Source organism: Salmo salar, chromosome ssa13 (genome assembly GCF_905237065.1).
Source record: "Salmo salar chromosome ssa13, Ssal_v3.1, whole genome shotgun sequence".
Taxonomy (NCBI): domain Eukaryota; kingdom Metazoa; phylum Chordata; class Actinopteri; order Salmoniformes; family Salmonidae; genus Salmo; species Salmo salar.
Genome location: NC_059454.1, coordinates 20,279,602 through 20,509,595, shown reverse-complemented (window position 1 = coordinate 20,509,595; position 229,994 = coordinate 20,279,602). Strand labels below are relative to the sequence as shown.

Here is a 229,994-nt window from a genome sequence, read left to right as displayed (position 1 = left end):
ATTGTAGCTGCACCCTGGACGTAGGTTGGGGCCAATCCACTACTGCTTTCACCTTTTCTGGGTCCATCTGGACATTTCCTTCCTTTCCTCCTAAAATAGCCCAGAAAGGAGCAGGTAGAACGGTGGAACTCACATTTCTCCGCTTTCACAAATAACTGGTTCTCCAGGAGGCGCTGAAGGACTTGTTGAACATGGAGGATGTATTCTTGGGCAGAAAGGGGGAAAAAACAGGATGTCGTTGAGGTAGATGAACACAAAACGATTTAATGTGTCCCAGAATACATCGTTAACCAGGGCCTGGAATATCGTTGGTGAGTCCAAACGGCATGACCAAGTACTCATAATGTCCACTGGCAGTATTGTGAAGGCTGTATTCCTCTCAACCCCTTTGATTATCCAAACTAGGTGGTAGGCATTCCAAAGGTCCAGCTTGGAGAAGATGGTAGCCCCCTGGAGAGGTTCGAAAGCCGAGGAGAGGAGTGGTAGGGGGTAACAATTCTTGATCGTTATGTCATTAAGGCCCTGGTAGTTAATGCACGGACGCAGGGTCTTGTCCTTCTTTTCCACAAAGACAAACCCTGCGCCGGCAGGAGATGCAGATGGACGGATGCCTCCAGCAGCCAGAGTCCTCAATATACTCCTCCATGGCCTTGGTCTCCGGGCCGGATAGGGAATATAGCCCACTTCGAGGCAGTGTGGTGCCTGGGAGAAGGTCAATGGCACAATCATAGGGACGATGCGGGGGAAGAGAAGAAGCCCGTGCCTTGCAGAAGACCTCCAGGATGTTATGGTACTCTGCGGGGATGGCAGAGAAATCCGAGGCTTGACTTAAGCCCTGAGGAGGCCGTCTCGGGGAAGGCTGCGCTGCTTTGAGGCAATGGCAGAATGGACTCCAACCCAGGATTGAACTCATGGTCCAGTCAATAACGGGGTTGTGTTTTGGAGCCAAAAAAATCCCAAAACAGGGACAAGGGGGGACTCATTGAGGAGAAGCTGTATAGCCTCACTGTGATTTCCTGAAACCCGCAGATTAACAGGAACAGTGCTGTGGGTAACTCTACCAATGGAGAGGCCGTCCAGTGATCTAGCGTCCATAGGAACAGAGAGGAGATGAGTGGGGATACCTAATTCAGAAACTGGGGTAGCGTCCATAAAACTTGCATCCGCATCAGAGTCAATGAACACCCGGAGATACTTAGACTGGTCTCCCAACAGCAGTGTCACAAAAAAGGGATTGCGGTTGATGGGAATTAGAGGATTCCCAGTCTGGCTCACCAGAGTACTTGTACCTACTAAAGAAATAGGTCTCTTAACCGGGCAGGTGGCTATATAATGTCCCGCAGCCCCACAGTACAGACAAGTGTTGGAATTTAGCCTATGTGAACGTTCCCTAGGTGATAATCTAGCTCTGCCCAGTTGCATAGGTTACAGTGTATCTGACTCACCCATCGCCAATGATTAGAGGGAACTCAGGTGGCTTCGGGTCTTCTCGGAAATACAGCCTTCGGGGACTTCCGAATTCCTTCGGACATGAACGAGCAGCAGCGGATAAACGAGTGTGCCCAAGACCAGACCTCCTCTCACTCCTGCTTTCCCGTAGACGCCCATCAATCCTAAGAGCGATAAGGGAATCGAGGCCCAGCGGTAACTCCCGAGCTGCTAGCTTGTCTTTTATTTCCTCTGAAAGTTCATGAAGGAAGGTATCGAATAGGGACTCCGGATTCCAGGCATTCTGGGCGGCCAATGTGTGAAAATCTGCCACACTATGGGAGTGTTTACGTATTTCAAGTAGTTGTCGGGCCACCTCTCTACTGGATACCGGAGAATCGAACACCTTCCTCACCTCTGCCATGAAATATTCCAGATGACGACAAATGGCGGATTATTGCTCCCAAACTGCCGTAGACCAGGAGAGTGCCCTTCCCATCATTAGCGTAATAATATACGCTATCTTCGACCGGTCCAAAGGGAATGAAGATGGCTGCAGCTCAAAAATAAGGGAGCACTGAGAAAGAAAACCCTCGCAGGTTCCAGGATCCCCAGAATATCTCTCCGGAGGAGGTAAGCGGGTTTCTCGGGGAGCCAGGGTAGGCTGTACAAAGCCACCACTGATAGTAGACAGGTTACTGGGTGGTTCGGGGTTCTCAGAGATGACAGGTTGCCTATGAGCTAACTCACTGATTTGCTCCATAATAGTTTTGAACCCTTGGTCGTCGCATTCTGTCAGGGAACAAAGCCCATCCAAAAGGTCCAGCAGTAGCTCCTCATGCCTCCCAATGGTGGCTCCCTGCAGGGAGACAGCATGGCGGAGCTGGTCCAAGTCTGCTGGGTCTGTCATGGCCAGTTCGTACTATAAGGGCACAGGATGAGACCCAGATGCAGACACAGGAGGCAGATGGTTCGAGTCTCTGATATTTATTAGTATCCAAGGGGCAGGCAAGAGAATGGTCATGGACAGGCAAAGATCATAACAAGGTCAGAGTCCAGGAGATTTTTTATTTTTATTTTACCAGGCAAGTCAGTTAAGAACAAATTCTTATTTTCAATGACGGCCTAGGAACAATGGGTTAACTGCCTTGTTCGGGGGTAAAACAACAGATTTGTACCTTGTCAGCTCAGGGATTTGATTTTGCAACCTTGCAGTTACTAGTCTAACACTCTAACCACTAGGCTACGCTGCCGCCCCAATAGAGTGGCAGGCAGGCTCGAGGTCAGGGCAGGCAGTATGGTCAGGCAGGCAGGTTCAGAGTCAAGGCAGGCAAGGGTCAAAACTGGGAGGACTAGCAAGAAACTGGGAAAAGGAAAAAGCAGGAGCACGGCGTAACACGCTGGTTGACTTGACAAAACAAGATGAACTGGCACAGACAGACAGAAAACACAGGTATAAATACCCAGGGGGTAATGGGGAAGATGGGTGACATCTGGAGGGGGTGGATTCAAGCACAGTGACAGGTGAAACAGATCAGGGTGTGACAACGAGAGGTAGCACTTTATTGTTTTTCTCTTTCATTCCATGATATTGAGCTCTTCAGAGACTTAGATAATACAAGTTTTCTTCAGAGGAAACACACCGTTTTTAAGTATGGATGTGTGAGTCACTGGATAGCAAAGGCAACAGGCCAACAGCTGTGTGTTTAGCTAGGATTAGGTCTGAGATTTGAAATAAGGTTTGGGCTAAGGCATGTTCTGGGGATATATTTGTTACAATGGCTACAGCTGGAGTTTGGTCAGATTTAGGGCTCAAGTCTGAGTCAGAGTAAAGATTAATTTAAGGGTTACATAAAGTATTGCTTAATTGTGGCTAAAGTAAATACAGTGCATTCGGAAAGTATTCAGACCCCTGGACTTTTCTTTATTTTGTTGCATTACAGCCTTAATCTAAAATGTTTTTTTTTTTTTACTCAGCAATCTACACACCCGATCACCATAATGACAAAGCAAAAACATAAGTATTCAGACCCTTCGCTATGAGACTCAAAACTGAGCTCAGGTGCATCCTGTTTCCATTGATCATCCTTGAGATGTTTCTACAACTTGATTGGAGTCCACCTGTGGTAAATTCAATTGATTGGACATGATTTGGAAAGGCACACACCTGTCTATATAAGGTCCCACAGTTGACAGTGCATGTCAGTGCAAAAACCAAGCCATGAGGTCGAACCAATTGTCCATAGAGCTCCGAGACAAGATTGTGTCAAGGCATAGATCTAGTAGGAAGGGTAACAAAACATTTCTGCAGCATTGAAGTTCCCCAAGAACACAGTGGCCTCCATCATTCTTAAATGGAAGAAGTTTGGAACCACCATGACTCTTCGATGTTCACTCTGACAGAGCTCCAGAGTTCCTCTGTGGAGATGAGAGACCCTTCCAGAAGGACAACCATCTCTGCAGCACTCCACCAATCAGGCCTTTATGGTAGAGTGGCCAGACAAAAGCCACTCCTCAGTAAAAGGCACATGACAGCAGCTTGGAGTTTGCCAAAAGGCACCTAAAGGACTCTCAGACCATGAGAAACATGATTCTCTGGTCTGATGAAACCAAGATTGAACTCTTTGGCCTGAATGCCAAGCGTCACGTCTGGAGGAAACCTGGCACCATTCCTACCGTGAAGCATGGTGGTGGCAGCATCTGTGGGGATATTTTTCAGCGGCAGGGACTGGGAGACTAGTCAGAATCGAGGCTAAGATGAATGGAGCAAAGTACAGTGAGATTCTTAATGAAAACCTGATACTGAGCACTCAGGAACTCAGATTGGGGCAAAGGTTCACCTTCCAACAGGACAATGACCCTAAGCACACAGCCAAGACAATGAAGGAGTGGCTTCGGGACAAGTCTCTGAATGTGCTTGAGTGGCCCAGCCAGAGCCCGGTCTTAAACCCGATCAAACATCTTTGGACGCTCCCCATCCAACCTGACAGAGCTTGAGAGAAGCTGCAGAGAAGAATGGGAGAAACTCCCCAAATACAGGTGTGCCAAGCCCATAGCGTCATACCCAAGATGACTCGAGGCTGTAATCGCTGTCAAAGGTGCTTCACAAAGTAAAGAGTAAAGGGTATGAATACTTACGTAAATGTGATATTTTTTATTTTAATAAAGTCGCAAACATTTCTAGAAACCTGTTTTTGCTTTGTTATTATTGGGTGTTGTGTGTAGATTGATGAGGCGAAGGTAATAAAATGTGGAAAAAGTCAAGAGGTCTGAATACTTTCCGAATGCACTCCAAAGTAATGCTGTAATTGTGGCTAAAGTAAATAGCCCTACACCTACACAATCATATCCCAAACAACACAGATCACACCACATTGAATCAAAATACACCCCTAAATGTTTAAAGTGACATTTAAGCCTCTTCAGAAATCCCAGCTCAATTGCATTGACAAGATTCAAACCACTACCCAGCGCCAGAGGCCTTTGCAGGTCATCCAGTTTTTGATAAGAGAGAAAGAATGAGGTCATGACAGATCATGGAGAGAGTGTTCCTGCAGGCTACGTGTAGCAGACTGTCTAGTACAGACCAGCGGATACCGTATCATCCACAGGTTCACTAAAATGCAGCATTTGACTAGGGTTTGCTCTGTTGTGGTTGTAAGCAGTAATGAGATCAGATAAGAGGGGGACAGTTTGGGAAGAGGGTATGTTCTAGCTACAGAATTGTAATGTGATATGTGATACTCCATTACCTGTTACAGCTTGCTTAGCTAGACAAGTGTAAAGCCTTAGAAGGAATTATTCAACTAACCTGTTCTTGGCAATATTGTCTTTGTTCTCGATTTGGAAGAAAAGTGTGTCTTATAATATCCATGTCCAGTAGCAGGTGGTTCTCCAAAAACCAGAGAATATTCAGAATGATTTAAATCCGCGTTTTGCGCCAAATGAGGACTTCCCTCCCCCATTTTAACTGCCAGACATATTTTTGGGGGGACAGTCAAGTAATCAATGTGTTGCTAACTAGCAACAAGATAATGGGTAGAGTTTGTGATCTAGCTAATGATTAGCCCAATGGGGTAAATGCAGATGGGCAACCCTCATTCTATTTATTTATAGCCACTATGCTGCATTAGGTGGGCTACATCAGGTGATAACACTTATTGCTAAATAACACACCTACCTGATAATAATGTATGGACCACTATGTTATTGGGCTCATTTCGAGGAGGAAATTCTATTTTAGAATTTTCTTTTATCATTTTTGGAGTAGAATATCCTTTTAAAATGTCACCACAACTGACCTTCTGACAATCATTCTCACCCCCAAAATGTTAGGTCCCTCCGTGGCCTGTAGTATGCTGTGATACAGTGAGCTCCACAAGTATTGGGACAGTGACACATTTTTTGTTGTTTTGACTCTGTACTCCAGCACTTTGGATTTGAAACGATACAATGACTAAGAGATAAAAGTGTAGACTGTCAACTTTAATTTGAGGGTATTTTCATCCATATCAGGTGAACCATTTAGAAATTACATCACTTTTTGTACACAGTCCCCCCTTTTTAGGGGACCAAAAGTATTGGGACAAATTTACTTATTGGTGTATTAAAGTAGTTAAAGTTTAATATTTGGTCCCATATTCCTAACATGCAATGACTACATCAAGCATGTGACTACAAACTTCTTGGATGCATTTGCTGTTTGTTTTGGTTGTGTTTCAGATTATTTTATGCCCAATATAAATGAATGGTACATAATGTATTGTGTCATTTTGGACTCACTTATATTGTTCATAAGAATAGAATATGTTTTTGAACACTTCTACGTTAATGCGGATGCTACCATGATTATGGATAGTCGGCAAATAATGGGGAGTTTTTCAGGATAAAAAGAAACGGGATGGAGCTAAGCACAGGCAAAATCCTAGAAGAAAACCTGCTTCAGTCTGCTGTACATCAGAGACTGGGAGAGGAATTCACTTTTCAGCAGGACAATAACCTACAACACAAGGCCAAATCTACACTGGAGTTGCTTACCAAGAAGACAGTTAATGTTCCTGAGTGGCCAAGTTAAAGTTTTGATTTAAATCTGCTTGAAAATCTATGATAAGACTTGAAGATTGCTGTCTAGCCATGATCCCCAACATCTTGAGCTTGAAGTATTTTGAATATAATAATGAGAAAATATTGCACATTCAATGTGTGCAAAGCTCTTATAGACTTACCCAAGAAGACTCACAGCTGTGATCGCTGTCAGAGGTATTTCTAACATGTATTGACTCAGGTAGCTGAATACTTAGGGTAGCCTAGTGGTTAGAGCGTTGGCCTAATAACTGAAAGGTTGCAAGTTCAAATCCCTAAGCTGACAAGGTACAAATCTGTCGTTCTGCTCCTGAACAGGCAGTTAACCCACTGTTCCTAGGCTTTTATTGAAAATAAGAATTTGTTCTTAACTGACTTGCCTGGTAAAATAAATAAAATTATGCAACGACCAACTTTATTACATTTTTATGAATCTTTAAAAAATTATATAATTTTTCTTCCACTTTGACATTATAGGCTATTTTGTGTTGATTGGTGACCAAAAAAACCAATTCAATCAATTTTAATCCCGCTTTGTAACAAGAGTTCTGAATACTTTTGCAATGCGCTGTAACTCGTAGGCATATGTACTGTATATGTACTGATATGTGGGTAATTGTCAGTAAATATGTGTATCTGTCAGTAAAACCTTTTTTTGGTTTATTGTTCTTATTTTAAATTTGTGTAGTTCAGTCCTTAAGCTGTTCTTGACTATTGATGTTCTGTATTAAGTCATGCTTAACTGTATATCAGATACCTGCAGTATATTGTTGAAAACACTGACCTCTCTCTCCATTCTCAGATTAACCTGGAGCCCCGCACATTGACTCGGTACCGCCTGTATATATCCTCGTTATTGTCATTTTATTGTGCTACTTTTTATTTCATTGTTTATTTAGTAAATATTTTCTTAACGGTATTTCTTAAACTGCATTGTTGGTTAAGGGCTTGCAAGTAAGCATTTCAAGGTCAGGTCTACACCTGTTGTATTCAGTGCATGTGACAAGTAAAATTAGATTAGATTTGATTCAAACAGTCAACTCAATAACCCTTAAGAAAACCAGATAATTCTTTCATGGCCTATTCCCTTGTGCATCTCTGTAATGCAAACGATAGAGGAGGTTAAATAATGAAATAACAACATTTACATATGAGAACATTTGAATACTAATCTGTTTTAGGTATGAAGCCATGAGAGAAGATGAGAAGATATCCCCAAGGCTTTGTTTGTCTGCACATGTCTGTACACATTCCCAGGAATGTTGGGAATTTCTAGGGAACGACAAGAGAGGCCTTGTCTCTGAAGGTCTCTCTTTCTCTGCCCACCCCTGTAGATTATAACCTCTTATCTGTTAAATGAGACGGTGCCAATGGATCTGAATACCAGGAATACATGGATTATGTCTGTAGTGTACTGAGCTCTCTGCTCTCCTACAGTGTAAACACAGTGTGAGAGCGTATAGCTAGTGAAACCAGGCAACACAGACAGACAGCCTTTCACCAAGAGGTGGGCAGATATAGGGAGCCACATAATAGGTGTCTTCAGACATTGTCATTTATTATCCTTGAAGGTTGTTTTATACTGCCTCTAGTCAGATTTTATCATTAAAAAAGGTAACTTAACGCGTAGAGCACTCAAACTCGACTCTGGACCTCGAAGCCAGTTCCACTGCTTTTTTCCATTGTTCCCCTCTAACCAGGGAAAGATTTTGACCTGGGACACCAGGTGGGTGCAATTAATGTTCAGGTAGAAGAGAAAACCATCAGGCTCCGGACCTCGTAGGGTAAGAGTTGAATACCCCTGGCTGAGAAGATTGGGCCAGTAGCTGAAAGGTTGCTATTTCCAATCCCAGAGTTGACAAACTGAAACATATGTTTACATTTTACATTTTAGTCATTTAGCAGACGCTCTTATCCAGAGCGACTTACAGTAGTGAATGCATACATTTCATACAATTTCATACATTTTTTTTTTTCTTTTTTTTTTTTCTGTGCTGGCCCCCCATGGGAATCAAACCCACAACCCTGGTGTTGCAAACACCATGCTCTACCAACTGAGCTACAGGGAAAATATGTTGATGTGCTCTTGAGCAATGGTTGATAATGGCAGACCCTGGCCATGACCCCACTCTCCGATGGTGTCTCAGGGGGAGCTGGGATATGCAACAACAAAAAACCTTTTGAAATAGGACAAATATAAGCACCCACCAAATAAATGATTATAAATATGATTGTCACCTGGGGAGGGATATGCCCTAACTTTTTGCTCTCCCTCCAACACATGACCTGGATGTTGTGGTGGGTGCCGCTCCCATGTGCCTCATTCCATCTCACTCTGTCATTGTACCATGTGACCACACAAGCAATCAGCCTGGCAGAAATGCCTCCTGAAGCTCGGACTCATGATTTGATCTGGCTGTAGCCTCTCTCAACCTGAAATTGATAGGTAGCGGTAAATGCACACCTGGGGCCCGGCAATGCACTCTCTGGGCTCTCCTCCCATCCCCATCTATCCTCTATCCCCTAGCCCAGGAGGGCCACAGACTCACTGACACGTCAGCACACAGACATAACGAACGTTAAGCTTGTGTGCCAGTCCCAGTCATCTAAAATGGCTGAAACTGGAGCACATTCCTGAGCCCTTACACAGGCTCTGGGGTTAATACATCTACATGCCTCTTCAGAGGGGAGGGGGGGGAAGAGAGACAGGGAGAGAGAGACAGGGAGAGAGATAGAGGGCGAGAGGGCAAGAGGGGAAGCGAGGGGGAGCGAGGGGGAGAGAAAGAGAGAACGACTGGGCTTCATGTTACCCCAGACAGGCATGTCAAACCGTGTTGGAATTTAAGACGCAGAGGTATGTAAGCCTGTTGAGATTAGATTTACATCCAAACCTGATGCCAGGATTGTAGAGTATACTACAGGGAATAGGGATGTCATCTTTTCTGCCCAGACAGTAATCTGAAATGGACAAAGTTCATTTGCTTAATTCCTTTTTTATTAGGATTTTTAATATATATATACACACACATATATATATATATATATATATATATATATATAGTACTAGTCAAAAGTGGACACACCTATTCATTGAAGGGTTTTTCTTTATTTTTTATATTTTCTACACTGTGGAATAATAGTGAGATTCTTCAAAGTAGCTACCCTTTGTCTTGATGACAGCTTTGCACACTCTTGGCATTCTCTCAACCAGCTTCATGAGGTAGTCACCTGGAATGCATTTCAATTAACAGGTGTGCGAAGCTTAAAAGTTAATTTGTGGAATTTCTTTCCTTCTTAATGCATATGAGCCAAACAGTTGTGTTGTGACAAGGTAGCGGTGGTATACAGAAAATAGCCCTATTTGGTAAAAGACCAAGTCCATATTATGGCAAGAACAGCTCAAATAAGCAAAGAGAAATGACAGTCCAACATTACTTTAAGACATGAAGGTCAATCAATCCGGAGAATTTCATGAACTTTGAAAGTTTCTTCAAGGGCAGTCTCAACGGGTGTGGCTGTCAGCAAGAGGTGTGGCTGAAATATTCAAATCCACTAATTTGAAGGGTGTCCACATACTTTTGTATACATACACTGTATATATACTGTACCGCTGCCAGTTCAACAATATGACACTGAATGATATAGAGTGCATTCAGAAATTATTCAGACCTCTTTCCTTTTTCCATATTTTGTTACGTTACAGCCTTATTCTAAAATGAATGGGAAAGAAATCCCTCATCAATGTACCCGAGTATTACATTTTTTTTTTATAGCAAATTTAAAGAAAAAAATATAAGATTTCCTTAACAACTTACGTATTCAGACCCTTTACCATGAGACTCGAAATTGAGCTCAGATGCATCCTGTTTCCATTGATCATCCTTGAGATGTTTCTACAACTTGATTGGAGTCCATCTGTAGTAATTCAATTGATTGGACATGATTTCAAAAAACACGTCTATATAAAGGTGCCACAGTTGACAATGTATCTCAGAGCAAAAAACAAGCCATGAGGTCGAAGGAATTGTCAGTAGAGCTCCTTGAGAGGATTGTGTCAAGGCTCAGATCTGGGGAAGGGTACCCAAAAACATTCTGCAGCATTGAAGGTCCCCAAGAACAAAGTGGTCTCCATCATTCTTAAATGGAAGAAGTTTGGAACCACCAAGACTCTTCCTAGAGCTGGGCGCCCGGTCAAACTGAGCAATCGGTGGAGAAGGGCCTTGATCAGGGAGGTAACCAAGAACCCGATGGTCACTCTGACAGAGCTCCAGAGTTCATCTGTGGAGATGGGAGAAACTTCCAGAAGGACAACTATCTCTGCAGCACTCCACCAATCAGGCCTTTATGGTAGAGTGGCCAGACAGAAGCCACTTCTCAGTAAAAGGCACATGACAGCCCGATTGGAGTGTGCCAAAAGGCACCTAAGGACTTTCAGACTATGAGAAACAAGATTCTCTGATCTGATGAAACCAAGATTGAACTCTTTGGCCTGAACGCCAAGCGTCACGTCTGGAGGAAACCTTGCACCATCCCTACGGTGAAGCATGGTGGTGGCAGCATCATGCTGTGGGGATGTTTTTCTGGGAGACTAGTCAGGATCGAGCGAAAAGTGATTGGAGCAAAGTCCAGATAGAGATCCTTGATGAAAACCTGATACTGAGCGCTCACGACCTCAGACTGGGGCGAAGGTTCACCTTCCAACATTACAACAACCCAAAGCACAAAGCCAAGACAACGCAGGAGTGGCTTCGGGACAAGTCTCTGAATGTGCTTGAGTGGCCCAGCCAGAGGCTGGACTTGAACCCGATCGAACATCTCTGAAGAGACCTGAAAATAGCTGTGCAGCGACGCTTCCCATCCAACCTGACAGAGTTTGAGAGGATCTGCAGAAAACTATGGGAGAAACTCCCCAAGTATAGGTGTGCCAAGCTTGTAGCATCATACCCAAGAAGACAAAAGCCTGTAATCACTGACAAAGGCATTTCAACAAAGTACTGAGTATAGGGTCTGAATACTTACGTAAATGTGATGTTTCAGTTTTGTATTTTTAATACATTTACACATTTTTCTAAAAACCTATTTTCCTTCGTTATTGTGGGGAATTGTGTGTAGAATGATGACGTAAAAAAACTATTTCATCCATTTTAGAATAAGGCTGTGAAGTTTTTAAAACGTGGAAAAAGTGAAAGGGTCTGAATACTTTCCGAATGCACTATATATCCTACAGAATCTCAAACTAAATAATTACAGAATAAGAGGTATTTTGGTCCCACTTCAATGAGCCACAACGTATAACGCCTTTATAGAGCATTCACCAAGTCTCCATGTAAGTTAGGCTGACAGGTACAGTACAGTAGTCTTTTTGTAGGAATGGTTTGCAAGCACTGTTGAATACCCACATTTTACATCCACTATCATCCTATGTCATAAGTTCTGTTATGTGCATTTATGTGTCTTTCCTATAACATTGAGAGAGTAAAAGCGCTCATTCGGGGCTTATAGAGCTTCCATTTACTTGTGACTGTAATCAAGGATTCGATTTCTTTGTTTTTCATGAGGGTCACTCAGTGGCCATCCCCTTGATCTGTGCCTTCGCTGATGTCCTCTTGGTGTATTCTAGAAGCATTAGGCCCTTTTGTCTCTGATAAGACAATCTATTATGCCAGTCACAGAAACCCATTATGGGGTTTCTACCAGCCTCCATTTAACATGATTGGAAATGCACATTGCACAGGGCTCCTGAAGAGAAAGTTGTTTACTCTGTAATGGAGAGACCTTCTCCTCCGGCTCTGGTATAATGTACTGTTAATGACCAATCCCCTGTAATTGCCTTCCGGGTCTCTGATAGTGGATTAATTGTGCAGTGTAATTTGCAAATTATCAGCTAACTTGTCTCAGCAGGACTTGGACTTGGAGTTTAAATTACACTGAGATGTATGTTAATGGAGAGGAAAGGAAATTGTATCGCTGCTAGAACGCTATTCAAACAAACCCAGGTTCAGGGGGGGTGTTGCTGTTTACCGGATTCATGGTTTGTTTGAATAGCACACTGTTTCAAACACCCCACCCCCCTATTTGAATGTAAACACATGGAACTGATGACAGACCCTCTTGGGAAATCACATTTTTTTGTGCTAAGACTTGTGCCGAGAATAACTTGGGGCAGGTACAAACAGGTACAGCAGTCTCTGGGCCCACTGAGACTATGAAATCCTCCTAATCCTCCTGTGTCACATGACAAATAATAGCTCAAACGATGTCCAGTCTTTTCAGTTTTTCCTCAATCACTTTGGCTCATTTTTTTAAACAGTCTTAACATTCTCTAAACTGTAAGTGCAATTGTCACAACTGTTTTAAGGGACATCACAACTCAATTGCATGTCTGCAAAATGTAGTAACTCACCCAAAACATTTCATTCATGCTTCAAAACCTAGTTGTGTCAGTAAATTGGCCAATACCAAAATGAAAAGTTTTGTCATCGTGTGAGCCGTACTGGTCAAAATGTTTAGATGTTTTTTCACCATGGCAGTCAACCCTGGAAATGTTTGTTATACAAATACTAGTTTTCTACTTTTTTGTTGACACCGACTGCTTACTGTACTATACCAGAATGTCAGTTTTGTCTAGCTGAATGCTATTGTGTATCACACTGAGCTTTTAGAAGCCGATTTCAACAGTAGGTAAAAGTTTACTGGGAAAAGTCAATACTGTGGTACACATGAAAATGATATGCACATTTGTGTGTATATAGTCAATTTATTTTTTGTAGCAATGTGTTACATGTAAACAGAAAATTCACATTTGCATGTCCATTTTTACATATTTCTTACATGTAAAATTATATAGCGAACAGAAAATTTGCTACAAAATGACATCCATGCAACAACCAAAAAAAGCCGCAACAATGAAAACCTGTGGTAGTTTTGTAAAAAACAATCATTTGTACCTCCTCACGTAACACAAGTTCCCTTCTTGGTGGACATCCTGTCGCTCTTGTTGGTCTGGCCAGAGATTTGTCAACATCACATCTGATGTTACCCGTTGCGATTCACCAGGGGAAAAAATCTCCAGGTGTGGCGCAACCATCCCCTTCAATGACCGCCGGTGATGTCCTCACAAGCAGCATTCATGGCATCTAACGGAGACATCTGATCTCATGCCTGATAGTCATATACTTTCCACCTCCATGCTGTAAAACTGTTGTATCAGTAAAAGGCACATGACAGCCCACTTTGAGTTTCCCAAAAGGCACCTAAAGACTCTCAGACCATGAAAAACAAGATGAATGGAGCAAAGTATAGAGAGATCCTTGATTAAAACCTGCTCCAGAGTGCTCAGGACCTCAGATTGGGTGAAGGTTCACCTTCCAATAGGACAATGACCCTAAGCATACAGCCAAGACAACGCAGGTGTAGCGGCTGTCGTCGGATTTAGACCAAAATGCAGCGGGGAAATGTGCACTCATCTTCTTTATTATAATCGGACAAGAAGGAGAACCAAAATAAACACGTACACAAAAGAAAACACAACGACTAATCACATGCTGGTAAGGCACAAGGCTATGCACAAAACAATCTCCCACAAAGAACTCAACAAACACATACCTATATATAGGACTCTCAATCAGAGGCAACTAGAAAACACCTGCCTCCAATTGAGAGTCCAACCCCAATTAACAAAACATAGAAATACAAAAGACTAGACTGAACATAGAAATACACTAACATAGAACAGTGCCCAAAAACCCCCAGAATACATAAATCAAATACCCTACTAAACAAACCACCACCCCGAACCACATAAAACAAATACCCTCTGCCACGTCCTGCCCAAACTACAATAACAAATAACCCCTATTACTGGTCAGGACGTGACAGCAGGAGTGGCTTCGGGACAAGCCTCTAAATGTCCTTTTGTGGCCCAGTGAGAGCCCGGTGCTTGAACACTGAGTAAAGGGTCTGAATACTTATGTAAATGAAATATTTCCGTTTTTATTAAATTAGCAAACATTTAAAAAAAACTGTTTTTGCTTGGTCAGTATGGGGTATTGTGTGTAGATTGATGGAAAAAAAACAATTTAATACATTTTAGAATAAAGCTGTAACAAAATTTGGAAAAAGTCAAGGGGTCTGAATACTTTCCGAAGTTGCTGTGTATATATATATATATATACACTGCTCAAAAAAATAAAGGGAACACTTAAACAACACAATGTAACTCCAAGTCAATCACACTTCTGTGAAATCAAACTGTCCACTTAGGAAGCAACACTGATTGACAATAAATTTCACATGCTGTTGTGCAAATGGAATAGACAACAGGTGGAAATTATAGGCAATTAGCAAGACACCCCCAATAAAGGAGTGGTTCTGCAGGTGGGGACCACAGACCACTTCTCAGTTCCTATGCTTCCTGGCTGATGTTTTGGTCACTTTTGAATGCTGGCGGTGCTTTCACTCTAGTGGTAGCATGAGACGGAGTCTACAACCCACACAAGTGGCTCAGGTAGTGCAGCTCATCCAGGATGGCACATCAATAGCGAGCTGTGGCAAGAAGGTTTGCTGTTTCTGTCAGCGTAGTGTCCAGAGCATGGAGGCGCTACCAGGAGACAGGCCAGTACATCAGGAGACGTGGAGGAGGCCGTAGGAGGGCAACAACCCAGCAGCAGGACCGCTACCTCCGCCATTGTGCAAGGAGGAGCAGGAGAAGCACTGCCAGAGCCCTGCAAAATTACCTCCAGCAGGCCACAAATGTGCATGTGTCTGCTCAAACGGTCAGAAACAGACTCCATGAGGGTGGTATGAGGGCCTGATGTCCACAGGTGGGGGTTGTGCTTACAGCCCAACACCGTGCAGGACGTTTGGCATTTGCCAAAGAACACCAAGATTGGCAAATTCGCCACTGGCGCCCTGTGCTCTTCACAGATGAAAGCAGGTTCACACTGAGCACGTGACAGACGTGACAGAGTCTGGAGACGCCGTGGAGAACGTTCTGCTGCCTGCAACATCCTCCAGCATGACCGGTTTGGTGGTGGGTCAGTCATGGTGTGGGGTGGCATTTCTTTGGGGGCCGCACAGCCCTCCATGTGCTCGCCAGAGTTAGCCTGACTGCCATTAGGTACCGAGATGAGATCCTCAGACCCCTTGTCAGACCATATGCTGGTGCGGTTGGCCCTGGGTTCCTCCTAATGCAAGACAATGCTAGACCTCATGTGGCTGGAGTGTGTCAGCAGTTCCTGCAAGAGGAAGGCATTGATGCTATGGACTGGCCCGCCTGTTCCCCAGACCTGAATCCAATTGAGCACATCTGGGACATCATGTCTCGCTCCATCCACCAACGCCACAGACTGTCCAGGAGTTGGCGGATGCTTTAGTCCAGGTCTGGGAGGAGATCCCTCAGGAGACCATCCGCCACCTCATCAGGAGCATGCCCAGGCATTGTAGGGAGGTCATACAGGCACGTGGAGGCCAAACACACTACTGAGCCTCATTTTGACTTGTTTTAAGGACATTACATCAAAGTTGGATCAGCCTGTAGTGTGGTTTTCCACTTTAATTTTGAGTGTGACTCCAACTTCAGCAACTTCTCATCTATATATATATATATATATATATATATATATATATATATATATATATATATATATATATATATATATATATATATATATATATATATATATATATATATATATATATATATATATATATATATATATATATATACATGAGAGAGAAAGCAAGCTTCAACAAAGCTGTGAACGATCTGAGAGACAAGGCAAGAGTGGTGCAGTGGTCAAAGGCACTGCATCTCAGTGCAAGAGGTATCACTACAATCCCTGGTTCGAATCCAGGCTGAATCACATCCGGCCGTGATTGGGAGTCCCATAGGGCGGTGCACAATTGGCCTCGGGTTGTCTGGGTTTGGCCGGGGCTAGGGCGTCATTGTAAATAACTTTGTTCTTAACTGACTTGTCTAGTTAAAAAATAAAACAAAACGTTCCATGCCGTCCATGGGAGGGGTGCGTCACTTGAGTGGGTTGAGTCACTGACGTGGTCTTCCTGTCTGGGTTGGTGCCCCCCCCCCTTGGGTTGTGCCATGGCGGAGATCGTTGTGGGCTATACTCGGCCTTGTCTTAGGACGGTAAGTTGGTGGTTGGAGACATCCCTCTAGTGGTGTGGGGGCTGTGCTTTGGCAAAGTGGGTGGGGTTATATCCTGCCTGTTTGGCCCTGTCCGGGGGTATCATCGGATGGGGCCACAGTGTCTTCTGATCCCTCCTGTCTCAGCCTCCAGTATTTATGCTGCAGTAGTTTATGTGTCGGGGGGCTAGGGTCAGTCTGTTACATCTGGAGTATTTCTCTTGTCTTATCCGGTGTCCTGTGTGTATTTAAATATGCTCTCTCTAATTCTCTCTTTCTCTCTTTCTGTCTTTCTCTCGGAGGACCTGAGCCCTAGGACCATGCCTCAGGACTACCTGGTATGATGACTCCTTGCTGTCCCCAGTCCACCTGGCCGTGCTGCTGCTCCAGTTTCAACTGTTCTGCCTGCGGCTATGGAACCCTGACCTGTTCACCGGACGTGCTTGTTGCACCCTCGACAACTACTATGATTATTATTATTTGACCATGCTGGTCATTTATGAACATTTTAACATTTTAACATTTTGACCATGTTCTGTTATAATATCCACCCTGCACAGCCAGAAGAGGACTGGCCACCCCTCATAGCCTGGTTCCTCTCTAGGTTTCTTCCTAGGTTTTTGGCCTTTCTAGGGAGTTTTTCCTAGGGAGTTTTTCCTAGCCACCGTGCTTCTTTCACATGCTTTGCTTGCTGTTTGGGGTTTTAGGCTGGGTTTCTGTACAGCACTTTGAGAATATCAGCTGATGTACGAAGGGCTATATAAAAATAAATTTGATTTGATTTGATTTGATTTGAAAAGCCTTCTACGCCATCAAAAGGAAAATAACATTTGACATCCCAATTAGGATCTGGCAAAAAATACTTGAATCTGTTATAGAACCCATTGCCCTTTATGGTTGTGAGATCTGGGGTCCACTCACCAAATGTGACTAACACCAAATTGAGACGCTGCATGCAGAATTCTGCAAAAACATCCTCTGTGTACAACGATAAAATAATGCATGCATGCAGAGCAGAATTAGGACGATACCCGCTGACTATAAGAATCGAGGAAAGAGACGTTAAATCCTACAACCTCCTAAAAGGAAGCGATTCCCAAAACTTCCATAACAATGCCATTACCTACAGAGAGATGAACCTAGAAAATAGTCCTTTAAGCAAGCTGATCCTGGGGCTCTGTTCACAAACACAAACAGACCCAATGGATGGATAAATAGATAGAGTCAGGTAAAATATAGCAGAAGGAGAACCAGTCACAAGAGCCTACACCCTTAGAAAAAAGGGTTATTTGGCTGTCCCCTTAGGAGAACCCTTTTTGGTTCCAGGTATAATTATTTTGGGTTCCATGTATTTGGGGAAAGGGTTCTACCTGGAACCAAAAAGGGTTCTTCAAAGGGTCTACCTATGGGGACAGCCTAAGAATCCTTTTAGGTTCTAGATTTTTTTCTAAGAGTGTAGGAGCAGGAGTCTGCCTGTAGGAAGCAATAGGAGATTTTCCCTTGATGTTGCTAATGGAAGTTGGATAGTTTGTCAACAGTAATCTCACACACAGAGCATGGGGAGAAAAGAAGGATTGGTTCCAGTGAGAGTCTCACATATGAACCCCCCATCCCACCCCAACAACAACCCCCCTACTCCCCTAGAGTCTCACTTCCTAACCCCCATCCCACCCCAACAACAACCCCCCTACTCCCCTAGAGTCTCACTTCCTAACCCCCATCCCACCCCAACAACAACCCCCCTACTCCCCTAGAGTCTCACTTCCTAACCCCCCATCCCACCCCAACAACAACCCCCCTACTCCCCTAGAGTCTCACTTCCTATTCCCCCATCCCACCCAAACAACAACCCCCCTACTCCCCTAGAGTCTCACTTCCTAACCCCCCATCCCACCCAACAACAACCCCCCTACTCCCCTAGAGTCTCACTTCCTAACCTCCCATCCCACCCCAACAACAACCCCCCTACTCCCCTAGAGTCTCACTTCCTAACCCCCATCCCACCCCAACAACAACCCCCCTACTCCCCTAGAGTCTCACATATTAACCCCCCATCCCACCCCAACAACAACCCCCCTACTCCCCTAGAGTCTCACATACTAACCCCCCATCCCACCCCAACAACAACCCCCCTACTCCCCTAGAGTCTCACATACTAACCCCCCATCCCACCCAACAACAACCCCCCTACTCCCCTAGAGTCTCACATACTAACCCCCATCCCACCCCAACAACAACCCCCCTACTCCCCTAGAGTCTCACATACTAACCCCCATCCCACCCCAACAACAACCCCCCTACTCCCCTAGAGTCTCACATACTAACCCCCATCCCACCCCAACAACAACCCCCCTACTCCCCTAGAGTCTCACTTCCTAACCCCCATCCCACCCCAACAACAACCCCCCTACTCCCCTAGAGTCTCACATACTAACCCCCATCCCACCCCAACAACAACCCCCCTACTCCCCTAGAGTCTCACATACTAACCCCCCATCCCACCCCAACAACAACCCCCCTACTCCCCTAGAGTCTCACTTCCTAACCCCCATCCCACCCCAACAACAACCCCCCTACTCCCCTAGAGTCTCACTTCCCACCCCAACAACAACCCCCCTACTCCCCTAGAGTCTCACTTCCTAACCCCCATCCCACCCCAACAACAACCCCCCTACTCCCCTAGAGTCTCACATACTAACCCCCATCCCACCCCAACAACAACCCCCTACTCCCCTAGAGTCTCACTTCCTAACCCCCCATCCCACCCCAACAACAACCCCCTACTCCCCTAGAGTCTCACATACTAACCCCCATCCCACCCCAACAACAACCCCCCTACTCCCCTAGAGTCTCACTTCCTAACCCCCCATCCCACCCCAACAACAACCCCCCTACTCCCCTAGAGTCTCACATACTAACCCCCATCCCACCCCAACAACAACCCCCCTACTCCCCTAGAGTCTCACATACTAACCCCCATCCCACCCCAACAACAACCCCCCTACTCCCCTAGAGTCTCACTTCCTAACCCCCCATCCCACCCCAACAACAACCCCCCTACTCCCCTAGAGTCTCACATATTAACCCCCCATCCCACCCCAACAACAACCCCCCTACTCCCCTAGAGTCTCACTTCCTAACCCCCATCCCACCCCCCCACCATCACACCCTAACAAACAACAACCCCCCTACTCCCCCTAGCCCAATAGTCTACTCTCTCGTACCCTCCCAATAAGTGTCTTGGAAGGAAATGTGGGGAGTTAGCTGATTCCTAATCCGCTCCCCTTCTCGCTTTGCGCTCACACATCAAGAGTCAGATTGATCTGTGCGATCACATGGAAGCCCTTTGACTGTGGAGCAATCATGCTCTGTTAGACCTGCGAGAGGAGTGTGTGTATGTGTATGTGTATGTGTATGTGTGTGTGTGTGTGTGTGTGTGTGTGTGTGTGTGTGTGTGTGTGTGTGTGTGTGTGTGTGTGTGTGTGTGTGTGTGTGTGTGTGTGTGTGTGTGGTGGGGGAGAGATCTGTTTATTACAATCAAGTGAAGCCATTTACATGTGACTCACTTGTCCCCTATGTATCGAGGGAGGTGTAATTGGCTGGAAGACAAAAGTTTGCAGATTGATTTCAGTAACACGCCATACTTTGAACCGTAACCCACAAAGAGATCAAACACAAAAATCGTACCCTTAGAATTGTAACAGAAGCCAAATGCGCAGCTGAATGTGGTATTGTTATATTAAGAACAAGGACCTACAGACCACTAATCGTTATGCACATTAGAAGAAGGATGATAAGTCAGGGCTCTTGGCAATCGTATCATTCGTGCACAGTACAGTATAGTTATGTCATTATTTAATGCTATATAATGTTAAATAATATTCTCTCCCTCTATCTCTCTCTAACAAAGAGTCACAGATCCAGTTTAGTGACAGGCCACTGAACTGTTATAGACAGGTTGTTTCCCTGTCTTAAAATCACATTTTTGCCCATCAGGACTTGCATTAGCCTTTGAAGGCCTAGTCATTCTATGGTCAGTGCTCTGCTATTCATGTACTGTATCATATTGCTTTTTAGCGGTGAAGGGCAACTGTGATTCCTGTCAGTACGCAGATGATTACTGTTTACAGTCTAGAATATTGTCATTTAGATGGCATTTGTTGGCACTCAATAAATGACAAGAATAAATGCCTCTTTTCAAGGTCAGTGTGCGTTTGATGCATATTGGGTATTGCTGTCATAGTTTGAGGATGTGCTGCCTGTCTGTCTGTGAGAAATCATTCTGCCTCCAAACTATCCCTCCCTCTTTCTTGCGGCGTTCCCAGCTGAGCTTATGTCCTATTTAAAAACATAATAACGTGCTGGCTAATATAACCAGCCACTCACATCAACTCAAAAAGGCCCTTCTGAGCCAATAACTGTCATTCGCCCTATCTGGAACCACTCAAAATTTAAAAGGATGCTGATTTTTAAAATATATATATATAGTGTTTCTAAAGAGGAAACTAAACATTTATTGATGTAGTAGGGTAGGGGTAAAGTGAGAACAAACCTAGATAGAGTATAATGGGTAACACTTTCATTAATAAGTCATTCATTACCGTTTATAAGTAATGTATGTACTATTAATACATGACAAGTGTTACTGGATGTTGATTTGACAGTAAGACCAAATAGGCACGCTAAGGGCAATGACCGACCAGCATGAAAACAGCTTCAATCTGATAAAACTGACTAACTGAACCTCGTTCCCAATGAATTGCTGCACTGATCAATTAATGAGTGTCTTACTAGTAAGTGGTGTCCCACTTGACAGAACAATCAATAGCATTATTCCTGGCTAATAAGACAACAACGTCTCCCATGTCTGTTTGACAAGCCCTGACCAGCTACACGGTCACAATTTAAGACACCTTTTCCTTCCCCAGAATAGCTTGTTAAAATAGAGAAGTCTCACTACAGACAATTGTGCAGTTGCTCAAGTATTCAGGAAGCATATTGAGATATTGTGTACCATGGTTTTTAGTGCACGACTATGAGCTTACTTTTCTGATGACTTGGAAAGTCAATGTGCACCGCATGGAGGGTTTGCCTTTAGACCTTTAAAGAAGATAGTGACAAGTTTCAACATCCACATCGTCTTTGCACCTTCTGACCTACCAAAGAAGTGTTCACTCAGCCAATAACTGCCTTTCTGTGATGGTACATATTGATCATGCATGTATTGATTTGCACAGCATTCTATGCTTGTTATCGTCTCTCAGAGCAGATACAGGTAAATCAATGTCTTGATAGTGAATATGACTTCATCTGGACATTTGGGCCTTTTCCTCCACAACCCCAGGAGAGTCCTATAGATCAATTAACAAGTGTGTTTAGTGGTGAGGTTTATAGGAAAACACCTATTGAGTAACCACAATGGAATGTTTGCATAATTATTGAAATGACAAGGCACTGGCCATAAGCACCGCCCAAAACTTAACTTAAAAAATATGTACCACTCCCCTTGTAAGTATTTCCTCATCTTCTTTGACATCAACAGCCGGACATAAAGCTCAACCTTTGGACATAATGGTCAACTTGTTTCTCTGTCTATAGGGATTTTTCAGAGGAAAGAAGGATCAGGGCTGACAAGTTGTTTGATGACAAGCAGTAGATTTCAACCTAAGAAACCTAAGAGTCTATATAAATATCCATAGTATATATTAATATCCTTAAGCAACCTTTACCCTTTAACTTTGAATATAACAGAAGAGATTTCATTTTCTTCTGAAATGACATCAGAGAGGTGTCAAGTATTTTATGTAAGGTAAAAAAAACAACTTCATTTATTTTCTTAAAAAGGGTGTGGTCATTTACCTATTTGATTTTGAATTTTAGGCCCCTTTAAAATAAGTATTATAAAAAATATATATTTTGCCTTTACTACTACAGCCCACAGAAATGCATTGAATAACACATTCATAAATGGCAACAACAAAAAAACGGGATATTTTTTTATCATAAGGAATAAGGTTTTGATTGAGACGCAGCCCATGGAAATAAACAGATATCTCTAGCTTAAACTGGCGGATTTTGATGGGGATTTTTCATTAGGTCACTTAGATTGATGCACGGGTGCGTCAATAGACTCTTAAGGATTTTAAAGGGGTCCAACAGTAGCTTTCATTTTCACATCATGTTCCTCAATTATGAAGTACATAAGTGTTCCACTCAAGGATTCCCAGGCTAATTTAAGTACAAGTGCACCACTTATTAAGTGCATGTTCAAAGTCATTGTGCAATCATTCCTAATCACATTTGAATAAAACATACAAATAAAAAATGAAGTGTGTTATGTTAGATGCTAATAAAGGCTGTAAGGTTAAAAGTCCCTTGTTAAGTGCTCTTACAAAGCATCCGCAGACTGTATGCAGCCAGGCTATGTGATAACTGGTGATCGAATCTCTAAGCAAAATAAAACAATTAACTTACATTTCATAGATCAATAGATTTATCAAAAAAGGATTTGTATCAAATAATGTTGGCTAAAAGCACATATCTTTTTCTCAGACTAAAGTCTTGCAATAATGTTACAAACTTGGTGCTTAAAAGGTTGAGGATAATTTTTTTCTTTCATGTAGATGCAGTTATGCAATTATGACCCATTTTACCTAGACCCTGTCAAAAACAAATTAGCAGTGGTGTAAAGTACTTAACTAAAAATACTTTAAAGTACTACTTAAGTCGTTTTTTGGGGGTATCTGTACATTACTATTTATATTTTTGCCAACTTTTACTTTTACTTCACTACATTCCTAAATAAAATAATGTACATTTTACTCCATACATTTTCCCTGACACCCAAAAGTACTCGTTACATTTTGACAGGAAAATGGTCCAATTCATACACTTATCAAGAGAACATCCCTGGTCATCCCCTGCCTCTGATCTGGCGGACTCACTAAACAAAAATGCCCCGTTTGTAAATTATGTCTGAGTGTTGGACTGTGCCTCTGGCTATTAGTAAATAGAAAAAAGTTGAAAATTGTCGGGTTTGCTTAAAAGGAATTTGAAATGATTTCTACCTTTACTTTTACTTTTGATACTTAAGTATATTTAAATCCAAATACTTTTATAATTTTACTCAAGTTGTATTTTACTGGGTGACTTTCACTTGAGTCATTTTCTATTAAGGTATATTTACTTTTACTCAAGTATGAGAATTTAGTACTTTTTCCACCACTGCAAATTAGGGTGCGAATCTGAAAACGGGAGGAGTTATGTGAGATTATAACAAACCTGAAGATCCAAGAACAGGGTGGGGGATGGATAGCGGCGACTTTTCGGGGTTGGCCTACCAATTTGTCTTTATTTCTAGTGACACTAAACGCGTAAACGATGGCTATTTAGGTTTTTGAGTTTATCGCAGTTTTCTTTTCACACCGATGAGGAACTGAAAGGGAGAAAAGAGGAAACATTCTTACCTAAATTAACAAGGTCAGTTTTATGATTATTTATCTCTCAGTATAATAGCAAATTCTCTAAATAAACAAAAGCAATCCGTTTTTATTATTCATCAGTGTCATTTATTTCCTAAATTGTTAGTGTGTTTCGTCACCATCCATTCTAAAGACTAGCTAGCACATTCGATTAATCGAGACTAGCTTCTACTGCATCTTCTCGACGGAAGGTTAACAACAGTGGTCATTCTTCGGTTCTCGTCGTCGACATCTTAAAATAATGGATGGAACGGGAGAAAAGGAGGCAAACGTTCGTATTTTTTATTGAATCAATTGTCTGTTTTTAATAACTAACTAATAACTAGCTACATTGGGCAAGGTAGGGTTTTAGTGCAGCTCGAGCCTAGATCGAACACACGACTAGCTAAAACCGCGAGTCCCTTTCCGCGTTCGGTTAGAACAGGTGCATGTCGCTCGAGCGCTGTGATGGTCGTGTCGGCTTGCGGTTCTTTGCATATTTGTTACTAAAACAATCCGTTCGTGTTAAATGTATCATCACTGTTGGAAGGATTGCTTTGCGACTGATGTTTTGTAAGTGTCTGTAATATGTTGAAGTCCAATAAAGCTAGCTAGCAATGGCCTGCTTCTCTAACGTTATCTAGTTAGCTACTTAGCTTGCTGTAGCTAGCTAGTTAGCATACCACCCGAAACGGGGCAGGCAGGGCCCTCCTTGTAATGGAATGACAGAATGCCTTTTATTTTTTCGTATCCGGACCTTTTCGATAATTCAAGGTTCAATTATTTATTCTGCTAACATTCTAGTTGACCTAATTTAGTAGCTAGTTATGTTTGTTTGCCAGTGTTGTGAATATTGTCTGTCTTAACAGCAGCTATGGCGAATATTAATGTGTTTTTAGCGCTCATATTTTAAATACGGGGGACCTTTATTACTTTGTAACGTTAAGTAACTCGTTAGTAGTACTAGACTACGCCACACTGTCTCATCTTGCTACTGTTGATCATTTGGCTTTCAGACCTGACTAGCTAACTAAATTAGTTGTTCGTTCAACTTCCCCTGTCATATTGGCTACTGACTACTGTCTTATAATTTCAATCACATTAGATTGCTGCTTGATTGAATTTCACAGCAACATTAGCTAAAATACATTTCCCCGTTTACACTTAGCCTACATATCGTACATATCGTTATACGAAGGTCAACATTTGGATAGCCTACTTACTAGCTTACTAAATTACTTTCATCTATGTTGTTCAGTGGTTGGGATCTGACTGGGTAACAGAGGGAACATCCAATCGTCTGAGATTGCAAGGCAAGCTTGTCTTGTGGAAATGTTTAATATTCAGATCATGTACTATCCAGTGGCTGCTTTGGTGGACGTTGGATACGTCAATTCAATTTGCTCTGAATGCCACTGTGCATTTGAGGCCTAATTATTTTGGATGGTTTCAAGTTATTTCCACTGCAAATGATTGTGAAGAGGAATTACGGATATCATTTCATGTAAACTTTTCCTCTTTGGTTGGAACTGGATGGAGCAGACATCCTTTCTACATGGGGAGGAACAGGGTTGTATTATTCTGACTGCAAATATGTTAGGAAATTGTCAGCATGGTAATAACATTTGCTATACCTTTCACAAGGCTTTGAAGGCCTAACATAATTTGCTCTGCCACACTGCCTTTTTCAATTTATAAAAAAAAGACTTCATTTTAGTTTAAAGTTAGTTGAACCAATTATTCTATGTTATTGTATTAGGAGTTGAGATATAGTAGCTGTTTGGTTGTGATTTAGGCTACTGACAGACCTTCCAAAAATGAAAATGTTCCCTAATTGCAACCTTACCAAACTTTGCATTCTTAGAAGTATCAATTTTACGAAGATAGTTTGTTTGTTAGGTGCTCCTTGGCTTTTTGTTGAATTTAAACACCTGACGTTTAACAAATTTCCAAGACAGGGCTAACTAAGGCTTCCAACTAGGGTTTATGTCAAAGATCTATGTTCTCAGGGATGGCACGACTGTTGGGTATTGGCTATAACGGAAAATGTTAGAATCTACTGACAAGTCTTCACCAAGTCTTCACCATTTAAACTAAGAAATTCACTGCTTTTGTGTTTGTTTTCGTTGCATCATATTCCTCCTTGCTATTGCACTGTAGCTAGGTATGGTGCGAACAGAAACACATCAAATACTTTTCTTGTTTGTTTGGGAAATGGGCCTTGAAATGAATCCTTGGTTTGAACACATGATTGAATCATGTTCAGGAAATTGGAACATAATATAATCTAGGCCACAGTGAGTGGCGAGCTCACTTTGATGCACACTGTCGCACTAATAGCTTTTTGCCTGTGTAGATTATTGCAAGGTGTAGGTATTGGCGGTTTCAAATATAAACACTGTTTTATGTAAACATGGCAGATGTGTTACTTGTTTGTGCTGTTACATAGAGGGAAAGTGAATTGGATGATCGAGCCTAGCAGTCCATTATGTAGGCCTGTTCTCTTTTTTTTATGTGGACTTCACCAGCCTTTTCTAATGTAGGCCATCCCCTGCCTGCTTGGCCTTGTCTCTCTTAAGGAGGTAGCAATAGAAAGTGTGACTGTACAGTGTTTTCTATTCAGACTGCTCTGAGTCAGGGGCTCCTAGCGGAAGGGAGGAGAGGGCCTCATGCAAGGAGGGAGTGTACAGGGAGAGTGCAGACCATAGAATTGTCTCTGGTTGTAGTGGTTTGATTGGGATCTCTGCTCTAATCTACATCTGCTCTAATCTACATCTGCATGTCTCAGAGTTATGGAATAAGTCATTAGATCAGACTCTGGTTTTAGGTGAAATGAGGATGACTAACTAGTTCAGAGTATTAAGCTGCAGCTGTCATGGTTTACAGCTTCAGAAATGGTGGGTAGTGAACCAAAACACCATAGACATCTACTGGTCAAACAAATGGTTCAATTATCTCATGTTGAAAAGTGGATGACTGACTACTTAGCCAAAGAGGGATTTAAGAACTTGCCAATTGTACAATTGCTTCAAATTAGGCAACATCAGCAATTCAGAAATGTGTAGCTGCCCTTGCAGCAGTAAATAAAATAAAAAATAAGCCATGCATTTCAGATGGTGCGTGTTCCTGCCTGCATCCAGCATTGCAGATTATATGCAGGATAGTGCTGAGCAAAGGAACCCTGTGGATGGGGCTTAATGGAACATTCCCTCTTACCCAGCTGGTGATCTAGTCATAACAATCTCCTTCTACAGCAAAAGCGGCAGTGCTTTTTGTTGTCAATGGTCTACCTGTTTCTGTAGTGAGATCCATCTCTACCTGTTTCTGTAGAGCGATCCATCTCTTTAAAATTTAGAAAGTATGTAAATGGGGTATAACTGACATTAAAAGTCTGAAATATAGGGCCTCCTGAGTGATGCAGCGGTCTAATGCACTGCATTGCAAGTGCTTGAGGCGTCACTACAGACCCGGGTTCGTTCCCAGGCTGTGTCACAACTGGCCGTGAACAGGAGTCCCATAGGGTGGCGCACAATTGGCCCAGCATTGTTAGGGGAGGGTTTGGCCGGGTGTGCTTTACTTGGCTCATCTCGCTGTAGTGACTCCTTGTGGCGGCCCAGGTGCCTGCAGGCTGACTTCCGGTTGTCAGTTGAACAGTGTTTCCTCCGACACATTGGTGCGGCTGGCTTCCGGGTTAAGCAGGCGGATGTTAAGAAGCGCGGTTTGGCGGATCATGTTTTGGAGGATGCGTGACTTGACCTTCACCTCTCCCGAGCCCGTTGGAGTTGCAGCGATGAGACAAGATCGCAATTGGATATCAAGAAAAGGGGGGTAAAATTAAAGATCCAGTCCATTTTAAAAATGTGTCCCCTTACACTTCATTGTTGTGATGCAAAAATTCTAGCGAAATGCATAGTGTTGCAGCAATGAGACAAGATTGAAAAAGGGGGTTAAAAAAAAAACTGAAATATTGAATGAATAGGCCTAAAAACTTTAAACGTTTCATTCCCCACTCAAATGATCGACTGAGTCGCTATGAGTGAAGGCTCCCTTGGAAAACACTTAGCCCTAACTTTAGACGATTTGCTGACTTTGCATCTAAGTTGAGGTTCTGCAATCGATCACGTCTGATCTCTAAAGCAATGTGATGACAGTGTTTGGTCTCCGAGCAGCGTTAGCCAGGCCGGCGGAGCAGAGTGAACAGACCAGGGATCCTGACCCTCCCTTCTCTCTTTTAGTTTCTTTACAGATGCTGAATGATGTTGGCATGTGTTTTTAAAAGGGGAAAGAAAATGCTTAGATCCATTTGTATGGTAAGCCTTATCAGTTGCCTTTGGGGTTTGATGAAGGCAGAATGAATATTGTAGTGTCAGACAGGCCAAAGGGGAATCAAAGCTGTGCTTGTCTGTGGTGCTGAACTTTCTCATCCCCTTTTAATTGGCTTTTCTGAAAGGTACTGTAAGGGCAGGCTTTTAAAGATCCCTCTGAATAGGGTTGCACATTTTGGAGAATATTCAGAGGTGGAAACTTTCCGTGGGAATTAACTGGAATATATGGGAATTAGCGGAAATATATGCAAATGAATATTAATACCATTTAAATGTAGAAGTTTTTTACATTGGATATACACTGCTCCAAAAAATAAAGGGAACACTTAAACAACACATCCTAGATCTGAATGAAAGAAATAATCTTATTAAATACTTTTGTCTTTACATGGTTGAATGTGCTGACAACAAAATCACACAAATAATCAATGGAAATCCAATTTATCAACCCATGGAGGTCTGGATTTGGAGTCGCACTCAAAATTAAAGTGGAAAACCACACTACAGGCTGATCCAACTTTGATGTAATGTCCTTAAAACAAGTCAAAATGAGGCTCAGTAGTGTGTGTGGCCTCCACGTGCCTGTATGACCTCCCTACAACGCCTGGGCATGCTCCTGATGAGGTGGCGGATGGTCTCCTGAGGGATCTCCTCCCAGACCTGGACTAAAGCATCTGCCAACTCCTGGACAGTCTGTGGTGCAACGTGGCGTTGGTGGATGGAGCGAGACATGATGTCCCAGATGTGCTCAATTGGATTCAGGTCTGGGGAACGGGCGGGCCAGTCCATAGCATCAATGCCTTCCTCTTGCAGGAACTGCTGACACACTCCAGCCACATGAGGTCTAGCATTGTCTTGCATTAGGAGGAACCCAGGGCCAACCGCACCAGCATATGGTCTCACAAGGGGTCTGAGGATCTCATCTCGGTACCTAATGGCAGTCAGGCTACCTCTGGCGAGCACATTGAGGGCTGTGCGGCCCCCCCAAAGAAATGCCACCCCACACCATGACTGACCCACCGCCAAACCGGTCATGCTGGAGGATGTTGCAGGCAGCAGAACGTTCTCCACAGCGTCTCCAGACTCTGTCACGTGCTCAGTGTGAACCTGCTTTCATCTGTGAAGAGCACAATCTTGGTGTTCTCTGGCAAATGCCAAACGTCCTGCATGGTGTTGAGCTGTAAGCACAACCCCCACCTGTTGACGTCGGGCCCTCATACCACCCTCATGGAGTCTGTTTCTGACCGTTTGAGCAGACACATGCACATTTGTGGCCTGCTGGAGGTCATTTTGCAGGGCTCTGGCAGTGCTCCTCCTTGCACAAAGGCGGAGGTAGCGGTCCTGCTGCTGGGTTGTTGCCCTCCTACGGCCTCCTCCACGTCTCCTGATGTACTGGCCTGTCTCCTGGTAGCGCCTCCATGCTCTGGACACTATGCTGACAGACACAGCAAACCTTCTTGCCACAGCTCGCTTTGATGTGCCATCCTGGATGAGCTGCACTACCTGAGCCACTTGTGTGGGTTGTAGACTTCGTCTCATTCTACCACTAAAGTGAAAGCACCGCCAGCATTCAAAAGTGACCAAAACATCAGCCAGGAAGCATAGGAACTGAGAAGTGGTCTGTGGTCACCACCTGCAGAACCACTCCTTTATTGGGGGTGTCTTGCTTATTGCCTATAATTTCCACCTGTTGTCTATTCCATTTGCACAACAGCATTTGAAATTTATTGTCAATCAGTGTTGCTTCCTAAGTGGACAGTTTGATTTCACAGAAGTGTGATTGACTTGGAGTTACATTGTGTTGTTTAAGTGTTCCCTTTATTTTTTTGAGCAGTATATTTACCATATATGGAGACAAATGATAACCTTTTACCTTAGCATGAGTAGACATTGCAAATTATTAAATCCTTCCAATAGAAATAAAAAACACAATTTAGTTACGAATTGAACTTTAATTATATTAGTTGACTCTTCACAGGATGATTTCACTGAACAACAAAAGAAAGGGAATATTGAATGATCCCCAAAGATCCATCGCATCTCCCAAAAACGTTTTCAACATACATCTGTAAAATGATAGTCTAGAAACTAAAGCTTTGGTTGTCTTCTTCTCAGGCTTCCATGTCTTCTCCCTGGACCTCCTCAATGTCCACCTCTTCAACATCACTCTGAGGCCTCATCTTCACTGTCACTTTCCAATCTTGTTGAGGATGGCTCGTCAGGCTCATATTTGTCCAGATGGCCACCAATTTTTCAACTCTTGTATTGTCAGCCTGTTGAGTGTGTGTGTGTGTGTGTGTGTGTGTGTGTGTGTGTGTGTGTGTGTGTGTGTGTTCCCAAACAAGGACCAGTTGCACTCTGAGGCGGCTGATGTTGGTGGGATTTGGAGGATAATGGAGGAAAGAGCCTCAGCTCCACAAAGTCCCTTCTGATGAGATGTTGGCACGAGTGCCATATTGCATCTCCATCCAAAAGCCCTTGCTTGGAAGTGTACTTTGCCAGACTGCCAAGAACCTTGCCCTCATTCAGGCCAAGTTGGCGAGACATGGTAGTGATTGACACCATAGGCCTTATTGATCTCTGCACCAGACAGGATGCTCTTGCTAGCATACTTGGGGTCCAACATGTACGCGTGGCGCGTATGGGCTTCAGGCAGAAGTCTTCACGCTTTTTCATGTATTTCAGAACTGCAGTTTCCTCTGTGTCAACAGTGAAGTGGGCAGGGCAGTACGGATTTCTTCTCTTACATCTGCAAGCAGAGTCTGAACATCAGACAGGATGGCATTGTCTCCCTCAATCTGTGCAATGGCTACTGCTATAGGTTTCAGGCTGCTTACCCCTCTCCCAAAATACATCATCCAGGAGGATCCTCTTGATGGGGCTGTCTGTATCGGCAGACTGTGATATGGCCATTTCTTAGACTCCTTCCCCTTCAGGAGACTGTCAAACATGATGACAACACCACCCCAACGGGTGTTGCTGGGCAGCTTCAATGTGGTGCTCTTATTCTTCTCACTTTGCTTGGTGAGGTAGAGTGCTACTATAACTTGATGACCCTTCACATACCTAACCATTTCCTTGGCTCTCTTGTAGAGTGTATCCATTGTTTTCAGTGCCATGATGTCCTTGAGGAGCAGATTCAATGCATAAGCAGCACAGCCAATGGGTGTGATGTGAGGGTAGGACTCCTCCACTTTAGACCAAGCAGCCTTCATGTTTGCAGCATTGTCTGTCACCAGTGCAAATACCTTCTGTGGTCCAAGGTCATTGAATGTCTTCAGCTCATTGCCCATGTAGAGACCGGTGTTTCTGTTGTCCCTTGTCTGTGCTCCTGTTGAACACTGGCTGAGGGGTGGAGATGTAGTTAATTATTTCTTGCCAATGAGCATTCGACCACCCATCAGAGATGACTGCTATACAGTCTGCTTTCTCTGCTTTGCTTAACCTTCACTTGAACTCTGTTGAACTCTGCATCCAGCAACGTAGTAAAGAAAGCATGTCTGGTTGGAGGGGTGTATGCTGGGCGAAGAACATTCAGAAATCTCTTCCAATACACATTGCCTGTGAGCATCAGAGGTGAACCAGTTGCATACACAGCTCGAGCAAGACATTCATCAGCATTTTTCTGACTACCTTCCTCTATAGCTGTTGCTATCGATAAGGTGTCTGGATCGTCATTTTCACCTCGAATAGAAGTAGAGGGACTTTTGTCAGAGGTTCCTTGTTGTGAGTGCCGAGGGATCTTTATGCACTTGGCCAGATGATTCGGCGTCTTTGTTGCATTCTTCACATGTGATTTGGCACAGTATTTGCAAATGTACACATCTTTATTAGCTTTAGTGAAATGTCTCCACACATCAGATAGTGCCTGTGGCATTTTCCTGTAAAGATTAGGGGAAAAATGAGTAAAATAACAATGACAAAGACATAAATAGTTAAGCAGTTAGATTAAACAACTCCTTTGTAAGGTAAATGTTTTAACATGTATGGAAACGGGTGAATTAACACTTTTAGCAGGCTCAAGCAAGCTAAAACACACATGGTAGCAAAAACTAACTAGCATAAATTCAGTTAGAAATTATTTAAACACACTTTGCTGTAGGCTTCTATTTACTAGTTAACAAAAAAATCATGTATGCCATATAAAATATATTCACCCCACCCAGTATTGTAATCAAAACTTACCAGAAAGCATGTAGTCCTTTGCTCAGACAGTGTAGTAGTGTGGGCTCAATAGCATCTCATTAGTGTGCAAGATCTTGAGAATCAGCTGTACATGTGATGGAAGAGTGCACTGCACATGTGATGGAAGAATGCACTGTGCATGCAGAGGGTTGCAATTTCGTTGAATTGGGGCTAGTTTAGCCAAAATATGCTACAAGACCTAGAATTTCCTTGTGTATCCCACAAAGGTTCACTGTTTATAATACAGGTTGACTGACTAAATCAGAATGGCGTATTAATTACGGCCGATTTTAATTAGGGCCAACTTCAAGTTTTCATAACAATCGGTAATCGTCATTTTTGGACACCGATTATGGCCGATTACATTGTGCTCCACGAGGAGACTGCGTGGCAGGCTGACTACCTGTTACGCAAGTGCAGCAAGGAGCCAAGGTAAGTTGCTAGCTAGCATTAAACTGTTTTTAAAAAAAATATAAATCTTAACATAATCACTAATTAACTACACATGGTTGGTATTACTAGTTTATCTAGTTAGTAGTCTGCGTTGCATATAATCCATGCGGTGCCTGTTAACCTCTTACATCTAGACGGTCCGCTAGCGGAACACCTGCTCCAATATCCAATGATAGGCGTGGCGCGAATTACAAATTCCTCAAAAATACAAAAACTTCAATTTTTCAAACATATATGACTATTTCACAGCATTTTAAAGACAAGACTCTCCTTTATCTAACCACACTGTCCGATTTCAAAAAGGCTTTACAGCGAAAGCAAAACATTAGATTATGTCAGCGGAGTACCCAGCCAGAAATAATCAGACACCCATTTTTCAAGCTAGCATATAATGTCACAAAAACCCAGAAGACAGCTAAATGCAGCACTAACCTTTGATCTTCATCAGATGACACACCTAGGACATTATGTTATACAATACATGCATGTTTTGTTCAATCAAGTTCATATTTATATCAAAAAACAGCTTTTTACATTAGCATGTGACGTTCAGAACTAGCATACCCCCCGCAAACTTCCGGGGAATTTACTAACAATTTACTAAATTACTCACGATAAACATTAACAAAAAGCATAATTATTTTAAGAATTATAGATACAGAACTCCTCTATGCACTCGATATGTCCGATTTTAAAATAGCTTTTTGGTGAAAGCACATTTTGCAATATTCTAAGTACATAGCCCAGCCATCACGGGCTAGCTATTTAGACACCCGGCCAGTTTAGCCTTCACCAAAATCAGATTTACTATAACAAAAATGTTATTACCTTTGTTGTCTTCGTCAGAATGCACTCCCAGGACTGCTACTTCAATAACAAATGTTGGTTTGGTCCCAAATAATCCATCGTTATATCCGAATAGCGGCGTTTTGTTCGTGCGTTCCAGAAACTATCCGAAATGGTAAATCAGGGTCGTGCGCATGGCGCAATTCGTGACAAAAAAATTCTAAATATTCCATTACCGTACTTCGAAGCATGTCAACCGCTGTTTAAAATCAATTTTTATGCAATTTATCTCGTAAAAAAGCGATAATATTCCGACCGGGAATCTCCTTTTCGGCAAACAGAGGAAAAATCACAAAGACGGGGGCGGCCATTGCACGCGCCTACGTCCCTTGATCGGCCACTTGAGAAAGGCGATAATGTGTTTCAGCCTGGGGCTGGGATGACGACATTCTGTTTTTTCCCGGGCTCTGAGAGCCTATGGAAGACGTAGGAAGTGTCACGTGAGAGCAGAGATCGTTTGTAATTGAATGAGATGGCAAAGAAGTTCAAGAAATGGTCAGACAGGCCACTTCCTGTAATGGAATCTCTCAGGTTTTGACCTGCCATTTGAGTTCTGTTATACTCACAGACACCATTCAAACAGTTTTAGAAACTTTGGAGTGTTTTCTATCCAAAGCCAATAATTATATGCATATTCTAGTTACTGGGCAGGAGTAGTAACCAGATTAAATCGGGTACGTTTTTTATCCAGCCGTGAAAATACTGCCCCCTAGCCATAACAGGTTAATTTATTGAATCACAGCCTACTTCACCAAACATGATGCTTGAACAAACGCATTTGTGAAAAAAGCACTGTCGTTGCACCAATGTGTACCTAACCATAAACATCAATGCCTTTCTTAAAATCAATACACAAGTATATATTGTTAAGCCTGCATATTTAGGTAATATTGCCTGCTAACATGAATTTCTTTTAACTAGGGAAATTGTGCCACTTGCCTTCTGTGCAAGAAGAGTCAGCGTATATGCAGCAGTTTGGGCTGCATGGCTCGTTGCGAACTGTGTGAAGACCATTTCTTCTTTACAAAGACCGTAATTAATTTGCCAGAATTTTACATAATTATGACATAACATTGAAGGTTGTGCAATGTAACAGCAATATTTAGACTTAGGGATGCCACCCGTTAGATAAAATACGGAACGGTTCTGTATTTCATTGAAAGAATAAATGTTTTGTTTTTGAAATGATGATTTCTGGATTTGTCCACATTAATGACCTAAGGCTCGTATTTCTGTGTTATTATAATTAAGTCTATGACTTCATAGAGCACTCTGACTGAGTGGTGGTAGGCAGCAGCAGGCTCGTAAGCATTCATTCTAACAGCACTTTCCTGCATTTGCCAGCAGCTCTTCTCTGTGCTTCAAGCATTGTGCTGTTTATGACTTCAAGCCTATCAACTCCTGACATTAGGCTGGCAATACTATAGTGCCTATAAGAACATCCAATAGTCAAAGGTATCTGAAATACAAATGGTATAGAGAGAAATAGTCCTATAATAACTACAACCTAAAACTTCTTAACTGGGAATATTGAAGACTCATGTTAAAAAGAACCACCAGCGTTCGTATGTTCTGAGCAAGGAACTTAAATGTTAGCTTTTTTACATGGCAAATATTTCAGTTTTACTTTCTTCTCCAACACTTTGTTTTCGCATTATTTAAACCAAATTGAACGTTTCATTTATTTGAGACTAAATAGATTTTATTGATGTATTATATTAAGTTAAAATAAGTGATCATTCAGTATTGTTGTAATTGTCATTATTACAAAAAAATATATATTTATAAAAACATCGGCCGATTCAATCGGTATCGTTTTTTTTTTGGTGGTCCTCCAATAAATGGTATCGGTGTTGAAAAATCATAATCGGTCGACCTCTAGTTTATAAGCAAACTTTTTAAAATTAATTTAAGAAACATTCCCAGGCTTAACTTCCCATGGAAAAATTCTGGAAATTTACCGGGAAGTTTACGGCCCTTTGCAATCCTACTTCTGAATAAGTTCACGCTGAACCCGACTGAATGGAGAAAATGAGACCTATAGGAAGAGTACAACCAGGCAATAACAGCTGTCAGTTGTAAATAGGAATTTTCCCATTTAGGCTATATAAATGCTCATTTCCATTCAAATTCTCCTGCGAAAAATTGTCTGTTATAGTCCTGAGGCTGTGACGTCAGCTCATATGTTTGCTTGGCATTAGGATTCCAGGCGATTGGCCGACCCTGTACTGCCCGTCTCTCAGCGTTACAGAATTGGGGTTGGCTGGGTCAGCACAGTGGAGGCTCTAATTCCCACCCCCAGGGCACCTAATTAAAACTTACAACCAAGACAAACGACCTTTGACTCTGCCTGCCATCTCATGAGAACTGCTTTTCTGAAAACTCCATGACGTGCGAAGAGATCAGTGGGAGATTCACATCCCCTCTTAGCAAATAATTATGGCACTGTCTGTATCAGAATACTACTTCATGCTTGGTCTTCTGTATCAAAGCCTGTTTTTAGATTCTGCTTGTTCATTTAGTCAGGCCTCCCACTAGGTTGCTAGTTCATAACTGATCTGATAAAGGCAAAAAAAACAAACGTCTCTATCCTGGGAATGAAAAATATGTTTTAGCACTCAGTTTTGCCCCAGTCGTTTTGTTTTGTCATTGTTACGTTCGCCCACTTCATGGACCATTGCATTGAAATATTGTTAGTTAAAACTCTTTTGCGCTCAATATTTTGTAAAACCCAACACAATGGGTGCAGAGAATTCCTTTGTTATTATATAGTATTGAAAAATGGACTCGCCCCCACAAGCTTGAGAGGTCTTTTGTGGAGGCAAATAACACTTGATGAGTTTATTAATTTAAAAAAATGATATCAGGTTCTTACACTGGTTCTCTTTCTTTGCAGTGGCTGACTAACATGGCTGACTAACTACCTGCCACATCTCTCTTCATGGATAACAGAGGAAGACGACAAAGGAAACACAAAATAAAACCTCATTAATTATCAACAAAGACAAACATCCAGAGGAACCAACCCACCACTATCGTTCCATCACTCTGATTTCCAGTGCATGTGGTCCTGAAGTTGTCCTAAGGAGGAGGCGGGGAACACATAGGCCTACCACTATGCACTGTAAACAGAGCGTTTGGGACTGTGGAAGTGTGGGGAGAACCAGACCTCCCCCAGGCAGGACTATCCCCCTGGTGCTGGGGCTACTGGTGGCCCTGGTCCAGGGCAGTGTGCCTGGGAGACCACTGGTGGAGGGCCTGGGGGAGATGTTGTCGGTGGACCTGGAAGCCTCCATGCACACCTCTGTCCTCTCTGACCTGCAGACTGCAGCCTCTGTAGCCACAGAGGGACCTCCCACGGGTATCCCACAATCCCTGGCTGCGGTCACAGAGGTGGCCCCTGAAGGAATCCCTGACTCTTCAGCGGTGGTAGGCCAGGGATTCCATTTGAGGATTCCGCCCAGGGCGAAGAATGGCAGTTGCAATGTTAAGGTAAGCATTGTCATGACTAGGACGTTACTGCTGATTGAATATAGTGTCCCTCCCCACATACTGGTGGTGGATCTAATGGTGATCATCAAACCACCACTGTAATGTCCAGATGAACACTGATGGTAATAATTAGGGCTGACCCCAATTAGTCGACTGGTCGATTGTTTGGTCGTTAAGCTGTCGGTCAACCAAGATTGTTTTAGTTGAGCAGTAACACATATATATTTGCGCCCATCTCAGTGAACTAATCCATTGCGAAGGCCTAGACTAAAAGCTAATTTATGCTTGATCCGGAAATGTGGTATGAGGCTCCGTGTGGAGGGTGGGGTAAATGTGGTAGGAGGCTCCGTGTGGAGGGTGGGGTAAATGTGGTAGGAGGCTCCGTGTGGAGGGTGGGGTAAATGTGGTAGGAGGCTCCGTGTGGAGGGTGGGGTAAATGTGGTAGGAGGCTCCGTGTGGAGGTTGGGGTAAATGTGGTAGGAGGCTCCGTGTGGAGGGTGGGGATTTTTTTAAATGTTACCTTTATTTAACTAGGCAAGTCAGTTAAGAACAAATTCTTATTTTCAATGACGGCCTAGGAACAAATGTCGTAACAATGCAGAAGGCTCTGTATAGCTCAATGCATTTGAAAAATCTTTCCAGCTCTCTCCCTTTTGATAACCACTCAGCGTGAAAGAGAAAAATGTCATGCTGTCTGATCCAATGGAAATGTCATAAAATAGTGCTACCTGATTATTTCTTATTGGTGCTTGACTTGGACTGAAATAGATTAAGTACTCATTTTGGGTGCTGGTACTGTTTATTTAGGTGCAGGAGCTCCACAATACTTTTGAGCTAGTATTCTATAAGAGGAACAGGAGCTCAAGCAGTAGAACATTTGATGTGCCGGTACTCGCCTCCAGTGAGTTCTTGCCCAAGTCAAGCACTGGTTCTTATCCCTTGTGCAAATAGCCTACAGTTTTCTGTCCTGAGCTCACTGGTGGGGAAACTGAGGGCCAAGAATATTTTATGCAATTTTGCAAGTTTGCTAGTGCAAGTGTCGGGCTGGACCCAAGTTAATAGTTGATACAATGTTTCAGGTTTGTTGCAGACTGGCTCCTCATAGCCTATTTGATTTATTGGATATTTATTTTTATCTGAATATTTTCTACCTGCAGGCTGCAATGTTTTCATTTGGTGGCTTTATGTAGGCTATTTTTACATAGTTGGCAATAGAAGTTACTTTTTAGGTTCATCATTTTCTGTGCTGAAGGAGTGAAGTTTGTATTTTACCGACGTTAGGAAACCTGGTTATCGGTTTTGATTGAACAGGGCTCTCTAGAACGGACCTTTTTTGTGTACCGTTGTATTTCAATGAAATGTATGATGTCCTGAATGCGATCGTGCCATTGAATACATGTATGCAATGTAACTTTGACCTTAAGCTGCTCAGATGTTTGACTTCCTTTATATGATGTAATATGCCAGTTTATATGTAGGGTTGCAAAATTCAAGAAACTTTCAATAAATTCCCTGGTTTTCCAGAAATCCTGGTTGGAGGATTCATAGAATGAGGAAATTCATAAAAGAGGGAATTTATTGAAAGTTCCTGTAATTTTGCAACCCAAGTTAAACTGAGTGAACAAAACATTAGGGACACCTGCTCTTTCCATGACCTACAGACCAGATGAATCCAGGTGAAGGCTATGACCCCTTATTGATGTTAAATCCACTTCAATCATTGTAGATGACTAGGAGGAGACAGATTAAAGAATGGATTGTGTATGTGAGCCATTCAGAGGGTGAATGGGCAAGACAAAAGATTGAAGTGCCTTTGCACAGTGTATGGTATGTGCCAGGCGCATCCGTTTGAGTGGTTCAAGAACTGTAACCCTGCTAGGTTTTTCATGCACAGTTTCCTGTGTGTATCAAGAATGGTCCACCACCCAAAAGACATCCAGCCAACTTGATACAACTGTGGGAAGCATTGGAGTCAACATGGGCCAGCATCCCTGTGGAACTCTTTCGACACCTTGTAGAGTCCATGCCCCAATGAATTAAGGCTGTTCAAAAGGGGGTGCTACTCCATATTAGGAAGGTGTTCCTAATGTTTTGTGCACTCGGTGTATAACATTCAACATGTCACTCTGTATGCTCCTCTACCTCATTTTTGTAATCCTTTGTGCCCAGTGGCTTGATCACAATAGTGCCTTTTTCAGTCTTCCTGTCCATGTTGAAATAGCAATGTGAGGAGGTTACCTTGCACATAACAGACATCTCTCAAATTCTCTTCGGATTTTGGGAACAGTTATTACAGCTGAACAGAAAATTGTCTTCAATCTGTGTGGATGGAGAATGGAGGAAACAAAGCCTTTTTGGGCAGCATTGTAGTCCTGCCCAATAGGCTTAACTTTACATAACCCCAACCCTTTCATTCTCTTCTATTTCCTATTCAGTTTTTCCTCCCCAAGCTTGTATGGACATTTTGAACCCTTCTGCAATGATTTCTATTGGATATTAAACATACTCTAGGCTAGCTCATTCTGTGGCAGCAATTTGTTTTAGCCTTATGCTTCTTAACTAGCCAAATATTTACATTTTCAATGCTATGTATGGAATGCATATGCATAATATTTATGCCTCTCAGTACATTCTCTCTCACTGTGTCAATTCTGATTTTTATTTGGCTGTTGTGCAATTTGTTCCTTGGAGTTTGAATTAGAAGATTATTTTTGGCTCCTTGTATTATTGGGAATAATATCCTGACAAATCATAATGTCTCAAAATGAAGGGGAGAGGACTCAGGCGGCTGTCATTTTGTGAATAGGGGCTCACTGGGAGCAGAGCTTCCTGCTCACTTCAACAAGGGTCGGTAGAGACCGCAGTACAGATGGACGAAATGAGTCAATGAAAAATGTGAGACTGAGTTTTCCACATCAGGTCTGTCTGATATACCCTTAAGATTACTGTATAGTTGGATAGGTTTTTATTGTCAGGATCGGCCTCTTGTGTGAAACACCCTGTCCTTTCAGAGTTTTTTTTAATCTATGAGCCATAACGTTCCCCTATCTCTAAACCTTTCTTCTCTCCTGTTGCAGTTAACTGAGGTGGGAAAGGAAAGCTTACCCTCCTGGCTGAACTGGGCCACAGGGAGCTGCATCTTACGAGGCCTGGCCCTGGAGCAGGACAGAGGTGTCCACCATATCTCCCTCTCTGGCTCTGAGATGATAAACAGTGGCCATGGTCTGGAGGTCTTCTCTATTGAGGTGCACCCAGAGGAGTGGGCCGACACTGAGCCAGCCCTGTTGGCTCTCCAGGCTGAGGCCAACAACCTCCAGCCATTCACCTGCGGCAGTGAGGAGCCCGTCACTGTTCTCACCATCATCCTGGATGCCGACCTCACCAAGATGAACGCTCATCAGAGGGTAGGCCTGCTGGCCAGCATGAAGAAGTTTTCTGGTGTCCCCCTGGAGCACATGAGGGTGGTCCCTGTCGTCAACAACCGCCTGTTTGACATGTCCGCCTTCATGGCTGGGCCCGGAAATGCCAAGAAGGTGGTGGAGAATGGGGCCCTGTTGTCATGGAAGCTGGGCTGCGCCCTGGACCAGTCTAACATTCCGAACATCAACAGCGTCCAATCGCCTGCCAAGGATGGGTCCATGTCGTCCAAGCTAGGCTACCCAGTGGTGGGCTGGCACATCGTCAACAAGAAACCCCACCTGGTGAAACGGGTCAGGAGGCAGCTGGGAAACACCCCCACCCCTGTACCCTCCCTGCTCCCCCCAACCACTTACCCTGAGCCCCCTACTCGAATTGTTCCCAGCCCCACATCCCCTTCCATCTCCCCAGCCACTGACAGCTCTGCTCCTCCTGTCCGTGGACCCTTGCCCCTGCCGGTGAAGCCCACTATCAGGCTGAGAGATCAGATAGCCCACACTCCTACTATAGGGGCTCCTCAGCCTACTAGGGTCCTGGGCACCACCAGTACCATCCCCATCCAGCCTACTATGACCCGGCCTGCTATTCCAGAGGCTACTGCACTTCCCACCCCACCAAGCACCACTAGAAGGCCAAAGACCTCCACCACCAAGAAAACCAAGAAGGCAAAAACCTCCACTCCAGTGCCCAGAGAACCTAAGACCACCACGGCTAAGCCACCCAGACGCACCACCCCTCTGTCTCCTGTTCCTGACTACAACAACGAGAAGCCCCAGCTTCGCAACCCCATCGACGAGGTGAATGCCTGGGTCGGGACCTACTTTGAGGTGAAGATTCCTCCAGATACCTTCTTCGACAAAGAGGACGGCACCACGGACAAGCTGCGTCTGACTTTGAGGAAGAACCACAACGAAGTGGTGAGCGAGACCTCTTGGATCCAGTTTAACAGCACCATCCAGCTCCTGTACGGTCTCCCAGAGAAAGAACACGTAGGCAAACACGAGTACTTTATGCTGGCCACCGACAAGGCAGGCATGAGCACCATAGATGCCTTTGAGGTGCATGTCAACCGTTGGCTGTCCACCGATAAGCCCTCCGTTGTTTTTGCCGCCCGTTTCCATGGTGAGCCCAAGACATTGGCCAACAACGTCCACAAAAAGATCCTCCTGACTAAGAAGCTGGCGTATGCATTGGGTGACCGGAACACCAGCACAGTGACCCTGCGGAGTATCACCAAGGGCTCCATCGTGGTGGAGTGGACCAACAACAGCCTCCAGCAGAGCCCCTGTCCCAAGGACCAGATCACCGTCCTCAGCAGAAAGATCTCCGACCCCCAGGGCAGGCCCACTCTGGCCTTCTCCAATGCCATGGAGCCGGACTTTAAACCCATCAACATCTCCGTCCGCGGCACCAACAAATGCCAGACCTACACTTTCGTGCCCCCAGGAGAAGTGACCATCCCTGTTCCCCCTCCAGCCACTCCTTCCCCTGGCACTGGTCGTAGCACCAGTGACGATGTTTACCTGCACACAGTTATCCCAGCTGTGGTGGTGGCGGCGCTACTGCTGATTGCCGGCGTCATCGCCATGGTCTGCTACCGCAAGAAGCGCAAGGGCAAGATGAGCATTGAGGAGCAGGCTACCTTTATCAAGAAAGGCGTGCCCATCATCTTTGCAGATGAGCTGGACGACTCCAAGTCTCCCCCGTCCTCCAGTATCCCCCTCATCCTGCATGAGGAGAAGCCACCCCTGCCCCCTCCAGAGTACCCCAACATGGCTGGCCCTCACAGCACCCTGCTCAACCAGGATCTCCTGATGGAGGAGTACTCCATCTACCATGATGATGACCCCAACGCACCCCCCTATCAGCCCCCGCCACCCTTCACCGTCCCCATCGAGGGGAAAGGGTCCCGCCCCAAGAACATGACATCATACAGGTCACCACCTCCCTACGTGCCTCCCTAACGCTTACAGGTGCCTTGGCTTTGGGATGGAGGAAGAGGGGGAGCTGTGGTGACTTTTTTGTTTGAAAACAATTTCCGGAAGGATTTTACACACTGTACAGTGGGATGGCTTTGACATAGCCGGAGTAGACGACCACATCTGTATAAGTGACCACTATGGATAACGTACTGTATAAGTCTAACACTGGCACAGGAAAACTGGACAGAGACCGTTTGTAAACGCCAGCTCTCTTTCTTTTGTTGTCCTTCATAGTTATGCTTTCAACTCTTGCGTAATCTTTATTTTTTATTTTTATCTGTTCTTGCCAAGAATAATGATTTTTATCTTTGAAGATGTACTGTTTCTATTGTATAGAAAATAATGCAAAAGCGAGAGAGACTGTAGGCTGCAGAGGCCTTGGAGCAAATGTCACCATGACAACAGACGTGTAGGCTCTCAATCACAAAGTTCATCTTTATACCAATTACAGTATCACTTATTGGTCTTTGGATTAGCTCTACTAAGATTTTGCTCCTGTTATTTTTAGAAGGTCATCTAAGACAAAGTCAAACTAAAAACATGAAACCATCGTTTATTTACATCATAACCTTACATTTTATATTCTCCTCTTAATGTTACCCTTTTTCTTTCTTTTACTTTTTATCCCCTCTTAAAAATAACAGGTGTAAAACTTTCACTGGTGCAGACGCCTAATAAAACTAGCCCTTTCTATCTGGCAGAACTGAACATTCTAACTGGTAGCCTAAAAAGGACGTTTTTTTTTTTATTTAAATTTTTTTAATGCATAATGGGACTGAAATATCCTCTGCTATACAGGTACTGTACTTGATCAACAAGTAAATCATAGACTGATAGTGAGTGACCACACTTCTTAATGTAAGAGGATTACAAAACAGGAGGAATAACGACGTCAATATACATCGGTGTATTAACTTGCCGCTGATCTTGCCCCTGAAACAGAGAGATCACTATACAGTGCCTTTAGAAAGTATTCACACCCCTTGACTTTTTACAGCATCAATTTAAAATTGATTACATTTAGTTTGTCACTGGCTTACCCACACTAGCCTATAATGTCAAAGTGGAATTATGTTTTTTAAAATTCTTTACAAATTAATTAATGAAAAGCTGAAATGTCTTGTCTTAGTATTCAACCCCTTTGTTATGGCAACCCTAAATATGTTTAGGAGAAAAATGTGCAGTACAGTGAAACTGCAAAAAATGTGGCAAAGAAATTTGACTATGTCCTGAGTACAAGGCTCTTAGACTTACCCAGAAAGACTCACAGCTGTAATTGCTGACAAAAGTGATTCTAATATGTATTGACTCCGGGGTATGAATTCGTATGTAAATGAGATGTCTGTTAAATTTAAGAAATTGGCAAACATCTCTAAAAACATGTTTTGACTTGTCATTATGGGGTATTGTGTGTAGATGGGTGAAGGGGAAGAGAGAAAAAAATATCTTTTTAAAATTGTAACACAAAATGTGCAATAATGGTATGAATACTTTCTGAAGGCACTGTACTATTCCAGGGTTGCCAAGGTAGTGATAAAGCAAAGTATTCCTGTTTTCTTTTTCATCATAATGCTGGGTCAATGAGATGCTGTAACTAGGCAGCAGAGTGAGCTGATGGAAGTAAATCATTAGGCTACTAGATTGATCAATTATTTGTTAGTGTTGATGTAAGTTTTGGGGTTCAGGTCTCCCTTGGACCAGGTCTGTTGCAGAAGAGATTTTATCACAATGAGAAAATAACCTTAACTTTTATTAAGTAAATGAAATAAGAAAAGTGAGGGGGAACGTACAGTTCTGCAATATCCGTGCTCTCTGCCTCTATGCTGCTGCACTGTATCGTTAGTCTCTCAGTCATCATCAGTTGTGAGACAAGTGTATGTACATAATGGTGTGCCTGTGAAACTGAAGATCTCATAACGTTAATGTGTTTTATCAGTAGAGTTATGCTAGTGGGAGGGAAATTTTATTCTCAATTTTTTTTGTCTAGATTCGTCACGATGTCATAAATTTAAATCATAGTTTGAAGGGGCAAAAAAAGTTGACTTTCCCATCACTGAAAATATTGCATCCTGTAAAGAATACGATGTGGGAGGAAGACAAGTGAATAATGTAGGTTTCATATCTGATATCACCATAAGGAAAAATGGTGAGGGGGAAAAAAATCTAATGTTTTTACTGAATTTTTGATACGGTCTCAAATTGTTTTATGAAAATATATTAATAAAGATGTACTACTATTTGTAAAGCCTCAAAGACCCTGCATTTTCCCTTTGGTCACTTTTTCCTCTGTGAAATTAATTGGATCACTATTGGGTGTGATTTCATCACGTTATCATTTTCTTCTATTTCACGCTTTGTAAACATTTTCTCACAGTTCATATATTAACACTTCCATGAGATTGGGTTATTAGCTCTGGTTAATGTCTAGAAGATTAATATATATTACAGTATGTGTAGTTAAGACATTTTATGTTTCAGAATGTCAGTCACAATCATGATTGGGATCAATATCTGATGAGAATCTCTTCCGGTTGAATGAATCAGCAACACATTTCTCGCTCCACAATCTAGCTAGCAGTATTTTAAATCATGTCTCTTATTACTTTTCATAATCCTAAACATATGTGTAGCTACACGTACCATCTGCTCGTTTTTGATTAAACTGGGTACCAGTCTTTTTAGCTAATGTTTCACTCCTTGCCACTCCTGTCTTTGGCAAATGACAGGAGTGGAATGATATCTAAAAGGACTGGTACCCAGGATGGTTGTCAAGGGCCTAATGCTGCACAACCTCTTATGTTCACATGAACAGGTTACAAATAGGTATAATGAATGAAAATCTGAATAATTTAATCATCATACACATTGAACAAAGATGTGTATCAATGTGGAGCTACTGTAAACCAGAGGAGCTGGCCCATATTAAGCTTGCCCTACTTTGGCGGTTGAATTAAACCTGCAGGTCTTTTGTACCTTTAGCACTAAATGTTGTCCTTTTGTGAGAAACCACAAATGGAGTGACCCTGCGGACATATACTCTGCATTATTCATGACGATGGATTGGAAAGGTCTTTGTATTTGACAAACGCCACTGTTTAAGTGCAAGTCCAATGAGTGATAGATTAGGGCCAGTCAGGGCCGGCTCTAGCCTTTTGGGGGCTCTAAGCGAGATTTGGTTGGTGGGTCCCCACGCCAAGCAGGCCTAGAAAATGTTTGACCCCCTCTTAAGGGTGGGGAGAGTTTTTATTTTTTTACTAATGTTTTAAAGTACATTTCCTGCAATTCTACACATGTAATCATTGGGGCTTAGAGAAAATATCCAGTTTTAAAGCACCTTTCTACAGTTCTACACGTTTTGCCATAGGTCGGCGAGAAATTGTGACATTTTATAGCAAATGTCATGCAATTCTACACATTTTGCCATGACTTATGCCATGTTAAGGATATCTGAGTAAGGGTGACTAACAAAATCAATGTGGGTCAGGGCCCCTGAGCACGTGCCCGGTTTGATATTCGGCTATGATTACTACAAGTTTAGATAACTGGCTAGACTAATTTAACAATGTAAAAATGGTTAGCTGACATGGCTAATTGAGTGATTGTCAGTGACTGAAAGAACAAGAGAGAAACTGCTGATGCACAACCAAATTTAGAACTTACACCTTGTGTATTCTACTATTCTAACTCTCAACAGTAAGTTGAGACACCTGAGTTCCCCCAAAAATTATATATATAATAATAATCATTTGGTCTGGGGCCCCCTAGCAGCCGGGGGCCCTAAGCAACAGCTTATGTTTCTTATAACCACCATCCAGCACTGCTACAAGTGCTGTTACCAGGCACAGGCAGGACCTAGTAAGGACTAAGTACACCACTTTCCTTAGGAATTACTGAGAGAGGGGATTTGATTTACTGATATTTCTGACCAATCTGGAATTCCTGATTGACCCAAGAAAATCCGGACGGCCAATTCTCACACCTGTATTTTACAATCAAAGTGGACCGATAGCCTTTACCCATGATTCTCTTTATTTTGACAATCACATTCCTGATTATACTGTATGTCTGACTACTGTAGGCTTACTATAAAAACAATATGGGGTAACCCAGTTCCTAGCTGGCTACAGCGAATGGGTTTCCACATACAAGCACCACACTTTTGTAGAAGAAACTACTGTATATTTATGTAATATAAATCAATTTAAATGTAATGTAAGGAGAAGAGAAGAGACAGAAATATAGCCCTATAAATTCAGTATGTTTGTTCTAACAGCAGTGTTCCTACTATGTTTTCAGGTGGGAGCCTTCTCTTCCACTGCTCTTGGCTCCTACCTCTTTGCCGGGTTATCTATTTATATCAATGACTAATCATTGCCTTACGATTCTAACATTAGAGAGCTTTTGTTATCATGGCTTACTCTGGAAAGGTCAGAAGCAATTCTATTAGCTGTTGGTGTTGCGTTTCAGACCCATAACTCACTGACAGACGTTTTTCAGTAGAAAATGTCCACATTTTGTCATTTGTCCTCTTCAGACACAATACAGGGCCTGAGAGAAATTCCTCTCTTCCTCAGAAAGCCCCAGTTGGTAGAGCATATTGAGTCACCATGATATGGGAGTCTTGTGTGAAAATCTCTTGTTATAGTGGCTATCTCTCCTCCGCAATACTGTAGTGTTTATTCTTACAAATGTAGGATCTTCATTTGATCACTCTTTTCTTGCTGAGAATTGTCTTGTGCTGCAGGAAATGCAGATGAGCTTTGTGATGTGCATAAATTCACTGAAAACCTGCACTAACACGGTTATATTAACAGTATTCCACTTTTCATGTAGCCTCATTTTGACCAGCTAATAGCCTAACCACCGGTCAAGCAACATTATGGACTAAAAGTTAAAATCCTATTGCTGCAGGATTATTTTGCTTCCAAAATACAGGTCAAATTATGATCCTACACCTGTAAAGTGAATCATGCTATCATACTTTGCTTAATCGGTTATTCAAAAGTCCAGGGTTTATTTTCATGTTGATCCTCCACTCCTCCTTAGAACCAACATAGATCCACTGCCATGTGTCATGACTATGCAATACAGATCAGGAGTGTCCAACGTTATACAGAATTCAGATAGAAATTAGTTGTACAGACAGATATTTATTATGTATGACTGACTGTCATGGTGAATAGGGGGTCATGTGAGGTCTATTAATTACAGTTCTGCAATATCTGCCACCTTCTGAATGTTTCACCTCACCGTTGAATCAGTTAGTCTCTTTCTCTGAATTGTCAACTGATTTGAACAGAATGCCATTCAATGTAAATTCACATTATACGTTTATGAAACTGCTTTATGGAATTACTTATGGAGAATAATCCATTCGTGTAGCTCATAAGTGCGCAGAGTTTGTCAGACTGACTGCAGCACTGCATTGTGCTGTAGCTAAAGTACTGCAGGGTTTTGTTGGGAAATGATATAAACACTTGGAGATTAGGCTTTTCCATATCCTGCCTCCCCCCACTTCATCAAAACTCTATGCACTCATTAATAATGTACTGGGAATGAAGGTTAATGTATGTGATGAAATATTGATGAGTTTTATAAGAGCCTAGACAGAGCTGACCTTTCAGTTGTCAATGCCTCTGATGCACTGCCTCTTGGCAGTTTGGGCTTGTCCTGTTTTGGTCCCTTTCACTGCTCTGTGCACAAAAACCACCATCTTCTACCACTCTATGTCACATTATTGTCACTGAAGACATGAGTTTATTCAGATTGAAGTGAATGGGGATATGCAATCAGCCCTAATCCTGAAGGTCCACTAATGAGGTTTGCGTGTTGGGTTACATTACATGAGTTCAACAAAAATACACTTTTTAGACAAAATTGTATTTTCTCGGCTAGCTACATAGCTTTGGGACAGAAGCCATTATAACACTACATTACACACAGGACATACATACATTTTATGAGTGTACAAGCCCTTGAGCAATGAGTTTCAACAACAAAACACACATCCAGAGATATATCTACTATATGAGAATAGCTTTAAATAGGTTGTTTGTTAGTACTATCAGGTATAATACAACACACTAAATAAGATATTTGTTTTTTTTCAGGGTGAAATTGGCTGTCAAATTAAATCTCTCCTTTCAAGTGTTCGGCTGTTTCTCTGGAATCATAACAAATGCTCATTAGCCACATGATGCTTCCAGGGCAACCTCTCCCTGAGAGAGGCTGCAATTATTCCACTGTAATAACGCGCTCTCTCTCTCTCCAATTGACACAAACTGTCAAATTATTCTAAAAAGACACTAATGACCCAGCTTCATATGCAAGCAATCCAGTGGTTGTTGAAGCTATTATAGCTGATCTCCTAATTAACATTGCTGGTAACGCAATATCTGCGTGGTGCTATGTGTCTTTGTCTCAGTTAAGTGCAGTACTTTTGAATGGGGTGTCATTTGGGACAGATTCTATATAATTTGAGCTAGCTCCATGGGTTGTTGTTGACCTTTGCCCTTCTGATGTCAGAGATGGCTGTATCAGTGCATTCCCACTAAAAGTAGCACTCTACTTGGTGATGTGGTGCGCTGACTCCTCTGTGACCCAGTGTATATCCATTTTTCATTCTGCCTTTCTGATGCAGGGATTCTTACTTACTGTGTAAAAAAAAGATGGCTGGATTGGGGTATAGTACAGTGTGTGTGTGTGTGTGTGTGTGTATATATATATATATATATATATATATATTAGATGTCTGACTGGGGGCGCTGTGTTGAAGCCACTGTGCCTCCATCTTGGTACTCCTCCACCATTGTACAGTTTTTGGGGGAAGCCATATCATATTTACATTTGTTTTTGACACATTTATTCCATTACAGACACCTTAATGCATACATTTCAATTATATTGTGTGATCTAAACATAAAAATACAAGATTTAAGTATACTTTTTTGAAATCCTACAACAATAAAAATTAATAAATACATTTCATTTTGTCCATGAAACATGAAATACTGTAGAATTCCATTAATTCCTATGGAGGACTGCTCCTTATGGGGAGTGCTAATATGGTTGACCTGTGGCGCCCCCCTTCAAAGCCTCTCACTGGCCAATATATAGCATGAGCAATACAGGATTTATATACATCATTTGGGTGCATTGGATTTGTTTTTGTTTTTGCTTACAAATTATTTCATACAGTATGTTCTTCAATGTCTTTGATATGCAATACTTCATGATGTTTAGGATATTGCATATAAAAGTGTGATGTATTGAGTGTACACTCCTCTCTCTTCCACATAATGGAGAATCTTGTCAGTTATGGTCATTAGACGTCTTCTGTTGAGTTCTGAACATCGCACAGTACTGAATATCCCTCCTGCGGATTTCTGCTTATGATTCATTTTTATGGCACAGATTTATTAGCCCATTCATCTAGAGAACTGATAACCTTCAGGTCAATGGAAAACAAAAAGACAGAGTTGGAGAAAGAGAAGATGAAGAAGAGATTACATTTGACAATTGACCAACTGTACTCCCCATAATCCACTGTCTTCGAAATGAATGAATTTGTTTAAAATCAGAGATTGGATTGAATCAGGGATATTCAACCGGGGGTACTGCAAGGGGTCCGAAAATAAATGAAAAAGTGATTTTTGCTAAGAGTATTGATTGATTGACTATGACATTTTAAGTCATCCAGCAGTGCTATTTGCAGACTTAGCTCCAGTTAAATGTTGCAAATCTTCAGCAATTCCTGATCCTGCGACTAAAAACAAGCTACATATGGACAGCGCCAAAACTAATGATTCTGTCTCTGCTCAGAAAAATCTGCAGAGCTGGGATGGTTGTATACCCCATATATATATACAGTCAGGTCCATAATTATTTGGACAAATCAAATCAAATGTTATTTGTCACATGCGCTGAATACAACAGGTCTAGACCTTACAGTGAAATGCTTACTTACAAGCCCATAACCAACAATGCAGTTTTAAGAAAATACCTACAAAAAAAGTAGGAGATAAGAATAACAAATAATTAAAGAGTAGCAGTAATTAACAAAAGTGGGGCTATATACAGGGGGTACCGGTACAAAGTCAATGTGTGGGGGCACCGAAGTCGAGGTAATTAAGGTAATATATACATGTAGGTAGAGTTATTAAAGTGACTATGCATAGATAATAACAGAGAGTAGCAGCAGCGTAGAAGGGGGGGGGGGGGGCAATGCAAATAGTTTGGGTAGCCATTTGATTAGCTGTTCAGAGTCTTATGGCTTGGGGGTAGACGCTGTTTAGAAGCCTCTTGGACCTAGACTTGGCCTTCCGGTACCGCTTGCTGTGCGGTAGCAGAGAGAACAGTCTATTACTTGGGTTGCTAGAGTCTTTGACAATTTTTAGGGCCTTCCTCTGACACTGCCTGGTATAGAGGTCCCGGATGGCATGAAGTTTGGCCTCAGTGATGTACTGGGCAGTACGCACTACCCTCTATAGTGCCTTGCGGTCGAAGGCAGAGCAGTTGCCATTCCAGGCAGTGATGCAATCCGTCAGGATGCTCTCGATGGTGCAGCTGTAAAACCTTTTGAGGATCTGAGGACCCATGCCAAATCTTTTCAGTCTCCTGTGGGGGAATAGGTTTTGTGGTGCCCTCTTCACAACTGTCTTGGTGTGCTTGGACCATGTTAGTTTGTTGGTGATGTGGATGCCAAGGAACCTTCCTTCCTTCATCCTGCTCCACTACAGACCCGTCGATGAGAATGGGGGCGTGCTCGGTCCTCCTTTTCTTGTAGTCCACAAACATCTCCTTTGTCTTGATAACGTTGAGGGTGAGGTTGTTGTCCTTGCACCACACGGTCAGGTCTCTGACCTCCTCCCTATACGCTGTCTCATTGTTGTAGGGAATCAGGCCTACCACTGTTGTGTCATCAGCAAACTTAATGAGGGTGTTGGAGTCGTGCCTGGCTGCGCAGTCATGAGTGAACAGGAAGTACAGAAGGGGACTGAGCACACATCCTTGAGGGGACCCTGTGTTGAGGATCAGCATGGCGGATGTGTTGATACCTACCCTTACCAACTGGGGGCGGCCCGTCAGGAAGTCCAGGATCCAGTTGCAGAGGGAGGTGTTTAGTCCCAGGGTCCTTAGCTTAGTGATGAGCTTTGAGGTCACTATGGTGTTGAACACTGAGCTGTAGTCAATGAATAGCATTCTCACATAGGTGTTCCTTTTGTCCAGGTGTGAAAGGGCAATGTGGAGTGCAATATAGATTGCATCATCTGTGGATCTGTTGGTGTGGTATGGAAATTGGGGTGGGTCTAGGATTTCTGGGATAATGGTGTTGATGTGAGCCATTACCAGCCTTTCAAAACATTTCATGGTGACTGCCTGAAGTCTAGGACCCATAGACATCAACAGATCCTGTGTTTCTTCCCTGGTGATGCTCTGCCAGGCCTTTCTCTGCAGCTGTCTTCAGTTCCTGCTGTTCTTGGGGTGTTTGCCTTCAGTTTTGCCTTCAGCAAGTGAAATGTATGCTCAATTGGAATCAGGTCATGTGATTGACTTGGCAATTGCAGAACATTCCACTTCTTTGCCTTAAAATAGTATTGGTTTGCTTTCGCAGTATGCTTCGGGGCATTGTCCATCTTCACTGTGAAACACCGTCCATTGAGTTTCGAAGTATTTGGCTGAATCTGAGCAGATAATATAGCCCTAAACACTTCAGAATTCATCCTGGTGCTTTTGTCAGCAGTCACATCATCAGTAAATACAAGGGAACCAGTTCCATTGGCAGCCATACATGCCCACGCCATAACACTATCTCCACAATGCTTCACAGATGAGGTGGTATGCTTCGGATCATGAGCAGTTCTTTCCTTTCTCCATACTCTTCTCTTCCCATCATTCTGGTACAAGTTGATCTTTGTCACATCTGTCCATAGGATGTTGTTCCAGAACAGTACAGGCTTTTTAAAATGTTTTTTTTTGGTTAACTCTAATCTGGTCTTCCTGTTTTTGAGGCTTACCAAGGGTTTATATCTTGTGGTAAACCCTCTGTATTTACTCTGGTGAAGTCTTCTCTTGATTGTTGACTTTGACACATACAGTTGAAGTCGGAAGTTTACATACACTTAAGTTGGAGTCATTAAAACTCGTTTTTCAACCACTCCACAAATGTCTTATTAACAAACTATAGTTTTGGCAAGTCAGTTAGGACATCTACTTTGTGCATGACACAAGTAATTTCTCCAACAATTGTTTACAGACAGATTATTTCACTAATAATTCACTGTATCACAATTCCAGTGGGTCAGAAGTTTGCATACTCTAAGTTGACTGTGCCTTTAAACAGCTTGGAAACTTCCAGAAAATGGTGCCATGGCTTTAGAAGATTCTGATAGGCTAATTGACATCATTTGAGTCAATCCGAGGTGTACCTGTGGATGTATTTCAAGGCCTACCTTCAAACTCAGTTCCTCTTTACTTGACATCATGGGAAAATCCAAAGAAATCAGCCAAGACCTCAGAAAAACGATTTTAGACCTCCACAAGTCTGGTTCATCCTTGGGAGCAATTTCCAAACGCCTGAAGCAGGGGCGGAAATCCCGGGGGGGACGGGGGGGACACGACCCCCCCATCCTGGGAAAAATATGATTTGTCCCCCCCAATATATCACTGAAACATAACTATGTAATTTAAATAATATTAATAATACGCAATGAAAGCAATTGTGCTGATTATAGACACTTAATAGCGCGTTTTTAAGTTTCAAAAGATTGCGACCCCCCCGCCCTTTGCCTCACAATGGTTTGATCCACTGCCAGTTCCTTAGCTTGCTACGTAACTGCCGTGAGGTTCATCCAGTCAATCGCGCACACACACTAGCTGAATATGCAGAGCTAGCGCGCAAATATTAACTATTAAGCTAGCTAGTACCTATTCCATTTATGTGGCGTCGTCAAAGATGGAATCAGCATGCAGATGATGTAAGTTAGTGCTTCAAAGTCCCTGTGATAAGGTTAGCGATAAACTGAAGTCCAAACTGAACAGAACTACACTTTCATCTACATTGTCTTAAATATATTTAATGGTCTCGTTGCAAAAGCTAAATTGTCGCAAGGGAACTTTTATTTATTTATTTTATTTCACCTTTATTTAACCCGGGTAGCAAAGATTATAGCAAACACCACTGAAACTGAATTGGTGCTCGTTAGCTTTGCAAATTCAGCTATTGTTGGAAGCCAGCCAATATGAAACAAACTATTAAAATTACAAAAGGTTGCAGCATATGTTGTGTAAATGGTGAACTCATACAGCTGTCAACTCTTGTCATTTTAATCAGTTTCACATTTGCTAGCTACCTTTTAGATCGAAGCCCATATAGAATGATTGAAGATGATAGAAGCCCATCTCCTACTGTAAATAACCTACACACTGTGTGTGTAGCCAGCCAGATAGAAAAATGGCAGAAAAATAAAAGACGGACATCAGAGTATTTTTCAATACATCAAAACGCATAGTAAGAACCATAGTAGCCTAATATCTCAAAGACTAGTTGATAAAATGTTCATAAGAAAGAAATGAAATTCTAATGGAAATGTTTCACAATGATGTAGCAGGCAACAGATGGCACACAGACAGCAGAGTTGGGGACAGATATGCAGGGACAGACTTGTAAAATAGGAACATAATTGGAAAATGCCATGGATACCCCCACTCTCAACTTAAACTGGTGACTGAACTAAGATTTGTTAAAGGCAATGGTATTGCTGTTGTGATTAGTTGTGTAGTTTTGGGTACCGGTAGTTAGGAGTACGGCAAACACCTTATTTCTTTGGTTCCTCAATATACATTTACCATATTACAATGTAGGTTATGTTTTACAGCACTACTTTTGGTGTCCCTCTCAGGAATTGCTCTTGAGAAAATGTCATGTAATTGTCCCCTCCAAAGTGGATATCAGATTTTCGCCCCTGGCCTGAAGGTATCACGTTCAGCTGTACAAACAATAGTACGCAAGTATAAACACCATGGGCCACACAGCCGTCATACCGCTCAGGAAGGAGACGCGTTCTGTCTCCTAGAGATGAACGTACTTTGGTGCGAAAAGTGCAAATCAATCCCAGAACAGGAGCAAAGGACCTTGTGAAGATGCTAGAGGAAACAGGTACAAAAGTACCTATATCCACAGCAAACTGAGTCCTATATCGACATAACCTGAAGGTCGCTCAGCAAGGAAGAAGCCACTGCTCCAAAACCACCATAAAAAAACAGACTACAGTTTGCAACTGCACAAGGGGACAAAGATCGTACTTTGTGGAGAAATGTCCTCTGGTCTGATGAAACAAAAATATAACTGTTTGGCCATAATGACCATCATTAAATTTGGAGGAAAAAGGGGGAGGCTTGCAAGCCGAAGAACACCATCCCAACCGTGAAGCACGGCGGTGGCAGCATCATGTTGTGGGGGTGCTTTGCTGCAGGAGGGACTGATGCACTTCACAAAATAGATGGCATCATGAGGATGGAAATGTATGTTCATATATTGAAGTAATATCTCAAGACATCAGTCAGGAAGTTAATGCTTGGTCGCAAATGGGTCTTCCAAATGGACAATGACCCCAAGCATACTTACAAAGTTGTGGCAAAATGGCTTAAGGACAACAAAGTCAAGGTATTGGAGTGGCCATCACAAAGCCCTGACCTCAATCCTATATAACATTTATGGGCAGAACTGAAAAAGCGTGTTCGAGCAAGGAGGCCTACAAACCTGATTCAGTTACACCAGCTCTGTCAGGAGGAATGGGCCAAAATTCACCCCTTATTGTGGGAAGCTTGTGGAAGGCTACCTAAAACGTTTGACCCAAGTTAAACATTTTAAAGGCAATGCTTCCAAGTACTAATTGAGTGTATGTAAACTTCTGACCCACTGGGAATGTGATGAAATAAATAAAAGCTGAAATAAATCATTCTCTCTACTATTATTCTGACATTTCAATTCTTAAAATAAAGTGGTGATCCTAACTGACCTATGACAGGGAATTGTTACTAGGATTAAAGGTCAGGAATTGTGAAAAACTGAATTTAAAAGTATTTGTCTAAGGTGTATCTAAACTTCCGATTTCAACTATATACGCCTACCTCTTGGAGGGTGTTCTTGATTTGGCCAACTGTTGTGAAGGGTTTTTTTCTTCACCAGGGAAATAATTATTCTTTCATCCACCAGTTTTTTTCCGTGGTCTTCCGGGCCTTTTGATGTTCCTGAGCTCACAAGTGCGCTATTTCTGTTTAAGAATGTACCAAATAGTTGATTTGGCCACACCTAATGTTTTTGCTATCTCTCTGATGAGTTTGTTAAGATTTTTCAGCCTAATGATGGTTTGCTTCACTGGCAGCTCTTTGGACTTCATATTGAGGGTTAACTGCAACAGATTTAAAAAACAACAACTCTAGACCTTTAATCTCTTTACTTGCAAATTAATTAATGACAGAATAACACACAACTGGCCATGGAACAGCTGAACAGTCCAATTACTTTTGGTCCCTTAAAAAGGGGGGACCACAAATAAAAAGTGCTGTAATTCCTACACCGTTCACTGAATTTGGATGTAAATACTCTCAAATTAAAGTGGAAAGTCTGCACTTTCAGCTCATATGCATTATTTAATTTCAACTCCAATATGCTGTGGTAGACAAATATTCATGGACCTGACTGTATAACATTCTATTGTTTGCAAGAATTTTGTAATCATTTTGTAATAATAATACTTTAAATTGAAAAACAAAGTTTTGAATCCAGCATTTTGTTCATGAGTTCATAAACCACGTGCAATGGTATCGGTACATATAAAATCTCTTCCCAACTATTTTGCAGTCTATATCGCACAGCTGTCAATCTTTTGGTCCTTAGAAACTGTATACTTTTTTTATTGATCACAATTCTTTTACCCAATTTTGGTCTTTAATGCAGGGCCGACAGACTTTCCTCCGCTTCCACTTGCTTCTTCCATTGTTGCAGTAATGCTGCAATTAGTTGTAATTTTGATTAGAGCAGACATTTCCATAAACACTGAACAAAAATATGAACGCAACATGTAAAGTGATGGTCCCATGTTTCATGAGCTGAAATAAAAAATCCAGAAATGTTCCATAATGACAAAAAACATATTTCTCTCAAATGTTGTGCAAAATGTGTTTGAATCGCTATTAGCGAGCATTTCTCCTTTGCCAAGATAATCCATTCACCTGACAGGTGTGGCATATCAAGAAGCTGATTAAACAGCATGATCATTACACAGGTGCACCTTGTGCTGGGGACAATAAAAGTCCACTCTAAAATGTGCAGTTTTTACAGTTTTGAGGGAGCGTGCAATTCTTGAACATGGGGTGAGACATTGTTACTAATCTGCTAGAGAATAAGTTCAGATTTATTTATAACTTTTGTATGACTGAAGCCTTTAGTGAGAGGTCTAATGCTTTAATATTTAATCATTTCTGCCTTCAGAATTCATATTAATTATGTAAATAGGCCTGTTTAATTTTGTCTGGCTTGCCGTTCCAAATAAAATTGAATATTTTTTGCTCATATAATTAAAAAAACAAGTCACTTGGTGTAGGCAAGGCGATAGGTAAATACACTGCTCAAAAAAATAAAGGGAACACTAAAATAACACATCCTAGATCTGAATGAATGAAATAATCTTATTAAATACTTTTTTCTTTACATAGTTGAATGTGCTGAGAAAATCATACAAAAATAATCAATGGAAATCCAATTTATCAACCCATGGAGGTCTGGATTTGGAGTCACATTCAAAATTAAAGTGGAAAACCACACTACAGGCTGATCCAACTTTGATGTAATGTCCTTTAAACAAGTCAAAATGAGGCTCAGTAGTGTGTGTGGCCTCCACGTGCCTGTATGACCTCCCTACAATGCCTGGGCATGCTCCTGATGAGGTGGCGGATGGTCTCCTGAGGGATCTCCTCCCAGACCTGGACTAAAGCATCCGCCAACTCCTGGACAGTCTGTGGTGCAACGTGGCGTTGGTGGATGGAGCGAGACATGATGTCCCAGATGTGCTCAATTGGATTCAGGTCTGGGGAACGGGCGGGCCAGTCCATAGCATCAATGCCTTCCTCTTGCAGGAACTGCTGACACACTCCAGCCACATGAGGTCTAGCATTGTCTTGCATTAGGAGGAACCCAGGGCCAACCGCACCAGCATATGGTCTCACAAGGGGTCTGAGGATCTCATCTCAGTACGTAATGGCAGTCAGGCTACCTCTGGCGAGCACATGGAGGGCTGTGCGGCCCCCCAGAGAAATGCCACCCCACACCATGACTGACCCACCGCCAAACCGGTCATGCTGGAGGATGTTGCAGGCAGAAGAACGTTCTCCACGGCGTCTCCAGACTTTGTCACGTCTGCCACATGTGCTCAGTGTGAACCTGCTTTCATCTGTGAAGAGCACAGGGCGCCAGTGGCGAATTTGCCAATCTTGGTGTTCTCTGGCAAATGCCAAACGTCCTGCACGGTGTTGGGCTGTAAGCACAACCCCCACCTGTGGACGTCGGGCCCTCATACCACCCTCATGGAGTCTGTTTCTGACCGTTTGAGCAGACACATGCACATTTGTGGCCTGCTGGAGGTCATTTTGCAGGGCTCTGGCAGTGCTCCTCCTGCTCCTCCTTGCACAAAGGCGGAGGTAGCGGTCCTGCTGCTGGGTTGTTGCCCTCCTATGGCCTCCTCCACGTCTCCTGATGTACTGGCCTGTCTCCTGGTAGCGCCTCCATGCTCTGGACACTACGCTGACAGACACAGCAAACCTTCTTGCCACAGCTCGCATTGATGTGCCATCCTGGATGAGCTGCACTACCTGAGCCACTTGTGTGGGTTGTAGACTCCGTCTCATGCTACCACTAGAGTGAAAGCACCGCCAGCATTCAAAAGTGACCAAAACATCAACCAGGAAGCATAGGAACTGAGAAGTGGTCTGTGGTCGCCACCTGCAGAACCATTCCTTTATTGGGGGTGTCTTGCTAATTGCCTATAATTTCCACCTGTTGTCTATTCCATTTGCACAACATCATGTGAAATTTATTGTCAATCAGTGTTGCTTCCTAAGTGGACAGTTTGATTTCACAGAAGTGTGATTGACTTGGAGTTACATTGTGTTGTTTAAGTGTTCCCTTTATTTTTTTGAGCAGTGTATGCAAAGAGAATGCCAAGATTGCGCAAAGCTGTCATCAATGCAAAGGTTGGCTACTTTGAAGACTCTCCAATAAAAAATATATTTTGATTTGTTTAACACTTTTATGGTTACTACATGATTCCATATGTGCTATATCATAGGTGTGATGTCTTCACTATTATTCTACAATGTAGAAAATAGTAAACATAAAGAAAAACCCTTGAATGAGTAGATGTGTCAACTTTTGACTGGTACTGTATATATATAAAAAAATCTTGCATATGTTATTTATTTCCACAATTAACAAATGATATGCGTAATAATGTAGGCAGTTCATAGGAAGGATTGTTACCTGTTACCAGGATTGGCATTACAATTTCTTTTGGCAAACAATTATTGTGATTCATCCTGTATTGTCCCTAACATCATTACACCATTGCAACAGATGTGGGACACACACACACACCACCCTTCCCTCACAAACAACCACAAGCTCAGATATTCAACAGTTGTTCCATCCCCGAGCCCAACTCAAGAGAAGTCTTGATGTGTGAATGCATACAGTATACAGTTGTAGCTGTTTGAGAAGGCTTGTCAAATTGAGCAAGAATGGGGAGATTTGATTAATTAACCATTGTCAAGTCCTAGCTGATGGAGCTCAGATACACCCCCCCTACCCTGAAACATACGCTGGTCCTCAGTTGTGACCATTTTCCCAAGCATCTCTGTGCAGTCAGACTTTTTGATTATTTTGTGGCACCAGGATCACATATATTTTCTTTCTAATGACGTCAATTTAATTTCTCAACTCCTAATATTGAGCTAATTACACTCATTGTAGCTAATTACACTCATTGGAGTATATGGCTATGAAAAGCACCTGCGAACAGGCTACCAGTGCAGCTGGCTGCTGGTAAGCTTTATTTTTTTGTTGTACTTTTACCCCTTTTTTGTGATATCCAATTGGTAGTTACAGTCTTGTCCCATCGCTGCAAATCCCCTACGAAGTTAAGAGCCATGCGTCCTCCAACACGACCCTGCCAAGCCACACTGCTTCTTGACACACTACTTGCTTAACCCGGAAGCCGGCAGCACCAATGTGTCCGAGTAAACACCGTCCAGCTGGCAACCAGCGTCAGGTTGAAGGCGCCCAGCCCGCCACAAGGAGTTGCTAGATCACGATGGGACAAGGAAATCCCAGCCAGCCAAACCCTCCCCTAATCCGGATGACACTGGGCCAATTGTGGGTCGCCTCATGGGTCGCCTGGTCACGGCCAGCTGTGACACAGCGTGGGATCGAACTCAGGTCTGTAGTGAAGCCCACTGCGCCACTCAGGAGGCCCCGCTGGTAAGCTTTCTTGACTTGAACATACATTTTTGACAACACATGGCTAACCTTTGTTTAACCAACTAAACAGCTGCTCTAAGGGCCTGATTCAGACTACACACTTCTAAGTAGTTGGTATTCAGACTTACTTTATACAAGTGCGTAACGGGCTTTGCAGGCAAACTAACACTAAAGCCAGTGACAGTTTTAAATGTATGTGGATACAACTGATGGTTGCTACGAATAGTGGCTAATATTTAACACAATACAAAATGTATATAATACAGTAAAAAATCTGGGCATATAATTAAAACATTCTATAAATCACAAATCAAGAACCTTACTCATCGTTTCATGTAAAGATGGTGGAATTATGAGGGAATTAAGTCAAAGTCAGTATATGTCTTATCTGTAGACACACCTCCGCCAGACCTTCATTTCTTTGATCTCCATCCCCAACGAATAGCGGGTGAAGAGCATGGTATTCTGATGCTTAAATTCAAGGTCAGGCTACCGTAGAGAGAAAAGGCAGAAAAGAGAATTATGTTCCATTTACACACTCTTACCTTGGGTTGGAATCGCCCCCTTGGCAAAAATGTGTTTGGCATTACATTTCTAGCTAATAGGCTATGTTAGAGTTAACACATCCTCTTCCATGTATAATGTGGGGAGGTGAAAATAATGAAAAAATATCAACCAAATCTATTAATTTTAGAATGTTGATTACTTCTTGCCATTATCCTTCATCTGATGATAAGATCAGACATCATACATTTTTTTGGTAACGTGTGATGGGGGTCCCTGAGGTGCCAGTTTGCCCTGGGTAAGAAAAGGTTGAAATTCACTAGACACTCTTTTCACAGGACCATTAGCTGCATACCGATTCTCCACTTCTCTCCACACTTTGTCACATGGGTTTGTACCTCCAGCCAAAGTTTGCACCAATCCTATGATTTAAATCTATGTACACAGTTCTGGAAAAGGGTGGAGAATCAGGACATAAGGTTTTTATTTACTTTTCTGCTCTTTTGCACACCAGTATTTCTACTTGCACATCATCATCTGCACATCAATCACTCCAGTGTTAATTTTCTAAATTGTAATTACTTGCTACTATGGCCTATTTATTGCCTTACCTCCTCACGCCATTTGCACACACTGTATATAGACTTTCTTTTTTTCTATTGTGTTATTGACTGTACGCTTGTTTATTCCATGTGTAACTCTGTGTTGTTGTATGTGTCGCACTGCTTTGCTTTATCTTGGCCAGGTCGCAGTTTTAAATGAGAACTTGTTCTCAACTAGCCTACCTGGTTAAATAAAGGTAAAGACATTTTTTTTTTTTAAATAACCAGAGACAATTCGTTGCCACCAATATGGATTACATTATTATCTATTGATGGTGAACACAGTGCCATCTAGTGAAAAAGTTCAATATTGGATAAACCCTTTCCACACCCCATGCATTATCACTGAGATAAACACAAACCAGAAGATGGCAGTAACACACCTTTGTAAGGGAGTGGGTTCCAAACCAGAGCAACACTACACAAAACGCAGGTTGACGTTTGTTATCATGAGTCTTGTCCTGGAGGCAGAGCATGGCCATTTCAAAATTGGCTATATTGCCGCAAAGTCAAAATTGTCTACATTGTAAAAATTAATGATAACAAAAATGTGCTTTTTAGTCTTACTTTAAGGTAAGGGTTAGGCATGAGGGTTAGCAGTGTGTTTAAGGTTAGGGTTAAGGTTAGGATTACGTTTTAAATCAGATTTTATGACTTAGTGGCTGTGCCAGCTAGTGACCACTCTGTAGAGCTGCCTCCAGAACAAGATTCAAGACAAAAAAACTCTAACCTGCAAACAAAACACAAAATAATAATTTGTATGAGTCAGACATAAAATACAGTACTTCAGAAATATCATGACATGAAGTCACATTGAAAATGGATAGCAACAGTAGGAACTGGGATTGATTTACACTATTTATTATAGGTGTTAATACGGTAATAATGCAGATGATAATTATTCTGAGGATGGCTATGTCACTCAAAATTATGTGGTTGTCACATTAAACATTTCTGCTCTTAATTTCATCCAAAAGCAACAGAAAAGTGTTACCCAGAGGGCCATGCTGCACAACCACATCTTCTCAGCAGTATATCACTGTTGTTATCACATTCAACTCAAACTCACACTTGTTCCTGAAATGAGCCATTTGTTAATAGCCTATAAGTAATGAAAGGATTCCTCTTTAATTCACCACACAATAACACGTGTAAAGTCATCTCCGGAGTGACAATTATAATCAGAAAAATGTGATAAATTGGAACAACTGTGAGACTTCCTCTGTAATTCCCTTACATATTTCGAAAGTTTAGGCTAATTGCATTTTCCATTCTTATCTCGTAAATTGGATCCATTCCAGAGTGGAGAGAATAATGTTTTGTCACTCATAGAAGAACAGTAAAGCTCCCATTCATATGAACGTTGTGAATTGTCTTGGAAGTGGGCTCGGATGGGAAGAAAACATGACATAGTCTTAGATGTACTGACTACTCCCCCTGGTTTATAAGGCGTGAGCCACATTCTGAACTAGACAATACCTTATTGGAGGCCACGGCACGAGTTTGAAGCAATAGTACAAACTGTCATGTGAAAGGTTATTGGGGAATTTGCCTGGGATTAGAACAGGGGGAGGAGAACACTGCAATAATAATGAGTCGGCACTAAGGTCATGTCAGCACCAGCTGTTAAACCATCTTCAACCTTTAGAAAGGATGTTCAACAGATCATCACTATTGCAACGTGTTTACACTCTTTGTTCTTTTTAGATATTAAACCACATTTATCTCCCCAATATCCACATATTGTATTAGGGTTGTCCTGTGCATCCCAAAACAAAATCCTCCAAATTTTCTTCCCAAAATGTTACTCAACATTAGTTTCTATATACCACCAAGTGCTAACAGTCAGTATCTAGATAATGTGTGTGAAATGTTTAATAGTGTGTGATGTTAACAGGGAGGTCTATTTTCTGGGTGAACTGAACATTGACTGGTAAGCAACTAGCTGTGACCAGTGCCTGTACTATGACCAAGTACTCAACCAACTAGAGGGCATACCAATAGTGTTGGATCTGTGTCATCCACTTATATAGATCATATCTTCACTAATGCTGCATTTCTCCAAAAACATAGCAGTTCCCATTGGCTGTAGTGACCATAACATTGTGGCAATAACAAGGAAAGCCAAAGTGGCAATGGTTGGGCCTAAAGTAATTTATAAGAGATCATTCAATATATTTTCTCAGGACTCTTTTGTTAAAGATGTAAAACATTTACTGTATGTTGGTCTGATGTGTATGAGAAAGGGTATCCAGATGCAGCACTGGAAGTATTTGTAAAATGATTAATGCAAATGATTGACAATCATGCACCTGTTAACAAATGAACTTGGGAACTGTTAGAGGCCTCTGGATTGATGATGAATTGAAAAATGGTATGGTTCAAAGAAATTATGCAAAAGAGGTGGCAAACAAGTCAGGCTGCTCAGCTGATTGGTTGACATACTGTACATTGAGAAAAGTTGTGACTTAATAAAAAGAAGAAGAAATTACATTACTAAACCAAGATAAATTACATAAAACACAATGGGAAAAGACTTTGGAGTACCTTAAATTATATCATTGGCAGAACAAAACCTTTAGATATTGCCCATTATATTGCCCATTATTTCAATGACTATTTCACTAATTAAGTGGAAAAACTGAGAAGTGAAATGACAACATTGAACAGCGAACCATCCTTTTTTAGTAAAAAAATTAACAATGAAAGAGAAGGATTGCTGATTTGAATTTGGTCAAGTTCATGTGGGAGAGATGGAAAAAATATTGTTATCCATCAATAATGATAAGCCACCAGGTATAGACAACCATGATGGGAAACTATTGAGAATCATAACAGACTGAATTGCCACCCCTATTTACTATATCTTTAACCAAAGCATAAAGGAATGTGTCACAAGCGTGGAAGGAAGCTAAAGTATATAATACCTGAGCCGACAAGGTGAAAAATGTGTGGATGTGCCCTTGAGCAAGGCACTGAACCTTAACTTGCTCCAGGGGTGCTGTACTACCATGACCCTGTAAAACAAGACATATCACTGCACCTATCTGGTGTATGTGACAATAATATATATATATTTATATAACACAGTACTCAACACAGTACTGTGTGATGGTCCACCCTCCTGTTCCATGTTTGCCGAGTGCTTTGGTGTGTGTCCTCTGTTTCCCGGGGCCCTGAGGGCCAGATGAGTATGTTTGGGTCAGTGAGTGTGGAAATTGGACTTCGCCAGGCCCCTTCTGTTCTCTGTGTGGGGCCACTCAGGGGACCGCAACCCTGGGGAACAGGACTCTAGAAGCTGGATCATAGGATGGATGGATCAAAGGGAAGGACAGACACACAGACACACACACACGCACACACACTACATGAGGAGATAAAAAGTTACTAGATTAGAAATACTGTACGTAGATTGTATCATATGCAGTATAGAGAAGATAAATGAAAATTCTACTCACTATCGTTCTTCACAGACGATGTGGAAGACTGCTCCATTCCAATAATTTAATATTTGAGATCATGTCATGAGGAGTTTTTGTGAAGTCATCTTCAATTGGTACTCTGGTCCATTATCTCCATTGTGATGATACATAATTAATGTAGCCTTTGTGAAGAGTTTAATCAAATCTAGAGTGATCTATACTTCAGAGACAACTGAAAAATGTGTCACACTGAATTTCAATTTGACATTACAGTACATTTCATGGCCAAATTCAGATTGGTATTATACGAGCACTTAATTCAAACTTTCACATGAAACATGCAAAATGATCAATAGGTTTGTGTAAAATTCTGAGTTATGTGCACATAATTCAAGTCAAGATTTGGCCGCAGTGTCCAAGAGCGAGATGTATTACAGTATATAAAACCTTTCCCTGCAAACAAAACACTAGACTGGTGATTTTCACTGGACTGGACATACTTTTTTTAAATTAAAAAGATGCTTTATTGTCTAATTGTAAACATAGACTACTTCCTTTCTTCCTCTGCTTTACACTTTTAGAATAAAAGGTGCCATCTAGAACCTAAAATTGTTCTTCACCTGTCCCTGTATGAGAACCCTTTGAATAACGTTTTTTTGGTTCCGGGTAGAACCATTTTGGGTTGCATAACGAACCCCTTCCACAGAGGGTTCTATATGGAACCCAAAAGGGTTCTAACTGAAACCAAAAAAATGGTTCTACCTGGAACCAAAAACGGTTCTCCTCTGGGAACAGCCGAAGAACAATTTTGGAACCTTTTTTTCTAAGAGTGTACATTCCTCTTATTTCTCCAGTTGTTTTCTAGTTCTATCTAACCTTTTATTCCTTTCCCCTTGAAAAGTGGTGACTTGTGTGGGTTGTGGAAATGCATTGTTTTTGCCATGCTCCTTGAAATCAAGGGCTTAGCTCTAATCATATTTCACAGCCAGCGTGTACTTATCTCTGTCACCTCTTGTTTAGGCCACAGATGTATCTTCCTTCACATAAACGCTGTTGGCTGTTGCTTTGCCATGGACCTGTGTTATGATTCGCTTTTAAAAATGCATGACTTTTTGCAGTACATGTGCAGGCTCTGGCCATGTGAACAACAGATTTTATTCAGCCGACAGCAAAACAAATATGCAGCATATTCACAGAAATCATAATGTCAACACGCAGCAGTCATTTTCTCAATTAATGGATTTATTTATTTTTTTGTGGAGGGAAAAGCGGTTTGCATCTGCACTACTGCTACAAATAGAATGAGTTTTCTTTCTCACACAGCCAATCTTAATAACACAATCAGTCAATTATAGCCATAACGTCAGATATGTGATTTCCAAATTATCATTAGCAGCTAGACGCTAGAGAGAATGAAATTAGCAGTCATGGAGTGAGGGAAGGAGAGGGAAGTAGAGAGAGGTGGAGAGAGAAGTAAAGAGAGAGAGCGAGAGATATGGAGAAACCCATCCTTTCGTCCATACAGAGCAGAATAGACTCCACAGCCAAGCAGCCAAGCCCGGGTGAAGATAAAGGAGATGACTGAGTTAATTGCAGACTGTCACAACCCATATCTCTAATGAATGTCAAACCAACAGATTTCAAACGTATTCTCTCCACCCACTAAACTCCTCTCGGAAGCAAAGGCAGTAAAACAGAGACAACTAAATATATACCAGGAGACAGTAATGTAATGAGAATAATGCCTGCTCCGTTCCCCTGGTTAAAAATGCAATAACGTTATGACACACTCTCTGTACAGTGTCAGCAGAAATGGAGCGATGGGTGGACCAGGGTATGGAAGTGGGCTGACACCAGAAGACCCCACAGCCATTAATAGAGAGAGTTGGAGTGAAAAAGAGGGAACTTTCTCTGGTATTGCTCAATTAGAGATCCCTATTCCCTGAGCATTGTCATTATCATCCATTTACTGTAACTGATATGTGGAATTGCATTAATGGGCAAAAGGGCAACTGGGTGATTCTATTTAGCTACTGTAGCTACTGCATGGTAAGTACCTACAGAGTGACATCCATTAAAAAGATAACATGTTACACCTAGCTGATAGCTAGATAGATAAAGATAGATGGAGGGAAAGACAAAGGGATAAAGAGAGCGAGAAATAAAGAGAGAACGGAAGAGTGGCTTAATCCACAGGAAGTTGCTCTATCTGGCCCAGTCGTCCAGTGAGGGAAGCAGATAAGGTTTCACTATGGCTGGAGTTGGATAATTGGACATTTATGGAGAGATAGGAGAGTGGAGAGAGTAGGAGCCATGAAACAGAGCTAATTTGGACTCATCATTGGTAAATTGTCTGTGAAAGAGCACATCAGAGTTCTGACAACATGAGGAAGGCTTGAATAAACGGAGATGTGTGGAGAGTCTGAGGGGAAAGCTTGGGTTGTGTTTGTGAGTTCTGCAACTTAGATGTGGTATAAAGAAACAACAGACACAAGTGAAGATTGGATTCTAATGTAAAAGTCAAGACAACAGAAAGCTTTAAGCCAGGTCACACACTCCAGAAATTGTGGGTGTCCATTCTTCTTTAGAACACTTCTTTGGTGTCCAATAAGAAGGTGAAAACACCTTGCGACCTACAGCCTTAAATAGCCTTTTTAAAGTATTTTAAAGTATTTGGGCTAAACGTATAACCAGTAAAACTGTCTACAAAAAATAAAGTTAAATTGGCTACAAAAAGAAGCTATTGGCTAAAAGTTTTCCCTTGTGTAAGCTTATAGCTATCAGACTACCATGATTACCTTACTTTCTCTGATCTCAGCCTACTTGAATCTCCCACTAGACTCAAGTGGGCTATCTACATAACGGGCTCTTTAGCACAAGTACAATTCTATGAGTCTTTAGTGTAGAACGAAAATGGAACCTGATTTCCATTCTTTTGAAGTGGTAGGAATATCCAGTCTTGAATTTCATAGATCAATTCCTCTTAAGAATATTACTGCCACCTCCTCAAGTCTGCCGTTTGTTATTGAGATACTGAAGAGTATTGTTTGAGGTGCAGATAATTGTTGAAAACATCCAATAAAATGGCAGTTTGTTGTGTTTGTTCTTTCATTAATGCTCTTGGAGTTTGTTTGATTTGTTGTAGTTTTTCCCCCAGAGGGCCACAAATCCAAATGTGGGCCCCTACCGATTGCATAAGTGGGATTTTTCTTGGCTGCACGCAAGAGGAATGACAGACTATACATTTCAGAAGTAAAGACCATCTGGTCTCAAAGGAACCTGGGAGTTGCCAGACGCAGCTAATGGGAAACAACAGAAACTCTGTGCTGAGAATGGATCTCCTCTCTCCCTCTCTTCTCCTCTCCCTCTGACACACACACACACACACACACACACACACACACACACACACACACACACACACACACACACACACACACACACACACACACACACACACACACACACACACACACACACACACACACACACACACACACACACACACACACACACACACACACACACACACACACACACACACACACACACACACACAGGCAGATTACTGCAGCAGCAGCATGCCCAGTCATACGTCATGTCATGTGTCTATGTAATAGACTCCAGGGGGCTTTACATGGTAAGCAAACAGGTTTACTTCGTGTTTCTCAGGGGGATGTAGCTATTGTGAGGCATTGTAGTTAATAAAGAATAATGTACATGTACAGGCACATACAAGAGGTAAATTGTGTTTACCTTATTAGGGGTTCAGCAGCTAAGCTGTTGAAACCCTTTTGTATTTATTTAGTTAACTATTGTTATTCCTCTTCTTCCGATAGGCCAAATGAAAATACAAATTATCTTGAGATGATAAGGCCTAGGAAGGTGCAACCTGGCATGATGGAAAAGGGTCACACCCTCTCATGCAATACCATGCCAACAGGCCACATGGTTGCGCTATAACAATCGATTTAGCATGCAAACTTTGACCTAGTGTCATAACATTCGGTTTGTAGGTCCCTCTCCTTACAACGAACAAATTTGCCTCAAGGACCATCAAGGGCCGCCATGATGGATTTTCCACCATTTAGAATTTTGTGAAAAACACTTAAAATTCTACTCCTCTGGCACCGAATGACAGATCTGTACGAAACCTAATATGTGGCATCTATGGACAAAGTTCTCCCAACGCAACATCCAGACTAGTTCCTAAAACAACATGGCCGCTATCGACCAATAAGCATTCATGTGGGCATGGTCGGGCACATAAATGCATATAAATCAGTCACGGAAAATTTGTATTGTAACAAAACTTGGTACACATGCTCCAAATACTGTGAAGACTCAACACAGTCAAATTGACCACACGTTGGCACTATTTATTTTACTAGGCAAGTCAGTTAGGAACAAATTCTTATTTTCAATGATGGCCAAGGAACAGTAGGTTAACTGCCTTGTTCAGGGGCAGAACGACAGATTCGTACCTTGTCAGCTCAGGGATTTGAACTTGCAACCTTTCAGTTACTCACCCAACACTCTAACCACTAGGCTACCCTGCCGCCGCTGTAATGGGTACATGTTTATATCTCTTAATTTGTTCGATTCAGAGTGATGAAGTTTGGCACATGCTCAGGGATATGAGTCTAGCTAAACTGTGAAGTATGGTTATGTTATGCCACATGGTGGCATTGAAAAACAATGAATGGAAGCTCATTGGATCATAGCAGCCATATTGTTTGAGCTGGAGTCCTGGAAAATGTTGAGTTTAAAGACATGGGTACATGGATGATATAGATACCACATTTGGTGCAAAATTTGCCCAGCGGTCCTGAATAACAAGACATTTAAAATAGTAAACACCATTGAAAATGGTCCAAAATACCACAAAAGCATAATATTGAATGACCTGTGTGATGTTGAGTTCTGATATCTGGCAAGCGTGGTAAACAGTACAGAAGTAGCTCATCCTAGGGCAACGTGTCCAATTTGTCCTGATGGTGGCACAGTGGACACACAGCTGAACCCCAGCAACGCTGCTTGCAGCTTTAAAATAGGCTTTTTCATTTTCAACATACAGAGTATTGGTGTTGGGAAAAGAGGAGGCTGAGGGAGAGGCTGAAAAGGGAAGAGAGTCAGGTTGGGAGAAAGTGAGGGTGGAAGAGAGTGAGAGAGAGTGAGGGTGGAAAGAGGGAGCGAGAGGATGAAGAGAGAGAGAGAGAGAGAGAGGCATAAAAAGAGACAAACAGAAACAGAGGGGGTAGTGGAAGAAATGGGCCAGCTAGTGGACATAGTTTATCTATCTCCCAGGAACCCATCTCCTCTGCATGACAGCGTAGCTCAGTGAGCCTGATAATGTGGCATTCACAGGGTGAGACACAAAATGAGCAGATTACATTGTCATCAGTTTACATGAAGCCATAAACAAAACACTGATTAATGGTATTTACCCATGCATCAGTGCAAACACAGCTGTTAATCTCTCTATTAGACACACGTGCAAACACAAACACATGCATGTGAATGCATGCAAGCACACACACACGCATACGCACACACATAAATATGCATGCACACATGCCCCCTCACGCCACACTCACGCCAGTACAAGAATATTGACACAAACACACACACATGCACACAAATAACGATTAGGTTCCGCCTTGTTTAATTGTATAAAAGATAACAAAATGATTTTATTACATGTTGATAATTGGACAGACAACTTCACAACATACTTGCATGATTGTTCAGATAGGTTTTCTTCCCACACCATTGATAATTAAGCATAAAGTACAAAACTATATAAAACCAACATGCTGACAGATGCAGAGGGGTCCATTTTACTAACAGATTAAAGCCATATTCTGTTATGAATCAAGTCATTTCTTTAAAAGAAATTAATAAACTTCAGAATGATGCTTAAGATCATAGTCATTTCAGAATTTATTTCTCTTTTCTTTTGTTTTACATCAAATAGAACAGACATACATTCGCACATGCAATGTGAACAGTTTGTGCTGCTTTTTAATTACGATCCAAAGCCAATTAAACATATACTGGATATTTTGTTGTTGTTATCCAAACATGAAAATACTCTCAGATATTTACAAAAAATATAGATACATTGCTCCTCACGCTGACATAGTTATTCATGTTAAAATGATTGATGTGAGTGGATTTCATAAAAACTAAACGCATGTGGCAGAGCTTGCTAGTCATGATGATTCAGTCAAGGTCGAAATTCAACATAATATTATGTTGAAAAAATGTAAGATCAGGCACAAGGAACTCAGAAGAAACCTCACTTAACTTAAAAACAAACCATGGGCACTGCAAGAGAATATGGCTTTAATGGATATTACAACAAAAAAAAACATTTAAATAAACTGTCCAGTCTTCTTTTTTTTTCTCAGGGATTACTTAGACTGACTCCTGTATCACAGAGGTTGTTCACATCACTGACTGTTTCAGAGATAAAGGGAGCACACTACAGAGGTTCTAAGAACCCACAGTCTGGTTCTAGAACAGATCAGAACAGAACAGCATGGATCAGGGCCCAGTTACGATCCTACAGCTAGCTATCTCTTCATCATTCACTGCTCATATCAAATATCTCCATCCCTCCATTTTACCTTTCCCCCTTCATCTTCCTCTTCAGAAGACAAAAACGATAAAGGTTGACACCATTCACAGTCCTGGAGACCATAGTAATATCTAGGCAGCCTGCCACTGCCCCTACCCCTGCCAGTCTTCTCTTCCTGTGCTCCTCAGTTATGGTCATCATCCCAGAGTAAGGACACGGAGCATTCCCTGGGAGGCCATTAGATCCTGAGGTTGTTGTAACTCACATATGTTTTCTTCGTAGCTTGACCTGAGAAGCAAGGTAGGTCAAAGATTATAATGATTATAAGATTATTATAACAGTGCAAGAAAATACAATAAGCAATGGACAAACATACGCAGACATAAAGTGCCTTCAGAAAGTATTCATACCCATTCACTTATTCCACATTACCCCAATAATGACAAAGTCAAAACATGTTTTTAGAAATGTTTGCAAATCTATTGAAAATGAAATACAGAAATATCTCATTTACATAAGTATCAGGTGCATCCAATTTCCTTTGATCATCCTTGAGATGTCATGACAACTGTATTGGAGTCCACCTCTGGCCAATTCAATTGTTTGGACATGATTTATGAAGAAATGCACCTGTCTATATAAGGTCCCACAGTTGGCTGCATGTCAGAGCAGAAACTATACCATGAAGTCCAAGGCACTGTTCATAGATCTCCGAGATAGAATTGTGATGAGGCATATATCTGGGGAAGGGTGTAAAACAATTTCTAGAGTGTTGAAAGTTTTTAAGACCACAGTGGTCTCCATCATTGGGAAATTGAAGAAATGTGGAACTACCCAGACTCTGCCTAGAGCTGGTTGTCGACTAAACTGAGCAACAGGGCAAGAAGGACCTTGGCCAGGGAGGTGACCTTTGCTGAGATCATATAACCTGCCAGAATGACAACAATCTCTACAGCACTTCACCGATCTGGGCTTTATGGGAGAGTGGCCAGACGGAAGCCACTCCTGAGAAAAAGACACAACAGCACACCTGGAATTTTTTTTTACCTTTATTTAACTAGGCAAGTAAGTTAAGAAAAAAATCTTATTTTCAATGATGGCCTAGGAACAGTGGATTAACTGCCTTGTTCAGGGGCAGAACAACAGATTTGTACCTTGTCAGCTCAGGGATTTGAACTCACAACCTTTCGGTTACTAGCCCAACGCTCTAACCACTAGGCTACCCTGCCGCCCCTCAAATTGGCCAAAAGGCACAAGAAACATAGGGCAAAAGGGGCATAGGGCAAAATATTCTGTATTCTGAATGCAAAGCGCTATGACTGGAGAAAACCAGGCACAGCTCATCACACGTTGAACATCACCCTTACCGTAAAGCACGGTGGTGGCAGCATCATGCTATGGGATGCTTTTCAGTGGCAGGGACTGGTAGACTGGTAAGAATAGAGGGAACAATGAATGGAGCCAAATACAGATAAAATCCTTGATGGGAAACTTCTTTAGAGTGTAAACGACCTTAGACTGGGGCGAAGATTTACGTTCCAACAAAACAATGACCCCAAGCATACGCCAAAGCAATGCTGGGATGACTTCATATGAAAGTACTTGAGTGGCCCAGCCAAAGGCCAGACTTGAATCCCATTGAAAATCTGTGGAAAGACTTGAAGATTGTGGTTCACTGCCGCTCCCCATCTAACTTAATAGCGCTTGATAAAATCTGCAAGGAAGAATAGGAGAAAATCCCCAAATCCAGATGTGCAAAGCTGATACAGACATCCCCAAGACGACTCAAAGCTTTAATCGCCGCCAAACGTGCTTCTACAAAGTATTGACTTAGGGGTGTGAATACTTACTCAACAAACATATAAATACAACATGTAAAGTGTAGGTCCAATGTTTCATGAGCTGAAATAAAAGATTCCAGAAATGTTCCATACGCACAAAAAGCGGATTTCTCAACAACAAAAACATCACACATTTGTTTACATCCCTGTTAGTGAGCATTTCACCTTTGCAAAGATAATCCATCCACCTGACAGGTGTGGTATATCAAGAAGTTGATTAAATAGCATGATCCTTACACTGTTGCACCTTGTGCTTGGGGACAATAAAAGGCCACTCTAAAATGTTCTGTTTTGTCACACAACACACATTTTTGAGGGAGTGTGCAATTGGTATGCTGACTTCAGAAATGTCCACCAGAGCTGTTGACATATAATTTAAGGTCCATTTCTCTACCATAAGCTGTCTCCAACGTCGTTTTAGAGAATTTGGCAGTACGTCCAACCAGTTTCACAACCGCAGACCACGTGTAACCACGCTAACCCAGGACCTCAACATCCGGCTTCTTCACCTGCGGAGTCATCTGAGAACAGCCACCCGTACAGCTGATGCAACTGAGGAGTATTACTGTCTGTATTAAAGCCGTTATGTGGGGAAAAAAACATATTCTGATTGGCTGAGCCTGGCTCCCAAGTGGGTGGGCCTATGCCCTCATTGGCCCACCCATGGCTGCAACCTCGCTCAGTCATGTGAAACCCATTGATTAGAGGCTAATCTATTTATTTCAATTTACTGATTTCCTTATATGAACTGTAACTCAGTAAAATCTTAGAAATTGTTGCATGTTGCGTTTAAAATTATGTTCAGTTGAAATTACATTTCTGTATTTCATTTCCGATACATTTGCAAACATTTCTAAAAACATGTTTTCACTTTGTCATTATGGGGTATTGTGTCTAGATGAGTGAGAGAAAAAATATATAAAATTCAGGACTTAAGACAACAAAATGTGAAATAAGTCAAGGGGTATGAATACTTTCTGAAGGCAGTGTAAATAGAGAAGACATAAAGTACATGCATAATATATAAATACCCTGCAACTCTATCATACATTCATGCATTGCATGTGAACGTACACTGTTAACAATCGTTGCACAATCGCTACCTGGTTCAGTGCATTGTTCAATTTCAGCAACACCTCTGAGTCAAACTCTCTATTTTCAGATACTAACTAGCGATGCAACAAAACAAACACCACACAAGTGGGCACCTAACAAATGCTAGGGCATTTGATGTGATCCCTGTCTCTATATTGCCATGGAAACGGACCTCAACTTTGCTGAGCACCAAGGTAGGTACAATGGTATGTCTGTGTTGTGTACTGCACTACTCCACCTATGCAGTGTTCTCTCCTGTCTAATGGAGGTCGATGCACATTGCGTTTCTTAAAGCAGAGACATACTCTACACGACCAAAAGTATGTGGACACCTGCTCATCGAACATCTTATTCCAAAATCATGGGCATTAATATAGAATTGGTGCCCCCTTTGCTGCTATAACAGCCTCCACTCTTCTTGGAAGGCTTTCCACTAGATGTTGGAACATTAATGCGAGGACTTTCTTCCATTCAGCCACAAGAGCATTAGTGAGGTCGGGCACTGAAGTTGGGCAATTAGGCCTGGCTCGCAGTCGGCATTCCAATTCATCTCAAAGGTGTTCGACGGGGTTGAGGTCAGGGCTCTGTGCAAGCCAGTCAAGTTCTTCCACACCGATCCAGACAAACCATTTCTGTATGGACCTCGCTTTGTGCATGGGGGCATTGTCATGCTGAAACAGGAAAGGGTCTTTCCTAAACTGTTGACACAAAGTTGGAAGTACAGAATTGTCTAGAATGTTATTGTACACTGTAGCATTAAGATTTCCCTTCACTGGAACTAACGGGCCTAGCCTGAACCATGAAAAACAGCCCCAGACCATTATTCCTTATCCACCAAACTTTACAGTTGGCACTATGCATTGGGGCAGGTAGCATTCTCCTGGAATCCGCCAAACCCAGATCTGTCCGTTGGACTGCCAGACGATGAAGCGTGATTCATCACTCCAGAGAACACGTTTACACTGCTCCAGAGTCCAATGGCGGCGAGCTTTACACAACTCCAGCTGACGCTTGGCATTGGGCATGGTGATCTTAGGCTTGTATGCGGCTGCTCGGACATGGAAACCCATTTCATGAAGCTCACGATGACCAGTTATTGTGCTGACATTGTTTCCAGAGGCAGTTTGGAACTCGATAGTGAGTGTTGCAACCGAGGACAGCTTCAGCACTCGGCGGTCCAATTCTGTGAGCTTGTGTGGCCTACCACTTTGCGGCTGAGCCATGGTAGAAGTTCCCACTTCACAATAACAGCACTTACAGTTGACCGGGGCAGCTCTAGCAGGGCAGATATTTGTGGAACTAACTTGTTGGAAAGGTGGCATCCTCGCTGAAAGTCACTGACCTCTTCAGTAAGGCCATTCTTCTGCCAATGTTTGTCTTTGGAGATTGCATGGCTGTGTGCTTGATTTGATACACCTGTCAGCAACGAGTGTAGCTGAAATAGCCAAATCCACTAATTTGAAGAGGTGTCAACATACTTTTTTATATATAGTGTAGCTCTGTAAACTTTTTTTCTTACTGCTCTAAATCTTGCCATGGTGACCAACTCCCATGGGCTATGCAATTAAAGTCCTACCACTTCCTTCCAGAATTATTTTGTAGTCTTGGCCAGTGACTATGATGAATAAAACATGTGTAGATGTACAACATGCTTTTGCAGTCTTAGCTGTATATGAAGGCAATTTTAGGCTTAGGTGTTAGTTTAGATTTTAGATTTGGAATGGTAATCAATTGTTTGGTCCCCACAAGGATAGTAAAACAAACGTGTTTGTGGCACCCATGGGTACATTTTCCCTTGTCATGGTATTGACTGATTGGTCATAATACAAATATGCACCTACAAATCGTTAATTCATCCACACATGTCTGATGTGGTCAATATATCTCTGCTCATAATCACTGCCGGGACAGAGAGGAGACATCGCCAATATTTCTAAATTACAGGGCAAATCCTTACATCTCTGTAAGGGACAGTCATAGAGATATTTTTACTAATATCGATAGTGATGTCCTGTAGAATCTTCAGAGCTACTAATTCTCTAACTTAATAACTCTAAATCATTATGAGTCAGATCAGTCAGAGGGGATCCCTCCTGAAAGGTACTATTTGGCACTTTGACGGTTATAGGGGCTGATGTACAGTCTCCAGGGACAAGGGAGCCACAGTTCAGGGGAGGTCATGTATATAAATTCACCATTAATAAATGTTACTTCCACTGCTGCTAAAATAGAAGGGTGAGGGGAGGAGAGAGGAAGCAAGAAGAGAGGAGAGGATGCGAGGCAACATGCGTGTAGGGAGACAGAAGGTTACAGATGCACAGAGCAGATAACACAGTGTACTTTTGGGAGGGCCTCTCGGAGATGAGCGCCGTTCGGGCTCTGCTTGGGGAATTTGGATGTGCTGCTACCACAGCTGTTGAGGTTGTCCCCCCTACGCAGTGTGTTCGCTCCACGAGCCACATGTGTGACTGGCAGAGAGACGCTGTCGCCATCCTGATGACGCAAGCACTCACTCACTCACTCACTCACTCACTCACTCACTCACTCACTCACTCACTCACTCACTCACTCACTCACTCACTCACTCACTCACTCACTCACTCACTCACTCACTCACTCACTCATACGCACACGCACACTCCAGCTCATTACACAGACGACAATGACAATCACAGGACGTTTTCAGGAATAGCTGTCATATCAGAGGTGGAATTGAGAGAAGGCCAGCACCTGTTGATGCCATGTGCGGTGTGTGCCAGGTGATTAGTAGAGACGGAGAAAATAAGGTCGATGGAAACCGTGATGTGTTACCATGGCCTGTCAATCATTTCTTGATTTAGTCTAGAAAAATGAGGCGAGCATGGAGATAGTATAGGGCGATTTAAACTGGTTTACGTTAATCCTGTCCATCACAGGTACAGTTAGGTCCAAAATGATTGGCACACTTGATGAAGATGAGCAAAAACAATTAGCAAAATAATATATATATTTTATATTAATACAACTGCTCAGAGTTGTATTAGGTGTTCAGGAGTCTTATGGCTTGGGGGTGAAAGCTGTTTAGAAGCCTCTTGGACCTAGACTTGGCGCTCCGGTACCGCTTGCCGTGCGGTAGCAGAGAGAACAGTCTATGACTAGGGTGGCTGGAGTCATTGACAATTTTTAGGGCCTTCCTCTGACACTGCCTGGTATAGAGGTCCTGGATGGCAGGAAGCTTTGCCCCAGTGATGTACTGGGCAGTCGAAGGCAGAGCAGTTGCCGTACCAGGCAGTGATGCAACCAGTCAGGATGCTCTCGATGGTGCAACTGTAGAACCTTTTTGAGGATATGAGGACCCATGCCAAATCTTTTCAGTCTCCTGAGGGGGAATAGGTTTTGTCGTGCCCTCTTCACGACTGTCTTGGTGTGCTTTCACTGGAGGGCCTGTTGTCCGGACCTCTGGCAGTCTCTATGGGGGTGCCACAGGGTTCAATTCTCGGGCCGACTCTCTTCTCTGTATACATCAATGATGTCGCTCTTGCTACTGGTGATTCTCTGATCCACCTCTACGCAGACGACACCATTCTGTATACTTCTGGCCCTTCTTTGGACACTTTGTTAACTTACCTCCAGACGAGCTTCAATGCCATACAACTCTCCTTCCGTGGCCTCCAACTGCTCTTAAATGCAAGTAAAACTAAATGCATGCTCTTCAACTGATCGCTGCCCGCACCTGCCCGCTCATCCAGCATCACTACTCCGGACGGTTCTGACTTAGAATATGTGGACAACTACAAATACCTAGGTGTCTGGCTAGACTATAAACTCTCCTTCCAGACTCACATTAAGCATCTCCAATACAAAATTTAATCTAGAATCGGCTTCCTATTTCGCAACAAAGCATCCTTCACTCATGCTGCCAAACATACCCTTGTAAAACTGACCAAACTACCAATCCTCGACTTCGGCAATGTCATTTACAAAATAGCCTCCAACACTCTACTAAACAAATTGGATGCAGTCTATCACAGTGCCATCTGTTTTGTCACCAAAGCCCCATATACTACCCACCACTGCGACCTGTATGCTCTCGTTGACTGGCCCTCGCTTCATACTCGTCGCCAAACCCACTGGCTCCAGGTCATCTACAAGTCTTTGCTAGGTAAAGCCCTGCCTTATCTCAGCTCACTGGTCACCATAGCAGCACACACCCGTAGCACGCGCTCCAGCAGGTATATCTCACTGGTCACCCCCAAAGCCATTTCCTCCTTTGGCTGCCTTTCCTTCCAGTTCTCTGCTGCCAATGACTGGAACAAACTGTAAAAATCAAAAATCTCCCGCTAGCTTTAAGCACCTGTCAGAGCAGCTCACAGATCACTGCACCTGTACATAGCCCATCTGTAAATAGCCCATCCAACTACCTTATCCCCATACTGTATTTATTTATCTTGCTCCTTTGTGCCCACTCCAGAGTTGAATTGGTATATTGTAATTACTTTGCCACCATGGCCTATTTATTGCCTTACCGCCCTTATCTTACCTCATTTGCACACACTGTATATATACTTTTTGTACTGTATTATTGACTGTATGTTTGTTTATTCCATGTGTAACTCTGTGTTGTTGTATGTCGAACTGCTTTGCTTAATCTTGGCAATGTCGCAGTTGTAAATGAGAACTTGTTCTCAACTAGTCTACCTGGTTAAATAAAGGTTAAATAAAAAATAAATAAAAAAATGTTAGTTTGTTGATGATGTGGACACCAAGGAACTTGAAGCTCTCAACCTGCTCCACTGCAGCCCCGTCGATGAGAATGGGGGTGTGCTCGGTCCTCTTTTTCCTGTAGTCCACAATCATCTCCTTTGTCTTGATCACGTTGAGGGAGAGGTTGTTGTCCTTGCACCACACAGCCTGGTCTCTGACCTCCTCCCTATAGGCTGTCTCGATGTTGTCGGTGATCAGGCCTACCACTGTTGTGTCATCAGCAAACTTAATGATGGTGTTGGAGTCATGCCTGGCCGTGCAGTCATGAGTCAACAGGGAGTACAGGAGAGGATTGAGCACAGACCCCTGAGGGGCCTCTGTGTTGAGGATCAGTGTGGTGGACGTGTTGTTACCTACCCTTACCACCTGGCGGTGGCCCGTCAGGAAGTCCAGGATCCAGTTGCAGAGGAAGGTGTTTAGTCCCAGGGTCCTTAGCTTATTGATGAGCTTTGAGGGCACTATGGTGTTGAACACTGAGCTGTAGTCAATGAATCGCATTCTCCCATAGGTGTTCCTTTTGTCCAGGTGGGAAAGGGCAGTGTGGAGCGCAATAGAGATTGCATCATCTGTGGATCTGTTGCGGACGTATGCAAATTGGAGTGGGTCTAGGGTTTCTGGGATAATGGTGTTGATGTGAGCCATGACCATCCTTTCGAAGCACTTCATGGCTACAGACGTGAGTGCTACGGTTCGGTAGTCGTTTAGGCAGGTTACCTTGGTGTTCTTGGGCACAGGCACTATGGGGGTCTGCTTAAAACATGTTGGTATTACAGACTCAGACAGGAAGAGGTTGAAAATGTCAGTGAAGACACTTGCCAGTTGGTCAGCGCATGCTCGTGGTACACGTCCTGGTAATCCGTCTGCCCCCGCGGCCTTGTGAATGTTGACCTGTTTAAAGGTCTTACTCACATCGGCTGCAGAGAGCGTGATCACAGTCTTCCAGAACAGCTGGTGCTCGCATGCATGTTTCATAGTTATTTGCCTCGAAGCGAGCATAGAAGTAGTTTAGCTCGACTGGTAGCCTCGTGTCACTGGGCAGCTCTCGGCTGTGCTTCCCTTTGTAGTCTGTAATGGTTTGCAAGCCCTGCCACATCAGACGAGCGTCAGAGCCGGTGCAGTACGATTTGATCTTAGTCCTGTATTGGCGCTTTGCCTGTTTGATGGTTCGTCGGAGGGCATAGCGGGATTTCTTACAAGCTTCTGGGTTAGAGTCCTACTCCTTGAAAGCGGCAGCTCTAGCCTTTAGCTCAGTGCGGATGTTGCCTGTAATCCATGGCTTCTGGTTGGGGTATGTAAGTACAGTACAGTCACTGTGGGGACGACGTCATCGATGCACTTATTGATGAAGCCAATGACTGATGTGGTGTACTCCTCAATGCCATCAGAGGAATCCCGGAATATATTCCAGTCTGTGCTAGCAAAACAGTCCTGTAGCTTAGTGTCTGCTTCATCTGACCACTTTTTTATTGATCTAGTCACTGGTGCTTCCTGCTTTAATTTTAGCTTGTAAGCAGGAATCAGGAGGATAGAATTATGGTCAGATTTGCCAAATGGAGGGCGAGGGAGAGCTTTGTATGTGTGTGGAGTAAAGCTGGTCCAGAGTTTTTTTCCCCTCTGGTTGCACATTTAAATATGCTGATAGAAATTTGGTAAAACTGATTTAAGTTTCCCTGCATTAAAGTCCCTGGCTACAAGGAGCGCTGCCTCTGGGTCGGCGTTTTCTTGTTTGCTTATGTTGGAATACAGCTCATTCAATGCTGTCTTAGTGCCAGCCTCTGACTGTGGTGGTATGTAAACAGCTACGAAAAATAGAGATGAAAACTCTCTAGGTAGGTAGTGTGGTCTACAGTTTATCATGAGATACTCTACCTCAGGCGAGCAATAGCTCGAGACCTCCTTAGATATCATGGACCAGCTGTTATTTACAAAAATACATAGTCCGCCGCCCCTTGTCTTACCAGACACCACTGTTCTATCCTGCCGGTGCAGTGTATAACCAGCCAGCTGCATGTTGATAGCGTCATCATTCAGCCACGTCTCTGTGAAACATAAGTTATTGCAGTTTGAATGTCCCGTTGGTAGTTTAATCTTCTGTGTCGTTCATCTATTTTATTGTACAAAGATAGCACGTTTGCTTGCAGAATGGAAGGAAGAGGGGGTTTATTCGATTGCCTACAAATTCTCAGAAGGCAGCCCGCCCTCCGGACCCTTTTTCTCTGCCTTCTCTTCATGCAAATCACGGGGATCTGGGCCAGTTCCCGAGAAAGCAGTATATCGTTGAAGACGGCCTCGTCAGACTCGTTAAAGGAAAAAAAAGGATTCTGCCAGTCCGTGGTGAGTAATCGCAGTCCTGATGTCCAGAAGTTATTTTCGGTCATAAGACACGGCAGCGGCAACATAATGTACAAAATAAGTAAGAAAAACACAATCGGTTGGGGGCAGGTAAAACATCTGCCTTCTTCTCCGGCGCCATCTCAAATGTGTGCTTCGGGTTATTGTCTTACTGGAAGATCCACTTGCGGCCAAGTTTCAGCCTCCTGGCAGAGGTAACCAGGTTTTTGGCAAAAATGTCCTGGTACAGGGTAGCTCTATTTTTTTTATCATCCAACAAATGTAAATGCCTGGAGTTTGCTAAACGGCATTGGCACTTGGATTGGAACCAGTGCTATGGTAAGATGACATGAAAATAGTGCTCTTTGGACACGCACACCACTGGTGGTATTGGCGTCGAAAGAAGGATGCATATGCAGAAAATAACCCCATACCTACTGTAAAACATGGAGGTGGATCTTTGATGTTATGGGCATATTTTTCTTCCACTGGTCCTTGGGCCCTAGTTAAGGTCAATGGCATCAGAAACTTCACCCAGTACCAGGACATTTTTACCAAAAACCTGGTTACCTCCGCCTCGAGACTGAAACTTAGCCACAAGTGGATCTTCCAGTAAGACAATAACCCAAAGCACACATCAAAATCCACCAAAAAAATGCTAATTGACGACAAAATCAACATTTTGCAATGGCCATCTCAGTCTCTGGACTTGTACCCAATTGAAAACCTGTGGTTTGAATTGATGAGGGCAGTCCATATGTGCAGACAAAGGATATCAAGGATCTGGAAGGATGCTGTATGGATGACTAATCTAAGATCTTCAACCTAATGATGTTCTCATTAGGAAAACCATCAGACCCACTGCACCACACAAACAGTAGTGCAGTGTGGTGTCAACGACACACAGTCGGTGTCACAGATTATCCTTCCTCATTACCAGTCTTCAACACAGACCTCCTGTGCTCTTAGCTACCAGCTACACAACAGACAAAGCCACCCATATTGGTCTTGGTCTCTGCTAATCTAAGGCTAATTTATGCATTTAACTAGATAGCTATTAATTAAGCAATTAGAGATGACCCACCAAGACCAATGGACCTATACTATACCACCCCGGTCATATGACTGGAATGTGAAGTGTACCACTGACACAATACACGACTGGAATGAGATGGGGAAGGATTAGACAGCGATGTCATAAATGTCAGTCTTCTTCAGGAAGTCAGTTTACACCGGGAGCCAGAACGGCAGAGCCAATGAATAGGACTGAATGGCTGGCTCCCATGTGCACTTCCTGATGTCTTTGATTAAGTCATCTCTGTCTAATACCTCGTTATCTCATTCTAGGCACAGCGGACTATGCTGCGTGACTGACTCATGGTAAGCAGGGTTCTCACTGCTCTCAGTATGTGTCATGGGATGTAACAGATACCATGGAGTTACATGTACAGTACACAGTAACTAGGAATATAAAAAACTAATTTGAAACAGTCTGTGCTGCTACTTCTACTACCACAGATACTACATAGTAGTTACAGAATACATTAATGGCCATGTTGTGTGACTCACTCATGGGGTCGGTGGGCTGCGGTGGGTGGGTTTTCACACAATTCGGTCTTGGCCTCTCCATTGGGCCTCTCGCTGGGCTTCACAGAGATGCGGGAGGACATGGTGGCGGCGGTGACCATGGCCTTGAAGCTCCTCTTCCTCTTCTGGACATTGAGCTCTGGGTGGAAGATGATGACGTACACCTTGGGCATGTAGAGCATCCCCAGAGCTACAGACGCACTGAGGTTCATAGAGATGGTGAGGGTGGTTGTCTGGATGTACAGCTGTGGAGGAAGGGAGAAAGAGGATGGACGAAGAGAGAGAGAGAGAGAGAGAGAGAGAGAGAGAGAGAGAGAGAGAGAGAGAGAGAGAGAGAGAAGCCACATTAATTAGAATGTACTCTCATATAGTAAAACCGCCCCATAGCCCTTATCAAGCACTTATCTACAGGTGGTCAGGTCTATGCCTGTGGAGGGAAATGGACAGAGAAAAGAGCCACACCATTGTACTGTACTGTTATAACACTGATCACCCACTTCCATAGCTGTTAGACTCTGCTAGACTTATTGGCTATAGGGTGGTCTGGCTACACTACTGGGAAGAGAAGAGCTCTCACAGCACTTACCCCTATCTACAGGTTGGGCTTGATGTAAGGCTGAGGAAGAGAGGGAAGAGCAGAACCTATCATGGTCATACCCCAGAGATCTTGTAGGTGGTCTTGATGGATTTCAATGTAATCACTGAGAGAAATTGGCCTTGCCTACTGTAAAGCAAAAAGAGCAACAAATTCATTTATCATGCATTGCTCCATGAGTGGTCTGGATGTGTGCATTCTGATGTTGTGGGGGAAAATATCAATCTAACCACTCATACTCCCATAGCATTTATTCATATCAAATCAAAGTTTATTGGTCGCGTACACAGATTTGCAGGTGCAGTGAAATGCTTATGTTACCAGCTCCAACAGTGCAGTAGAATGTCTTATGTTACTAGCTCCAACAGTGCAGTAGAATGTCTTATGTTACCAGCTCCAACAGTACAGTAGAATGTCTTATGTTACTAGCTCCAACAGTGCAGTAGAATATCTTATGTTACTAGCTCCAACAGTGCAGTGAAATGTTTACGTTACTAGCTCCAGCAGTGTAGTAGAATGTCTTATGTTACTAGCTCCAACAGGGCAGTAGAATGTCTCTCAAATACAATACAAATACACAAATAATCTAAAATCTAAACAATAATCTAAAGACTAAACACCTCTCTCTGCAACTGGATCTTGGACTTCCTAAGGGCCGCCCCCAGGTGGTAAGGGTAGGTAACAACACATTCACCACAATGATCCTCAACACAGGGGCCCCTCAGGGGTGCGTGCTCAGCCCCCTCCTGTTGTCGTGGACGAATCAGAATTAGTTGGGTAACATAGATAATTAAGATGTTTTATTAGTATAATATGCTTATTTGAGGTACTTGTCATTAGAAAGTGTCCATTGGACTCTGGTGTCTTTTCAGTTGCACGTCTACCTTAGCTGGGGCTCAGACACTTGGGGCCCAGAGAGGGGAGAGGTCAGACTTGTCGTCATGGGAATGTGTCTTTACCTATTTCTTAAACCATGTGAAGGGATGGCGTGATTAATGGGGAACCAATGACTTGTCTCCACAATGTCTGTGAGCAAGTCACTCCCTCCTTTTCTTTATTGTGGGGAGGATTATGGCAGTAAATGGACCCTTGTATGTCCTCTCTTAGATCTCACACTTATCCTGTGATAATATATGGCCTAGAGGCTCAATCCCCCCTGTGAGCCTGTCCAGGAGTGGGGTCAAGAGGGGGTTTGCTTGAGATGGGAGTATCTAGAGTTGACAATTGATATATGCCATTGGATGAAATAGTTCTGTTCAATACCGTACCAGGGAGGGACGGTTCTAAGGAGACCAGATACTGGGCTATACCATTAATCCTGTTGACATAGCAGTTACTGTCTGATGTGTTTTATTGATATCTGTCATACAAAACTTAACCTTTGTGAACTGTTACTAAGTATCTGTGGTTTGTCAATGTACGTTGAAGGGGGTGTATCGTTGCTATAAAAGATCCCTGTAGCCATTGGGTAATCACCTTGTTCAATGGTTCATTCGAGAGAGTGCATTATTGAAGGTCAAGTACTTTTGAAAAAGTATCTTAAGTATTAAAGATGTAGTTTAACTCGGACTGGTGTGTTTGTAACTCCTCATTTGGTAATGCGGAAATTAGCCACCACACTGTACTCCCTGTTCACTCATGACTGCATGGCCAGGCACGACTCCAACACCATCATTAAATTTGCTGATGACACAACAGTGGTAGGCCTGATCACCGACAACATCGAGACAGCCTTGTCATGACGTTGGCCTCTTTGAGTACAGGGAGGACAGTTGACCCCCTCCCCCCTTGCACCATCCCCCAACCTACCTCCCCCCACCCAGGCCCTGCGTGAAAGGGTTGTAAAATTCCAGAGGAGAATCTTACAACCACATGGCCCAGTTGAGACACAGAGGGGTCCCATAGAGAGACACAGGAAATTCTTCCAACTCACAGAATTGGGGAACCGAATGACATTTGTGTTCTGGAGAAGGTATGGAAGATTGGTGAAGAATCCAGCTACGAACTGGTCCGCTTGGTACAATTATGTGATACTCAGAAGAGACAATATAGCCATATTACCATAAAACGGTTTATATAATTGCCTCAGCCTTGAGACTTGCATCCACATGGTTGTATAGAATGTATTAATAAGGATAAAGCTATTTGTAATACATTGAGATGCTATGTACTGATGTTAATGTGATAGAATTATATTTCTGTACCAAGCTTAACTCAGTCATCGGCACGCCCCCAGGGACACAGACAGGACCAGGTGTCATGTGACATGTTCACTATAAAACCATAGCCTGATCTACTTTCTTCAGACCCGGCCTCCACTCCATTGCGAGTTGGCCAATAGGTTTGACCATCCAAGTACTCTACTGAAAGGGAACTATACCACGTGGTTAACTTTTAGACTATTGATACCGACAGAATAAGAACAAGTCTTTGATATTAATTATTAGTCTGCAGCTAAGTAAATTATATCATTGAACGCAAAGACCAACGAAACATCCATTCTATGACGACATTAATGAATGTCGCTTTGAAAGTTCCATTCTAACCGAGAGAGAGAGAGAGAGAGAGAACTCTCCAACCGAACAACGCTTCAACAAGGATCCCGACGACACACTGAGCGTAAATATATATTGATTGCAATTGTTCCCGAATGAGTGAGCGTTCAATTGTCAATTGTTAATATTAATGAACTCTGTGTACCTCCTCAGCTGAACATTTTATGACCCACTGTTCTACAAGACACCAGCCATGCCTGTTAGCCACTAGGGCACATTACTCTACCAATTCTTTGTGACGATAATTACTGTTTGTATACTTTCTGTGAATTAATTAGTTTAGTAAATAAATGATTTTAAGACAATTGATGTATGGATGACTCTTAGTAAAGACTGGGTTCGTGCAGATACAACAATTTACGACGTTTGGAATGAGACTGGACGCGAGGTAAAATACACCATTTAAACCAGAAGATAATCGGCCTATATTATAATAGAATATAATATATAATGTTATAATATAGGAAAGTTATATTAGGAAAATTATAACTTTGTAATCTGAATATTTTCCTTGGTGCCCAATCTCCTAGTTAATTACAATTAAACGATTAATCAGTTTAATCGCGTGATAATAATTACAGGGAGTTAATTGATAAACATGTCTTCAGTTTAAATGGTACCCCAAAGACACGACAGCCTATAGGGAGGAGGTCAGAGACCTGGCCGTGTGGTGCCAGGACAACAACCTCTCCCTCAACGTGATCAAGACAAAGGAGATGATTGTGGACTACAGGAAAAAGAGGACCGAGCACGCCCCCATTCTCATCGACGGGGCTGCAGTGGAGCAGGTTGAGAGCTTCAAGTTCCTTGGTGTCCACATCACCAACAAACTAACATGGTCCAAGCACACCATGACAGTCGTGAAGAGGGTACGACAAAACGTATTCCCCTTCAGGAGACTGAAAAGATGTGGCATGGGTCCTCAGGTTCTCAAAAGGTTCTACAGTTCCACCATCGAGAGCATCCTGACTGGTTGCATCACTGCCTGCTATGGCAACTGCTCGGCCTCCGACTGCAAGGCACTACAGAGGGTAGTGCGAATGGCCAAGTACATCACTGGGGCCAAGCTTCCTGCCATCCAGTAAAAATGATTTACACCCCTAAAGATTCGTATAAATAAAGTAGTCAAAAGTTTAGTGTTTAGTCCCATATTTCTAGCACGCAATGATTACATCAAGCTTGTGACTCTGCAGACTTGTTTGGATGCATTTGCTGTTTGTTTTGGTAGTGTTTCAGATTATTTTGTGCCCAGTAAAAATGAACGGTAAATAAAGTATTGTCTCATTTTGGAGTTTTTATTTTTGGTACTTTATTGTAAATAAGAATAGAATATGTTTCTAAACCCTTCTACATTAATGTGGATGCTATCATGATTAAGGATAGTCCTGAATAAAAGTTACAAATGCCCAAATATCATACTCCCCAAGACATGCCAACCTCCCCTGGTATAGTAATAGGGAGAGGTTAGTTAGAATGTCTTGGAGGTATGATATTTGTGCGTCTGTAACTTTCTCACTTATCATTATTCATGATTCATTAAGGACTATCCTTAATCAAGACATTGTATTATTTCAAATCCAAAGTGCTGGAGTACAAAGCCAAAACAACATAAAATGTGTCACTGTCCAAAAACTTTTGGAGCTCACTGTATATTAGACACTTGCCTACTCTCCACAGTGTACTGCATGTATCAGCAGTAACTAGCAGTGTCTTCAGTATGGCATGACTCACTCATCGCCTCTCCACTGCAATAGCTGATGTATATTGAGCTTTCTGGCGCAAAATGGATGCTGTAGCATCACACATGTGGATGTTAAATGGCGTTATGACTTGTCTCATCTCACTCCTTGGTGAACCTTGACCTAGAAAAAGTGAATTAGCAAATATGACTCTTTATCTCTCTGAACTCTCAGCACCTTTAGATTAGTCATTGGACTGTCCTCGGCCTGACTGAGGTATTTAACTGTACATTTAAGAAGATTACGATTAAGCTCAACAAGACGGACACCATAACACCATTCATACTTGAATTTTCAAACACTCTGAGCTTGCATAACCTTTAATCAGGCTATAATTTGAGTTTGTTCTGAATTACGTAACCGTATTCTTAGAAGGCAATCATCGTTCAAGCAGCTATGTAGTTCACATACCCGCAAGAGGCACTTGTTTCCTTCAAGAGTCTTAGATTAGGCTGAAACACGTAAGAGGGCGCATATCTGTGTTTGAAGAGCAGTCCATGAAAAATCTACTTAAAACTGAGCTATGGTACTTAAAATATCGAAATGCCACTTATTTTCTGACACCCTGTAGTGAGGGAGATACAGTAGTAAATATCTGTATGGCAGTAAAACTGACTGAATCTGTATGAGAGGAAATGTCACCATTTGCATAGTGTTTTCCTCAGCAAATGGCACCAGCCATGGTAACGCCTTGCACACATTCTACACAGAGACATTTACATGCCAGTCATGGCTTTTTCGTCTGATCTCGGCAACTCATTCAAATTCCAACATTATCAACATCATCTCTCTCTCTCCACTCTCTTTCTTTCCTTTTTTCTCTCTCTCTCTTTCTCTGCGGAGCAACATCAGAGCGAGAGATGTCTCACCATGCATTAGTAACCGTATGAATATCATGGTGCTCATACGGTATCAACGCCTTCTGTTCCACACCATTAGAAACAGAACACAATGGAATTGTTGCACATATTTTCCCGATTGCGTTGCTGTCAATTTGATTGGGTATAGGGGGCATTGATCAAATCCTGCAGTGTTCCATGCATTATAATTGCTCATCACCAGAGGATCTCCATCGCTAGCTATGTTTCCATGTCTGGTATCCATAGCAACACCATCACCATCACCACACAGAGTTTGGTGCGAGCTATTAAAACACTGCTAAAATAAGCTTGTAATGAGACTATCTACTGCATTGCTGACCCTATCAGAGATTCATTGACTATGTAAGAGACCTGATTTCTCTACAGTAGCCCACAAGACGTGTAAGAGGCATACACGCACACACACACACACGTATGCACATGCGCATACAAATACACTAACACACACCGTTATTGGTAGTTAGCTGCCCAAGCTCCTGTTACACAGACATGGTTCTTTAGAGTGCTTCAGTGGGAGCTTGAGCCAAATTCGCATCCCTCTCACACACCACAAGAATGCTAAGCTTGTCACAGAGCATGTATAATGAATTCCTATTGCTTTAACATAAATAAATACATGAAGTCAATTTCCCAACTGCTTGGCAACTCTCTATTTATAGCTGCAGTAATGATTTATTAAGATAATCATCAGGAATCAGACAACTGAGTCTGAATTTTAACATCTCAATGACAAGCATCGTCAAACGCCAACATACAGATAACAGGGAAGCAAACCGTCAACAGCCTTCTTTCTGCACAGACAAAAATCTGGGGAAGGTTTTTAGATAATTATACCCACGGGATGTACAGCACAGGCAATTTAGTCTGGTATAAACTGGGGATCATAAATGCATACAGAGATAAAGACACCATTCAGTAGAGTTACAATTAGGATGCTCTCCTGCCCTGTTGGAAAACACCTTCAATAATGGAGCTGGGGGATTTGCATTGTCCTCTCATCTACCTGCAAGTCTCTTGTTGTTTTGGGGTAGCCTACTTTTTCAGTCAGATCAGGAGGAAGTGTATGCTACTGCTCTGGGGACCCTTCCTCTCTGCTCATGAATGGGCCTATCATAGACTGTCTGACTGGCTGTCTTTCGCATGCTGTAAATGCATGGGCTAATGACAATGGTACAGAGATGACGTTTTGGGATATTACAGGAGGTGATCGAACATCACCCTTGTTCGGCTGTAAGTGTAAAAAAAATAAACAATTCAGTCAGAAGATCTAGACTGCCATAAAACCTGTGATTATGTGATTGGAATATAGCTGTTTGTTTAACACGCCAAAAACTGTAGTATACTCAACGGGTATGTCTATTTATATGATTGTGAAGTGCTGTAGCACTTGGATATACTGACTTGCAACAACAACAAAATAAGAATGTCACACACCGGATAGGTGCAGTGAAATATGTTGTTTTACAGGGTCAGCAATAGTAATATGGCACCCCTGGAACAAATTAGGGTTAAGTGCCTTGCTCAAGAGTACATCAACAGATTTTTCATCTTCTCGGCTAAGGTGTTCGAACCAGCAACCGTTTCGGTTACTGGACTAACACTCTAACCACTAACTTGCCACCCATGCACTTTAGGCTACTTACAATATAGTTGTTATCGTCGTGTGCTCAGCTTAATGCATCCTTTTAGGTTTCCCTCTTGGCCTGGTACTATCTTGTTAAAAAGATATCCCTCCTTTAAGAACATATTTTCAATCTCTAACCACTATAATAAGGCTAGAGCTTAATGTAATGCCCCTGCTTCCCACAGTTCTCCTTCTGTTGATTGTAAAATGTTGGTGTGCATTGAATGCTGTTCAAGGTTCTAGATATGCAAACTCAGGCAGAGACAGTAAGCATCCAAAGTACAGTATCAATTCAGGAAGGCAAAGCACCTTGACAAAAAAAAAAGCCAAGTCTAATTCTTGTCAAATGAAGTTATTTGCTAAAAGACAACCGTATTGCAGATTATGTTGTTTTTCTGCCCCCTTAAAGTTGGAGGATATGCTTCAACGCTTCTTGCCTTAACCACGTAATCTAACTTGGCAGCTAGCCCTGACTTTAAGAAGTTCACATATGCGCAAGTGCCATTTTACAAGACTTGAAGTGCTTGTTAAGACGTGTTGAGGTAAAGAAGTTTGATTTAACACAAGTTTCCTTTTCTGAGTGAGGTTAACCCTTGTGGAAGTTTATATGGTTTTAGGGGAAAGTTTGTTTGGTGTCAGGAGTCCTTTACAAAGGTGGTTTTCACTCGGTCAAAATGTAATGAATGATATAGAGTTAGAGATTACTCAAAGATTCTAACTTGAGACATTCAAATGAAATAGGTAAACCTGTACACTGATACCTGATCACTCCAGAATGTTAGACATTTTGGTTAAAAAAAAAGACAATATGGCAACAATTAATTGACCAATGTTATTTGCAGGTTTGCTTGAATAACACACATGCTTATTACAGAATTTCTCACAATCCCTTACATGTAGTTCCATTCCAACAGTTACGTTCGGTTTGATCATTCCCCATTCCTACTGAGTGAATGGCAGTGGAACATTAAACAAATTGCATTTGGAAGCTGGTTATTTATTTGCATTTAACTTTGATTTATTCAGGGGACATTGAGACCAGGGTCTCATTTACAATGGTGTACTGAGGACAACAATATAACACTCAAAATGATCCAAAAATTAAGATAAACTACAAATTACAGAATCAACACTACAGCTTCAAACCCCACAAATAAAATTGTTTACATTCATTCCAAACAGTTGAAATTGTTATGAAATTCACTCAACATTAAAGTCCCAAACTGCCCTAGAGGCACCAGAAAGTCAAGATGTAGGGAGTTTGTAGGCTATTCCAAAAATGGGGGGATTTATTTAGATCGGTACATACTAGTGGAAACCCGAGAGTTAACCATCCCTGTGAACGGGTTTGGTGTCTCATATTTTTAAAGTGAGGTAGGTCGGACGCTTGTGTAGTAGAACTTTGTAAACAGAAAGGGAATAATGGAGTAATCTACAGGATTTTAATGAGGACCTGCCAACATTCTGATACAGGATGCAGTGATGCATATTAAAACTGTCACCTGTGATAAAACTAACGTGGTAGACGGCATCCAAAGGTTTATGGTGACTCCATTTATCGGAATGCAGCAGTGACTACTCTTAGTCAAGAACTGTCAGGAAATGTAGTTATATAAAATAAGCCTACTTTAAACCTCAGCTAATTAACTAGCTCATCCGTATGTTTTTTAAACATCAGATTATTGTCAATCCAAAAGCCCAGATATTTTACATTTACATTACATTTAAGTCATTTAGCAGACGCTCTTATCCAGAGCGACTTACAAATATTTATAGGCGGGAACCTGCTCAATGAAAGAACCATCCAATGCATAAATGTGTAACCCAGTGGTCACCAACATTTTCTGAGTCAAGATCACTTTCGCGGTAAAAAAGCAAGCCAAGATCTACCGCTCAGATTTAAGTAGGCCTAATACATTATCACAACATAGCTATGCTTGGCCTGACAATATTCTTCTTCTGAGATCATATTATATTTGAAAACTCTGATAACAACATTTTGATAACAAAATATATCAGTTGGTGTAGCACTTGCGAGGCACAGCTGAGCATACATTTAAATAATTTGTAAATAATTAGCTTTTTTTATTTTACTGGACTGATGTTACCTGCATCTGACGGTCATAGTGCTTTCAAGACAACTGGGGGCACGGGGGAAAAAAACGAGGTAAAATCATGACATAAGTGATCTTCATGTTGGAAAGTCAGAGTTATAGAAAGGTGCTAGAATTTCCAACTTGGAATTCCGTGTTGGATGACTGATCGAAACTACTTTTCCACAGTCGGATCTCATTTTTTTCAAAGTTCCCAGTTGTCTTGAACGCACTGAAGTCGAAAGTTAGATATTTCCAAGTTCCCAGTTGTTTTGAACATGGCATTAGTCTCAGGGGAGGGAGGGACAGAGCAGCAGAGGGTCCGCCTGTCATGGTCCCTGCTCTCTCCTTCCTTTCCTCTGCTAAGACTGATCAAAGAGAAGGGAAACTGTCTTCCACCTGATGGCGAAACTCGAGTCGCACCGCATCTGCCTCATGCACAAATGAATGTTCTTCCTATGACCAGAGAAAGTGAAATATTCTTCGATACTAAAATAGACACTACGAGCTGCTAATACAAATAAAAATGCAGGGCTATCGATACACTTGGCTACTCATTCATTGCAGCTGTAGAGCGAGGTTGAAGTAGGGAGAGGAACATTTTATGTTTTTGTAACAGTGTTGACAGTGCTGAATTCAAACTTAGACATAAACCCACTCATAAAAACAGCAGCTCTTTGCTGTATTTTTTTGACAGTCTCTCTCTGGCTGGGTAGTTTGTCTTTTCACACAAATGAAATGGTTCAACATGGGAACACTTTACCTACCCAGTGGGCTTCTGAATCAATTGCAGCGAACGCCAACAGCGCAACAAAAAACGTAGTTACAAAAGTGCAAGCCTTTATTGTTGGCTTTTCTACAGAGATGTTTGGTGATTGACAAAGAATGTCTTGAAGATTGACCGGTTGGTGACCACTGGTATAAGACATCTGAAATACTTCTATGAGTATCAGAAAACAGCATCCATTTTATTTTTTTCTGCATTAAGTACACATTTGAAATCAACAAAGAGTTTCTGCAAGGCGACAAAATCTGATTACAGCGCCAACATAGCCTGGTCAGCCTTAGGGGCAATAGCATACATAACAGTGTCATCTGCATACAGATGAATGTTGCAGGTTTTGCAGATAGACCAATATTATTTACATACAGTACCAGTCAAAACTTTGGTCACACCTACTCTGTCACGACTCCCGCCGAAGTCGGCCCCTCTCCTTGTTCGGGCGGCGTTCGGCGGTCGACGTCACCGGCTTACTAGTTGCTACCGATCGATGTTTCACTGTTCGTTTGGTTTTGTCTTTATTGTGTACACCTGTTTTTCATTTCGCTAATCGTGTTCATTATTTAACCTCTGCATTTCCTGTCTGTCTTGTCGGTGATTGTTTGTCTGTTTTGTGTAGTTGGAGGTGTTTCTCCAAACTATGTATTTTTCTATGAGAAGATTTATTGATATTTTTAGTAAACACATTTGTTTACCTTTATCCCTGTGTCCTGCGCCTGACTCCTCCACTTCTCTAAGAAAACCATTACAGAATCACCGACCACACAATGGAGTCAGCAGGAGCAGCCAGCCCTCCTATTCATATAGAGGAGCGCGTTCAGCAGCAGGCGAGTATGATCCAGAATCTTATGACTGCCATGGATTGCGTGCTGCTGACCATGGAGAGAGTGGAGAGTAAAGGATGTCCCGTCGACCCAGCCACACCACCGCCCGGCGCACCTCTGGATCATACCCAACCACCGTCTATATCCGGTGGGATTCGGCTCTCGCTCCCGGGAGCGTATGACGGAGCAGCTGCCGGGTGTCAGGGGTTCCTACTCCAGCTGGAGCTCTACCTGGCGGCTGTCCAGCCGCCGCCCTCGGGACGCGAGAGACTGAGCGCCCTCATCTCCTGTTTGACTGGTAAAGCCCTGGAGTGGGCCAACGCCATCTGGGAGGTGGAAGACCCGACTCGGGATAACTACGAGGACTTCTCCCGCCGCTTTCAGGCAGTATTTGATCATCCACCAGAAGGAAGAGCGGTGGGAGAGCGCTTGTTACATTTAAGGCAGGAGATGAGGAGCGCTCGGGAGTTTGCACTGGATTTTAGAACTCTGGCGGCTGTTGCGGGATGGAATGAGCGGGCCCTGATCGATCACTATAGGTGTGGTTTGCGAGAGGACGTTCGTAGGGAGCTAGCCTGCAGGGACACCACCCTCCACCTGGACCAGCTGGTGGACTTATCAATCCAGCTGGATAACCTGCTGGCCTCCCGCGGACGTCCGGATCGGGGTCCGTTGGTTCCATCCTCCAGTCCCTTAGACCCAACACCGATGGAGTTGGGCGGGGCTGGTACTAGGGAGACCGGAGGGGAAACCAGAGGTGACCGCAGAGGACACACTGCTGGTCGGTGCTGAGGAGGTTTTCCAGGTAGTCGAGGTGGTAGGCGGAACACTGGTGGTTCATCTCAGGTGAGTAGGCACACGACTCACCCAGACCCCCCCTGTTGCTCACATGTGGTTATCTATAAGATTTCCGGGGTTTTCCCCGCATTCCCAGCATAAGGCGCTAGTAGATTCAGGCGCAGCTGGGAACTTTATTGATCGGTCCATGGCCAATAGATTAGGGATTCCTATTGTTCCCGTTGATGTTCCCTTCCCTATACATGCCCTAGATAGTCGTCCTTTGGGGTCGGGGCTGATTAGGGAGGTCACAGTTCCCATTGCTATGGTAACGCAGGGGAGTCATGAAGAGAGTATTAGTCTCTTTCTGATTGACGCTCCTGCGTTTCCCGTTGTGTTGGGGCTTCCCTGGTTGGCTTCTCATGATCCTATTATTTCGTGGCAACAGAGGGTTCTCAAGGGATGGTCCTGTCAGTGTTCAGGGAGGTGTTTAGGTGTTTCCTTAGGTGCCACTACGGTGGAAAGTCCAAAGCAGGTTTCCACCATGCACATTCCTCCCGATTATGCCGATTTGGCAATCGCCTTCTGTAAATGGAAGGCGACTCAATTACCACCCCATCGACCGGGGGATTGTGCGATAAATCTCCTGGAGGGTGCTGCACTTCCCAGGAGTCACGTGTATCCTCTGTCACAGGAGGAGACGGCGGCTATGGAAACATATGTCGCTGAATCTCTGGGACAGGGATACATTCGGCCCTCCATTTCACCTGTCTCCTCAAGCTTCTTTTTTGTGAAGAAGAAGGATTGAGGTTTATGCCCGTGCATTGACTATCGAGATTTGAACCAGATTACTGTTAAATACAGTTACCCGCTGCCTCTGATCGCCAGTATGACAGAGTCATTGCTCGGGGTGCGCTTCTTCACAAAATTGGACCTCAGGAGCACGTACAACCTGGTGCGTATCAGTGGAGGGGATGAGTGGAAGACGGCATTTAGCACTACTTCTGGGCACTATGAGTACCTCGTCATGCCGTATGGGTTAATGAATGCTCCATCTGTCTTCCAATTATTTGTGGATGAGATCTTCAGGGACCTGCACGGGCTTGGTGTAGTGGTGTATATAGATGATATTCTCATATACTCCACCACCCGCGCTGAGCTTGTGTCCCTTGTGCGTACGGTGCTTGGTCGACTGTTAAAGCATGACCTTTACGTCAAGGCGGAAAAATGTCTGTTCTTTCAACAGTCCGTCTCCTTCCTTGGGTACTGTTTGTCCGCGTCAGGGGTGGAGATGGAGACTGACCGCATTTCAGCCGTGCGTAATTGGCCGACTCCAACCACGGTAAAGGAGGTGCAGCGGTTTTTAGGGTTTGCCAACTACTACCGGAGGTTTATCCGGGGCTTTGGCCAGGTGGCGGCTCCCATTACCTCCTTACTGAAGGGGGGACCGGTGCGATTGCGGTGGTCGGCTGAGGCGGACAGAGCTTTTGGTAACCTGAAGGCTCTGTTTACCACGGCTCCAGTGCTGGCGCATCCTGATCCCTCCTTAGCGTTCATAGTTGAGGTGGATGCATCCGAGGCTGGAATAGGGGCTGTGCTATCTCAGCGCTAGGGTAAACCACCAAAACTCCGCCCCTGTGCTTTCTTTTCGAAGAAGCTCAGCCCGGCGGAGCGAAACTATGACGTGGGGGATAGGGAGTTGTTAGCTGTTGTCGGGGCTCTGAAAGTGTGGAGACATTGGCTTGAGGGGGCTAGACACCCTTTCCTCATTTGGACTGACCACCGAAATCTGGAGTATATTCGGGCAGCGAGGAGACTGAACCCTCGCCAGGCTAGGTGGGCTACGTTTTTCACACGCTTTTCTTTCACTCTTTCCTATAAACCAGGTTCCCAGAACGTCAAGGCAGATGCACTGTCCCGGCTGTATGATACAGAGGAGCGGTCCACAGAGCCCACTCCCATAATTCCAGCCTCATGCCTGGTGGCACCGGTAGTATGGGAGGTGGACGCGGACATCGAACGGGCGCCACGTGCAGGACCCACTCCCTCCCAGTGTCCCGTTGGGCGCGTGTACGTGCCGTTTGATGTTCGCGATCGTTTGATCTGTTGGGCCCACACATCACCCTCCTCTGGTCATCCTGGTATAGGTCGGACGGTGCGCTGCCTAACGGGGAAGTACTGGTGGCCCACGTTAGCCAAGGACGTGAGGGTTTATGTCTCCTCCTGTTCGGTATGCGCACAGTGCAAGGCACCTAGACATCTGCCCAGAGGGAAATTACAACCCCTTCCCGTTCCGCAACGACCGTGGTCACACCTATCGGTGGATTTCGTGACGGATCTTCCCCCGTCACGGGGTAACACCACGATCCTGGTCGTTGTGGATCGGTTTTCTAAGTCTTGCCGTCTCCTTCCTTTGCCCGGTCTCCCTACGGCTCTACAGACTGCGGAGACCCTATTCACCCATGTATTCCGGCACTACGGGGTGCCTGAGGATATAGTCTCTGATCGGGGTCCCCAATTTACGTCTAGAGTCTGGAGGGCGTTTATGGAACGCCTGGGGTCTCGGTCAGCCTTACCTCAGGGTTCCACCCCGAGAGTAACGAGCAGGTGGAAAGAGTCAACCAAGAGGTGGGTAGGTTTCTGCGGTCCTATTGCCAGGACTGGCCGGGAGAGTGGGCATCATTTATCCCTTGGGCGGAGATGGCCCAAAATTCCCTACGCCACTCTTCCACTAACCTTACCCCTTTTCAGTGTGTGCTAGGGAATCATCCGGTCCTGGCACCATGGCATCAGAGCCAGATCGAGGCTCATGCGGTGGATGAATGGTTTCGGCACTCGGAGGAGACATGGAACGCTGCCCATGTACGTCTTCAACGAGCCATCAGGCGGCAAAAGGCGAGTGCCGACAGCCACCGCAGTGAGGCCCCGGTTTATGCACCGGGGGATCGGGTCTGGCTCTCGACCCGAAACCTGCCCCTTCACCTGCAATGCCGGAAGCTGGGTCCGCGGTTTGTGGGGCCATTTAAAGTCCTGAGGAGATTGAACGAGGTTTGTTATAGGTTACAACTTCCACATGATTATCATATTAACCCCTCGTTCCATGTGTCTCTCCTCAGGCCGGTGGTGACTGGTCCGCTCCAGCAGTCTGAGGTACGGGAGGTTCCTCCGCCCCCTCTGGACATCGAGGGGGCCCCGGCATATACCGTACGAGCCATTATGGACTCCAGACGTCGGGCGAGGGGCCTTCAGTACCTCGTGGAGTGGGAGGGGTATGGCCCGGAGGCGCGAAGCTGGGTAAGGCGGAAGACATCCAGGATTTTCACCGCTTCCGTCCGGATCGCCCTGCTCCCCGTCCTCCGGGTCGTCCCCGAGGCCGGTGTCGGCGCGCTGCTGGAGCCGCGCGTCAGGAGGGGGGTACTGTCACGACTCCCGCCGAAGTCGGCCCCTCTCCTTGTTCGGGCGGCGTTCGGCGGTCGACGTCACCGGCTTACTAGTTGTTACCGATCGATGTTTCACTGTTCGTTTGGTTTTGTCTTTATTGTGTACACCTGTTTTTCATTTCGCTAATCATGTTCATTATTTAACCTCTGCATTTCCTGTCTGTCTTATCGGTGATTGTTTGTCTGTTTTGTGTAGTTGGAGGTGTTTCTCCAAACTATGTATTTTTCTATGAGAAGATTGATTGATATTTTTAGTAAACACATTTGTTTACCTTTATCCCTGTGTCCTGCGCCTGACTCCTTCACTTCTCTAAGAAAACCATTACATACTCATTCTACTCAAGGGTTTTTCTATATTTTTTATATTTTCTACATTGTAGAATAATAGTGAAGGCATCAAAACTATGAAATAATACATGTGGAATCATGTAGTAACCAAAAAAAGTGTTAATCAAATCAAAATATATTTTAGATTATTCAAAGTAGCCACCCTTTGCATTGATGACAGCTTTGCACACTATTGGCATTCTCTCAACCAGCTTCACGAGGAATACTTTTCCAACAGTCTTGAAGGAGTTCCCTGATATGCTGAGCGCTTGGCTGCTTTTCCTTCACTCTGCGGTCCAACTCATCCCAAACCTGTAAGAACCGATGCTGGAGATGAGAAGCAGGTATGGAGAGTGAACATTTAATTTACACAGACATGGAACAGGACAGGAACAGCGTCAGAACCGGGTAAAACAGAGACATACGACAATCAATGTAGAAGCGGGGAGCAGAGCTGGGGAACAGACAGATATAGGGGAGGTAATAACACAGTAATTGAGTCTAGGTGACTGCAATAAATCGCTGATGCACGTGACGAGGGAAGTAGGTGTGCGTAATGATGTTGGCAGGAGTGCGTAATGCAGGGCAACCTGGCGCCCTCGAGCATCAGGGAGGGAGAGTGGGAGCAGGCGTGACAAAACATCTCAATTGGGTTGAGTTCAGGGGATTGTGGAGGCCAGGTCATCTGATGCCACACTCCATCACTCTCCTTCTTGGTCAAATAGCCTTTACACAGCCTGGAGGTGTGTTTTGGGTCATTGTCCTGTTGAAAAATAAATGATATTCCCACTAAGTGCAAACCAGATGGGATGGCGTATCGCTGCAGAATGCTGTGATAGCCATGCTGGTTAAGTGTGCCTTGAATTCTATATAAATCACAGACAGTGTCACCAGCAAAGCACCCCCACACCATCACACCTCCTCCTCCATGGTTCATGGTTCATGGTGGGAACCCTACATGCGGAGATCATCCGTTCACCTACTTTGCGTCTCACAAAGACATGCCGGTTGGATGCAAAAATCTCAAATTTGTGACTCATCAGACCAAAGGACAGATTTCCACCGGTCTAATGTCCATTGCTCGTGTTTCTTGACCCAAGCAAGTCTCTTCTTCTTATTGGTGTCCTTTAGTAGTGGTTTCTTTGCAGCAATTCAACCATGAAGGCCTGATTCATGCAGTCTCCTCTGAAAAGTTGATGTTGAGATGTGTCTGTTACTTGAACTCTGTGAAGCATATATTTGGGCTGCTATCTGAGGTGCAGTTAACTCTAATGAACTTATCTTCTTAAGCAGAGGTAAAAGCTCTGTTCGGTCTTCCTTTCCTGTGGCGGTCCTCATGAGAGCCAGTTTCATCATAGCACTTTATGGTTTTTGCGACTGCACTTGAAGAAACGTTAAAAGTTCTTGAAATGTTCCGCATTGACTGACCTTCATGTCTTAAAGTAAAGATGGACTGTCATTTATCTTTGCTTATTTGAGCTGTTCTTGCCATAATATGGACTTAGTCTTTTACCAACTAGGGCTATCTTCTGTATACCACCCCTACCTTGTCACAACACAACTGATTGGCTCAAACGCAGTAAGCAGGAAAGATATTCCCCAAATTAACTTTTAACAATGCACAACTGTTAATTGAAATGCATTCCAGGTGACTATCTCATGAAGCTGGTTAAGAGAATGCCAAGAGTGTGCAAAGTTGTCATCAATGCAAATGGTGCCTATTTGAATAATCTCAAATATAAAATATATGTTTATTTATTTAACACTTTACTACATGATTCCATATGTGTTATTTCATAGTTTTGATGTACTCACTGTTATTCTACAATATAGTAAATATTAAAAATAAAGAAAAAACCTTGAATGTCCAAACTTGACTTGACACCATCAGAAAGCACAAATTGTGTCCTGTCTGACAGATAGTTCCCAAACCATTTACAAGACGCCTAGTCGAGGCACATTTCAGACAACCTTTGAATGAGTGGGGGGTGGCCAACAGTATCAAAGGCCTTGGATAGTACTATAAATATGCCAGCACAGTGATTCCTATGATCTAAGCAATTTAATATTTATTGTTACGTATCCTCTTGCTCTTTTGCACCCCAGTATCTCTGTTCTCTACTCATCTGCACATCTGTTATTCCAGTGTTAATGCTAAATTGTAATTATTTCGCCTCCATGGCCTATTGGGTCCTCCCTGGGTCCTGGACTTCCTGACGGGTCGCCCCCAGGTGGTGAGGGTAGGTAACAACATCTCCACCCCGCTGATCCTCCTGGGTCCCCACAAGGGTGCGTGCTCAGCCCCCTCCTGTACTCCCTGTTCACCCTTGACTGCGTGGCCATGCACGCCTCCAACTCAATCATCAAGTTTGCAGACGACACTACAGTGGTAGGCTTGATTACCAACAACGACGAGACGGCCTACAGGGAGGAAGTGAGGGCCCTCGGAGTGTGGTGTCAGGAAAATAACCTCACACTCAATGTCAACAAAACAAAGGAGATGATCGTGGACTTCAGGAAACATCAGAGGGAGCAGCCCCCTATCTACATTGACGGGACATTGGTGGAGAGGGTGGAGAGTTTTAAGTTCCTCGGCGTACACATCACGAACAAACTGAAATGGTCCACCCACACAGACAGCGTGGTGAAGAAGACGCAGCAGCGCCTCTTCAACCTCAGGAGGCTGAAGAAATTCGGCTTGTCACCAAAAACACTCACAAACTTTTACAGATGCACAATCGAGAGCATCCTGTCGGGCTATATCACCGCCTGGTACGGCAGCTGCTCCGCCCATAACCGGAAGGCTCTCCAGAGGGTAGTGAGGTCTGCACAACGCATCACCGGGTGCAAACTACCTGCCCTCCAGGACACCTACACCACCCGATGTCACAGGAAGGCCAAAAAGATAATCAAGGACAACAACCACCCGAGCCACTGCCTGTTCACCCCGCTATCATCCAGAAGGCGAGGTCAGTACAGGTGCATCAAAGCGGGGATCGAGACACTGAAAAACAGCTTCTATCTCAAGGCCATCAGACTGTTAAACAGCCATCACTAACATTGAGTGGCTGCTGCCAACATACTGACTCAACAACAGCCACTTTAATAATGGAAAAATGTATGTAATCAATTTATCACTAGCCATTTTATATATATAATGTTTACTTACCCTACATTACTTATCTCATATGTATGTACTGTACGCTATACCATCTACTGCATCTTGCCATCTGATGTAATTAAATGTATCACTAGCCACTTTAAACAATGCCACTTTATATAATGTTTTCATACCCTACATTACTCATCTCATATGTATATACTGTACTCTATACCATCTACTGCATCTTGCCATCTTGATGTAATGTATCACTAGCCACTTTAAACAATTCCGCTTTATGTTTTCATACCCTACATTACTCATCTCATATGTATATACTGTACTCTATACCATCTACTGCATCTTGCCTATGCCGTTCGGCCATCACTCATTTATATATTTTTATGTACATATTCGTATTCATTCCTTTACACTTGTGTGTATAAGGTAGTTGTTGTGAAATTGTTAGGTTATATTACTTGTTAGATATTACTGCATGATCGGAACTAGAAGCACAAGCATTTCGCTACACTTGCACTAACACCTGCTAACCATGTGTATGTGACAAATACATTTGATTTGATTTAGATTTTTTTTATTACCTTACCTCCCTACTCTTCTACATTTGCACACACTGTACATAGATTTTTATATTGTGTTATTATGTGTAACTCTGTGTTGTTGTTTTGTGGCACTGCTTTGCTTTATCTTGGCCAGGTCGCAGTTGTAAATGAGAACTTGTTCTCAACTGGCCTACCTGGTTAAATAAAGGTCAAATAAAAATATAACAATTGCTTCTGGTGCTACCCATAAGATCTGGAAGGCGGTGCATGTCCTTCCCCTTTACAAAGGTGGAGATCCTTCTGACCTAGATAACTACTGACCCATTTCTAAACTATCTTGCCTGGCAAACTCTCAGCGAATAACTTTTTTGAAACTAAAAATGATATTCTTAATGTGTACCAGTCTGGTTTTAGACCTGGACATATCAACATTTCAGCAGCTATGCTTGTCTTAAATTTTATATTTTTATTTTTTATTTCACCTTTATTTAACTAGGCAAGTCAGTTAAGAACAAATTCTTATTTTCAATGACGGCCTAGGAAGGGGGCAGAAATCTGCAGTAGAAATGGATAAACAAATCAGCTACTGCTGGATTTCCACCACTCTCAGATACACAACTCAAGAAGTATGTTGACTTTGCTTTTCTAATCAGAGTAAGACATCTATTTCTCAATTGTCTGAAGGACTGCCAGTCAGAAGTAGAATCAGTCAATCTGGCCTTAACCCAAGCTGGTTATTCTCATGGTCATTCGCTGTGTACTGTCTGCTGAGTGGCTGACTGTGCAAGTGCAGGTGTGGAGGGGGGAAAGAGCGCTGCTTGATATTTTGTTGCTGTGTGTGCATCGCTTCACACAGCATGGGTTTGGGTGTGGGGAGGCACAGGTGTGGAGAGCTGCAGAGAATCCAGTCAATACGGCAACAGAGCTTTGGCCAATGCGATCAAAGCGAAATGAACAGAGATGAACAGGATCTCATGCTTAGCATTAGGAATTTCCTGGCATCGTATCACCACACATCTTTAGATAATGAGAGTCCCTGAATGGCCCAGATAAATCAAAACCAAACGTCTCTGGGGCTTTTCAGTGACAAGCAACAAGTGCAAGGTATTTTGGAGATAAGGAGTCTGGTCAAATACAGCAATCAGTCCCTGGGAGCAAAGCGTACAACACACACACACACACACACACACACACACACACACACACACACACACACACACACACACACACACACACACACACACACACACACACACACACACACACACACACACACACACACACACACACACACACACACACACTTAGGAGTTAATGGAGGGCTCCCTGTGAACACCACTCCTCCTTATCTGCTAAAGGCCACAGGAGTGGGCCTATAAAGAGCCTTGCATCAAGAGGCTACTGCCGTGTTTTTTTTTGTGGCTTACGTGCATGTAAGATGATAGCCAGTGTTCTGTATGAGTTAACTGCATAAGGAGGATGGACACATTAAGGGCTTGCTCTACACAATGAACTCCTAATGGCTAACTGAGAGTGTAATTCATCTATGAAATCAGTGGCAAATTGAGATGAGGAAAATCAGTTTGTGATCAATCACTTTCTGTAGCCTAGCAGGAAGGATATTGAACGGGGCGGCACTCAAAAGGTTAGGCGTAAAACTTTCCTGTCGACCTTGATAGTCTGTCAGTGGAAAACTTCTACTCAGCTACATGTACACAAGGCCTGCCAAGCACCACACACAACTCAAGAATAGAGCTGATAAATGAATCTGTATTCTGTCCAATACTATTCAGATAAGCAATGACTAGCACAGGGGGTCAGGAGGTCACATTCTCAATCAACTCCAGTAGCTGCTGATGTCAAGTGCATTTCTAGAGTGCACCTTGTCGAGGAATGGAATGTCTTGACTCAGATTATCTATCCCCCTTTTCCACCTCCTCTTCCACCTCCTCCTCCTTCTCTCCCTCTTTCACCTCCTCCTCCTCCACCTCCTCCTCCTAGTCTTCAACCTCCTCTTTCTTCTCTTCCATCTCCTCCTAGTCTTCCTCTTCCTCCTCTTCCTCCTCCTCCTCCTCCACCTCCTCCTAGTCTTCCTTCTCCTCCTCTACCTCCTCCTAGCTGTGGTGATTATTCATTGATGCCAAGAGAAGCCAGGCTTCCCCAAATATTTGATCAATATACACTAACGATCAAAAGTTTTAGAACACCTACTCATTCAAGGATTTTTCTTTATTTTTAATATTTTCTACATTGTAGAATAATAGTGAAGACATCAAAATTATGAAATAACACATAAGGAATCATGTAGTAACCAAAAAAGTGTTAAAAAAATTTCAATATATTTTATATTTGAGATTATTCAAAGTAGCCACCATTTGCCTTGATGACAGCTTTGCACACTCTTGGCATTATCTCAACCAGCTTCATGAGGTAGTCACCTGGAATGCATTTCAATTAACAGGTGTGCCTTGTTAAATGTTCATTTGTGGAATTTCTTTCCTTCTTAATGCGTTTGAGCCAATCAGTTGTGTTGTGACAAGGTAGGCAGGGTTTACAAAAGATAGCCCTATTTGGTAAAAGACCAAGGCCATATTATGGCAAGAACAGCTCAAATAAGCAAAGAGAAACAAAGGTCAGTCAATACAGGAAATTTCAAGAACTGTTAACGTTTCTTCAAGTGCAGTCACAAAAAACATCAAGCGCTATGATGAAACAGGCTCTCATGAGGACCGCCACAGGAAAGGAAGACCCAGAGTTACCTCTGCTGCGGAGGATAAGTTCATTAGAGTTACAAGCCTCAGAAATTGCAGCCCAAATAAATGCTTCAAGTAACAGACACATCTCAACATCAACTGTTCAGACGAGACTGTGTGAATTAGGCCTTCATAGTCAAATTGCTGCAAAGAAACCACTATTAAAGGACACCAATAAGATGAAGAGACTTGCTTGGGCCAAGAAATACAAGCAATGGACATTAGACCAGTGGAAATTTGTCCAAATTGGAGATTTTTGTTTCCAACCGCTGTGTCTTTGTGAGACGCGATGTAGGTGAACAGATGATCGCATGTGTATTTCCCACCATAAAGCATGGAGGAGAAGGTGTGATGGTGTGGGGGTGCTTTGCTGGTGACACTGTCTGTGATTTATTTACAATTCAAGACACCACACTTAACCAGCATGGCTACCACAGCATTCTGCAGTCATACGCCATCCCATCTGGTTTGGGCTTAGTGGGACTATCTTTTGTTGTTCAACAGGACAATGACCCAACACACCTCCAGGCTGTGTAAGGGCAATTTGACCAAGAAGGAGAGTGATGGAGTGCTGCATCAGAAGACCTGGCCTCCACAATCCCCAGAACTCACCCAAATTGAGATGAGTCGGACTGCAGAGTGAAGGAATAGCAGCCAACAAGTGCTCAGAATATGTGGGAACGCCTTCAAGACCGTTGGAAAAGCATTCCAGGTGAATTTAGTTGAGAGAATGCCAAGATTGTGCAAAGCTGTCATCAAGGCAAAGCTGTCTATTTGAAGAATCTCAAATATAAAATATATTTAGATTTGTTTAATACTTTTTTTGGCTACTACATGATTCCATATGTGTTATTTCCTAGTTCTGATGTCTTCACTATTATTCTACAATGTAGAAAATAGTATAGATAAAGAAAAACCCTTGAATGAGTAGGTGTTCTAAAACTTTTGACCGGTAGTGAATATGTATTTTTATATTAAGAATAATAATTTGTCTTTCGTCTCTCTGTTTTTATAATTTTCCATCACATCGCAAGGATCTGAATCTCACCGGAGAAATAGTTTGAGCGAGGGCAAACAGCACCCCTCTGTCTCATTATGTGTAGCCATGTATCTGATGCTCTCTGGATCAAAATAGTACAAAATGTAAGCCACTGTAGCATTTGATTGATTGATACTGGCAAGCATTTAGCCTCACTTGATAAAAAAACATAAAAGAATTAGCCAATCAGCATTGAGCTGATCTCAGCAGTGGTTTGTCCTGGTGCAGCAAAATGCACCCCAAGGGAGGCCAGTTTGGATTTGGCTTTACACCATTCAAATTACATCTTAAGCAAAACTTAATTTTCAGATAAACTTGTCTGTTTCTGGTCTGCTTGTGCTGATGTCCTGCAGTAGCTAGCTTGCTAAATCTTCCCTTTCCTAAGCCATGGATGGAGATGGGGCTTAATTCTCTGAACAGGCCAATGATTATGACTGCAATTCTGATCTAACCATAAATGAATATGTTGTGCCACTGTCCTGAGACAATTGAAGTTCAATTGTAGCCTAGATGTAGCATAGTAGGCTCAAGTTAACTAGCTAGCTAACTTAGCTGGTTCATTGTTGCCCATGCGAGGAAGTTAGGCTAGCAAGCATTTTAGCTAGGTAGCCCATGACAACAAAAACAAAAAGTGTACTGTATGACACAGCATAAACCGTTTGGCCAACATGAAAGAGAGGACCATGGCATTGGTGGTCAACTAGTCTACAAGTAGGGTGAGGCAATTCGTTTTTTTTACTTGCATACGCGCACACGCACACGCACACGCACACACACACACACACACACAGAAATCAGTACCATGGACAGCCACATGATACAGTATTTAGCAACATTGATTGGACTAAGTAGTTTTGCTATTTTTAAGTTTGTTTTCAGTGTAATAAAATAAGCATGTATAGCCTTTTTGATTTGATGATGTTTAAATGTTTAAGTTGAAATGGTGCTAGAATAACGGAGGTAGTGCGCCTGTTGTCTTTGTTATAACTTGCGGTAACTCTGTGGTTATAAATTAGTAGTTGTTTAGTAAACTGTAGAAAACATTAACTTGCTTGACTATGCTGCAGGTCATGTAACTGTTGGTTACATGCAATATTTGCTTTGTGGACTTCACTGGACAGATGCTGCTCTGCGGTTTTGTGATGAAACAAACGTATGTGTAGTTAAATATATTCCGCCACTGTGTCACTGTTGTCTTTTTGTTGTCACAGCCTTATTGTATATCACGGTGGCGTATGAACAAGTGGGTTATAGAGCAAACAACGCAATTATCACAACATAGGTTGTAATATGGCTTTTTTACTGGCTTGGCTTGGCTTCCACAGTGATTTACCCACGCACCGCTACTGCCTCCTAGTCTTCCTCCACCGCTTCCTCCTCCTCCATCTCCTCCTTCTCTTACTCCTCCACCTCCTCCTTCTTATCTTCCTCCTCCAACTCCTCCTTATCTCCTCCTCATCCTCCACCTCCTACTCTTCCTCTTCATCCTCCTTCTCCTCCACATCCTAGACTTCTTCCTCCACCTCCTCCTAGTCTTCCTCCTCCACATCCTCCTTCTCCACCTCATCCTTCTCCCCCTTCTTCTCCTCCTCCTAGTCTTCCTCCACAGGATGAGGCATAATAGCTAGTGTTGAGCTCCAGGCGTGAAAGCTAAGATAATGACATAAGGAGCTGCTACATCTCACAGCATCCCCCCCTTTCTAATGCCTATTTATGTCTCCTGCAGTCCTTGTGTGTTTTATTATGCACATCTGAGCCATATGAATTTGAAATCAAAAGAAAATGAGTCTTTAGCATACAGACCCTGTGTGTTTGGTTGTGTGCGTGTGTGCGTGTGTGTGTGTGTGTGTGTGTGTGTGTGTGTGTGTGTGTGTGTGTGTGTGTGTGTGTGTATCTGTTTTTGTGTCTCTAAGTGTGTGTCTTTGTCAGTGTGTGTCTATGTCAGTGTGTGTCCATGTCAGTGTGTGCCTATGTCAGTGTGTGCCTATGTCAGTGTGTGCCTATGTCAGTGTGTGCCTATGTCAGTGTGTAAGTTTGCATGAGATAAAACACAGGCCGGAAGGAGCAGAAGCAGTGCATGGGGAGGGAGGGAGAGAGAGAGAGAGAGAGAGAGAGAGGGAATAGAGCGAGAGAGAGAGAGAGAGAGAGAGGGGAGAGAGAGGGAGGGAGAGGGATGACTCACCTTCTCTGCAGACTGGGCTGTGCCAAAGAAGATGGGGATGAAGGCCAGCCAGACTATACAGGTGGTGTACATGGTGAAGCCGATGGGCTTGGCCTCGTTGAAGTCTTCTGGCACGTCACGGGTCTTGATAGCGTAGATGGTACATGTGACCATCAGCAGGATGCTGTAGCCCAGCGAACAGATCATCTGCAGGTCCGTGATGTCACACTTCAGCACCCCACGCGCCAGGTTGGGGTTCATGGTCTTCTGCTCGTCGTAGTCGATGATGGTGTTGGGCGGGTCCACGGCGAACCAGACGAGCACGCCCAGCAGCTGCAGACAGATGAGGGAGGAGGTGATGGCGATCTGGGAGGTGGGGCTGATGAAGCGCGGGGCTGTCACTGTCTGCTTCCCCTGTTCAAAGATTCGGTAGATCCGGTTGGTCTTGGTGAGCAGCGCAGCGTAGCTGATGCACATCCCCAGGCCCAGGAAGATCCTCCGGAAGGAGCACACGCCCACGTCAGGCTTGGCAATCATCAGGAAGGTGATAATGTAACACAGGAAGATGCCCGTCAGCAGCACGTAACTCAGCTCGCGGCCTGACGCACGTACGATGGGTGTGTCGTTGTAGTGTATGAACGTTGCCATGACAAAGATAGTGGCGATGATACCCAGCATAGCGAGGAACACGGGAATGACGGCCCAGGGGGAGTGCCACTCCAGCTTGACAATGGGGATAGGTTGGCACTCCGTCCGGTTGGGGTTGGGCCTCATGTCGTAAGAGCAAAGGCGGCATGAGGTCTCATCATACTGGTACTGGTAACCATCACACAGCTCACAGTGCCAGCAGCATGGCATGCCCTTCACCCTCTTCTTCCTCTCACCTGTCTTACAGGGCAGACTGCACATGGAAATAGGGACCGCCTGCTCTCCCTCTGGCCACTGCAGCTCCTCCAGCTGAGAGAGAGAGAGAGAGAGAGAGAGAGAGAGAGAGAGAGAGAGAGAGAGAGAGAGAGAGAGAGAGAGAGAGACCACAGGCCGTGGAAGTAGCACTTCAGATAAGAGGGTTAGTCGATAGGGATGAAGTCGTTTGCATCTACCTGACAGGCAAATGGGCCTGGATGCAGGATGAGATACATGATGAGATACAGTGAGGTCCGAAATTATTGACACCCTGATAAAGATGAGCAATAATGACTGTATAAAATAAATAATTCAAATACTAAGCTACATTGTATACTCAAATAAATTGGGAAATTATATTATTTTAAACTAATGCTTGTTTAACAAGGAATACAAATATTTCTCACAAAGGTAGAGGTAAATATTATTGACACCCCTGTTTTCAATACCTTTCAATGCCTCACCTTGCAACGATTACGGCACTGAGCCTTTTTGTAAAATGTTTTAGGAGTTGGAAAACATATTAGGAGGGATCATAGACCATTCTTCCATACAGAATCCTGTCACACTTCATTTGGATAGTCCGGATAGTCCACTTGTAGTTGGTCATGCTATCAACAAACTATCTTTTGATATGCAACTGCGTGCTAAGGTTAGGGTTAGGTTTAGAATAAGGGTAAGGGTTAAAGTTAAGGTTAAAGATAGGGTTAGGATAAGGGTTAAGGTTAGGGATAGGGTTAGGGTTATGGTTAGGGCTAGGGTAAGGGTTAAGTTTAGGGTTAGGGTAAGGGTTAAGTTTAGGGTTAGGATAAGGTTAGGGTTAGGCATAGGATTAGGGTTAGTAGATAGTTCATTTTTTAGAGCATCTACATGTGGACTATCCAAATAATATTTACCCAGAATCCTTCCAGATCCTTGATATCCTTCATCTGCGCTTATGGACTGCCCTCTTCCATTCAAACCACAGGTTTTCAATGGATTTCAAGTCCGTAGACTGAGATGGCCATTGCAAAATGTTGATTTTGTGGCCAATTAACCATTTCTTTGTGGATTTTGATGTGTGCTTGGGGTTACTGTCTTCCTGGAAGATTCACTCGTGGCCAATTATCAGGTTCCTGGCAACCAGGTTTGTGGCTAAAATATCCTGGTACTGAGTCAAGTTTATGATGCCTTGGACCTTAACAAGGGCCCCAGGACCAGAGAAGCAAAAAACTCCCATAACATCAAAGTTCCAACACCATATTTTACAGTACGTATGTGGTTCTTTTCTGCTCATGCATTCTCATTTCGATGCCAAACCCACCACAGGTGTGCATGGCCAAAGAGCGTGGCCCAAAGAGCTCAGTCTCTGGAATTGAAACCCATTGAAATACTGTAGTTTTCAACGTCTCTCTCCCTCTCGTTTTTACCCAGGCCTCCCGTTAACCAGGTCAACTCCCATTGGCCACAGCTTAACAAGCGAACTACAGGTTTATCATAGGTAAGTAGTACAGGAGCTTTCTTTACTCTCTGAGATCTTCTTATGCCTGGTCCTTCTATTTCCTCTGAAGTTTCTGCTTCTCCTTGAACTTCTCGTTCCTCTTCTTGAATCTCTTTAATTGAGTTAGATGCCTCATTATCATCTGCTTCAACTCCAGTTGCGACCTCAGCTTCTTGACTGGACTCTATTGCTTCTACAACTTGTTCTGCTCTTTCAGGTTCCCCTGTCATTTGATTCCAGACTATGTCTAGGTCCAAGCTAAACGGTTCCGACATCTCTTCCACTTCTCGGCTCCTACAGTTTGTATTAGGCACTTCATACCATACTCCGATGTCCTCATCTTCTGAGTCGAAATCCTTCTCATCTTCTGGATTCTTAACCTCTTCAACTTTCTCATCATTCCCGAGGAGTACAGTTTCCAGGCAACTTTTAATTTCCCTTTCTCTTCCTCCTTCTTTGCAGGGTGCTTCTACTAGGAGTTGGTTCTATGTTAACCACAGGTTCTAGGCACACTTTCTGCCCCAGTGGTAGCAGGTGATTCCGATGAAGAATCTTAATGGGTCCATCTCCACTTTCAGGCTTCAAACGGAACACAGGTAAGTTTGACATCTGACTTTCCACCACATATGGCGTAGAAACCCAGCGATCTGCCAGCTTATGTTTTCCGTGCAGTCCTAGATTCCATATAAGGACTCTGTCTCCAGGCACAAGTTGCGTGTAGCGATTCTTCTTATCATATCGCTGTTTGTTTTCATGGTTTTGCTTTCCAGCAGTGCTCTCTGCAAATTTGTAAGCAACTTGTAACTGTTTCTTCATATCAGATACATACTTGAGGTAAGTTCTCTCTGAAGAGCTATCACTCAAGACTCCAAAACAGATATCAACGGGCAATCTAGCTTCACGTCCACACAAAATAGGGCAAGTAGCCAGTCGCTTCATTCTGAGTACAGTTATACGAGTGCACTAGATGCCCAATATATCCTCTATGGGCTAGGCGGGACGAATTCGTCCCACCTACGTAACAGCCAGTCTAATCCAGTGGCGCAATTTTTGAATCGTTTGAAATACTATTACTTCAATTACTTCATTATGTTATACAATACATGCATGTCTGTTCAATCAAGTTCATATTTATATCAAAAAACAGCTTTTTACATTAGCATGTGACGTTCAGAAAAAGCATACCCCCCGCAAACTTCCGGGGAATTTACTAACAGTTTGCTAAATTACTCACGATAAACGTTCACAAAAAGCATAACAATTATTTTAAGAATTATAGATACATTACTCCTCTATGCACTCGATATGTCCGATTTTAAAATAGCTTTTCGGATGAAGCACATTTTGCAATATTCTAAGTACATAGCCCAGCCATCACGGCTAGCTATTTAGACACCCGGCAAGATTAGCCTTCACCATAATAACATTTCCTATAAGAAAAATGTTCTTACCTTTCCTGTTCTTCGTCAGAATGCACTCCCAGGACTTCTACTTCAATAACAAATGTAGGTTTGGTCCCAAATAATCCATAGTTATATCCAAATAGCGTCGTTTTGTTCGTGCGTTCTAGACACTATACGAATGGTAATCCACGGTGGTGCGCATGGCGTGACAAAAAATGTCTAAATATTCCATTACCGTACTTTCGAAGCATGTCAACCGCTGTTTAAAACCAATTTTTATGCCATTTATCTCGTAGAAAAGCGATAATATTCCGACCGGGAATCTGCAATAAACTAAACAGCCGAATTAAAATACTCCACGGGGGCTAATCGCGCACGCGCCTCATTCCTTTGTCACCTAATGGGACACTTGGATAAGGTGATAATCTGTTTCAGCCTGAGGCTGCCTCGTCAACCTTCATGATTTTCCCGGGTCCTGAGAGCCTATTGGAGCCCTGGGAATTGTCACGTTACAGCTAAGATCCTTACTCTTCAATAAACAGATGCAAGACGCACGACTCCTTGTCAAACAGGCCACTTCCTGCATGAAACCTTGTCAGGTTTTTGCCTGCCATAGGAGTTCTGTTATACTCACAGACACCATTCAAACAGTTTTAGAAACTTTAGGGTGTTTTCTATCCAAACCTGAACAATAATATGCATATTCTAGCTTCTGAGTTGGTGTAGGAGGCAGTTAAAAATGGGCACATATTTTTTCCAAAATTCTCAATACTGCCCCCTAGCCCAAACAGGTTAAACTGACTCCATTTGTTCTTTTGTGTTGGATCAAGAGTTCCAAGCATGTTCAACAAGGTTTGGTTGAATCTCTTGGGTTGTAGATCTCCCTGAGGATGATATGGTGCTGTCCTTGACTTCTCCACCCCAAGCATATTCAGTAGCTCACGGATGAGTCGACTTTAAAAATCTCTACCTTGATCGCTATGCATCCTCTTGGGTAGACCATAATGGATGAAGTACCTCTCCCACACAATACTTTGGCGACAGTGGATGCTTTCTGATCCTTCGTAGGAAAAGCTTGAGCGTATCTCATGTATGATCCGTAATAACCAGGACATTCTCTGTGTTACGTGAGTCAGGCTCAATGGACAGGAAATCCATACACACAAGGTCCATAGGTCCATCACTTTGCATACGACCAAGCGGAGCAACTATCTTTGGAAGTGTTTTCCTCTGTACACAACGAGCACAGGATTTACAGTACTCCTCTACTTCCATTTTCATGTGTGACCAGTAGAACCGGTCTCTGACAAGTCCATACATCTTGTCAAATCCTAAATGACCTGAGTCATCATGCAGCGACTTGAGGACCATAGTTCTGAACTTCTCTGGAAGTAGTAACTGAGCACAACGAGTTTCGTTTGGCGGATGTGTGATTCTGTACATAACTCCATCTTTCATCTTTAGCTTCTCCCACTCTCTCAGGAGCAAAGAGATGAATGGATGTTTGGTCTTTGTCACACTGGTAATATCATGTTTATTAAGAGCAACCCACATCTCTCCCAGACAAGGGTCTTCTTGTTGTGATGCAGAAAGTTCCAAAGTGCTCAATCTGGGCATGTGAGACTTCAGCATGCTCAGGTTACAGTATGCTTGAGGCACAGAATGCATAGAGGCTCCCAACTGACCAATCACTCTACTAGATGATCGAGGAGTTACTCTAACAACATTAGACATCTGGCACATGGCTTGGACACCAGATGCAGGAAAGTCACTCCAATCTTGTTCCACTGCAGATTGCTGATGAGAGCGGCGAGATGAAGCATCGGCATCTATGTTCTGCCTGTACTTGAGACTAAAGTCATAGGTAGATAACGCAGCTAGCCAACGATGACCAGTGGCATCCAATTTTGCGGACGTGAGGATATATGTCAATTGGTTGTTGTCTGTTCTAACCTCGAACTTGACCCCATACAGGTAATCATGTAGTTTATCAACCACGGCCCACTTCAACGCAAGAAACTCTAACTTGTGATCTGGGTAGTTGCGTTCAGAAGCGGTCAGGCTTCGACTCACAAATGCCACGGGATGCAGACCCTCACCTTGGTCTTGGTAAAGTACTCCACCTAACCCTTCGCGGCTAGCATCTACATGGAGAACGTATGGCAACTGAGGATCAGCAAAACCCAACACAGGAGCTTTTGTGAGGCTTTCCTTCAATGTCTCGAATACTAATTCACACTTCTCATCCCACCTTGATCCAAATGGTTCTGAGGGGTTGAGGTAGACTTTCTCCTCTTCCTTGGACTTTCTTCCTTTCTTGGCAGAGGGAAGATATCCGCATAAGAGCTGATTCAGGGGGTAACTCACTTTAGAATAGTCTTTGACAAATCTTCTGTAATATCCACAGAATCCTAGGAAAGAACGCAGAGCAGTCACAGTTTCAGGCCTTGGACACGTGGTGACAGCTTCAATCTTTGAGGGGTCTGTAGCCACTCCATTCTGGGATATGATATGTCCAACATAGTTGACAGATGTGTGGCAAAACTGACACTTGTCAAGGGACAATTTTAGGCCTTCACTTTTCAAGCAGTCTAGCACCTTGAGTAACCTCTGCTCGTGTTCCTCCAGCGTCCTTCCAAACACAATTAAGTCATCAAGGTAAACAAGAACTTTGAGTAGGTTCATGTCTCCAACTGTCTTTTCCATGACATGTTCAAATGTTGCAGGTGCTCCGGACACACCCTGTGGCATCCTCTCAAATTGGCAAAATACAACTGGACAGATAAATGCAGTCTTCTCTTTATCTGTATCGCCCATCGGAATTTGATAGCATCCTCTTCTGAGATCTAACACACTGAACCATTTGCTCCCACTCAAACATGTCAGAGCATCCCCCACACGTCGGACTGTGTACTGGTCTGGAACAGTGCGCTTGTTGAGGGTCCTGTAATCAACACACCTGCGTATGGTGCCATTTTTTTCCTCACCACCACAATAGGAGATGTATAGGGGCTTCTCGACTCAGATATGATCCCAAAACTTTTCAAGTAATTAAGATGCTTCCTCACATCTTCAACATCAGCTGGGGCCAAGCAGCGAGATCTCTCCCTAAATGTTTTTTCTTCAGTAACTCTGATGGTGTGGTGAGTACTCTTTGAACAACCCACATCAAACTCATGTGTTGAGAACACTTCGTTCCGTTCCATCTACTTTTCACATAACCTCTTCTTCCATCCCTCAGGCACTGAAGAATATCCAAAGTTGAATGAAGAAGACATCAGTCTCTCAGATGAATCCTACTTACTTTTCAATGGAACACCCAGAGCACATCTACAGGAAACAGATGAGCAATAGGCGTACCTCGTTTCAGGGTGATCTCCTTTGTCGAGACATTCCTGACAGTAAGAGTGATTCTTCTAGACAACTCAACTGCAACCGTCTGAATTTCAGGCCTCACTAGTAGTTCTTCAGGGAACTCCGGTTCTTCAGGCCTCTCTACCAGAATGGCTTGAGTAGAAGGTATCCCAGGAAACTTTGGAATTCCAGTAACTCTCATCTGCCCACCAGGTGGCAGGGTGACAGGTTGTGTCTGTGCGAACCAGACCGTTCCTCTCTTCTTGTCATCATCAGTTGAGCTTTCTATCATTCTCTCATATGCCTCTTTGATAGAAGGATGAACTTGTAGTGTGCTAAGGAAACCTTCACCTTCCTTTTCTTTGCAAGCAGTCATAAGTCTCTTCACTACAGATGTATTGGTGCCGACCAGAATAGACACTTCACCTTTCATGGCCGGATCTGGACATACCAACACAAGTGCTTCCATGGTCTCTGCTACACCCACAACCGATCCTGAGAACTCAACCTTGAGTAACAAATAACCATCTTATCGACACTGATCACAGCTAAGGCCCCATATCTCAAAGTTTCCTATAGGAATCAATGGCAAATGCGTCAAGTACTTGTTATAAAAGGATCTGTAAAGTAGAGTAATCTTAGAACCGCTATCTAGTAAAGCTTTAGCATAGATACCTTCAATCTGTACAGGAACTACAGAACTCGGACCAACTAAACCTGTAGGTAGCATGTCTTTCATGTCTTCATACTTGTGGCACTTGGCGGAACGTATCTTCACTGGGATGTCAGGCCGCTCCTTTACTGGGTCCCTCTGTAGTTTCCCATAGACCACTTTTGTTTGATTAGGCGTGTGTTGACTTTCCTCAAGTTCTCTTCACCTTCACAGTTTCTCTTGAAATGGCCATCTTCTCCACATCTATAACAGAATACTCCGGGTTTGCTGTCGGCTTGTGTCTGTTCTTGTGATGGATTTACTCTCTTCTTTTTGCTTTTAAATGCCACATCTGACCTTTGTGTGTCAGATTGAGCTGCTGTGACGTTAGCAGACATGAGATGCGTCATTTCATTTTTAAAACCTTTATCTCTTTTCTCAGCACTTCTATCTTGGTATTAGCTTCTTCGCAAACTGTGGCAACAGGAGCAACAGCTGATGACTTCACAACACTCTTCGTTGTGTTCCTGTCTTGAATCATGTCCTCCTCCTCCCTTACTTCTTGAGGTAGTTCAGTAAAGGTTGGTGGTTCAAGCAGTGTATAGGTCATGCGAATACGAAGCGCAAGCATTTCATGTGAGGATGTACCTCTCACTACTTGGCCAATGCGTGTGCGATTCATCTCTGACAGCTCAATGCCTCCTTTTCTATAAACAGCATGCCGCAATTTGTCAAGTCTCAACAGGTAAGCTGAAAGCTTCTCTCCTTCACTTTGGAATGTGTTTCTGAACCTTATCATGAGATCAGGTGCATTTTCGGTGGTACCGAATGCTGTTTCTAGAGCCTTCATGTATTCCATCACTGTAGCATGGTGGTTTCCTGTCTTGAAGAACCTCACAATGTCAGCAGCAGGCCCTTTAAGACTTTCTATTATTCTCTGTTTTTTCACATTGTCGGTGCACTGCCATTCCTCTAGAAAATGGTTGGTTTGCTCAGCCCATGCATCATACTCTTCCTCTCCACTAGGAGTGGGTTTCACACCTGAGAACATACGCAGCTTACAGTAACTCTGAGTCTCAGATGTTGCATTGTTGCATTTCACTACCAGTGAACTGATGGCAGTAACCAGTTCAGTGTTGAGGTCAGCGCTAGAGGGACTTATCAGGCCTTTAACATCAGCTACAGTCTTCCCTTCATGTCTTAGAAAGGATAATAGCTTCGCCTGAAAATCTTCACCCTCTCTCTCAACAGGAGATGTGATTTGTGAAACTACATGTACACGCCAGGGACCCAACTCTCCAGGTATCCCAACAACACTTGGCACAGCTATTTTGTTAAGGTTGTTCGATATCTCTACCAAAACATACTGCTTTTTATCAGCTGAATAAGAACAACGACCATGTAGTCTAATTTTACCAAAAGCCTTAACATAAGTCAGCGTTTCCAGCAGAAGCTCATCAGACACATCCTCTGTCACATTTCTAAGGACAAATGCATGATTAATAGCTAGTTGTTTCTCTCTACACCAGGTAACAATCTCTTCAGCATTCATGTTGTAAGTCTATGCCTATACAGCAATGTTAGTAAGAAATCCAAAATGTCAATTAAAAATGTTTAAATGGTGAGTCAGTGTAGAATCTTAGTATAGATGTCAACAGTGAGCAAAATGTTTTTTACACCAGAGTCATTTCTGAAAATATCCATCAACAATAACAAAATTCCCAGACGAGCCCCCAAAAATGTAACCCTCTCACCACTCTCAAATTTGACTCTCACGATATTAACTTACGTTGTGTATCTCAACAGCATAGGATGTTAGGTGAGAAGGACATCTCCAATAAGAATCCCTATTGTAAACTATCTACGTAGGGTGATGACAAATAGCGTATTAACTTCAGATGGAATGATTATAGGTTGTTATTGTATAACCTGTTGGGGCTCGGGGGCAGTATTGAGACATTTTGAAAAAAATATGTGCCCATTTTTAACTGCCTCCTACACCAACTCAGAAGCTAGGATATGCATATTATTAACACATTCGGATAGAAAACACTCTGAATTTTCTAAAACAGTTTGAATGGTGTCTGTAAGTATAACAAAACTCATATTGCAGGCAAAAACCTGTGAAAAATAGATTTAAAAAAAATGTGAATTTTGTGACTGTACTATTTAGTGTCATTGTTTTATAGATACCATAGTGAGAAAGGATTCATTTCGCAACACCTACGGCTTCCACTAGATGTCAACGATCTTTATAAAGTTGTTTGAATCGTCTATGATAAACAGAGAGCAAATTAGTTTCCAAGGAAGTTGGCATGTCATCACTTCATTTTTTTGCGGCTGCGCATAAATCTGAGAAACGTGAGTTTGTCATCATTTTTTATCTAGACATAGGATAGGTTGTGTGAAAATATTACTGATGTTTAACGTTAAAAATGGACCAAAAGATTAATGCTAAACAACATTTGACATGTTTGAACGAACATAAATAGATTATTTACTAGGTTTTTTTTGCTTTTCGGCGTGATTTTACCAGCACCCCAACCACATTTTGTGGGAGCATAATGAACGCTAAGTACTTCGTGTTATTTGGACATAAATTATGAACTTTGTCAAAAGAAACCACATTTGTTCCGGACCTGGAATGCCTTCCGGACCTGGGATCCTGCCTTCTGATGGAGATAATCAAAGGTAAGGGGGTATTTACAACGTTATTATCGATTTTAGATGATGCTAACTGTATAGCATAGCCTGTTGTTCTTAGCATAGCACCCCGTTTATTGCAAAATGTGATTTCCCAGTAAAGTTATTTTGAGATCTGGCCATTCGGTAGCAATTACGAGATGATAATATATTATTCTTTGAATGACAATATTATAATTTACCAATGTTGTCGAATAGTAATTTTGTTATGTTCACCGGAAGCATTTCAGAGAAGAAAAAATCTGAATTTCACGCTACTGTAAAATGCTGTTTTTGGATATAAATATGAACTTGATGGAACAAAAAATGCATGTATTGTATAACATAATGTCCTAGGAGTGTCATCTGATGGAGATTGACAAAGGTTAGTGCATAATTCTAGCTGGTTTCTACTTTTGGTGACGCCTGACCTTGAATTGAAAATGGATGTTTGTACTTTTGTGGCTATGTACTGTCCTAACATAATCTAACTTTATGCTTTTGCCGTAAAGCCTCTTTGAAAATCGAACAATGTGGTTAGATTAAGGAGATGTTTATCTTTTAAATTGTGTAAAATAGTTGATGGTTTGAGAAATTGAAATTATTAGATTTTTGATGTTTTGAATTTCCAGCCTTGTTAGCAATCCCGACTCGGGGTTCATTGCTAACCTGTAGCCCCAACAGGATAAGGATATACTTTCCCATGCATTAAATGAAATTGAAACAGTAAATGACTCCACCAAGGCAACATACATAAGGTTCAAGATGTGTATTATAACATTTTCAATACACCACATCAAAATAAATAAAAATAATAAACCCCAATGAGTCGTGCACAACCAATGTCCAAATTATTTCAAGCTTGCTTAACCCCGTTGGCGCGCGTTGGAGCTCAAAACAAAAATGACGACACATAAAGTCCAGAAGCACCCCACCGTTGTGGTTCCTCACTACTCGTAGATATTCCCTCAGCGAAGTACGGCAGTTCCTTGCAGGTTTCCTCACAAGATCGAAAGCAAGCACTGTTATCAATGCAGACAGTACTCTTTAGCAGTAACCGATATCCCATGGGAACATGAACTCGTTAATCTTTCCCAAGCAATTCTCTCTCGGTTTCACACGATGCTAGGCTAACCTCAAGGCTGTCCAATACCTCCACAATGAGACGGTAGCTTCAGTCTTTACTAAGTCTTTCTTAACAAAATTATAACAACTCATATAAAATAAAATTGTTATTTCCCTTCAAAACTCAGTAGGTATGGGTTTTGTTTAATTTTTATCGTCTTCTGTTATAATGTAATGTCCATCCTTTTTTCAACGTCTCTCTCCCTCTCTTATTTCCCTGGCCTCCCGTTAACCAGGTCACTCCCATTGGCCACAGCTTAACAAGCGACCTTATTGGTCAAAACTTAAACTTTAAAGTAAACCAACCTATTCACTTATACATTAAATAAATATTTCTTCAAAAGAAATGCATTAACAACATTACAATTCAGGAGCAATTCAATCACCTTTTAAATATAATACCAATTAATTATAACAAGAATAAACTCAATAATTGGTTCTAACAAGGGTATTACAATTGCTAAAGGTAAACATTACTTTTTTAGCAAGAGATAGCACTTGTATAGCCTAAGAAAGTAGCACAAATGTGTAGAAAGTAGTTTTGAATGCATTTTATTGAAGGGAAACAATAACAGTCTAACTTTTTTGGCAACATAGTGATATATTGTTATATACTGTACAATGAGAAGTTCAACTACAAAATACTAGTCTTCTCCCATTTTTTTAACCATTGCTCCCACCCACAAGGTGTACAAACAACAACAATAAATCAGAATAAAATAAGATAATAGATACAAAACAAAAATGTGAAGAACATAAATCAATCAACTCTAATTAGCACATGTAGGACAGTATGCAAGTGTGTGTGCATGGACTTTGCAGATGTATTTCTCACATGTGCAGCACATAGTATTTGTTTTACAGTCCTTCTTTGGGGAACAGAATTGGCATCTCCTTCTCTTGCCTGCCCCAGCTGCAGCCTCAGGTGGATCAGGACAAGATTCAGCCCCCTGAACAGCTTTCACAAGCTCTGCAGAGGCTGCTGTGCAGGGGAGGTGCTCCCTTCTTTGAATGTGTAGGGTTACAAGTGCCTTTCCCAGCTGCTCCAGGAACACCCTCCTCTTGTTCCACTTATCAGGCATCCAGGTAGGATTGATCTTGTTCCATATCACGAAGGCATTGTATGAGGACACATCAATGATGTTATGGAAGATGACCAGGGGCCAGTGGGCAGTCATCTTCCTGCAGCTGTAAGTTACAATCACCTTGTCCAGGTTGTCCACGGTCATTTGTTCTGGTTGTAGTCCAGGATGATGGCTGGCTTCCTGTCCTCACGATCACTGATCTCAGCCGTTTTGTGCAGTGTGCTCAGGAGGACCACATTCTTGTTCCTCTTTGGGAGGTAAGAAACTAGAGTGGTGGTGAGCGTGAAGGCAAACTTTGATGAGAAGGTCTCTCTCCCCCTTGTTGTGAGAAGTGCAGAGCTCAGGCTTGTTCTTTCTAACTGCCAACCATGGTGATCTTCCTCTTCAGGAGCTGCTGGCTGAGTGCAATCAGTAGCAAACATAATCTCAATGTCTCATTGTGTGTGTGTGTGTGTGTGATGTGTCTTTGTGGTTTTTGTGGTGTATAAATGATTTTACTACTGCCGGGTCAAAAATGACCCTAAGACAATCTTTGTACCATGGTGTACAGCTTTCATGGAAATATGAACAAAAGTGATGTTTCACTTTTTCTAATGTTGGGGACACTCTAGCAAAAGTCATCAAATTTCAAGTTGAAAAAATATAATTTAGGGGGTTTTCTCTGCTGTTAAACACATTTTGACCCTTAAGACAACACAAGGGTTAAATGGAAAAAGTTGAGAACCACCAAGATTCTTCATAGAGCTGGCCATCTGGGCAAACTGAGCAATCGGGGGAGAAGGGCCTTGGTCAGGGAGGTGACCAAGAACCTGATGGTCACTCTGACAGAGGTCCAGAGTTCCTCCGTGGAGATGGGAGAACCTTCCAGAAGGACAACCATCTCTACAGCACTCGACCAATCAGGCCTTTATTGTAGATTGGCCAGACGGAACCACTCCTCAATAAAAGGCACATGACAGCCCACTTGGAGTTTGCCAAAAGGCACCTAAAGGACTCTCAGACCATGAGAAACAAGATTCTCTGGTCTGATGAAACCAAGATTGAACTCTTTAGCCTGAATGCCAAGCGTCACGTCTGGAGGAAACCTGGCACCATCTCTACGGTATAGAAGGATGGTGGCAGCATCTTGCTGTGGGGATGTTTTTCAGCGGCAGGGGACTGGTGAGACTAGTCAGGATCGAGGGAAAGACGAATGGAGCAAAGTACAGAAAGGTCCTTGATGAAAACCTGCTCCAGAGTGCTCAGGACCTCAGACTGGGGCAAAGGACTTGAGGCTGTAATCGCTGCCAAAGGTGTGTGAGCAAGTACTGAGTAAAGGGTCTAAATACTTATGTAAATGTCATATTTCAGTTTTTTATTGTGCAAACATTTCTAAAGAAAATTGCATTGTCATGATGAGGTATTGTGTGTAGATTGAGGAGAGGGAAAAAACAATGGAATCTATTTTAGAATAAGGATGTAACGTAACAACATGTGGAAAAAGTCCAGGGGTCTGAATACTTTCCTGAATGCACTGCATATTATGTTTAGTGTCACAGCGTGTCTTACTGGCTAACTCGCAACCATTGATGGAAAAAGTATCCAATACTTGAGTAAAAGTAAAGATACCTTAAAAGAAAATGACTCAAGTAAAAGTGTAAAATCCTACTTGATGAAAAGTTAAAAAGTGTTTGGTTTTAAATATACTTATGCATCAAAAGTATATGTAATTGCTAAAATATACTTAAATATCAAAACTAGAAGTAAACGTATAAATCATTTAAAATTCCTGATATTAAGCAAACCAGATGGCATGATTTTCTTGTTTTTTAAATGTACGGATAGCCAGGGGCACAATCCAACAATCAGACATAATTTACAAGCAAAGCATTTGTGTTTGTTGAGTCCGCCAGATCAGATGCAGTAGGGATGAGCAGAGATTTTCTCTTTTAGTGGGTGAATTAGATCATTTTCTTGTCCTGCTAAGCATTCGAAATGTAAGGAGTACTTTTGGGTGTCAGGGAAAATGTATGGAGTAAAAAGTACATTATTTTCTTCAGGAATGTAGTGAAGTCATCAAAATATAAATAGTAAAAGTCATCAAAAATATAAATAGTAAAGTATAGTACAGATGCCCCAAAAAACAACTTAAGTAGTACTTTAAAGTATTTTTACTTCAGTACTTTACATCACTGCTCGCAACTAATGCAGCAAGCACCATACTATAGATTACACTGAATATATAACCTCCACTGAGTTGTTGCAGGGGAGAATACAATATATTTTTCATCCATTTTTTAAAGTAGTTCCACTCATAAGAGTGCTAAGAATAAGCTAAATAAAACAATATACTTTCATGCGTCCTATTTTGTACTCAAGAGTAATTGATATCACCATGGAGACAGTAGTTTATTTTATTGAATGAAATGAAAAGCCAGAGAGTTATGAAAAATTTGATTAGTTAAGGAAAATATGATTTACCGCCATAAAATGCCAATTTTACAACCGTCTTAGAGGGGGAATATCTTTTCAGGATCGTTATTTTGTCATATAAATGTAAAGTTGTCTACAGAGAATTTATAGAAGGCCGCTGAATTTTAGTACTTTAAAGATACTGAGCCTTTACACTCCAGAAGATTTATTTGGCATTGTGTTTTGTCGACAATATTAGTTTAACCTTAAGGTCAGAAACGGGTTGGACTTATCAGTACTAGTCATCTAGAATAACTCTTTTCTTGCATCTCACATCACAACCTATATCATTTCTCCCATATCTCTTGCTCCAAAAAACATTGAAACCCTTTGGAATGAACCTATTAATTGCTCTGATAATGATCACATTTAAGAAATTACACAACCACAGATTCTCACAGCAAAAGATTCAGAAAACAAACTGTCTTCAATCTACTGCTTTTTTCTCGTCAATACCTTAGTGCATGCCAATACCTACAGTGTGTGTGTGTGTGTGTGTATTCCTGTACCTCACGTGTACCTCTATGACAAATGTGTTTTTTGATTAAATTATGATCTGCTATCAGTTATCTGTGCAGGGGCTGTGATTTGTTATGTGGACAATGGTGCTCCCTGGAACAGCTCCTGGTTACATACTGTAATGAGAACAACACCACTGTTGCCATGGAGACCACAAAGCAAGATTTGTCACCTTGGACTGATAAGGCTGCTGTAGTAGTTATTTTACATTTTTTATATTTTTAGGAGGAGGGGTGGTTTGTTGGGTTTGTTGTTTTCAGTCGGGATTTAGGACATTTTTCTGACACATTTTGACACACCCCTTTTGATGCATATATTCATCAGAGATGATTCCATCAAGGTCATCCGTCTCAATATTTCTTGACAAAGATATTTCATTAGATGGGTGTCAGTCTTTTTCTGCTTTTGACAACTTGTCGCCATCTTGCCAAAAAGCAAGAGCAACAGGCAGGACTACAGGCTAACTCCTCAATTAGATTTTACATTGCTCTTCCTAAACAAATGATTGTCTAATTAGTGCTAATTAGTGGGGAATACCCTCAATCAACACGTGCCCAGTTTGTACTTACATTTCTGTAAAATGTATTAAATGTAGTTCTACAGATCATGAATATCATAAAATAAGGCCATTATAAGGATTTGTTTATGACCATGTTTCCTTGACCCTAGCCATGATTACAGGCCATAACCTTACCCTGAGTTGGAGAGTCTCCACCCACTGTCCGATGGGCCTGTATTCAGGAACACTGGAGTTGGTCATCTGAAACTGGAACAGATCGTAGCGTCCCGGGGCGTCACCGTTTTTATTAAACATAACCGACGTGCCTGCACTACCTGCAGGGAGACAGAAGGAAGGAATGATAGAAACGTGTTTATATTGAGTAGATATAGTGCATTCAGAAAGTATTCAGACCCCTTGACTTTTTCCACATTTTGTTATGTTACAGCCTTATTCTAAAATTGATTAAATAAAATATTTTCCTCATCAATCTACACACCATACCCCATAATGACAAAGTGAAAATAGGTTTTTAGAAATGTTTTAAAAATAGAAATACATTATTTACATAAGTATTCAGACCCTTTGCTATGAGACTCAAAATTGTGCTCAGGTACATCCTGTTTCCATTGATCATCCTTGAGATGTTTCTACAACTTGATTGGAGTCCACCTGTGGTAACTTCAATTGAATGGACATGATTTGGAAAGGCACACAGCTGTCTATATAAGGTTCCACAGTTGACAGTGAATGTCAGAGCAAAAACAAGCCATGAGGTTGAAGGAATTGTCCGTAGCGCTCAGAGACAGGATTGTGTCGAGGCACAGATCTAGGGAAGGGTACCAACAAATGTTGGCAGCATTAAAGGTCCCCAAGAACACAGTGTCCTCCATCATTCTTAAATGGAAGAAGTTTGGAACCACAAAGACTAGAGCTGGCCACCCGGGCAAACTGAGCAATCAGGGGAGAAGGGCCTTGGTCAGGGAGGTGACCAAGAACCCGATGGTCATTCTGACGGAGATCCAGAGTTCCTCTGTGGAGATGGGAGAACCTTCCAGAAGGACAACCATCTCTGCAGCACTCCACCAATTGGCCCTTTATAGTAGAGTTGCCAGATGGAAGCCACTCCTCAGTAAATGGCACATGACAGCCCTCTTGGAGTTTGCCAAAAGGCCCCTAAATGACTCTCAGACCATGAGAAACAAGATTCTCTGGTCTGATGAAACCAACATTGAATTCTTTGGCCTGAATGCCAAGCGTCACATCTGGAGGACACCTGGCACCATCCCTACGGTGAAGTAGGTGTCATGACTGTCCTGTGAGTATCCAGATGGGTCGGGTCATCTTTGCAGTAAATAACTTCAGCCAGACCTCCTCTCACCCGCAGAGGGGGGAGAAGGGAGCTGGTGGGGGGTTGACAGTTCACACCCTGTTGTAAATCAAGGATTAGAACCTTCAGCCATCTCCCTCTCCAAATTCACACAAGAATGTTCCATTGTTTCACAGACATTTTCCCACCAAAACTTTAACACGTTCTAAAGTGAATACTGGAACAATATTTCTAACATAGAATGTGGGGAATGGTCAGAGTTGATCTAAAGAATAATAATGTCATTTTGGTTGTTTTTTGTGACATCATTAAACATGTTATAAAGGAAATACTGTAACTTGGAAAGTATACACACTACATGTATGAAGTCTCCGTCCTCTAGGTTGCGCATGAAATATAAAAATGATGAAAGTGTTTTTGTTAAGAAAGGGATGTGATCTTAGAAACTCTAAGAGGAAATTGTTTCTACAACTTTGTACAAATGAGTTGTCACCACCCCTTGAGTGTGGTCAGAGAGCGTGTCAGCCTCACGAACTGCCCCTTTTGAATGAACTGTATAAAACAGTGGGTTAAGAATTAACATATCAGACCAGCGAGGCATGTAGCTGCAGCTCATGTCCAAAGTGGTTTGATCTTTGAAATCTCAACACGAGGTAGAGACGTTGAAGTTACCTCCTGGACAATCACTGGTACGGCTGACTAGCTGCCCTAAGTAAAGTCTCTAGAAAAGCGAATTTAAGTGGGACCATTCTACTACTCTCCTCAAATCCCCGTAGTACGCTACTATCATCACCCCAATGGGAAGCATCGACACGGCTGGCTAGCCTATCTTCAAAGAGACAGCTTCAGGAGCAAATGGAAAGTAGAATAAACTGTAGTTCTGTTCAGAACTACACGACAAGTCAACAGATACCGTACGGTGGCAGAGAACAATGGTAAAAGACGGTGGGACCCCTTTTGAACAATCAGAGCCTTACAAGCGTGCCGCAAAAAGGTCCAACAACCTTTCCAAGAAAGCCTGGTCCCGACAGAAATCCACGAAGAACCAAGACATTTACATGTAAATACATTCATGATTTCTTTCTCCAAATGGGCGGCGGTTCATCTGCAAAGAATATGATTACTGTGAGAGTAGTTTCTAAATGTACCAAAGTATTATGTCTCTGTCTCTCGCGCCCTCTCCAACTTTTTTGTACCAAGCCACCATATTGTGTCAGTCCGCTAGGGACCTGTTTCTAATGTATTAAGTGTGTATGTTTATCCCGTGTTATCATTTAGTTAGCTAGTAAATAAATAATTAAACCAATTTGTGGACTATTGAATCATAATTAAGATTGGGGGTTTTGCAGATGCAGGAGGTTACGACTGTTCAGATTGATGATATGATAGGAGGCTAAGATTAATGAGTTGACTGTTTATGGATGTAATAGCTAAAGACCTTCAGAGTTTATTTTGGGAGATGCTAACTCTTTAAAGTACTGCTCTCGTGGTTACCCAAATCCTAATGAGTCGATTGTTACATTATTAATTTAATCGGGTAACAAGTAACAATAGTTAGATGATTAGATAAATAACAGTCATCAGATTAATGAAAGCAAATTCACGACAATGGTGGTGGCAGCATCATGCTGTGGGGACTGTGCAGGGACTGGGAGACTTGTCAGGATCGAGGGAAAAATGAACGAGGTAAGTACAGAGAGATCCTTGATGAAAACCTGCTCCAGGCGAAGGTTCACCTTCCAACAGGACAATGACCCTAAGCACACAGCCAAGACAACGCAGGAGTGGCTTCGGGACAAGTCTCTGAATGTCTGTGAGTGGCCCAGCCAGAGCCCGGATTTCAACCCGATCGAACATCTCTAGAGAGACCTGAAAACAGCTGTGCAGCAACGCTCCATCAAACCTTACAGAACTTGAGAGGATCTGCAGAGAAGAATGGGAGAAACTCCCCAAATACAGGTGTGCCAAGCTTGTAGCGTCATACCCAAGAAGACTTGAGGCTGTAATCACTGCCAAAGGTGCTTCAAGAAAGTACAGAGTAAAGGGTCTGAATACTAAATGATTACCGCCCCATAGCACTCACGGCAGTAGTCATGTGGTGCTTTGAAAGGCTGATCATGGCTCACATCAACAGCATCCTCCAGGATTCCCTAGACCCACTCCAATTCGCATACCGCCCCAACAGATCCACAGATGTCGCAATCTCAATCGCATTCCACACTGCCCTTTCCCACCTGTACAAAAGGAACACCTATGTGAGAATGCTCTTCATTAACTACAGCTAAGCATTAAACACCGTAGTGCCCACGAAGCTCATCACTAAGCTAAGAACCCTGGGACTAAACACCTCCCTCTGCAACTGGATCCTGGACTTCCTGACAAGCCGCCCCCAGGTGGTAAGGGTAGGCAACAACACGTCTGCCACACTGATCCACAACACTGGGGCCCCTCAGGGTATGTACTTAGTCCCCTCCCGTACTCCCTGTTCACCCACGACTGCGTGGCCAAACACAACTTCAACAACATTAAGTTTGCCTGATCACCAACAAAGATGAGACAGCCTATAGGGAGGACAGAGAACTGGCAGTGTGGTGCCAGGACAACAACCTGTCCCTCAATGTGAGCAAGACAAAGGAGCTGATCGTGAACTACAGGAAAAGGCGGACCGAAAAGGCCCCCATTAACACAGATGGGGCTGTAGTGGAGGGGGTCGAGAGTTTCAAGTTCCTTGGTGTCCACATCACCAACTAACTAGCATGGTCCAAACACACCAACACAGTTGTGAAGAGGGCACGACAAAACCTTTTCCCCCTCAGGAGACTGAAAAGATTTGGCATGGGTCCCCAGATCCTCAAAAAGTTCTACAGCAGTTCTACAGGATGCATCACCGCCTGGTATGGCAACTGCTTGGCATCTGACCTTAAAGCGCTACAGAGGGTATTGGTACGGCCCAGTACATCACTGGAGCCAAGCCAGGACCTATATAATAGGCAGTGTCAGAGGAAAACCCATAAAATTGTCAGAGACTCCACCCAAGTCATAGATTGTTTTCTCTGCTACTGCACGGCAAGCGGTACCGTAGCGCCAAGTCTAGGACCAAAAGGCTCCCTAACAACTTCTAACTCCAAGCCATAAGAATGCTGAACAATTAATAAAATGGCCAACGGACTATTTACATTGACCCCCCTCCCCCATTTGTTTTGTACTGCTGCTACTCGCTGTTTATTATCTATGCATAATCACTTCACCCCTACCTACATGAACAAATTACCTCAACTAACCTGTATCCCCGCACACTGACTCGGTACCGGTACCCACTGTATATAGCCTCGTTATTGTTATTGTGTTACTTTTCATAATTTTACATTTTTTACTTTAGTTTATTTGGTAAATATTTAGTAAACTCTTCTTGAACTGCTCTGTTGGTTAAGGGCTTGTAAGTAAGCATTTCACAGTAAGGTCTACACTTGATTCGATTTATTTGATTTGATTTATTCCAGTTTTTTTGTTTTATAAATGTGCACAAATTTCTAAAAACTGGTTTTTACTTTGTCATTATGGGGTATTGTGTGTAGATTTATTATGGGGAAAAAAGGTTGAATCCCTTTTAGAAAAAGGCTGTAACGTAACAAAATGTGGAAAAAGTCAAGGGGTCTGAATACTTTCCAAATGCACTGTATTTGTGCGAAGAATTGAACTACACATGCATATTTGAAGTTAATGTCACGGTTGTCGTAGGAAGGAGCGGACCAAAGTGCAGCGTGTGTCGTTCCACATTTTATTTTCACTGTGAAACTATGCAATACATAAAAATAAACTGAATAACAAAACAACAAACTGTGACACAGAGGTGAAACATACACTAACTCAAAGACAATCTCCCACAAACCCAGGTGGGAAAAACACCTACTTAAGTATGATCTCCAATTAGAGACAACGAGGACCAGCTGCCTCTAATTGGAGATCATTCCAAACAAAAATAACAGCTTTCTATGGTCAGGATGTGACAGTTAAGACTAATAAAGGCTGGGGTTAGTCTTCAGTGCACATTGGTCCAACAGTACATCAACCCTAGTGAGAGAAAAATGAACATTTAACCTAGTGTCCCTTGTTCTGTTTATAAAAGGTTCTGTGGGCATCGAGAGCCACAGGGTGTGTTCATGTGCTGATAGCCTATTCATAATGACCATGTACCCTCATTATAATGCTAGCAAGACCAGCTAGCTCCCTACGGACTGATGATGGCTCTGCTGTGCAGTAGACCTCACCTGTGTTCCCTGTGAAAGAGCATGTGCTGAGGCTAGCCAACACCACACCACAGCCCTACATTTCACATCTCAGCACTTCAGCATCAGATCTGTGTGATACACCATTAGATAGATGTGCAGCATCATTGGAGTGGTGTGCAGCTGTAGGTTATTACAGCTCTGCATTAGGAAATCATATGGTGGCCATTCTACAAGACGGTTGCACATTTCCTCAGGTCAAAAGCAAACCTTCTCAATCACACATGCTGTAAAGGAAATGAAGATAAATAGGTCAGCCACAGAATCATAGGGTCCCCATCTGTAAAGGAAATTAAGATAAATAGGTCAGCCACAGAATCATAGGGTCCCCATCTGTAAAGGAAATGAAGATAAATAGGTCAGCCACAGAATCATAGGGTCCCCATCTGTAAAGGAATTGAAGATAAATAGGTCAGCCACAGAATCATAGGGTCCCCATCTGTAAAGGAAATGAAGATAAATAGGTCAGCCACAGAATCATAGGGTCCCCATCTGTAAAGGAAATGAAGATAAATAGGTCAGCCACAGAATCATAGGGTCCCCATCTGATCCCAATTTGTAGCAGCCTGTCTCAAGCAGAGAATCACAGATTTGGCTTATTAGCTTACTGAAGGTTCTGGACACCTGAAACACGCTATTGGAAAAATGACATCCATGGCCTGATTTGGATGAAGTGTGCATGTGTGCGTGTGTGCGTGCGTGTGTGCGACTGTGTTTGTGTGTGTTCGTGTGCTTGTGTGCGTGCATATGTGTATACATCTGTATGTTTATGTGTGATAAGACCTCGCCATAATAAAGAGATCCTGAGAAACAAGTGTCTCTTTTGATATGACATAGAGCGCTAGGTCGACTGTCGTAATAGATCTGGCTATAAAACCTGTAGAAGGAAAAGGACCAATAACACATATCCAAAATGGTTTTAGGGGACATGTTGCCTTTGTGTTTTGTATAGGACAAGAATTGCAAAATTCCAGGAATTTTCTATAAATTCTCTGGTTTTCCCGAAATTCCATTTGGAGGATTCCCGGAATTCCCGGAATAAGGAGGGAATAATCAGGAAATCCGGAATCCTCCAACCAAGATTTCGAGAAAACCATGGAATGAATTGAAAGTTCCCCAAATTTTGCAACCCTATGTAGAACGTTGTCTTGTGAGATACAAGCTATTCCCCAACGCTCCACACGTTTCCTTTTAGTTTGTGTCAGTAGGGACTGTCAGTAGCCTACACAGCAGTTATTTTCCCAAAGACACTATCATTGAACATTTTACTAAAGAGCAAGGCCAAAATCTCCCCTCATACAGCAAGCAGAGAGATGACAGTAAGTAAAACAAGCTCATTTAGACAAGACCTAAAGGATGCAGAAATCTAATGGGAGGACCCAATCTGACCTTCAAAGTATGTACAGTTGCGGCCAAATACTGTATTTTGGCACACTTGCACTTTTCCTACATAATGCATGTTTCATTTGAAAAAAACTTTGGGTCTCCACACCTTTGCCCAGGATTTAGGATTGTTTAGGTGTTTTTTTTTAAGAGGAGTGGGACAAAATCCCTCCTGAGATGTGTGCAAACCTGGTGGCCAACTACAAGAAATGTCTGACCTCTGCGATTGCCAACAAGGGTTTTGCCACCAAGTACTAAGTAATGTTTTGCAGAGGGGTCAAATACTTATTTCCCTCATTAAAATGCAAATCAATTTATAACATTTTTGACATGCGTTTTTTCTGGATTTTTTTGTTGTTATTCTGTCTCTCACTGTTCAAATAAACCTACCATTAAAATTATAGACCGATAATTTCTTTGTCAGTGGGCAAACGTACAAAATCAGCAGGGGATCAAATACTTTTTTCCCTCACTGTATAGGTATGTGGCCTGATTTTTGTGTGTGTGTGTGTGTGTGTGTGTGTGTGTGTATACAGTGCATTCGGAAAGTATTCAGACCCCTTGACTTCTTCCACTTCCCTCATCAATCTAAACACAATATCCCATAATGACGAAATGAAAACAGGGTTTTAGACATTTTTGCAAATGTATATATATATAAAAAATACATAAATACCTTAAATGGAAGAAGCTTGGAACCACCAAGACTCTTCCTAGAGCTGGCCGACTGGCCAAACTGAGTAATCGGGGGAGAAGGGCCTTGGTCAGGGAGGTGACCAAGAACCTGATAGTCACTCTGACAGAGCTCCAGAGTTCCTCTGTGGAGATGGGAGAACCTTTCCGAAGGACAACCATCTCTGCAGCACTCCACCAATCAGGCCTTTATGGTAGAGTGGCCAGACGGAAGCTATTCCTCAGTAAAAGGCACATGACAGCCCGCTTGTAGTTTGACAAAAGTCACCTAAAGGACTCTCAGACCATGAGAAACAAGATTCTCTGGTCTGATGAAACCAAGACTGAACTCTTTAGCCTAAATGCCAAGCATCATGTCTGGCGGAAACATGGCACCATCTCTATGGTGATGGATGGTGGTGGCAGCATCATGCTGTGGGCATGTCTTTCAGCGGCAGGGACTGGGAGACTAGTCAGGATCGAGGGGAAGATGAATGGAGCAAAGTACAGAGAGATCCTTGATGAAAACCTGCTCCAGAGTGCTCAGGACCTCAGACTGGAGCAAAGGTTCACCTTCCAACAGGACAATGACCCTAAGCACACAGCCAAGACAATGCAGGAGTGGTTTCGGGACAAGTCTCTGAATGTCCTTGAGTGGCCCAGCCAGAACCCGGAATTGAACCCGATCTAACATCTCTGGAGAGACCTGAAGATAGCTGTGCAGCGATGCTCCCCATACAACCTGACAGATCTTGATAGGATCTGCAGAGAAGAATGGGAGAAAATCTCCAAATACAGGTGTGCCAAGCTTGTAGCTTGATACCCAAGAAGATTTGAGACTGTAATCGCTGCCAAAGTTGCTTCAACAAAGCACTGAGTAAAGGGTCTGAATACTTATGTAAATGTTCTGAATACTTATGTAAATTCGAGAAACCTGTTTTTGCTTTGTCATTATGGGGTATATAAATTGATGAGGGAAAAAAAACAATTTAATCCATTTTAGAATAAGGCTGTAACGTAACAAAATGTGGAAAAAGTCAAGGGGTCTGAGTACTTTCCTAATGCACTGTACATCTGTATGTTTCTGTGTGTTAACACCTCGCCATAATGAGGAGGTCCCAGAGAATCAAGTGTCTCTTTTGATGTGACATAGAGCGCTATACAACACACAGTAAGGTCGATGGCCCTCATCCAGCCATAGTTAGAGAGACTGTATTACTCCTTCAGTTTAACAGTGAGTTAACCTTGGCTGTGACTACAATAATTCAAAGGCATAGGAGAAACCATTTTCTATTTAGGACGGGGGGACTCGGAGCAGATGTGGAAATGGAATTGACTGCAGTGATGGCTCTATAAAATATGTTAAAGGCAAAGGACCAATAACACCTGTCCAAAATGGTTTTGGGGGACATGCTGCCTTTGTGTTTTGTGTAGGGCGTTGTCTTTGTGAGATACAGTCTGTACCCCAACGCTCCACACGTTTCCTTTTAGTTTGTGTCAGTAGGGACTGTCAGTAGCATACATGCCAGTTTTTCCCCCAAGGACATTTGTCATTGAACATTCTGCTAAAGAGCAAGAAAAAAAATCTCCCCTCATACAGCAAGCAGAGAAATGACGGGGAGTAAAAACAAGCTCATTTAGATGCACTATACAAACAGGATGAGACCTAAAGAATGCAGAAATCTAATGGGAGGACCCAATCTGACATTCAAATTTTGTACAGTTGTTGCCAAATACTGTATATTGGCAACCTTGCAATTTTCTTACATAATGCCTGATTTCTAGTGAAATAAGTAGAATTTGTAAAAAAAGGAAAAAAAGAAAAGAAAAGTCTCCACACCTTCATATTGGATTTTCAACATTTCAGAACCAATTGTATTTTTGTAAACTTAAGTAATTTACACAATAAAGACAAATGGCATGGATTTTTTTTTGACATGCCGGAGCTAGTACATGGTTTCACAGCCTTTGGCCAAGATAACTGTAGACAAACACTTATTAAAACCTCTTGAGGATACAATCCCGCTAACGGGATTGGTTGGACAACAACCAGTGAGATAGCACGGCGCGATATTCAAAACAAAATAATCTCGAAATTAAAATTCAAGTATTATACGGCATTTTAAAGATACACTACTCGTTAATCCAATCACATTGTCTTATTTCAAAAAGGCTTTACGGTGAAAGAAAAACATTAGATTATTTTAGCATAGCACCTCAGCAAAAAAAAAAATGCCATTTTACAAGCACGATAGCCATCACAAAACCAGATATACAGCTAAAATTAAGCACTAACCTTTGACAATCTTCATCAGATGACACTCCTAGGACATCATGTTAGACAATACATGCATTTTTTGTTCGATCAAGTTTATATTTATATCCAAAAACCCAATTTTTACATTGGCGCGTGACGTTCAGAAAATGTTTTCTCCCCAATACTCCCGGTGAATAGGCACATTTAATTTACGGAAGAACTCATAAACGTTGAAAAATGTTATAACAATTATTTAAAGAATTAGAGATAATCTACTCCTTTATGCAACCACTTTGTCAGATTTAAAAATAACATTACGGAAAAAGCACAATATTCTGAGTACAGAACTTAGCCTTCAATGCTAAGCTATACAGTTAGCCTACAACCACGGCGTGGACAAATCTCTAACAATATGTTTGAAATATTTACTTACTTTGCTGATCTTCGGCGGAATGCACTCGGATGGGCACCCACTTCCACAAGAAATGTTCATTTGTTCTGCAAAGTCCATCATTTATGTCCAAATACGTCCGTTTTGTTGACCCATCCAGAACACTTTACAATGCCATGTGGCGTGGACGCAAATCCATAGACGAAATGTTCAAAGTTCCATTACCGTTTGTGGAAACACGTCAAACGATGTTTACAATCAATCCTTTAGGGTATTTTTTTACGTAAAATTGCGATAATTTTACCACCTGGGCAATAGCTATTCATCCCAGAAGAAAAATATAAAAACGATGACGTCACGTGTACACACATCATAAGACACCTCTCCTCAGACTGGCCAATTATTGACTGAGCCAAAATGATCTGCCCGGTAACAGATGACGGTTGAAACCTGTTCATAAAGATTGTTGACAGCCAATGGAAGAGTTAGGAGGTGTAACGTAAATCCTATGTCACTGTAGTTTTACAAGGGATTCTAAACAAAAACTTCATTTCTAAATTCTCCCACTTCCTGATTCAATTTTTCTCAGGTTTTTTGCCTGCCATATGAGTTCTGTTATACTCACAGACACCATTCAAACAGTTTTAGAAACTTCAGAGTGTTTTCTATACAAATCTACTAATAATATGCATATTCAATTTTCTGGGCCAGAGTAGTAACCTGTTTAAATTGGGTACGTTTTCCATCCGGCCGTGAAAATACTGCCTCTAGAGGTTATTAATGAGCTTGCTGCACCTTTCTCCTGGCAATTTGGCCCACTTTTCAGCAGAAAACTGCTCTAATTCTTCAATATTTGAGGGGTGCTCTCCACCAACGCTGTTTTCAGATCTCGCTTAGGTTTTGGATGTGATTCAGGTCTGGACTCTTTGCTGGCCACTCCAGAACAGTCCAGCGTCTTTTCTGGAACCTTTCCTGGGTGTTTTTTTGTGTGTTTTTGGGATTGTTGTCCTGCTGGAAGACCCACAACCTTCAATGGATACCCAGTTTTTAGACACAGGTTGAACACTGTACACCAATATATTTGATTATATGCTGATTTCATGATGCCTTGCACATTTTCAGGGGCCTCCAGTACCAGAGGCTGCAAAGCAACCCCACAGCATTATCAAACCTCCCCCATGTTTGACTGAGGGTGTTCTTTTCATTGAATGCTTCATTTGGTCATCAGTAACCAGAGTGCTGATCAGTATTGCCAAAGATTAAAGCTCTAATTTTGTTTCATTGGTCCAAAGAACATTTTCCCAGGATTTAGGCTTATTTAGGTGTGTTTTTGAGAATTTCAATCAGGCTTTCTTGTGTCTCCTTCAGCAGTGGGGTCTTCCTATGTTTGGCAATGACCAAATTAAACATAAAAAACGACACCCTCCTTACAATCAAACATGGGGAGGTTTGATAATGCTGTGTGTGGCATCATGACATCACAAACACAGTATTTGAGAAATGAAATAAGGGGCCTGATTCATGTGTGTGTGTGCGTGGATGTGTGTTTACATCTGTATGTTTCTGTCCCAGAGAATCAAGTGTCTCTTTTGATGTGACATAGAGCGCTATACAACACACAGTAAGGTCGATGGCCCTCATCCAGCCATTGTTAGAGAGACAGTATTACTCCTTCAGTTTAACACCTTGGCAGTAAATACAATAATTCAAAGGCATATGAGATACCATGTTTTATATAGGACGGGGGGCAGGACTCAGATCAGATGTGGAATGGGAATTAACTTCAGTAATAGCTCTATAAAATGTGTTAAAGGAAAAGGACCAATATCACCTGTCCAAAAGGATTTTGGGGGACATGTTACCTTTGTGTTTGTGTAGGACATAGTCTTTGTGAGATACAGTCTGTACCCCAACACTGTAAATCTTTGCTTTTAGTTTAGACACTTTTTGTGTCAGTAGGGACTGTCAGCTGCCTAGATGCCATTTTTTTTCCCAAGGACATTTGTCATTGAACATTCTACTAAAGAGCAAGACAAAAATCTCCCCTCATACAGCAAGCAAAGAGATGACAGGAAGTAAAACAAGCTTATTTAGATGCACCATACATACAGGAAGAGACCTAAAGGATACAGAACTCTCATGGGAGGACCCAATCCGACACTCAAAGTTTGTATGACCATCAAAGTCAATAAGTTGCTTAAGTTTTCTCGATAAGATTCCTGTGCATTAGTCATACACTATGCACTACCTTAAACCGCTTTTGAAATGGCAGTGTTAATGGTCTGCAAGGTGTATTAGAAGAGCTCAATTGGGTTCCGACGAGGGGAGTTAATTCTCTGAATAACCCAGGTGAAGTCACTGAAACAACTTTCACTCTGTGTGTGCAGAATATGAATAGGTTGTCTAGGGTCCCATTCAGCCCTATCTGAACTGTGTGTAATAAACATGAGACTAGCAGGACCACTAGTGTCGATGCATTGTACATAACAATACATGACTTGAACACTTCCCATCCTTTCCTCCCTCACATACAGTATATTGGGGAAGCCAGCTGACCATGTTTATGCCTGGACATTTTGCAGATAAACAATGGTTTGTGTCAAGACAATATATTGTCAGTTGTCATAAGATAACATCAGCTGTCATGAATGTTAAGGACATCAGTATTACGTCAGTATTATGACACAACTATGTAGCCCTTAAGACAACAGGCTGAATGACTTAAATGTAAATGTAATGTAAATGTAAACAGGCTCATGTAAAGTGTTACATTTCCAATACTTGTACTAAACATATGGCTGCAGAAAGGCAGAATCCTCTTTACTATGAAAGTGAAACAAAAACGCACACACACAGCTGTGCTAGTCAACAATCTGCCACTTCTTCTTCCAACAGACAGACAATAGAGTTGTTGACATACTGTATCTTGTCGTTGACAAGGTCTTGACATAGTACAGTGTAAGCAGTGGGTATGACAGGACTACAAGACTGTCTTGTTCTACGCCCATGGAAATACAAAGAATCACACACACACACACACAGATTAACACACACACACACACACACAAATACTCACAGTCTGTCAGTAAGCAAACAATTAAGCAGCGTGGCTCTCCATGCAGATAGAAAGCCATTACAAACACCATTCTATTTTATATTTCCCATTATTTCCAAGGGAACAAAATGATCTGTGTGGACAGCTTTGTGTGAGCGCTGTATGAGATGAAAGATTCATATGTTCGCATGGGGCTCTGAACTAAGACATGACAAAAGTGCACTGCTGCTGTGCTGTGTTGAGCAGTGTGGGTGGACTGGGGGCTCCACTGCTGCTGTGCTGTGTTGAGCAGTGTGGGTGGACTGGGGCTCCACTGCTGCTGTGCTGTGTTGAGCAGTGTGGGTGGACTGGGGGCTCCACTGCTGCTGTGCTGTGTTGAGCAGTGTGGGTGGACTGGGGGCTCCACTGCTGCTGTGCTGTGTTGAGCAGTGTGGGTGGACTGGGGGCTCCACTGCTGCTGTGCTGTGTTGAGCAGTGTGGGTGGACTGGGGGCTCCACTGCTGCTGTGCTGTGTTGAGCAGTGTGGGTGGACTGGGGGCTCCACTGCTGCTGTGCTGTGTTGAGCAGTGTGGGTGGACTGGGGGCTCCACTGCTGCTGTGCTGTGTTGAGCAGTGTGGGTGGACTGGGGGCTCCACTGCTGCTGTGCTGTGTTGAGCAGTGTGGGTGGACTGGGGGCTCCACTGCTGCTGTGCTGTGTTGAGCAGTGTGGGTGGACTGGGGGCTCCACTGCTGCTGTGCTGTGTTGAGCAGTGTGGGTGGACTGGGGGCTCCACTGCTGCTGTGCTGTGTTGAGCAGTGTGGGTGGACTGGGGGCTCCACTGCTGCTGTGCTGTGTTGAGCAGTGTGGGTGGACTGGGGGCTCCACTGCTGCTGTGCTGTGTTGAGCAGTGTGGGTGGACTGGGGGCTCCACTGCTGCGCTTCTCTTGTTTAATTATTCTCCTTCTTTCACTCTCTTCAGCTCTGTGTCTCAAGCACCGTGGGGAGAGCAACAAATACGGCACACATGGACACATACAAATGCATATGCACATGCACACGCACCCACGCACGCAAGCATGCACACACACGCACACTCGCACGTGCACACGCACATGCACACACAAACACAGTCCAGACAGGATGCAGTAAAGAACAAAGAGATATGGCTGTCAAAGCTATGGGAGTACCAGTGTTGGCTTACAAGTACAAGGGTTAGTGAATCTGAATACTGAATCAGCCGGGGCAGACCGGGCAATGGCTAATTTAGTGAGCCGAGCATTCCTCTGTGACAGTGTTATTGCAAGTGCATAGCAGGTACTGTATAGGTTCAGAAAGAGTGCAACAAAATACAGCAACAGCTTGTTAGCCTTTTCTGAAGGCTGTGAGAAACACTTATTAATTATTGTACATTTGCATGAATTGTGCCCCCGCATGAATTTTGATAAATACCAACTGGAGAGAAGTTGGCAGCTGCAAAGGCTTTTCTAAATTCTTTCTGAGACCAAAAGAAAATATTAGCCTTCAGACCTTGCATAAGTCTCTTCTAGAAATGGTTATGCCACGTAGAATTGTATTTTATTTTTATTTCACCCATTTCACCTAGAAACAACACATACTTGAGAAATACCAATTTACCATCTCCCAGGCAAGGTTTCTCATACAACACACCACCCCTACTGTACACCCTCCAAACATTCCTCCATTCAATTGAACAAAATTCAATAAACTTTATTCATTCCCATGGAGAAATTATTGTTCCATAGAATTTGATTTAGTAGAACGGATCTAGAGAGTTGGACATTACATGATTTGGAGAATTTACAGTATGTGGTCCGCTGGCACTTTCATTTATAATGTTTAATTAATTGTTGCTCAACACGTCTCACATAGGAGAATCCAGTGCCTCTAGTGACTGCATGTTCAGAAATGAAATGGCAAATTCAATTGTGCCGCCATATTTGGTAGACTGAGAAAAACATGTGGATTTTAAAGCGATGTCCACTCTATCCCTTTACTGTCCTTGCTTCTATCTTACCTCTCACCTGTCCTTGTTTAATTGTATTTGCACAAAACAAATCACACTGGAACAAAAGTTTTTTTCTTCAAATAAAAATATGTACTTATATGAAACTTGCGGCATTTCACTTTGCCTATATGTTTAATGAGGATGCACAAATAAACATGGTCAGGGGATAACCAATGTACTGACCGTTGAAGCTGGCGTTGCGTATGTACTTGAGCAGGGTCTTCCCCTCAGCTGCCTCCATCACAGGGCAGATGCCAGAGTGCTCAGGACACAGGTCTCTCTGCATGTTGTGGAGGGCGTGAGCCATTGCGTACACCGCGTCTATCACAAACTGCACCTTCCCCTCCTGCTCGTACTTTGAGTCTATTCCGATCCGCTCCTGGCCTGAGGGACAAGACAGTGGAGAGAGGAGAGGGCATATGTAATACATGCCATTTAGGAGACGCTTTTATCCAAAGCGACTTACAGTCATGCGTGCAGACATTTTACGTACGGGTGGTCCCGGGAATCGAACCCACTATCCTGGCGTTGCAAGTGCCATGCTCTACCAATTGAGCTACAGAGGACCAAAGAAAAAGGACAAGAAAAGGACAGTCACACACTGTGAATTAGTCACCCTGTTCATATACTGTAGCACGGCATGGGTCATAGTCCTGCAGAGTCCTGTTGTAGAAGTGTAAAACAAGAAGTGCTAGCCAAGGAGGAGACAACCAGGTATAAATGAATACCATATGTACATATGCATATATTTTATAGTGAAGTCAGGCCGCTATAGGCCCTATATATTTGTATCGCATTTGTCCCATTTTAAGAGTGTTCAAGGCCTTGACGAGCTTCTAGAGCACGTGTCAAAGTCATTCCACGGAGGGCCAAGTGTCCGTGGGTTTCGCTCCTCCCTTGTACTTGATTGATGAATTAAGGTCACTAATTAGTATGGAACTCCCCTCACCTGGTTGTCTAGGTCTTATAACCAAAAATCAGCAGACACTAGGCCCTCCATGGAATGAGTTTGACAGCCCTGGTCTAGAGGCATCTCCTAGCACTGCTGGCAGAACCATGTTCTATTACGTTCTCTTCCCTTTCCCTATGGATTATTTTGAAGGCGTTTTCATTTCACTGGTGATACCTTGACTGAATGTCTAATGAATGGCTTCAGGTTGGTAGGGGATCTCTTCGCTCTCTCACACACACTTAGTTTAGGTGGGGATCCTTTGACTGCGGTATTTTGCACATTTTCAACGTGCTAATGTGAACATGTTCTATCATTAAGCATGACATATGGACGCTGAATATATTCATTTGAAATACGCAGGCAGTAATGAACAAGGATGCATTAACAGGAAAGCAGCTCATCAATACACAGTGCAAAATAACAGATGAATGGGGCGCTATACAGCACTGTGGGGAAAGCTGCTAGAGTGCAAGGAGATTACTGTGTGATTTTCACATTTAAGTACCAAATAAAGACTCCCAGTTCACATTGCAAACTTGAGAAGAAGGAAAAAAGACAGGCTGTGTGGCCATGACGAATATGACTACAACGTGGGAGACTGGCACAAGCTGAAGGAGGTCAAAAGTAATAAGTGTTGACATTTTCTCCAGTTTCTCTCCTTTCAACATACATTTCAGCCCACACATAACATTTCCTGTTTTCCAGAGCAGCGAGTAGAGTATTGAATGCATAAGCTTTGAATGCAAAAAAATAACCTTCCCCTTAGTACCTGACATTCATAAATATGGATATGGATCAGCTTGGTTAGATGGAGAAATGGAAGCAGCTCTACACTGACCTTTTTGTGTCTTTGTACAATGCTTATATGCTTTGTTGATATTCTATATAAATGTTTTATGTGGTTTAGTAAGTGCAAGGATCTGAAGCATGTGGCACATAAAGAAATTATGAAAGATGGTATATATATAAGATATTATACCAACAACTCCCTGTCACTCTAATTGCTATAGCTAGCTACTGTATGGTCAGCGAGACTACAAGGACCTTCTGTACATCTCAGCCATAAGCCATGTAAAATATATCAATCCCTGTCACTAGCATTGACTCTGTGACATTGTATATCTTCGGCTTTTGCTGGCATACCTATAGGATAGAAAGTATCCACCACAGTAAGCAACACTTCCACACTATCAATGTTCCCAAGTCCCAACACACCTCATTGCAAATAATGCTTGCAGCAAGATCAAAACATTGTCAGTAATAAAGCTCTTTGGGAGCATCAATAGTGAGCTACTGTAGCAGAGCTTTACTTACTTTCATCATTTCTGTGTATATCCTCTGCTCAGCACCTCTCCAAATGGCATGCATGTTTGCTCTACTACCTACTTAGCATACATATCACAGCTTAGCACTGCTGGCATGATGCCATTACCCAGCTGGGCACAACTTTACTCTCCCAGTAGGACCAGCTATTTACATTATCCAGCGGACTACACCTCAGAGTCCTCATTTGTAAAGATGTGTACTACCATTATCTTAAGATACCTCTAAAAAATAATCCTGCAGCAACAGGAAGTGTGAATTATTACGTGGATTATAATTCATGGACATTTTTGTAGGGGTTGATATATTTTTCTTAAGAGAAAATCAAGTCTGACATTTCTAAGTGGAAATTACAAATTTCAGAAGCCATTTTAAACTTCAAATTCACCTGCAACAGGGTGATCAAATGTAGATCCTACATCGGTATTATTTTCATAGTGCACCATTGCCAATAGTAATGACCCCTCCCACAAACAGACAAACATGAAAAAACTAAACCACATAACCAAACAAATCTCTGTTGGCTACCTACCTGTGCATTTCCTGCTGGTGTCCTCTCTTTTGGAGGAACTAAGGAGCCTGCAGTCAAAGTTCTCCTCCCAGAACTCGGCAAACCACACGTTCCGGCGATTATTCTCCAGGGTGAGCGAGGTGAAGTATTCATCAAACCCTGGAGAATCGAAAAAGAAAAGAGAATTCTTGAGATCTGCACCAATTACCAACAGAACCCAACCTAGGGGAAATGATGCGAGACTTGGGCAGTGTTGCTGCAGCTGCAGCGCTGAGCTGTACTGGCATTTAGGAGTTGTATTAGTCTCATAGCTACCAAGTACAAATAAACCACTCTTTATCAAGTTTTGACCGCTGGAGTTCCTGTGTACCACATGGATCTTTAATCAGGGCTTTCATCTTGGAAATTACATTAATATGACATTAATTAAAAAGCAGGATGCAAAATAAACAAGACAATAATAAACATGTCGTCCTCCACGAATGATTCAGCACCCCCCTTGGGCCAATTGATATATCGCGTGTGACTAGCACATTTCAGTTATCGTGTGTGACCACAGATTATCCATTATATTTACCAGATACTCAAGTGGCCGGTCTAACAATGAAAATAAATGGCTTAAAATATAGAAGGCAGTAGTTAGTCTGGGTACCATTCTCTCTAGCTAATCTCCTCTCTATACTCCATGTCATGTGCCAAAGACTCTTTGGGAATGACAAGGAGTGGCAAGTGGTGGAATGTTAGCTAAAGAGACTGGTATCCAGACCAGAAGGTGGTCAGGAGAAGGCAAGATCAGGTGGGACCATTCTAGCCAATGAGAGGGCAGATACGTGTGTGAGAAACAGGCACAACTCCAATTTTTCCGGGATGTCATGAGTCCATCTCAACATTAACTGTTCAGAGGAAACTGCATAAATCAGGCCTTCATGGTCGAATTGCTGCAAAGATACCACTACTAAAGGACACCAATAAGAAGAAGAGACTTGCTTGGGCCAAGAAACACAAGCAATGGACATTAGACCGGTGGAAATCTGTCCTTTAGTCTGATGAGTCCAAATTTGAGATTTTGTGTCTTTGTGAGATGCAGAGTAGGTGAACGTATGATCTCCACTAGTGTGGTTCCCACCGTGAAGCATGGAGGTGGAGGTGTAATGGTGTGGGGGTGCATTGCTGGTGACACTGTCTGTGATTTATTTAGAATTCAAGGCATACTTAACCAGCATGGCTACCACAACATTCTGCAGCAACACGCCATCCCTTCTGGTTTGGGGTTAGTGGGACTATCATTTGTTTTTCAACAGGACAATGACCCAACACATCTCCAGGCTGTGTAAGAGCTATTTGACCAAAAAGGAGAGTGATGGAGTGCTGCATCAGATGACCTGGCCTCCACAATCACCCGACATCAACCCAATTGAGATGGTTTGGGATGAGTTGGACCACAGAGTGAAGGATGGTGGACGATCAGTCCTTGCATCCATACTGCAGTATTGTCTATTAATCTGAGAGTGGTTACATTTCTCCAGGCCCATCCCTCAGCTTTTTTTAATCATATTATTATATGTAGTAGAAAGCGATAGGTGAGAAGAAGCCTACATAACCAACCCAATAAGTAAAATTGAACATCCATATATGGCCAGCTATGTAAACTTTAACATTGATTTATCCTGCAATAGATGTTGTTGAATTGGTAACATACAGTTTTGTCTTCTTCTAATGCCTCTTAAGGGGAAAGTAATCTAAAAGTAATGGAATGTAATCAGATTACGTTACTGAGTTTGGGTAATCCAAAAGTTACGTTACTGATTACAATTTTGGACAGGTAACTGTAACGGATTACATTTATAAAGTAACCTACTCAAACCCTGGTCCTACTTATCAGTACACTCGTAACAACCCACAGTAAGCGCTACGAAACATCTACTCAATCAAATAAGCCACACATAGCAAATAAGCCATTACATTTTTTGTTGACCAAATTCGACACTCTCCCATTGACTTCCATACAATAACTCCTCGCTTGGTGAGCGGAAAAAATTCAAAAGCACCATTTGCTGGAGAAGACAGATTTTGGGCCCAGTTAACCTTATCGCTTCGCCTCTTCCTCTCTGGTGAGACTCACAAATGTCACTTAATTGCTATAACTCCTTTCTTGGGCCAATCAGTGTAATTTTGTAAATGACCGATCTCTATGGCAAGACGCATCATTCACCCAAGTTTCATCAAAATCGGGCCAGTGCTGTCTGAGATATCGCATGTGACTAATGTAAGAATGGACGGACGAACGGATGGATGGAGACCGATCCACAGTCCCCTCCCCGATTTCATTCTGTGGGACAATAATAATGGGTTTTGTATGTGAAGTCTATATGCTATAGTATTTCCTGGAAGGACAGTACCCTGTAATACATTTTTTTCTTTGGGCATTGTAATTCATGAGAAAGCCTACTGTGAGGTTTCTATAAGTCCAATCAGTTCTCACCTCACCTACGGCCTATGTACTGTATATTTTGATGAATTTTGATTGAACTCTTTTTTTTACTTATACTGTGTGAAAATGAATTAATAAACAATGAAGTCTATAGATAAGCAGTATTAATAATAATGGATAACAAGCACAAAGACAGAGTTTGGGTTGATGTATCATCTCTAGCAGTGACGTACTCAAGGTCCAAATCTCTCCACAGGTTTCTGCTCTCTCACACAGTCAGTTTTATCTTCAGAAGCACTGTGACAAGAGATGATGACTAATCATGACTCAGCTGAATTTCTTCTGAAAGGGATGTCATGATGCATGCTGGTTTAATATACTCATCTTGCCAACTATTGTCCTGTCTAGATCACTCTAATTAAAAAAAGCTTTACAAAAATCCACACTTCACTTTCCACCTAGGCCCCAGATTGTAATGATGAGTGGCTATCATCACAGTGACACAGAGTGGAACTGCTAAATAAGTTACAGTACAGCTGACTGGTAAAACAGTGTGTGTGTGTGTGTGTGTGTGTGTGTGTGTGTGTGTGTGTGTGTGTGTGTGTGTGTGTGTGTGTGCTATTACCTTTAATAGATGAGCGTTTGGGCAGTATAGTGACTGCTCCCACTGCCACGTCCTCCAACTGGTGTACTGGGCTGCTCTTCGCCCCCCAACTGTCCGACCCAATCCACAGGAAATGGCCCACCTGATTGGCTCTCTTGGTGGCATTGAGAAGTCCCCTGCAAGGGCAGCCATGTGTGAATTAGGAGAAAGCAGAAGGGATACATGCAATCCAAAATCATGGGGAACCTATCAAGCAACCTATCAAGATGCATATCAGTATATTGCAGAAGTTGTGTACTATTTATATTTATATCAATGTACATTTAAGTTACACCATGAACCTATTTATACTCACTGTGTTTTAAATCCATTGATGTCAGTGGAGGCTGCTGAGGGGAGGACAGCTCATAATAATGGCTGGAATGGAGTCAATAGAATGGTACCAAACACATCAAACATGTGGTTCTCATGTGGTTGATACAAGTCCATTGACTCCATTCCGGGCATTACTATAGTTCGTTCTCCCCCTCAGCAGTCTCCATTGATTGATATATAGAAGATATGAAAGGACTTCAAGAGCCCTCAATCTCTCTCCCTTTTCCTCTCCCTCATATTTTCTCCATCTCTCCCTCTTTCTTTTTCTCTTACTATGGTCTGTCTATCCATCCTTCAGTTTATTTATTTTAAAAAAGCTCATGTTTCCTCTCAGAGACATATCCCTTGAGGCATTGTAAACTGAACAATATCTCTGCTGCTTTGTTGTGATATTCCACATTCTCGGTTCCCCTCCCAGGCACCTTTCTGTTTGTGTTATTGGAGGCATGTTTGTGTTTCAGACACCCAGTGCGTTCATAAAGGCATTTGGATGCTGTGTACTGCTCTACGCACCGTACGTCTTCTTCACTGGCAAAGATGATGACTCCCCGGGAGTGGGGCGTTTCCAGCAGTTGTTGGATGGCTTCGTCATAATCCTCCAGCTTGGGGTTGTGGGTAATTTTCAAAGACTGAGCGATGCAGATCCCACCTTAAATTCAGAGAGAGAGATACACAGAAAGAAAGAGATAGATAGATATACAGAGAGATACACAAAAATAAAGAGAGAAGGAAAGAGAGAGAGAGAGAGAGAGAGAGAGAGAGAGAGAGAGAGAGAGAGAGAGAGAGAGAGAGAGAGAGAGAGAGAGAGAGAGAGAGAGAGAGAGAGAAAAAGACAATCACTGTATACATACTATACATCCCATGTACATTTGAGTCACACGCTGTGAGCAGAGTGGTTTACAGTAAGTGGTACATCACAGTATAACAATTAGCAATTGAAAGGAAAACCCTCACAAATCAATAGTGTGATACATTTCTTAATCGAGGGCTGTGGGTGAATCCTAAGTCCAACAGAAGACCAATAGGAAACTGCATCATTCTTGTAGAAGGAAGACGTGTAAAGACTTTTCACACTTTGTGAACACAGATGTTTTGAAGTCGTCCCCTCCCCATTGACTTTTCATTTAACATCATTATTAGACACAACACAATGGACAGTCAACCAAACAGATGTGGAGACAGGCCACACAAACAATGAGGATATTAATACTGACAATGAATCATGTTCAGACAGGTCAGTGCTAATGAGTTTGTGCAGGACGAAAGATACTGACTGATTGCTTCCCTGCGTCGCTAAATAGTTATTAGATATTTGGCGAGCCTCCCGTGACAGTCACCTCAGAGATATGGCCAAAACTTAGTTGGCAATTGTCCTTGGGGGAATATTGATTAAGGCAATCATTTAGCTTAATCCATGGTTGTCTGAATCTAAAATGAAGGGCCTGTAATAGGACCTAATTTGCTCCTATCAAGCATTTAAGGTCATCTTTAAATATCGTCCCATAGCTCTGTGTTGAGCTGATGAAAACACTGGTGCTGGAGGAGAGAATGCAGCCACCATTTTGTGAAGAGAGAAAAACAAACACTACGTTTGACAGAGTTTGATAGATTTGTCATCCTCGGGTCATATTCAAGAGCTCATTATCGGAATATACACATCAAATCGTATCTTTAACAAATAGCTTAACTGTATTCAAGCAGATGTGAGCGCACGGGACGACCTAACCATCTAGCGTAAACAGACATTACACCTGAAGACACATGATAACTGGAGCTACAGGACGAGCGGCAGGCAGGTTTGGTCCTGAGTCGACACTCAGGCTTCTCTATCAAAACGAATTAAAATATCTCCTGCTCAAGCACTCCTAATACCAGATAACCTTTGCAGCATTGGGTTGGTTTCCCTGAGTAGACCAAGAAATTGGAGGAATCGACTAATTGGCTGTCTGCGCAGGGTCATTACTTTGATATAAACAACTTTTAGCTGGCAGAGTAGAAAACACAACTCCAGCCCCTGTTTACTGGGCTACAGCTAAAGACAGCTCCATCTAAATGACTCTTTCCGAGTTCTCCCCTTCTCCTCATCCTCCTTTCACCATCCCCAAAAGCAGCAGCCACATCTCTACAAAGACAGTGAGGATGGCTCCTGTAATCCTCCTTAAGTGGACAGAACACAAAAGCTGAGCTCCTTTCTCTGGTGGCTGGTCTGTTAAATGCTTGAGGATTGGGCTCTCCTGTTAAAATGAAAAGTGTAGCCTGGTATTGTGGTGTATCTGTGGAGCTGTAGCAGCAGAGGAAGGCAGCAGCAGCAACCGCCGGAGGGTCTCATAGGGACACCACTAAAGCTCCATTTCAGCACAGAGATTCCACATGATTCTTCAGGGCTCTGGGAGGGCTTATGACACTGCTACGAACAAGGTTTCCTTCTTGGGAAACTCTAATAATGTACTAGGGCTAATTCTTAGAGCGGTATTAGCCACACCTTTTAGCTCTGGGGGCTGTTTATGTGTCTGTCTGTCTGTCTGTCTGTCTGTCGGAGGGTATTATAGGTGATGAGGATTAATCCAACTAAAATGTATCTAGAATTTAGGGTCAAAGAGAAGTCTTATGAAAATATGCTTGTCACTGTCACAGTGTGTGTGGTGTATAGGGAAGCAGAGGCCATACCTTGTAACAGGAAGCTGACAGAGACATGGGACCATGGCAGCCAGTCACTGATGAAGATAAGCAGCCTTTTGAGTGGTTTTGCTTTCGGTTAGTGGAATCTGGAATCCTTGGGACGTCCCTACCTTAAACTCTAATCTTAACCACTACCCTAACCTTAACCCTTACCCATCCCTAACCCTTAGCTTAACCATTTTAAATGTTTAACTTCAATGGGGTAACGTCACAAGGATTCCAGATAGCACTAACCTTTAAGGGTGTCAGGTAGCTTAGCGTTTAGAGCGTTGGGCCAGTAACCGAAATGGTTGCAGGTTCAAATATCCGAGCAGACAAGGTGAAAATCTGTTGATGTGCCCTTTAGCAAGGCCCTTACTACTATGGCAGACCCTGTAAAACAACACCTATCGTACTACTATGGCTGACCCTGTAAAACAACACCTATTGTACTACTATGGCAGACCCTGTAAAACAACACCTATTGTACTACTATGGCTGACCCTGTAAAACAACACCTATTGTACTACTATGGCTGACCCTGTAAAACAACACCTATTGTACTACTATGGCTGACCCTGTAAAACAACACCTATCATACTACTATGGCAGACCCTGTAAAACAACACCTATCGTACTACTATGGCTGACCCTGTAAAACAACACCTATCATACTACTATGGCTGACCCTGTAAAACAACACCTATTGTACTAATATGGCTGACCCTGTAAAACAACACCTATCGTACTACTATGGCTGACCCTGTAAAACAACACCTATCGTACTACTATGGCTGACCCTGTAAAACAACACCTATCGTACTACCATGTCTGACCCTGTAAAACAACACATTTTACTGCACCTATCCGGTGTACTGTATGTGACAATAATTATTATTATTACATTTTCTTACCAGCCTGGAATATGCTGTGAGGACTAGCCTGCCTGAAGGCTGCAGACTGGCTATGTGCTGTGAAACTGAGGCTAAATTATTGAATGACTGCAGAATTCCTCATCAGTCAGTCAAGATGAGAACACCAGGCAGGCAGAGCCATCAGAGCCTGGAGTCTAGTGCTGTGGGTTTGAGTGTCTTCACCTGCCGCTGGCAGAGTGTCTGTTCTCTGGGCATGAAAGAAAGAGCTCTCTATTTACACAGACAGCCAAAGAGCAGTCCACTGGCAGCCAAAGAGCAGTCCACTGTCTCCGTTAGAAAAAAAATGATAACTCTGAGAGATAAATGCAAGCGGCATCATAGAGGGGAGTGTTTTACTCCTCACACTGCTCTGTGTGGAGTATTCAAATCTTATACATAGCTGATTCTAACATAGAACCTCAAACATAGTTTTAATGCAACAGTCTAAAAGTAGTGGGTAAGAATGTGGTTTCGTGAAATTAACATCCTGGGACGTGCACAATATTTCATTTGTAGCTTCAGACCGACTGCTCGGTATCTACATTAAACATTCTCCCACCTCCAACTCTGTGCTCCACATGTCCCAGTTTGATTAATATATCACAGATAAAATAATGATGATTTAATTCATCAGGCTCCTGCTAGTCCTAGGCTGATGGTCCTAGGCTGATGGTCCTAGGCTGATGGTCCTAGGCTGATGAGTCTAAGTGCCACGGGTCGTGTGCTGCATTAACAGCTTCCATTATTCATCCCCATATCCCGGAGATTCCCAAAATGCACTCCAGGATGTGACGGTGGCGTTTCAGAAATCAGAGTGGTCCCTGATGGGTTCAACCCCTCTTACCCATTCCTCTGTCCCCCCACTACCCCGCAAAACCCCAATCGTACCATCACTCCACCCCCGAGGGGGATTCATAATGCTCCAATTATATTTATCACCTCTGGAGCAGAGGCAGAATGACGACAGGCTCCCTCCACTGACACTTTCCTCCCCATGCAGCTCAAGTGGGAGCCCACAGAAATATAATTCCATTGCTATTCTGTACACATGAACCCCTTCCTTCCTTATCCCACGTTCCATTCCACTGTCACGTTGACTCTAGAAGAGAGAGGGGACGGCTGCTGGAGCACACTTTTCCACTTTAGAATGCTCATATTCTGAGAACACATCAAGCTATTGGTCAAATACTAGGGCAAACTAGGGCAGTCACTCCATATGTATAAAGTCAAAATAAATACAATTCTCTTACATTTTTCCGCTTCAGTCCCTCGGCTAAATATTTGGAGTGCCTTTGACAGGTTTTTCGTTGTTCAAACTAATGATATGAAAACACGGCTGTGGCAGCATACAGCAATTAATTTAAGAGTGATGTTTGTGGGAGTATCTAATCCTCAAACGCGCTGCATGAGTTTGTTTATCAAAGAGAAAAAACAAACTCCATTACATTGGACCCAATCCAGACATACACACCAAGAAAAATACAAACAAGATTCATCTTCCCATGCTCCAATTCTAAAGCAAAGACAACTCATTCAAATGAAACTGCAAGGGTGGAACACTACCAAAACAAGGGAGAACGAGGAGAGTGGAAAACAGAGCAGATCGATATGAGCTGACCAACACTCTGCTCGAGGTAATGGGCAGCCATATTGCATTAGTCCGGTAGATGCTTCTCCTTGAAGTGGTGAAGCGAGAATGTTACTAATGCATCTGCCATGTCACTTCCAGAAACATCTGAAGGCCCTACAGATCAACTCAAACAACAACTGTGGCTGTATCTGGGACTGCATGTTTCTCTTTCAATGTTATTGGAGATATTTCTACTGCACCACTGCTTCAGTGCAAATACAGTATGATGCCTATTCATTTCAATCCAATGCAACATCTCGTACTGCAAATGACACATTCTCTAATGTTATGAATATCGAGAGTTATCGTTCTGAAATCAAAGCTTTTATCAAAAACACAATGCCTAGGGTGTGCAAGGCTTTCATTGAGGGAAATGATTCCTATTTGATTTGTATGGGGATACAGAAGGGCATTCCCTGACTGTAGCTCTATTGTAATGGATGAGTCAACAAGAACAGCAAGATAAATTCCTAACTCCCTCATCTGTGATGTTTTTACAGTCACAACAATATTATCAATGCAGCGTTTTGCCGAGACAAAAACACCAGTGAAGGAAGTACAACAGACAGAAAACCATCTGGTCATTGCAGACCCACCATGTGCAGACCCACCATGTGCAGGCCCACCATGTGCAGACCCACCATGTGCAGACCCACCATGTGCAGACCCACCATGTGCAGACCCACCATGTGCAGGCCCACCATGTGCAGGCCCACCATGTGCAGACCCACCATGTGCAGACCCACCATGTGCAGGCCCACCATGTGCAGGCCCACCATGTGCAGGCCCACCATGTGCAGACCCACCATGTGCAGACCCACCATGTGCAGACCCACCATGTGCAGACCCACCATGTGCAGGCCCACCATGTGCAGACCCACCATGTGCAGACCCACCATGTGCAGACCCACCATGTGCAGGCCCACCATGTGCAGACCCACCATGTGCAGACCCACCATGTGTGTTGGAGGATGTAACACACTGAAATAAAACCCCCTCCAAAGTAACCCACTAAATCATCAGGACTTGTCTTCCCAATTCCCTCTTAGTGTTCTGCTGAGGCTCATCCTGCAGCTGTTCTCTCCAGCGCCACAACAGCCTCTTAAAGTTTTAATGAGTGATCACACTGCACATGAACAAATTAAATTTTCATGTCCTCCAGACTTCTTATCGTCGCCCATGGGATTTCAGAGACGGAAAAGGAAGTGAGACATCCCACTCCCTCATTTTTCTGTTTCAGTGGAAGTCAATGAACTAAGTAGACCAGACCATGCTCTGTCTATGGGAGAGCCACTCCCTAAAGTAGACAGGAAGATGCCAATTTTTTAAAATGGTAAACGGCCTGAGTGAACTACTGTATCTTAATTTATCCACCATCTTTAATATCATTAGCTCTCGCCCTTTCCTCTACACTAGCATCACTCCTCAGTACCGATGCTCAGGATTGGTTGACAGGGGTCTAGCTAGTAGCTGCAGATTACAGGAAAATAGCTGGGATCTGTAAAGGTTAAGGCAGAGATGCTGGGCAAAAACTGGTTGAATAAACGTTGTTGCCATGTCATTTTAACCAAAAAATGTAATGTGATCACGTTGACAACTCAACCAAATGTAAATCAAAACTAGATGTTGAAACTACGTCTGTGCCCAGTGGCTCATGTTTCCTTCTTAACAATGGGAGTCGGTGTCCCAAAGCCAGAAAGGCAGGCCTGCATATTAAGCCCATAGAAATGCATTGGGATTATCTTTTACAGATTTTTGCGAAAGATAACCCTTCCTGTTTCGCCTCTTCCTCTCTTGTCAAGGTGAGAATCAGGAAGTAACCTTGGTTCCCTAAGTACAGTGGTATTGCCGGGGGAGGAGTTGTATGAATGCTGAAGCGTAGATCACAGAATGTAATTTCCTGGGCCAGATGAGGAAGTAGGTGATCGTTTCTTAAAGCAGCTCCTCTGTTGCTGGAGTGGAAATGGAATTGAGAGTTCTCCCACACAACAGATATTGCCAGCCCCCACAGAACAAACTCTTATATTCTTAGATCATATTTTACTCAGGGTCACTCACAAAGCTGAAAGTCACTCACAGTACTAGAAGTCACTATGATAATTGTTGTCAATACATTAATACTTCTTAATTTATTACAAAATATAATTGTCTGTGTAGTCTCAGGATGGGATTTACAGCAATTTGTTGGTCCATAGTGAGCCCCAGATGGACAAAACAGCCTTCCTTCCTTCCTTCCTTCCTTCCTTCCTTCCTTCCTTCCTTCCTTCCTTCCTTCCTTCCTTCCTTCCTTCCTTCCTTCCTTCCTTCCTTCCTTCCTTCCTTCCTTCCTTCCTTCCTTCCTTCCTTCCTTCCTTCCTTCCTCCCTCCCTCCCTCCCTTCCTCCCTCCCTCCCTCCCTCCCTAGCCTGTCAGTGTGCTGCCTGTCTTAAATTGGCAGTGTAATTATAACGTGCTATAAGGTGGAGGAGGGCATTCTCACCTGTGATCATTTCCTGTCTGTATGGAACCATGGGTGAAAAAGGCTTCAAGAGGAATAACACTGCTCTACCTGTAACTGACGTCTACCGCGCTTTGAGAAATAACTCCAAAAAAACGAAATCTAACCATAGTGTCTTATCATTTACAGTATCATATCCACTACTACTTCCATTACTTACCAGCCTCTTTGGAGATCTGTTGGAAGGCCTCCACGCCCTTCTCTCCATAGCTGCCCTCAGAGGCAACGGTGGAGACGTAGGTCCAGTCCAGGGCTCTGATGATGTCCACCATGGCCTGGGCCTGAAATGAGTCCGGGGGAACCACCCGAGAGAAGAAGTCATAGCGCCTGTCATCACTCAGCTCTGGGGCCGTGGAGGCATAGCTGATCTGAGGGATCTGGTTGGAGGAGAGAGTGAAGTGATGAAAAGAGATTTTACTCCTCTTATGCTCAACAAGGTGCAACAACAGTATACAACTTTCAACCCTATTCATTATATTTCTGTCTGCAACGTTCTGAGTGTTCTACCTAACCTAATGTGTTTTACCTAACTGAATACTCCTTGCTGAATATGCTTAATGTTGATGGTGGATGACATGAGTTTCAACCAGACAGAGAACTAAAAAATCTTTGAGACCTAGTGAGACCTAGTAAAAAGCACTGATAAAAGCAATATCATCATTACTAGTATTATTAAGCAGTTTATCATCACTTGAGATGTTCCCAGTCCCCTATAATTATCACAGACAGCTTGGCTCTCAAATAAGTATCTCTGTTTACCCCATCAAATGCTATGGGTGACGTGTAAATTAAATAGGATGTTATAAGACACTGGTATCTCCTCACCTCTCCTCACCCCTCGAATCCCTCATCACCTCTCCTCTCTCCTCCTCACCTCTCCCCTCCTCACCCCTCACCTCCCTTCAAACCCGTCCTCACCTCTCGCATCCCTCCACACCCCTCCTCTCCCTTCTTCACCCCTCACCTCAGCTCTCCCCCCCTCTCCTCACCCCTCCTCTCCCTTCCTCCCCCCTCCTCCCCCCTCCTCCCCCCTCCTCACCTGTCCCCGGTGCAATCACAGAGATGTTATGAGTGTTCAGGTACACACCAGCTACCTTGAATCACTCAGGTGGGCTGGGTGCGTCACATTGATGTTGTTGGATATGGTTGAGATACCCCATCACACCATCTTATCTAAGCTGCTGTATGAATGCAATCCATTCCTATTAGGCTGATCAGAAGCAGCTGGACACTGGGGAAACAGGGGAATGAGGACACACTGATGGAATTCCACAACCCTGGCTAACAGTACTGAGTATGAGTTATGGCTTTGACCCACTACTGCACAAAGCAGACAAATAGAGGAGGGGAACAGGAGGTCATGTTCAAAGCAACTTAATACGCGTTGAACGGCCAAACGTATATGCGAGTACAACATCAGTTCTGGTTGTAATACAATTACACAAATTCAGGGGAGGGAATACTGTCAGATGCTAGCAGCTAAACCCCTTCAGTGAGTAAGAATTTAGTGTTCTGGTTCAAAAGTGGGCAGCAGCCAGGTAATCTAGCATTTAACAGCGTTGGGCCAGTAACCGAAAGGTCACTGGTTTGAATCCACGAGCCTACTAGGTAAAAAATATATTGAATGTGCCCTTGAGCAAGGCACTTAACTCTAATTGCTCCTGTAAGTCGCTCTGGATAAGAGCATCTGCTAAAGTACTTTAAAAAAAACTATGATACAATGTAATAAAAGGATGAGAAAGAGAATGCCAGTGATTTGTATTTTAACACACTGTCTCTATCTCTTCCACTCTCTTTATTTCTGTCTCTCTTTATTTCTGTCTCTATCGCTGTCTCTCTATCGCTGTCTCTCTATCGCTGTCTCTCTATCGCTGTCTCTCTATCGCTGTCTCCGTCTCTCCGTCTCTCCGTCTCTCTGTCTCCGTCTCTCTCTCTCCGTCTCTCTGTCTCCGTCTCTCTGTCTCCGTCTCTCCGTCTCTCTGTCTCCGTCTCTCTGTCTCCGTCTCTCTGTCTCTCTGTCTCTCTGTCTCTCCGTCTCCGTGTCCCTGTCTCTCCGTCTCCGTCTCTCCGTCTCCGTCTCTCCGTCTCCGTCTCTCTGTCTCCGTCTCTCTGTCTCTCTGTCTCCCTGTCTCTCTGTCTCTCTGTCTCTCCGTGTCCCTGTCCCTGTCTCTCCGTCTCCGTGTCTCCGTGTCTCCGTGTCTCTCGTGTCTCTCTGTCTCTCTGTCTCTCTGTCTCTCTGTCTCTCTGTCTCTCTGTCTCTCTGTCTCTCTGTCTCTCTGTCTCTCTGTCTCTCTGTCTCTCTGTCTCTCCGTCTCTCCGTCTCTCCGTCTCTGTCTCTGTCTCTCCGTCTCTCTGTCTCCGTCTCTCTGTCTCCGTCTCTCTGTCTCCGTCTCTCTGTCTCCGTCTCTCTGTCTCTCTGTCTCTCTGTCTCTGTCTCTCTGTCTCCGTGTCTCTCTCTCCGTCTCTCTGTCTCTCTGTCTCCGTGTCTCTCTGTCTCCATCTCTCTGTCTCCGTCTCTCTGTCTCCGTCTCTCTGTCTCCCTGTCTCTCTGTCTCTCTGTCTCTGTCTCTCTGTCTCTCTGTCTCCGTGTCCCTGTCTCTCTGTCTCTCCGTCTCCGTCACTCCGTTTCTCCGTCTCTTTGTCTCCGTCTCTCTGTCTCCGTCTCTCTGTCTCCGTCTCTCTGTCTCCGTCTCTCTGTCTCCGTATCTCTGTCTCTCTGTCTCTCTGTCTCCGTCTCTCTGTCTCTCTGTCTCCGTCTCTCTGTCTCCGTGTCTCTGTCTCCGTGTCTCTGTCTCCGTGTCTCTGTCTCCGTGTCTCTGTCTCCGTCTCTCTGTCTCCGTCTCTCTGTCTCCGTCTCTCTGTCTCCGTCTCTCTGTCTCCGTCTCTCTGTCTCCGTGTCTCCGTCTCCGTGTCTCCGTCTCTCTGTCTCCGTCTCTCTGTCTCTGTCTCCGTGTCTCCGTCTCTCTCTGTCTCCGTGTCTCCGTCTCTCTGTCTCTCTGTCTCCGTCTCACTGTCTCTCTGTCTCTCTGTCTCTCTGTCTCTCTGTCTCCATCTCTCTGAAAGTATCTATTTGCAGTGTTTGGTAGGAGCTGTATCTCATCAATGTTGTTGTTCTTATAATGTGATGCACTCTGGCACCCCAGAGGTCTTATATAGGTCTGATAGATTGTTGAGTCACATCTTTTCAGAAACAGGGCTGGAAACAAACTGTCCTCTCCTGAGCTTCTTGCTGCAGGAAATGCTTTAAGAAGCAGAAAGTGGGCTGTGTGTTATTTTGGGAGCACAACCAAGATTTGCTCCATGTCTCATGGCCTGTTGATAGAATTCTTACACACTACTTACTCTGGGCCTTTTTTAATTACCCCTTTGACCTCCCGCTGAATAAAAAAGTAAACCTTCAATCAGTAAATGCATGGGAGTGAGACTAAGAGCTTCCCACATGACTACAATACTACGAGATGCTGTGGGTATAAACAGTCTGTGATAAGGATTTCACACCTGTGCACCTCTCTCTCCGCTAGCTAATGGACTACAAATGAAGCAAGACTCCAGTTTGTAATTTATCTAGACTACTGTGTAAAATAGAAGGATTCAATTACAATATTTTGGAGCTTGATTACGTCCTCCTCTATTTATCATAGGGACAAAAGGTGAACTGTTCTGCGTTTTTCTCACTATCCTGCTTCATCAAGCAAAATCCAATCTGCTTCAGCGATAGGTTTTGTAAAATTCCCATTGATCAGACTGTTCTAAGCACTCTTTTCATTAGATGTGTCTTAAATGGACTTTGCATTCTAAATATTGAATCCTTCTGTAATGCACCATTAATTACCAGCTCAGCCAATAGACAGCCTACGTTAAAATAGTCAACCCTGCACTTGCTGACGTCTGACTGTGATAAGATGACTCATAGGGTCACGACAGTGAAGTGGAGCCTGTTGTACATAACAAAACATAATCACATTTCTTCATTCTCTCAGTCCCACCATAGGTAAGGTAGTGAAGTGATTGCAGCCCATCCAGGCAGTCTAGACCATAATAACTCAAGCACAATTAAAATCAGAATGAATTGAACATGAGCAATTGAACTCAGGCCCAGGAACGAGGGGGAAAAAGGGTAGATTAACAATGCCCCCTTTTCAGCATCATAATTACCCAGAGCTGATGTCTGGCGCCTGGCATTTGTGGTATGGATCAGAGTTAGGATTGCTAAGGGTAATCGCTCAGCTTGCTCTTAAATGTATCTGGGCTGACTGGATCAATGGGAGGAAAACACAGCGGTCTCTTATAGGGGACACTCTTTTATAGATCTACCACCGTAAAGTGCTGCCTAACTCTCTGAATAACAATCCAGAGCTGCAGTCTAAAACAAGGAAGGAAGGGACAGTTAGCTTTTATTGTCATGAATCTTGCCCTGGAGGCAGAACTGAGTGATTTCCGCCTGATGGGCCAGCTGCAAAGTCAAATTTGGCTTTATCGTAAGAATTCACAACAACAAAAGTTAGCTTTTTGGTGTTCATTTAATGTTAGGGTTAGGTGTGTTAGGGTTATCAGAGTGGTTAAGGTTAGGTTTAAATCATATTTCATGACTTTGTGGCTAACTAGTGACCACACTGCAGAGCTGCCTCTAGGACAAGATTAAATGCAAAGCTGTGAAGGAAGGGAGAGAGGGAGCTGAGAGGAGAGGTGGGGAGAGAGAAAGGAAGAGAGCTGAGAGAGAAAGTGAGGGAAAGAGAGAAAAAGAGAGAGGGAGAGCTGAGAGAGGTAGAGAAGAGAGAGGTAGAGAAAGCTGGGGGGGGTTACTGCGGGGTTATTGTGTAAAGGTTAGAGACGTTACTGTGTGTGTGAGGGGGTTACTGTGTAAAGGTTAGAGACGTTACTGTGTGTGGGGGGTTACTGTGGGGTTACTGTGTAAAGGTTAGAGACGTTACTGTGTGTGGGGGGGGGTTACAGTGGGGTTACTGTTTAAAGGTTAGAGACGTTACTGTGTGTGAGGGGGGTTACTGTGTAAAGGTTAGAGACGTTACTGTGTGTGGGGGGGTTACTGTGTAAAGGTTACAGACGTTACTGTGTGTGGGGGGTTACTGTGTAAAGGTTAGAGACGTTACTGTGTGTGGGGGGTTACTGTGTAAAGGTTAGAGACGTTACTGTGTGTGGGGGGTTACTGTGTAAAGGTTACAGACGTTACTGTGTGTGGGGGGGTTACTGTGTAAAGGTTAGAGACATTACTATGTGTGGGGGGTTACTGTGTAAAGGTTAGAGACGTTACTGTGTGTGCGAGGGGGGTTACTGTGTAAAGGTTTGAGACGTTACTGTGTGTGGGGGGGGTTACTGTGGGGTTACTGTGTAAAGGTTAGAGACGTTACTGTGTGTGTGTGGGGGGGTTACTGTGTAAAGGTTAGAGACGTTACTGTGTGTGTGGGGGTTACTGTGTAAAGGTTAGAGACGTTACTGTGTGTGTGGGGGGGGGTTACTGTGTAAAGGTTAGAGACGTTACTGTGTGTAGGGGGTTTACTGTGTAAAGGTTAGAGACGTTACTGTGTGTGTGGGGGTTACTGTGGGGTTACTGTGTAAAGGTTAGAGACGTTACTGTGTGTGTGGGGGGGTTTCTGTGTAAAGGTTATAGACGTTACTGTTTGTGTGGAGGGGGATACTGTGTAAAGGTTAGAGACGTTACTGTGTGTGGGGGGGTTACTGTGGGGTTACTGTGTAAAGGTTAGAGACGTTACTGTGTGTGGGGGGTACTGTGGGGTTACTGTGTAAAGGTTAGAGACGTTACTGTGTGTGGGGGGTTACTGTGGGGTTACTGTGTAAAGGCTAGAGACGTTACTGTGTGTGGGCGGGGTTACTGTGTAAAGGTTAGAGACATTACTGTGTGTGTGGGGGTTACTGTGTAAAGGTTAGAGACGTTACTGTGTGTGTGGGGGGGTTACTGTGGGGTTACTGTGTAAAGGTTAGAGACGTTACTGTGTGTGTGGGGGGTTGCTGTGGGGTTACTGTGTAAAGGTTAGAGACGCTACTGTGTGTGGGTGGGGGGGTTACTGTGTGAAGGTTAGAGACGTTACTGTGTGTGGGGGGGTTACTGTGTAAAGGTTAGAGACGTTACTGTGTGTGGGGGGTTACTGTGTAAAGGTTAGAGACGTTACTGTGTGTGTGGGGGTACCGGGGTTACTGTGTAAAGGTTAGAGACGTTACTGTGTGGGGGGGTGGGGTTACTGTGTAAAGGTTAGAGACATTACTGTGTGTGTGGGGGGGGTTACTGTGTAAAGGTTAGAGACGTTACTGTGTGTGGGGGGTTACTGTGTAAAGGTTAGAGACGTTACTGTGTGTGGGGACTGTGGGGTTACTGTGTAAAGGTTAGAGACGTTACTGTGTGTGGGGGGGTTACTGTGTAAAGGTTAGAGACGTTACTGTGTGTGGGGGGGGGTTACTGTGTAAAGGTTAGAGACGTTACTGTGTGTGGGGGGGGTTACTGTGTAAAGGTTAGAGACGTTACTGTGTGTGGGGGGGTTACTGTGGGGTTACTGTGTAAAGGTTAGAGACGTTACTGTGTGTGGGGGGTTACTGTGTAAAGGTTAGAGACGTTACTGTGTGTGGGGGGGTTACTGTGTAAAGGTTAGAGACGTTACTGTGTGTGGGGGGGTTACTGTGTAAAGGTTAGAGACGTTACTGTGTGTGGGGGGTTACTGTGGGGTTACTGTGTAAAGGTTAGAGACGTTACTGTGTGTGGGGGGGTTACTGTGTAAAGGTTAGAGACGTTACTGTGTGTGTGGGGGGGTTACTGTGTAAAGGTTAGAGACGTTACTGTGTGTGGGGGGTTACTGTGTAAAGGTTAGAGACGTTACTGTGTGTGGGGGGTTACTGTGGGGTTACTGTGTAAAGGTTAGAGACGTTACTGTGTGTGGGGGGGTTACTGTGTAAAGGTTAGAGACGTTACTGTGTGTGTGGGGGGGTTACTGTGTAAAGGTTAGAGACGTTACTGTGTGTGGGGGGGTTACTGTGGGGTTACTGTGTAAAGGTTAGAGACGTTACTGTGTGTGTGGGGGGTTACTGTGTAAAGGTTAGAGACGTTACTGTGTGTGGGGGGTTACTGTGTAAAGGTTAGAGACGTTACTGTGTGTGGGGGGGGTTACTGTGTAAAGGTTAGAGACGTTACTGTGTGTGGGGGGGGGTTACTGTGTAAAGGTTAGAGACGTTACTGTGTGTGGGGGGGTTACTGTGTAAAGGTTAGAGACGTTACTGTGTGTGGGGGGGTTACTGTGTAAAGGTTAGAGACGTTACTGTGTGGGGGGGGGTTACTGTGTAAAGGTTAGAGACGTTACTGTGTGTGGGGGGGTTACTGTGGGGTTACTGTGTAAAGGTTAGAGACGTTACTGTGTGTGGGGGGTTACTGTGGGGTTACTGTGTAAAGGTTAGAGACGTTACTGTGTGTGGGGGGGGTTACTGTGGGGTTACTGTGTAAAGGTTAGAGACGTTACTGTGTGTGGGGGGGTTACTGTGTAAAGGTTAGAGACGTTACTGTGTGTGTGGGGGGGTTACTGTGTAAAGGTTAGAGACGTTACTGTGTGTGTGGGGGGTTACTGTGTAAAGGTTAGAGACGTTACTGTGTGTGGGGGGGTACTGTGGGGTTACTGTGTAAAGGTTAGAGACGTTACTGTGTGTGGGGGGTTACTGTGTAAAGGTTAGAGACGTTACTGTGTGTGGGGGGGGGTTACTGTGTAAAGGTTAGAGACGTTACTGTGTGTGGGGGGGTTACTGTGTAAAGGTTAGAGACGTTACTGTGTGTGTGGGGTACGGGGGTTACTGTGTAAAGGTTAGAGACGTTACTGTGTGTGGGGGGTTACTGTGTAAAGGTTAGAGACGTTACTGTGTGTGTGGGGGGGTTACTGTGTAAAGGTTAGAGACGTTACTGTGTGGGGGGGGGGTTACTGTGTAAAGGTTAGAGACGTTACTGTGTGTGGGGGGTTACTGTGGGGTTACTGTGTAAAGGTTAGAGACGTTACTGTGTGTTGGGGGGTTACTGTGTAAAGGTTAGAGACGTTACTGTGTGTGGGGGGGGTTACTGTGTAAAGGTTAGAGACGTTACTGTGTGTGGGGGGGTTACTGTGTAAAGGTTAGAGACGTTACTGTGTGTGGGGGGGGTTACTGTGTAAAGGTTAGAGACGTTACTGTGTGTGGTGTGGGGGTTACTGTGTAAAGGTTAGAGACGTTACTGTGTGTGGGGGGGTTACTGTGTAAAGGTTAGAGACGTTACTGTGTGGGGGGGGTTACTGTGGGGTTACTGTGTAAAGGTTAGAGACGTTACTGTGTGTGTGGGGGGTTACTGTGTAAAGGTTAGAGACGTTACTGTGTGTGGGGGGGTTACTGTGTAAAGGTTAGAGACGTTACTGTGTGTGGGGGGGTTACTGTGTAAAGGTTAGAGACGTTACTGTGTGTGGGGGGGTTACTGTGGGGTTACTGTGTAAAGGTTAGAGACGTTACTGTGTGTGGGGGGGTTACTGTGTAAAGGTTAGAGACGTTACTGTGTGTGTGGGGGGGTTACTGTGTAAAGGTTAGAGACGTTACTGTGTGTGTGGGGGTTACTGTGTAAAGGTTAGAGACGTTACTGTGTGTGTGGGGGGTTACTGTGTAAAGGTTAGAGACGTTACTGTGTGTGTGGGGGGTTACTGTGTAAAGGTTAGAGACGTTACTGTGTGTGGGGGGGGGTTACTGTGTAAAGGTTAGAGACGTTACTGTGTGTGGGGGGTTACTGTGTAAAGGTTAGAGACGTTACTGTGTGTGGGGGGGGTTACTGTGTAAAGGTTAGAGACGTTACTGTGTGTGGGGGGGTTACTGTGTAAAGGTTAGAGACGTTACTGTGTGTGTGGGGGGTTACTGTGTAAAGGTTAGAGACGTTACTGTGTGTGTGGGGGTTACTGTGTAAAGGTTAGAGACGTTACTGTGTGTGGGGGGGTTACTGTGTAAAGGTTAGAGACGTTACTGTGTGTGTGGGGGGGTTACTGTGTAAAGGTTAGAGACGTTACTGTGTGTGTGGGGGTTACTGTGTAAAGGTTAGAGACGTTACTGTGTGTGGGGGGTTACTGTGTAAAGGTTAGAGACGTTACTGTGTGTGGGGGGGGTTACTGTGTAAAGGTTAGAGACGTTACTGTGTGTGGGGGGTTACTGTGTAAAGGTTAGAGACGTTACTGTGTGTGGGGGGGGTTACTGTGTAAAGGTTAGAGACGTTACTGTGTGTGTGGGGGGGGTTACTGTGTAAAGGTTAGAGACGTTACTGTGTGTGGGGGGGGTTACTGTGTAAAGGTTAGAGACGTTACTGTGTGTGGGGGGGGTTACTGTGTAAAGGTTAGAGACGTTACTGTGTGTGGGGGGTTACTGTGGGGTTACTGTGTAAAGGTTAGAGACGTTACTGTGTGTGGGGGGGGTTACTGTGTAAAGGTTAGAGACGTTACTGTGTGTGGGGGGGTTACTGTGGGGTTACTGTGTAAAGGTTAGAGACGTTACTGTGTGTGTGGGGGGGTTACTGTGTAAAGGTTAGAGACGTTACTGTGTGTGGGGGGGTTACTGTGTAAAGGTTAGAGACGTTACTGTGTGTGGGGGGTTACTGTGTAAAGGTTAGAGACGTTACTGTGTGTGGGGGACTGTGGGGTTACTGTGTAAAGGTTAGAGACGTTACTGTGTGTGTGGGGGGTTACTGTGTAAAGGTTAGAGACGTTACTGTGTGTGTGGGGGGTTACTGTGTAAAGGTTAGAGACGTTACTGTGTGTGGGGGGGGTTACTGTGTAAAGGTTAGAGACGTTACTGTGTGTGGGGGGGGGGTTACTGTGTAAAGGTTAGAGACGTTACTGTGTGTGGGGGGGGTTACTGTGTAAAGGTTAGAGACGTTACTGTGTGTGGGGGGGTTACTGTGTAAAGGTTAGAGACGTTACTGTGTGTGTGGGGGGTTACTGTGTAAAGGTTAGAGACGTTACTGTGTGTGTGGGGGGTTACTGTGTAAAGGTTAGAGACGTTACTGTGTGTGGGGGGGGTTACTGTGTAAAGGTTAGAGACGTTACTGTGTGTGGGGGGTTACTGTGTAAAGGTTAGAGACGTTACTGTGTGTGTGGGGGGTTACTGTGTAAAGGTTAGAGACGTTACTGTGTGTGGGGGGGTTACTGTGTAAAGGTTAGAGACGTTACTGTGTGTGGGGGGTTACTGTGTAAAGGTTAGAGACGTTACTGTGTGTGTGGGGGGTTACTGTGTAAAGGTTAGAGACGTTACTGTGTGTGGGGGGGGGTTACTGTGTAAAGGTTAGAGACGTTACTGTGTGTGTGGGGGGGGTTACTGTGTAAAGGTTAGAGACGTTACTGTGTGTGGGGGGGGTTACTGTGTAAAGGTTAGAGACGTTACTGTGTGTGGGGGGGTTACTGTGTAAAGGTTAGAGACGTTACTGTGTGTGGGGGGGTTACTGTGTAAAGGTTAGAGACGTTACTGTGTGTGGGGGGGGTTACTGTGTAAAGGTTAGAGACGTTACTGTGTGTGTGGGGGGGTTACTGTGTAAAGGTTAGAGACGTTACTGTGTGTGGGGGGGGTTACTGTGTAAAGGTTAGAGACGTTACTGTGTGTGGGGGGTTACTGTGTAAAGGTTAGAGACGTTACTGTGTGTGGGGGGGTTACTGTGTAAAGGTTAGAGACGTTACTGTGTGTGGGGGGGTTGGGGGTTACTGTGTAAAGGTTAGAGACGTTACTGTGTGTGGGGGTTACTGTGTAAAGGTTAGAGACGTTACTGTGTGTGGGGGGGGGGTTACTGTGGGGTTACTGTGTAAAGGTTAGAGACGTTACTGTGTGTGGGGGGGTTACTGTGTAAAGGTTAGAGACGTTACTGTGTGTGGGGGGGTTACTGTGTAAAGGTTAGAGATCGTTACTGTGTGTGGGGGGTTACTGTGTAAAGGTTAGAGACGTTACTGTGTGTGGGGGGGGTTACTGTGTAAAGGTTAGAGACGTTACTGTGTGTGGGGGGGTTACTGTGGGGTTACTGTGTAAAGGTTAGAGACGTTACTGTGTGTGGGGGGGTTACTGTGTAAAGGTTAGAGACGTTACTGTGTGTGGGGGGGGTTACTGTGTAAAGGTTAGAGACGTTACTGTGTGTGGGGGGGTTACTGTGTAAAGGTTAGAGACGTTACTGTGTGTGTGGGGGGTTACTGTGGGGTTACTGTGTAAAGGTTAGAGACGTTACTGTGTGTGTGGGGGGTTACTGTGTAAAGGTTAGAGACGTTACTGTGTGTGTGGGGGGTTACTGTGTAAAGGTTAGAGACGTTACTGTGTGTGGTGGGGGTTACTGTGTAAAGGTTAGAGACGTTACTGTGTGTGGGGGGGTTACTGTGTAAAGGTTAGAGACGTTACTGTGTGTGGGGGGGGTTACTGTGTAAAGGTTAGAGACGTTACTGTGTGTGGGGGGGGTTACTGTGTAAAGGTTAGAGACGTTACTGTGTGTGTGGGGGGTTACTGTGTAAAGGTTAGAGACGTTACTGTGTGTGTGGGGGGTTACTGTGTAAAGGTTAGAGACGTTACTGTGTGTGGGGGGGTTACTGTGTAAAGGTTAGAGACGTTACTGTGTGTGTGGGGGGTTACTGTGTAAAGGTTAGAGACGTTACTGTGTGGGTCTGTGGGGTTACTGTGTAAAGGTTAGAGACGTTACTGTGTGTGGGGGGGGGTTACTGTGTAAAGGTTAGAGACGTTACTGTGTGTGTGGGGGGGGTTACTGTGTAAAGGTTAGAGACGTTACTGTGTGTGGGGGGGTTACTGTGTAAAGGTTAGAGACGTTACTGTGTGTGGGGTCTGGGGGGTTACTGTGTAAAGGTTAGAGACGTTACTGTGTGTGTGGGGGGTTACTGTGTAAAGGTTAGAGACGTTACTGTGTGTGGGGGGGTTACTGTGTAAAGGTTAGAGACGTTACTGTGTGTGGGGGGGGTTACTGTGTAAAGGTTAGAGATGTTACTGTGTGTGGGGGGGGTTACTGTGTAAAGGCTAGAGACGTTACTGTGTGTGTGGGGGGTTACTGTGTAAAGGTTAGAGACGACACTGTGTGTGTTCGGGGGTTACTGTGTAAAGGTTGGAGACGTTACTGTGTGTGTGGGGGGTTACTGTGTAAAGGTTAGAGACGTTACTGTGTGTGGGGGGGTTACTGTGTAAAGGTTAGAGACGTTACTGTGTGTGTGGGGGGTTACTGTGTAAAGGTTGGAGACGTTACTGTGTGTGTGTGGGGGGTTACTGTGTAAAGGTTAGGGACGTTACTGTGTGTGTGGGGGGTTACTGTGTAAAGGTTAGAGACGTTACTGTGTGTGGGGGGGTTACTGTGTAAAGGTTAGAGACGTTACTGTGTGTGGGGGGGTTACTGTGTAAAGGTTGGAGATGTTACTGTGTGTGTGGGGGGTTACTGTGTAAAGGTTAGGGACGTTACTGTGTGTGGGGGGTTACTGTGTAAAGGTTAGAGACGTTACTGTGTGTGTGGGGGGTTACTGTGTAAAGGTTAGAGACGTTACTGTGTGTGGGGGGGGTTACTGTGTAAAGGTTAGAGACGTTACTGTGTGTGTGGGGGTTACTGTGTAAAGGTTAGAGACGTTACTGTGTGTGTGGGGGGTTACTGTGTAAAGGTTAGAGACGTTACTGTGTGTGTGGGGGGGTTACTGTGTAAAGGTTAGAGACGTTACTGTGTGTGGGGGGTTACTGTGTAAAGGTTAGAGACGTTACTGTGTGTGGGGGGGGTTACTGTGTAAAGGTTAGAGACGTTACTGTGTGTGGGGGGTTACTGTGTAAAGGTTAGAGACGTTACTGTGTGGTGGGGGGTTACTGTGTAAAGGTTAGAGACGTTACTGTGTGTGTGGGGGTTACTGTGTAAAGGTTAGAGACGTTACTGTGTGTGGGGGGGGTTACTGTGTAAAGGTTAGAGACGTTACTGTGTGTGTGGGGGGGTTACTGTGTAAAGGTTAGAGACGTTACTGTGTGTGGGGGGGTTACTGTGTAAAGGTTAGAGACGTTACTGTGTGTGGGGGGGTTACTGTGGGGTTACTGTGTAAAGGTTAGAGACGTTACTGTGTGTGGGGGGGGTTACTGTGTAAAGGTTAGAGACGTTACTGTGTGTGTGGGGGGGGTTACTGTGTAAAGGTTAGAGACGTTACTGTGTGTGTGGGGGGTTACTGTGTAAAGGTTAGAGACGTTACTGTGTGTGTGGGGGGGTTACTGTGTAAAGGCTAGAGACGTTACTGTGTGTGTGGGGGGGTTACTGTGTAAAGGTTAGAGACGACACTGTGTGTGGGGGGGGTTACTGTGTAAAGGTTAGAGACGTTACTGTGTGTGTGGGGGGTTACTGTGTAAAGGTTAGAGATGTTACTGTGTGTGGGGGGGTTACTGTGTAAAGGTTAGAGACGTTACTGTGTGTGTGGGGGGTTACTGTGTAAAGGTTAGAGACGTTACTGTGTGTGTGGGGGGGGTTACTGTGTAAAGGTTAGAGACGTTACTGTGTGTGTGGGGGGGTTACTGTGTAAAGGTTAGAGACGTTACTGTGTGTGTGGGGGGTTACTGTGTAAAGGTTAGAGACGTTACTGTGTGTGTGGGGGGGGTTACTGTGTAAAGGTTAGAGATGTTACTGTGTGTGGGGGGGGGCTTACTGTGTAAAGGTTAGAGACGTTACTGTGTGTGGGGGGGTTACTGTGTAAAGGTTAGAGACGTTACTGTGTGTGTGGGGGTTACTGTGTAAAGGTTAGAGACGTTACTGTGTGTGGGGGGGGTTACTGTGTAAAGGTTAGAGACGTTACTGTGTGTGGGGGGGTTACTGTGTAAAGGTTAGAGACGTTACTGTGTGTGGGGGGGGTTACTGTGTAAAGGTTAGAGACGTTACTGTGTGTGTGGGGGGTTACTGTGTAAAGGTTAGAGACGTTACTGTGTGTGGGGGGGGGTTACTGTGTAAAGGTTAGAGACGTTACTGTGTGTGGGGGGTTACTGTGTAAAGGTTAGAGACGTTACTGTGTGTGGGGGGGTTACTGTGTAAAGGTTAGAGACGTTACTGTGTGTGGGGGGGTTACTGTGTAAAGGTTAGAGACGTTACTGTGTGTGGGGGGTTACTGTGGGGTTACTGTGTAAAGGTTAGAGACGTTACTGTGTGTGGGGGGTTACTGTGGGGTTACTGTGTAAAGGTTAGAGACGTTACTGTGTGTGTGGGGGTTACTGTGGGGTTACTGTGTAAAGGTTAGAGACGTTACTGTGTGTGGGGGGGTTACTGTGTAAAGGTTAGAGACGTTACTGTGTGTGGGGGGGGTTACTGTGTAAAGGTTAGAGACGTTACTGTGTGTGGGGGGGGTTACTGTGTAAAGGTTAGAGACGTTACTGTGTGTGGGGGGGGGGTTACTGTGTAAAGGTTAGAGACGTTACTGTGTGTGGGGGGCGGGGGTTACTGTGTAAAGGTTAGAGACGTTACTGTGTGTGGGGGGGTTACTGTGTAAAGGTTAGAGACGTTACTGTGTGTGGGGGGTTACTGTGTAAAGGTTAGAGACGTTACTGTGTGTGTGGGGGTTACTGTGTAAAGGTTAGAGACGTTACTGTGTGTGGGGGGCTGTGGGGGTTACTGTGTAAAGGTTAGAGACGTTACTGTGTGTGGGGGTTACTGTGTAAAGGTTAGAGACGTTACTGTGTGTGGGGGGGGGTTACTGTGTAAAGGTTAGAGACGTTACTGTGTGTGGGGGGTTACTGTGTAAAGGTTAGAGACGTTACTGTGTGTGGGTGGGGGTTACTGTGTAAAGGTTAGAGACGTTACTGTGTGTGGGGGGGGTTACTGTGTAAAGGTTAGAGACGTTACTGTGTGTGGGGGGGGTTACTGTGTAAAGGTTAGAGACGTTACTGTGTGTGGGGGGGGTTACTGTGTAAAGGTTAGAGACGTTACTGTGTGTGGGGGGGGTTACTGTGTAAAGGTTAGAGACGTTACTGTGTGTGGGGGGTTACTGTGTAAAGGTTAGAGACGTTACTGTGTGTGATGTGGGGTTACTGTGTAAAGGTTAGAGACGTTACTGTGTGTGTGGGGGGTTACTGTGTAAAGGTTAGAGACGTTACTGTGTGTGGGGGTTACTGGGGGTTACTGTGTAAAGGTTAGAGACGTTACTGTGTGTGGGGGGTTACTGTGTAAAGGTTAGAGACGTTACTGTGTGTGGGGGGGGTTACTGTGGGGTTACTGTGTAAAGGTTAGAGACGTTACTGTGTGTGGGTGGGGGTTACTGTGTAAAGGTTAGAGACGTTACTGTGTGTGGGGGGGGTTACTGTGTAAAGGTTAGAGACGTTACTGTGTGTGTGGGGGGTTACTGTGTAAAGGTTAGAGACGTTACTGTGTGTGGGGGGTTACTGTGTAAAGGTTAGAGACGTTACTGTGTGTGTGGGGGGTTACTGTGTAAAGGTTAGAGACGTTACTGTGTGTGGGGGGTTACTGTGTAAAGGTTAGAGACGTTACTGTGTGTGGGGGGTTACTGTGTAAAGGTTAGAGACGTTACTGTGTGTGGGGGGGGTTACTGTGTAAAGGTTAGAGACGTTACTGTGTGTGGGGGGGGGTTACTGTGTAAAGGTTAGAGACGTTACTGTGTGTGTGGGGGTTACTGTGTAAAGGTTAGAGACGTTACTGTGTGTGGGGGGGGTTACTGTGTAAAGGTTAGAGACGTTACTGTGTGTGGGGGGGGTTACTGTGTAAAGGTTAGAGACGTTACTGTGTGTGGGGGGGGGGTTACTGTGTAAAGGTTAGAGACGTTACTGTGTGTGTGGGGGGTTACTGTGTAAAGGTTAGAGACGTTACTGTGTGTGTGGGGGGTTACTGTGTAAAGGTTAGAGACGTTACTGTGTGTGTGGGGGGTTACTGTGTAAAGGTTAGAGACGTTACTGTGTGTGGGGGGTTACTGTGTAAAGGTTAGAGACGTTACTGTGTGTGTGGGGGGGTTACTGTGTAAAGGTTAGAGACGTTACTGTGTGTGGGGGGGGTTACTGTGTAAAGGTTAGAGACGTTACTGTGTGTGTGGGGGTTACTGTGTAAAGGTTAGAGACGTTACTGTGTGTGTGGGGGTTACTGTGTAAAGGTTAGAGACGTTACTGTGTGTGTGGGGGGGGTTACTGTGTAAAGGTTAGAGACGTTACTGTGTGTGGGGGGTTACTGTGTAAAGGTTAGAGACGTTACTGTGTGTGGGGGGTTACTGTGTAAAGGTTAGAGACGTTACTGTGTGTGGGGGGGGTTACTGTGTAAAGGTTAGAGACGTTACTGTGTGTGTGGGGGGTTACTGTGTAAAGGTTAGAGACGTTACTGTGTGTGGGGGGGGTTACTGTGTAAAGGTTAGAGACGTTACTGTGTGTGTGGGGGGGTTACTGTGTAAAGGTTAGAGACGTTACTGTGTGGGGGGGGTTACTGTGTAAAGGTTAGAGACGTTACTGTGTGTGTGGGGGTTACTGTGTAAAGGTTAGAGACGCTACTGTGTGTGGGGGGGGTTACTGTGTAAAGGTTAGAGACGTTACTGTGTGTGTGGGGGGTTACTGTGTAAAGGTTAGAGACGTTACTGTGTGTGGGGGGTTACTGTGTAAAGGTTAGAGACGTTACTGTGTGTGGTTGTGGGGGGGGTTACTGTGTAAAGGTTAGAGACGTTACTGTGTGTGTGGGGGTTACTGTGTAAAGGTTAGAGACGTTACTGTGTGTGGGGGGTTACTGTGTAAAGGTTAGAGATGTTACTGTGTTTGGGGGGGGTTACTGTGTAAAGGCTAGAGACGTTACTGTGTGTGTGGGGGGTTACTGTGTAAAGGTTAGAGACGACACTGTGTGTGTTCGGGGGTTACTGTGTAAAGGTTGGAGATGTTACTGTGTGTGTGGGGGGTTACTGTGTAAAGGTTAGAGATGTTACTGTGTGTGTGGGGGGGTTACTGTGTAAAGGTTAGAGACGTTACTGTGTGTGTGGGGGGTTACTGTGTAAAGGTTGGAGATGTTACTGTGTGTGTGTGGGGGGTTACTGTGTAAAGGTTAGGGACGTTACTGTGTGTGTGGGGGGGTTACTGTGTAAAGGTTAGGGACGTTACTGTGTGTGGGGGGGTTACTGTGTAAAGGTTAGAGACGTTACTGTGTATGTGGGGGGTTACTGTGTAAAGGTTGGAGATGTTACTGTGTGTGTGCGGGGCTTACTGTGTAAAGGTTAGGGACGTTACTGTGTGTGGGGGGGTTACTGTGTAAAGGTTAGAGACGTTACTGTGTGTGGGGGGGGTTACTGTGGGGTTACTGTGTAAAGGTTAGAGACGTTACTGTGTGTGTGTGGGGGGGGTTACTGTGGGGTAACTGTGTAAAGGTTAGAGACGTTACTGTGTGTGTGGGGGTTACTGTGTAAAGGTTAGAGACGTTACTGTGTGTGGGGGGGTTACTGTGTAAAGGTTACAGACATTACTGTTTGTGGGGGGGGTGACTGTGGGGTTACTGTGTAAAGGTTAGAGACGTTACTGTGTGGGGGGGGGTTACTGTGTAAAGGTTAGAGATGTTACTGTGTGTGGGGGGGTTACTGTGTAAAGGTTAGAGACGTTACTGTGTGTGTGGGGGGGTTACTGTGGGGTTACTGTGTAAAGGTTAGAGACGTTACTGTGTGTGGGGTGGGGGTTTAATGTGTAAAGGTTAGAGACGTTACTGTGTGTGTGGGGGGGTTACTGTGGGGTTACTGTGTAAAGGTTAGAGACGTTACTGTGTGTGGGGGGGTTACTGTGTAAAGGTTAGAGACGTTACTGTGTGTGGGGGGGGTTACTGTGGGGTTACTGTGTAAAGGTTAGAGACACTACTGTGTGTGTGTGGGGGGGTTACTGTGTAAAGGTTAGAGACGTTACTGTGTGTGGGGGGGTTACTGTGGGGTTACTGTGTAAAGGTTAGAGACGTTACTGTGTGTGGGGGGGTTACTGTGTAAATGTTAGAGACGTTACTGTGTGTGTGGGGGGTTACTGTGTAAAGGTTAGAGACGTTACTGTGTGTGGGGGGGGTTACTGTGTGAAGGTTAGAGACGTTACTGTGTGTGGGGGGGTTACTGTGGGGTTACTGTGTAAAGGTTAGAGACGTTACTGTGTGGGGGGGGTTACTGTGTAAAGGTTAGAGACGTTACTGTGTGTGGGGGGTTACTGTGTAAAGGTTACAGACGTTACTGTTTGTGGGGGGGGTGACTGTGGGGTTACTGTGTAAAGGTTAGAGACGTTACTGTGTGTGGGGGGTTACTGTGTAAAGGTTAGAGATGTTACTGTGTGTGGGGGTTACTGTGTAAAGGTTAGAGACGTTACTGTGTGTGTGGGGGGGTTACTGTGGGGTTACTGTGCAAAGGTTAGAGACGTTACTGTGTGTGGGGGGGGTTACTGTGTAAAGGTTAGAGACGTTACTGTGTGTGTGGGGGGGTTACTGTGGGGTTACTGTGTAAAGGTTAGAGACGTTACTGTGTGTGGGGGGGGTTACTGTGTAAAGGTTAGAGACGTTACTGTGTGTGGGGGGGTTACTGTGGGGTTACTGTGTAAAGGTTAGAGAGCGTTACTGTGTGTGTGTGGGGGGTTACTGTGTAAAGGTTAGAGACGTTACTGTGTGTCGGGGGGTTACTGTGGGGTTACTGTGTAAAGGTTAGAGACGTTACTGTGTGTGGGGGGGTTACTGTGTAAATGTTAGAGACGTTACTGTGTGTGTGGGGGGTTACTGTGTAAAGGTTAGAGACGTTACTGTGTGTGTGGGGGATTACTGTGTAAAGGTTAGAGACGTTACTGTGTGTGGGGGGGTTACTGTGGGGTTACTGTGTAAAGGTTAGAGACGTTACTGTGTGGGGGGGTTACTGTGTAAAGGTTAGAGACGTTACTGTGTGGGGGTGGGTTACTGTGTAAAGGTTAGAGATGTTACTGTGTGTGGGGGGGGTTACTGTGTAAAGGTTAGAGACGTTACTGTGTGTGTGGGGGGGGTTACTGTGGGGTTACTGTGTAAAGGTTAGAGACGTTACTGTGTGTGGGGGGGTTACTGTGTAAAGGTTAGAGACGTTACTGTGTGTGTGGGGGGGGTTACTGTGGGGTTACTGTGTAAAGGTTAGAGACGTTACTGTGTGTGGGGGGTTACTGTGGGGTTACTGTGTAAAGGTTAGAGACGTTACTGTGTGTGTGGGGGGTTACTGTGTAAAGGTTAGAGACGTTACTGTGTGTGGGGGGGGGTTACTGTGTAAAGGTTAGAGACGTTACTGTGTGTGGGGGGGTTACTGCGTAATTGGTTAGAGACGTTACTGTGTGTGTGGGGGTTTACTGTGTAAAGGTTAGAGACGTTACTCTGTGTGGGGGGTTACTGTGTAAAGGTTAGAGACGTTACTGTGTGTGTGGGGGGGTTACTGTGTAAAGGTTAGAGACGTTACTGTGTGTGTGGGGGTTTACTGTTTAAAGGTTAGAGACGTTACTGTGTGTGGGGGGGGGTTACTGTGGGGTTACTGTGTAAAGGTTAGAGACATTCCTGTGTGTGGGGGGGGTTACTGTGGGGTTACTGTGTAAAGGTTAGAGACGTTACTGTGTGTGTGGGGGGGGTTACTGTGGGGTTACTGTGTAAAGGTTAGAGACGTTACTGTGTGTGGGGGGTTACTGTGTAAAGGTTACAGACGTTACTGTGCGTGTGGGGGGGGTTACTGTGTAAAGGTTAGAGACGTTACTGTGTGTGGGGGGTTACTGTGTAAAGGTTAGAGATGTTACTGTGTGTGGGGGGGTGTACTGTGTAAAGGTTAGAGACGTTACTGTGTGTGTGGGGGGTTACTGTGGGGTTACTGTGTAAAGGTTAGAGACGTTACTGTGTGTGGGGGGTTACTGTGTAAAGGTTAGAGACGTTACTGTGCGTGTGGGGGGGTTACTGTGTAAAGGTTAGAGATGTTACTCTGTGTGGGGGGGCTTACTGTGTAAATGTTAGAGACGTTACTGTGTGTGTGGCGGGGGGTTACTGTGGGGTTACTGTGTAAAGGTTAGAGACGCTACTGTGTGTGTGGGGGTTACTGTGCAAAGGTTAGAGACGTTACTGTGTGTGTGGGGGGGGGTTACTGTGTAAAGGTTAGAGACGTTACTGGGTGTGGGGGGGTTACTGTGTAAAGGTTAGAGATGTTACTGTGTGTGGGGGGTTACTTTGGGGTTACTGTGTAAAGGTTAGAGACGTTACTGTGTGTGTGGGAGGGGTTACTGTGTAAAGGTTAGAGACGTTACTGTGTGTGGGGCGGGGTTTACTGTGTAAAGGTTAGAGACGTTACTGTGTGTGTGGGGGTTACTGTGTAAAGGTTAGAGACGTTACTGTGTGTGTGGGGGGGAGTTACTGTGTAAAGGTTAGAGACGTTACTGTGTGTGGGGGGGTTACTGCGGGGTTACTGTGTAAAGGTTAGAGACGTTACTGTGTGTGGGGGGTTACTGTGTAAAGGTTAGAGACGTTACTGTGTGTGGGGGGGTTACTGTGGGGTTACTGTGTAAAGGTTAGAGACGTTACTGTGTGTTTGGGGGGTTACTGTGTAAAGGTTAGAGATGTTACTGTGTGTGTGTGTGTGGGGGGGGTTACTGTGTAAAGGTTAGAGACGTTACTGTGTGTGGGGGGGGTTACTGTGTAAAGGTTAGAGACGTTACTGTGTGTGGGGGGTTACTGTGGGGTTACTGTGTAAAGGTTAGAGACGTTACTGTGTGTGGGGGGTTACTGTGTAAAGGTTAGAGACGTTACTGTGTGTGTGTGGGGGGTTACTGTGTAAAGGTTAGAGACGTTACTGTGTGTGTGGGGGTTACTGTGTAAAGGTTAGAGACGTTACTGTGTGTGTGGGGGGGGGTTACTGTGTAAAGGTTAGAGACGTTCCTGTGTGTGTGGGGGGGTTACTGTGTAAAGGTTAGAGACGACACTGTGTGTGTTCGGGGGTTACTGTGTAAAGGTTGGAGATGTTACTGTGTGTGTGGGGGGGTTACTGTGTAAAGGTTAGAGATGTTACTGTGTGTGGGGGGGTTACTGTGTAAAGGTTAGAGACGTTACTGTGTGTGGGGGGGTTACTGTGTAAAGGTTGGAGATGTTACTGTGTGTGTGGGGGGTTACTGTGTAAAGGTTAGGGACGTTACTGTGTGTGTGGGGGGGTTACTGTGTAAAGGTTAGAGACGTTACTGTGTGTGTGGGGGGTTACTGTGTAAAGGTTAGAGACGTTACTGTGTGTGTGGGGGGGTTACTGTGTAAAGGTTGGAGATGTTACTGTGTGTGTGGGGGGTTACTGTGTAAAGGTTAGAGACGACACTGTGTGTGTTCGGGGGTTACTGTGTAAAGGTTGGAGATGTTACTGTGTGTGTGGGGGGTTACTGTGTAAAGGTTAGAGATGTTACTGTGTGTGGGGGGTTACTGTGTAAAGGTTAGAGACGTTACTGTGCTTGTGGGGGGGGTTACTGTGTAAAGGTTAGAGACGTTACTGTGTGTGTGGGAGGGGTTACTGTGTAAAGGTTAGAGACGTTACTGTGTGTGGGGCGGGGTTTACTGTGTAAAGGTTAGAGACGTTACTGTGTGTGTGGGGGTTACTGTGTAAAGGTTAGAGACGTTACTGTGTGTGGGGGGGTTACTGCGGGGTTACTGTGTAAAGGTTAGAGACGTTACTGTGTGTGGGGGGGTTACTGTGTAAAGGTTAGAGACGTTACTGTGTGTGGGGGGGGTTACTGTGGGGTTACTGTGTAAAGGTTAGAGACGTTACTGTGTGTTTGGGGGGTTACTGTGTAAAGGTTAGAGATGTTACTGTGTGTTTTTGGGGGGGGTTACTGTGTAAAGGTTAGAGACGTTACTGTGTGGGGGGGGTTACTGTGTAAAGGTTAGAGACGTTACTGTGTGGGGGGGGGGTTACTGTGGGGTTACTGTGTAAAGGTTAGAGACGTTACTGTGTGTGGGGGGTTACTGTGTAAAGGTTAGAGACGTTACTGTGTGTGTGTGGGGGGGTTACTGTGTAAAGGTTAGAGACGTTACTGTGTGTGTGGGGGGTTACTGTGTAAAGGTTAGAGACGTTACTGTGTGTGTGGGGGGGGGTTACTGTGTAAAGGTTAGAGACGTTCCTGTGTGTGTGGGGGGGTTACTGTGTAAAGGTTAGAGACGACACTGTGTGTGTTCGGGGGTTACTGTGTAAAGGTTGGAGATGTTACTGTGTGTGTGGGGGGGTTACTGTGTAAAGGTTAGAGATGTTACTGTGTGTGGGGGGGGTTACTGTGTAAAGGTTAGAGACGTTACTGTGTGTGGGGGGGTTACTGTGTAAAGGTTGGAGATGTTACTGTGTGTGTGGGGGGTTACTGTGTAAAGGTTAGGGACGTTACTGTGTGTGTGGGGGGTTACTGTGTAAAGGTTAGAGACGTTACTGTGTGTGTGGGGGGTTACTGTGTAAAGGTTAGAGACGTTACTGTGTGTGTGGGGGGGTTACTGTGTAAAGGTTGGAGATGTTACTGTGTGTGTGGGGGGTTACTGTGTAAAGGTTAGAGACGACACTGTGTGTGTTCGGGGGTTACTGTGTAAAGGTTGGAGATGTTACTGTGTGTGTGGGGGGTTACTGTGTAAAGGTTAGAGATGTTACTGTGTGTGGGGGGGTTACTGTGTAAAGGTTAGAGACGTTACTGTGCTTGTGGGGGGGTTACTGTGTAAAGGTTGGAGATGTTACTGTGTGTGTGGGGTGGTTACTGTGTAAAGGTTAGAGACGTTACTGTGTGTGTGGGGGGGGTTACTGTGTAAAGGTTAGAGACGTTACTGTGTGTGTGGGGGGTTACTGTGTAAAGGTTGGAGATGTTACTGTGTGTGTGGGGGGTTACTGTGTAAAGGTTAGGGACGTTACTGTGTGGGGGGGGTTACTGTGTAAAGGTTAGATACGTTACTTTGTGTGTGGGGGTTTACTGTTTAAAGGTTAGAGACGTTACTGTGTGTGGGGGGGGTTACTGTGGGGTTACTGTGTAAAGGTTAGAGACATTCCTGTGTGTGGGGGGGGGTTACTGTGGGGTTACTGTGTAAAGGTTAGAGACGTTACTGTGTGTGTGTGGGGGGGGTTACTGTGGGGTTACTGTGTAAATGTTAGAGACGTTACTGTGTGTGGGGGGTTACTGTGTAAAGGTTACAGACGTTACTGTGCGTGTGGGGGGGTTACTGTGTAAAGGTTAGAGACGTTACTGTGTGTGGGGGGTTACTGTGTAAAGGTTCGAGATGTTACTGTGTGTGGGGGGGGTACTGTGTAAAGGTTAGAGACGTTACTGTGTGTGGGGGGGGGTTACTGTGGGGTTACTGTGTAAAGGTTAGAGACGTTACTGTGTGTGGGGGGTTACTGTGTAAAGGTTAGAGACGTTACTGTGCGTGTGGGGGGTTACTGTGTAAAGGTTAGAGATGTTACTCTGTGTGGGGGGGGCTTACTGTGTAAATGTTAGAGACGTTACTGTGTGTGTGGCGGGGGGTTACTGTGGGGTTACTGTGTAAAGGTTAGAGACGCTACTGTGTGTGTGGGGGTTACTGTGCAAAGGTTAGAGACGTTACTGTGTGTGTGGGGGGGGTTACTGTGTAAAGGTTAGAGACGTTACTGGGTGTGGGGGGGGTTACTGTGTAAAGGTTAGAGATGTTACTGTGTGTGGGGGGTTACTTTGGGGTTACTGTGTAAAGGTTAGAGACGTTACTGTGTGTGTGGGGGGGTTACTGTGTAAAGGTTAGAGACGTTACTGTGTGTGGGGCGGGGTTTACTGTGTAAAGGTTAGAGACGTTACTGTGTGTGTGGGGGTTACTGTGTAAAGGTTAGAGACGTTACTGTGTGTGTGGGGGGGAGTTACTGTGTAAAGGTTAGAGACGTTACTGTGTGTGGGGGGGGTTACTGCGGGGTTACTGTGTAAAGGTTAGAGACGTTACTGTGTGTGGGGGGGGTTACTGTGTAAAGGTTAGAGACGTTACTGTGTGTGGGGGGGGTTACTGTGGGGTTACTGTGTAAAGGTTAGAGAGCGTTACTGTGTGTTTGGGGGGTTACTGTGTAAAGGTTAGAGATGTTACTGTGTGTGTCTGTGGGGGGGGGGTTACTGTGTAAAGGTTAGAGACGTTACTGTGTGTGGGGGGGGTTACTGTGTAAAGGTTAGAGACGTTACTGTGTGTGGGGGGGTTACTGTGGGGTTACTGTGTAAAGGTTAGAGACGTTACTGTGTGTGGGGGGTTACTGTGTAAAGGTTAGAGACGTTACTGTGTGTGTGGGGGGGGTTACTGTGTAAAGGTTAGAGAGCGTTACTGTGTGTGTGGGGGGTTACTGTGTAAAGGTTAGAGATGTTACTGTGTGTGGGGGGGGTTACTGTGTAAAGGTTAGAGACGTTACTGTTTGTGTGGGGGGTTACTGTGTAAAGGTTAGAGACGACACTGTGTGTTCGGGGGTTACTGTGTAAAGGTTGGAGATGTTACTGTGTGTGTGGGGGGTTACTGTGTAAAGGTTAGAGATGTTACTGTGTGTGGGGGGTTACTGTGTAAAGGTTAGAGACGTTACTGTGTGTGTGGGGGGTTACTGTGTAAAGGTTGGAGATGTTACTGTGTGTGTGGGGGGTTACTGTGTAAAGGTTAGGGACGTTACTGTGTGTGTGGGAGGGTTACTGTGTAAAGGTTAGAGACGTTACTGTGTGTGTGGGGGTTACTGTGTAAAGGTTAGAGACGTTACTGTGTGTGTGGGGGGTTACTGTGTAAAGGTTGGAGATGTTACTGTGTGTGTGGGGGGTTACTGTGTAAAGGTTAGAGACGACACTGTGTGTGTTCGGGGGTTACTGTGTAAAGGTTGGAGATGTTACTGTGTGTGTGGGGGGTTACTGTGTAAAGGTTAGAGATGTTACTGTGTGTGGGGGGGGTTACTGTGTAAAGGTTAGAGACGTTACTGTGTGTGTGGGGGGGTTACTGTGTAAAGGTTAGAGACGTTACTGTGTGTGTGGGGGGTTACTGTGTAAAGGTTGGAGATGTTACTGTGTGTGTGGGGGGTTACTGTGTAAAGGTTAGGGACGTTACTGTGTGTGGGGGGGGGTTACTGTGTAAAGGTTAGGGACGTTACTGTGTGTGGGGGGTTACTGTGTAAAGGTTAGAGACGTTACTGTGTGTGGGGGGGTTACTGTGTAAAGGTTGGGGACGTTACTGTGTGTGGGGGGGTTACTGTGTAAAGGTTAGAGACGTTACTGTGTGTTTGGGGGGTTACTGTGTAAAGGTTAGAGACGTTACTGTGTGTTTGGGGGGTTACTGTGTAAAGGTTAGAGATGTTACTGTGTGTGTGTGGTGGGGGGGTTACTGTGTAAAGGTTAGAGACGTTACTGTGTGTGGGGGGGTTACTGTGTAAAGGTTAGAGACGTTACTGTGTGTGGGGGGGGTTACTGTGGGGTTACTGTGTAAAGGTTAGAGACGTTACTGTGTGTGGGGGGTTACTGTGTAAAGGTTAGAGACGTTACTGTGTGTGTGTGGGGGGTTACTGTGTAAAGGTTAGAGACGTTACTGTGTGTGTGGGGGGTTACTGTGTAAAGGTTAGAGACGTTACTGTGTGTGTGGGGGGGGTTACTGTGTAAAGGTTAGAGACGTTCCTGTGTGTGTGGGGGGGTTACTGTGTAAAGGTTAGAGACGACACTGTGTGTGTTCGGGGGGTTACTGTGTAAAGGTTGGAGATGTTACTGTGTGTGTGGGGGGTTACTGTGTAAAGGTTAGAGATGTTACTGTGTGTGGGGGGGTTACTGTGTAAAGGTTAGAGACGTTACTGTGTGTGGGGGGGTTACTGTGTAAAGGTTGGAGATGTTACTGTGTGTGTGGGGGGGTTACTGTGTAAAGGTTAGGGACGTTACTGTGTGTGTGGGGGGTTACTGTGTAAAGGTTAGAGACGTTACTGTGTGTGTGGGGGGTTACTGTGTAAAGGTTAGAGACGTTACTGTGTGTGTGGGGGGTTACTGTGTAAAGGTTGGAGATGTTACTGTGTGTGTGGGGGGTTACTGTGTAAAGGTTAGAGACGACACTGTGTGTGTTCGGGGGTTACTGTGTAAAGGTTGGAGATGTTACTGTGTGTGTGGGGGGTTACTGTGTAAAGGTTAGAGATGTTACTGTGTGTGGGGGGGGTTACTGTGTAAAGGTTAGAGACGTTACTGTGCTTGTGGGGGGGGTTACTGTGTAAAGGTTGGAGATGTTACTGTGTGTGTGGGGTGGTTACTGTGTAAAGGTTAGAGACGTTACTGTGTGTGTGGGGGGGGGTTACTGTGTAAAGGTTAGAGACGTTACTGTGTGTGTGGGGGGTTACTGTGTAAAGGTTGGAGATGTTACTGTGTGTGTGGGGGGGTTACTGTGTAAAGGTTAGGGACGTTACTGTGTGGGGGGGGGGTTACTGTGTAAAGGTTAGATACGTTACTTTGTGTGTGGGGGTTTACTGTTTAAAGGTTAGAGACGTTACTGTGTGTGGGGGGGGTTACTGTGGGGTTACTGTGTAAAGGTTAGAGACATTCCTGTGTGTGGGGGGGGGTTACTGTGGGGTTACTGTGTAAAGGTTAGAGACGTTACTGTGTGTGTGTGGGGGGGTTACTGTGGGGTTACTGTGTAAAGGTTAGAGACGTTACTGTGTGTGGGGGGTTACTGTGTAAAGGTTACAGACGTTACTGTGCGTGTGGGGGGTTACTGTGTAAAGGTTAGAGACGTTACTGTGTGTGGGGGGTTACTGTGTAAAGGTTCGAGATGTTACTGTGTGTGGGGGGGGTACTGTGTAAAGGTTAGAGACGTTACTGTGTGTGTGGGGGGGTTACTGTGGGGTTACTGTGTAAAGGTTAGAGACGTTACTGTGTGTGGGGGGTTACTGTGTAAAGGTTAGAGACGTTACTGTGCGTGTGGGGGGTTACTGTGTAAAGGTTAGAGATGTTACTCTGTGTGGGGGGGCTTACTGTGTAAATGTTAGAGACGTTACTGTGTGTGTGGCGGGGGGTTACTGTGGGGTTACTGTGTAAAGGTTAGAGACGCTACTGTGTGTGTGGGGGTTACTGTGCAAAGCTTAGAGAGCGTTACTGTGTGTGTGGGGGGGGTTACTGTGTAAAGGTTAGAGACGTTACTGGGTGTGGGGGGGGTTACTGTGTAAAGGTTAGAGATGTTACTGTGTGTGGGGGGTTACTTTGGGGTTACTGTGTAAAGGTTAGAGACGTTACTGTGTGTGTGGGAGGGGTTACTGTGTAAAGGTTAGAGACGTTACTGTGTGTGGGGCGGGGTTTACTGTGTAAAGGTTAGAGACGTTACTGTGTGTGTGGGGGTTACTGTGTAAAGGTTAGAGACGTTACTGTGTGTGTGGGGGGGTTACTGCGGGGTTACTGTGTAAAGGTTAGAGACGTTACTGTGTGTGGGGGGGTTACTGTGTAAAGGTTAGAGACGTTACTGTGTGTGGGGGGGGTTACTGTGGGGTTACTGTGTAAAGGTTAGAGACGTTACTGTGTGTTTGGGGGGTTACTGTGTAAAGGTTAGAGATGTTACTGTGTGTGTGTGGGGGGGGTTACTGTGTAAAGGTTAGAGACGTTACTGTGTGTGGGGGGGGTTACTGTGTAAAGGTTAGAGACGTTACTGTGTGTGGGGGGGGTTACTGTGGGGTTACTGTGTAAAGGTTAGAGACGTTACTGTGTGTGGGGGGTTACTGTGTAAAGGTTAGAGACGTTACTGTGTGTGTGTGGGGGGTTACTGTGTAAAGGTTAGAGACGTTACTGTGTGTGTGGGGGGTTACTGTGTAAAGGTTAGAGACGTTACTGTGTGTGTGGGGGGGGTTACTGTGTAAAGGTTAGAGACGTTACTGTTTGTGTGGGGGGTTACTGTGTAAAGGTTAGAGACGACACTGTGTGTGTTCGGGGGTTACTGTGTAAAGGTTGGAGATGTTACTGTGTGTGTGGGGGGGTTACTGTGTAAAGGTTAGAGATGTTACTGTGTGTGGGGGGGTTACTGTGTAAAGGTTAGAGACGTTACTGTGTGTGTGGGGGGTTACTGTGTAAAGGTTGGAGATGTTACTGTGTGTGTGGGGGGTTACTGTGTAAAGGTTAGGGACGTTACTGTGTGTGTGGGAGGGTTACTGTGTAAAGGTTAGAGACGTTACTGTGTGTGTGGGGGGTTACTGTGTAAAGGTTAGAGACGTTACTGTGTGTGTGGGGGGTTACTGTGTAAAGGTTGGAGATGTTACTGTGTGTGTGGGGGGTTACTGTGTAAAGGTTAGAGACGACACTGTGTGTGTTCGGGGGTTACTGTGTAAAGGTTGGAGATGTTACTGTGTGTGTGGGGGGGTTACTGTGTAAAGGTTAGAGATGTTACTGTGTGTGGGGGGGGGTTACTGTGTAAAGGTTAGAGACGTTACTGTGTGTGTGGGGGGGTTACTGTGTAAAGGTTGGAGATGTTACTGTGTGTGTGGGGTGGTTACTGTGTAAAGTTTAGAGACGTTACTGTGTGTGTGGGGGGGTTACTGTGTAAAGGTTAGAGACGTTACTGTGTGTGTGGGGGGGTTACTGTGTAAAGGTTGTAGATGTTACTGTGTGTGTGGGGGGTTACTGTGTAAAGGTTAGGGACGTTACTGTGTGTGGGGGGGGTTACTGTGTAAAGGTTAGGGACGTTACTGTGTGTGGGGGGTTACTGTGTAAAGGTTAGAGACGTTACTGTGTGTGGGGGGGGGTTACTGTGTAAAGGTTGGGGACGTTACTGTGTGTGTGGGGGGTTACTGTGTAAAGGTTGGAGATGTTACTGTGTGTGGGGGGGGTTACTGTGTTAAGGTTAGAGACGTTACTGTGTGTGTGGGGGGTTACTGTGTAAAGGTTGGGGACGTTACTGTGTGTGGGGGGTTACTGTGTAAAGGTTAGAGACGTTACTGTGTGTTTGGGGGGTTACTGTGTAAAGGTTAGAGACGTTACTGTGTGTGGGGGGGGGTTACTGTGTAAAGGTTAGAGACGTTACTGTGTGTGGGGGGGGGTTACTGTGTAAAGGTTAGAGACGTTACTGTGTGTTTGGGGGGTTACTGTGTAAAGGTTAGGGACGTTACTGTGTGTGGGGGGGGGTTACTGTGTTAAGGTTGAACGTCTACTTCAGAAGGAATGCGGTGTGAAGTAAATTAGTGCAGCTTGCCCTTTCCACTGTTATTTCACATACCGCCGGCTACAAAGCAGCGAGGTGGATGGTTCTAAACATAGGTGAAGGTTAGGAGAATTTATTTGGAGCGAGAAAAGGGACGTTTATGTTGTTCATTTCTAAATGTTTACTCCTCTCTGGCACTTGACTTGTCTGTTCTGCCATGTCGCTATTGCTCATTCCCTCTCATTGTGAAGGATGAACCATGCATGCAACCAATGAAAAACCATTCTCCAAAACATTGGTGGCATATGCTAGAGCTCCGTTATGATTCTGTGTCATAGAAACGGATCTATCTCTTCTATCACCGGGGTCAATATGTTATCGTCTTCAGAGATACAACTCACAGCAGACTAACTCAATGGATAATAGACTGGACAGTGCATACCCTCAGGGACTCTTAATCAAACCTGATCCCCTATGTAAACCAAAGCCCATCTTTCAGATGGAGAATCATGATCGCTCAGAGAGAGAGCCACCATAGTTGAGTTCTGTCACCATAACTCACGAGTTAGCCAGAGAAACCTAGACCGTATCCAGTCTGGATTTAGTCTCTATTTCTCACAGAGTTACTCAGAGGAAAAACTCAGAACAACAAAACAAAACAATTCCTGTGACAGGAGCTGAACTGTTTCCCCTGAATACATTTAACTAGAGAGATGACAGCAAGCCAGGTTCCATTGCCAGAAACTCTGTTTCTATTCGTTGCATGATTAGATTGTAACTATGTATCGACATCAGTCAGCCTGGCTGCGCTGCTACGCTCACAGTCTCTGTGGCAGACAGCGGAACTGAGTTCTCTGACAGAGTAAACTCTGACCTTATGCTGTCTGTGACCAAATGCCAGGGACCACACTTCACCATCACACTGCGGGGGAACACTGGGCACTGGGCATAGGATCTGGATCAGGAAAAGGAGTCATCTGGGACCACACTTCACAAGCAAAACAACCATCACACTTCATATGAATTATGAAGTGTGATATGATATGAATTAGCATTTTTTATTAAAACATATTGTTTTGATGTTGACAGTGATATGTGATGTGAATTCATGGCAAATTATGTGAGACTAGAATATCCTGTTAGGGCTAGGGGGCAGTATTGACACGGCTGGATAAAAAACATACCCGATTTAATCTGGTTACCACTCCTACCCAGTAACTAGAATATGCATATACTTATTACATATGGATAGAAAACACCCTAAAGTTTCTAAAACTGTTTGAATGGTGTCTGTGAGTATAACAGAACTCAAATGGCAGGTCAAAACCTGAGAGATTCCTTTACAGGAAGTGGCCTGTCTGACCATTTCTTGAACTTCTTTTCCATCTCTATCATTTACTAAGGATCTCTGCTCTAACGTGACACTTCCCACGTCGTCCATAGGCGCTCAGAGCCCGGGAAAAAACAGAATGTCGTCATTCCAGCCCCAGGCTGAAACACATTATCGCCTTTCTCAAGTGGCCGATCAAGGGACTCTGGGCTTATGCGCGTGACCCGACCGCCCCCGCCTTTGTGATTTTTTTCCTCTGTTTGCCGAAAAGGAGATTCCCTGTCGGAATATTATCGCTTTCTACGAGAAAAATGGCGTAAAAATTGATTTTAAACAGCGGTTGACATGCTTCGAAGTACGGTAATGGAATATTTAGAATTTTATTGTCACGAATTGCGCCATGCGCGCGACACTTCTTTACCATTTCGGATAGTGTCTGGAACGCATACGAACAAAACGCCGCTATTCGGATATAACGATGGATTATTTTGGACCAAACCAACATTTGTTATTGAAGTAGCAGTCCTGGGTGTGCATTCTGACGAAGACAACAAAAGGTAATGAAACTTTTATAATAGTAAATATGATTATGGTGAGTGCTAAACTTGCCGGGTGTCTAAATAGCGAGCCCGTGATGCCTGGGCTATGTACTTAGAATATTGCAAAATGTGCTTTCACCAAAAAGCTATTTTAAAATCGGACATATCGAGTGCATAGAGGAGGTCTGTATCTATAATTCTTAAAATAATTGTTATGCTTTTTGTGAATGTTTATCGTGAGAAATTTTGTAAAATGTTAGCGAATTCCCGGAAGTTTGCGGGGTATGCTAGTTCTGAACGTCACATGCTAAAGTAAAAAGCTGGTTTTTGATATAAATATGAACTTGATTGAACAAAACATGCATGTATTGTATAACATAATGTCCTAGGGTTGTCATCTGATGAAGATCATCAAAGGTGAGTGCTGCATTTAGCTGTCTTCTGGGTTTTGGTGACATTATATGCTGGCTTGAAAAATGGGTGTCTGATTATTTCTGGCTTGGTACTCTGCTGACATAATCTAATGTTTTGCTTTCGTTGTAAAGCCTTTTTGAAATCGGACAGTGTGGTTAGATTAACGAGAGTCTTGTCTTTAAATAGCTGTAAAATAGTCATATGTTTGAGAAATTGAAGTAATAGGATTTTTAAGGTTTTGAAAATCGCGCCACAGGCTGCAAGTGGCTGTTACGTAGGTGGGACGAATTCGTCCCGCCTAGCCCAGAGAGGATATGCATTGACAGAGGGAATAGTACCTCTACAAAGCAACAAAACTGTACAGTAAAAATGTATTTCTGCAGTGTAAAATATAATGTGCGCCTACAAAGATATTGAACAGTTATCACATTTCATTTCAAGCACTTGCTGATAAATCAAAGGGACAGCTGAAAATAAAAGTCTACTGGAGTAGCTGGATTAAGCAGCGGGAGATGCGTATTCAGATGACAGTACCATTTGTCAGCAGGGCAGAGGTAATGACTGTGGCCAGACATGGAACCCCGGGCTGAGCTTGGGTAATCTCTCCACACCAGAATATGCTACTGCCAAACAAAAGAGGAAGACATGAAGGGGGAGGGATCGCTCTCGTTTTGACTGTTGAATCTCGTTCTCTGTCTTTTTCTTTCACTTCACTGTGTCTGTCTGTCTGTCTGTCTGTCTGTCTGTCTGTCTGTCTGTCTGTCTGTCTGTCTGTCTGTCTGTCTGTCTGTCTGTCTGTCTGTCTGTCTGTCTGTCTGTCTGTCTGTCTGTCTGTCTGTCTGTCTGTCTGTCTGTCTGTCTGTCACTTTAAACAGTCTCACATCCTCATATCCATCTCCTCTTTCTCTTTCTGTCTCTCTCACTCCTCCCCCTCCTCCCCTCCCTTCCTCTCTCTCTCTGCATCCAGACACTCCCACACAGATGAACAGCAGACACTTCCTGCCCAGGGAGGGCCTGGGGCTGCCGGTTTCCTGAGTCAAGCCAATCTGCCACTAGCCATTTAGACCTTAGCCAGCCAGCCTGCCTCTCCCTCCCTTGATGCCTACCTGCTCTCTCTGTTCCCTCCCTCACCCATTCTCCCATCAGTCAATCTCAATCGAGCTAGTCTCCTTTTCTCTCCCTCTCCCTCCACCCTCCCCCATTCTTCCCCCAGTCAATGTCAATGGAGCCTGCCTCCCTTTCTCCTGGTGTCTCTCCCTCTCTCACACATTCTCCCTTTAGCCCCTATCCATCGAACCAGTATCTCTTTCTCTATTAATTCCTGGTCTCCTTCCCTCATTCACCCCACTCTCACAAGCCAGTCACTCTTTTCCAGTTCTCCTCCCTACCCCATTCTCCCAAGGCCAATAATTCCCATCTTTCCCTGGTCTCCCCATCCCTCTCCCATTCTCCCCTTAGCCATTCTGACATGAGCCAGTCTCCATGCCTCCAGCTCCCCCAGCCAGCCAGCTCCCCCAGCCAGCCAGCTCCTCCAGCCAGCCAGCTCCCCCAGCCAGCCAGCTCCCCCAGCCAGCTTCCCCAGCCAGTCAGCTCCCCCAGCCAGCCAGCTCCCCCAGCCAGCCAGCTCCCCCAGCCAGTCAGCCCCCCCAGCCAGCCAGCTCCCCCAGCCAGCCAGCTCCCCCAGCCAGCCAGCTCCCCCAGCCAGCCAGCTCCCCCAGCCAGTCAGCTCCCCCAGCCAGTCAGCTCCTCCTCCAGCCAGCCAGCTCCTCCTCCAGCCAGCCAGCTCCTCCTCCAGCCAGCCAGCTCCCCCAGCCAGCCAGCTCCCCCAGCCAGCCAGCTCCCCCAGCCAGACAGCTCCCCCAGCCAACCAGCTCCCCCAGCCAGCCAGGTCCCTCAGTTAATCTATACAGCCAACTAGGAAGCTAGTTAGTCACTTCTACATTATAAACTCCCTCCCCCATTCTCCCTTAAGTCACTCCCACTCCTCCATACCTCTTTTTCTAGTCTGCCTCCCCCAATTTCCCCCTTTGACATTTTTAGATGAGACAATCTCCCATCCCACCCCTCAGCCAGTTGCTCATCTAGTGAGCTAGTTCAACTCTTTCCATTATCTCCCCATAGTGAGGCTTCCCATCAGTTCTTCTAAACACTGTTCCCTCCTGTCTCCACCAATCATCATCCTTCTCTGACAGTAAACCCCCTCCATAGTATACCTGTTTGTTGTCTCTACTTCCACCCCTCCAAAGGCTCTATCATGATCTCACTCCTTTCCCATGCTCTCCCCATCCTTCTCCCTCTTCTCTATACCCTTCCACTGGGCTGATCCAAGGTGTATGCTGGGCCTCAGACCTCAAGTCTAACAACATTTTATTTGTCACATGCGCCAAAGACAACAGGTGTAGACTTTACAGAGACATGCTTACTTAAGCAGAGTTAAAAAGTAAGAAAAGATTAGCAAAAGAAATGTAATAAAAGGAAATAGTAACACAATAAAATAACAATAACAAGGCTTATACAAGGAATACAAGTACTGAGTTGATGTGCAGGGTTATGAAGTAGTTGACGTAATCAAGGTAATATGTACATGTAGGTAGGCATAAAAGTGACTAGGCAATCAGGATAGATAATAAACAGAGTAGCTGCAGCGTATGTGGAGTGTGAAAGGGTGTCTCTGTGTGTGTGTGTGTGTGTGTGTGTGTGTGTGTGTGTGTGTGTGTGTGTGTGTGTGTGTGTGTGTGTGTGTGTGTGTGTGTGTGTGTGTGTGTGTGTGTGTGTGTGTGTGTGTGTGTGTGTGGTGTGTCAGTGTAGTGTGTGTGTTGGAGTGTCAGTGTAGTATGTGTGAGTAGAGTCCAGAGAGTGTGCATAGAGCCAGTGCAAGAGAGTCAGTGTTAAAAAAAACAGGGTGAATGCAAATAGTCTGTGTAGCCATCTGATTAACCGTTCAGCAGTCTTGCCCTGCCAGAGTATATTTTTACCCTCTTCCCACAGGGCACAGACATCAGTTCAATGTCTAGTTTTATTTACATTTGGTTGAGTAGTCAATTAAGGTGAATTCAATATGAAATTAACAAAAAATGTCACCCTGTCCTTGGTTTATGGTTAAAAGTTGGGTGGGGAAAAAAAGGAAATTCCCTTACATTGATGACGTTGATTCAATGTCAACACATAGATTTTTGGGGTTTTTGAAATGACGTGGAAGCAACGTTGTTTCAACCAGTTTTTGCCCAGAGGTGAAGTCTCTCCCTCCTCCGTCCCCCCTCCTCTTCCTTGTCTCCCCCTTCTCTCACTCCACCGAGCCCCTCCTCTCCCCTCTCTCACCTCCCCCAGTTTCCCCTCCCCCAGTCTCCTCTCCTCTCCTGTCTCCCCTTCCCCGACTCCCTCCTCTACCCTGTCTCCTGTCTCCCCTCCTCTCCCTCTCCTCTCCTCTGTCTCCCCTTCTCTCCCCAGTCTCTCTTTCCCCCGTCTCCCTCCTCTACCCTGTCTCCCCTCCTCTCCCTCTCCTCTCCACGGTCTCCCTCTCCTCTCCCCAGTTTCCCTTCCTCTCCCGTCTCCCCTCCTCCACCATCTCCCCACCTCTCCCCCGTCTCTCCCTCCCCCGACCCCATCCTCTCCCTGGATGTGGTGTATGTGTGCTGGGCTGGCTGCTGGGCCTCAGGTCTGCCATGCCAGAGTGTATTTCAAGATGCACTGCATGTTCCTCTCCACAGGGAAAGAGGCCTGGTATGACTCACAAATCAGATATTTGACCAGGAGGGGAGGGGAGGGGAGGGGAGGGGAGGGGAGGGGAGGGGAGAGGAGAGGAGAGGAGAGGAGAGGAGAGGAGAGGAGAGGAGAGGAGAGGAGAGGAGAGGAGAGGAGAGGAGAGGAGAGGAGAGGAGAGGAGAGGAGAGGAGAGGAGAGGAGAGGAGAGGAGAGTGGATCGCTCACTAAAGGGATCCTACAGTAAGTGACCCCCCATCTTCCCATCTGGTAAATAGCCTGCTATTTCCACCATGATGCCGTTCAGACTGTTAAGAGGAAATAATCTGTTTCTAAACTGCAGTTTGAGCTCAGACAGACACAGAGCTCTTTATTAAAACAGCCTGAGGGGCGGGAGAAAATGACATTCTATTGTGTTGTTCATATATTGTAAAGTTTGCGCTGACAATAATTGCGTGTTGCATTTCTGAAGGGATATGCTTGTATACATTATGCTTGATTTTGTTGTGATGCTCATTCTATGCATGCAACATAAATGTATGAACATTCACTGACAGTACTATAAGTGATTCAGTCTAACCAAATGACTAAATGGCAGGATCGATGTACATAAAAAATAACAAAGAAAGGCTCTATAGAGAAGGTTTAAACACTCTAGATTCTATTGGTAGTAGCATTATATCTGAGGGTCTCGCCAGGTGCTATGGAACCTGAACTGACAGTGAGAATAAACCATAGCCTGCAGCTTTATGACCAAGTGCTATCAGATGTATTCCTGTCTATTCCCGCGCTACATACACTATCTACCGTTCAAAAGTTTGGGGTCACTTAGAAATGTCCTTGTTTTTCAAAGAAAAACTCGTCAGTCTATTCTTGTTCTGAGAAATAAAGGCTATTCCATGCGAGAAATTGCCAAGAAACTGAAGATCTCGTCAACAGTGAAGAGGCAACTCCGGGATGCTGACCTTCTAAGCAGAGTTGCAAAGAAAAAGCCATATCTCAGACTGGCCAATAAAAATAAAATATTAAGATGGGCAAAAGAACACAGACACTGGACAGAGGAACTCTGCCTTGAAGGCCAGCGTCCCGGAGTGGCCTCTTCACTGTTGATGTTGAGACTGGTGTTTTACAGGTACTATTTAATGAAGCTGCCAGTTGAGGACTTGTTTCTCAAACTAGACACTCTAATGTACTTGTCCTCTTGCTCAGTTGTGCACCGGGGCCTCCCACTCCTCTTTCTATTCTGGTTAGAGCTAGTTTGTTCTGTTCTGTGAAGGGAGTAGTATACAGCGTTGTACGAGATCTTCATTTTCTTGGCAATTTCTCGCATGGAATAGCCTTAATTTCTCAGAACAAGAATAGACTGACGAGTTTCAGAAGAAAGTTCTTTGTTTCTGGCCATTTTGAGCCGGTAATCTAACCCACAACTGCTGATGCTCCAGATACTCAACTAGTCTAAAGAAGGCCAGTTGTATTGTTTCTTTAATCAGCACAACAGTTTTCAGCTGTGCTAACATAATTGCAAAAGGGTTTTCAAATGATAAATTAGCCTTTTAAAATGATGAACTTGGATTAGCTAACACAACCTGCCATTGGAACATATGAGTGATGGTTGCTGATAATGGGGCCTCTGTATGCCTATGTAGATATTCCATTTTTTTTAAATCTGCCATTTCCAGCTACAATAGCCATTTACAACATTAACAATGTCTACACTGTATTTCTTTCAAAAACAAGGACATTTCTAAGTGACCCCAAACCTTTGAACGGTAGTGTACATAGTCCTACTGATTCCCCCAATAGTTGCTGTGCACTGGACCCTCCCTTGTTATACACTGTTCTTACAGCCTTGTTTTTGATCAAGTAAAGTAATCTCCCAAACAACATGAAATATAGATCAGTGTAATATGCATAAAAACATTTAACAGCTCTCCAGGCTAGCGCAATTTAGATGAGAGAACAAAACAAGAGTTTTCACGAGAGAAAACAAGAGTTTTCACGAGAGAAAACAACAGTTTTCACATGAGAGAAAACAAATAAAAAACACTTACATCATAATTGACTACATCATTTATATCACTGTTTTTGTGTGTGTCTGAGAGATCCTTCATCAGAGACAGAGGAGGGTGACATGGCGCAACGCCTCATTGTTCCACTTGGTCTTTGTCTGTCTCTGACAGGTTATTTACCAGGGAGCAGGGATAAAGTATGTGCTTGTTTTTTGTAGCTACACCTGAACCATGGAGGGGCTTGACAGATTCACTGTCTGTCTCCAGTCTTGTGCCTGCAACACCCTGCCCTGCATCCCAATGACTCCCTCCCTTCTTCTCTCTCTCTCCCTCATTCTCCCTTTCTCTCTCACTCACTCTCTCTCTCTCCCTCGTTCTCCCCTTCTCTCTCCCTCTCACTCTCCCTCGTTCTCCCTTTGTCTCTCACTCTCCCTCCCTTTCCCTCATTCTCCCTTTCTCTCTCACTCTCTCTCTCTGCCATCCCCCCTTCTCTCTCTCGCTCTCTGACGTTCTCCGTTTCTCTCTGACATTCTCCCTTTCTCTCTCTCTCTCTCTGACATTCTCCCTTTCTCTCTCTCTCTCACTCTCTCTCTCTCTGATCAGAGCAGACATAGCACCATCATCGGCCCCATTCCTCCCCTAATAGTGCAGACAAAGTGGGTGAGCCTCTGCAATCTTATCTCTTCCTCTCTGTCTGCTGCTCACAGAGCATTCTCCACCAAGAGCTTCTAATTGCATACTGATCGCAGCAGCGTCACAAAATACCACAGATACCGTATTCCCTCTCTCTTCTTATGTATTCCCTCGCTCTCTATCTCTCGCTCCTCTCTGTATTCTCCCTCTTTCTATCTCTCTACTTCATCCTTCTCTCTCTGTATTCTCTTTCTCCGATCATATTCCTTCTCTTTCTCTCTCTCCATATTTCTGTGTATTCCATCTCTCTCTCTCACTCTCTTCAATTCCCTATCTTTCTGTGTATTCTCTCTCCCTGATAACCTCTCCCACCCTGCACCACTCCAGACATATGTATCTGTCACAACAAAGGTTGAATAGAAAATGACCAACTCTGGAGGCAGCGCCTGCAGTCACGTCTTCAACCTGGTCCGCAGTCAGAGAGTTGACTACACTATCTCCTCTCATCAGCCTGATCTGTACCAATACCTGGGAATGATTCATTATTGTCAACTCCCCTTCATTACCGTCCGGGCCACACCTGACAGATCTACTGCATCTGTTGGGCTTTAGATCTGGAAAGATGCAAGATAAGATCTTTGCCTGCACTCTGTTTGTTTTTAGTTTACATTTTGGATTGGAAATACTAATGTTTTGGATATGACATCAGTGGCTAGGGCACCGTCTACCCTCTCCATCTTATTTTAACAGCCAGATGTTACTCCAATAAAACACCTGTGCTGTGGCCCCTCTACTGAGGTCAGTTCTGTCTCTCTCCCATTCTGACAGAGATGAGAATGATGCTGTCTTTAGCCGTGGCCTGCTCTGGCCTCCGTGCTCCTGTCTGGAAGTGGGGTACATCACTGATGGGTCTATCCTAACACCCCTGTCAGAGGCCTGCTAGTCTCCCACACACAATGTCCTGTAATTGTCTTTTTAATTTTTACGGGATTAACTTGCTTTAAAAATTCTGCATCCGGGTAGATCTGTACAATACAGTACAACTTTATTGTCCATAGTCACAACGAACAACAGAAATGTGTCTTCTGCTCTCTTCTTTTCTCAACCCCCTGCACACAGACACACAGTTGAGAGGAGCACAGGGTCAAACTGCAGTGCAGCGCCCCTGGATGGAAAGCTTGTTTTAGGGTTAAGGTCCAACTCCTTAGACGGCTACAGGTCCAACTCCTTAGACGCTGGGCTACCTACCGCCCCAGTAGTAGTGGACTAGGCCTCATCAGATATACTTTTCCTGATTCCAGATTCTTCAAAATTAGTATGCCAATTTGCTGTGCATACAGCTTGTTTACCAAAAAGAAAACAGTACCTAGTTAAAGGCAAGGATGCAAACCAGCAAAACTGCAGCGCTTTACAACCAGAGTTGTGTACAGCTGCCATAGACTAATGCACACATCACTCAAACTGTTTCCCTCTGTTGTTTTCGCCAAGCACACTTCCCGCACTTCCCTGTTGCCAGAGTTTTATCAGCAGTATAGGGCCTGCCATTGCTGTCAAAGGGCGGCAGACTGACATGTATTCCAGAGCTGGAGTCAGAGCAGTCAGAGAAGAGCAGACACCAGACTATTACCTCGTAGAACACCACTGATCTGTTTACTGCCTGCAGAATGAGAGAGAGAGCAAGAAGCACACAAGCCACAGGGAGATAGCACATCCAAAACACAGAGACAGAGAGGAGAGATAACATGAAAAGATTGGTAGAAATTATGATCATATGAATGCATATGAAGATGTTGATATGTATACTACAGATAATGGAGGATGAAGAACAAAAAAAATTTAATAAACAAGAATAAGACTAACAAGATTAAGAACTAGAAAAATACATGTTTTAACATTGTTGTATTGCAGAGGGAACAGGGAATCCACCAGAATGTTTCCTTTATGATGGACTGATGTCAGTTCAAGTCTAGTTTTGATTTACATGACGTGAATTCAATGTGACATCAACAAAAAGGATAACCATGTCATTGGATTTAAGGTCCTTTCTCAACAAGTCCATTATTTATGAAAAATATATATGAGCATGTCTTGTTTATGACGCCATTCACACCGATTGCGAAATATTGTCCTACCGCAATCTGTCAATTATTTAGTCGCAACAAGTTAGATTTTTTGCTCTTTTCGCATGTAAGAATAAGCTGTTGACCAATACAGATCGTTATCTGGGACAGGTGCTGTTTAAATGAATTAAATATTGTATTTTTTTACATTTGCATCAGTGCAACAACATATAAATTTAGCCAATGTGATCACACCATGTGATCGCCATTCAAACTTCCCCGCCAGTTCATTGCCAAGGCGGTAGCTTATTTTATAGCCATTCAGCAAGCAAGAGGTTTGATCGATGCTTCTCTCCTCCAATAGGCCTATTAGTTTAAAAACATTGCTTGAAATAAGTTTCAAACTATATTGCTGTTTATTGTCTATAGGTTACATGTTCGAGAGCGAGATAGAGGGGGGAGAGAAAGGCCAGTGGAGTTGCCAGCGGAGATGCGTGAATTACGCAAGAAGGGAACATCGAAGAAGACAGAGAGATATGTCAATTGGAAGTTAATGAATATATTACTGATTCATGCGTATAGCATATTAGGCTATATATTATAGGCCTGCTACAGTGAATCTAGGTGACCACTTGTGATATAGGCAATCCTAAAAGACAGAGACAAAAATATCCACCGCGTTTAACCTTATCAATAAGTGATTGCACAGATTTAGAAAAAGTACTCACTCAAATTCAAATGTAGTGTGAACATAACCACCCATTGCTTCACTAAAATTGATCAACGGCTGATCATTTGGCTATGGACAGGCTGATCATTAGGCTACGGACAGGCTGATCATTAGGCTACGGACAGGCTGATCATTAGGCTACGGACAGGCTGATCATTAGACTACGGACAGGCTGATCATTAGACTACGGACAGGCTGATCATTAGACTATGGACAGGCTGATCATTAGACTATGGACAGGCTGATCATTAGACTATGGACAGGCTGATCATTAGACTATGGACAGGCTGATCATTAGACTACGGACAGGCTGATCATTAGACTATGGACAGGCTGATCATTAGACTACGGACAGGCTGATCATTAGACTACGGACAGGCTGATCATTAGACTATGGACAGGCTGATCATTAGACTATGGACAGGCTGATCATTAGACTATGGACAGGCTGATCATTAGACTATGGACAGGCTGATCATTAGGCTACGGACAGGATGAGTGTATGCGTTTCTATTTTCTAATGGTTGTGAATTTCATCTTCATATAGCCTATATCACAGCTGTCTCTATATCTCCCCCTTAAAACTTTCCTTGTCAATTTATATAATAGGCTACATTGGTTTAACATTATTTTATAGTGTAGATTCATTTCTGATAACTTACAGAAAACTAAGGCAAGGATTTTAATACGGTTTTGGTAAAGGAGAAATGGGATTTGCTTATATGCCTGAGTGAGATGCGTTTCAGGCGGTTTTGATTGATGGATTCTTTTAGGTGGGTGGAAGAGTTTGCTAATTCTCTATGTCTTTTCAAAAAGTTTCCTAAAATAGGCCTTTCCTGTCTGGACTTCATCTCTTTAATCAGATAGAGAGAAAACTGTAGGCAGCAAGCCTCATGATGGTCAGCATATGTGTGAGGAATGACTACAGGTGCCAGTTTTGCATTTATTCTCTTATTAAGGGTGCAACTGAATGAAGCATAGCCAAGCTCCTTTCATGATTCATACTATAGGATGAATAGCCTATCTTAATATTTCCAGTAGTATATTATTTTTCTCTCTTTACTGCATCCTCTCTAGCAGTGGAGACCCGTCATTCGGGGCAGAGCCCCACATTTTTTGCAAAAAATAAAATAAAAAAATAAATATATACATATTTTTTTTTGGGGGGGGGGGGTGCCTTGCCTCTTTTACAATGAGTTAATAAAGCCGCATGGTCTCTTTTTTGTTTTCTTGAGTAAGGCAGCTCCAAAATGCAGGTGTTTCAGCCTAGCTCAGTGCTTTCTGTGGTGGTGGGCGAGCCAGCAGAAAATAGGAGCATTGTGCCGTGATTGGCTCAGGGTTCTGTCACTCATGGGGACATTACGTGATCGCCAAGTTTAAATCCTTAGTAAGGGTAGGCATCCAAAATTTCAGCCCTTTGGGTCCTGCCATAGAGTTATATTACAAGTGCCCTTCCAAGAAGGCTCAAGGTCATTGGCTACAGATTAAAGGACGTCAAATCACATTATATGTACAGTGGCTTTGATTGGACTGATTATGTCAACATCTTACTTTCAAAGTCTAAGCTAGCAGTCATCTTCATGAATCAAGTCGACAATCTACTGGTAAATCATTTTTAATCCTTGTCATATGAAGAGAAATAATGAATAGAAATTATAGATAAAACGTATCGGTGCTCATCGACCATTGGACATAAAGATTACACAAGAAGTTGGAAATCGCAAATTCAACAATGAGTGGTTTGGAAGGAATCAGTGGCTAACTGCAAGCATTGCAAAGCAACTACTAACGTTAGCCTGCTATTCAATGGAGTTGCTGTTTGTTTTTGTTTTCAGAATTCCCACCATAAATCCAGAGAATGCCAGACTTTGATGACAAAATTTGCCCAAAAGGACCGCCACGCCACCTTCACAAGGTGAGTCCAAAAATGTCTTGTATGCTGCTGCATAAATGATGTAATATACAAGGGAGATATGTATACTGTAGCTAAGAAAGTTATACTACGTGTATGTTGTGTAGTAAGCTGTTAGTAGACCATGTGCCTCACCCTAATAATTTGGTCTATTTTCACCAACGCGGTATTGTAAACACATCGTTTGTGGCCAGTGTGTGCTTTTTGGCAAACTTTTTTTTGCAACTTACAGCTTTGACAGTGCCACTGATAGTAGTGGTGGAGCTTGGCTTGCACGTGTAAATTCAGAACACACAACATTCTATAATAGAATTGCGTTATTTGACGTGTCAAATTAAAAGCTTATTTAACGCTTCAAATAGTTAGTTATATGACGTGTAACTTTTTTGACGCGAAAAGACCCAAATGGCGTTCAATGTGCCTCACCCTAATAATTTGGTCTATTTTCACCTCTTAATTCTGCCTACAACTCTAACTTGGTGGTGTACATGTAGCCTATAACCTGTTTTAGAGAAATGCAATCATCATATATTGTAAGAGCTTTCATTGTCTGCTTATATGACCCCTTTATTTATCCTACGGTTCTGACTTGGGATTACACTGTAAAAATGGCCCATGTTCTGAATTCTGTCATTTCAAACGTGCTGAACAAATAGTTATGCTGACTACGTCCATCCTAGCTCGCTCATTAATGTCTTAATCGAAAGTACAGATTCCCTCTTATCCTATTTTCGTCACCCTTATGCCATAGTTTGTACATCTCAATTGTCAGTAGAAACCACATTTGTTTAAGCAAGTCAGCCATATCAGCAATGTTTTTTTTAAAAGGCAGTAAATGAGGCTGAATTAACTGTTTCGCTGCCAGACAAGGCTCCGCTGATAGCCAGGTGTAGCAGTGGTCAGGTATTGGGACTTCTGTTGGGACCCTGTTATTAGGAAATATTTATGTAGGCCCTAACAGTTTGTGGGCACCGTTTGTCACCGTTATAGTGCAATTAATGTATTGTTTAGTGTTGTTTTGTGTAGTGGCTTTTCTGGCATGCAACCCGCATTTTTTTTTGCCCCACCAAGATGTACATGCTAAAATCACCACTGCTCTCTAGCCACATTGAACAACGTGTTGCCACTAAGAATGACTGCAGCAGCGTTGGTAACATTATGCACATTTCTGGGAAAAGTGGACGGAAAAACGCATTGGACTTGGTATGAATGGTTTAGTGCGTCAAAATCAGAATCTGTATTTTTCCCCGAATTTGGACAAAAAGACTGCACACAGTAGTTGAGAAAAGGCCTTTAGGTAAAAATACAAAATGAATTATGTTTATGATTTTATTTGTATCCAATCACTTTTCCATGTTGATTCAACTTCATCACATTGAATTTTTGGGTTAAAATCACATGGAAATAACATGAATTCAACCAGTTTTTGCCCAGAGGGAGGTTATGGCTTACAATTTCATAGCAACGGACAGATTTATTGATGGTTGACACATTTGATTGGCATTCTAACCCCACTGGAGGCAAAATCCATTGATAAATAACAGACTATTGATTGAGGATTGTTCATTCATCTGAATAGATGAAAGATGAGTGGACTGTTAGTGAGAAAGGGAGTTCAAAACCCTTATATTCTCTCATCAATGGCCAATCTGCAGGGGTCAATTGCAGTTTAAGCAACCCCATTTGCTAGGGAATGGATATGGTTATTTGCTAAACGTCAATTGTGATTGAGTTCTTCCCCTAATCAATGTAACTGTCAGTCGGAGATGGGCTTTGAGAGTGTTGGGATCCTGAGGGATTCGCATCTGAAAACAGTAATCCTGTCAACTGATTTCGTATGTATGCTCTTGCTGCAGCACCATGGCGTACTTTCCAGGCTCAGAGGAACACACACACACACACACACACACACACACACACACACACACACACACACACACACACACACACACACACACACACACACACACACACACACACACCCACACAAACTGCAAGGCTGATAGAAAGAAAGGGAGTGAAAATGGAACACTCACCACCATCCCCAGAGAAATATGGCCAGGAGTACATTTCAGCTAATCAAATTCTAAAGCAGTAATCTTGTGAATGTTTAAGGGGTGAAATCAACAGGTCTTTAAGCATGTTTACCTGCAGTTCAAGTTGGTCCTATTGTAAAAAAAAATCCCCTTCCTTCAATATACCCCGTCATTATGTTGTTTTGATGCGGCGCAGATTTATGACAATCCGTTGACTACAGACATTCTTAGATGGCCTTAGAGCTTGCTGTAATAACACAACTGAAGGACAACCAATGAATCCTAATGAAGGCTTATTGTATATAGTGAGAGGATACACACCGCGGGTCCCCCTTTCTCCCCTACCGTCTTTCTAACACAAACATGTACATGCGCACACACTTAAACACACACACACAAACACGCACACACACACACACACACACTTAAACACATACACACATACACTTAAACACACACACACACAAAAAGCAACATATAAACACACACACACTTTTTTCCGTAAGAGGCTTTTAGCAGTCTTATTTTCTTTCAGTGATGCAGAGCTCAGGTGGAACTATATTCACATCTCTTGCCAGTCAGTCTTCCGTGCGCATTAGACTCCTCCTCACTAAGACGTCCAGCAGTCTATACATAACAGTGCCACCAACCTCTGGGGATAACAGGCTGGCCATGTGAGCAGTGCACTTCCCACTTAGTTAGGCTGCCATCAGACTGCAAAGTGTCTTGTGGAATGTGAGTCTGTGACTCTGTGTGTAAGGAAGAGAGGATTTGGGAAGAGGATATAGGGCGGGAGGGTGGGGGAGGGGACATGTTCACAACGTGAATCTGAAGGTGCCTTTTTTTCTGGATTTTTTTGGGGCTCCTCTGCATTTCTTCAATTGCAATTCTTTCACGCGTTGAGGGGGAATTCTCCCTGACAAGCAGTTGAACAGGATTAGACTGTGTGGAATAGGATTCTAAAGCACCATGTATGAATGAAGAGCAGGAAGAGGGGAGATGGGGAAGAGGGGTGGAGGGAGGGAGGGTGTAAAAAAGGGGAAAGCTTCTGGAGGCTTCAAAAAGAATATGCAGAACCAAAGCTTAACAGGAGCCGCCACCGAAGAACATGCACTTCCTCTCGAATGGCACACAACCCCAGTCTAAAATGGCAGCACAAAGACCGCACACACAATAGGAAACAATCTAATGCATTTGCCAAGCACCAGCGGTGCTGTCAGAATGAGAAAGTGATTTGAAAGTGATTAGCCTCGTATTGCATGTATGGAATAACAGATTAGGTTTAAGGACATGTACAGGTGTTTGGTAATCCAGCTACAGCACATGGACAGAAGGAGGAAACAGAGACAGCCAAAATATCTATTTATTTATTCTGGTCCATGCTGTATAACTGTAATACTGGGATAAGGACTTTTCTGTACAAAACAAATCTGGATACCCAAGGCCAAATAGTACGCTATTCTGTTCACTGAGAACACAGTAGTCATATTTTAGGTCAGGTTCCACCACTGCTGTTTTATCAAAATGTCTGTTGAGCAAACTCACAATCCTATTGCAGCTGGTTGCCTTACAATTGTATGTTGTTGAATCAAGATCTTTGTATTTTTTTTACAGTGAATATGAGGGGAGTTAAGTTCAATAGCCCCCCCTGTTTTCTCCAGGGTATATAGAGGCTTGGTGGTAATACATGGCTGGCTGGCTGAGTGAACAATAAGCCTGCCCTCCACTCACTGAAGCCTGGATGAGACCCCTGCATTCCCTCCTTATGCCTTAGATTGGTTCTTATAGGCTGGGCAAGGAAGGAGGTACGTTGAGGTACGTTGACGTGCGAGGTGCCGTGTTATACAGCGAAATACTAGGGAAATGTAGCTGTAAGACATGCATGATGGATGCAGAGAAAGTGTTTACGACATTCAGTGCCGATAAATTATACAGATCATCATGGGTCAAATGGGATCACCCGGGATTTCTTTAAGTGTAGATGTGCATAATGTGTACCGGTACGTGTGGAACCATACTGTACATGTAACATACATGACTCCACATATAGTACATCCTGGTGTAGGGTGAATAGGAGAGTCCATCTACCCCACCCCCACAGGCATATCCAGGAGCTACTAATGGGCAAACAAGGTTTCCCAATCTCCCCCTGACAGGCGGTGTCTGACCTCAGGACCGATCACGTCACCCACAAAGACAGCTGGGTTGACTGAGGGATATTTTTTACTTATTACATTAATATTGCATTAGTCACCTACACTGGAAGTGCATAAACCAGGGCTTATTTACAATGCTTGGGCTCGAAAAGGCCATAGAGGACAGTGTATGTTTGTTTCATCATGCTGAGAGTTCTCTTTTACTCTAAAAGGGGTACATTTTCAGTTTGATAATTGCTCCTGGAAGTCTGAATAAATTATAATTATAATTCTTATCAGAGTTTGTTCTGTATCTGGGAGAATAAACTCGCTATCAGAGAGCTCTCTGTGTCACACTCAGAGTAAAAGCCAATTAGCAAGACTAGCTTTGGAGAGAAAATAAAAAAGCTCCAAAACCACTGGCACGGAACAGTTCCGCAAGAGCTTTGTCTTTTTATATTCTGTGTGTGTGTGTGTGTGTGTGTGTGTGTGTGTGTGTGTGTGTGTGTGTGTGTGTGTGTGTGTGTGTGTGTGTGTGTGTGTGTGTCCACATGCTTGACAGTTGACCTCTACCCGCTGGAGGCATAAATAAAGGTGCTCTAGATGGGAGTAATTGACCCTGTGCTGTCACACTCATGAATGTGCAAATGGCCCACTGTGTTTAGAACAAGCAGACACATTTAACCTATGACATTTCGCGACAGTTTAGTGTGCCAGTTACACAACCCATCTCGCCTACATGTCCGTGTGTCTGTCAGTGCTTTCGGATGTCAGCTGAATAGATCAGTTTTTCTGTCAGGCTTCAATCTACCTCGCCTCAATCGTACTGATGATTCCTTGGGAAAGGGCGAGACATAAAAACAGAGTAATGTCTGTCAGACTATGAGAGGACATCAATGCTTCACCTAGACAGCTTGTCTGCAGGGGCCCAGTCCCCTGACAGAAGGACAAGACAGAGTTCACCTGATATCAATACAAAGTTATGCCTCTCTCTTTGGGAAAGAAAGGAAACAGGAAATAGCAGGCAGCCATCCCCTGATGTCAGCTAAAAATATACAGTTGAAGTCGGAAGTTTACATACACTTAGGTTGGAGTCATTAAAACTCATTTTTCAACCACTCCACAAATTTCTTGTTAACAAACTATAGTTTTGGCAAGTCGGTTAGGACATCTACTTTGTGCATGACACAAGTAAGTTTTCCAACAATTGTTTACAGACAGATTATTTCACTTATAATTCACTGTATCACAATTCCAGTAGGGTCAGAAGTTTACATACACTAAGTTGACTGTGCCTTTAAACAGCTTGGAAAATTCCAGAAAATTATGTCATGGCTTGAGAAGCTTCTGATAGGCTAATTGACATAATTTGAGTCAATTGGAGGTGTACCTGTGGATGTATTTCAAGGCCTACCTTCAAACTCAGTGCCTCTTTGCTTGACATCATGTGAAAATCTAAAGAAATCAGCCAAGACCTCAGGAAAAAATTGTGGACCTCCACAAGTCTGGTTCATCCTTGGGAGCAATTTCCAAACGCCTGAAGGTACCATGTTCATCTGTACAAACAATAGTACGCAAGTATAAACACCATGGGACCACGCAGCCGTCATACCGCTCAGGAAGGAGAAGCATTCTGTCTCCTAGAGATGAACGTACTTTGGCGCGAAAAGTGCAAATCAATCCCAGAACAGCAGCAAAGGACCTTGTGAAGATGCTGGAGGAAACAGGTACAAAAGTATCTATATCCACATAAAATGAGTCCTATATCGACATAACTTGAAAGGCCGCTCAGCAAGGAAGAAGTCACTGCTCCAAAACTGCCATAAAAAAAGCCAGACGACGGTTTGCAACTGCACATGGGGACAAAGATCGTACTTTTTGGAGAAATGTCCTCTGGTCTGATGAAACAAAAATAGAACTGTTTGGCCATAATGACCATTGTTATGTTTGGAGGAAAAAGGGGGAGGCTTGTAAGCCGTGGAACACCATCCCAACTGTGAAGCACGGGGGTGGCAGCATCATGTTGTGGGGGTGCTTTGCTGCAGGAGGGACTGGTGCACATCACAAAATAGATGGCATCATGAGGGAGGAAAATTATGTGGATATATTGAAGCAACATCTCAAGACATCAGTCAGGAAGTTAAAGCTTGGTCGCAAATGGGTCTTCTAAATGGACAATGACCCCAACCATACTTCCAAAGTTGTGGCAAAATAGCTTAAGGACAACAAAGTCAAGGTATTGGAGTGGCCATCACAAAGTCCTGACCTCAATTCTATAGACAGTTTGTGGGCAGAACTGAAAAAGTGTGTGCGAGCAAGGTGGCCTACAAACCTGACTCAGTTACACCAGCTCTGTCAGGAGGAATGGGCCAAAATTCACCCAACTTATTGTGGGAAGCTTGTGGAAGGCTACCCGAAACGTTTGACCCAAGTTAAACAATTTAAAGACAATGCTACCAAATACTAATTGAGTGTATGTACACTTCTGACCCACTGGTAATGTGATGAAATAAATCATTCTCTCTACTATTTTTCTGAAATTTCACATTCTTAAAATAAAGTGGTGATCTTAATTGATCTAAGACAGGGAATTTTTACCGGGATTAAATGTCAGGAATTGTGAAAAACTGAGTTTAAATGTATTTGGCTTAGGTGTATGTAAACTTGCGATTTCAACTGTATATATATATATATATATATATATATATATATATATATATATATATCTCACTATTCATTCCATGGGCCAAGAGTTGCTAATGGACACTAAGGATTTTAGGCTGAGGAAGAGGCTTTCCTCAAACGTGGGAGAATGCTCGCAAAACACAGAACGATGAAATACTGAAAGATGATCTCTCAGAGGTTGAGAACAACAACTCATTTGTTTGAACAATCTGTAATAATTGAAGCGTTTTGTGTAATTGTTGTTTCTCATTTCTATAGTGCTGTGTGAAAGAACAGGGAAATGAAAACATCTTCAGAGAAAATCAGCCTCACCATGACAACAGTATTGATCAACACTCCTGGGCCCTCTGAAAAATCTATCCCGTGTCAATTTCCCAGCATTAACAGTTCAGCGGCCACTCACACCTTGAAAAGACAGCCGCGATATTTATTGTCTGGCAATGAAAGCAACAATCTGTATTTAACTTCCCTGCTGTTCCATTTATCACAGGGGGAGATGAACACAATAGCTGTGTTACAGTATATGGTGACGTCCACTGAAATCCTCACTGAAGGACCACAACACTGATGTGCTGCTCTGAGATGACTGACCCCTCTGACTCTGTCCATAGAGTTATATTGCAGAGAGAACATTCCAGAACGTATTGGATTGTGCACTGACTGGAGTTGAAGAGAATATGACGAAGATCATGACTGACTGATACATCACAATGTTTTAACCTTCATCAAAATAAAAAATGGAACATTTATATGAAGAGGATCTCACCTTACGTTGGGATGTATTGTCTACTTAATTTAGGTAGCACCTCAACTCCAGTTGTTCACCCACAGACATCTTCATCCGCTTTATTATTGACAATGTAAAGAAAATGAAATCAGGCACGGCTTGTCTGATAAAGTATGGAGCCGTTCATCCCAATTTTAACAGAATAAATTCCACTTTACCTTTTCTATCAGAACGGAACGGGTGTTTCATTCAGCGTTTGACAAAATTAATTCTCCACTTGATGGATTGGATTTGAAAACATTTTGTGAAACTGGTAATTGCTATCACAAATGAATCAGTTGCGGTGATGAGTGTAAATGAGCAGGGAGCTATCATCCCCGGATTCTATTGATTACCACTGGGATTCATCTTAATCAATGTGTACTATCAATATGATCATCCAGACCAGAACATGTCTAAGTGGGAGAGAAAGAGAAAAACTTAGAGGAGACCGTACTCTCTCAATATTGAAATCGTTTGGAAATCGAGACATTTAAACAAATCTTTCCTCCTGAGGATTTGTGTAGGGTTTGACTGTGGGGATCAACATAGCCGGTGACAGCTATATGACGGCAGCCAGTGCGGTGCAGTGGGGAAAATTAACATAAATGCAGAGTGATTGCCTGAGCAAACGGAGGAAGGAGCTTTGTGACGGCGCCTGTGTCAACCCACTGATTCCCCGAGCCTGATTACTTCGCTGATGCCACAGCACACACCCCACCTACACTGGTGCAGCCTGACACACAGACAGACACTGGAGCACCTAAGATAACAGAATTAGGGACTTATGGAAGTATCCTTTCTTTCCCCAAGGAATCTTTTATGGTTGCCAAATCCCATGATAACTCCAAAACCTTTCTACTTTGTGGATGAGTTTTAAATGCTATACTCAATGAACATATTTTAGACATAATCACTTGCATTTGTGAAAGACATGACAATTATAGTCCTTGGGGTGCCTTACTCTAAGGAGAATCCTGATTACAACCCTGCATTGATAATGGAAGAGGGAATTTAACCCCAAAGCCAAGATATTGGAACCATCAACAAGCATGTCCACCTGACAGCCACAAAGCTCCTGAGACCAGCATGACTGGAGTGGTCTGGTAAAGATTGGACTTGGTGTTAAGAGAAGGGGGGAATAGTGTGTGTGTGTGTGTGTGTGTGTGTGTGTGTTAATGTGGTTGGGGCTTTCATAAAGCAGCATGGTAAGTACTTTGATGGCTTCAGTCTCTATTAAACAGCTACTTAGTCCTGGCCTGTGCTTGGTTTAATTGATTTTGGAAAACACACAATAATAACATTGATAGTAAGTCACAATGTTTAACCACAAGTCAATAACACAAACACTATAACTCATGTTTTCTACTTGGCCTTCCGAACAGCCTTCCGAACATCTTATATGAGAAAACTTGCTTAGATGTTGGCTTGTACTATGGCAAATGTATGCACACTATTTTAAATAATTGCATATTTTGCTCTAAACATGCGTTTTTAATAATTCATTTGCTGTTTTGCAGCTCTGCAGGGTGCCTCATTCCACTGCAGTACAAACAGAGAGCCTACTGTCAGTGTGTTCTGCTGCTGACTCTTTCTCAACAAGAGGTACGCAGGCCTATGAGGAACACTTAAACATTCTACTGTGGTCACTGTGTCTCATTATCAAGAGTGTGCAAAGCTGTCATCAAGGCAAAGGGTGGCTACTTTGAAGAATCTCAAATATACCATTTATTTTGATTCATTTAACACTTTTTTGGTTACTAAATGATTCCATATGTTATTTCATAGTTTTGATGTCTTCCCTATTATTCTACAATGTAGAAAATAGTAAATATACAGAAAAACCCTTGAATGAGTAGGTGTGTCGAAACTTTTGACTGGTAGTGTATGTGACCAGTAGGTCTAGTGAATGTACTGTTAATCCTCTGTCATTTGGTTACATTCATTTCTGTTAAAGCATGTTTTAATTGTGGTAATTTAGCCTATGTTCTCATTATTGGAGTGGAAACGTTGTTTGCAGAGTTCACAACCTGCTACACTCGTGAGAAACAAGTTTTGGTTTATTTCATAACCATCATTTATAAGTTGTGTTTTTTTTCATTGTCTTTTGTTTGGAGTGCTCCATGTGAGCAATGATAATGGGTCTGATTTCTCTAGAGGAACATACAGAGGGAGAGCACGCATAGAAGTAGGTCGTACCTGGTCTGTTGCATGCATATGGAGGAAAGTGCTCATTTGGGATGTCTGAATTCTGATGGTCTTAAAATCCCCACATCCACCACTAATAATCTGAGCTTCTCAGTCATTTTTTCTTCACCTCACACAGTAAGTCAACAAAGTCCGTTTATTTTGTTTTTGTTTTTTACATATTTTTCAAATAATAATAGTTCTTCACAGTATTTGAAAAATCTTTCCAACACTCCCAGCCACCATAATCACCATGGGAAAAAATGATCATGATGTGGTGATCCCACAGTGACTTCGGAGAGCATCAAACCCCTTGACTTTTTCCACATTTTGTCACATTACAGCCTTATTCTAAGATGGATTATATAAATAAAAAATCCTCAGCAATCTAAACACAATACCCCAATATGACAAAGGTTTTTAGAAATTTTTGCTAATTTATTAAAAATAAAAAACAGAAATACCTTATTTATGTAAGTATCAAACCCTTTGCAATGAGACTCCAAATTGAGCTCAAGTGCATCCTGTTTCCATTGATCATCCTTGAGATGTTTCTACAACTTGATTGGAGTCCACCTGTGGTAAATTCAATTGATTGGACATGATTTGGAAATGCACACGCCTGTCTATATAAGGTCCCACAGTTGATAGTGCATGTCAGAGCAAAAACCAAGCCATGAGGTCGAAGGAATTGTCCGTAGAGCTCAGAGACAGGATTGTGTAGAGGCACAGATCTGGGGAAGGGTACCAAAATATTTCTGCAGCATTGAAGGTCCCCAAGAACACAGTCGCCTCCAAAATTCTTAAATGGAAGAAGTTTGGAACAACCAAGACTCTTCCTACAGCTGGCTGCCTGGCCAAACTGAGCAAATCGGGGAGAAGGGCCTTGGTCAGGGAGGTGAGTTCCTCTGTGGAGATGGGAGAACCTTCCAGAAGGTTCTTCCATCTTGCAGCACTCCACCAATCAGGCTTTTATGGTAGAGTGGCCAGACAGAAACCACTCCTCAGTAAAAGGCACATGACAGCCCACTTGGAGTTTGCCAAAAGGCAGCTAAAGACTCAGACAATGAGAAACAAGATTCTCTGGTCTGATGAAACCAAGATTGAACTCTTTGGCCTGAATGCCAAGTGTCACATCTGGAGGAAAACTGGCACCATCCCTACGGTGAAGCATGGTGGTGGCAGCATCACGCCGTGGGGATGTTTTTCAGAGGCAGGGACTGGGAGACTAGTCAGGATCAAGGCAAAGATGAACAGAGCAAAGTACAGCGAGATACTTGATGAAAACATGCTCCAGGGCGCTCAGGACCTCAGACTGGGGTGAAGGTTCACCTTCCAACAGGACAACAACCCTAAGCACACAGCCAAGACAAAACAGGAGTGGCTTCGGGACAAGTCTCTGAATGTCCTTGAGCGGCCCAGCCAGAGCCCAAACTTGCAGCAACGCTCCCCATCCAACCTAACAGAGCTTGAGAGGATCTGCAGTGAACAATGGGAGAAACTCCCCAAATATACAGCTGTGCCAAGCTTAGAGCATCATACCCAAGAAGACTTGTGGTTGTAATCACTGCCAAAGGTGCTTCAATAAAGTACTGAGTAAAGTCTGAATATATATATATATATAGTTCTTTTTTTTTTATCTAAAAAACAGTTTTTGCTTTGTCATTGTGTGTAGATTGATGAGGGGGAAAAAAGCAATTTAATACATGTTAGAATAATGCCGTAACGTAACAAAATGTGGAAAAGGTAAAGGGGTCTGAATACTTTCCTAATGCACTATATATCCAGTGGAAACGTAATACAAAAACAGCTGTCTGTCCCTAGCTCACTGGTTTGGGGAACTCTAGGCAGACAGACAGAGTAGAGAGATTCATGTTATTTGAAAAATCCAGAATTTTCATCCGGATATTTTCTTCATTTTTATTTTTTATCAGCTTTAGGGCTTTGTATTTTAGTTAGGTTAGTTGACAATGGAAGTTACAGGCCTACTGCTGCATTGGCCTACAGGCTATTTCGGAGTTCCATGTACTCATTTCTTTAGCCGCCAATGGATCACATTGTAGACTATCAATGTGTTCATATGGCAGAGGGTGGTGCTCTCCCTTAGTTGAATTGTAACTTATAGATGTGTATAATTTTTCATTCAGATTTTTATGATTAACCACATGACAATGATTTTAAGAAACAAAAACATTGTTATTTAAATGAGACTGTTCCACAAAAATGTGCATATAAAAATAATAACAACTGAGTTGCCTATAGACCCCTTTCTGTGTTTGCAAACATTGCCGCATGAGGGCAATGCGTGCAAGTAGGTGGCAGAACAAGGGGGAGTTCTTATAGAACGCCAGCAAAAAAAGCCTCTATTTACATATTGCTTATGAGTGCATTTCACACTACTATTGGATTATAATTGGATTTTAAGGCTCCCATGAATGTCCTGCTTAATGTAATGTTTGTGTCATTGCAAATCAACTGCATTTTACTTTTAAAAAAACACTAACTTCAACCAGTAAAATGGCTCTTTGGCTAGCTTTTGCTACAACCTAAACTCAGCAAGAAAAGAAATGTCCTCTCACTGTCAACTGCGTTTATTGTCAGCAAACTTAACATGTGTAAATATTTGTATGAACATAACAAGATTCAACAACTGAGACATAAACTGAACAAGTTCCACAGACATTTGACTAACAGAAATGGAATAATGTGTCCCTGAACAAAGGGACACATTAAGTAACAGTCAGCATCTGGTGTGGTCACCAGCTGCTTTAAGTACTGCAGTACATCTCCTCCTCATGGACTGCACCAGATTTGCCAGTTCTTGCTGTGAGATGTTACCCCACTCTTCCACCAAGGCACTTGCAAGTTTCCGTACATTTCTGGGGGGAATGCCCCTAGCCCTCACCCTCCGATCCAACAGGTCCCAGACGTGCTCAATGGGATTGAGATCCGGGCTCTTCGCTGGCCATGGCAGAGCACTGACATTCCTGTCTTGCAGGAAATCACGCACAGAATGAGCAGTATGGCTGGTGGCATTGTCATCCTGGAGGGTCATGTCAGGATGAGCCTGCAGGAAGGGTACGACATGAGGGAGGAGGATGTCTTCCCTGTAACGCACAGAGTTGAGATTGCCTGCAATGACAACAAGCTCAGTCCGATGACGTTGTGACACAAAGCCCCAGACTATGATGGACCCTCCACCTCCAAATTGAGCCCGTTCCAGAGTACAGGCCTCAGTGTAATGCTCATTCCTTCGACAATAAACGCGAATCCGACCATCACATCTGGTGAAACAAAACCGCAACTCTTCAGTGAAGAGCACTTTTTGCCAGTCCTGTCTGGTCCAGTGACGGTGGGTTTGTGCCCATAGGCGACGTTGTTGCCGGTGATGTCTGGTAAGGACCTGCCTTACAACTGGCCTGCAAGCCCTCAGTCCAGCCTCTCTCAGCCTATTGCGGACAGTCTGAGCACTGATGGAGGGATTGTGCATTTCTGGTGTAACTTGGGCAGTTGTTGTTGCCATCCCGTACCTGTCCCGCAGGTGTGATGTTTGGATGTACCGATCCTGTGAAGGTGTTGTTACACGTGGTCTGCAACTGCGAGGACGATCAGCTGTCCGTCCTGTCTCCCTGTAGCACTGTCTTAGGTGTCTCACAGTACAGACATTTCCATTTATTGCCCTGGCCACATCTGCAGTCCTCATGCCTCCTTGCAGCATGCCTAAGGCATGTTCACGCAGATGAGCAGGGACTCTGCACATCTTTCTTATGGTGTTTTTTGGAGTCAGTAGAAAGGCCTCTTTAGTGTCCTAAGTTTTCATAACTGTGACCTTAATTGCCTACCGTCCTTAAGCTGTTAGTGTCTTAACGACCGTTCCACAGGTGCATGTTCATTCATTGTTTATGGTTCATTGAACAAGCATTGGAAACAGCGTTTAAACCCTTTACAATGAAGATCTGTGAAGTTATTTGGATTTTTATGAATTATCTTTGAAAGACAGGGTCCTGAAAAAGGGACGTTTCTTTTTTTGCTGAGTTTATATCAATGAGTGTTTGCATTCTAGCTAACAACTGCTGCATCCAAAATAGTTATTTTGCAAAGATAACATGCGTGCATTCGCGCACGCAGATGAATGCCTGTGCCCGGTCTAGTCAGTATGTTAGTTTGACATGCAAACCTGACCGGCTACATTGCATGTGCGAACATTGCAAAATAAATGTACACATACATGTTATTCAATCATTTCACCCACACCGCTCGTAGCCAAGCATTAAAATAGAACATGGTTCTATTTGAGATGCTCCATGCACTGCAAATTCCCTTATTTGATATCAGGAAGATGCACTGCAAATTCCCTTATTTGATATCAGGAAGATACAAATTCATGTGGATGCTTGAAAGACAAACTAGGTGAGATGAATTAAAGATTGCTAACTTAAAACTAATTATCTTTCCCTTTTTATCTGTGGATTAATCGTCGGAGTGGAGAAACACATGATTTTGTATGACTCCGGCTTAAAATTCGAACCAACTAAAAAGAGTGCATATACAGTACCAGTCAAAAGTTGACACACCTACTCATTCCACTGTGTTTCTGTATTTTTACTATTCTCTACATTGTAGAATAATTGTGAAGACATCAAAACTATGAAATAACACATATGGAATCATGTAGTTACCCAAAACAGTGTCAAACAAATCTAAATATATTTTATATTTGAGATTCTTCAAAGTACCCACCCTTTGCCTTGATGACAGCTTTGCACACTCTTGGTAAAATACCAAGTCCATATTATGGCAAGAACAGCTCAAATAAGCAAAGAGAAACAACAGTCCATCATTACTTTAAGACATGAAGGTAAGTCAATCCAGAAAATGTCAAGATCTTTGAAAGTTTCTTCAAGTGCAGTCGCAAAGATCATCAAGCGCTATGATGAAACTGGCTCTCATGAAGACCACCAGAGTAATGGAAGACCCAGAGTTACCTCTGCTGAAGAGGATAAGTTCATTAGAGTTATCAGCCTCAGAAATTGCAGTCCAAATAAATGCTTCATACAGTTCAAGTAACAGACACATCACAACATCAACTGTTCAGAGGAGACTGCGTGAATCAGGCCTTCATGGTCAAATTGCTGCAAAGAAACCACTACTAAAGGACATCAGTAAGAAGAAGAGACTTGCTTGGTCCAAGAAACATGAGCAATGGAGATTAGACTGGTGGAAATCTGTCCTATTGTCTGATGAGTCCAAATTTGAGATTTTTGATTCTAACCGCCGTGTCTTTGTGAGATGCAGAGTAGGTGAACGGATGATCTCCGCATGTGTGGTTCCCACCGTGAAGCATGGAGGAGGAGATGTGATGGTGTGGGGGTGCTTTGCTGGTGACACTGTCTGTGATTTATTTAGAATTCAAGGCACACGTAACCAGCATGGCTGCCACAGCATTCTGCAGTGATACACCATCACATCTGGTTTGCGCTTAGTGGGACTTTCATTTGTTTTTCAACAGGACAATGACCCAAAACACCTCCAGGCTGTGTAAGGGCTATTTGACCAAGAAGGAGAGTAATGGAGTGCTGCATCAGATGACCTGGCCTCAACAATCACCCGACCTCAACCCAATTGAGATGTTTGGGATGAGTTGGGCTGCGGAGTGAAGGAAAAGCAGCCAGCAAGTGCTCAGAATATGGGGGAACTCCTTCAAGACTGTTGGAATAGCATTCCAGGTGAAGCTGGTTGAGAGAATGCCAAGAGTGCGCAAAGCTGTCATCAAGGCAAAGGGTGGCTACTTTGAAGAATCTCAAATATAAAATATTTAGATTTGTTTAACACTTTTTTTGGTTACCACATGATTCCATATGTGTTATTTCATAGTTTTAATGTCTTCACTATTATTCTACAGTGTGGAAAATAGTAAAAATAAAGAAAAATCCTTGAATGAGTAGGTGTGTCCAATTTTCTGACTGGCACTGTATATAACATGCAACTAACTGGATTTATGTCAACTCTCTCAGACACCATAAAAAGCATTTAATTTATACATGTATTGGCCAACAAGTGTTTAAAGGCCTTTAATGTTTAATTATAACATTACATTATTAAAAAATGTTATACAAATCTCCAAGCCCATTTTTTTCTTTGTTTTAAAGCACTATTAAATGTTCTATGAATAATTTTTAGCATTTTGGCATTTTCTTTCTAGATTTAGAACATAAAACATTTATATAGCAAATATTACCCCTTAGGTCAGCAAATACTTCAATTGTTTAAGCATATTTTGCAATACAGCGATTTGTTTTTATTTTTGATTGACAAAAAGATTGATCTTCAGAGGGTTAGCCATCAGTGACAGAGCTGACAAGCCACTGACGTAGCTGACAACAGACATATTTTTGCCTCAAAAATAAAAGTTTAATCCAAACATTTGTAAAATATGTAAAAGGTTTCATTTGAAAATCCCCAATAAAAACATCCATACTATCAGATCTTTCAGTCTGGGTTGCCAGCCAGGCAACATTTAATCCACCTTGAAGAAAGGGAAAGGGAGATTGAAGGAGAGGGAGGGATAGAGCAGAATTTCGCAAACTCGTTCCTGTGGCCCCCTGCCCCCCCCAGGTGCACGTTTTGTTTTTTGCCCTAGCGCTACACAGCTGGGTGGGGGGGGGCAGGAGCTGTTCTTTCAGCACCACCAGGGAAGCGCAACAGCCCACTCAAACCGTGTCTCAACCTTTTCTCATAATGCAATGAGGCCAACAAATACTTTAGATAGGCTGTAAAATAAAACACATATTAAGACACATAATAAAATAGGACTAGCTTACACATATTGTTTTAAATATAGGCATACAGTATGGGGGAATTTTCAGAGGTTAACTCACCTGAAAGAGGCGCAAAATGTTGGCGACCATAATCGATACAGAACTTGCCGAGGCGCCAATGACTCCAACCACTTTCTCGGGCTTGACGAACAACGGCGGTTCTCCATTGGTGCACCTCACATCCGAAGTGTCCTTCTGTATCAAAGCCTGAACGAAAGTTAATGATTGTTCCAGCGCATATGTATCTCTCGAACAAGTGTCTAGCACCCGGGCGCCTAGGGTGATGTTGGGTAAAAGTTGATCGTCGAGGTTGATTTGATCCAGAGCATACAGCATAGCCTCAAGCCGATGGATCCCGTTCTCCTTTTTGATATCTCCACAAGGCACGCCGTCGGTCCCTCTGGTGTGCACGGGGAAGAGACCACCCAGGGTCAAATGTCCCTCAATCCTGATAGAATGGGGTGCGTAAACTTCCTGTGACAGCGCGAAATCCAACAACGCTCTCACCAAACAAAACACTATCCATAGAAAGCGAGGGTTCTGTTTCAGTCCGAAACCGTAACGAGCCATGATGCTCCGACAGCTGAGTTAGTTTTAGGGAAAAGGAGGCTGTAAATCGCCTGCTACCACCCAAATGGCTGTAAAGTTTGTCAATACGAGCCCATTCCTATTACATAGGAGGAGATTCAACAAGCTGCATTAAAAAAATCGAGACGCATTCGGTTCCTACTAAGGCAAACTGCGCCCATCGCTTGACTACCAGTGCTCGCTTAGCTTGTTGAATAGAAAAAAAACCTTTGACAGGGATTCAAATCACTCAGTGAAACGAGGTAATTGACATTCATTTGTCTGAGAAAACATTAATAAAATAGTTTACGCATGGGTCCCACTGCCACAAAAATATGCATGACTGTAGGCTATCACTTAAAGCAACACCTAGATCAGTCAGTTCACAGTAAAAGTAAAAAGGATCCGATCATAACTGAGAAAAATCCTAATATATCTTTCACAGAATTAAAATACCGAACAGATCAAACAGCCTTTAAAAATGCTCTTTGATTTTAGATCCAGCAGAACTGGGTGACATCCTTTTCGCAGAGCCAAACTTCACATGAGCGCAGTGATGGATCTGGCGTGTCCGCTACGATCTGCCTGCTGCGTGTCGGTCGACCCGGAGTCCATATCATCACAAAATATCTCCCCAAATGAAACGCCTACCGTTGGTGGGCATTCAGACTCTTCGAACTGGAAGAAAATGCAAACAATCTCTACTTCTTTATTTCCTTCGCCTCCGCCAAAAAAAAAATCTGATATCCTACACGTAAGACAAATTAATGACTCACAGATGGACTCACCATGCACGATTAGTTTTCACCCGCTTTCCCTGAGACGTCATTCAAGCTGCTTGAAACCCCCCGAGGTGAATCACTTCTCAACAAGGTTTCCAGCGATTACGATTACCTGTAGAAAGTCATATTTTCGAGGTTTGGGAAAGTGTGTCAACTCCTCTCTGTCAGTGTTTCGTCTTTACATTTCTCAGTCAAGGCTAACATTGTAAACCACAGTTTTTATTATATCCCTCTGATTGCGTGTAAGCGCCTTCGTTATTTTGCCTTCTTCACATTATCGTCATCGGTGCGCACTGAGCAAAGGAGCAGCCCTTTGTACATCACGCAGTCGTTCGGGGGTCCGTTGAAATCCAAAATCGCTCTCTTTTCCCCCCTCCCCTCTCGTCTCCCTCCCTTTCTCCACTCTCCATTCACTCTCCCTCTCATTACACACACGCACTCACACACTCCACCCACCTAATTATACATTTGCTTAAAAAATATCTCAAATGGACACGCTAATATTCAGCTCATCTGGGAGATTTTGTAAATCATTTGACAGTGCTGATTATGTAGACGTTTCACGAATAGGCTACAGTACACGCCAGGAAGTCGATCCAACCGCGTGATTAGCCTACAACAACTATTCTACGATATAGGCTTATTTTATAATAAGCGGCCTATTTGTACAATTTAAAACAAGAACTCTAATATGTTGATGTATCCAACATGTATTGCTCAGAGCACACTAAATGTTAGTCTACCAAACATGAAGGCCTACCCCCCTGCAAAGGAAATGTCAGAGAGACAGAGCATTGAACACAGACATTTTTGAAGGGTGCGAACTGGTCGCCCTGGCAACTCCTTCTCCACAAGACACTTTCTAATTCTTCTTTGCCATCCCCCCATGCTGTGACACCGGTAGTGAGGCATAACTACACCCTGGTTAGAATATCCTAAAGCCTACCACCTAAAAGCTATCAGCACCGAAACCATTTAAACTCTAGCAGCTGGTTTCACGTACATAGTAAAGAAGTCATTTAAACGATAAAAATACAAATGAATTACCTTTTATTATCTGATTGTCAAACAAAAAAAGTAGGCTACCTGTGCATGTTCGTCCACGCCAAAATAATTCCAGCATCCAAACAGTGCACTCACTGCATGTGCACTTGCTCCATTTTATTAATGGAAACGAACAACTGTTATAAAACACTAAAAAGTGTGCCTAATTACATTCGGCGATTGCGCCTTGCTGACAAATGTACCTTTTTGTAGCCTGGAATGTCCGGACACATGAAATGGGGCTGAAACTGTCTCAGAAAAAAACCGTTTATAAACAGACAAATAATTGATAAAGGGATTGTGAAGATTATTTGATTGGAGTCTTCATAGATCCTGGGTCATAAAACACTATATTTGTTTCCTTACATTATTTACATGTATTATTAAATGGATTAACAATTTAATTAGAATGAGCCTAATTTTACTAGACTGGGTTACCATGTGTATTACCATGAACTTTAAATAGGCCTGCCGGTAGCTGATGATATAGTGTGGTAGCCTAATGTGGTAAAAACATAAAAATACGTGGGTAAAATCCGATTGCTGGTCGCAGTGAAAAAAGTAATGCTCTCTATACTTTCAGTGCATTCTAAGAGGGTAGGTCTACACCACTGCCGGTAGCCTACCCTCTCAGCCGAGGCAATTTTACACACATGAATACACTCAGGCTTCAGATAAAGCTGCTTTTTCCGCATTCAAAACAACTTGGAACTCTGAAATCGCTGACTCCGACTTTCCGAACTGAAAATCAAAGGAAATATTTGACTCGAGGTCCCAGTTGTATTGAAAGCGCCATTAAGATATCAAAGTTAACAGTTATATGCTGTCATCACACAACCACCGTTTATAAACAGACAAATAATTGATAAAGGGATTGTGAACATTATTTGATTGGAGTCTTCATAGATCCTGGGTCATAAAACACTATATTTATTTCCTTACATTATTTACATGTATTATTAAATGGATTAACAATTTAATTCGAATATTGAACTTGGTGCATTTCCCGAGATATCCAAGATCCAGGATTCCTACAGGGTTTAAGTTCAATGTTCTGAATCCTGGATCTTGGATATCTCGGAAAATGCTCTAAGTGTAACCATGCCTACGTAACATTTCATTATGTTTCGCCTTGAAAACGTTTTCATGGGCACACAAATTATAAATAATGTAGGCCCATGCACACTAGCGCTTCTGGGGGAGGGGCAGGTTTTATGTCCGTTATTAGACAGTGGCAACGATGATGATTATAAACATGGTCTTTTGCCTGCTAATGCCTGCTATGCAGTGAAGAAAACGATATGACAACAATAAAGTCTAATGTAACTGGCCCCTCTAACAGTACAACTGGCCCCAGCTTGCAGTTGGTGCTTAAAGTTAGTGAGGGAGATATGAGTCTCGAGCTTCAGTGATTTTTGCAGTTCGTTCCAGTCATTGGCAGCAGAGAACTGGAAGGAAAGGCGGTCAAAGGAAGAATTGGCTTTGGGGGTGACCAGTGAAATATACCTGCTGGAGCGTGCTACGGGTGGGTGCTGCTATGATGACCAGTGAGCTGAGATAAGGTGGGGCTTTACCTAGCAAAGACTTATAGATGACCTGGAGCCAGTGAGTTTGGCGACAAATATGAAGCGAGGGCCAGCCAACGAGAGCATACAGGTCACAGTGGTGGGTGGTATATGGGGCTATGGTGACAAAACGGATGGCACTGTGATGGACTGCATCCACTTTTCTGAGTAGAGTGTTGGAGGCTATTTTGTAAATGACATCGCCGAAGTCAAGAATTGGTAGGATAGTCAGTTTTATGAGGGTATGTTTGGCAGCATGAGTGAAGGATGCTTTTTTTGCGAAATATGAAGCCAATTCTAGATTTCATTTTGGATTGGAGATGCTTGATGTGAGTCTGGAAGGAGGGTTTACAGTCTAGCCAGACACCTAGGTATTTGTAGTTGTCCACATATTCTAAGTCAGAACCGTCCAGAGAAGTGATGCTTGACGGGCCGCAGGTGTGGGCAGCGATCGGTTGAAGAGCATGCATTTAGTTTTACTTGCATTTAAGAGCAGTTGGAGGCCACGGAAGGAGAGTTGTATGGCATTGAAGCTCGTCTGGAGGTTAGTTAACACAGTGTCCAAAGAAGGGCCAGAAGTATACAGAATGGTGTCGTCTGCGTAGAGGTGGGTCAGAGAATCACCAGCAGCAAGAGCGTCATCATTCATGTATACAGAGAAGAGAGTCGGCCTGAGAATTGAACCCTGTGGCACCCCCATTGAGACGGCCATAGGTCCGGACAACAGGCCCTCCGATTTGACACACTGAACTCTGTCTGAGAAGTCGTTGGTGAACCAGGCGAGGCAGTCATTTCAGAAACCAAGGCTGTTGAGTCTGCCGATAAGAATGTGGTGATTGACAGAGTCGAAAGCCTTGGCCAGGTCGATGAATACAACTGCACAGTATTGTCTCTTATCAATGTCGGTTATGATATCGTTTAGGACCTTGAGCGTGGCTGAGGTGCACCCATGACCAGCTCTGAAACCAGATTGCATAGCGGAGAAGGTACGGTGGGATTCAAAATAGTCGGTGATCTGTTTGTTAACTTGGCTTTCGAAGACCTTAGAAAGGCAGGGTAGGATAGATATAGGTCTGTAGCAGTTTGGGTCTAGAGTGTCTCCCCCTTTGAAGAGGGGGATGACCGCGGCAGCTTTCTAATCTTTGGGAATCTCAGACGATATGAAAGAGAGAGGTTGAACAGGCTAGTAATAGGGGTTGCAACAATTTTGGCGGATAATTTTAGAAAGAGAGGGTCCATCAGATTTTGTACCCCTTCAGAACCCAACATATTAGCTTGATTTACTCCAATGTTTGTAGACAATGTAAACGCTAGCCTCGAAACATAGTTAAAACTACTATTTTGATATCATGGATGGTCAGTCCTTTGAGAGTGGTCACATTTCTCCAGACCCGTCCCTCAGCTTTTTACCGAAACACGGTTGGTGAAAACGCTTTGTTATTGTTTCAACTCCTGATTGCAGCTTTAACCATTCAATTGTATGTTGAAAATCTCAAAGTTTATTATTTTTAAACAACTAAACCAGAATTGGGATTACTTTTAGCTTTATTAAATCTATGCCTTAGAAACCAACCCAATATTTAGGAAGCTTGACACTCAACGGGTATTGCATAAGTACCTAGTCCACACATACTGTACTGTAGCATTCTCATCTTAATCTCCCTTCGTTCGCAAATTAGCATCAAGATACCTACTGGAAATAATTGATGTGTTTTTCTGTAATCTCACTAGCAAATGAGGCACTGTGCTCATCAACAATGGTGGCACTGGCATTATTATATGCTTTCAAACTACAAATGGAATTTACCCTTTAACTATCAATGCATTATGGATCTCAGAGTTGCTGAATGTAATGGTTAGGTTCAGAGTTGCTGAATGTAATGGTTAGGTTCGGAGTTGCTGAATGTAATGGTTAGGTTCGGAGTTGCTGAATGTAATGGTTAGGTTCAGAGTTGCTGAATGTAATGGTTAGGTTCGGAGTAGATGAATGTAATGGTTAGGTTCGGAGTTGCTGAATGTAATGGTTAGGTTCGGAGTTGCTGAATGTAATGGTTAGGTTCGGAGTTGCTGAATGTAATGGTTAGGTTCAGAGTTGCTGAATGTAATGGTTAGGTTCAGAGTTGCTGAATGTAATGGTTAGGTTCAGAGTTGCTGAATGTAATGGTTAGGTTCAGAGTTGCTGAATGTAATGGTTAGGTTCAGAGTTGCTGAATGTAATGGTTAGGTTCAGAGTTGCTGAATGTAATGGTTAGGTTCAGAGTTGCTGAATGTAATGGTTAGGTTCAGAGTTGCTGAATGTAATGGTTAGGTTCGGAGTTGCTGAATGTAATGGTTAGGTTCGGAGTTGCTGAATGTAATGGTTAGGTTCGGAGTTGCTGAATGTAATGGTTAGGTTCGGAGTTGCTGAATGTAATGGTTAGGTTCGGAGTTGCTGAATGTAATGGTTAGGTTCGGAGTTGCTGAATGTAATGGTTAGGTTCGGAGTTGCTGAATGTAATGGTTAGGTTCGGAGTTGCTGAATGTAATGGTTAGGTTCGGAGTTGCTGAATGTAATGGTTAGGTTCGGAGTTGCTGAATGTAATGGTTAGGTTCGGAGTTGCTGAATGTAATGGTTAGGTTCAGAGTTGCTGAATGTAATGGTTAGGTTCGGAGTTGCTGAATGTAATGGTTAGGTTCGGAGTTGCTGAATGTAATGGTTAGGTTCGGAGTTGCTGAATGTAATGGTTAGGTTCGGAGTTGCTGAATGTAATGGTTAGGTTCGGAGTTGCTGAATGTAATGGTTAGGTTCGGAGTTGCTGAATGTAATGGTTAGGTTCGGAGTTGCTGAATGTAATGGTTAGGTTCGGAGTTGCTGAATGTAATGGTTAGGTTCGGAGTTGCTGAATGTAATGGTTGGGTTCGGAGTTGCTGAATGTAATGGTTAGGTTCGGAGTTGCTGAATGTAATGGTTAGCTTCGGAGTTGCTGAATGTAATGGTTAGGTTCGGAGTTGCTGAATGTAATGGTTAGGTTCAGAGTTGCTGAATGTAATGGTTAGGTTCGGAGTTGCTGAATGTAATGGTTAGGTTCAGAGTAGATGAATGTAATGGTTAGGTTCAGAGTTGCTGAATGTAATGGTTAGGTTCAGAGTTGCTGAATGTAATGGTTAGGTTCAGAGTTGCTGAATGTAATGGTTAGGTTCAGAGTTGCTGAATGTAATGGTTAGGTTCAGAGTTGCTGAATGTAATGGTTAGGTTCGGAGATGCTGAATGTAATGGTTAGGTTCAGAGTTGCTGAATGTAATGGTTAGGTTCAGAGTTGCTGAATGTAATGGTTAGGTTCAGAGTTGCTGAATGTAATGGTTAGGTTCGGAGTTGCTGAATGTAATGGTTAGGTTCAGAGTTGCTGAATGTAATGGTTAGGTTCGGAGTTGCTGAATGTAATGGTTAGGTTCAGAGTTGCATATTATGTCAATTTTTGGCCACGTCTCAATTCAGCTTAATTAAGAGATTAAAGGGTATTATCATGTAGCTGTAATTGAAACATGGCCTTTTGACGTTACAGGCATGAACGGACACATTTCCAATTAATTTAGCTCCAATAGAGATTAATTCAAGCCCAACTCTGTCATGTTTAGAATTTATCTCAGTTAGCTGCATTGGTGGCAGAAGCAGAATTCAATATAAAAATCAGGCTCAACTCTAAACAGCAGAATATATCTGTGGTCCAGGAGTAATCCAACTTCCTCTGCAATTACCCAATGGTGTAAATGCATCCTTGTGACTGCTGATATGGAATAAAAGACATGATCACCCGCAAAATGTTTTACTTTCATATCCAGCACCTGCTCATAGCTATTGGACGTGTCTATGGTCTACTGTAGTTGTGAGAGAACGCTATCTGTATTAATCAAAGCAACACCATTCAACCCAGACCAGAGTTAAGGACAGCCTGCTGGGGAGATCTGAAGCAGGGAAGAGAGGGAGGAGACTAGAGGGAAGAGAGGCAGATGGTCTCCTCCAGTATGAATACACTGACACAGGCAGGGCTGTGAGAAATGCAGCAACAGCCCCTACAAATGACAACCTGGGAGACTGCAGTCTATGCACGACACTAATTCCCCTCCTCGGACCGTGTGGATGGATCCAGACTCGCACTTACACTGTCAACGGAAAGGTTACTTTTGAAAAATGGGTCCTGCACAGTGATTGAATTCACTGACTAACCCCAGGAAGAGGGCCCCTTCCCCTGGGAACCCTCTGTGATTTAGACTGAGATTGCACTTCAGTTTGGATCCTCTCTCCTTCCCTCTCTCTCACACACACACCAATGCGCGCACACTTATGCGCAAACACAGACATGCACTCATGGTTAAATTCAATTTCACCAGGAACAGGGGGCGAAGTACAAGTTACCAAGTGATGAGGCATTGCATCTGCCATGGGAAAATGCTACGTACAGTATAATGTATACATGATTACACACACACACACACACACACACACACACACACACACACACACACACACACACACACACACACACACACACACACACACACACACACACACACACACACACACACACACACACACACGACTCCTATTCCGAAATGGCTTCCTAAAAGAGGCCTGAGCTGTCAATAACCAACTGTCAGGGTGTTTTGAATTTCAACAACAATAACCACTGTTACTTCCAAAATGTGCAGTTTTATAGGTCATCTCATGCTATTTCACACATTTTGCCATTAGGCTGAGAGAACATGTTGTTTTAGAGCTCAAGGATTCTTAAAAGATGGGACAATCTCAACTTTTTTCCCGCAAACATTATCCCATAGGTCTAGCATAGAAAAAGCTTTGACTGTTTAAGCATAGAGCAGTGATTCAAATATTTATTCAGAATATTAACCCCAAAAAAAGGGTGTTAGCCATCAGTAACAGAGTTGACATGCCACTGACGTAGTGGATACTCGAAACAGAGATATATCTGCCTCTAAAAGTAAAAGTTCAATATTTTGTAAAATAGGGAAAATTATTCATTTAAAAATCCCCAATAACAACATAACCATTCTATCAGATGTTTCAGCACTCTGACAGACTTGACATTAGACAACAATCTGATGGAGTTGATGTATTACAGAGTTGACAAAAGTAAAAATGTTCTTCTTAATTCAAGTGGTATACACAGTAGCAATTTAGCTTCTCATCAGTTGCTCTATGTATGACTCTAAAACCTAATTAAATGTAACATATTTGAACCAACATTCATATTCTATCAGACAGATGGATTTGACAGTTTATGGTTGTAACCATGGTGATTCCAATATTGTTTGTTGAAATCTATCTGCTACACCAGTGTCAATAACATGTCCTCTTAAAGGTGTGAGCCCCACTTCTTCAAGTCAATTACAGGTTACAGACCTGTGTGGTCCTTTGAACAAGCATGAATCAAAGAACAACAAAAAGTCACCCTTCAGGACAGCAGCCAATACGGTTGGCTTTTTGACTGGCAGTGAGCACAATGGGGTCCGTCTGTCAAATTAATTAACCTGGAAAGCTTCTAATTCCCAGGCACATATGAACGGGCCTGGGTTTCCTTCCAAACCTCCCAGAATGTCGGAGTGATTTGTACGAAGTGCACACCATCATGTGTTTCGAGTCATACATATTCAAACCTGGGTTAGATGTTTATGTTCCTTCAATGTTAGGGCAGTATTAGATTAAGGCCATGAAGGTCACTGGGCCTTGTGGCTAATTATGCACCATCTGTTTTGAGGAACAAAATCCAGATATTTACAGCTTTTCACGCTTTGTTATTGCGTGCTTTATTTCAGTCTACTTACGGAGAAAAAACAAGATATTAAGGGATACACACAGGTGGATGACACCCACACACACTTGTGGTGTGAAGGGTTACCCTTACAGAAAAACCACATGATTTTTTAAGTGGAAAATCACTGTCACTTTAGTCCTAGTTATATGCACATACTGTATCTACCTCAACTACCTCGCACCCCTGCACATCCACTCTGTACTGGTACCCCTTGTATATAGCCAAGTTGTCGTTACTTATTTTGTATATATAATTACTTTTATTATTACATGTTTTACTTTTCTATTATTTCTGTATTTTCTTTCTCTCTGCATTGTTGGGAAGTATGAAAGCCTGTAAGTAAGCATTTCACTGTTAGTCTAAACCTGTTGTTTATGAAGCATGTGACAGATACAATTTGATTCAATTTTGATTTGAAATCACATGAATTCACGTGAAATCATGTGAAAACATGTTTAGGGAACATTTCACATGTGATCGCATGTTTTCACATGTAAAGAAATATATGTGACAACATGAAATTACACAAGTTGCCACATTAATTTCACATAAGATCACGTGATCACATGAAAATGTGTTTTTGGAACACTTCACAAGTGAAAACGTGAAATTCATGTGTTTTTTTTCCATAAGGGACAGCCTGGTTGCAGATCTGGATGGACTTTAGCCACTACCTGTACCCTGTTCATATGTCATATTATACTATATGTACTTTGTATGTACAGTATACAGTGCATTCGGATACAGCCTTATTCTAAAATTGATTAAATTGTTGTATTCCCTTATCAATCTACACACAATACCTCATAATGTCAAAGCAAAAAATGTTTTTTTTTTTAAAATGTTTTCGAATGTAAAAATAAATAATCTCAAATATGACATTTACATACAGTACCAGTCAAATGTTTGGATACACCTACTCATTCAAGGGTTTAACTTCATTTTTACTGAATGTCCTTGTGTGGCCCAGCCAGAGCCCGGACTTGAACCCTATCAAACATCTCTGGAGAGACCTGAAAATAGCTGTGCAGCTGCCAAGCTTGTAGCGTCATACTCAAGAACACTCGAGACTGTAATTGCTGCCAAAGGTAATTCAACGAAGTACCGGTCAAAAGTTTGGACACACCTACTAATTCAAGGGTTTTTCTTTATTTTCACTATATTCTACATTGTAGAACAGTGAAGACATCAAAACTATGAAATAACAATAATGTAGTAACTAAAAAGTGTTAAACAGTAGCAACCCTTTTCCTTGATGACAGCTTTGCACACTCTTGGCCTTCTCTCAACCAGCTTCACCAGGAATGCTTTTCCAACAATCTTGAAGGAGTTCCCACATATGCTGAGCACTTGTTGGCTGCTTTCCCTTCACTCTGCGGTCCAACTCATCCCAAACCATCTCAATTGGATTGAGGTTGGGTGATTGTGGAGGCCAGGTCATCTGATGCAGCACTCCATCTCTCTCCTTCTTGGTCAAAAAGACCTTACACTGCCTGGAGATGTGTTGGGTCATTGTCCTGTAGAAAAACAAACGATAGCTCCACTAAGCGCAAACCAGATGGGATGACGTATTGCTGAAAAATGCTGTGGTTGCCAAAATGGTTAAGTGTGCCCTGAATTCTAAATAAGTGTCACCAGCAATGCACCCCCACACCATCACACCTCTTCCTCCATGCTTCACGGTGGGAACCAAACATGTGGAGATCATCTGTTCACATACTCTGCGTCTGACAAAGATACAGCGGTTGAAACCAAAAATCTCCAAAGGACAGATTTCCACCAGTCTAATGTAATTTGCTCATGTTTCTTGGCCCAAGCAAGTCTCTTCTTCTTAACGGTGTCCTTAAGTAGGGGTTTCTTTGAAGCAATTTGAACATGAAGGCCTGATTCACTCAGTCTCCTTTGAACAGTTGATGTAGTGACGTGTCTCTTACCTGAACTCTGTGACGTATTTATTTGGGCTGTAATCTGATGTGCATTTAACTCTAATGAACTTATTCTCTGCAGCAGAGGTAACTCTGGGTCTTCCATCCCTCTGGTGGTCCTCATGAGAGCCGTATTCATCATAGCGCTTTATGGATTTTGCGACTGTACTTTCAGTTCTTGAAATATTCCAGATTGACTGACCTTCACATCTTAAAGTAATGATGGACTGTCATTTCTCTTTGTTTATTTGAGCTGTTCTTGCCATAATATGGCCTTGGTCTTTAACCGAATAGGGCTATCTTTTGTATACCAACCCTACCTTGTCACAACACAACTGATTGGCTCAAACGCATTAAGAAGGAAAGAAATTCCACAAATTAATTTCTAACAAGGCACACCTGTTAGTTGAAATGCATTCCAGGTGACTACCTCATGAAGCTGGTTGAGAGAATGCCAAGAGTGTGCAAAGCTGTCATCAAGGCAAAGGATGGCTACTTTGAAGAATCTCAAATATAAAATAAATGTAGATTTTTTTAAACACTTTTTTGGTTAATACATGATTCCATATGTGTTATTTCATAGTTTTGATGTCTTTACTATTATTCTACAATGTAGAAATAGTAAAAATAAAGAAAAACCCTTGAATGAGTAGGTGTGTCCAAACTTTTGACTGATACTGGAAGTGTTCAGACCTTTTACTCAGTCATTTGTTGAATTACCTTCGGCAGCGATTACAGCCTCGTGTCTTCTTGGATATGACGCAACAAGTTTGGCAGACCTGTATTTGTGGAGTTTCTCCCATTCTTCTCTGCAGATCCTCTCAAGCTCTGTAAGGTTGGATGGGGAGTGTTGCTGCACAGCTATTTTCAGGTCTCTCCAGAAATGTTCGATAGTGTTCAAGTCCGGGCACTGGCTGGGCCACTCAAGGACGTTCAGAGACTTGTCCCAAAGCCACTCCTCCAGTGTCTTGGCTGTGTGCTGAGGGTCGTTTTTTCCTGTTGTAAGGTGAACATTTGCCCCAGTCTGAGGTCCTGAGCGCCCTGGAGCAGGTTTTCATCAAGGATCTCTCTGTGCTTTTCTCCGTTCATCTTTTTATTTATTTATTTTTTATTTCACCTTTATTTAACCAGGTAAGCTAGTTGAGAACAAGTTCTCATTTAACCTGTTGGGGGTAGGGGGCAGTATTGACACGGCGGGATAAAAAACGTACCCGATTTAATCTGGTTACTACTCCTGCCCAGTAACTAGAATATGCATATAATTATTAACTTTGGATAGAAAACACCCTAAAGTTTCTAAAACTGTTTGAATGGTGTCTGTGAGTATAACAGAACTCATATGGCAGGCAAAAACCTGAGAAGATTCCTTACAGGAAGTGCCCTCTCTGACAAGATCTTGTTCTTCTTGTCTCTGTTTATTGAAGACTGAGGATCTTTGCTGTAACGTGACACTTCCTACGGCTCCCATAGGCTCTCAGAGCCCGGGAAAAAGCTGAATGATAACGAGGCAGCCCCAGGCAGCCCCACATTTGCTCTTTTGGCAAGTGGCCGATCAGAGGACAATGGGCTTAGGCGCGTGCACGAGTCGACCCCATGCTTTATTTTCTTTCGTCTTTTTACCTAAACGCAGATTCCCGGTCGGAATATTATCGCTTTTTTACGAGAAAAATGGCATAAAAATTGATTTTAAACAGCGGTTGACATGCTTCGAAGTACAGTAATGGAATATTTAGAAATGTTTTGTCACGAAATGCGTTGTGCTCGTCACCCTTCTTTACCCTTTCGGATAGTGTCTTGAACGCACGAACAAAACTCCGCTGTTTGGATATAACTATGGATTATTTGGGACCAAACCAACATTTGTTATTGAAGTAGAAGTCCTGGGAGTGCAATCTGACGAAGAACACCAAAGGTAATAACATTTTTCTTATAGTAAATCTGACTTTGGTGAGTGCTAAACTTGCTGGGTGTCTAAATAGCTAGCCCTGTGATGCCGGGCTATCTACTGAGAATATTGCAAAATGTGCTTTCACCGAAAAGCTATTTTAAAATCGGACATATCGAGTGCATAGAGGAGTTCTGTATCTATAATTCTTAAAATAATTGTTATGCTTTTTGTGAACGTTTATCGTGAGTAATTTAGTAAATTTTTAGTAAATTCACCGGAAGTTTGCGGGGGGTATGCTAGTTCTGAACGTCACATGCTAATGTAAAAAGCTGGTTTTTGATATAAATATGAACTTGATTGAACAAAACATGCATGTATTGTATAACATAATGTCCTAGGTGTGTCATCTGATGAAGATCATCAAAGGTTAGTGCTGCATTTAGCTGTCTTCTGGGTTTTTGTGACATTATATGCTAGCTTGAAAAATGGGTGTCTGATTATTTCTGGCTGGGTACTCTGCTGACATAATCTAATGTTTTGCTTTCGTTGTAAAGCCTTTTTAAAAACGGACAGTGTGGTTAGATTAACAAGAGTCTTGTCTTTAAAATGGTGTAAAATAGTCATATGTTTGAGAAATTGAAGTAATAGCATTTCTAAGGTATTTGAATAACGCGGCACAGGATTCCACTGGCTGTTACGTAGGTGGGACGATTTCGACCCTAGAGAGATTAAAACTCCGACATGGCCAAGATTAAGCAAAGCAGTTTGACACATATAACAACACATAGTTACACATGGAATAAACAAACATACAGTCAATAATACAGTAGAAAATAAAGTCTATATACATTGTGTGCAAATGAGGTAAGATAAGGGCGTTAAGGCAATAAATAGGCCACCACGGTGGCGAAGTAATTACAATATAGAAATTAAACACTGGAGTGATAGGTGTGCAGAAGATGAATGTGCAAGTAGAGATACTGGGGTGCAAAGGAGCAAGATAAATAAATAAGTACAGTATGGGGATGAGGTAGTTGTATGGGCTATTTACAGATGGGCTATGTACAGGTGCAGTGATCTATGAGCTGCTCTGACAGCTGGTGCTTAAAGTTAGTGAGGGAGATATGAGTCTCGAGCTTCAGTGATTTTTGCAGTTCATTCCAGTCATTGGCAGCAGAGAACTGGAAGGAAAGGTGGCCAAAGGGGGAATTTTTCTTTAGGGGTGACCAGTGAAATATACCTGCTGGAGCGCATGCTACGGGTGGGTGCTGCTATGGTGACCGGTGAGCTGAGATAAGGCGGGGCTTTACCTAGCAAAGACTTATAGATGACCTGGAGCCAATGGGTTTGGCGACGAGTATGAAGCGAGGGCCAGCCAACAAGAGCGTACAGGTCGCAGTGGTGGGTGGTATATGGGGCGTTAGTGACAAAACGGATGGCACTGTGAAAGACTGCAACTAATTTGTTGAGTAGAGTGTTGAAGGCTATTTTGTAAATTACATCGCCGAAGTCAAGGATCGGTAGGATGGTCAGTTTTACGAGGGTTTGTTTGGCAGCATGAGTGAGGTATGCTTTGTTGCGAAACAGGAAGCCGATTCTAGATTTAATTTTGGATTGGAGATGCTTAATATGAGTTTGGAAGGAGAGTTTACAGTCTAACCAGACACCTAGGTATTTGTAGTTGTCCACAATATCCTAAGTCAGAACCGCCCAGAGTAGTGATGCTGGACGGGCGGGCAGCGATCGGTTGAAGGGCATGCATTTAGTTTTACTTGCATTTAAGAGCAGTTGGAGGCCACGGAAGGAGAGTTGTATGGCATTGAAGCTCGCCTGGAGGTTAGTTAACACAATGTCCAAGAAGGGCCAGAAGTATATAGAATGGTGTCGTCTGCGTAGAGGTGGATCAGAGAATCACCAGCAGCAAGAGCGACATCATTGATGTATACAGAGACGAGAGTCGGCCCGAGAATTGAACCCTGTGGCACCCCCATTGAGACTGCCAGAGGTCCGGACAACAGGCCCTCTGATTTGACACACTGAACTCTATCAAAGAAGTAGTAGGTGAACCAGGTGAAGCAGTCATTTGAGAAACCAAGGCTGTTGAGTCTGCCGATAAGAATGTTGGCCAGTTCAATGAATAAGGCTGCACAGTACTGTCTCTTATCTCTTTCAGAACATCAGCTATCTGGATTTGGGTGAAGGAGAAATGGGGAGGCTTGGGCAAGTTGCTGTGGGGGGTGCAGGGCTGTTGACCGGAGTAGAGGTGGCCAGGTGGAAAGCATGGCCAGCTGTAGAGAAATGCTTATTGAAATTCTCAATTATATTGGATTTATCGGTGGTGACAGTGTTTCCTAGCCTCAGTGCAGTGGGCAGCTGGGAGGAGGTGCTCTTATTCTTCATGTACTTTACAGTGTCCCAGAACTTTTTGAGTTTGTGATACAGGATGCAAATTTCTGTTTGAAAAAGCTAGCCTTAGCTTTCCTAACTGACTGTGTATGTTGGTTCCTAACTTCCCTGAAAAGTTGCATATCATGGGGGCTGTTCGATGCTAATGCAGTACGCCACAGGATGTTTTTGTGCTGGTCAAGGGCAGTCAGGTCTGGAGTGAACCAAGGGCTATATCTGTTCCTGGTTCAAAATGTTTTGAATGGGGCATGCTTATTTAAGATGGTGAGGAAGGCACTTTTAAAGAATAACCAGGCATCCTCTACTGACGGGATGAGGTCAATATCCTTCCAGGATACCTGGGCCAGGTCAATTAGAAAGGCCTGCTCGACGAAGTGTTTTAGGGAGCGTTTGACAGTGATGAGGGGTGGTCGTTTGACCGCAGACCCATTATGGATGCAGGCAATGAGGCTGTGATCGCTGAGATCTTGGTTGAAGACAGCAGAGGTGTATTTAGAGGGCAAGTTGGTTAGGATGATATCTATGAGGGTGCCCGTGTTTACGGATTTGGGGTTGTAACTGATAATTTGTGTGAGATTGAGGGCATCAAGCTTAGATTGTAGGATGGCCGGGGTGTTAAGCATGTCCCAGTTTAGGTTACCGAGCAGCATGAGCTCTGAAGATAGATGGGGGCAATCAATTCACATATGGTGTCCAGGGCACAGCTGGGGGCAGAGGGTGGTCTATAGCAAGCGGCAATGGTGAGAGACTTGTTTCTGGAAAGGTGGATTTTTAAAAGTAGAAGCTTGAATTGTTTGGGTACAGACCTGGATAGTAAGACAGAACTCTGCAGGCTATCTCTGCAGTAGATTGCAACACCGCCCCCTTTGGCAGTTCTATCTTGTCGGAAAATGTTATAGTTAGGGATGGAATTCCCATGGGTTTTGGTGGTCTTCCTAAGCCAGGATTCAGACACGGCTAGGATATCCGGGTTGGCAGAGTGTGCTAAAGCAGTGAATAAAACAAACTTAGGGAGGAGGCTTCTAATGTTAACATGCATGAAACCAAGGCTTTTACGGTTACAGAAGTCAACAAATGAGAGTGCCTGGGGAATGGGAGCATAGCTAGGCACTGCAGGGCCTGGATTAACCTCTACATCACCAGAGGAACAGAGAAGGAGTAGGATAAGGGTACGGCTGAAGGCTATAAGAACTGGTCGTCTAGTACGTTTGGAACAGAGAGTAAAAGGAGCAGGTTTCTGGGCACGATAGAATAGATTCAAGGCATAATGTACAGACAAAGGTATGATAG

General features: G+C 43.5%; 2 protein-coding genes across 5 annotated transcripts; one reads left to right on the top strand and one right to left on the bottom strand.

The window, feature by feature from the left end:
• Positions 1 to 23,902: 23,902 nt before the first annotated feature.
• LOC106566673 (dystroglycan 1) lies at positions 23,903 to 45,064 on the top strand. Of its 3 annotated transcripts, none has more exons than XM_014134933.2 (3): positions 23,903 to 24,130; positions 36,817 to 37,412; positions 40,490 to 45,064. In XM_014134933.2, the coding sequence occupies exons 2-3, from the start codon at positions 37,038 to 37,040 to the stop codon at positions 42,791 to 42,793; spliced, it is 2,679 nt and encodes an 892-aa protein (XP_013990408.1). In that variant the 5' UTR covers positions 23,903 to 24,130; positions 36,817 to 37,037; the 3' UTR covers positions 42,794 to 45,064. The 3 variants fall into 3 exon arrangements, with proteins under 3 accessions (XP_013990408.1, XP_013990409.1, XP_013990410.1); XM_014134934.2 differs by having other exon boundaries at positions 24,124 to 24,403; XM_014134935.2 differs by lacking the exon at positions 23,903 to 24,130 and adding an exon at positions 24,544 to 24,684.
• A 25,451-nt stretch (positions 45,065 to 70,515) lies between these two features.
• LOC106566674 (metabotropic glutamate receptor 7) lies at positions 70,516 to 214,438 on the bottom strand. Of its 2 annotated transcripts, XM_014134936.2 has the most exons (10): positions 212,778 to 214,434; positions 153,893 to 154,109; positions 146,548 to 146,683; positions 145,681 to 145,835; positions 142,646 to 142,783; positions 140,022 to 140,222; positions 124,653 to 124,792; positions 108,326 to 109,261; positions 83,035 to 83,297; positions 70,516 to 71,743 (listed from the first exon to the last, which is right to left on the bottom strand). In XM_014134936.2, exons 1-10 carry the CDS (start codon positions 213,285 to 213,287, stop codon positions 71,653 to 71,655), a joined length of 2,787 nt encoding a protein of 928 aa, XP_013990411.2. In that variant the 5' UTR covers positions 213,288 to 214,434; the 3' UTR covers positions 70,516 to 71,652. The 2 variants fall into 2 exon arrangements, with proteins under 2 accessions (XP_013990411.2, XP_045548983.1); XM_045693027.1 differs by lacking the exon at positions 108,326 to 109,261 and having other exon boundaries at positions 212,778 to 214,438.
• Between the last annotated feature and the right edge of the window lie 15,556 nt (positions 214,439 to 229,994).

Coding starts and splice junctions, on each gene's coding strand:
- LOC106566673 (XM_014134933.2), top strand. CDS start 37,038: ATGCACTGTAAACAGAGCGTTTGGGACTGTGGAAGTGTGGGGAGAACC. Junction 37,413..40,489: donor ATGGCAGTTGCAATGTTAAG/GTAAGCATTGTC, acceptor CTCCTGTTGCAG/TTAACTGAGGTGGGAAAGGA.
- LOC106566674 (XM_014134936.2), bottom strand. CDS start 213,287: ATGGCTCGTTACGGTTTCGGACTGAAACAGAACCCTCGCTTTCTATGG. Junction 145,836..146,547: donor GCCAGTGAAGAAGACGTACG/GTGCGTAGAGCA, acceptor CTGCCCTTGCAG/GGGACTTCTCAATGCCACCA. Junction 140,223..142,645: donor CACCAGCAGGAAATGCACAG/GTAGGTAGCCAA, acceptor CTTGTCCCTCAG/GCCAGGAGCGGATCGGAATA.